Source organism: Megascapheus bottae, chromosome 14, assembly GCF_031878675.1.
Source record: "Megascapheus bottae isolate mThoBot1 chromosome 14, mThoBot2.hap1, whole genome shotgun sequence".
NCBI lineage: Eukaryota > Metazoa > Chordata > Mammalia > Rodentia > Geomyidae > Megascapheus > Megascapheus bottae.
The window spans coordinates 17,138,678-17,422,883 of record NC_143522.1 but is presented as its reverse complement, the minus strand read 5'-3'; the positions used below and the strand labels follow the sequence as shown (position 1 = coordinate 17,422,883).

The following is a 284,206-nucleotide window of genomic DNA, read 5'->3' as shown; positions in this document are numbered from 1 at the left end:
AACTGCCTTTTCTTTCTATCCTTGACAGCTGACCTTTCTAGTCAACCTTTCCCTATTTGGAAGCTGAAGAAGTGTGCGTGTGTGTGTGTGTGTGTGTGTGTGTGTGTGTGTGTGTGTGCGTGTGTGCGTGTGGCCCTGAATAACAAATGCTTTATAGGATGTCTCTCCAAGTAAATTTTTTATTTTGATACAAATTATATAGATGGAAGGAGGGGAAAGCCCTGAAAAACAAATGAGCAAGTTCTTTAAAAGCTTTCAAAATCAAATGTAAAATTCATTAAGAAAAGTAATGAAAATGTTATGGCTGGTGCACAGATAAATTCACTGCTGCCTCTAAATTCATCAAGCATACGTACAGAAGTATATACCAAATTAATTGGAACTAACAGCCTCTCAGAAACTCTAACCAGCTGCAGACTCCGGGTAAACTAGTTGGAACAAAACAAAGAGCTCCTCCTGAAAGGTCTTGAGTGTATTAAAGGCTAAACTTTCAGAGGTTAGAAGTATTGAGCAACTTTGTTCTTCCACGATTGTCAGGCCATCTTCCACTATTCTAGCCCAAGCAGGGATAGAATTAGACATAAGTGAGATTCTCTGGGTGTTAGGAACCCCAATTGTACTTGGCATAGATATAAAGATATAACTGAAGAATTCTTGAGAAGGTGCTATTCTGATCTAGGTACAAGAGGTGGGGGAAGGATTCATTCTACCTCCACATTCAAATTCATGTTCTTAAATATGGTTTCTAAACAAACTATCTGGCAGATCCAACAAGAAACTCTGGGTAAGTGCTTTGAATTATTTATTTGAAAATACAACATGGAAGCGGTTATAGTTTAAATCTTGAATGTCCCAAAGACCTAGGTGTTGACATCTTCGCCCCCCAGTTCATGGCACTATCTCCAAGGTAAAGCCTAATGACAGGAAGTTAGGTCATTGTGCTGTAGGCTGGACCACACGCTAGCCCCTTCCTGTGTCTCTAGTTGTCTCCTAGTCACCACAAAAGGAGCAGGCTTTTTCAACCACACACTCCTACTAGGATGAACTGCTTTGTCCCTTACCCAAAAGCAACAACCCAATCAGCTATGGATGGAAACCTCAAAAACGGTGATCCAGACAAAGCTGTCTTCCTGGTAAGTTGAAGTGATCTCACCTATTTGTTAAAATGACCGAAAGCCCAGAGTTTTTAAAGACAAATCGTTTCCATCTACTTTAGTATAAAATAAAATCTTGCCAGGCAGTTGTTCTACATAGTATTTTGTTAGTAATTGTTAACTCCTCACAACTTAATATGTAATGATATTAATTTTTAATAACTAGTGACACTTATTTCAAGATTTTGTCCATTAAATATAGTGTGCATTTCTAGTGAGCCTATTATCTCAGAAAACCATCACAACAACTGATGACTTCTCAATTGTATTAATTCCTGTTAGGCCACAAATGCTCAAAGAATGTAAATGATTCATCCAAGGTCCGAGAACTATGAATTAAAAAAGTACTACTGATGTCGAGGAGGGAAAAGGGTAAAAGAAGAGTTGGAGGTGGAGATAGGGAGTAAGCATGCTCAAAGTATATACTACACATGTACAAAAAGACAATAATAAAATCAATTGAAAACTGTAAAAAAAAAAAAAAACAAAACAGGGGAGTGAATTCGACCCAAGCATGTTTTATGTATATATTCAAACATCATAATGATATCCTTCTGTACAATATATACTATTCTAAAAACAAACCACAAACTACCTACTAGTTTGGATTACCTATGTCTCTCATTTCTCATCTATAAGAGATCTCAGATCATTTGCTGAAGAAGTCATTGAAATAAGTACAACCTAGGCCCCTACTGTCAACACACTAGCCCAGCCTACATACAAATCCTGAATGATAAGCACTTTTCTTTTTGTTTAGTGTGTGCCAGTATAGGAACTTGAACTCAGGGCCTTGTGTTCTTGCTTAGCTTTTTCCTTCAAGGCTACCACTCTATTTCTTGAGCAACGCCTCCACTTCTGCCTTTATGATGATTGGTTGGATACAGAGTCTCTCACTTTTCTGCCCAGGCTGGCTTCAAACCAAGACCCTCAGATCTTGACTTCCTGAGTAGTGCTTTTCACTTGTACAATGTAGTGAGTTTCTTTTTCTGAGAAACATTTTCTGATACCCTTCTGAACACTGGGCTTAAAGGAGATCTGGGGACTAAAGATGAGTGAGTGATCTCAGGGGACTCCCACCCGAAAACAGTGATGATTCTAAGAAATTACAGCCATTTTAAATAAGAACTTTGGGACAAGACATGAACATAGATGTCTTCATAGTCTCTTTTTTTTCTTTTCCAAAGATATGAGGTATCTAATTAAGTCTCTAGTGAATGGATACCTTCAGATTTGTGTCTTCATTGGTTCTAATTGTGTTTCTAGATGACTGCTTAATTAACCACTTGTAGGAAAACAATTGCAAAAAAAAAGAAAAAACAATTACATACTGAGATTTTTTTTTCCCTCAGTGGTAGTTTTGCCAGGGCTTCTATATCTCACTAAGAAAGTAATTTTTGTAAGTATAATAAAATTAGTTAATAATGGCTTAAACATATAAGACTTTATTTGCAAAAAGGCCCCACATTGCCATTCTGTATACAAAACCTCCTTCTATCTTTTTCTCCACTATTCCCAGCATGCAGGCCTTTCATTCTTAGGCTGGTTGCCTGGTGGTTACCAAATGAGTACCATATTACCAGATACCCTATCTGGCTTCTAGGAATTAAAAAAACAGCACCAGTAATTTTGGCTTACATCTCATTGGCAAACTTTATTATAATATTCCCACTAACTTCAAGGAAGACTAGGAAATCAATGTTTTGATTGGGATTTTTTTTTCTTGGTATGTTTTAATAGCCTTTTCCCTAGAGACAGAAAAAGAGAGAGAGAAAAATATGTTGGGAATGAAATTTGGTTAAGATTATTTACTATTTATATAGAGACATAAGCTACTTTATTTTCTTAATCTTTCTCAGTGTCTTTTAAAGGAAGAAATCCAAAAGAAGAGTAAATTGTCCAAATCATGGCATATTTCACATATGTACAAGGTATGAATACAAAAATTATTTTTGTTCCAGTCCTGGAACTTGAACTTCGGATCTGGGAGCTATCTCTGAGGGTTTTTTTTAGTTCAATACTAGAACTCTACCATGAGAGCCACAACTCTACTTCTGGCTTTTTGGTAATTTATTGGAGATAAGTGTCTCACAGACTTTCCTGCCCAGGCTATCTTCAAACCACACTCCTTAAATCTCAACCTCCTGGGTAGTTAGGATTCCAGGTGGGAGCCTCCAGCTTCCAGAAAAATAAAAAAAATATATACAGTTTCTATAGGTAGAACCTCATTTGACCATGGAAACATTTGAGAAGAAAGGCCAAATGCTACTCTCTCTTCTCATGGCTGTTCTGGCTGTCCATAGAAAGATCTGATTATGGGGCATATAAGCCATAAGGGCAAGAAGTCCTAGAGGCTACCCCATCCAACACTGACAGTCTTTGCTACATAGACCAGAACAAGGGACCTGAAACCAAAAGTGAAGGGAAAGTTCCTGAAGAAGTCCATACCTGATTTAAAAAAAATAATAATAATGTCATTTGAGGGTGTTCACAAAAAGATGAAAGGACAAGTATAAAATATTTGGAAAGATTATGACTCATGTTTAAGAAAATCGTTAAGTATTCATGACTTCTCTAGTTTCTAGATTTGTGTGGCCCAAAGCAATAGAGCCATGGAGCCATGGAAGAATTGTTAAGCCCTGAACAGGAAACTGGCCCATTTTAAATGTTAACATTACTCACATGGCTAGTACTTGTGCCTTCCATTCTGTTTCTATTGGCCTCAAGAAGGACAAGGCCTGACATTAGTCCATTTATCACAGAGGCACTTACACTTTGCCTCATGTCCTCTTGGTCTATTTCTGAAGTCCTCAACAGCTAAAGACAGCCTAGACATACTGGTCCAGGCTTCTCTGTGTCTCAGCCCTATGGGCACCTCAGTCTAAAAACCTTGGAACTTGCTCAGGGCCCCTGGTAGTTCCCAAGGGGTAGTACTCCAGCAGTGAGACAACTCTAAGGTATGCTTCAACAGAAACTCCCAGGGTCTCCAAGAGCAGGAAGGCCCAGCTGCCTAAACCAGCATCTTCCTTGTTGACACACATTGTTGTCTGTTTTACATCCACACTTCCTTCATCTCAATTTCAACATCCCAGGACCACCTCCCAAACTCCCTGAGCCAATGATTCTACTCTGTTCCGAGAGGATCCAAACTAAGCGCAATGGAAAGTGTTTTCCCAACCACCTCCCCTTTCACATAACCCATGCCAACTTCCCTTGGATTCAACAATTCATGTTTAATTCCTCTTCCTGGGCTATTACCAGAGATGTGTTTAATTACAACTTTCTTCTATCAATTCATTTAGGATTCCATTGTTGATGCTTTTTAAGAGGGGGAGAAAAGGATTCTGCTCTAATTAAACCAATTGCAGCACATTTAAAAGGGTTTGAGTGGTTTTTATTTTCTTTTTTGCCTTCCAACTAATCTGCTTCCATTTAAACTGTGTTTGTGTAGTGTTGTTTTAATTATCAAGTCATTAAGGATGTGGTTTTGACTTTGAAATTGTCTGTTCTACTTTGGGGCAGTGGCAGGTTCTTTTATTCAACAGAGCCATACTCCACAACACTATTAAGAAAGGATACAAGAGAAAGGTAGTTGGTGATAGTCACTGTTCCTACTATTCCTTGGTACCTGTACAAGCACATTGGCAGAGAAAACACTAGAGTTGTGAGTTGGCCTGACCTGTAAATTCAGTGCTGACTGCCTAATCCTGTGCCTCCTTCAAAAACAGAAAATAACTTTAAACTGAAAATATGGAATTCTAATAGAGAGATAGTTAAATTCTATCTCCCACATCTACCATCATGACTTCCTTCAAATCGCTATTCCTTCTGAACCTTGATGACAAAAGAGTAAGAAATAATTTGGCCAGGACTTTAACCTTTAAAAGAAGCTCGTGTTTAGATTACTGAATTTGTCTTCAAGTAAAATATGCATGGATGTAATTAAAATATAAAGTTCCTACCAATGCCTCCATCTTCAAATTTTTTTCTGGAATTCCTATCATTCATTGGTTTAAAAAAATGACAAAAAAATGCTGTAAAACTCAAAGACAGTGCTCTTATTGGGTAGAATAATAAATGAGGTAGCAGAGTATTATTGGACAGTTGTTCTTATCCTAGGACATCAATAGTCCAGAAATAAATTTGTTCCTCCCTTCCCTTCTCTTAGAACCTTCTAGAGATTTTTGTAAGGTAAATTTTCTGTGCTTTTCATCTTACTCTTCCCAGTCTCCATAAATGCTTGCTCAATGGAGAACTCAATTCTCCAATCAATTACCAGCAATCTCACAAGCTGATCCCTCTTTAAAACATACATGAGAAAAGAAAACTATTTGGTTTTTTTTTAATGATATTCTTCTCACAACTCCTTTCTGGGCATTTTCCATAATTGAATTGTCTACAAACAAAACAAGAATTGCTGCTTCTAATAGCATGTGGCATTTTGTAGATACCTTTGAATGAATTGTAGCAAAGCACTTTAAACAAATGTTCATGGGCTAGGTAATTTTTTTGAAGCCAGGACACCCAACATTTTTTAAATGAAAGAGTTCAATTAATTTAAGCATGTCTAAGAAAGAAAAATAAATTTGTTTCACTAAGTGTGATGGCAAATGATATCTTTTGGCCAAGTGCTATCTTTTTGTTTCATTTAATTGAAACTTCTATGAAACCTAGCAAAGTATCATATTTTATGTCAGCTACAGAAAATGACTTAAAAATTCTAGGACACCAGTTCCTGTTATCTAGTCTGTCATATCTTGTTGTCTGTATATCTGCCTGGTCCACAGCCCAAAGATGTTCTGCTCTCACAGCTCTGTCTGAAAGAACACAGAAAATACAAAGCAGTAATAAATACAAAGCAAGTTGAAAAGGTGCACAAATCAACCTCTTCCTGTGGTCATGGGCCATACAACCAAGTGTCTTTAATCTTGAAAATCTAGCCAAGATGGAAAAAGAAAACCCACAAAATCAAAGAGTAACAAAAATGATGTCATATAACACATACTCAGACTCTCAATGTATCTGCTATCCCATTATGCCTCTAATGTCACAAGAAATATAGCATGTAAGAAACAGAGCTGAGCCAGGAGTGTGGCCTAGCGGTAGAGTACTTGCCTAGCAATTCCTCCATACCACATACATAGAAAAAAGCCGGAAGTGCTTGCTGTGGTTCAAGTGGTAAAGCTCTAGCCTTGAGAAAGCCCAAGGACAGTACTTAGGCCCTGAGCTTAAGCTCAGGATTAGCAAAAAAAAAAAAACAAGGAAAAGAAAAGAAATAGAGCCGAGCTGGCGCAGTGGCTCACGGCTGTAATCATAGCTACTCAGGAGGCTGAGATATGAGGACAGCGGTTCAAAGCCAGCCTCAGCCCTAAAGTCTATGTTTCTTATCTCCAATTAACCACCAGAAAACCAGAAGTGGTGCTGTGGCTCAAGTGGTAGAGCGCTAGCCTTGAGATGAAGAGCTCAGAGACAACACCCAGGCCCAGAATTAAAGCACCACGACAAAAAGAGGGGGGGTGGGGTCTTTGACCACTGGGAAATTTGAACACTCCAATAACTGAAGCTCTCAGTCTTATGAAATTGGGGAAAATAGCAAAAGCATGTCTACTACTCCATATATTGTGTATTTAAAAATGCTTCAAAGAATTTTGAAATTTGAATATCTAAACCATTACACTGTGCTGTCCTTCATAGCAAATAGGAATAGTATGCAGATGTTTTGCCAGGGATATTACTAAATTATATTATGGTCCAGGGAAGCCAGTTAGGCTGACAATTAACAACTATGGGAATGAAGACCTCCATGCTGGCTCTAATATTTGACTCACTGACTAGGACTTTATACTGGGAGATAACTTCTCCAGTGTACAATTTAAGAAACTATCCATATGATTTTAGGAAAATAAGTGAGCTATTGGTAACAGGGGCTTGGAGAGACTGAACATTTAAACCTAATTTATCCTAAATTATCTTTAGAAAGTAAAATCAGCCCACCAATTTGGCTGCTTCCATGTCTATTGGTCAAGATTCTCAATGACAAAAAAAGAAAGATTCTCAATGACAGAACCAATAGAATGTTACATAGATGTAGCAGAAGATGTTTATTAGGGCAATTGGCTCATGTCATCATACCAGTTGTAAAGTCTCTTGACTCCAGGCCATATGCAAGCTGAAGACCTTGTATGGTAGTAATATGGCTCAATTCAAGCTCTAAGGCCTCATAACCAGGAGAACTGACAGAGTAATTTTCCTTCCAAACTAAAAAACCTGAGAACCCACAGGTATTGGTATAAGTCCTAGATCCCAAGGCCAGAAAGCATGGATATCCAGGGCAGAAGGAAAAGTCTGTCCCAGCTCTTGAGGAAGAGACTGATCACTTTCTTATATTTGTTTTCTTGAGGCCCCAAGCCAAGGGGACTCACGCTGGATGCAAAACTTCCTCACCTAAATCCACTCAGCCTATGCTGATCTCTAGAAATACCTCAAAAACACATCCAAAAATAATGTTACTCGGTTTTGAATTGTCACCTGAAATTAACCAGCACAAAAAAGATGAGTGAAAGCAACACCAGACATGATACTACATGCTGAGTTTCAAAAATAAATGAGCTATTATCTCTCTTTCCTAAAATCCCCAAATATAATGGGAGCAGCTGTACATGAAGGAAGGAAGGGGAGAGAGGAAAAGAGGGAGTGAACCAACAGGAAAGGAAAAAAAAGATTAGACTCGTTCTATTTGAACAGTCTCTAGAAAGAGAGGCACTAAAGCCATCTCAAACCATGTGAACACCTGGCAAGATAGTCACATTTCTGATCTATAAGATGGAAGTCTGACCAGAAGACTGGCACATTATTATAACGTTCCTTGAAAAGAGAAAGTCCATTTTAGCAATGGCCTTTTGTTAACGTAGAGCAGCAGCTCTCAAAGTACAGTCTCCTGACCAATAGCATCAGCGTTACTCAAAGACTTAATGGAAACATACAATTTTCCTCATATTCACTGACTCATAAACTTTGAGCTTAGAGAAAGGCTGTGTGTTATGGTACTCCCCCAGTAGACGTTAATGCTGACATGGAGAACATCCTGAGTCATGCCTTCTGCATCTCACTAGTGGAAACCAAACTTCCTTCTATAGATAACTCATAAAAGTGTATTGTGTGCTTCCTAAACTTCTATCCATGGAAGTGTCTATCTTGACAAAAGTTTTCATTGTTACTCCAGTGAAATGAGACAGATCACCTCAAGAGTTTCTCATGACTCTAAATGTATTTTATTCATAAACTTTCATAAGGTGAAAGCTACCTTTTTACCATTAAGTCTTTCTTTTTAGAGAACTGTGATTGTAAAAAAAAATAGTTATGCTTTCCTCAAATGAAGTTAATTAGCAAAACAGATTATTTCAACACTGTTTTTGATCCTCAAAGGGCATTTTAGAAGAAAACAAAGCATGGTTTGTTCTAATGGATCCAGACATATGCAAGCCACTGAAATTGACAGCAAATGAAGCTTTGCCAAACAAAACCATCTGAATAATTTTTTAACCTGGAAATCAATAATGACAGTTACAAAGATTTTCTGTAATATCTCAAAATGATTCAAATTACCTTTGAAGTTCATAAAACAAAGTTTTAGTAGGATATGTATTTTATAAATGTCCATCATCTAGGATTGGCACTTTTTTATGAACTGTCATTTGGAAGTTTTCGTGTGTGTGTGTGTTGTGTTTGGGTAGCTTTTTAAAGATTCCGAAGCCCCTTGCTAGGAGACCAGAAAGGGTGAGTAGAAACAATATCATAAATAAACTATTATTTATAATGCACAACCTTTATTCTCCTGCCCTAATGCACAGTGTTATTTATTAGTTTAATCACTGTTGTGAGAAGTGTTATTATTATTTCATGAAATAAAACTGAACATGAAAATTGGAAAAGGAAAAGTGGAAATGTGTTCTATCTTGAGGATATGTAAGATTTACTATATCTAATCTGTACATAGACAAACCATATTTATTTCAGCAACAATGCCTCATTTATCAATGTAGTAAATTGCCTCCCACCATAGTAGTCACTAGAACATTAGTGACCACTGAAACACAAACCTCATTTCTTCCCAGCACCCCCTACATTCTCTATTTTGTTGCTAATGTGACTCTAACCATCCTCTTCCCAGGCTCCAGTACCTGAAGCTTCAGGTTACTACAGAGCCACTTCTCAGCAAGCCACTTCTGCAGGCCCAGGAGGATGAGGAGAGTGGGAGTATTTTTAAGTGCATCCATTCGGATATCTTTGTGCTGATTCTGAGTCCCCAACCTTCACCTCAGTCTTCTTTAACTGGAGAACTGCTCCTACTGTGGTAGAGATTTAATCTTTTCTGCAGAGCACCAGTTCTTTTTTCTTAATATTTTCTTTACTTCTATGAATGGATCGATTGATTGTGCCAGTCCTGGGGATTATATTTCAGAACCTGGGTGCTGTCCCTGAGCTGTTTTCCTCAAGGCTACCACTCTACCATCAGTTCATGCATTAAAACACTGATACTGTCCTGTAACTTTTCCATCCCTCTGGCTGCAATAGAGGAAAGGATACTGGTATTTACCAGGAAGGCCCTCTAACATTCACAAAGCCATCTAATGGCCTTAAGCCATCCAATTCATATTTTCATAATTATACATTCTCCACATCTACCCCAAGTGTTTGGACCACAGTGCATTTCTTTCCTTGGTGTTCCCACCCTTTCACCACTGGTAGAAGTGCTGGTTGTCCCACTGCAGCATGTCAACATTAATAGAGCTTCCATTGCCAACAGCTCCAACCATTTTGTTATAGAGTCTGTTTCTTCAAATGCTGTAGTCTCCTCAACCAGTCACTTTCCTTGCAGCAAGTGGACTAAGGAACAGCCACTGGTATGAGGAGAAGAATATGGCAGAGGAAATATTGAACTGGGGTAACCCAATTGAGGGTTTGAGGTTGGGATCTAGCTCAGGCCAAGAGGTCTATGCCTGGCACCCCATATAAACTAGTCATAACTAGTCATTGGACTGAGGGTGAGGTAGCTTCCTTCCCGGGGAGGAACTCAACTGTGAGCCCTCCACATACAAGTCCTCTGGAAACTACAGTAACCTGTGCTTGTCCTAAAGAAGGCATCGGAACTTCAATGTCTGCCTCATCCCTGATGGTCAATAGTGAGGATAATACAACTGATAAACACAGCCAGTGTTTCACAGCCTGGCCTCTGCTGACTTCTGCTGCCATTCAACAAAGGAGTCTATAAACTCACTGCCTCTTGATTCCCCATCCCTCCCAATCCTACTCTTGTTCTCAATTTTATTAATTTGGTAAGCTATGCACTGAATTAAAAGACTTCTGTTGATTTCTTGATCCTCCTCTTCTAGAAAATTTTAATCAAGGACTCCAGCCAATCATGTTCTAATCCAATAATTTTACCCATGAGCACCTAAATTAACCACACAATAGAATATCCTCTGTCTACTAGTTCACAAATTTTATATACTTCTTTTTTCCCATATATTTTTATTGTAATTAATAGAAGAGTTACATTATGTTCACCAGATAGAAGGTGCATTACTTCACATACATTGATACCCTTTCTCATGTCTTGGTCTCCATTTCCCTCCCCCCACCCCCACCCCTCATCTTGTTTTCCCCTTTTCCCTCTCCAATTACAAATAACCAAATATGAATATATCCAATATATCAGATAACAAGGTGAAATACTGTAACAATATGAGATAACCAAGGGATAGCAAAAGAGATGAGAGACAACATAGTACATTAAGGACAACAATCACTTGTTATATGGCTTTCATTTCTATATCCTGGAAGTCCTTTCATTTAGCATCATACTATATGGCCATACGTATTTAGGTTTCGTTCTATTGTAAATCTCTGCTAGGAGAGCCCAAGGTTTCTACTGATTATGAAAAATGAAGGAGACTATTGAGTCTATGTTCCTTTCAGCCTGGCTTACTTAATATGATTTTTTTCTAAGTCTTTCCATTTCCTTACAAATGGGGGTGATGTCGTTCTTTCTGACAGCAGCATAGAATTCCTTTGTGTATAAATACCACATCTCATTGATCCATTCATCAACTGAGGGGTATCTGGGTTGGAAGCTGCTTGAGCTGATTCAAAACTTTGGCGAGGTAGCAGGGTATAAACTTAACCCTCAAAAATAAACCGCCTTCCTATATGCCAACAATGAGAGGAACGAGGCAACAATCAGGAAAGCAACTCCTTTTGCAATAGCCTCAAAGAAAATAAAGTACCTAGGAATTAACTTAACTAAGAATGTAAAGGACCTTTTTGAAGAAAACTTTAAAACCCTGAAAAAGGAATTTAAGCAGAACTGAGGAAATGGAAAAACCTCCCATTCTCCTGGCTTTGAAGAATTAACATTGTGAAAATGGCAATCTTGCCAAGGGCTATCTACAAATTCAACGCAATACCCATCAATATCCCAATGTCATTCTTTAAAGAAATAGAAGAGGCAATCCAAAATTTCATATGGAATAATAAAAGACCCTGTATAGAAAAACAATTCTTAGCAGAAAGAACAGTGCAGGAGGAATTTCAATACCAAACTTTAGACTCTATTACAGAGCTATAGTGACCAAAAGAGCTGGGTACTGGCACAAGAACAGGCCTGAAGACCAATGGAATAAAACTGAGGACCCACATATTAACCCACCTAATCTTTGATAAGGGAGCCAAAAAAAATAGAATGGAAGAAAGACAGCCTCTTCAACAAGTGGTGCTGGCAGAACTGATTAAGCACCTGCAGAAAACTAAAGTTGGATCCTTCTTTGTCACCCTGCAAGGATTAACTCCAAATGGATCGAAGACCTCAAGGTAAAAGCAGATACACTGAAAACTTTACAAGATGGAATAGGAGATACAATAGATCTCCTTGGCACAGGTAGAAACTTTCTTAATAAGGACCAAGAAACACAACAAATCAAAGAAAGTCTGGATAAGTGGGACTGCATTAAACTACAGAGCTTCTATACGGCAAAGGACATAGCTAGCAGATTTTTATAACTTCTTTAACTTCATCTGCACTATGAGTTCTTCTAAGTTGTTAGGATACAACCTTAGGTAGTAAGTAGATATCTAAGCCTCAATGTTCCCATTTGTGTTGAAGCTAAAATGTATTTACTACTTATTACCTTTTTGTATACAGTGGCCCTGGGACTTGAACTCAGGGGCCTAGGCCCTGTCCCTGAGTTTTTGTGTTCAAGGCTGCCTTCTAAGCTACAGCTCCACTTTCAGCTTTTTTTTAAATCAGTCATGGGACTTAAACTCTAGGCAGGCCTAAGTGCTGTCCCTGAGCTCTTCAGCTCAAGGCTAACACTCTACCACTAGAGCCTCAGTACCACTTCCAGCTTTCTGATGGTTAATTGGAGATAAGAGTCTCATAGATTTTTCTCCTGTAATGACCTTGATCTATGATCCTCAGATCTCAGCCTTCTGTGTAGCTAGGATTACAGGCATGAGCCACCAGCACCCAGCTACTTCTAGTTTTTTTGAGTTCCATACACTTTCATGCAGGCTGGTTTTGAACCACAATCCTCAGATCTCAGCTTCCTGAAAAGCTAGGATTACCGGCTTTAGTCAACATAGCCACTTATTCCTTTAATAACTATTTTTGTGCCTATTATGTGTCTGTCCTAATGGTGAGTCATTTCTTTGGGACCTCAGAGGCAGGATGGCTTTGAGGAAATCTTACATTTCCTATAAAAACCAGGGGAGATTAATAGAGAAGTCACTACCTTAGTGAGTCCAAAAGAAAACAAGGAAGCAAAATCTATTCTCCAAATCCATACTTATTTTCCACAGTGACTGTCTTTCTCTGTCATTACTAACACTTAATGTCACATACTAGTTTTAACTCAGTTATCTCAAATCTTCAAGAACATACTCCTCTCTAAATATAGAGAGTAGATCAGGATCAAACAGTAAAACCAGAAAGAGTCCATGTGAAGGTAACTTTAAATATTATTCTTTCCATCTCTGCTAGCTCTTTAGAATTCAAGGCCCTGATGTGCTCAGTTCGCTCCCTCACAGGTGTTTGTCTCATCAGCTCCAAACTTATTCATGCTCTTAACATGAACTTCTCCAGAGCTGGGGTAAATAAACATCCCTCTTACATGAGATCATGTCTCCATTTTCATAAAGCAATTTTTGTTCCATTCTTCTGAAATTCTAAATGTGTGTTTTCTCAACTTTGCAAGTGACAAGGCCCTGGAGAAAGAGGGGGAGAAAAGAGTGAAGAAAGAAGGGGTAGGTGGAGACTGAATATTTTTTTTTAATATGTCAAAGCACAAATCTGAAGCCGGTGCTGTCAGAGCATCTGCCTGGGGCTCCTCTTGAAAGAACCACATGCTTCCAACCCATAGACTTTCAATCCCCACAGAAGAGAAACGTGGCCAACACATCCGCTAGCTTCAGGCTAGACACTTTATGTCTACAATGTTGGAAGAGGCAGTAACAGCACCTTCCTGACTGATGCTCAGTGGACCTATGTGTTTATTCTTTGTACTACTTCATGACCCATTTTTCTTTCTTCACAGAATGTTGAACTCAACTCCTCCTGGTCCACAGTTGTAGGCAAAGAGGATCACAGTTCCTGAACGTACTACCACCAACACCTCAGTTGCCAATCGCATCTTTCTCCCTTAGCCTCTCGCTTGCTGATGCCAACTCTAATTCTGTTCTTCCTGGTGGCTTTCTGGAGCTGGAAATGTATACATTCTCGACTTTTCCATGCCACTCCTCTGGAATCATCACAGGAAAGAGTTATCTCTCAGTAATGCTTCCAGAATTGGGCAATCAGCAGGTGAACCAAGAAGAGTGAGGGTGAGAAGGCTCTCTAGCCACAAGGATAGAGATAGAGAGACAGCCCATGCGTTAGTAAGATTATGGCATCCTTGTGTGAGGCCCCAGGCAATGACAGCAGTTTTTAGAGTCAGCTCTTTCCCCAGTCCAGTTGGGAATTCTTCGCCATCTACCATGCCACCACAGAACTGCCTATTCTAAATCATGGTGCTTAAGTCTTTGGCTGTGGCATTGCCACTAAGTTGTTTTCATTGACCTCCTCCAAGGTCAGTGAAAAAACTAACACCTGGTCAGGCACCAGTGGCTCACATCTGTGATCCTAACTACTCAGGAGGCAGAGATCTGAGGATCATGGTTCAAAGCCAGTCCAGGCACTAAAGACTTATCTCCAATTTACCACCAGAAAACCAGAAGTGGTGCTGTGGCTCAAGCGGTAGGGCAGTAGCCTTGAGCTGAGGAGCTCAGGGACAGTGCCCAGGCTCAGAGTCCAAGCCCCACTACTGACAAAAAGAATAAATGGATGGGACCAGATGTTTGGCCTAGTGGTAAGAGTGCTTGCCTTGCATGCATGAAGACCCAGGTTCGATTCCTCAGTACCACATACATAGAAAAAGCTGGAAGAGGTGCTGTGGCTCAAGTGGCAGAATGCTAACCTTGAGAAAAGTCCAAGGACAGTGTTCAGGCCCTAAGTTCAACTAGCAACTAGCAAAAAAACCAGAACAAATGGAAAAAACCAACACCTATGACTATACTCGGACTTTAACAGGTGTGATGGTTTATAGGGAAAATTGAGTCATGGCATCGTTAAGTTTATATGATGATGAATGAGGTCTCACTGTTCTCTTGAAGTTTCTATGATTCTCCTACAGCCTAGAAAGAGTCTCAGAGTCCCTCAGACAGAATCACTCTTTTTTTCTTTATTAACATTGATTTTTACATCATATTTTAAATGACAGGCTTAACAAATGAGTGTTCAAGAAGGGAATCTCTATTTACAATCACTGGGACTTAGTATTTAGAACTTAATCAAAATTAGGCTAAGGATTTGTATGTCATAGAAACATATTAATTTTAGAAAATAAAACATTATTTTCCTCAACCACCTGAGACTGGCTTATGTCACATGAGCAGGTGCTATCAACTTGTCCTTTTTTTTAATAATTGCATTTTACTGTCAGGGTGATGTATAGGGGCTTATAGTTACATTCATCAAGTAGTGGGTACATTACTTCTTGAACACTGATATCCCTTTCTGTCCTCAAGTTTTTTAGGTCATGCATAAAGGAGATCCTTCTGGCAAAAAAAAATGCAGATAGTTTCAATTTATTCTTCCTTGTGTTTTTCCCCCTGAAAATTAAGGGGAAAAATGCTGAGGAAAAATTCAAATAGCTTTCCAATTACAATCTGAGGAGAATCAATATCCTGCCATATTAATTTCTAGTCATTTCTTTGATTTTCTAATTTAAAAATGATCAATTACTTTGGTAAAAAATGATATATGCCTATTATAAAATTATAACCATGCAGGGCCGGGAGTTTGGCCTAGTGGTAGAGTGCTTGCCTAGCATGCACGAAGACCCAGGTTCGATTCCTCGGTACCACATACATAGAAAAAAAAGCCGGAAGTGGTGCTGAGGCTCAAGTGGTAGAGCTCTAGCCTTGAGAAAATCCAAGGACAGTGCTCAGGCCCTGAGCTCAAGCCCAGGACTAGCAAAAAAAAAAATCACATAGCCAAATGTATTAAGAAAGAATACAACTGGGTACTGGTGGCTCATGCCTATAATCCTACCTATTCAGGAGGCTGAGATCTGAGGACTGCAGTCCAGAGCCAGCCCAAGTAAGAAAGTCTGTAAGACTCTTACCTCCATAAACTACTCAGAAAAAAAAAACTGGAAGTAATGTTGTGGCTCAAGCATTAGAGTGCTAGCCTTGAGTATACAAAGGCTCAGTGACAGTGCCCAGGCCCTGAGTTCAAGCTCCAGGACCAGCAAAAATTAAATATGAAGAAAAAAATACACATAACAGGAGTAGGAATCTATCTTGTTCATCTTACATTTAAATGATCATATCTTACCATTCCTAAATACAGCAAGAAGGACGGGTAAGTACAGAGAAGGAAGAAGGAATACTCATCTATAAAAATTTTTATAGTCCCACTTTCATTACACTGTATTTTAAACTTACTTTGGTTTCTAAAAAATGTAAAAGAAACCAAAGTGACAATAAAGACACTATTGAACTCCAGATAAATGTTCCTTTGCTTTTCTTAAACGATATCTCTAAGATTAAGGAATGAGTTTATAATACATTCAAAGTTTGGAGTTTTTAAAAGATCATTTTGGTAGAGACTACTGCTTATTTCACCTTGCTGTTTACTAAGAAAGATGAAGGCTTCAGCATTTTCATATTTGCTCCTCTTTTCTGTTTTTTCCCTGTTTATAGTTAGATTATCTTGCCTGCATGTTCATGTTTATTACATTCACATATTATTCTGTAACTGCAACTCTCGTCATTGTTTAAGAACTGTTCATTTTGGTTGGTGGATTTAGCATCCACCAAAACTTCTGTGTCCCCTATACCAATTTATACCTTAGGTGGCCTTACTTGCTTGTAATTCCTTTTAAGAAGTTTTTTGCTGTTGCTGTTAACAAGTGTTGGATTCTATGAGGTTTTTTTGTTTGTTTGTTTTCTTACTAAGAAAAGAATACTTAACATGATCTACCTTCTGGAACTTTTAGGTGCACAATGCAATATTGTGCAGTCCAGGTAATATGTGGTAGAGCCAGTCTCTAGAACTTCATCATCTTGCATAACAGAACTTTATACCACTGAACAACAATTCCCACTTCCTTTTTCCTCCAGCCCCTGGCAATTACCATTCTTCTACTATGTAGTTGCTGTGTAGTTGGCCATCCTAAATACATTAAGTAAGTCAGATCACAGAATTCATCATATTCAAATGTATGTCCTTGTAATTAGCAAATCTCCTCCAGGCTCATCCATGTTCTAGCATATGGTGATTTTTTTCTTCTTTTTCTTCAATCAGAAGACTATTCCATTGTTTGTGTGCATCGCAATTTCTTTACCTATTCATCTGTTAATGGACATTTCGGTTTTATTGCCACAACTTGGCTGTTATGAATAGTGTTGCCGTGGATGTGGGAGTGTTCATATCTCTTTATGATCATGATTTCAGGGTTGTTGTTTTGGATAAGTGTCCACAAATGAGATCAATGGTTCATCTTGTAGTTTCATTTTTAATTTTTTGAGGGATTTCCACACTGTTGGCTCTAGTGGTGGCACTATTGTGTACTTCCAGCAAACAGGCAGAGAAACTTTAGTTTTGTCTTCAATTCATGTAAATGTTCTGTTATTTACTTGAATACTTCTTTCAAAGACACCCAATTGTGTATATTTAATGGGGTTTTTCTGTTATTTCTTTTGTTGTTGTTTTGAGTTTTAGACCCATTAACTTCAATTTCATCACTTTAACTTTTTGTGTGTGTGGGGGTTATAGCGCTTGAACTCTTCAGCTAAAGGCTAATGTCCTACTCTTGAGCCCCACTTCCCATATTCTAGAGGTTAACTGGAGATAAGAGTCTCAGGTCCTTTTGTGCCTAAGCTGGCTTTGAACTTTGATCCTCAGATCTCAGCCTCTTTAGGAGATAGGATTATAGGCCTGAGCCACCATGCTCAGCTCATTACTTTAACTTTTGTCTTTTTAATTACATTTGCTTAGACCATATCAAATCTTTATTCTAAGTTAATAATTTAAACTTCAGCAGCATTTAAACTTTGTTTTTCACTATTACTAGTCATTAGTCCTAGAATCATATCATTTCATTTTTTAACTCTATAACTGATATTTATACTGTCTTATTACTTATTGGTTGATTTATTGCAAATCCAAATTGTTAGAAATCATGAAGCAATTGAAAAGAAGTTTCCACGGTTCATTCAGTTTTTTTCCTTCTGAAATGGAGTATACTTCTTCCTTCTTATTTAGTTAGTGGGGAGGGGTTGTCATTTCTCCTAAGATGGTAGATTTGCATTAACATGATGTTCATTTGTTTTTGTTCATGTCTCATATCCCCTACAGACTCTCTTTGGTCCGATAGCATGGACTGACTTCCTGGTTCTATCATCAATGTATCTAAAAGCCATTTCGTTTCCTGTCAAAGACATAGATAGAAGAAAGCATCCCAGGTGGCAAGCAATGCAAATTTGATTGGAAAATTTAATCCTGTTCTCTCTTTTAGCATGTCCATAAGCCTACTGTACAAAATACTCACAACATCCTATACAGGTGACCATGTGTGTCTCATTTTCACTGCTCAATGACCTTGGGCTCCAGTACACACTTCTGGTACATGCCTGGCCATGTAGCTAGTTCATAGGCTCATTTCCTCCAGTATTTTATTATAATTCCTCTGACAGATGAAGAAAAATATAAGGTTAATGTGCTGAAATTTGAAGCTATCAGTAAGAATCTCATCAATCTGGCCTTTGGAAGGTCCAAGCAAGAGTGGAATTCTACTCTGTTCCAGAATCTTTCTTTCCCAGCCACTCTTCCCACCAGTCCTGGAGCTTGAATTCAGGGCCTGGACACTGTCCCAAGATTCTTTTGCTCAAAGTTAATGCTCTACCACTTGAGCCACAGTGCCACTTCCAGCGCATCTGTTTATGTGGTACTGAGGAATTGAGCCCAGGGCTTTGCGCATGCTAGGCAAGCACTCTCCCACTAAGCCACAATCCCAGCCTCTGTTGCAGAATCTTGTGAATCTTCCTATACTGCAAAGTAGTATTTTATTGCTTTTTTTATTTTTTAATTTCATTGTTCCACCTGGTGTCGATGGTTCACATGTTTAACCCATGTTCAGGCTGAGGTCTAAGGACTGTAGTTCAAAGCCAGCCTGGGCAGGAAAGTCCACGAGACTCTCATCTCAAATTACCTACCAGAAAACCAGATGTGGTGTTGGGCCTTAAAGTACTAGAGAACTAGCCTGGAGCAGAAAAGCTCAGAGATAGCACCCAAACCCTGAGTTTAAGCCCCACAACTGACAATAAATCAATTAATTATTTTTAATTAATGTTGTTGTACCAACTTTCATCCCTTTCATTTTGCTGCTGCTTATATTTTTATTTTACTATTTGTATATATCACTATGTTTGGGGGACAAGGACAATTTCAATTTGCCATGTTAACCCACTCAGGTTTTTTTTTTCTTTAACTAGGTCTTATGAAACTGCACAACATACTCTTGTAGACACACCAGGCGTCTATGACATAGGTTGTACCTCCTTCCTTTCCCTCCCTCCTAAACATGCAGATGTGGAAGGAAAGGAACAGCTATCCATTCCATCAGTAAAACACTGATTTCACAGGTACTCTGTGCTATGGACTTTGGTCAGATGCTAAAATAACAGAGATGAGGAGACCCCGTCAGAACCTTTCTGGATTTTCAAATCTACTGAAACTGACAATCATTAATCAGATAATCACATAAGTAACATAAAGTTACATGATGTCAGTTTGGGAAAGTGGAAAGATCTTGGTGGATGGATGCCAGCGATGTTAGGACAGCAATAAGAATGTACTTAGTGTCCATGTGAATGTACTTAATGCCACCAAACTGTGCGTTTAAAAGTGGGTCGGCAAGGAAATGTTGTTATGTGTATACTACCACGACTTTAACAGAATGTGATTGAACATGATGAGAGGAAGATAAATGGTGCTGGGAAAGCGTACAAGAGAGGAGGTCAGGAGATCCTTCCCCCAAGGAAGAAATGATTGAGCTGAAACACAAAGGAATAATACAATAGAAGTTATTATATGGATAACCTTGAAACCACTCCAATTTATAAAAAAGATAAATCATTCACAGATGTCAACACTATGTTATTGGTATGGCAGGCTAATAGATTTGAAATATGAACCCATACATTTTCCTTGTATTTACATTCACCTTTCTACCCCTCTTCTATCATGCTCATGTTCAAGCAGCTAGCTAAGCCTAGACTTGTTTTGTGGGCAGGAAAGAGAGCCAAGAGATCCAGCAAACAGCCTTGAAGATTCATTCTGGATTTTCTTTTCCTAAAAGATGGAGAATTTAGGTGAAATGAAGAGAGTTAAGAGGGAAACAGGATATTTTGGGGTGGGGTTTTTAAATAAAAGTAAAGATTCCTCAATTTCCTAGATTTAAAAGGATTCCTTAAGCAAGAGGTAAAAAGCTTTAAGAAGGCCAGGCGCAGTGGCTCATACCTGTAATCCTACTCAGGAGGCTGAGATCTGAAGATCAAGGTTCAAAGCCAGCCCGGGCACAAAAGGACCTGAGACTCTTATCTCCAATTAACCTCTAGAAAATGGGAAGTGGGGCTTGGCTCAAGGGTAGCGTGGTAGCCTTGGGCTGAAGCGCTCAGGGACAGTGCCCAGGCCACGTCCAAACCCTATGACCCACAAAAAAAAAAAAAGAAAGAAAGAAAGAAAGAAAAAAAGCTAAGAGATCTCAGATGTTGGAATGCTAAGGCAAAGGGTACATTGGGCCAAACTCAAGGAGGAGGTGCTATAATCTCCAGGCATCTGAGAAGCAAACAAAAACAAGATGCTCTTTTCCTTGGGGAAGAGCCTTAGGAACTGGGAAGATAAAGCAGACAGGGGATGGTTACAGGCAGAGGTATACAGATACAAGTAATCAGAACCACGGACAGCCTCAGACATGTTGCTGAATTTCATTCAGTGTGAAAGGCTATTCCTGTCCCTCATACACCCCTACAGGGATGGGCAGAAGCTAATGAATCTCAAACTTCAAAGAACATGAATGTCTCCTTGGCAAACTGAATAAAGGAATAATGAGCATCTCAACTGATGCCTGCAAAGCCAGCCTCAATAAATTAAAAATGGGCTGGGATGTGGCCCAGTGGTAAAGTGTTTGCCTAGCATGTATGAAGCCCTGGGTTTGATTCCTCAGCACCACGTACACAGAAAAAAGCTGGAAGTGGTGCTATGGTTCAAATGGTAGAGTGCTAGCCTTGAGCAAAAGCTCAGGGACAGTGCCCAGACCCTGAGTTCAAGCCCCTTGACTGTGGGGAGGAGTTAAAAAGTTAAAGATCCAACAAACCAGTGGGGGCAAAATAAAGTTCATATGACTCATAGAAGAAAAAACAGGCTATAATTTTGCTGATTTCTAAGCTGAGATTCACAATAAAATCAAAATTGCTTTTGCCTTATTCCTTCCCCACTGGCAAATCACACTGGCACAGTCTGACCCATTAGCCTAATAACCAGGGGGGAAGTTGAAGTGGGGAACCCCTTGCAAAAGGACCTACAAATTGTTGCAGGCCAGAACTTGTTATGCTGTTCAGTTTTTACTTGTTACTATTCCATTTAAGAACTTGGTAAATATGATGACTGTTATCTCCCTTTCTCTTCTTTAACACCAGGGTGAATGCTGATCCCCTAAAACAGGAGTGTGTAGGAGACATTTGATAAATATTTGTTGAATCCAAGAATCTGACTTTGTCTCTCCTCTGCCTACTAGTGTTTCCTACTGAGTTCCACAGAATTTAGGTAAACTTCAACTTGCAATTGGAAGCCTGAGTTTAACAGTCTGGCCAACTCTGCATGAAACTCTGAATATACGTGAAAGCAGCGTAATCATTTTAGATAACATGGCACACTTTTGAAGATCCAAACATTCACATCCAGCTGAGTCCTCATTTGCAAAAATATTTTCAACATCTGGAATACAGAATGCTTAATTACTCTTGCTATGGATAGCCACTTCAGTAGAATCCTGGAGGTTGGGACCTGCCACTTTTAAAATATTAGACTAAGCTGTTTAGGTCTCTAAATGTTGCATTAAACTCATACTACGTGAAGAATGCTGTGCTTAATGCTGTGAGCCATCTGTATGGGGAAAGTAGATTCCACACTGTGGGCATAGCGCCCTCTCGTGGTGAGATGGCCATAGTGTGTGCACTGCTTCTGTGGAAAAACTTCCTAGACTACCACAAGTAGTAATAATTTATGGGTATTAGATGACTAGCTAGTAAACTAATCACAATCCAACTCTTCATAAATTCTATAAAAAATTGTATTTCATTTAGTCCTCGTAAACACTCCTACTGCTATTCTCCTGTTCACAGATGACAAAACAGAGAAGTTAGCCTAGCTGCCGGGAGTTAGGTCATTGGAGATGTACCCATAAAAAAGGATATTAAGCCAAGGACTAAGAATCTGTAATCCTAGCAACACAGGAGGCTGAAATCTAAAGATCAAGGTTTGAAGCCATCCCAGGCAAGAAAGTCCATGAGACTTATATCCAGTTATGCAGAGAAAGAGAGAGAGAGGAGGGAGGAGGAGAGAGAGATTGGAAATGGAGTTATGGTACAAGTAGTAGAATACTAGCCTTGAGTAAAAAAAAATAGGGAGTGCACCCAGGCCTAAGTTCAAGCCCCAAAACCTACACAAAAGTTGCCATGAGGTAAAGAAGTTTTCTGTCCTGTGTTCTAGTCATGATATACTGTGCCACCAGAGACCCAAAGCCATGGATTAAAGTCTCTAAAGTCATGAGACAAAAATAAATGGTTCCAAGGGAGGCTAAGCATAGGAGAAGTGCTATGGACAGATGATCATATAAAATAATATTCTATGAAATGAACTCCACAAAATGGAAACAAGAGACACTTTAGCTGCCATTGCTGTTGTTTTCGTTTTCTTTTTGTATTGTTTGTTACTTTGTATTTGGGAGGGAGGGGAAAGAAGGGCACACAAAAAGTGGAACAAAGATGAACAAATTTAACAGTGAATCTCACCACACACCATGTAGAAAATGAAGGGCACATCTATGGTTGTGGACAAAAGGGAAAAATTGGGAGAGAACAATGGAAGGAGAAAAAGGATTAAAAAAGAATGGTACTGATTGTGCCTAATTCATATAACTGTATCTCTTCTGTATATCAAGTACACAAAAACAATTTTTAAACAATTTTTAAAATATCTGGTATATTGTATATACATTTATTTGCTTATTTGAAATAGGAAAGGGAAGGGGAAAAACAAGATGATTGGGTGGGGATGATTGGGTGGAATAAAATCATGGGAAAAGGGATCAATGTTTGAGAAGTAATATACCCACTACTTGACAAATGTAACTGTAACCCTTCTACACAGCACTCCAACAATAAAACACAATTTAAAAAAATAAAATAAATGCTTCCTTCTTTATGTTGATTGTTTCAGGTTTCCTGGAAACAGTAACAGTTGACTAACATACCCCCTAAGTATTGGTTGATAGTAATTGCAATCATGGCTTTATAATTATAAAATTACAAGTTTAGATGCTGGAAGACACATGCGAGCATATGAATATATACACGTTCCAGCATTTATCACGTGACACATTTCATTTTGCTCAACCAAGAAGTTAATACTTGACTTAATACGTTTTTAGATTAATAATCAAAAGCATTTGGAGTATGCTCCTTTATAGATCCAGACATAGACCATTCAACATGCACTTATTGAGGCACGTGCCTATTACATTCCAAATACTATTGAACTTGAAATGAGACTTGAACAGTTAGAGTGATGAATCTAAAATTTCCACTGCCAGTCTCTGGCTCTGTCTTTCTCTTCTCTATGACCACAATCCTGCATCTCTTCTGTGGGATGTTTAGCAACATGCGCTTTGATTATTACCATCCAGATTGTCTAAATTCCTTAATAATTACTAACATATAATAGCTTTTAGAAACAGGGAAAATAATCAGTATGCTGTGATTTCTAATTGCATTCATCAAAGCAGCCCTGGCAGAATTGTCAGCATCTGGAAATCTGACCTGCCAGCAGGTCAGAAGCCCCACTTCAAGCCCGCCAAGGTGGCTCATGCCTATAATCCTAGCTACTCAAGAGGCTGAGATCTGAGTGAGGATAGCAGTTCAAAACCAGCGCTGGCACTAAAGAATGTGTGAGACTCTTATCTCCAATTAATCACTAGAAAACAGGAAATGGGGCTGTGGCTCAAGGGGTAGGGCAGTAGCCTTGAGCTGAAGAGCTCAGGGACAGCGTCCAGGCCCAGAGTTCAAGCCCCACCACACACACACACACACACACACACACACACACACAAACTTACTTCAGAAAACAGAAGTCTACAGTAAGACTCGGGATTAAAATATAAAGACCCCAAAGCCATCTCGTTTCCCAGCTTAATGAAACACTTCAGAGCCAAATATTCATGAAACTACAAGGACCTGGAAACCTGAGAGAAGAGCAATATCTAAAACAAACTGTACTTAATTCAAAATGAAAAAAGTAGAATCTATGTTATTGAAGCAGGGTTCAGACTGTAAGAAAAGCAAATCATTCGATTGCGATTTATAAAGCAACAAAGAAACTAAACAACCACTGGGATCCTTTTCATCTCCAAAATATTCTTATTGACATGAAAGGAAAATTATCTGCTTTTTTTTCCCCTCTGTCTCTCTCTGAGATCAGAGACCCAATATTAAATAGATCCCTCCAGGCCTGAAAATATCACACTTCCTTTTGTGACCTCAATTTTATTCCATCAACAAAGATCTATGGAATAATGTGTGTGCCCTCTCTTAGAAAGGTTCTGGGGATGAACTTGAAAAGCAAGAAACTCTACCTTAGGCATCTGCACTTGTTGGCTCTCCCCAGTCCTTAGTAAATAAATGTCTGATGCTTCTCCTTCTCTTTTCTGAAGGCAGTCGCAGCCTATAAGCTGCTTGCCAGCTGCTGAAAGACATGTAGAGTAGAGCAGGAATGAGTAGACCGTTTTGATGGTGCAGCAAATCCTGAAGTAGACATTTCTGCCTCATTAGAAAAAAGAAAAGGAATTAATGAACTGGATTCTGGTGGCTCATTCTGTCATCCTTGCTACTCAGGAGACTGAGATCTGAGGATCACAGTTCAAAGCCAGCTCTAGTAGGAAAGTCTGTATGACACTTATCTTGAATTAACTACCAAAAAGCCAGAAGTGCAGCTGTGACTCAAGTAGTAGAGTGCTAACCTTGAGTAAAAGAAGCTAAGGAAGAGTGTCTAAGCAATGAGTTCAGACTACAGCATTAGCACATGTGCACACACACTCACATACGCACACACATCCAAAAGCATTTGTTTGTACTCTAGTGATATTTATTTCCAGGAGAAATTGGGTTTTTTTGTTGTTGTTTTTTTTTTTTTTTTTTGCCAGTCCTGGGCTTGAGCTCAGGGCCTGAGCACTGTCCTTGGACTTTCTCAAGGCTAGAGCTCTACCACTTGAGCATCAGCACCACTTCCGGCCTTTTTCTATGTATGTGGTACCGAGGAATCGAACCCGGGTCTTTGTGCATGCTAGGCAAACACTTTAACCACTAGGCCAAACTCCCGGCGAGAAATTGTTTTATGTTCTATTCTTTATAACAATTCAGAACTGAAAAGCAGTATCTTCTGGAACTACCCCAAATGAACTGTCATGACAAAACACAAATAGATCCTACATCTTATTTGATTCATAATAGCAACAATAGCTTACAGGGTATCAAAACAACAAAGTTTAAACAAGATCAAAGGGTTGGCAAAATAGGATCCCCAAATCAAAAAATGAGATTAATTCTAAGTTCGTGCTACCCGCATTTATTTTGTTTGATCTATGGGGTTTTTTTTCCCCTTAGCTTTCATTTTAAAAGTAACACTAAGCTGGGTACCAGTGGCTCATGCCACGAGGCTGAAATCTGACAATCATGGTTGAAAGGTAGTTCAGGCAGGAAAATCCTTGGATGTATGGCTCAAATGGAAGAGCACGGGTCTTGAGCTAAAAAAAACTTAGGAACAGCCCCAGGCTCTGAGTTCAAGTCCTAGTACCAGCATGCATACACACACATATAACACACACAAAGTATCACTAGTTATTCTGCACACTTAGAGGATTTCAGGTCAAGTCCCATCCTAAAAAAATATTGGACATGGCATTACATACCTGTCATCCTGTGGCAAGAAGAAGCATGAATGGGAGAATCACTGTCCAGGCCAGCAGAAGCAGAATGTGAGATCCTATTTTTAAAATAAAGCAAAAAATAAAATGGCTAGAGTATGACTCCAGTATCTTGCTTACCAAACACATATCTCTGAGCTTAAATGCCAATACTACCATTAAAACATCTAAATTGATATTTATTTTTGAAGCAATAAATGCATATATTTAAATTTTTCTAAATTGAAAGTAACTGGTGTGACTATATAAGAGATGACATGCTAATAAAATGTACAGGATTTAGAAAAAAAGATATGAGAATGTTTTCATGAATACAAAGGAAGATTCCCATACAAATAATTCTGAAACAAATTTCAGAAAGGCTATTTCTTCCCTGACAAATCATAAATCAAGATATATTCTTAACTGAAAAAAGACTTTAACAAATTTAATATGAAATTAAACAACCTTAGCACTCATAGACTTAGATATTGCTTTACAAGACAATTACAATAATCATAGAAGATAGTAATTTAGATGACGAATTAAAATACGTTGTAATACTCTCCAGAATGAAACTAATTAATCACATGCAACTTCATAATTCTGTTCAAACACATTAGTAATATCGTGGCTCATTTTTTAATGTAATGATGTTTAAGAAATTTTTTGCAATTCTATAGCTTCAGCACAGTGGTTCCCCTAAAGTAAAAATTTTAAACTATCTAAGAACTCAAGTAAGAGTAATTTTCCACTGCTATCTTCAGAAGAGACATTTTGTAAAAACAAAATCATGATTAAAGAGAATAATTGGAAATATTGTTAATATTAAGGAAAGAGATATGTAAAAACAAAAGAAGCATGTAACTGAAATAAGCATACAACTTCAAACTTAATGTATGACTCACCCAACCCATCAAGAAAATACCTAGGCTTGTGTGATAACGAATGTTTCTAAGGGGCATTAACATCATTTTCTAATGTGTCTTACCATGACACTAATAAATGGATTATAGAATGACTGCAAAAAAAAATATATCTACAGCTGGAAATGCTGACTCCTGATTGAAATCCAAAAATAATAGATAGGGTTGTGCATAGTGACTTTCCTTCCAAAAGTATATATAGTACAGAAAGTTGGTAGGGAAGAACACCACGACAGTGACAAAAATCTGCCGAATTCTCCATCAGTGAGTGATCCACATCCACTCCCATATTAGTCATGTTGATGAGAGGTCTTGCAAACAACTGCCTGCACTCTTCCTCACAAAATCAGTAACATTAGCCTAATAAGGAAAACAAATCCCAATCAAGCGACATTGTGCAAAGCATCCTACTAGTATCCCTCAAAGCTCTCAATGTCATCGGCAAACAAGACACAGCTAGTCAAGTGATGGGGGGGCTCGAAGCTTTAATGCTAGTTACTGGGGAGTCTGAGATCTGAGGGTCTTGCTTGGAAGCCAGCCTGGGCAGGAAAGACTCTTGTCACCAATTAACCACCAAAAAACCAGAAGTGGAGCTGTGGCTCAAATGGTAGAGCCAATCTGGAGGGTAAAAGCAGCAGTAAACCGGGCCCTGATTTTTAAACTAATAATAATAACCTGAGAAACTGTCATGCTAGGAGGTGCCTAAAGACACAGGATTTTTTTAATTGTGGATAAGATCTTGTAATCAAAAAATGTAAAAATTATGAAATAGAATAGGGAAGGGGGAAAAACAAGATGAGGGGAAGGGTGGGGGAGGGAAATGGGGACAAAAACATGAGAAGGAGCACTAATATTTGTGAAGTAATTCACGTTCAATCTGGCAAATATAATGTAACCCTTCTATTTATTATGATAAAAAATTTAAAAAGAAAAATGTAAGAATTAAAGAAAACTGAATAACCTTCTGACTCTAGTCTAATAATTTATCAGGAGGCAAGCATGATGGTATGCTAGAAGCTGTAGACCCTCTTATACTGTAAATTAGGACAGTCCAGTAACAGGGCTGAGACCAGATCTTGAAGCCCAAAAAAATCAACAAAGGAAGATAACTGGGAATGGGGGAAGGGAAGACAGTGATGAGAAAAATTATCCCTCTGGTTCTCCCACTTGCAGGGCAACACCTGCAAGGCAAAGTAAAATAACCACATACTTCAGGCTCCAGTAGGGGGAAAAAGTTCCACCAACTGCAAATCTCACTCCCATTCCAGGGAGACAAGAGGAGTAAAAACCTCAGTGTAATAGGCTAGACTTGACAATTCATGGTACTCTGGACCTCACTGCACCCTACCCTTGTGGGTCAGAATCTGCCATGGAGGCAGAACTCTGTGGGAGACATACTGCTCGATGATTTAGCAGGACCTTCACCCATACAGCCCGGGCACAGCTCAGGCCTGGGAGGGCCTGCAGTCCTGATCAGGCGTCAGATCAGGGCCCAGGGACCAAGGGTCGATAGTGCTTCCTACCTGCACCACAGGCAAAAGCCCAAAGCACAGCCCCAGGAGGAGCCACCTGAGGGCACAGCGAGTCGCTGGCAGGCAGCCATCCGCAGAGGAGAGGAAAGACTTTCAGCTCTCAAAGCCAAAGAGACTTCTGGACCTCTTCCCTCCCAGCATGCCTTCTACCAGATTTCTGCCCTAGGAAATCTCACCTGAAAGCACCTTTCTAACGACCTGAAACTGCTATTGCAAACATTTGACAACAGAGATAATGAGAAAATCTATCTTAGCTGTGCCATAGCTGCTCTAAACTGTAAGGTTGGAGAGAGTACTATTTCACCATAGCTCCCACAGAGCTCACTACTAAAAGGATGAAGAAATCAGGGGTGGGGATGGGGGTGAGCAAATGAAAATAAAGGATATTTTTAAAAAGTGAAAGGTGAGAGCTGGTGGCTCACTCCTGGAATCCTCGTTACTCAGGAGGCTGAGATCTGAGGCTCTTAAAACCACCATGGGCAGGAAAGTCCATGAGACTCTGATCTCCAAGTAACTGTAGTGTGATAGTTCCCACATATTAGAAAAACTAGAAGCAAACAATAAAAACAGAAAAAAATGAAAGGAATCTATAAGAACAGCAGGACTCCATGAAATGATATAATCTGAGAATCATGGAAATGCTGCACACAAAAGATTAAGGTAAATTGGAGGGGAGAAAAAAGTAGAGGGAAAACAATTCCCAACAAAGGAATAAACAACCAGAGGGAAAATGAGAGAGAATAGGAACTAAAATAAATATTCTATAAGTCTTAAACTATTTTAACTTAAAAAAAAATGTTGCTAGGGTTGGGAAGGCAGCTTTAATGGTAGAGTGCTTGCCTAGCATGCATGAATCCCTGGGTTCCATTCCTCAGTATTAAATAAACAAAAGAAAAGATGAAAGTGCCACTGTAGAGTGCGAGACTGAGCAAAAGAAGCTCAGGGATAGTGCCCAGGCACTGAGTTCAAGTCCCAGCACTGTCAAAAAGAAAGGGGGAAAGCGAGAAAGGGGAGGGAGGGAGAGAGTGAAAAAGGAAGAAAGAGGTTCCTGTTTTAATTGAAAGCAGCATGTATTAAGGACAAAATTTTCCTTGAATGAGAACTTCCTGTAGGATTCCAGGCAGACCCAGCACAGGGATTTGTAAAAAAGGATCAGGTCTCAGACTGTCCTAGTAGGAGCCCCATCTGAACACAGCAAGGAACTAATTCTAGAACCTTCTTTCTTCATCCATCTTAACACTATGGATATGCTGTGTGGAAATGGTGTGTATCAGTCAACCAAAAGCCACACCCTTCAGACAATTCTTCCCTCTTAGTAAGGCTGAGGCTGGGTGAATTGCTTCCTAACCTCCCACTTGAGTCCTGTCAGGGGATAGCCACCAGGGGGCATGAGAGACCATCAAAACCAACAGACAGGGCTGATCAGAGAGCAGGCCCTGGGAATTCTGCACCTCTAACCTTCAGGCCATTGTAAATGGACTCCAGTGTGATTGAGGATGCAGTAGATGCTTGCTTTCTTGGTCAGCCACAGTGGATTGAATGCAGTCCAGTTCACATCCATGTCTGAGCTTGGGGCCAGCAGCCTCACTAGTGGAGAACAACTTAATGTAGTCAGTTTCCAGGTTACAGTTTCCTCTGTCTAAAATGAAACATACTTTTGTTGTTTTGATTTTGTCCCCTCTGCTTTAAAAGTGAACCAAATCTAGTCTCTCTCTCTCTCTCTCTCTCTCTCTCTCTCTCTCTCTCTCTCTCTCTCTCTCTCTCTCTCTCACACACACACACACACACCTTCACCATTTTAGGGGTTCCTCTTGCATTCAGAGAAAGTTAGGGTCGCAATGATGGATCTACAGGTGTGGAAAGGTCCCTAGAGCTCTATTCTGGTGTAATGCGTTGTCTGCTGATCTGGATCGCAAAACCTAGCCATTTGACCTAGAAGATACCATGTGATTTCTGCTATTTATTTCATTCTAAGTGATTTAGGTTATCTATCTCTCTGGTTACCCTGCAACCAGGCCCCTGGTTCCCATGGCCCATTTGCAGTCTCTCTCCAGGAAAGTAAAAAACACGCAGACACAGAAAAAAAAATGACCAACCTCTATGGGGTTGGAGGCATGGCTCAAGTAGTAAAAGCACCAACAACTGGGCAAAAGCATCCAATACCAAGCCAGAGTCTGGGTCTCAGACAAGAAAAAGAAAGGGAGGGAGGGAGGGAGGGAGGGAGGGAGGGAGGGAAGCAAGAAGGAAAGAAGGAAGAAATGGAAGGGAGGGAGGCAGGGAGGGAGGCAGGGAGGGAGGGAAGGAGGCAAGGAGGGAGGGAGGAAGACATTCGGATTCCTTTCACATTCCACGTTATACTTTGAACACTCCTTTGAGCACAGGACCTCATATATTCTATGTCCCCAATTTCACAGCTTCTCCATTCATAGTGAGAACACGTGAGGTTAACGTCTGGAAATGTACAAGAGGAAAGTGAGACGTGCTGTCTATTCTCCAGCCATCCAGTTCCTCTTGTCCAGGACATTCCTCGCGACCGTGAGCAGCACACACCCATACACATACACGGAGGTTTGTAACAGATTAATGGGGGGACAGAAAGTGGGAGGTATAAAGAATTCCATGTCCCTTTTCTTTGTTGAATTTCACTAACTCTGTAGCAGCTGGCTAGGCTCCATGTCCCTTTTACCCATCTTCTCCAGATGGTTTTCCAATGCTGTGGTAATTGAGGACATAAATGACAGGACCAATGGCTTTATTTTAAAAAAAAAAGGGGGGGGCAGGAGTTTGGCCTAGTGGTTAAAGTGCTTGCCTAGCATGCATGAAGACCCGGGTTCGATTCCTCGGTACCACATACATAGAAAAAAGCCGGAAATGGTGCTGAGGCTCAAGTGGTAGAGCTCTAGCCTTGAGAAAGTCCAAGGACAGTGCTCAGGCCCTGAGCTCAAGCCCAGGACTGGCAAAAAAAAAAAAAAAAAAGAAAAGAGGAAGAAAGGGAAAAGATTTCTTCTACTGCTTCTATTACCCAGCAAAGGACATGTGTGAGCACACAGCAAAAAAAAAAAAAAGCATCCATCCACAAGTCACAAAGAATCTTCATAGTCTGAACCTTCAGCATTTTGTTTCTTTACTGCAAGACATTTGAGAAGTTGTTACTTTTTATTATAATGGTTCTATGAATTCTTTTCTTTTTTGTTGTTGTTGTGGGGTTTGAACTCTGGGCCTGGAGATAAAAAGTCTCATGAACTTTTATGCCCAGGCTGGCTTTGAACTGCGAGCCTCAGATCTCAGCCTCGTAAGTAACTAATGTTACAGGCATAAGCCTGGCTCTCATGGATTCTTGAAAATGAGTATCAGTAGCCCAGTGAGCTGGATTTCAACATCTATTCATAATTGATTTTCTTCAAGATAATAGTTGTTCTGCAGTTTATAACATTTGCTTCAGTACAATCCAGTAGAGTAACTGTTTAGAGAGTTTTTTTATATGAAATTATAACTAAAGTATCTTTCATGAATCCTGTTTTGCCTTTCTGATAGATAGGTAGCTAGATAGATACATATATACATACATATACACACACATATATACATATCTACTTTAAATCTTTCATATGAACACTTACACATACACTAATATATGCAAAATTTTTTAAATGTCTAAATTATTCTATTTGCACTTTTGTGCCTACTCTCTGAAGTCAGATTGTGTTGAGGGCTACCTTTTTAACTTTGAAAGGTTGCTTAACATTTGACATTGCCTTTGACCATGATTTGTCCAACTGGAAGTAACTATAAATGGGAGAGTGAGGGAAGGGGTGACATTGTCCAAAAACAAATAAATTCTTTGCCTGATTCATGTAACTATAGCCCCAATGTACAACACCTGTATAATAACAATTTCAAACCTTCAAAAAAAGCTATAGATCCTCCATGTTATAAATGTAAGTCTTAGAATATATAATGTGTATAAGGTGCTTACCACAGTGCAATGTACATAATAAACTCATTTATTATGGCCTAGAACCTAAAGAACTTTCCAGAATGCTCTAAGGAATGGTTAAGAGATAAGTATCAAAGAAACATCAGTTGCATAGTTTCCCTCATTTGTAATGATTACCATAGGCCTATAAATCTATAAGTAAACCCAATCAATAGTAAAAGGCAAACAATGACACTGGGACATGATAAATTAACAGAACTCTAAGCACTCACACAGTGAGACCATAGAAGGATATTCTTAGGAGAGAATCAAAAGGGCTCAATAGTTATGTGCTGTGTGATCATTAAAATGATGCTTATCAAAATCAACTCGAAGAAGCACAAACAAGAGATTTTTTTTTTACTTTTTATGGGTTTTGTTTTTCTATTGGTCCCCCTGTTGTCACAGTATTATATTTTTGTGCCTATTGTAAGTTTATCTGATTTGGGGGAGAAAAGGGAGAAGCACAGAAATGGTGAGGCAAAGGGTAAACTAATTTAACAGTGATACTCACTAGACACTATGTTGAAAATGAACTGTACAACTTGTGGAGGGGGGAAGGCACTATGCCTCTAATCCTAACTACTCAGAAGGCTGAGATCTGAGGATCAAGGTTCAAAGCCAGCCCAGGCACAAAAGGACCTGAGACTCTTATCTCTAATTAACATCTAGAAAATGGGAAGTTGGACTCTGGCTCAAGGGTAGGGTGGCAGCCTTGAGCTTAAGAGAACAGGGACACTCAGTTGATGAGTGGATCAACAAGATGTGGTATTTGTACACAATGGAATTCTATGCTGCTGTCAGAAAGAATGACATCGCCCCATTTGTTAGGAAATGGAAAGACTTAGAAAAAACATATTAAGTGAAGTAAGCCAGACTCAAAGGAACTTAGGTTCAATGGTTTCCCTCATTTGTCATAATCAGTAGAAACCTTGGGCTCTACTAGCAGAGCCTTGCAATAGAGCAAAACCTTGATACATAAGGCCATATAGTATGAAGCTAATTGAAAGGACCTTCAGGATATTGAAACAAAAGCCATATAATGAATGATTGTTGTCCTTAATGTACTATGTTATCTCTCATCTCTTTTGCTGTCCCTTGGTTATATCATATTGTTACAGTATCTCACTTTGTTATCTGGTATATTGGATATATTTGTATTTGGTTATTTGAAATTGGATAGGGAAGGGGGGAAAACCAAGATGGGGAGTGGGGGGAGGGTAATGGGGACCAAGACATGTGAAAGGGTATCAATGTATGTGAATTAAGGCACTTTCTATCTGGCAAATGTCATGTAACCCTTTTATTAATTACAATAAAAATATTTTTTTTAAAAAAGGAGTGAAATATATATGTATCACTAAGTATATTTTAATCAAGGAGAAATAAAAGATCATGGCACCCCCCCCAAAAAAAAGATTACTCTAATTTGGATTGAAACAAGCCTGCAAAAAAATCAAATAATATCACAAGGAGCTTATCTAATAGAATGAAAAAGAATGCTGAAAATCTAAAGGAAAGCAACAAAAAAAAATCCAATCAACAATGTAAAATTGACAACGCACAGCTTCCATTCAAAAAAGTCCGTGGAAACAGACTCAAAAATAATGATAATGAAATTAGCAGATGAGGATGTTAAAAAAGAGCTATTAGAAATAGAAACAAAAGCCATATAATGTGTGATTTTTGTACTATGTTATTTCTCATCTCTTTTGCTGTCCCTTGGTTATCTCATATTGTTACAGTATTTTACCTTGTTATCTGATATATTATATATATATATGTTTATTTGTTCATTTGAAATAGGAAAGGGAAGGGGGAAACAAGATGAGGGGAGAGGGTGGGAGGGAGGGAATGGGGACAAAAACATGAGAAAGGGTATCAATGCACCTTCTATCTGGTGAATATAATGTAACCCTTCTATTAATTACAATAAAAAGTATATGGGAAAAAAAAGAGCTCAAGGACAGCACACACACACACACACACACACACACACACACACACACCCCAAACAAGCAACTTGTGGAGGAGGAGAACCAGAATGGAAAAACCTGGGAGAAAATGAGGGAAAAGGGTGACTCTGTACATCACCTTTACAGCAAAAATAAAACTAAACAAGAAAGGAACATATTTCCACAACTGATAAGTTTTAGCTATTTCAAAATAAAGTTATTCAAAATTAATTTAAACAACATGATAAGAAATTGTCCATCAAGCTGGGTACCTAGCTTCTCAAGAGGCTAAGATCTAAGGATCGGGGTTCAAAACCAGCCCAGGCAGGACTATCTGTGAGACTCTTTATCTCTAGTTAATCACCAGAAAACTAGACCGAAAATAGTGCTGTGGTTCAAAGTGGTAGAGTACTAGCCTTGAGCAAAAGAGCTCAGGGACAACATCCAGACCCACAGCACCATTTCTGGCCTTTTCCATATATATGGTACCAAGGAATCAAACCCAGGGTTTCATGCATGCTAGGTGAGCACTCTACCACTAGGCTACTCTCCTGGCCCCTCATTTCCACTGTTCTTAAAACCACATAGGAATGGACTAATAAAATGTATGATCATTTGTGTCTATTTTATTCACTCAGCATGTTTTATGATGTGTTACCCAAACAAGATTTACCCATAATGTTGTTCATATCATTCTTCCCTTTCTATTGTAATGTTCTCTTCTATGATTATAGCATTCTATTGTGAATACAGCTTCTGTGAACATATTTTTCCAAGATATTTTGTGATATGTGATTCAACCTTGCTTGAGTAAATTCTTACAGCTAGTTTATGCCACATCAATAGATTTCCTTTCTCTGGCTTCCTGCTATTAGTCTCTATTTGACATATTTAGGCAAATGACTTGTGGAACTTTGAAGCTAAGTTTGTGTCCTAGAACTATTATATAGTGGTAAGCCATAGCAAATGGAAGAAAAGTCAAGACATTTTCATACCCTACATAACTCCAGCCATCTTTTGGTACAAACCATTTTGTAGATTTGTTATGTCTTAGTCTGTGGACAGAGACTGGGTTAAACTTAAATTTTATTTTTTTTTGGCCAGTCCTGGGCCATGAACTCAGGGCCTGAGCACTGTCCTTGGACTTTCTCAAGACTAGAGCTCTACCACTTGAGCCTCAGCACCACTTCTGGCATTTTTCTATGTATGTGGAACCAAGGAATTGAACCTGGGTCCTCGTGCGTGCTAGGCAAGCACTCTACCACTAGGCTAAACTCCAGGCCTAAACTTAAATTTTAATAAGGATTTGATTAGGTAAACTTTATAAAGTACAAAAAAAAACCATTTGGGGCTCCCATTTACTTCAGAATATATAACTGTTGAGTAGATGACAATGTATTTCAATTTTCAGTGCTGAATTAGGAATGTTGTATGCAAAACTATCATCCTTTTTTCTTCCTTATTTCCTTCCTTCTGTCTTTCCTTCCTTCTTCCCACAAGTATTTGTTGAGCATTGTCAATGCTTTCAGAAAAAGGCCACTAGGAACACACCACAGTTTAGCTTTCTTGCTCATTGCAATGAAGAAGAACATACACCATGGGCTGTCCCAATAACAGAGTATTCATTCCCTTGTGGGGGGGGGGGGACCATGTTGTGTCATGATGCACAGAAAACAGATTTTTCTTGTAAAAATGATCTAGAATGTTGTTATATACAGACTAAATAGAGTACACACAGCTGGACAAATATTAGACAAGCCTGTGAATTAATAAATAATAATGCTAACATATTGAACGTGTAAAGTGAGTACATAACCTTCACTGGGGATGTTGGCGGGGAACCTTGAGGAGTCCATGTATGATCAGATTAAATAAGGCTATGGAGAATTTGCACTTTTTTTCTGTCCTAGTGAAACATCATGTAGTATAGCAAGCTGACCAAATAAATCTGATCCTGTTTCGGAAACTTGGAATTTCTCCAGAAAGTCAAGGTCCTATGAACACGTCAGTTACTGGTTGCTGGTTAATGGCAAAATCTCTAGCAATGCTAGATCTTCAAATTAATGGGATAAAGCTAATGTTCAACTTTTACAAGCAATCAGTAAGAAAAAACAGTTTTTGCAATAATCCACAACATAGAAAATGATTTTTATCTAACTCAAGTTCAGTACTAAATAGCTATAAATAGAGCCATACCATCATCTCTGGCCTTAGCAAGTTCAAATCTATTTTAAAGGCAAGATTGAAAATGTTCAATAGATACTTGGAAAAATGAAAATTAATAAGGACAAGACAAGATGGGAACATCTCAACCCAGAAGAAATGTAAGAGAAACCAAGAAGTATGGCAACATCGTGGCCAAAAAATAAGAAGAAAGAAAGAAAGAAAGAAAGAAAGAAAGAAAGAAAGAAAGAAAGAAAGAAAGTCAGACATCAATAGCTGTTGGAAATAAGTTTGGGAGCCCATAGAAAAGCAAGAGTATATTAATGTAGAAGTCTGTAAAGCAACTAAAAAGAAATAGAATTCAGTCAATATATTACCCAGCATAGGAATACAACTATAAGAAGCACCCAGTAAACGCAAAATGAAAAAAAAGAGATTGTGCCCTAATTAAGAAGTCTTTCCCAAAAACATTAACCAAAAAAAATAACAATTTCTTACAGGAAAAGAAGTTATTTCCTCAGATCTTTCCCTAAAGAGAAACATGTCACCACATGTTTCTAATTTGTGAGTGGAAGAAGTTTTAATATTTTTAAGTTCTAATATTTTTATGTAATTGGAAGGCATTAAATTTTTTAATAAGTTTATGGACAGATTTATGGAAAATAAGTATAGCTATCTCATATAATCTTAGTATCAAATGTGACATAGGTTAGAGCAAAGGGAGAGGTATGCCATTGACATATGTCTACTATAACACAGGGGCATCATTCAGGTAAGGAAGTTGAGGTCATTAAGGGAGTTTCCAGTGAGAACAAAGAAAAAAGTAAATACTACAATTCCATATTTTTTAATTATATGGTTCAACTTGATGGGACTTGGTGGTTTATAACACTGAAAAGGAAGGAAAATAAACCAGATTTTATTCTATGTAAAATCAGCGGCTGTCTAGTTATATGGCAAGAAAACAGAGAAGCCACATTTTGAAAGATAGAATTGGGAGACTTTATTAGAAGGCCAGTGACAGATGGATTCTTGTCACAAAGATCTGCAGCCTTGAGAATACACTAAACATTGGCAGAAAACTGAGCCATGAAAGCAGGAGAGTTAAGAAAGAGCAGAAAAACAATGTCAACAAACCAGATCAGCTGTAATGGAGAGCTGAAGTGCGATGCCATGTTGAACTGAGGAAAGCCAGGAGACAGGACAGGAGCAGACAGAAGACAGGTGGCATGCCATGGTGTACCTGCACCTGAACTCACTGGGGCCTAAATAGGGTCAGAGGAGCTGGGGTCACAGGGGGCTTAAGAGTTCACCACCCAAGACTGACAGGTCCAAGTCCCTACCCCTGCCTCTAGGAAATCAGATACAATATGGGATGTGGGACTTCCTTGAGTTCACCATGAGGACAAGATGGCACCAGTTAAACGCAATACCCTATCACCCACCATGTGGCCAAGATGGCACCAGTTAGTTCAGAAACCCTTCTTCTGTTGGAAAATAGAAATGGAGAAAAGAATCAAGGAAGCCGCTGAAGAAAAGAGAACTTGTGTATATTTTTCCTTCATATCCTCTGATTTGAATGATTTGAATAAAGAACAGCTGTTCCTTTTTTTTTTTTTTTGCCATTCCCCAGGCACTGTCCTTGGAGCCACAGCACCACTTCCAGCTTTTTTTTAATGTATGTAGTACTGAGGAATCGAACTCAGGTCTTCATGCATGACAGGTAAGCACTCTACCACTAGGCCAAATTCCTAGCCCTTATTTTGGTTTTTGTTGTTGTTTTGTTTTTGTCAGTAGTGGGGCTTTGACTCCTGGCCTAGATGCTGTTCCTAAGCTCTTCAGCTCAAAGCTAGCACTCTCCCACTTGAGCCACAGTACCACTTCCAGTGTGGTACTGAGGAATTGAACCTCATGCCTGCTAGGCAAGCACTACCACTAGGCTGCACTCCTGTTACTTTTATATCCTCTTCCTGAAAAGTAAATAATTTTTTTTTCTCAAACAAAATAGGAGATGTCAAGAAAAGAGTCAGGCTGTACTGTTTGGAAGTGCTAGATGTTCAAGGGTGTCAGGAAGTAGAGCAACATTTACACTCCATGCATATAGCAGGACTAGGTCGTGGGCCTCAGAGCTGATTCTGGGAAGGTGGTGGTAAAAGGAGAGTATCACAATTTTATGGGGGGATGGGGGGAAGAGGAGCTGGAGGGTCAAGCTACAGCCCTGCTGCTTGTAAAGAATATGTCTGAGGCTGGAGTTTGGCCTAATGGTAAGAATATGTCTGAATCAGCACTTAATGACAAAGTCACCCTTCTTGCCTCCATCTGTACACACATCACCTTGACCACTAACTCTGAACAGAAAGGCAACAATACAATAACCCACCACATGAGAGGTGTAAGGACAAATGTTTAAAAGAGTTTTTGCAAAAGCTCTTGGCACATATTCTGGATAATGATTACATTAGGAAGCCTTAGTAAAAATGAACACTGGCATTGAAATAATCTATACGGGCTGGTGTTATTGCCTTTTCTTTTCTCGGGGAAAAGAAAACAGGTGCTTCATTGCTCTCTGGTTTCTGTAATAATCTAAGTTTCAATAAACTTAAAAAGAATCCTAGTGTTCATATCTTCATGTCCAATTAATAATTTCCAAATAAAATGAATAAGAAGAAGTAATCATTCTTCCCACTGATATTTTCAGATCGAAAGAAGCGGGGGGGAAAGCCTTGAGTTAATGTCTAGTCCAGGTATTAGTTACACCCTCCTAACTTTTCACAACCACCTGTGATTGTAAAGCTTGCCCTACCATGGACTACGTTTCCCAAGAGCATAAGCCAAGTGACTCCCCTGAAGGATCTTATGGGAGTTGTAGTTCTGAGTGAGCCTTTTTTTTTTTCTAGCCCTTGACTCTCCGATTCGGGTGCTACCAATTAGCTGTGGCCATGTCAGCGAGGCCGTGATCCAATCAGAAAACAGAGTATCAGAGTTCACTACATTAACTGGCTGAAATATGACCTGAGGGGCGGGACAAAGGAGGTGGGCGGGCAGCCACGACGATTGGACGAAGTGTTCTCGGGGAAAGGCAGAGATTGGCTGGGCGCCGGAAGGTTTGGGAAGGGGCGGAGGCAGGAAACAAGAGCAGGAAGAGCAGTGGCGAGGCGGCGACCGTGGCGGTGTCGGTGGTTGTAGAGGCGAGGCGACAGCTCTCGGGGGTGGCGGCGGCCGCGAGAGCAGGATGCGGGTCCGGGTGGGACTGACGCTGCTGCTCTGTGCGGTTCTCCTAAGCGCGGCCTCGGCGTCCTCCGGTCAGTATCCACTTGTGGGGCCGAAGGCTCTGAGCCGCCGGCCCCCCTCCTCCCCGGCCTCCATCCCCGGGACCAGGCCCTGGGGGGACTCCCGGGCCTGGACTCGGTTCTGTCCGGCCCCAGCCCGCCTGTCACTTGCGCTTCCCTTGGGGCTCAGTCAGCCTGGGGTAGAAGGGTGTTTGGGGACTACAGGTGAGGGAGCGAAGGGGCGGTTGCCCGTGCTCCAGACCTGTCTCCCACGAATGAAACTTGGCCCGAGTCCTCACGAATCGCCTCCGTGGGCTGCTCGAGTCTCCCCGACCCTCTTGAAGGCGGTGTCCTGCCGTGAGTCCGGGGATCCCAGGGTGTGGGATGTGTCATTGACACCCTTCCCTGGAGCTGTCACTTAGGACAGAGCCGGGTCCTGAGACGATCCGGTGATGACAGTGGCTTGGTAATAATAATAACGGGGGGGGGGATACCCCGAAGGTCTCTGATCTGATCGTCTCCTCCCTTCCCCACCCCTCTTAAAAAACCTTCCTGAGAAAGCGTGACCTCTGTCACAGTGTTTCTGCGTTGGCCCCGTGGGGTTGTTGGCAGTTTCTGATTTATTTTATTTTTTTTCCAAAGACTCGAAAGTTTTAAAATGTGAATAGCAAGTAATTTCACCTTTTTTCTTTTTATAGTATCGAAGTTCATGTGCTTTTGAGTTGATTTTTTAATTCTTGAGGGTGTGTGTGTGTGTGTGTGTGTGTGTGTGTGTATTCATGTGTATTCTTCCTGAAAATAATTTTCTTTCATGTTTCCACCTTCCTACATCAGAAAACTTATGGTTTGAGAGTGTTGGTCTTTGTATTTCTAAGAGTTGGTTAAGAAACATTTAGTACAGTAAAGCTTTGGAATTTTCATCAATTTGAGTCAACAAGACAGCTGTTTTGTGTCTTTAAATTTTTTTTAAACAGGCCGAGTATAAATGTCAGCTCTTTTTTTTTCCAACAGAAATTTTCCCAGATGGCTATTTGAATCCCCAAATTATCTGTCCTAGTTGTAAACCAAAGCCATAACGTCATCCTGCCTCTAAATTAAAAGACCTAAACCAAAATTCTGTCCAAGATAGGGTTTGAGACAGCATTTCAGGTATAACAAGCATATGCTAATCCTGCCAACATTATTCTTAATCTTTATTCCTTTCCGTTGCTGTATGGTTTGTGCTCATGACCAAAACTTTGAAGTACATAACTCCTGAAGCATTTGCAACCATTATTTGATTAAATGAAGCAGGAATTGAAGCTGCTGAGTTTAATGGATGAGGTGCCTGATAGTCTATGGACCATCTGCAACAGAATTCCTCTTAAGAGTTTGTTAAAAATTCATTTTTAGGGCTAGAATATGCTCAGGATCTGTACATGGACAAACTATGTGAGTCTTCACACTAAAGTTTGAAATTTATAATAATTAAAAAATATGATAGGTGTTTCTCTGAATTCAATTTGCAGGGTACAGTAAGCATACAAGCTTTCCAGTGTCTTCCTTTGACTATGTTGTGTACATTGAACTATGTGGAAGTGGAGAAGATATTTAGAGATCAACAGTTGGCCATACTAAAAATCTCACTACTGAACTCTTATGTCTTGGGGTTGTATTGATAAAAGCAAGGACTGAGTTTAAGAAACGTGTGCTCTAATTTTCTTCATTTCTGTAGTCGGTGTAAAAACAAATTCCACATCAAATTCAGCCAAATCAACATAAAAGTTTCGTTTTGTACTGAACATATACCGACTTTTTTATTCTCATCATTATTTATTAAGGAATGTAATATGCAAAGTACTTACATACCATTTACATTGTCTTAGCTGTTATAAGTAAGAGTGTAGGTTCTCTGCAAATCCTATGGATTTTGGTATCTTAGAATGGGGAGGGTTGTATTGTAGATCCTAGACTTCCACATATACTTAAGAGACAGCTGTGCTGTGCTCTCGTAAAGTTCACCTGTCATAAAACAGCTATGATGAAAAGTTTTGGTTTTTTTATTCTTTTGGTGCCAGTCCAGGGGTTTGAACTCGGGCCTGGGCACTGTGCTTGGACACTTTTTGCTCAATGCTTTTGCTTTGCCACTTGAGCCACAGTGCCACTTCTGTCTTTTTCTTTGTATGTGGTACTGAGGAATCAAACTCAGGGCTTTGTGCATGCTAGGTGAGCCCTCTAGCCCCAGCCCCCCTGATAAAAAGGTTTGTGGTGGTGGTGGTGGTGGTGGTGGTGGTGGTGGTGGCAGTGGTGGCAGTGGCAGTAGTAGTCAGACCTGGGGCTTGAACTCTGAGCCTGGGAACTGTCCTTGAGCTCTTCAACTCAAGCCTAGCACTCTACCACATTGAGCTACATCACTACTTCCAGTTTTCTGGTGGTTATTTGGAGGTAAAAGTCTCACAGACTCTTGTGCCCAGGCTGGCTGGGTTTGAACAGTGATCCTCAGATCTCAGCCTCCTGAGTCGCTAGAATTACAGGCGTGAGCTACCAGTGCCAGACTTGATGGAAAGTTTGTTGTTGTTTTTGCTAGTCCTGAGCTTGGGCTCAGGGCCTGAGCACTGTCCTTGGTTTTTCTCAAAGCTAGAGCTCTACCACTTGAGTCACAGCACCACTTCAGGTTTTTTTTCTATGTATGTGGTACCTAGGAATTGAACCCAGGTCTTCATGCATGCTAGGCAAGCACTCTACCACTAGGCCAAACTCCTGGCCCTGATGGAAAGTTTTATAACTTAAAAGGATACATTTTTTGCATAGGCCTCTGTACTCATGAGAGTGCTTATTTATACAGAAATTCAGCATCATTTTAAAGTTTAGCTTTGCTCATATAAAAATGAGGTTTTTCCATTTACAATTCTGAGTTTAAGTGTTAGTGGTACCCAGGGTGAGTTGCATTTATAACCAGGTAGTATAAATATATACTACCTGATCCTTTCACTCCTAGCAGCAATCAACTGATACTTTGTTTTAGAGATGTAAAAAAAAAAATGATACTTGTATTAGAAATGTCTTCCCTGTGGACAAATACATTCAAAGAGCATTAAAAGAGTATTTCTTCTTTCTTTCCTCGAGATAATAGGGCAAATAATACTTTTTTGGAGATACATTCTTTTTTGTTTAGTTTTGTGCCAGGTATTTCAAGTAGTAATTATGTTATGACAAAGTTGAAACAGTAATTTTTAGATTGCAGAAGATGTTTTACTGTCATTGTGAATCGCCAGGTTATAGAGTATCACCTGCTTTAGACATTGAGAAAATCTACTCTGAGCAAGCTTTCAGTAATGAACTTTGTGTGTCTACATTAGTAGATGATGAAGCCAGGCCTCAATCTTAGTTTTAATGTCTTTTAAAATTAGGATTTTTTCACAGAGCTAAGTAAACTTGCAGAGCAAAAGACAGACTGTCCGATCTCTTCTCACCAAACTCTTCAGACTTTTTGTATTTGAAGGAGCAGGGATTTAGAGTGAAGGTAACAAAATGAATTTGTGCTACTTTTCCTTGAAAAATATTAACTAATGCAGTTGAAAAAAATAGATCTTTTTCAAAGGAAGGTGTGCGCCAGTAATACAGTAGTTTGGATTATTGAATGTTCAATATGATACTAAGAAACCTTAGCTGTATTGAATTCTTTTGATGCTTGATACCATGTTCTGATGAAAGCAAAACTGTTTTTGTTTCTTTATGTATAACGTCAGTGTCTTTATATCAGAAGTGCTTTGGTCTGGGAGCAACTTTTTAAAGAATCTTATGTGACTATCAACTCAAAAAAGAAAATGGGTTTTTGCTTTGAGACTACCATCTGGAATAGGCTTTCTCAGTTGGCAGCTAAGAAAGAAATCTCTTATTTACCTAAAATCTTAATATATAATCCTGTTGTGAAGAGAGGTAGAGAAAGAAGCATGATGCAATTCTCATGAAATAGCCCTGTTGTTACAAGTCATTTCTCTTGGAGTCCAAAGCTTATGGACATGTATTGTTTATGTTTGTTTCTAGATCTTTTATCTTATTAACCTATTACCTACTATGTGAACCTGATATGAAAAAGTTTCTGCATTTAATAATAAGTGATTTAGAGTTCCAGCTTATCTAGTGTTTGGGGATTTTTATCATATCATTTGCACCTTAGTTATTGCACTTGATATATTAATTGGTTGATATTTTGTGTACATTCACAAGTAAAACTTTATTACATTCACAAGTATAACTTTGGTACATAATGAGAATGAATTTATTTTTCTTTTATGCTGAGGATGTGATTTGAACCATCTGTTAGAACTTAAGCACTGGATGTCTTAGGAAGAAGTTAGCAAGAAGGATTGTTACTAATTGACATCTCTACTAAAAGGTTATAGACACTGGAAAATACATGTCCTACCTGTCCCTGCCCGACAATCTGCCAGAAATTAAGCATTTTGAAGGTAACCAAAAAGTAAAGAAATACAAACAGTAGCTTTTAATTTAAATTTTCTGTGAATTGACAGCATGTTTTTATATAGCAAAAACTTTTCTGGTAGACTTGGTTTTCTTAAATGTTCAAAACAAATACTGTAAACTAGATTTGTATATTTTATGTATGAATTCACTATTCTTAAAGTAGCTCATATTTTGAGATGAAAACTCTGAAATATCTTTGCTATAGTTATGTTACAAATAATATTTAGGATATAACTATCTGAGTAAAGATGATACCAAATTATCCAGTAAAAATCTCTTACATGCTCTTACAACATTTTATGGTTAATTTGTCATGTATCTTATAAAGGAGGCAGTACCAAAACTGCTTCTGTATGAAGTCAGATAATAAGGAAACTTAGACATCATCTTGCAGTTTTATTTCTTTATATTGGCAATGAATACAAAGATCAAACATTTGCACTTGGGTATTGAGTTTGTTGTGTATGTTTATATAAGAACAGGGAAAAGAATAACAACCAGCCAAAATAGTGGGAGTAGCCAGAAAACATGTCAAGAATAAAATGAGGAAAATGAGGTAATCTGACAAAACCATTGTGAATTTGCAGGGATGGTGGAAATAGAGCTAGTTCCTTAATAGAGCTAATGCATGCTGGTTATCTCTTCAGTAAAGTAAAACAGAAATCCTAACTATTCTACCCAAAATATATTCAGTAACTTTATTTTTGTCTAGTCCTGGGGCTTGAACTCAGGACCTGGGCACTGTCCTTAGACACGTTTTGCTCAAGGCTAGTGCTCTGCCTCTTGAGCCATAGCATCACTTCCAGCTTTTTGTGTGTATATGGTACCAAGGAATTTATCCCAGGGCTTCATGCAATCTAGGCAAACACCCTACCACTAGGCTATGCTCCTGGCTCAGTAACTGTTGAAAATATTAGTTCTCATCCAGAGTAATAATAGTAAACAATAAAATGTCCATTAACACTAAAATCTGAGTCCAAATCTTGAGCAAAGGAACAAAATAGGTGGAAGCCTAAAGTGTGTGTGTGTGTGTGTGTGTGTGTGTGTGTGTGTGTGTGTGTGTGTGTATTGGATGGAATCTAAAGAAGAGGCTATTTTTTTTTCAGGGGCAAGGATAAGGGAGTATTGGTTTTCATATCTGGAGAAAGAGAAAATAAAGCGAACTTATTTTTCTCTTCATCCTTTTGTGAAGTTATTGGATACAGACGTTTTCAAATAATGTTTATCCAACAATTGTTATTTGTTTTATTTACTAGATACTTTCTTAAAACTATGATTTGTAATTTCCCAGCCAAAAAGATGACTAAATTGCCTTGAAATTTCTTCACAGATGATGATGGCAGCCAGGATGAATCCTTAGACTCAAAGGTATGTACAAACTTGACAATCTCTAATCTTTGCTGCCCAGTTTAAAAGTAGGCAGTTTCAAGCTGGAGTTTGGTGGCTCGTGCCTGTAATCCAACTACTCAGGAGGCCGAATCTGATTGTCAAGGTTTAAAGCAGATGGGGTAGACATATTCAAGAGACTCTCATCTCTAGCAGGAAAGGTATGGCTTATGCAAAAAAGTTAGAGAGAGTGCAAGGTTCTGAGTTCAAACCTCAGAACCAGCACCAAAAACAAAACAAAAAAGTAGGCAAGGATATGACAGAAAGAATATGACAACTGTATCTTTGGGATAACAGAATTGGATTTTAAAAAGAAAAAAGAGCCAGGCGCTGATAGCTCACACCTATAAACAAACAAAAAGGTAACATTTTATAAATATTAGTTCTGGCTTTTCTGGTTTAAAGAAAATAACTAACCCACAATAAGAAAATAGTAAATATCTCTCTTAATAGTGTTGGCTCATAAGTTTCATTTCAACTTGTAAATACTTCTTCCCTACCCCAACTGTATATAGGTACTGCCTTAAGGCAATGACATTTCTGTTGCCTAAGAAAGGTTGATTTTCTTCCTGTATTTTGACATTTTTGGTTTTATTAGTCAATCGTGGGGCATAAACTCTGGGCCTGGGCACTGTCCCTGAGCTCTACAGCTCAAGGCTAGTGTTCTACCACTTGAGCCACAGTGCCACTTCCGGTTTTCCAGTGGTTAATTGGAGATAAGAGTCTCATGGACTTTCCTGCCCATGCTGCTTTTAAGATCCTCAGATCTCAGCCTCCTGAGTAGTTAGGATTACAGGCAAGAGCCACCAGTGCCTAGCTTTTCTTTTTTTCTTTTTGTGCATTGGTCCTGGGGCTTGAACTCGGGACCTAGGAACTCTCCCCAAGCTTTGTTGTTCAAGGCTAATGCTCGACCACTTTGAGTCATGGCTCCAACTTTCAGTTTTCTGAAGAGTCTCATGGATTTTCCTGCTTGGGCTGGCTTTGAACTATGATCCTCAGATCTCAGCCTTCTGAGTAGCTAGGATTACTGGTATGAACCACTTGCCTTATGGGCTTTTCTGCCCAGGCTGGTTTCAATCTTCAGTCCTCAGATCTCAGCCTCCTAAATTGCTAGGATTACTGATGGATGGCATGAGACACTAGTCATTTCTTTTCTTCACATCTTGAAGACATTATCTCCCACCTCCCACCGTTTATTTCCCTTTACATAAATTTTACCTTAAATCTAAGCTCTGACCTCCAGACTAGAGGGGATATAGATTAAAAAGAGGAAACTATAGTACACTTATCATAGGAGAATTACAAGGTAGGGTGGGAGCAGACTTTGGAGATTAAAGAAGGATTTCCGGCAACAGTGACAACTATACTGAAATTTTTAGAGTAAGAGTTAGGCAGGTGATCAACTGTGATGAAAACAAGCCAAAACCAGAACTGAGCCAGTGTGGCACTCTAAGGGGCTAAAGAAAACAACTGTAAACTAGTCAAGGGAATGCTAGGTGGGTGGAGGAGTCTTTGACCTACTGGTGACTAAAAATGCTTCTGTATCCTCAGGATTCTCTGCCATCAGAAGAGTCAGTAAAGGAGCACCCCACTGCAGGCAGAGTCATCGCTGGTCAGATATTTCTTGATTCAGAAGAGTCAGAATTAGAATCCTCTGTTCATGAAGAGGAAGACAGCCTCAAAAGTCAAGAAGGAGAAAGCGTTGCTGAGGAAATCAGCTTTCCAGAATCTCCAAATCCAGACAACAAGGAGTATGAAGAGCCAAAGAAAGCACAGAAGCCAGGTAGTCTTGACTTTTTGTTCTGTTGTAGTTTTGCCTGATGGAGGAAAGAGACAAGTGAAAATTTAAAACTATCAAGCACAGAAGGGCACTGTAGAGGATTGGTCTTATTAACCACATGCAATGTATAGAGTGCAGCTTTAAATGATTTTTATATTTTAGTATATCAGAATTAGTACACTAGTGGATATGACTACAGTTATGTTTCATGTCAATTTCTAAGAAATAAAAAAATTTTTTGCTTAAGTGGTACATGAAATAGAAATATAGAAAGAATTGACTGTTCCTATTGTTAGAATTTTTACTATACTATCCTATCTCTTATCCTAGGTAATTTGATTTTAGGTGTTTACTTATATAAACATGTTAACTATAATCCTCTTGTAACTTTCACACATTTAAATTTAACATTTTGACCTTCCTCACCAGAGTATTCTACATGTCTTTCCTATTAAAAATTAACATGCCTTCTCTATCCTGCTACCATTCTATCACTTAATTTGTTATTTTAAAGATCACCTCTGTAGCCATTTACTATTTTTGTATTAACAACTGTCAGGAATCAATCCAGATTTAAACTTTTAGAAATTAGATTCTGGGAATGTGGCTTAGTGGAACAGTGCTTGCATAGCATGCATGAAGCCCTGGGTTCCATTCCTCAGTACAATATAGACGGAAAAAGCTGGAAGTGGCACTGTAGCTCAAGTGGTATAATGCTAACCTTGAGCAAAAGAAGCTCAAAGATAGTGTCCAGGCCCTGAGTTCAAGCCCCTGGACTGGCAAAAAAAAAAAAAAAGAAAAGAAAAGAAAAAGAAATCAGATTAATTTTTTTAACCATGAATGTTCCTTCCTCATGAATAGTAAAACCATTTTAATCCTATTAACTAGAAATAATAGCTAATAACAGCACATAAAATGCTCTTAGAGAGCCAGGCGCATGGCCTACTAGTAGAGTGCTTGCCTACCATGCATGAAACCCTGGGTTCGATTCCTTGGTACCACATACACAGAAAAGGCCGGAAGTGTGGCTTGAGTGGTACAGAAAGCCCAAGGATTGAACCCTGGGTTCAAGCCCCAGGATTGGCAAAAATGTTTAAAAAAATAATAATAATAAATAAATAGAAACATTCTTACAAACATATATTGTATTAGCAAACTATGTTAGGTTCATTTGTTTGATTTGTTTTAATTTTAATAATGATTTAGATTCATTTTTATTACATGTAAGGACTTACTACACATATTGCATACTTATAAATACTGAACATATATGGATGGCTTTGTGTCTGCTGATCTGACTTAGATTTAGATTATGTGACAATTGCATCTCATCTTTTTATTCATGGTGGTGTCTTATTAATCTTTTCCAAAGCCACATTTGGTCCTTTACCTTCCTTACTTACAACCATCACCTCTCATTTGCCTTATGAGATGAAGCAAGCACTCCTGAGCATGGCTGACAGTCTTTTGTGTTTTTTGAAGCCAGCAGCTTCAGTTACCTCATCTTCTGCAGCTTTCCCCTAGCATCCTTCTCCAGCGGTCTCCAGCTATACCTACAGTTTATGCCTGGGGCCTTGGTGCAGCCTGCTGGCTGCTTAAAATGCCTTCCTCACTTCCTTAAGCAAATCTATCAAATTTCTACTCATCCTAGAAGGTAAACTTAACATTTTTCTTCTCTGAAGCAATTCCTAAATCACCCAAAGGCAATTAAAGAGCTTCTTGGACTTAGAGCTTCCTACCTGGCATGCTACTTTCTCTCCCTTCCTCTAGAAGTCAGTCCTCTGATAGCAGCCATATTGATCTCCTTCTTTACTCAGAAGCCTCCCATGGCTTCCTGTCCTCTTCAGAATCCCTACTTCTTACCTTTACTAATAACTCCTTACATGATCAGACCTTCTCCTCTCTGCGTGTTCATCTTCTACTACTCCCCGTCACTGTATGGCTCCAATAATATACCTTCCAATGTTTATTGAACATTTCATACATACTTCTAACTATTAGAGGTCTCCAAGACCATATACCCAGGCTCACTGATTCACTAGGAAAGCTCAAGGGTTTCAGCAAACATTTTCGGATATGGTTTGTGGCAGTAGAAGAATACAAGGCAAAAATCAGCAAGGGGAAGGAAAAGTTCATGCTATGAAGTCTAGGGAAATCGGATGCAAGCTTCCAGAGGTCCTTTCCAGAGTAGTCACACTAATGCATTTTACTTTCCTTGCAATAAGTTACAACAACTTATGTCAGAGATTTCAGTAACTGGAATTTTCACTGGGGAGTGGTTAAGTTGGCATCTTCTGCCTGACATATACCAAAATGTCAGACTCAGAAAGGAAGTATGTGTTCAACATACACTACATTGTCAGTGCAGCTTCGATGAGCCACTCTTCTCAATTGGGATGATGAGAATTCACCAGAAATCTCATTTTACAGATTCCTACAAAAGGACCATCATCAAGCAGGCCTTTACAAAAATAAAATTTAGACCTGTTTTGTTAACTCTCCACAGCCCCCTAGGATCATTGGCCAAGGCATCTTAGCAGTAAGACCCAGAGGGAGTGAGACCAAACTGCTGTGTTTTCCTTTAGGAATTAGGGATTTAGCCGGTTCAAACAAATGTTATTAATTGAATCAGTCTTTCTCCATAAGTTTGTATATTATCCTTTTTCACCTGTCCAAAAGCATCAATTAGGCATTACAGGACTGCATCAGTAGGTTGAAATTGACGTGAAAGCCTTCTAGGTCTAAGGTGGGGTCTTGAGCAGTTCCTTCCCAGAAGGTACATATAATAAGCCTAGAAGCAATCATCAGGGCATCTCCAGCAGGACATCTATTAGCAGTACAGTGTTGTGTCCACCATGGGTCCAGCATAAATAAGTTAGTACAGTCCAGAAGGACTGGTTTTGCTGTCCATGACCAGAACCAATACATGAGCCTGAATAGCATCTGTTGGTTTTCCCATTGGTAAAGTTCACGGGCCGGGCAGGGTGGGGGGGGGGGGTAGGGGGGACTGGGTCAACTCCTGCTGTCGGCTAGTCAGCCTGTTGGGTGTGGTTATAACCCAGCAGTGTGCGTTGGGTCACGAGCTACAGTTGAAAAGGCATGTGGAAAGTTTTCCATTAGGAAAAATAGAAGCTTCCAGAAACAGATTTGAAAAACAAAGGTCATTCATTCGTGCCCACTGTGTGCCCTCTTAGGTTTCCAGGTGCAAGAGTATCCATTTGTTTACCTCAGTTAGCAGTGTAAAGGTCTCCATTCTGAAATAACCCTGCAGTTTTTCAACCATGTATACAAGAGGAGCAAAACATCTTCACAGACAGAGGATTTTATACAAGTTTACCACAGAGATATATTCAGAAATTGATCAGAACACAATCCTCAATTTTTTCAAAAATGTTTAAGGTGCTTTCTCACTTATTTTTCCTATTATTATTTGACAGTCTAGGAAAGAGTAGTCTTTTTTTCTGAGGATAGTTGATCCGATTTCACTGAGGTCTATGGAGCAAGAGATGGGTGTAGGAGGCTGAACCAGGTTATCAGGCCATTGAACGCAAACACAAGGGCCAATGGCAGTGGGACTTGTTCCAGCAAGAGCCAGACTGACCTGTCCACAGATTCACAGTCCCTGCATTGTGCTGCTTCCCACCTTGCAGCTTTTGGCAGTCATCAGGGGTTCAGAATGCTGTCAGTTACTGTGAAATAAAACAGCCAGTCAGCCAAATTTCAGATGGTTCTGTCAGAGAACAAGCCGTGTCCTATGATCATTGTAGGTGACTTATACCAGCTAGCTAAGCAGTCATATTATTTTTTTCATAACTGACAGCTCCACAGAGAGCTAGCATAAGGTTACAGAGCTCAAGTTCCACCCATTGAGCATATGGATGCTTTCAGTTCAGCATATTCAGAGACAGAAAGCCTACACCAAGTACTATGATGAACATCTTCCATAACAAAAACCATCAGCTACAGGGTCTTGTCCTGGAACTTCCAGCCCAGCCTATACACTATCAAAAAGCAAGGAAAGGGTGGAAAGTTTGGCCTAGTGGTAAGAGTGCTTGCCTAGGGTATACAAAGACCTGGGTTTGAGTCCTTGGTACCACATACATAGAAAAAGTCAGAAGTAGGGCTATGGCTCAAATGGTAGAGTACTAGCCTTGAGAAAGCCCAAGGATAATACTGAGGCCCTGAGTTCAAGCCCTAGGACTGGCAAAAAATAAAGTAAAATAAAAATAAAAAATCAAGGAAGTTCTGTCCCAATTAACACTTTTGGTTGGTTGGTTGGTCGGTTTTGGTTAGAACAATCCCTTTAGCCTTTTTGAAATTATAAGTATTTAATATTTTGTAAATTGCCATGTTTCCATATGTACTAGCCATAAAATACAAAGCCACTGAGGTTTTTCCTTGTTTTCTTGTTGGTTTTTATTTTGTTTCATTTTTCCCCCTCAAAGCAGCTTGCTCAAACCCCTAGTAACAGCATTTAGGAATTTGCTGTTACTATTAAAGCAGCCAGGGAGGATCCAGGAATGCAAAATGTGGTGGGTAAAGGGAGGCAGAAAGGCTACTGAAGTGATACCAGCAGCCAGACTGAATAAATGCTCCTTATTTTCCCCCTTGTTGATCAAAAATTTTGCTCCTGTGACCTCATGTAACTCCCCAACTCACTTCATCCTCTTAGACACAGATACTTAGAGAATAGAGCACTATGCACTTTTGACATGTTTAGCCTATCCTGGGGAAGTTTTGAACCTTTTCTCCTCCCATTCAAGGACAGAACAAAACCCAAAGACATTATTTGTCACCGGAACTCTTGCTTTTAGCCAATAGGACCAACAGCAGTCAGGAAATCCAGCAAGCCAACTTTGCTGTGGTTGGACCCTTTAAAAGGGAGCTTTTACGCATATGAAAAAATGTTCATCATCTATGGTCATAAAGGAAATGCAAATAAAAACAACCCTAAGATATCCCCTTACCCCAACAAGAATGGCCAAGATTTTGAACTCAGACAATGACAGTTGCTGACAGGGTTGTGGAGAAAAAGGAAACCTACTACACTGCTGGTGGGATTATAAACTAGTTCAACCACTCTGGAAAGCAGTGTGGAGGTTTCTTAAAGAACTGAAAATAGACCTTCCCTACGATCCCGCCATACCACTTCTGGGCATCTACCCTGAACATCATAACCCAAGATATGATGAGGACACCTGCTCAGCTATGTTCATCTCTGCACTATTCACAAGAGCCAGGCGATGGAAACAATCCAGATGCCCTACTTCAGATTAATGGATACAGAAAATGTGGTATATATACACAATGGAATTCTACATACACAACAGACAAGATAAAATAATGGCACTTGCAGGGAAGTGGATGAATCTAGAGCGAATCATGTTGAGTGAGACGAGTCAAGACCTAAGGAACAAAAGATGCAAGGTATTCTTAATATGTGGCTATTAAATCCAAAGAGTACAAGAGCAAGGACTCAATATCTGCATACCCAGTGCTATGGACATGGTAATGGAAATATAAACATAACTATATAGACATAAAAACCTACGACTCTATAGACATAATGTTTTATTTCATAAATTAATATGTTTCTATGACATACAAACCCTTAGCCTAATTTTGATTAAGTTCTAAATACTAAGTCCCAGTGATTGTAAATAGAGATTCCCTTCTTGAACACTTGTTTGTTAAACTTGTCATTTAAAATATGATGTAAAAATCAACGTTAATAAATTCTTTAATAAAAAAAAGGGGGGGGAGCTTTTACCTCTCAGCTGTCACAGATGGCTCCAAAACTACCTGGACACTAAGAATGTATTATGCCTTGGCCCTTATTCTTCCTCTTCATCAACATATTGTGCATTGGCAATATTCTAGCAAATCCCACTTGAGTCCTGACTGTAAGGAGGTACCCAAGACCGTCCCAAGCTTTGATGATGTGCTGTGAAAGAATCACAGGACTTGGCTCTGATTTATTACAGCCGAATACAAAGGTGCATGGGGAAAAGTCTAGAGGAAGAAAGGTACAGCTTCCAAGGATCCTCCCTCCACCCCCACCCACTGTGGGCATCCCACTGTTTTTGTAGCTTCTTCTCCCTACCCGCTCTCCACCAAGCCTTAAGGCTTGGCTCTGGATCCAAGTGATTTTGGCTATAACTGGGGAGAAAGAAATCCTCAGGTCTGTCTCAGTCTTACCTGCAGCCATGTTTTAACTTATAAAAATGAGGAATCAAAAGTCAAGAATCACTTCTTGAAGCTGGGCACTAGTGACTCATACTTGTAATCCTAGCTACTGAGGAGGCTGACATCCGAGGATCACGGTTCAAAGCCAGCCCGGGTACCATAGTCCATGAGATTAACCACCAGAAAACCAGAAGTGATGCTGTGGCTCAAGTGGTTGAGTGCTAGCCTTGAGCTGAAGAAGATTAGGGACAGGGCCCAGGCCCAGAGTTCAAGTCCCACAACCACTTTAAAAAAAAAAAAAAAAAGGCATCACTTCTTGAGTTTTGGCTAAGAGCAAATGAAGTCAGAAAATTTGCATATGTAGATTTGTAGATTTAGCTGTGGGCTGAAGGTCTTATCTGAGTTGAAAGATAAGTCTTTTTCCTGGTTCCAGGGCTATAATAGTAGGCCAGTTTCACTACCCTCAGGATTTTCTCTAGGGAGCTGGAGCCAAAAAAGGAAAATTCATAGGACCTAGTTAAATTACAGGGTGCACTAAATTTCTCCAGCAATGTACTGTGACAATCTATATGAAATGCCACCTACCAGGGAAGCTCCTGAAAGACGTCATGCCTGGTGTTTTGACTGGGGATTAGTCATGTAGTCACCTCGTCTAGGATGTCCCAAAATTGTATGCTCCCACAAGGAAAACCAGTATTGAACATAAACCATATGTTTGTTCCTTTTTGGGGGGGAAGGGAGTCAGTCATGGGGCTTGAACTCAGGGCCTGGATACTGTCCCTGAGCTTTTTCACTCAAAGCTAGTACTCTACCACTTTGAGCCATCACTTCCAGTTTTCTGGTTGTTAATTGAAGATAAGAGTCTCACTGACTTTCCCCTCCAGACTGACTTAGAACTGCAATCCTCAGATCTCAGCTTCCTAAGTAGCTAGGATTACAGGCCTGAGGCACCAGTGCCTAGCTCAAACCACATGTTTGTACAGTTTAGGACCTATAAGGTACTTTTTTTGGTTACAATGTAAAGACCTCTTCTAAAATCTAAATCCTACATAGCAACCTATAAACAAGTCTTTCCAAGGAATAACATCCTGCTGTGTTAACTGTGTTCTACACTTCGTCTCAGTAATCTCAGTAAACAGTTGTTCAAAATGAATGAATAAATGGCTCCAAGAGAGGAATGGTCATGGTAGTATGTATTTGTAGAAATGCAAATGTTAAACTCTTTGGAAGTGGGGAGGCACAGGTTATGTTGTGGAATTCTCTAATACAGCTGTTTTAAAAGAACAAATTTGGTTGCAAATACCAAAAAGAAAACAGTGGCAGAATCCAAGGGGTTTTTTGGTTTTTTTGTTGTTGTTGTTTTCACCAGACCTGGGACTGAACTCAGGGCGTGGGTACTATCCTTGGACACTTTCTGTTCAAGGCATGCTCTTTGCCACTTGAGCCACAGAGCCTCTTCTGGCTTTTTCTGTGTATGTGGTACCAAGGATTCGAATCCAGGGCCTTGTGCATACTAGGCAAGCATTCTACCACTGGGCTATGTTACAAAGTTTTTATAGTTTGAATACTCGAGCTCCCCAGGTCACCCAGATCTTATGCCAGCATGGACTCTAGCTCTTTCCTTCTCTCCTGTTCATCTCCAGAGTAAATTAGTCTCATTTTTAGGTTTGTCCTGGATGTTCAGAGCTGATAGTTGCTGTACCTCCACGCCCTGTATCTTGAGGATGTACCTGTAGCAGAGTAGTGGAAGCCTTTCCAAGAGATACCAATAGAACCTTGCCATTCTGCCCTGTTTCCTAGAAGACCATCATCAATAAAGTGTTAAATGAAAATACCATATTGTGAATTAATTCACTTAGTATGTGTTAGGCAGTCCAGAGAAGCAGAACCAGTCGGTCCCTGATGTGTTTAAACCTTCAACTGACTGTACAAAGTTCATTCACAGTATAGAGTATATCCTGCATCGCTTGAAGCCTACCAGTTTCAATGTTAATATCATCCAAAAATCATCTTCCAGAAGCGGAACAATATTTAACCAACTGTCTAGACAATGTGATTCAGCCAGGTTGACACACAGATCAGATTCCATATGGAGGAAAGGAGGCAGGGAAGCCTTTAAAAACACACACACACACATTTACAAATTAAATGTCTAACTCTTATTTTCTACTTTATTAACATGTTATATAGGCAAGTTTCAGTTTGGACCAAACGGGTGGAGCCATGTGCGTCCTGGGGATTCTTCTTCCCTCGGTTGGTGCTTAGATTTTTATTTTTCCTCTCCCAGTCTTGACTGCCATCGAGGGCACTGCTCACGGCGAGCCCTGTCACTTCCCTTTTCTTTTCCTGGATAAGGAATATGACGAATGCACATCAGATGGAAGGGAAGATGGCAGACTGTGGTGTGCCACAACCTATAACTACAAGACAGATGAAAAGTGGGGCTTCTGTGAAAGTGAGTATTGCTTAGGAGGAGACATGGTCACTTGCTGTGTGTACGTGGCAGTGTTTGAAGGCCTTCCACTAGCTACCCTTTCCCACGCAGGCCCGAAATGGCCAGTGTTGATGACACTGAGAATGAGCTTGATCGGGAAGCTGAAAACAGGAGTACTGTAGTACAAGGCCACCTAGGGCAGAAAAGCTCAAGCCATCCCTTCTCAACCCATAGCTGGGCACAGTGGCCTGTACCTGTCAGAGCACCTGCTTCTTCATTCCAAGCTGTCTGGGAGACTGAGATAGAGGATCACAGTTGGAGACCAGCTTAAGCAGTGTTAGTAAGATCACCCTTTACTTCAATAGATTTGTTGTGCCAGGAGTAGTGGTGTTTTGTACTCCTGTGAGCCCAGCTACTGGGAGGGATAGGTAGGATCGTTGTCCTAGGCCAGCCCAGGTAAACATGAAACATGAAGGGCCTGACCTGTGCAGGCAAACTGTAGTTGTTTTGGAAAACTATTAAAGGACAACAGAAAGTCTTGGCCATAACCACTTTAGCACCAGATGACATGAGCACAATGGCTCTGGTAGGCATTCTGAAAAGCTAGTATCAAATAGGGCAGCCTTTGGGTGTAGGCCACTAAGACTAGGAACTCCATCCAGTTTAATACATAATATTTTTCTACACCACAAGGAGAATTCAATTATATTTCTGTAAATACTGGTCCTACTTTTGGTGAGTTCTTTATTTTTATTTAAAAGAGGCTATTAGAATCGTTTTTTCAAAATAAATTTTGAAAAATAGTTGTACAATTGTCAATGTTATACAGTATCATGAAAAAATTAATGAACTTGAACACTAAATCTGGATAATATTTAATAAAAGGACTTTCCTGATTTTTTAGTATGTAATTAAATACTTTATCCTTATAAGATATACAGTACTACAGAGAAGAATAAAGTGTACTTTGACCAAAACAGTTTTTTTCAGATTATTGTTTTCTAGTAATCCGTTCTTTTTTTAGGTAAGGTTGGCATGGAATCTAAGATTTTGGTTGCATTTTATAAACAGTATTAGCACTAGTAACTCTCCAGCATTATCCTGAGAGTACTATCTCTAAAGAAAGTGATTTCAGTAGATTATATATTTTTTAAGTCACCTAAAAGATAACTTAAATGGGCATACTTAACCTGAGCATACTTAACCTGAGTATTCTTGTGTGTGTGTGTGTGTGTGTGTGTGTGTGTGTGTGTGTGTGTGGCACGGGGAGGAGGGATGGGGAGGTCATAGGGTTTGAACTCAGCCTGGACACTGTCCTGAGCTCTTCAGCTCAAGGCTGCCACCCTACCCTTGAGCCAAGCCCCACTTCTCATTTTCTAGAGGTTAATTGGAGATAAGAGTCTCAGATCCTTTTGTGCGAGGGCTGGCTTTGAACCTTGATCCTCAGATCTCAGCCTCCTGAGTAGCTAGGATTACAGGCATGAGCCACTGTGCCCAGTGAACCTGAGAATTCTTAAGAGTCATATTTGATGGATCCAGGAGTTTGGCCTAGTGGTAGAGTGCTTGTCTAGCATGCACGAAGACCCAGGTTTGATTCCTCGGTACCACATACATAGAAAAAAGCCAGAAGTGGTTCTGTGGCTCAGGTGGTAGAGCTCTAGCCTTGAGAAAGTTCAAGGACAGTGCTCAGGCCCTGAGTCTAAGCCCAGAACAGGCCCCCCAAAAAAGTTTAAAAAATGTTATATTTGGGAATAGTGAAAAAGTGTTCATTTTCTTTGGACACCCAAAAGAAAGAATAAGTTTTGATATCTGATAAGTACTTGCTGTAGTATCCAAATCCACTCAAATGCATGTGATATTTTTTATTTTTAGCTGAAGAAGAGGCTGCTAAGAGACGACAGATGCAAGAAGCTGAAATGATTTATCAAACAGGAATGAAAATCCTCAATGGAAGCAATAAGAAAAGTCAGAAAAGAGAGTAGGTAGCGATGTTAAGTCCATTCATTCCCACGATAAGCCACTAATACAATACATAGTCAAGAACTTCCTTTTATAAAACTGTACTGCCAAATAGCTGAGCACTTTTGGCTTATGCCTATAGTCCTGGCTAAAGAGGTTGAGATCTGAGGAATCATAGTTCAGAGCAAGTCTAGAAAGACATGTCTTACAAACTCTTATCTCCAATTAACCAGCAAAAAATTGGAAGGAGAGGTAGGGCCAAGTGATAGAGCACCAGCCTTGAGCAAAAAATAAGCCAAACAAGAGTAAAAGGCCCTGAAGTTCAAGCTCCAGTACTGGCACTAAAAACAAAAAACAAACCCTGTACTGCCACAGACACAAGAAGATGTGCCATCACTTCCAATAATTTTAAATTGGCAGAATATAGAGATCATAAATACTGATCCCAATATAGGGAAAAGTTAAATCACAGCTAATAGTTGTTTCTGAAAGCCCAAGAATGAACATACTATTTACGACTCAAAATAATATAAAAACAAATTACCAAATGTGTTGTTTGTTGATTTTGCTTTGAAATTTTCACTGAAACTTACAATTTTGTACTTGGGAAGAATGTAAAACAAGTGATTGTATTCTAAAAGTTTTTTCTTCCTAATTGTGGTACAGCCTGTACAGAATGAAAAGGAAAATTGTGATAGTTACTTGTGGAATCATCACCTGCCACCATTATATTGAAATTGTCCTCTACAAACCCAGTTAACTTTTTACATATTTTTAGAATTAATTGGTATAATTAGACTCCCAAAAGGCTAGGATAACAAGGAGAAACCAGCACCTTATGTAAATCCATGTACCCAGGATCCTAACTAGTAGAGGAAATTTCATTTGATAAAAAAAGAAAATTATTTATGTTGCCTTTTAGTAGATTTTTTTTAAAAAAATCTCTGCTGCTAATTTGTTTTGTAATTTCTTACATTTAAAGAGCATATCGGTATCTTCAGAAGGCAGCAGGCATGAACCACACTAAAGCCCTGGAGAGAGTGTCATATGCTTTTCTGTTTGGTGATTACCTGACACAGAATATCCAGGCAGCTAAATCAATGTTTGAGAAACTGACTGAGGAAGGCTCTCCCAAAGGACAAACTGTAAGTGCAATTCAGAGAACCTCTGCATACCACACTGGGTATCTTAACAGCAAAACTGCCCTCTATTCTCTAACTTAAGTGAGACTGGATGGTGACATGTCTTTTAAGTGTGTTGTGTGTGTGTGTTAGTCATGGGGCTTAAACTCTGGGCCTGGGCACTGTCCCTAAGCTCTTGAGCTCAAGGCTCGTGCTCTACCATTTGAGCCACAGTGCCTCTTCTGGTTTTCTGGGGTTAATTGGAGATAAGAGTCTCACTGACTTTAGTGCCTGGGCTGGCTTTGAACTGCAATCCTCAGATCTTAGCCTCCTGAGTAACTAGGATTACAGGTGCCCACCTAGTAATTATTTATTTTAAATAGACCATTTTATCTATCTTCTTGGATGTTCCTTTCCCTTAGTATGAGAACATTTAGTCACTGAAGATACATCCCCCTGCTCCCTGCCATGGTAATAAAACCTGGCAAGGCTTTATTGAGTAAGTGGGCAAGCAAACAAGCAGACAAACAGAAGGGTAGGGGCACACTCTTAACAGAGTGTGGGTGATCTCAAAAGAAGATAGAGAGAGGCACCCACTGAAGTTGTCTTTTGCCAGAATTACATTTGCAGCTTTTGTAAATTAGATCTATAGAGAAATAACTCATTGCATTTTTTTCCAGAGTTCTGATACTCAGGCTCTTAGCCTGGATGCATATATATTCCCTTTAATCCCAGCTGCTTTGGGAAGCAGAGATTGGAAAGATTTCAGTTCAAGGCCATTCTATATAAAGTTAGGAGTGCCATCTCAACCAACAAGAATATGGTGGTATGCATCTGTGATCCTAGCCACTACAAGACATTGTTTAGATGATCAAAGCCCAGGGCTTAATTGTAGACAAAAACAATTCCTATCTGAAAAAGAAAGCAAAGAGGACTAGAAGTTAGGTCAAGAGGTAGAGTGCCAGCCAGGAGTTCAGCCTAGTGGTAAGAGTGCTTGCCTAGCTCTCACGAAGACCCAGGTTCGATTCCTTGGTACCATATACATAGAAAAAGCTGGAAGTAAAGAAAAAAAAAAAAACTAGGGAAAGAAAAAGCTGGAAGTAGTGCTGTAGCCTTGAGAAAGCCAAGGACAGTGCCCAATCCCTGAGTTCAAGCCCTAGAACTGGAAAAAAAAAAAAAAAGAAAGAAAGAGAGAGAGAGAGAGAGGGTGCCTGTCTACCAAGCACAAAGTCCTGAGTTCAAACCTCGGTATCACACACACACACACAACAGAAACCCTACAGCAGTACTTGTGTCCCATAAGAAACTAGAATACAAAGTAACAAAACTAAGAAGGTAGACATGGCTGATGCACCTCCCACATCTGGCATTAATAATGTTAGGACATTCATAGTCTTCCAGAACTTTATCTTGATACACCACACACACACACACACACACGCACGCACGCACGCACGCACACACACACACACACACACACACACACACACACCTGGGAGTGTTGATTGACGTGTTGATTGCCTGCTCTTCCATAACTTGCTCTTCTCAGTCAACATCCTTCACTTTTCCATTCTAGCCATTTTTTGTTATATGATACTCACAGCATACTGATGCAGCATTAAGCCAAAATTTTTTCTTTATACCCAGTCCACAACTACCATATTTACTCATTTCTAACAGCCCCATGTCTGTAAGGTCTTTTGTTTCTGTTTTGTTTTGTTTTCCCCATGTTAGAGATAGATCGAGTATAATTGGTAGAATGTCCTTCCTTCCTCCCATTTATATCCTCAAGGCATCCTTTAGTTTGTTTCCTGTCAACTGTATTTTCTACAAATAGGATGTCCCAGCTGACACCTTGTAGAGGATGTTCAATATTCCACATTGTATTTTCTGATAACATAGTATCTGACTATGTTAGTCGTAGCAATTTTAGTAACACGGAGATTGACATCTGAGTTTAAGAGACACCACATTTGTTTAAATTTCCTTGCATAATTCAAGTTTATTCAAGCTATGAAATATTCTATAAAAATTCCTAGTCATAGAGTCTGTTTTCATACTAAGCAGTTGATAGCTTCTAGAAAGCTGACTATCTAATGAGATTTCATCTCTTGTATTTTTGGTGTTAGATATAACATAAACAGACAATATTTACATATGTTAATTATATACATACATATAATCTATACATATTTGCTTAAATCACTTTATATTAGTATATATTACATATATCTTCTTCAGAGACATTTTGCTCTGAAGAACGGTTTCACTTTTTATAGCATCCGTTTCCTGTAGTAACAGGACTCTGAAGTGTTACAGCACATTATATCCTGCAAAGCGTTCTCTCCATAGTAATCAGTTCTCGATGACTCAAAAATGACAGTAGCTTGGCACTCTAAAGCTAGTTTTTGTTCATCCCAGGTTGAGTTGAGCTCTCCTGCCAACGCCATTCTCTTGCACATTGTCTCTTCTGGCCATGGCTACTAACACTAGGTTTTTAGGCCGCTAGGAAGGGAAAAGACAGACCCAAAAGTGTCATGAGGATGTTCTTCACAGCCAAGCCTACAAAATGGCTTACATACCTTGCAGCCACATCAAAGCTCGTGGGCCTACGTAATTATAGGGAGGCTGAATTGTAGAGGAGTTCCCGAATTGCACCAGATTTCCCTCCTGTACCTTCTTCATAACCTGAGTGTCCACAAGGTCCTGGGTAGAACTTCATCGGTGCAGTGTTTCGGTGGTGGTGCTTAGGAAAATGCCATGCGCTCCAGCAGTGCACAGTGGCCTTTCTTCCTAGTCACCCTGCTGCCTTTTCATTTCTAGCATTATTTTAGCACTCTCTTGTTCATTTTCATTGTACATCCCACTGTGTATAGACAAACAAACATACTGATCTAATGGTGTGAGAGTGGTTTTGTCTTCATAATGCTGCTCATAAAGATGAAGTGAAAGTCAAATATTTAACTTTGTTTTTATAGTTGATGTTTATTAGATTGTTACTAGTCTGCTAACTAAACTTTGCGACTTTTTAAAGATTGCATTTAATTGCATAATTTGTCAAATCCAAATGCACCTCTAGGCTATTCCACAGTTTGCATATTTGCCCTCACATTATTTTATTATTTTATTATGAAAAAAATTTTGCATCTTTTTTTTTCCAGTCCCAGGGCTTGAACTCAGAGCCTGTGCACTGTCCTCGACCTTTTTCCTCAAGGCTAGCATTTCCACTTAAGCCACAGCACTACTTCTGGCTTTTTCTATATATGTGGTACCAAGGAATGGAACCCAGGTCTTTATGCGTGCTAGGCAAACACTCTACAACTAGGCCAAACTCCCAGCTCCGTTGCATCTTCTTATAGTATACAAAATTTTGTATGTGTTGAATAAACTTTTACCAAAGGAAGAACTTTTACTTTTATTATTGTATTTCAGGCTCTTGGCTTTCTCTATGCCTCTGGACTTGGTGTTAATTCAAGTCAGGCAAAGGTAACACTATTAAAGCTTCATTGTATATCTCCTAATTAGAATCAACTGAATATTGACTATATTCGATTAAGCATCTTTTATCCTTTCACAGGCTCTTGTGTATTATACTTTTGGCGCTCTTGGAGGCAATCTAATAGCCCACATGGTTTTGGTAAGTATGACTTCAGTAGAAGGCCTATAAGATTAAGTAACAGGAAAAATTGTGTTTACAGTGGCCACTTTTTCAGTCTTCACAATTAAAAGTTACTGTCAACCAAATACTCAATTGAATCTTCTCCAAATTCTTTTTTTTTTTTTTTTTTTGTGGGTCATGGAGCTTGAATTAGGCCTGGTTGCCTCTTCAGCTCAAGGCTACCACCCTACCCTTGAGCCAAGCCCCACTTCCCATTTTTCTAGTGGTTAACTGGAGTCTCAGGTCCTTTTGTTCCTGGGCTGGCTTTGAACCTTGATCCTCAAATCTCAGCCTCCTGAGTAACTAGGGTTACAGGCGTGAGCCACCATTCCCAGCATGTTCTCCAGATTCTTAATAGGCATTAAAAAATTGAATATACATGGGAATAAAAACTTTCTTTACCCTGGAATTATTTACCAATATGCTTTTTTGGATTGAGTTATGACAGATTTTTTTTATCTAAATTGATGAAGGACTTACAGAACCATGGACTGTGTGCTATAAAGGACACTTAAGAATGTTTCTGTGTTCCCTGATAGCATTGATCACTTCAGTAACTTAGTAAGTAAGTATAGAATCTTTCCTCCAGATGATTTTTCTGCCAGGGTGCTTAATCTGCCACTCATTTAGTGTAAGTCACATATCCTCTGATGCATGGCACTGTTTCAAGTGATTGCAAATTTGTTGTTGCAAGACTGTAAAAGAGAGTAGAAATGAGAGTAAAAGCAGTCCAAAAGTCAGAACAGGATAGGCAGGACAGATAGGATATAAGATAAAGAGTGCTGAGTCATGGGAAGGAGCTTGGACTTGGAAATGTTACAGGGTCAACCTAGTGAAGCAGTTGAATGAAAAACTTAAGTTTTGGAGTATCTCTTACTAATGTTGATTTTTTTGTTATTTGTTGGTTTACTCTGGTAACATTCCTCAAATTACTAATTGCAAAATTCCTTTCAGGTAAATGTTTATAAAACATGAAACTTTGGTTTTTGTATGGGAAATATATATTAAACATTTCATAATTCTTTTCAAAATTAGTTACCAAACTTCTTAAATAATAACTATAGATTTGGATTATTAAGTATGCATGTCATTAAGTAGTTATGCCTTGAGGATTGGCAGAGTTTATAAAGTTAAGTACAGACTAATTTTTTTTTTCCTTTTAGGGGGTGGGGAGGTCATGTGGCTTGAACTCAGCCTGGGTGCTATCCCTGAGCTCTTCAGCTCAAGGCTACCGCCCTACCCTTGGACCAAACCCCACTTCTCATTTTCTAGAAGTTAATTGGAGATAAGAGTCTAAAGTCCTTTTGTTCCTGGGCTAGCTTTGAACCTTGATCCTCAGATCTCAGCCTCCTGAGTAGCTAGGGTTACAGGCATGAACCACCACGCCCGGCTACAGACTGATTGTTTTTTTTTTATTAAAGAATGTATTAACATTGATTTTTGTATCATTTCAAATGACGTGTTTAACAAACAAGTATTCAAGAAAGGGATCTCTATTTATAATCACTGGCACTTAGATTTTAGAACATAATTAAAATTAGGCTGAGGGTTTGTTTGTCATAAATATATATTAATTATGTAGTAAAACATTACGTCTATAGAGTCATAACAGACTGAGTCTTAAAAGTTCTACTTTCTTTTATGGTCTCCATGATTAGCGATGTTACCAATTTTTCTGAAGTCATTTATTGCTGTTTTTCCTAGACCTACTTCCAGTAGTGTCCTTTAGCCCCTTTTACTCACTGTTCCTTTGCTGGCTTGAAAGATCACCTCATTTTTGTGAAGATTATATCTAATGTAAGACTAAAATTGGTCTGTGTGAGAGCCTAATCAATTTGCTTTTATGAGTACAATGCATAACATCATGAATAAAGCTCTAGGAACTATTCTGGTTCCTAGATATTGTCTGGCTTGTTAAATTTGCCACAGAATGACCTCAGAACTTAAAGGTAGAGATAAAAGAGATGCTAGTTAATTTGGATCAGAGGACAACAGAGTATGTTTTAGCTTTATTTGTTCTAAGAAGAATGCCATGAAAGCCGGTGGACCTGCCATCTCTCACCTGAAAGTGTCTTACAGGGTTACCGGTACTGGGCTGGAATAGGAGTCCTCCAGAGTTGTGAGTCGGCACTGACCCATTATCGTCTTGTTGCCAATCATGGTAGCTATTTCTTTTTTCTACTTCATGTAAAATGTAATTAATTTTAAATACATCTGTTTTTATTATGTCATTTGAGTATCATAAGTTTCACATGTATTCAACCTTTAAGTTAGTTGATTAATTCTTAAATATTTTATTGAAAATTCTAATTTGTTGCATAATAATTTATTATGTAATAGTTCTGTGATCTAGAGACTACTGTAGAAAAAGTAGTATTAACATGTCTGGAATTATACTTTCTATAAGACAGTCTTCTGACTCCTCTCTGCATTGTTGTTTTGCCCTCATATTTTAGTTGCTAGTGATATATCACTAACAGGAGGCTCAGTAGTACAGAGAATAAGGCTGCCTGATGAAGTGGAAAACCCAGGAATGAATAGTGGGATGCTAGAAGAAGATTTGATTCAGTATTACCAGTTCCTAGCTGAGAAAGGTGATGTACAAGCACAGGTATGCACTTAAAAATCCCAGGTAATATCTTCCTTCTTTGTATGTTCTAATCTGGGGAAGGAATAGACATATCTCTTAAGTAATGTATGCATTGCTCTAAGCAATTAGTAGCTTACTTTAGGTAAAGAAAAAAAAATACCAAGAGTCCCTGGGTTTATCTGGGTTAGAGCCCTGGTATTGATAGTTCCTGAAAGCTAGAGCCCAGGTATTGATAGTTCCTGAAAGCTGGGCAGATGGCTTACCCACAAAGCCCAATTGGAAATTAATACTTGAATGGGATAGCACTGGCACATGCAATGAAAGCTTTTTGGAACTCCTAGAATATCAGGTGCTCTCTGGAGCAACTACTTATTGCTCATGGTTCTTTTGTTCATCTTAGTTTATAATTTCTTCCAAAAGAAGAAAGGTTTGTTTAATGTTAAATAGGTAATACTGATCAAAATTCCATACACCTATGCATCTGTGGGCTTCCTGGCTTGTTTTTATGGTAGTAAGATGTAAAGCACTATAATATCTATCTTTCTCTTCTACTAGGTTTGCAGTTGTTTCTGATCTAGGACACAGAAATGAATAATAGAAGCCAGGTACTGGTGGCCCACACCTGTAATCTTAGCTACTCAGAAGGCTGGATCTGAAGATCAGGATTCAGAGCTAGCCTGAGTAGACTAACTTGAAAAAAAATGCTGACCCGAGGTGTAGAGGACCAGCTGTGAGCCAGAAAGCCAAGGGGGAACCTGAAAAAGAACAGAAGTGACTACCACTTGAGCCACTCCTCCCTCTACACCCCAAGTTCTTCAGATTCTTTCCTCTGTTGCCTGAGAAGTATCTTCAGTATTTCCCTTAAAGCAGAACATTCTTTTATTTCAGCCTCATTTCAGAAGATATTTGTAGTTTATCCTTTTTTTTTTTTTTTTTTTGGTCAGTGGTGGGTGTAAAGTCTGGGTCTGTACACTGCCCCTGAGCTCCTTAGCTCAAGGCTAGCACTCATCCACTTCGAGACACAACACCACTTCAATTTTTTAGTGGCTAATTGGATATAAGAGTCTCACTGATGGGGCCGGGAGTTTGGCCTAGTGGTAGAGTGCTTGCCTAGCATGCATGAAGACCCGGGTTCAATTCCTCGGTACCACATGCATAACAAAAAAGCCGGAAGTGGTGCTGAGGCTGAAGTGGTAGAGTGCTAGCCTTGAGAAAGTCCAAGGACAGTGTTCAAGCCCTGAGCCCAAGCCCAGGACTGGCCAAAAAAAAAAAAAAAGTCTCACTGACTTGGCCTGGAGTTTGGCCTAGTGGTAGAGTGCTTGCCTAGCATGCATGAAGACCCAAGTTCGATTCCTTGGTACCACATACACAGAAAAAGCCAGAAATGGGGCTGTGGCCTTGAGAAAGCCCAAGGACAGTGCCCAGGCCCTGAGTTCAAGCCCTAAGACTGGCAAAAAAAAAAAGTCTTACTGACTTTCCTGCCCAGGCTGGCTTCTAACCACAATCCTCAGACCTCAGCCTCCTGAATATAGCTAGGAGTACAGGCCTGAGCCACCAGCATCCAGCCCACCATATCTTTTTATTACATAGAAATTTTACACAAATTAAAATAGAGTAATACCTTTAGGTTTTGGACTAAATTTCTAGACTTTATATTATAAGCAGAAGCCTTTTATAACTAACTGGTTACCTACTGGTCTAGATTTAGTATGCCAGATGCTACCATTTGCCTTTACTTCATTGTTGTTCATTTTCAGGTTGGTCTGGGACAGCTGCATCTGCATGGAGGTCGTGGAGTTGAACAAAACCATCAGGTAATGATCGTAGGCGTTCCTGAAAGGTAAAATAAACTTAAGGAGCCATGCGCAGTGGCTCATGCCTGTAATCCTAGTTACTCAGGAGGCTGAGATCTGAGGATCAAGGTTCAAAGCCAGCCCAGGCACAAAAAGACCTGAGATTCTTAGCTGCAATTAACTTCTAGAAAATGGGAAGTGGGACTTAGTGCAAGGGTAGGGTGGTAGCCTTGAGCAGAAGAGCTCAGGGACAGCGCCCAGGCCAACTTCAAGCCCCATGACCTACAAAAAAAAATAAAGAAAAAAATAAAAATAAACTTAAGGATATTTGGACTTTGAAATATAGATAGGGGTTTTTGTTTTTAAAACCATTTCAGGGTTGATGAAATAAACATTTTAACTGAAAGGCATTCTGTTAAAAACTAATTATTTTGTGGCTATTAGATCCAAACAGTACAAGAGCGAGAACTCAATATTTGCATACCCAATGCTATGGACATGGTATTGGAAATATAAACACAACTACATAGACATAAAAACCTATGACTCTATAGATATAATGGGGTTTTTTTGTTTGTTTTTTGTGTTTTTTTACTAGTCGTGGGGCTTAAACTCAGGGCCTGAGCACTGTCCTTGGGCTTTTCTCAAGGCTAGCATTCTGCCACTTGGGCCACAGCACCACTTCCAGCTTTTTCTATGTATGTGGTACCAAGGAATTGAACCTGGGTCTTCATGCAGGCTAGGCAAGCACTCTTACCACTAGGCCAAACTCCTGGCCCAGATATAATGTTTTATTTCATAAATTAATATGTATCTGTGATATACAAATCCTTAGCCTAATTTTGATTATGTTCTAAGAATTAAGTGCCAGTGATTATATAGAGAGATTCCCTTCTTGAACACTTGTTTGTTAAACATGTCATTTGAAATATGATGTAAAAATCAATGTTAATAAATTCTTTAATAAAAAATTATTTTTCATATATTCATTTCACAGAGAGCCTTTGACTACTTCAATTTAGCAGCTAATGCTGGCAATTCACATGCTATGGCCTTCTTGGGAAAGGTACTGTACTTCTATTACTGTATTATACAGTAGCAAGAGATGTTTGCATAGTACGCACATGTCGTATTCACAAGCTACAATTTGAAAACATAAATTGGGAGTAAAATTTCTACTGTAGGGTATTACAAACTTGTCTTAAGAGAAATGCTATTCCAGAGCATTTTCTTGTTTATTGGTATCTTAATTCTTTGTTGAAATTGGCTATTGGTGTCTGAGCAACCTACTTTGTGGTATTACATATAGTAATTATACTTTGTGATGTAGTGTTCTGCTAAAACAATGCTGTTTCATATTGTCTGAAGAAAAGAAGTTGGTTGAAATATATCTACAGATTTCTTGATGTTCTTAAATATGACAGCTCTCATCCATCTGTCCATGCAGTTCTTTTCTCAAGGAAGAAAATATTTACATCTAAAGATTTAATAGATCCCATTGTGAAAGAATCAAAAAACTTTCACTTTCAGTACTTTAAAAAAGTAACACAAGCTGGGAATGGTGGTTCATGCCTGTAATCCTAGCTACTCAGGAGACTGAGATGTTGGTTTGCTCAAGTGGTAGAGCAGTAGCCTTGAGCACCAAGAGGCTCAGGGACAGCTCCCAGGACCAGCCCCCCCCAAAAAGGAAGTGGCACTGTGGCTCAATGTAGTGAAGTGTTAGCCTTGAGTTGAAGAGCTCAGGGACAGGCCCCCAGGCCCAGAGTTCAAGCCCCACAACCCACAAAAAAAAAAAAAAAAGTTTTCTCTTACTTCTAAAATATTTGTGGACTATTATAACTTTGTAGATGGATTTCCTAAAAATCTCTAAATGAGATGAAACTGACTGAAAAGCAGTATAATTGAAGAGAGGGTTAGAGTTCTAAATGAAGTGGGATATCTCTTTTCAGATGTATTCAGAAGGAAGTGATATTGTCCCTCAGAGTAATGAGACAGCTCTTCACTACTTCAAAAAAGCTGCTGACATGGTAAGACTTTATGACTCAATTATTGACATGTGGGCCATAATGCTGATACTTAAAAAATAAATTTACCATATAGAGATTCCCTTCTTGAACACTTGTTTGTTAAACATGTCACTTGAAATATGATGTAAAAATCAATGTTAATAAATTCTTCAATAAAAATAATAAATTTACCATGTAGGTTAAAGGATTGATTATAACTAACTCATGCCATAAATTATCAACAGAGTATCTGTAACCATGATTCCTGCAAATGTATTGATTACACAAAGGTTTCCCAATATAAAACAGTTCCTTTTTGAGGAAATAGATTGTTGAATATTAACTCGATTTAAATGTATTCGAAAAGTTTCCTCACCGGGGAATCAATTGTTTTTTTAGCTATGAAATCTAGTTCTTTTGGTAATCCTGATGCACAATTTAAGGTTTCTTAGGTGCAGAAAATCTGCCTATGGACACGTAGGCCCCATCGTGTACACTTACCTCTTTGGCAACTACTGTGTTACTGTACTTTCAAATGCACTTGCGTGCTTCCCGGGGAAATTCTGTGACACTTTTTTTTTTTTTTTTTTTTTTTTTTTTGCCAGTCCTGGGCTTGAGCTCAGGGCCTGAGCACTGTCCTTGGACTTTCTCAAGGCTAGAGCTCTACCACTTGAGCCTCAGCACCACTTCCCGGCTTTTTTCTATGTATGTGGTACCGAGGAATCGAACCCGGGTCTTCATGCATGCTAGGCAAGCACTTTAACCACTAGGCCAAACTCCCGGCCCTCTGTGACACTTTTTTTAAAGAGGTGTTCCATCTGTCTAGGTTTAGGTGAATTCTAGTAGATTTTTTTCTTTTGAGTTTCAAACCATTGATTGCCCTTGCTCCATGACACTCTGCTAAGTCTTAAGTATGTCTTCCCACCGATAACAGCCTGCTGCTAGCACACGACTCTACCCCATAATATACGCATTGTTTATTGGGACAGCAGTTGCCAAGAAAACACTACCAAAAAAAAAATGTAACTTACTTTTAATTTTGATCTAATACATTAACCATGTTTTGTATCACAAATTCATGATACAGATAAAGTAAGTCACCCAAACTAGGCCTCACTGTACTTTCTCTTTACTCTTGAAAACAAAATAGGAACAGTCCCCAAAAGTCTGAAAGTCAGATTGTTTAGTCTAAAGAGGAGGAAGTTTTGTTTTGAATGAAAGCTATTAAGACATGTGTTTGAATGTACTTGCAAGTGATTTCTCTCAGTCGTTTATTCTTGCCTTTTTGTCATGGACTCCTTTTTACTCTTGTCTGATTTCTCTGGTTTACAGGGCAACCCAGTTGGACAGAGTGGGCTGGGAATGGCCTACCTCTACGGGAGAGGAGTTCAAGTTGTAAGTGTGCAGTCTAGCATTCTGATTTTTGTGAGCAGTCAGTTGATGAAGGGTGAAATTGCTCCTTAACCAGTTTCCAGTCAGCCCAGGTGAGGCTGTTCCATATCAACCAAAGTTGAGCTTTCTCCTGTGGCCTCTAACAGACTTCATATGTCACAGTCCCATCTCAGCTGCCATCTTGAGACAGCTCTAGCACCATCTCCTTCTGAAGGAGTGAAGCTTTTTCATTCTTCCATGTGTAACCTCTACCCTTTATTGTTCCCATTTTTCAGGGTTTAAAAATCTCCCTTGCCTTATTATGTATTTATATTTTTTAGCACTACTAAGGTGTGAACTCAAGCCTTGCTCTTAGGACACACATCTAGCCCAATTAGCTTTAGGTTATAGGACCTCATTTTTTGCCCAAGCAAAAACCCATACCTCCCATATATGGGATCATAGGAATGAAGCGTCATGCTCAGCTTATTTGTTGAGATGAAATCTCACTTTTTCACTGAACTAGTGTCAAATCATGATCCTCTTGATCTCTACCTTACAACTATCTAGGATTATAGGCATGAGCCACTGGGCCAGGACTACTATTGCCTACACTTCTTTACTCAAGCCTAAGAAAATGTTCAAGTCTCTCCCACTTACCACCTGTCTTATCTATAGCCCTTCAGTAACGCCAAGTTTGAACAGACTGCACCAAGCCACTGCTATTCATTCTTTTTTTCTTGGTGGTCATACAACTGCTGTCTCTGACCCGATCACCACTCGGCTCCAATATGTCAGTCTAGTTGATGTTTCCTGGTTCTACTTTATTTGACTTTGGTTCTGTGACTGAAAGCTATCTTGGTTTTCTTTGGCCACTGGATCTTATTCTGTGCTACCTCCTGTGGTAGATGTCCCTGATTCTATAGGATCATCTCAAGCAAAATGTTCTTTTTATTGGGCATGAAATTAAGACCTAGACTTAAAAGTCTAATCTATAGTTAGTCTATAACACTGAAGGCAGTAATTTGGCGTCCTTTTGATTCCTTCTAGTCATTGTAAGATATTAAAGTTCAGAGTCATGTTTGTGTTAATTTTAACCTTTCTCTGGGGATAACACATGACCTTTGAAATCTAGTAATCATATATTGTGTGATAAAGTACACAAAGAAGAAACAAAGAAAGAAAGTTTATTTTCCTTTTTTAGTCAGTTGTAAGGCTTGAACTCGGAGCCTGGGTGCTATCCCTAGGGTCTTTTGCTCAAGCACTCTACCACATGGAGGCACAGCTCTACTTTTTTCTGGTGGTTAGAGATAAGAGTGTTTTGGGCCTGGGCTGGTTTTGAACTTTGATCCTCAGATCTGACTCCTGAATAGGTAGGATTACAGATATGAGCCACTTTTCTTAATATTTTAGAAAAAAAAAAGTTTATAAAGGTTAGTAGAAGAATGATTATTTCTGAATTCCTGATCTGGAATTCTAGTTGTATTTATGCTTTCTAAGAAGCTACATACAAATTTTTACATAAAAACTATTATTTGTTTTTCTTCACAATCTTTTTTTTCATTTTCTTTCTTTATTTAATTTTTTATTGTAATTAATAGAAGGGTTACATTATATTTGCCAGGTAGAAGGTACATTACTTCATAAACATTGATACCCCTTCTCATGTTTTTGTCCCCATTTCCCTCCCCCCACCCTTTTGCATAATCTTAAATACTAATCCTGACCTGACATTAACAGCTATGTATTACATAAACAAAAAGTCCAAGTAGTCCTTTCAGTGACCCCTCAGGGGTATTTTATGTGTTCTGTTCATCCTTCCAATGAAGAACCTCCTAACTTCTGCATATTTCTGCCTTCTGAGCTTTTACATCATTTTTGTCATATTTTTTACAGAACTATGATCTGGCATTGAAGTATTTTCAGAAAGCTGCTGAACAAGGCTGGGTGGATGGGCAGCTACAGCTTGGTTCCATGTACTATAGTAAGTAACCGTGTAATTAGTGATAGATACACGAAGATCTGTATCTATGATGTGAAAATGGAAGGTAGCCAGTTCTGGCTGATGACTGTCCCACTTTCAGTTATTTGTGCATTTTGTTTTTTATTATAAATTATATAGTTCTATATTTATCAAATTCACATGGTTCACTAAAACTTTCATTGGAACTTTATTCCTTATAAGTATGGCTTCTCATTTATTAAGGATACCATGTGCCTTTTGTTCCTTTGGTCTTGACCTGTCTCACTCAGCATGATTCGTCCGAGATTCATCTACTTCCCTGTGAATGCCATTATTTTATTGTGTCTGTTGGCTATGTAGAATTCCATATTTTAACCAAGACATGAGAAAGGGTATCAATCAATGTTTGTGAAGTAATGCACCTTCTATCTGGTGAATATAATATAACCCTTCTATTAATTACAATAAAAATATATGAAAAAAAGAATTCTACATTGTAATTAATAGAAGGGTTACATTATATTTGCCAGATAAAAGATGCAATACTTCACAAACTTGCTACCCCTTCTCATGATTTTGTCCCCATTTTCCTCTTCCCACTCCCACCCCTCATCTTCTTTTCCCCCTTCCCTCTCCTATTTCAAATAAACAAATAAACTTATATACAATACAAGGTAAGATATTGTAACAATAGTGAGATAACCAAGGGACAACAAAAGAGATGAGAAATAACATAGTACATTAACAACAACAATCACATTATATGGCTCTTGTTTCCAGATCCTGGAGGTCCTTTCATTTAGCCTCATACTATATGGCCTTATAACATAGATATTCTATTTATTTTTATTGACTCATAAAAGTAACTAAAGGGTAATGAGCAAAATTTTAGAACATGTATATATTGCCACATGTCCAAAGTAGAATAAAATATTTATCACCTCAAAAAAAAATAAGTATGGCTTCTCTAAGACACCTATAAAACATACTTCAATATATATTCTACAAAATTTTTAAAAATGAGAGAAGAGGTGTCACTGATGAAGACACAATGTATTCGTAGTGTGTTTTGTTGAGTAGCAGCTCCTTCGTACAGCTCTTGGAAGGCAATAAAAATACTTTTTGAAAAGACAAAAAAAAATCTTGTGATTTTTTTTTCCCCCCTTTATAGATGGCATTGGAGTCAAGAGAGATTATAAACAAGCCCTGAAGTATTTTAATTTAGCTTCTCAAGGAGGGCACATCTTGGCTTTCTATAATCTAGCACAGATGCATGCCAGTGGCACAGGGGTGATGAGATCCTGTCACACTGCCGTGGAGGTAAGGCCTTTCCTACCTACGCAGTCAGGAAATGGGTTTGCCTGCTCTTTTCATTTTGGTTTTCTTTACATGCTGTCCTCTCCTCTACAGCAGAAAAAGACTGAGCTTACTAGCATTAGTATAGTGAAGAAGATTCTTGGAGTCGGTGTGTTTATTTTGTCTCTCCCTAATAAAATCAATATAGGAGGACATGTTGATGTCTGCTGGAACAGGATCTGATTCAAACAAAAAAGAAAGAAATTTTCCTCTTTGGCTGTCCTCGTAAATTTACAGTGACTTTGACAAATGTTTGGGAAAGTTCCTAAATCTGTGCTCTAGTGTCCTCACTTGAAAATGGGGTGATCTGTTAGTTTCTTTTTCATCACTATGGCCAAACATCCAAGAAAAACAACTTATTAAAGTTGAAAAGATTTATTGTAGCACCCACTCTCAAGGGTTGAATTCCATTGTGGAAGCTATGGTATGTCAAAGCAGTTCATATCATGGTGGACAGGAAACAGTACAGGAGAAAAAGAAGAACGCATGACAAGATAAGACCCCCCCCCCAAATGCACCCATAGTGACCTACTTCCTCTCACTAGGCCTCACTTCCTAAAATGTGCATAGCCCCTTAAAACAGTGCCCCTAGCTGGTGACCACATATAAAACACATGATCTGTGGGACTTGCCTGTTCAAACCCTAGTAGGCTTTTGGTAAGACTTAAGAGCATAGGATCACCCCTTATGAACCTCTCAGAAGACTTAAGTATATTGATCATTCCATAGTAAATATAAATCACTAGATTAACACCTGGCAAGAATCAGTGTATGTACTTGTTTACTATTATCTGTTTACTTTTTTCTTCATTTTATGGGGCTTGAACTCAGGGCCTTCTGTTCACTTGGCTTCCTTATAACTGATGTTCTACCACTTGAGCCACACCTTCAGCCAACTTTTTCAGCGTAAACAAAAGGCAAGCTGCTAGAGATTCATAGGGCAAACCTAATAACCACCAAGATTGTAGCCAAGATGCAACAATTTTTGTTTTGTTTTTCTCTTTGCAGTTGTTTAAGAATGTATGTGAACGAGGTCGTTGGTCTGAGCGGCTTATGACTGCCTATAACAGCTACAAAGATGGTGACTATAATTCTGCAGTGACACAGTACCTCCTGCTAGCTGAACAAGGCTATGAAGTGGCCCAGAGCAATGCAGCCTTTATTCTTGACCAGAGTAAGGTTCATTTTAGTCCTGCCGTAGTTCATTTACTTCTGCATTCAATCAGTACATTTCTCTAGATTAAATACATAACAATCATTTTCTAATACCAGATCTGAAGAAGAGATCGAAGAGATCAGTGACTCATTTCATTTTGGGCTCTATGGATAAAGCATGTTTCAGGAAATAGTGCCATCCTAACTGAATGATTCCTTTGAATCAGTATGTTTTTTCCCAGTATTTTGGGGGGACTTTTACAATCGTCTTACTGCCAGTAATCAACCCAGAATATTGTATTTGCCAGACATGTACCTTGCCTCTGAGCTACATCTCCAGCCCTTCAGTGTGTGCTTAATATTTGTGTTAGGCTCCACCCTGTCTTGCAAATGAACCCTGAAAGTCTTATGCCTCTCCTAAATGTCCAGTTTGTATTTGTTTCTTTTCCTATAGGAGAAGCAACCATTGTCGGTGAAAATGAAACTTACCCCAGAGCTTTGCTACACTGGAATAGGGCTGCATCTCAAGGTGAGTAGTTAATTCAGGATAAGAGACTCTCCCAGGAAACTTTATATTCATTTTTATCTCTGACAAACATTAAGTTGTCATTATTTATCTTAAAACTGATCAGAAATACGGGCCAGGAGTTTGGCCTAGTGGTAGAGTGCTTTGCATAGCATGCACAAAGACCCGGGTTCGATTCCTTGGTACCACATACATAGAAAAAAGCCAGAAGTGGTGCTGAGGCTCAAGTGGTAGAGCTCTAGCCCTGAGAAAGTCCAAGGAGAGCACTCAGACCCTGAGCTCAAGCCCAGGACTGGCAAAAAAAAAAAAAAACTGATCAGAAATAGGGTAGGGCAATAGCCTTGAGCTGAAGATCTCAGGGACAGTGCCCAAACCAAGAGTTCAAGCCCCATGACCGCCCCACACACAAAAAAAATTTTGATCAGAAATATTAACTATTGTTTAACTTACTTGTATCATGATCAGTACTGATTCTCAAATGCTCCATTGAATTCCAAAGTCTTTGTAAGAACACATGGTTATACTGTGGTTCACTATTTTATTTCTAGTTAAGAAGCCAGTTTATTTTCTAAAATGAAACTAAATAGAACATATAATAGTCTTGAAGCCAAAAAAGACTTAGCTTTCCAAACTCCTTTTGTTGCAATTATTTCATTCACATACATACTCCTCTCAACATTGTCTGCCTCACTCTTCTTCAGGTCTAAGGAACTGATATTTAAGTTATTATAAAATAGAATAAGAGGGGCCGGGAGTTTGGCCTAGTGGTTAAAGTGCTTGCCTAGCATGCATGAAGACCCAGGTTCGATTCCTCGGTACCACATATAGAAAAAAGCTGGAAGTGGTGCTGAGGCTCAAGTGGTAGAGCTCTAGCCTTGAGAAAGTCCAAGGACAGTGCTCAGGCCCTGAGCTTAAGCCCAGGACTGGCAAAATAAACAAAGAAACAAACAAAGATAAAATAGAATAAGGTGGTTTTTACTTGTATAATGCTATTATAAAACATTCTGAAAATGAGTTATGTGTCTCATTTAAACTTTTAACAACTTTATAAAGTTGTATGATAAAAAAATGTATTATAAGAGCATATTAATGGAGAAAAACAGGAATTTCATCTCTTTTAAGCACACTTTATTTATTGACAATTTTGCATTTAACTTTCATTGAAGGCTACACTGTGGCTCGAATTAAGCTTGGAGACTACCATTTCTATGGATTTGGCACTGATGTAGATTATGAGACTGCATTTATTCATTATCGTCTTGCTTCTGAGCAACAACACAGCGCACAAGCTATGTTTAATTTGGGATATATGCATGAGAAAGGTCTAGGCATTAAGCAGGTGAGTTTGACCTTAAAGCAGATATTTCAACAATTTGATTATTATTGGGGAAATGCCTATATTTATAATTTCATCAGTTTGAACCCAATAAAGTATAACACTCATTTCTAATTTCAAAAAACTGTCCTATCTCTTATCTTCCATCACACATATGCATATTGAGATCCACACTATTCCATTTAGGATATTAAGCTAAAGACAGATTGATAATACAAGTTCAGTACTGTCTCTGTTATAACTCACTAAGAAAGTATCGGTCCATCTTTAGCCAAATTCTGATGTTTCTAAATCATTTTAAAATGAAAGATATTTTCTACTGTTAAAGTTATTTCTGACTCCACTTTTCTTTTTTGGGGGGGAGGGAGTGCATGAACTCAGGGCCTGAGTGCTGTCATTGGGCTTTCTCAAAGATAGAGCTTTCCACAGCCCATTTCCAGCTTTTCTATGTTTGTGGTACCAAGGAATCGAACCCAGGTCTTGTGCATGCTAGGCAAGCACTCTACCACTAAGCCAAACTCCTGGCCCCTGACTCCACCTTATTAGTGAAGTTTAACAGTCTGTAGACCTATGGTTTTAAGCTTTTGCCTATTTTTTTTTTTTTTGCCTGTCCTGAGGCTTGAACTCAGGGTCTGAGCACTATCCTTGGGCTTTCTCAAGGGTAGAGTTCTACGACTTCAGCCACAGCACCACTTCCAGCTTTTCTCTGTATGTGGTACCAAGGAAGTGAGCCCGGGTTTTTGTGCATGCTAGGCAAGCACTCTACTACTAGGCCAAACTCCTGGCCCCATTTATTAAGATTTTTTAAATAAAATTATGAAATTTATTTTAAGATTTCCAGTAGCAACTGGGCATGTGGCTTAACTGGTAGAATGCTTGTTCCAAATACAAGACTCTAGATGGCTCACACCTATAACCCTAGCTACTCAGGAGGCTAAGATCTGAAGATTGTGATTCAAAGCCAGCCTAGACACTAAAGTTCATGAGACACTTATCTCTAATTAACCACAAGAAAACCAGAAGTGACACTGTGGCTCAGGGGGTAGGGCCATAGCCTTGAATGAGCTGAAGAGCTCAGGGACAATGCCCAGACCCAGAGTTCAAGCCCCCCCCCCAAAAAAAAAGCTGAATACAAGACTGGGAACTGAGTTCAAACTCCAGTACATCAAAAACAATAATAATAGAAACTAAATACCAAAATAATTTAATATCCATCATTACAGATTATTTACATATAAAAAATTTTTATACTTTTAAAATTTTTATTGTAAAGGTGATATACAGAGTATTGTAGTTAAAAAAAAGTCAGGTAATGAGTACATTTCCTCAAGAACAGTGTCACTCCCTCCCTCAATCTTTTTCCCTGTGTTTTGCCTCCTAACTTCTCTTCCTGACAAGTTGTACAGTTCATTTCCAACATGGTGTCTAGTAGGTTTCACTGTGAATAAGTTCACTCCTTATCCCACCATTTCTATGCTTCCACTTCCACTCCCCAAATCAGATAGACTTAAATACATGACAAAGGGTACAGAAAACAAAAACAACAAAAGTGAATAAACCAAAAGAAAAGAATAGGGAAAGAAAAAGAATTTTAAACAGTACCAAAAAAATACCCTCTTTTTTTCATTTCTTAGAATTAATTTTGATATGCATCATTTTATATGCACATACCTATTATAATCATTTCCAGGTGTAATTATTTTACTATCCATTAGGTTTACCTGTAGATTAGTAAGCATATTCTAATTATTATAAATGAGGGAAACTATGCAGCCTATGTTTTTTTGGGTCTAGCTCACTTCCACTTAGTATAATTTTTTCCAAGTCTTTCCATTTCCTTACAAATGGGGCGATGTCATTCTTTCTTAGAGAAGCATAGAATTCCATTGTGTATATATACCACATTTTCTTGATCCAGTCATCCACTGAGTGGCATCTGGGTTGATTCCATCTTTTGGCTAAGGTAAACAATGCTACAATGAACATGGCTGTGCTAGTGGCTTTAGTGTAGCCTAGTTTGTGGTCAGTTGGTTAGATGCCCAGGAGTGGAATAACTCAGCCATAGGGAAGTTCTATATTTAGTCTTTGGAAGAACCTCCTTTCCAGAGTGAACAAGTTTTCATTTCCAGCAACAGTGTAGTAGCATTCCTTTTTGGGCACATCCCCATTATCATCCCTTATTGTTAGTTTTCTTGATAACACCATTCTAACTGGGGTCAGGTGGAATCTCAGTGTTTTGATTTGCATTTCCTTTCTGACCAGAGATGTTGCCATTTTCACAATGTCAATCCTAATCTTGGAGTGTTGTATTTTCCACTTCCTTAAATCTGCTTTAATTTCCTTTTTCAGGTTTTTAAAGTTTTTTAGCACAGGTTCTTCACATCTTTTTTAGTTGATTCTGAGGTTTGTTGTTGTTGTTTGCCAATCCTGGGGCTAGAACTTAGAGCCTGGGCACTGTCTTTGTGCTTTCTCAAGGCTAGCACTGTACCACTTGAGCCATAGCAAGACTTCCAGCTTTTTCCTGTGTGTGTAGTACCAAGGAATCAAACCCAGGGCTTCGTGCGTGCTAGGTGAACATTGCCACTAGGCCACACTCTGCCCTCCTAGTGGGTTTTTTTTTGGGGGGGGGGGGTTGAGGCTTTTAAAAAAGGAGTTGCTTTCCTGATTTCAGCCTCACTCTTTTCATTGTTGGCATACAAAAAACCTACTGATTTTTGTAGGTTAATTTTATACCTTGCTACTTTGCTGAAGTTTCAGATAGCTCAAGTAACTTGGGAATCTGTGGAGTTCTTTAAATACAGGATCATGTCATCTGCAAAGAGGGAGAGTCTTACTTCTTTCCCTGTTTGGATCCCTTGATGTTTGTCTCTTCCCTTATTGCTCTAGCTAGAATTATAGTACTATATTGAAGAGGATTGGAGATATAAAAAGTATTTAATTGAAAATTTTATCGTTTCTTTTTCTCCCTAAATTGGTATTTTAGCCACTGCTTCCTTATATATATAATTATATACATTAGTACATAGTTTTTTAATATATAAATACACATATGCACATATATTTGCAGTATTGAGGTTTGAACTCAGGGCCCTGTACTTACTCAGCAAGTATTCCTCTTCCACTTGACCCATGCCTCTAGCCTTTAATGGTTTATATTATTTTTCATATATTTTGTATATATATATTTGGGACATACATACATACATACATGGGATTGTAGGCATGTGTCAGTAATCCTTCCAACTAATGTCCCAGATATCTAGATTACAGGTGTGAGTTATCATTCCTGGTGCATACTCACTGCTCACTTGCTCACTCGCTCACTCTCTATATATTTTTTTTTCTTTAAACTACTTGTACGATAGTGTGCCAAAAATCAGATATTGCATTCAGGAGATTGAAGCAGAAGTATCATAAATTTGAGTTCAGGCAGGGTATGTAGCAGGAACCATGTCTTAAAAAAAACAGCTGGGGGCTGGGAGTTTGGCCTAGTGGTTAAAGTGCTTGCCTAGCATGCACGAAGACCTGGGTTCGATTCCTTGGTACCACATATATAGAAAAAGCCGGAAGTGGTGCTGAGGCTCAAGTGGCAGAGTGCTAGCCTTGAGAAAGTCCAAGGACAGTGCTCAGGCCCTGAGCTCAAGCCCAGGACTGGCAAAAAAAAAAAAAAAAAAAAAACAGCTGGGCACCAGTGGCTCACACTTATGTTCCTAGCTACCCAGGAGACTGAGATCTGGGGATCATGGTTCAAAGCCAGCTCAGGCAGAAAAGGTCTATGAGATTCTCATCTCTACCACTAGAAAAAAGAAGTGTAGCTGTGGCCCAAAATGGTAGATCACTGTGAGAAAGCTCAGGGACAGTGATCAGGCCCTATGTTCAATCCCTATGACCAACCAAAAAAACAAACAAAAACTGAATTTAGCCAGGCGCAGTGGCTTACGCCTGTATCCTAGCTACTCAGGAGACTGAGATCTGAGGATCAAGGTTCAAAGCCAGCTCAGGCACCAAAGGACCTGAGACTCTTATCTCTAATTAACTTCTAAAAAATGGGAAGTGGGGCTTGGCTCAAGGGTAGGGTGGTAGCCTTGGGCTGAAGAGCTTAGGGACAGTGCCCAAGCCAAGTTCAAGCCCCAATGACCCACAAAAAGAAAAAAAAAAAAAAAAACCTACCTGCATTCACTGATAGCTTAATTAGATTGTTTAATTAGGACATTTTTCATTGTGTTGAAAGGAAAAAATAAACTAGAAACCAAGATGGGCAAGATCACTGGAGCCACTCACTTTGCTATTTTCTAGAAATGTACTGAAAAATTCTATTCATGACTTGCTTTGTCACACGGACTCTTTCTTGACCTAATATGCTCTCAGGAATTGAGAGAACATTGTTTCATTTTGTTACTATACTTTTTTGTCAAAATTGCTTCTTTAATCTCATTTAGATACCTTCCTTTCATTTAACAAATAAATTTTTATTTTTAAGATTATGGTACTATCAAGAACATTACTCCAGTTAGATACTTTTCTGTAGGTTTTTCAAAACTCTAGAGCAGCCAACTCAGTACATTCAGCTCTGAGAAGATCTCTTATCACGTGACATACTTCCCATTATCAGACCAGTCAGTCCAAGACTTGGTTCCTGTCCTGTGTGCACAGCAGTTTCTCTATTCTCCAAAAAGAGGCATCCCTCTTCCACCCTGCTCCTTCTTCAAGTGCACTGCTCAGAGGTGCAAAATCCTGAGGAGTCACCACAGAAAGAGACACCCAGAATCACTAATTCTAAGGTGGGAAATTATGGTAGATGTGTGGCTGTATCCAGGACATCTGCACAGCAAGTAGAATACTGCCTTGGTGAAAATAACCTCCAAGTTTTCTAGTTTTCTTTCGTAATTAATCAGAATTATTCATCTCGATGTTTTAAGAAATCGTATCAAAGTAAAACAAGGAAAATTGATTTTAAAATGAAAGCTTGAAAACTGAAGCAGGCTTTTCCTCATATAGAAACTAAGCAAGTATCTGTATCTGCATTGGCAAGAAATCAATTTTGCTCTGTTTATTTCTATTATAGGATATTCACCTTGCAAAACGCTTTTATGATATGGCAGCGGAAGCCAGCCCAGATGCACAAGTTCCTGTCTTCCTAGCTCTCTGCAAATTGGGCATTGTCTATTTCTTACAGTATATACGGGAGACAAATGTAAGTGGTTTGTACCTCTTTTATAATGAAAATATAATTCATATTCCTTCCTAGGCCTAGACATATGTATTTTAAAGCTTGAGGGACACAGGAAGAAATATCTGATGAGATCTCTTCCCTTCCACTTGGGGAGAATCATAGCCATTTGAAACAGTTAGCTACATGCAGCAAACATTTAACCAGATGAATGCCTGAGTGGAACTAGCACCTTAAAAAGCAAAAAGAAAGAAAGTAAAATCTGAGACTCTCCCCAGGCCTGCCCTAGGTTCTTCTGATAGTGCAAAGCTTAAAAATGCCACCAAAATTTTCTTCCTTAAAAATAGTATGAGTTGGGGCTAGTAATAGAGTGCTTGCCTCGCATGCACAAAGACCCAGGTTTGATTCTTCCGTACCACATACACAGAAAAGCCAGACGTGCTGTGGCTCAGGTGGTAGAGCTCTAGCCTTGAGGAAGTCCAAGGACAGTGCTCAGGCCCTGAGCTCTAGCCCAGGACTGGCAAAAAAATAAATTTCAAAATGTTTCTCAAAGTAGTCTCTTGAAGTCTCTTTGACTTGTGATGTGACTTATACAGTTTCTTGCCTAACATTGGAGTGATAATTGTTTGTGTGTTTGTTTTTCACTATTTCCACGAAGATCCGAGATATGTTCACCCAGCTGGATATGGACCAGCTTCTGGGACCTGAGTGGGACCTTTACCTCATGACCATCATTGCACTGCTGTTGGGAACAGTCATAGCTTACAGACAAAGGCAGCACCAAGACATGCCTATGCCCAGGCCCCCCGGGCCACGGCCAGCTCCACCCCAACAGGAAGGGCCACCAGAGCAGCAGCCACCACAGTAACAGCCACCCATCCAGCCTTGATCCACGGTGACAACGACGACTGAGAAACTTGTTTGCCGAGAACACTTGCATTTAATTTAGGACTTTGGTGGATAGCAGCCACCTCCTGGGAGACGGCCAAGGAAGCATTGAACTCCTAAAGCTGCTTAGAATCTGATGCCTTTATTTTCAGGGATAAGTTAACTCTTACCTAACCTAAGCTGAATGTTTGTGTCAGTGCCATAAGGAATAACAGCTCTCAATGGCTTTCTTCTTTCTTCCCTCTACCCCTCTCCCCCTAGGAAACATGGGAGAGACATTCAAAGGGATGTCTTCCACATCCAGCTATCTTTCTCGAGTCCTTTGATCATCTTCTCAGTGTCCATGTGTTCTTTCATGAGCCATCTTGAAGGTCTTGTGCATCGACACTAAAAAGTGATCAACTTGGGAGAAGCTCAGTTGCAAGTTTCATCTTAAACATGTCTAAAAGTCTGAAAGTCCATCTCACCTGTTAAATAACAATAACAACAAAGATCTCCAAAGTGTTCTGGAACTGCAGTAACAACAATTTACCAGTCCAAATGCAAGTACACATGTTCAGCATTGTTGTGGTTCTTAATTGTAAAAGGGAAGGTTGAGTGCTATTATTGGAAATTGTCACACTTCCTACCATATTTATCTCCTTCAGAAACTGAAAAGTTTTGTTAAAAACTTCTGAGAACTTTATTTCTTTATAATAGAATATAGGTAAAACTTGGTGGACTAATACCTATGCTAACAAGTCAATTTGCCCCACATACGGTGTAATTTGCTTATTTATTTTGATTACACAGAGCTTTGATCCAGAAGCCAGAGGATGGACTAAAAAGGGAAAAACTGAAAAGCAATATTGAAAGAGTTTGGATGGGGTACTAAGATAAGAGACTCACATTCCCAAAAGTCAGAGCATTTGTTCCCAGGTTTTATTTTACTTTGCATTTCTTACTGCATAAAGACCAACTCACCCTCCTGAATTCTTCAAACATACAAAACTCTTGCCAGCTCATGGCACACCGTGACGACCATGATAATAATGAAACACTGAAGAACGAAGATGGATTCAATTCAGTGAGTGACAAGAGCAAAGTCCTTATAGCACTATTCTGCATGCTCAGCTTTTAATTTCCCACTGTATTATATTAACAGGAAAGTCAACCACAGGCTTAATGTTAGCATTAGGAAACTCGTGGCTATCAGAGCTGAAAACTGCCTCTTTAAGTAGAAGAGGTGGGAATCTCTCAACAAGAGGATTGAGAACTTCAAATGAAAGAATTAAAGCCTACACCAAATTTACATTTCTTTTAATTGTCAAATGGGTGGTGTTCACCAGCCTTTATCTAGCCTGAGATGCATTAGTAAGCAAGCTGACATCAGCTTGTTTATGAGTCTTTTGACACTTTTTCCATAATCCCCAAACCTGCCAGAAAACTTGAAGAATTCATTATTTGCAGAGTCATAGTGCTTTGGTTTTTGAAGTTGGGATTGCATTTAGAACTGGATCTAACTAATCTACAGTGTGAACATGAAGGCTTTAAATGTGAAGCTACATGCTTTTTTTGTTTCTTTAGAGTATTATGGGAAACCTGGTAGGCAAATTTCCTCCCAGATGTGTGCCTCCAGATGTGAAGAGGGAATGGCGGAGAGGGCCATACCTGTGAGAGGCAGGAAATGTTACCTTCAGAAGCGTAACACTGCTTCAAGCAGCTCTTGTAGCTATGAAGGCCTGCTTGGTCTCCGATCTTAGGTTTTTGAGTGTAGGAGCCTTCCTTACTGCCTGTGCTCCCCATCAGAATAAACTGAATCCAGGGCAGCAGCCACACTCATTTAAAAGGCACTGTATTCATCTATTTATTTAAAAGTCCAAGGAGTGGTGTGTACCTGTATAATACCAGCTGTTTGGGACGCTGAATTGCATCACTTCAAGACCAGCTAGCTGGGCAAGCAACATGATGAAACCCATTTCAATAAATAAGCAAATAAATAGTTGAAACATCCTCTAAGATGACTACCAACTTCTTTTTGTTTGTTTTTTTCCTCTTCCGACTGCCTAACACCTCCTTGGGCAGCATTTTTATATCAAGAAAACATTTCCTAAACTCTTGTGCTACTATGGCTGATTGCTCTTCATGAATCAGACTCCTGTTATTTTCTCCTTCACTGCGTAAGTTTTTATCAACACTGCAAATATCCTTTCTTTGGCTTATCTCTACCTCCTATTTTACTCTGGGCCAGTTGCTATTAGAAACTTGAATGGTCTGTTTAAAATAACTCCATTTTTAAAGTTTCTTTCAAATGCTGGCCCAATATACTTCACTTTCTTTTTTTGTTCAAGGGGTCATGGTATCTAAGCAAATAGGAATTAGCTTTTGCATTTCTCCTAAAAAAAATAATGCACAGTACTTACCTAATCAAATGGCATCCATTTGAATAAAGTGGCAATAATTAAAGCTAGTTAATGTCAGTGACATTAAACTAACTCCAAGATTTGGGAGTTTTAATGTTAGAATTTAGGCTCACTAGATAGAGTGTGGCTTCGTTTCTTCCTGGTAGCCTGTCTCTCCTGAGAGTTATCACAATCTGTCTTTCAGCCTGTGAAGGCAGTGACAGTCATACTTAATTCAGCTTTGGTATACTTGTGGGTTAAAACTGTTTTGGAATCTTGAGACCCATTTTGCTTGTGCAGCGGTGGCATTGGAAGTTTTTGCTTTTGTGTTTGAAGATTTTGTCTGTTTTCCAGGTGAGGCTTATTTTAGTAAATAGCCGACTTAATAGTTGGCACAGATGTAAGCAAATCAAAAGCTGCTACTTCCCCAAATTCATAACTAAACACTTAATTTGGATTCACTTTGAATCGCTCATGTTGATGAATTTTTATCCTGCTACACAGATTACATCCAGGTTTTACTACTAAACTGTTTGTCTCTGCAACATCGGGAAGCTTTAGAAACTTCCACAGTAATCTGCTAATGATCTTCCAGCCTTAGCATGAGATAGTTCATATATAGGATTTTGTTGTTTCCTCTGTTTTTCTCTCTCTTCTCTGGTTCCTCCTATTTGTTCTTCAGGCCAAGGTTTTGGAAGTACACATGAAGGCCTCTGAACAAAAACCTCCATTGTTCATGTGCATAGCTGCATCTGCAGACCTTCCTTTAGCGAGGTTTGGACTAACACTTCACTGGACTAACACTTCTCATGGCCATCACAACATGCTTCAACCATCAGCCCTTTCCCAGCCAGGAAGAGCAGGGCTACCTGGGCTCCAGTGATTTGGAAGTGGATCTGTCATAGGTGACACAATGTTATGGCTAGAAGTATGCAAGAAATATTAGCAAAAGAAAACTTACAACTTAATGCAAATGCCAGTCATTCCTAGTCATGAGAGAAATATAGTTCTGAATGCTGTATTGTCTGAGGCACTACCTGGCTTTTAATTGTTTACATGTGTAGTATTCATTGAAAAGAAGCCAAATTTCTCCATTCACTGTATTCTAAGAATATTTTAAACGACCCTCAAGTAATTTGTATCTTAATGTGACACTTATTTACACACGTGAAGGTCTGACTTTTGCTTATATGAGAAGTGAGGATCCTGTGGCCTTGTGCAGGGAGCCATCTTATATGTGTATCTTTACTGTTGGATTGACACACAAGCTGATGCTGTTTCCCTTGGATTAAAAAAAAAAAATGTTGATATGGTCCGTTTGTAACCATAGGAGAGGACGTTTGAAAAGACCATCTTAGCATTATGGAGGAACACCATGGTAGACCTTTTTTGTAAATTTACTTTGTATTTAATGAAATGCACTATAAAGGCTGGTGAAGTGTAATATAACTGTGTAAACAAATCTTGTTAATAGAAAGATGTACAGATTTGTTTTGTACTATATCTTGAAACTTGTGAAATAAAGATTCCTCCTCTGGTTATGCTGCATCTTGTGGTATGCCATGGCCAGGCACATTCCCTGTCAGTCTTCTGCCATGATGGTGAATGTTTCCACTTTGCATTGAAATATTCAGGTTAAAGGCAGAAGCCTCTGGAAAACATTTGGAGCAATTTGAGTTATTTACTTTTAACTCCTAAAATTCAGAATTCCCATAGGCCAGATTTTGTCCTAAAAATAACATGATTTTACCAAGAAACGTTACCATTTGTGAAAATTCTGATATATTTTGGATCAGTCTGTGATGTCTAGTAAACATGATTCACCTTAATTTAGCCTGACAGTAGTGTAATTTGCATATTATTCATACATTCTTTTGTAAGTTTTTAATAAGATTTGCAGGGATGTATACATAGAATATAATAAAATCTATTTAGAATAAGAAAAGCTATCCAGGCACTGGTGGCTCGCCTATAATCCTAGCTACTCAGGAGTCGGAGATGTGAGGATCTCATTTTGAAGCCTCCATCCCAGGCAGAAAAGTCCCATTACGACTTCCACTTAATCACTCAAAAACTGGAAGTGGAGCTGTGGAAGAGTTCTAGCCTTGAGCAAAATTGCTCAGGGACAATGCCAAGGCCCCAGTTCAAGCCTTGTAATGAAAAAAAAGAAAGAAAGAAAAGCTGAGTAAGAGGGAATAAGAAAATACTTACCAGGTGCTGGTGGCTCATGCCTGTAATCCTAGCTACTCAGGAGGCTGAGACCTGAGGATTGTGATTCAAAGCCAGCCCAGGCACAAAAGTCTGAGACACTTATCTCCAATTAACCACCAGAAAACAGGAAGTAGTGCTGTCGCTCAAGTGGTAAAGCACTAGCCTTAAGCTGAAGAGCCCAGGGACATTGCCCAGGTCCAGAGTTAAAGCCCCACAACTGATGAGAAAAAGAAAGAAAATTGTCATACTTAAGCTTTACACACAAAATGCAAATTTGAGGTTGTGAGTATACTTTGCCTAGCATGTGCTCAGAACAACAACAAAAACGTTAAAAATTAATTACAAGTGGCGGCTCATGTCTGTAATCCTAGCTACTCGGGAGGCTGAGATCTGAGAATCACTGTTCAAAGCCAGCCTGGGTACGTCCATGAGACTCTTATCTCCAATTAACCACCTAAAAATAGGAAGTGGCACTGTGGCTCAAGTGGTAGAGCACTAGCTTTGAGCTGAGGAGCTCAGGGACCACACCAAGGCACAGAGTTCAAGTCCTCCAAGCAACAACAATGAAAAAAAAGCTACAAGGGGCCAGAAGTATAGTCTAAATGGTAGAGTGCTTGCCTAGCATGCACAAAGCCCTGGGCTCGATTCCTAGATACCACATACACAGAAAAAGCTAGAAGTGGTGCTCTAGCTCAAGTGGCAAAATCCTAGCCTTGAGCAAAAGGTGTCCAAGGACAGTGCCCAGCCCTGAGCTCAAGCCCCCAGACTGGCAAAAAAAAAAAAAAAATACCCTAGCACCTAATTCATTGCTAATAAAGTTGGTATATTCTAGCTTAGAAACATTACATTCATTCTCAGATTAAAAGTCTGGCTGGTGCCATTTGTAGCAAGTGAGACCTGAATTTCAGTATTTACTTGAGGTATCACAAGCTACCTTAGATGACCTTAGCAGAAATAAAAAGTGGAGCTATTGTATATGAGAGCAGATACCAGCAGTTTGACCATTCTCCCAGGAGTCAAGTGTGATACCTATTTGTCCTGTTAACCCATTTAGCCTCATTATGACAAGTCCTTAAAAACACTTTATTCCTGGGCCTTCATTTGGTGAGAAATTCCAATTAACTTCCTTTGTAACACTAGTTTAGATTGATTATGCAGCTTTGAAATTTGCTTACATGGTTATATACAAGAAACTAGAAGTAATTTATGTACAAAAAATAAAAACAACAAAAACAGAAGAAGGAAATAAGCAAATAAAAAATGATCCCAAGAAACTACCTGTCCAGAAGGAAATGTTGTCATTGGCCTTGTATACTTGTGTCTTCTGCATAAACAATCTTATCATTTTGAGGGGTCCAATTGAGAGTCTTTATTGGAAAGCCAGTGACTGCAGGTGAACTTCTGTCACAAAGACCTGCAGCCCCTTGAATGCACTTAACACTGTTAGAAAACTGCGCCATGATAGCTGGAGAGGAAAGAAAGAGCAGAAAAACAATTCCAACAAACCAGATCAGCTCCAATGGAGAGCTGAAGTGGGGTGCCATAGTGATGGGAGGAGAGCCAGGAGACTGGAAACACCAGAACACAAGGCATGGTGAGTAACCCCAAGTAAGGTAACACTTAGGCTTTTCTGGGTCTGAATAGGGTCAGGGCAAGGTCACTGGGAGCTTGAGAGTACATGACCCAAGACTGGCAGATCCAGTAACCTATTGAACAAGTCCCTGCCCCTGCCTCTAGGAATTCAGGCATGCCTGTCACCTGGGGGGGGGGAGGACTTCATCATCCTCTACCGTGAAGACAAGATGGCACCAGTTAAACGCAATTCCTTATCATCCACAACTTGGCCGACATGGCACTGATTAGGCCAGTCTCCTTATTTCAACTGGATCCTGAAAGTTCTACCAGACTGATAGTTTATTGTAATTGCTTCCTGTGGGCAAAATTCTGATTTTCCTAAAGACTAAATTACTTTTCTCTATACTATTTTCTCTTAAACATGACCTAGTGTGTGTGTGTGTGTGTGTGTGTGTGTGTGTGTGTGTGTGTGTGTGTGCTAGTGCTTGAACTCAGGGCCTGGACATTGACCATTTTGCTCAAAGCTAGAACTCTACCACTTGAACCCAGCTCCATTCCCAGCTTTTTGGTAGTTAATTGGAGCAAGAGCCTCACAGACTTTCCTGCAGGGACCGGATTTGGGGGCTGGGTTTATATGGGTCTTAACAAGGAAACAGAAAATAAAGATGGGCCATGGTCTCCTGGGGGCCAAGGGTGGTGTCCTGGGCCAGGCCCAGGGTGGAATGCTCTGCCTAGAGTGAGAGGGCTTTTAGCTAAGCCAAGGTCCTGCCTGAGGATAAGCACAGGAGCATGCACCTGCTTCTTTGCTTGACCTAGGGGAGTAATTTTATTGTGGGAGGCAATCCTTCATATTCTACCTTTAGATACAGAAAAGTATTGGCCCAGAGGAGAGTAATACAGAGTTATGAGAACAAAGCAGATACTCATCAAATACTGGTTGAAATTAGACCGCATGTCTTAAAGTGCCACGTCCATCAAATACTGACTGAATATTAGATCATATGTCTAAAAGTGCCACGTAATTGTTTTTTTCTCATGCAAGTTGGAAAGCATGTGGTAGCTTGTGGTTGGCTGACTCAGGAACGTTCATGTAAATATTTCTTGTTACTTGACCTGCTTTTCTTTTGCCTTCTCACTACCTCATGCAGAATTTTGTTGGTTAGTTTGCCTGCCAAGCAAGATTGAAAAGAATTGCTCCTGAATCTTTTAAATATTAGGAGATATTAGTTAAGAATTCTTAGGTTTTGCAAATGAGGTTATCATGGAGTTTTACATGATTTGAGATTTTTTTCTTATTATATATTTTTATTGTAATTAATAGAAGGGTTACATTATATTCACCAGATGATTTGAGATTTTTTAATGTGAACAGAAACCTCCATTTCTTGCAAACAGGTTTATTTTGAGCCATGAAAGCACAGCTGTGGGTTTCAGAGTTTACCCACCTGGACTTTCTTACTCTCCCTCACCCCCAGCCTTGCCCATAGCATCTATCTTCTCCTAGGAAAAGGTAATTAATTGAATCTTTTGCTTCTAAATAGCATCTCTGAAGTGCCATGACTGGTCCTGATGTGTGTGTGTGTGTGTGTGTGTGTGTGTGTGTGTGTCTGCTGTGTGAGTGCACAGCACACAAGCCTGCCAATGGAAACTGGAAGGAACCTTCTATCTGGTTTTATTTCCCTTGTTGGGAAGTACAAGATTCATGATTCCAATCTGCACATTTGTTCCTTCAGGAACATCTTACATAATATGTATAGATTTACTTCTTATTGAGGGTTGAGAATAGTTCCTGTTTTCGAAGCTCCTGATTTGACTGTTGTGAGGGAAAGATTAAGCAAGTGAAAGGAGAGAAAGAGGGCAGAGACCTCCACAGAACAAAACAGGCTTTCATCAGTGCTGCAGAGTGATTTGTGTGGCACAGAGTAGGGTCTGAGAAACAAGGAACAGGGAGTGTGATGGGTGAAGGCTTTTATACATTCACATGCAAGGTCTTCTTTGGAATGTCTTTGTCCTGTCCTGTGGGGGGGGTATAAACTGTCCTGTTTGCAGTTTAATGGAAGGGTGCCCCTCTGAGGCTGGTAGTCCTGCACTTTCAGACAATCAGGAGGACTTGGGGAGGGGGGTGTTCAGTGGGCCTTGGGAGAAACATGGAGTTATGAGAACAAAGCAGATTTCTTGTCAATTATCAACCCAGTTTGTCTACAGATTTAGAGCTAGACTTACCAAATTCATTTGCCTGAAATACCTAGTAAAAAAGATTGATGGAGCTAACGATGTGTATGTGCACGTGAGGCATTAGCCATACCGGCTGCAGTTCTCACTGCTCTCACCCTAAGTCAACATCAAACCTCTCTGGCATACTATCCACCCCCTGGCCAAGTGGGCCTGGCCCTTCTCCAGTGTCTGCTCAGACTCACTTGTGCCAATCAGGTCCCCTCCTCCCCCCCCCCCCCCGACACTCTATTCCCCTCAGAAACTTTCCTTTGTAACTATCCTTTAAATTATTGATAACAGTATTAGATGAATCTTGCTCATGCAGTTGGTAAATTGCAAGAGTGTACCTGGAGTTTGGCACAATTCCCAATGTGAGAATTCATTTGATTAGTACTTACACTCAAAGATGGGCTTTCTGTAGAAAAAAAAAACATTGTTGGGCTGGGAGTTGGTGATGTGACTCAAGAGGTAGAGCTCTAGTCTCAAGAAAGCCCAAGGACAGTGCTCAGGCTCCAGACTGGCAGAAAGCAAGCAAGAAACAAAGAGAGAAAAAGAAAAGGAGATGGGGGGGAGTAAGAAGTAAGAACATTGTCAAAGATAGTTAAGATGTCCAAGCAGCTCTGAAGAACCCTCCCACATGTACACATACTTGAAGGGTGTATGTGATTTTGTATGACTTGGCCACTTATCAGCCTTCTCAGACCCTCTGGCTTGATTCTTCCAGTTCCTAAGTGAGCAGGAGAAATCCCTTCTGGGAACTGAGAAGGAGGAAGCAGAGTTCTTTTGTGGCCTCTGTTCAGCCCAGAAATAACACCCCACCATCACCCACATGCCTGGCTGGACTCCAGAAATGGGAACACAAGGACTCTCACTGAATTTGGCCCATTGAAGTAACAAAGCTCTTTGCAAATTGAAGACCAGGAAGCACTGATTGCATAAAACCACCACTGAAAAGAAACCAAGACAACCTCTGCCCACCTCACTGTGATGTGGCAATCACGCTCAATACTGCTTTATGTTTTAGCCTTGTGTCAGGAAGGATGAAAATGCCAGTGGACTAAGAACGTTACCCAGACACACTGTTCTGTCCCTGTTATGTGCATGAAAACTTCCATGGGCCACAAACTTTTTCACGAAGACCTTCCTTCACTGAGTAAGATGATACTGTTAAATCTCATAGGATCAAATCCTGGCATCCAAAAAGCAGGGGGAGGGCATAGAAAGGGCCAAGCTAAGAGCCTCCATAACAAACATCCAGCCATCTGTTTCCTCCAACTTTACCCCACATCCCTACTTTTCATCCCTTCCTCCCCAAAATGCCACTAACATATTAGGAATCCATCAAGGGATTCATCCATTAGTTAGGTCCAAGCCTTTTAAATCTACCTGACTCTGGAAACACCATCACAGATCTTCCCAGAGGAATGCTTGGCTAATTTCCTGGGCATTTCTTTATCTAATCAAATAGATAGTCAAGTTTCACTCCATACGTGTTTTACCTTCAACTTTATTTCTCACTTAGCATATGGATTTAAGGTTGCAGAGCCTGGTTGTAGTTACCAAAGTGTCCACTAGAGGACACCAAAAGGCTGCAGCTGAAAGAAAGTTGAAGAAAAAGAGTTTTTCCAAACTTCTATGGGAAGATAAAATCTGAGCTGTCCAGCTTCCCACAACAAGGTCAAGAATCGTCATCTAGCCATCTAGTCAGCATCCATGCTGCCTTTCCTCATGCTTTTAGTTTTGTTTTCTTCAAAGCAGCAAGTAGCAGAAGACAGATTCTGACATCCGCCTAGAGTCATCTTACCTAGCCAATTGCTGCGTGTAATGACAAGAGACAGGGATATTACAGGCTTTGTCCTCCTCATGGACAGCTGTCCCAGATCTTCAGCTTTCTCATTTGCCAGTGCTGTTCCTTCCATGCTCAGGAGTGGGAGAGAAACAGAAGGCACTCCATGTAGGAAACTGTCACAAGAAGTATCTCCAGTTGAGAGCCCCTGGGAAGAGAGGGCGTGCTCTACTAGAAGTCAACTCCATTGTCCAAGGGTCTAACTCCATTTTGTCCTTTTTCTTTAGCCTACTCTTTCTTCTGGGTCTCCCCATCTGCTCCCTCTCCCCACCAAGTTACCTGGGAATCCCAGGAAGTACAGCATTTATAGATAAATACCTTGTGACAAAGATAAAATTACCCATGAATGCCCCTTTCTTATTGTGACTAGACGCCACCAAACTTCTGGGTTAATGACCTGGGTTATACCCTTTGCAGAGGACCATGTAATTACATATACCTTCTTTCTGTGCCCACAATGCTTCTACTTAACCCTGAGATTATGTCAGTACCTCAGAGATGATCTTAGGGGGCCTTCTATCTTCTTGACATGGCCATAGTCTATTAACCCTTTTCTTCACCTTGAGGGGTCTCTTTAACTCATATGTTGAGACAGATTTTGGTCCTAAAGTTCTGGCTTCACTAGTGAGAATCTCCATATATCCTTTAGTGCTGTTTATAATTTATCTTTCTCTTACTAGTGAAGCTGACTTTCTTTTTCTGCCATTTAAATTTCCTCATATTCTTGGTTCCTTCCTTCCCTCCCTCCCTCCTTCCTTCCTTCTTTCCTTCCTTCCTTCCTTCCTTTCTGTCCTGGGACTTTGAACTGAAGGCCTAGACACTGTCCCTGAGCTTCTTTGCTCAAGGCTAGCACTCTACCACTTGAGCCACAGTGCCACTTCTAGCATTTTCTGTTCATGTGGTACAGAGGAATCAAACCCAGGGCTTTGTGCATGCCAGGCAAATACTCTACCACTAGGCCTCATTCCCAGCCCTCAGTTGTTGTTGTTTTTTTTTTTTTGTTTTTTTTTTTTGTTTTTTTTTGGCCCCCTTCTCTTTCTGGCCCCGCTCGCTCCGGCCCCGCTCGCTCCGGCCCTGCTCCTGGCCCCGCACGCTCCTGGCCCTGCTCGCTCCGGCCCGGCCCTGCTCCTGGCTTGCTCTGGCCCCGCTCGCTCCGGCCCGGCCAGCTCTCGCTCGCTCCTGGCTCTGCTCGCTCTGGCCCCTTCTTGCTCTGGCCCCACTCGCTCCGGCCCGGCTCGCTCCCACACGCTCCGGCCCTGCCCGCTCCGGCCCCCCTCGCTCCGGCCACCACTCGGTTGGGCTCCGCTTGCTTGCTTTCGCTCTCTGTCGCTTGTTGCAGTCTCCTCTCTGCCACTTCCGGCTTGGTTGTGTCTCGTCTCTGCCACTTCCGGCTTGGTTGTGTATGTGGGATACCGAGGAATCGAACCCGGGTCTTTGTGCATGCTAGGCAAGCACTTTAACCGCTAGGCCAAACTCCCGGGCCCCTCAGTTGTTGTTTTATAGTGAAGTGTTTCCATCTTTTTTTTTTATGGGTTCCAGTATTTTTTTTAAATGTATGATGAAAGAAAGAAAATAAAAGCAAGGAAGAGCTTTAGTAAGTACATAAACCAGTACAGTGTTTATTGTTTTTAGCAAGTACTATGGAATGCACACAATTATAGCTGCCATATGCTTTAGTATGGCAGGCACTACAATGGATTTATTTATACCAGCATCACAACAGACAAGTAAAACCTCAGACTGTGATACAACAGCTATAATATCACTAGATGATGGGCATTTTGGTTCCATGATAATCTTACAGGCCCACCATTATATATGAGAGCTGCCTCTGACTGGAGCATTACTATGTGGCACATGACTATGGTTGTTGGTTATCATTTGACACTGTGCTAAGAAAGAGTTATCCTACACTTAGTAATTTGAAGTCTTCCATTCCTGTGATGCTTAAGAAAAATACATTGACATTTCAAAACCGAAACAGAATTAAGTGAAATGCTGTTGTTTAGATGGGATATAATGAGAAAGGCATTGTTCTTAGGGTGGGAAGTAGGTATCAGAAACACACAATTGATTGCTGAACAACCGGACATCTAAACAGCTCATTATCTAGCCCACACCTTAGCAAGGACAGCTTCACTAAAAACTGTATTGAGTGCGGACAGGAGAATCCCCTAGCTTCAGCCCCAAAGAACAAAAAAGACATTTTGAGAGGGGGAAGGAAATGGGGACAAAAACATAAGAAAGGGTAGCAATGTTTGTGAAGTAAAGCACCTTCTAGCTGTCGAATATAATGTAACCCTTCTATTAATTACAATAAAAATACATTAAAAAAGAAATTTTGAGCAGGAAAAAAAATCCATAGATGCCATTACCAACATCAGATTTATTTTGTGTTCTTACATTATTTTAACTGGACAGTTATATTAAGAACCCAGAAACCTACTGCCTTAAATCAGAAGCTTCAAGACTCCTTTGAAGAAATGAGTCTGGTTGAAGACAAGATAAAATGATATATAAACCTGCATATGTAGAACCAACTCCAACTTAACACACTTAGCACAAGTATTACATAGCCAAACTTAAAAGGAAAATACCTTCCTCACTATTCTGGATTTTTTTTAACTTCAAGAACTTCCACATAATAGTTGTGTGTGTGTGTGTGTGTAGTCAGTAATTGATTAGGAAAGCCCACAAATGCCCCATACAATAATCATAATTTCCACCAGGGGCATCCGTGCACCTGTATTTTTTTAAACAATAAGTTACACACACACACACACACACACACACACACACCATAGTACTTTAATGTGGTTATTTATAATTCACTTAACTTGATGACAGCTCTCTCTGCATCAGTAATATCGGGACATTGATGGGGTCAAAGAGACATACAGTCTCCAGTATAGAAAACCTTGGTTTCAGCTCAGCTTCTGAGTGATGGCTGGGTGCCATTGGCGGTCAGCCTCTACCTCAAGTAGCTCTAGCATGTGTTTCATGCTCTCTCTCGTGCCTCCCTGATAGTTTAGAGTGAAACCACTTCACCCTCCCTGAAAGGCTGCCCTGAGTCTGTGCAGATTTCTCCTCCCTACCACTTCCCAACACATTCCCTCTCTCTCCATCAGGCTAGAGGACGAAAAGCCCCAACTATGGAGCAACAGACAGGGAATCTTGACCTAAGCTTAGAGAAGATGAGGCCATTTACTTACTTTGAGTAGTTAACAATGATGAGTGTTAGGTGCTTTTTTGGAGACAGGTTGATTAAAGGTGTCCCACAATGATTTCTTCTCTACAAACATCCAATACAAGTTTGTTTGTTTGTTTGTTTGTTTTAATGAAAAGACTTCCCAAGTGCCTCCAGGTGAAACTCTCATCAGTTGGCTGATGACCTGCCAATCCTTGTTTAAAAAGCACCCCAAGCAAATCTCCAGAGGCTCATACCTGTAACCATAGCTACTCAGGAAAGATCTGAAGATTGAGGTTTAAATTTAGGCCAGACTTACCTTCCCACACTTCTTTTGTTATTGTTCCAGTCCTGGGGCTTGAACTTTGGGCCTGAGCTAGGTTCCTGAGCTTTTTTTTTTTTTTTTTTTTTTTTTGCTTACGGCCAGCACTTGACTACTTCAGCTACAGCTCCACTTCTGGCTTTTTTTGGTGTTGGCTAAACCAAGATCAGAGTCTGAAAGACGTCATGGTCTAAGCTGGCTTTAAACCATGATCCTCAGATCTCAGCCTCCACTGTAGCTAGAGGCGTGAGCTTGTAAGCTTGTGAGTCAGGCTTGCTAGACTCTTCTCTCCAATTAACTAGCAGAAAGCAGGAGCTGATGGTACGGCTCAAGTGATAGACTCTTAGCCAATGAGAATGTGATGAACTGGGTTCATCCTCATGAACCAGCACAAAACAAAGAAAGAGAGAGACAGACAGACAGACAGACAGACAGACAGACAGATTCTGATTTCCCTAGAACAACTGATGTGTTTATAAATATATGGAAAAGGATATTGAAGAATCCTTAGAGAAGAGGGCAGAGAGTGAGAAAAAGAGACAGAGGGAGAATGTATAGACACACACACACAAAGTTTGGAAAGATATGAGCTGAACTAAGAGAGATGCTCTTGTCCTGGGATGTCCTGGGATGTTTGTTTGTACATCCTTGTGGTTTCCCAAACATGGGGAGAGGATGGGCGGAGGAGGAAGCCTGGGCTAATGCTGGCAGCTTCCCTTCATCCCTGGATGGTTCTTCAGTGAGGGCTTTCCAGATGGGCGGGGAGGTCATCCCGCACAGCTGCAGACTATTTCAAGGAAACAGGTGGTGACCGCTGCTTCTTCCAGGGTTGGAGTAGGCTGGCAGAGGCCTCCTTCAAGGGCGTCCTAGGGCTCTAAGCTCAGTCATTGCACCCTCCATGGCTGGGAAAAGGAAGCACGGGGTCACCAGGCGTCCTCAGGCACATTCCTCCACCACCACCCCCTCGCCCCAGGTGACTCTGTGCCAGGCCGTGACTCCAGGCCCACCAAATCACAGCTCTCCAAGACAAGCTCAGACATCTGCATGCTGAATGCTCAATGCTTCCAGATGATTCCCACAGGCAGCCCAAATTGAGAGTTACCCCCGCACTCATACCCACATTCCTTCCCTAACCATGGCAATGGCAGAGGCTGGCCAGCAACATTCTCTGGAAACTTGTTGGAAATGGTAGAGTCTCAGATCCTACCACCACCCTGGAGAATGAGAGCTTGCACCCCAAGATCCCCGGGCATGCTGGTCTGCTTTGGATGAAGGCTGGGGGATAAATATACAGGCTCTTGGCATTCACAGGAAAGGTCAAATGCTGGCTAAGCTCCTGTTTTCTTTGAGGTGTATTTGTGTTGCTGATGGGGCAAAGACATGATACCTTTCCCCTTGGATTTTTGTGATGACTAGGATTGGTGAGGCCAGAAAAACACCTGGTCCTTAGCATTCAGTCAATTCCAGCTCCAATTAGGTTAGGATTGTTAGCGTTTGTAATTCTGAAACACAACCTGCTCAGTTGGCCAGTCTCATTGTATGAGATGTGTTGGTTATGGTTCTTATACAGAACAGTTATCTCTCTCTGCACCATCCTGCCAGTGTTTAATCTCTCTGTCTCTATCTCTGTCTCTCTGTCTCTCTGTCTCTCTCTCTGTCTCTCTCTCTGTCTCTCTCTCTGTCTCTCTCTCTGTCTCTCTGTCTCTCTGTCTCTCTCTCTCTCTCTCTCTCTCTCTCTCTCTCTCTCTCTCCCCCCCCCTTCCCTCCCTCCCTCCCTGGGCCTTAGACCTGGGGTCTATCTCTATTTCAGAGTTATTTTTCTTGTTAAAATCATGTGATTGTTCCATCATTAGGAAAAGAAAACAATAAAAGGGTGTGGGTTCTCTTATTGCTGTGGAAGCTGTAAAGGCGAAATGGTTCTGTGCCAGCTGGAAATGAGAAGGGCTTCGAGAAGGGGTTTGCCAAATCCCTGCCTCCCAGGATTTTTGGTAGCAGTTCAATTCTAGATTAAGAGTCTGAGGAGCTATGTGGAGCTAGTCCTGTTTGCTCTGGGAAAGGATGCATTGACAATGCTGCATACTAGACAATAATTAAGTGATGTTATGTCTTCGAGGGCAGCACAGCTGCTTCTAACCATGATACTTAAAAAAAAAAGTCCTTTTTATGGTTGGGAATGTGGCTTATGGTGGAGTGCTTGCTGAGCATGCATGAAGCCCTAGGTTTGATTCCTTAGTACTACATAAACACAAAAAGCCATTGACGCTGTGGCTTAAGTGGTAGAGTGCTAGCCTTGAGCAAAACAAACAAACAAAAGGTCAGGGATAATGCCTAGGCCCCGAGTTCAAGCCACAGGACTGGAAAAAAAAATTATTCTTCTTCCTTTTTTTTTTTTTTTTTTTTGCCAGTCCTGGGCTTGAGCTCAGGGCCTGAGCACTGAGCCTCAGCACCATTTCCAGCTTTTTTTTTTTTTTTCCTATGTATGTGGTACCAAGGAATCAAACCCGGGTCTTTGTGCATGTTAAGCAAGCACTCTACCACTAGGCCCTCCTCCTCCTCCTCTTCCTCCTCTTCCTCCTCCTCCTTCTTCTTCTTTCTTCTTCTTTTGTTTACCAAACATGTTCTAAGTGTCAGACATCACACCAAATTTCATCATTGAGATCACACTTTCAGTCCAGTGTGAAGTTCTCTTTTATTGGTGAGAAACAAGCTCAGAAATGTTTGGGTCTGTGGTAAATAGCTTCAGAGTGACAGAATTATGATTCATGCAGAGGTTTGTCCTGATGTTACACCCCACTCCAGCTCTTCTGTCATCAGCCTTTCCCTAGCCCAGGAGCAGAGCATGGCAGTCACAGCTAGAGCCCCTTCTAAAGACAGGATTGCACTACTCTTTTTTTTTTTCCTCTTAGAACGAAGAGCGATACCATGTCTCAAAGCTATTCTGTCCATCCCTTTATCTTCAGGACAAGTGCACAGTCTGTGTTCACAAGTTCTCCCTTACTTTACTCTCTTTCACCTTTCCTTCAAAAATATATCTATTGAAGATGTCAGAAAATACACAAGTGAGGAGAGAGAGAGAGAGACAGAGACAGAGACAGAGACAGAGACAGAGAGAGAGAAGTAGGGAAAAATAGATCCTGGATGTTGAGAAGCAGAACAATAGAAGTTTTAATGATCAACAACATGACATTTTACATGGATGCTGATGGCTCATACATGTAATCCTAGCAACTCAGCAAGTCAAGATCAGAGGCTAGTGGCTCAAACCTGGCCCAGAGACTTTTATTTTCAATTAGTTACCTAAAAACAGAAAGGTGGAGCTATGGCTCAAGTGGTACAGCCACTGCCTAGAGGAAAAAAAGCTTAGGAACAATGCCTAGACCCTGAGTTCAAGCCCCTCAACCAGCACAAAAGCAAGACAAAAGAAAACCAACCTAAAAACATGACAGTTAAAGCCAAGAAAACAATACAAGGAAAGAAACAAATAAAACATACCTCTATTCACCTTTTAGACTAAAATGTATTATTTCTAAATTATAACTAAAAGAACTGTAAATAAATAGCCATCTGTGCCAGGTATCTCTCATATTTAACAGCTTAGATAAAGCTTAGAAAATGCCACCAAAAGATACATAAACAGAAACCTTGGGCTCTACTAGCAGAGATCTACAATAGAGCAAAATCTTAATACATAAGGCCATATAGTATGAAGCTAATTGAAAGGACCTCCAGGATATTGAAACAAAAGCCGTATAATGAATGATTGTTGTCTTTAATGTACTATGTTATCTCTCATCTCCTTTGCTGTCCCTTGGGTATCTCATATTGTTACAGTATCTCATTTTGTTATCTGATATATTGAATTTATTTGTATTTGGTTATTTAAAATTTGATAGGGAAGGGGGGAAAACCAAGATGGGGTGGAGGGGAGGGTAATGGGGACCAAGACATGTGAAAGGGTATCAATGTATGTGAATTAAGGCACTTTCTATCTGGCAAATATCATGTAACCCTTTTATTAATTACAATAAAAAATATTAAAAAAAAAAAAAAAAGAAGAAGAACCTGTCTGGGGCCGGGAGTTTGGCCTAGTGGTAGAGTGCTTTCCTAGCATGCAAGAAAACCCAGGTTCAATTCCTTGGTACCACACACATAGAAAAAAGCCAGAGGTGGCGCTGTGGCTCAAGTGGTAGAACTGTATCCCTGAGCTCAAGCTCAGGACTGGCAACAAAAAAAAAAAGAACATATCTACCAATATGGAATATTCCACTTTAGACCATACAGACCTGAGGAGTTAATCTCCACTGGGCTGGTGAAGAGAAGAGTTAAGAGTGTTAAATGAGCCACGTTTATGCCATAGCTTAGAAAGTTTCTCCACATTTTGATACTTTTACCTACCACAGGTTGGCATTCTCAGATGTATATGGTATACATTTTGTTTTTAAAATGTCATGTGTGTTTTTTTAAATTTCACTGTCAAATAACCAGAGCCACTATTTAATTACAGAATATTTCCATCATGCCCAAAACGAACTTCATTTCTCTTCATCAGTCACCCCTGTACCTCCTCCTGCCACCCTTGGAAAACCACTAGTTGGGTTTCTGTCTCTACAGAGTTGCCTATTCTAGATATTAAAAAAGATTGGAACTCTATGGTACCTAACTTGTGTTTCTGGTTTCTTGTACTCAGTGTAACATTTTCAAGATTCTTCCATATTGATTGAATCACATCTCATTGCTGTATAATATTCTATTAGATGGCTTTCCTCCATTTTTTTTGTCATCAATTGGTAGATTTTTTTTCAGCAGTAATCAAATGTTTATACATTACTGTGAAAATCTTTGTTGTTGTTGGTGGTGGTGGTGATCGTGGGGCTTGGATTCTGGGCCTGGGCACTGTCCCTGAGTTCTTTAGCTAAGGCTACCACCCTACTCCTTGAGCCACAGCACCACTTCCAGTTTTCTAGTGGTTAATTGAAGATAAGAGTCTCATGGTCTTTAGTGCCTGGGCTGGCTTTGAACCATGATCCTCAAATCTCAGCTTCCTGAGTAGCTAGGATTACAGGAGTGAGCCACGGTGCCCAGCTTACTATGAAAATCTTTGTGTGAACATAGGCATGCAGTTTTCTTGCTTCCATATCGATGTGTAGAATTGTTGGGTTAGATGGTAAGGCTGAGTTCAAACTTTTACTTATTTATTTCGTCGGTCATGTGGCTTGAACTCCGGGCCTGGGTGCTGTCCCTGAGTTATCGTGTAGCTAGTAGTAGGCTAGTGTTCTACTACTTAGAGCCACAGCACTACCTCCAGTTTTTCTGGTGGTTAATAATTGGAAATAAAAGGCTCATGGACTCTGTTGCCTGAACTGGCTTTGAGCCCCAATTCTCAGGTCTCAGCCTCGTGAGTACCTAAGATTATAGATGTGAGCCACCAGCACCTAAGTTTGAAATTATTCAACCATATACTTTTTATTATTGTTTTTTTTGTTTTTGTTTTTGCCAGTCCTGGGCTTGAGTTCAGGGCCTGAGCACTGTCCTTGGACTTTCTCAAGGCTAGAGCTCTACCACTTGAGCCTCAGCACCACTTGCGGCTTCTTTCTATGTATGTGGTACCGAGGAATCGAACCCGGGTCTTCATGCATGCTAGGCAAGCACTTTAACCACTAGGCCAAACTCCCAGCCCACTTTTTATTATTGTTAAGTAGTTGTGCAGAGGAGATCCCCATTTAAATTTTACTCTTGAGAAACTGACAAATAGTTTTCCGTATCAGCTGTATTATCTCATCTTAAATGAAATACACATACAAAAAAATCTCAGTTTTCTATTTACCTGAAAATGTTTGACACATAGGAGCTATCTATTCACAGTTGGATTAAATGGATATACATGCCAAATATCCAAATCTCAAGATGGGAGTATAATTCTGATTTACTTAATGTTACAATCGTAGCATGTCAGAAAGTTTAGTCTGCCAGTTTCGGTTTACTAAGTAGCTACTAGGCCAGGCATTAGGAATTCTGGGGATTTTATTTATTTATTCATTTGGGTACTGGGATTGAATTTAAGGCCTCTCAACACCATGTGCTCTACCCCTTGATCCACACTTCCAGTCCTTTTTTGCTTTCAGTTCCTCTTCACATAAAATCTCCACTTTTATCTGGGCTGGCACACTGATACTTCTGCTCCTTCCCTCCTCTTTCTAAAGAGCCAAGATTACAGAGATGTTCCACAATGTCCCACAACAGGTTACATTATCAAGTAATGCACAGTCCTGCATTGAAAAAAAAAATCGTGCAACTAGATCACTAGAATGCTATTACTTTGTGCTTGGGAGAATTAGTGGAGGTCCTACAGAGGACAAGAGCGTTTTAGTTTGGTCTTGAGTGCTAAAAAAGAATCACCAAAGAAGGAACATGGTGTAGGAGGCAGATTTCTACATACAAGAGCTAGAACTATGTGGAAGTGGTTCCCGCTTACAAGAAGACTTCACGGTGCTTGTTGTGGAGTCCGGATTCATCTTTCTTTTACGATCTTTCCCTCATTTCCTGGGCTGCTTAATGGGTGCAACTAGGATGGAGCAGTTTGACACGTCATCTTGAGTCACTCTCATTCTCTGGGTGAAACAAGTTCTTCTTCCTTGGAGTGGATGCTTGAGCAAATCACACTCATAACTCTAGTTGCTCACATTTTTTCTTTTCTATAGCTGTTGCATTTTCTTTTTTTTTTTTTATAGCTGTTGCATTTTCTAAAATGAGTAACTAGAGTTAAGAGTCTTCTGATGGAACTGAAAGAACTCACATGCTCTCTACCTGGTTTATACCTTATGGCCACCCCACCTTTGGAATACAACAGCAATGCATTATTACTATAGACCAGGAAAAAATGAATCCAATTCCCTTCTAGGGACTCAAGCCCCTCAAATTACACCACTGACTCATAATAGGAGAGGAGCCAAGACTATTCAGTGTAGGTGAAACTGGTTCAATGTGGGGGTGGTTAAGTACTTGTTTCATATGAAATTTCTCACTCAAAGGTGAATAGGAAAGTGGAAGGAGGAAAAATGCCTGCAGAAATTATATATATATATATAATATGCTGCACTATTTACTTGTCTTATTGTCTATCAGGGAGCTTTTAAGGGTGACAGAAGAGAAGCTTCGTGGCAGCAGATTTGAAGCAGGTGGAAATGTAGAGAAGGCTAAAGCATTATGGGAGAAGAGATGGCAAATGGAAACTATTATAATTGCTGATACTTCCCCTCTGTTCTAGTTTGTGTCCCTCTGTATGTTGTGGACACTGTGGCACCCTCCAGGTGAAGATCTTCTCATACTCAGAACTGCTGTCACTTGTCCTTATGTATCCCAGTACACATGACCATCTCTCTCTGTCTCCCTGTCTGTTTATCTTTCTGCCTCTCTGTCTCTGTCTGTCTGTCTGTCTGTCTCCTGATACTGGGGATTTAACTCAGGACATCATTTGACTTTCTCACTCAGCCCAAGGCTAGTACTGTACCACCTGAGCCCGAGTCTCCACTTTGAGCATCTTGTTGGTGAACTAGAGGTAAGTGTCTCACAGATTTCTTTCCCAGGTTGGCTTTGCAGCTCAGTCCTCACATCTCAGGCCTCCTGAGTAGCTAGGATTACAGGCATGAGTCACCAGCGCCCGGCTTGTCTAGCTAGATTATTAAATTCTTATAAACGGAAGGTTGAGACCTCTTTTTCTCCCCACAACAACTAGCACAACAGCTGTTTGCTTATTTGTGTTTTCCATCGTGGGGCTTAAACTCAGGGCCTGGGCGCTGTCCCTGAGCCCCTTTTCTTGGGATAGCCCTCTACTAACTTTGGGCCACAGCCCTACTTGGTTAATTGGAGATGAGTCCCAAGGACTTTCCTGCCCGGGGTTGGCTTTGAACCGCGTTGCTCAGATCTCAGCCTCTTGAATAGCTAGGAGTATAGAAATGAGCCACCAGCGCCGGGCAGTAAGTAACACAACATTCTTAAATTACTCTGTTGAGGTGCTTAGGACCTTGGACACACGGTACAAGCAGGGTGGCAGAATCACAGAGCGTGTGCAGTGTTCAGTGTACATGATTTGGCGCCTAAGGTTTACCAGCTTCTGTCCTGAGCCCTATGCAGTTCTTAAGAGTTAAAAAGTAACAAATCCTACGTCAAAGGCCAGGAAAGCCACAACACCCACACCTTGGAAGTCCTTAACTAGCTCTCATGGGTTACTGGGGGGACACCAAGGTGACCCCTCATTCTCTGCCATTCCTGTTTAGCTGCGGCAACATTCTCCGGTCAGGGCCAGTGCAGACAGGGCGACCCCATCCGTGTCTGCCTGCGTAAAGCTGACCAGAGGCGGCATTGGGCTTTGGAGGTAGGGCGCGCAGAAGCTAGAAAACCAAACCCAGGAGGCGCCCCGCCCACCGCCCCGCCCAGCCACGCCCACCCTCCCCGCCCTGCCTCGTCGCTGTCCAATCAGGGTGCGTCTCGGGCGCGCGCCGCTGCCAATGAGGAGCGGAGGGAGCAGCTCCGGGAGCCGGCGGGCGCTGAGCGAGCCACGGAGTCGGGAGCGGACCGCAGCGCGTTGCGGCCCTTGAAGGAGCGAGGCGAGGGCAGCGCCAGCGCGGCGAGCTGGGATTACCGAGCCGGACCAACCGGTGGTTCCCCTGAGGACCTGCCGCCCGGTGTTCCGCGACGGTACAGAGTGCGCCGCAGGTATCGAAGCCCGCCCCTCGCGGCGTGGGGCCGAGCCCGCCGTGGGCGAGGGGCCCCTCAGGTGGAGTGCGGGGACCGGGGGAGGGGGGCCGGACCGCGGGGTCCTAGCGCCGTGGCGCGGCTGCGCGCATCCCCGGAGCGTTCGGCCGCGGCCTCCCTCTGGAGGCGCGAGCTTTCCCCTCCCAGCGCGCGCGCCCTGGAGTGGGAGGGGTGAGGCGCGGCTGCCCCAGGTGAGCTGAGGAGGCGGGGTGGGGGGAGAAGCACACCCATGACCCCTCACCTCTGCACCGCATTTAAAGATCAACCGGCGTCTTCCCCCCCCGGGGCCCAGCTCGTCCCCGACGCCGGCCTGAGTGGGAAGGCGACAACAGGTGTCCCTGGGGTCAGGGCCTCTCCTCCCCCCCCCCACCCAACCTCGTCCCTGCACGCTGAACCCCGGCCTTGGCCTTCTGCCTCATCTTCGGGGTGTCCTGAGACAGGGACCCTAAGCCTAGACGCTCAGGCGCGCTGCCCGCTGGACAGCGCCCAGAGGCCGCCGGGACCCAGGGCTTTTGGATGGAGTTTCCTGCGCCTGTTGCCAAGCAATTTGCTGGACACCGCCTCTCGCTGGGATGAAGAGTTGAAGATGGTGTGTGTGTGTGTGTGTGTGTGTGTGTGTGTGTGTGTGTGTGTGTGTGTGTGTGTGTGTGTGTGTGTGTGTGTGTGTGTGTGTGTGTGTGTGTGTGTGTGTGTGTGTGTGTGTGTGTGTGTGTGTGTGTGTGTGTTCCGCTCATTCTGAAAAGAGCTGCCTGAGGGCCGTGAGTGAATGATTAACTATGGTCTGTGAAGCTACTGGCTCCTGCCCCTCCTCCTTCCTCCCCCTCCCCCCTTCATCTTCTTCATCTCCTTCCTACACCCTGGGTCTTTAATCTGTAAAGTGGTGCTAACTTGACGCGTGTTGTTCTGAGGGTTATGTGAATCACTGTCCCCCAGACATCCAGCCTTGCCGTGAAGTAGTCTGTCAACGTTGGCTCCTATTATTTATTGTATGGAGCGGATGTTCATTTAGAGAGTAAATCAGACATGTCCAAACTGGCCCAACAGCCATTTGGAGCTCTGTGCTTGAAGGGGGAAAATGCTATTAATGTTGCTGATGGCATCCTTTAAAGGTAATAATATCCTTTAACGAAGGGAGAGGGAACCTCTCCATTGGAAGAATGATAAATACGTGGATTCCAACTCCTAACCAAAGCTTTGTAACCCTCACATGAAAAGCATATTGTGGTACTTTACTGAATATGAATTTTTCTTTTACTATGATTGAGCCAGGGTATATTTTTAGGTTTGCATACTTTCTGCTCTTCATCTAAACAAGTAAAGTTAAAAAGGAAGAAATGAAGAAGAGAGTGAGATGGGGAAAAAATCCCAAATCTCAACCACAGAACAAAATACTAGCAGCTCATAGAAACCTAAAACTGTGTTTGCTACTCTCAGGCAGTTAACACCATGTCTGATTTGGGTAGTCCAGTTAAGTCTTTTGCTGCAGTATCATTTGTCTTTCCTTGTTTAATCTGAAGAATCAAATAAGCATTTGACTTCACTTAATTTTTGTTGTTGTTGTTGTTGTTGTTGTTGTTGGTTGTGGGGATTGAACTCAGGGCCTAAGAGCTGCCCCTGAGCTCTTTCATTCAAGGCTAGCACTCTTATTACTTTGAGCCACAGCACCATTTCTAGTTTCATGGTGGTTAATTTGGAGGTAAGAGTCTCACAGACATTCCTGCCCTGGCTGGCTTCAAACTACAATCCTTAGGTCTCAGCCTGCTGAGTAGCTAGGATTTCAGATGTGAGCCACTGGTGCAACACCTAAAATTTCAACATGTGGCAGACTTGGTTCTATTTCTGAATCTTCTGCTCCTTATTTATTTACTCTGTAAACAAAAAGGGTTTTTTAGAGCACTATCAGTGGGAATGTTCTTCCCTTATGCTACCTTACTTCTACAGCCAGATCTGGGGACAGGACAGGCAGACTCCTCTAGTTTTCCTAGAGTTTTTAGGCATTTTAGAGTAAATATACCTATTTAGAAAAAGTGACAATCTTTCCAGAGGCTCAGAAGCACACTCCCAGTTGCCAAATTTGTGTGGTGGTCCTTTCAGTTGGTGAAGAAGAGGAGAATCTGAAGGAAGGACAGAGATGTGTGGCACAGGACAGATGGCTGAATTCAGAGCCAAACATAGTTCTAGATTATGTAGAGGAGGCCCTAAAGATGAGAATGATCATCAGTCAGTCCTGGGAAGGAAAGAGCCTTGATTGAGAGGTAACACTGGAGTTGAATGTAGGATGAGCAAGTCTATTGTGCAGCCAGAATGAGGTAGGATTGGAAAGAAGGGCAGGCAGAGGGAGAAGGCTTTCCACACAGAGAAGAATCATGACAAGTAGTATCATTGTTAGTCTAGGCTATCTACCTCTCATCTCAGTGTTTGACAGCAACATGGATTTTTTTTTTCTTCCCCACTGATGTTGCATGTCCTGGTAGTAATTTTTTTTGTAACTTAGCATCTCATCCATCTTTCCACCAGGCTTAAAACATATATAGTTTTTCTCTGGGACAGTGTCATTTATAGGAAAGAAATAAATTATGACAAAATCGGCTCGGAAGTAACAACTCCCCTCTCCCCCCCACCCCCATCCATTTTGTTTTTAAAAGAGTTTAATGAAGGTAACTCTTGACTAGGGCTGAGCTTGATGTCAGAGGTCTGAGGAAGTAAGTCTAAGCTTCCTGCAGATAGTGAATAGGTAGAAAAATACAGAGGAAACCAGGTCAGGGAAAGGACCAGAGGCAGATAACAGGTCCTGTTCCAAGGCTTGGAACTTTATCCTATGAGTTTAAAGTGAGTTTGACAGGGTCAGAGTTTCAGGCTGAGACACATCTATAGTAACAATGTGGAGAGAAAACTGAATGAAGTAGGTAAGGGGAAAGTCAGGAGATGATGAAGGTCTGAGCAAATGCATCGGCCTGTCTTTTTTTACATGAGTTGAAGTTCCATGAATAGAAAATTATTTGACAGTTGAGGGCCTTGTCTTTTTGAGATGTTCTCTTCTAAAACACTTTAATCTTGAAGTTATCTTGTAATACCATCTAAAGCAGTGCTTTATATTACATTAAAAATTACCTTGATAGCATGAGAAAACCATTCCAGTCCCACTCTAGATTTTCTGAATAAGTTATTCTGGGTTGGGGCCTCAGAATGAGCCTTTGTTTCTTTCATTTTTTCTTCCTTTTTTTTTTTTTTTTTGATATGGGCCTTGAACTCTGGGCCTGGTTTCAGCTCAAGGCTAGCACTCTACCACTTGAGCCACAGCACCATTTCTGGTTTTCTGGTGATTAACTGGAGATAAAAGTCTCACAGACTTCAGTTCCCCAACTGGCTTTGCCTGATCCTCAGATCTCAGCCTCCTGAGTATCTAGGATTACAGGCTTGAGCCACCAGGTCCCGCCTGAGAACGAGCATTTCTACCCAGCTTGCAGATGATGTGGATGCTGCTGGGCCAGAGTGGTCAACCACTAACTAAAGGGAGAAATAAAAATAAAGAGAAAGGAAGATATAAATGAAAGTATCCCATAAAAGGTAGAAATAGGCTGGAAAGTTCTAGCATTTTCCATGGAGCAGTTTTGTGAAAGGCTAGTCATAAGCTGAGATCTGTAAGGCTTTATATTTAACTGCAGAAGCAATTCTCATAGTGAGAAAATGAGAAAAAGTTCAGATTCTGAAGAGCAACAAATATGTACATGTGCTCCTTCGTCTTCAGTAATTCTGCCCAGCCTGTCCATCCTGCCAATGAGTACACACTACTTAATCTGGTTCTAACTCTTTCATTCAGCCCTGTCCGTGTATTCAGCCCTGGTTCCTCATACATCTTGTCATTCCAGTCTTAATTTCTTCTGGAACTGAACTAGCCCACTGGGCAGACACTTGGCTGAGTTATAGCATAGTTAGACCAAGAAATTGCTTGCCTCACTTGAGGTCACCTTCATGAATAAAGATCTGTAATAAGTGGCCATACAAATTGAAGTCCACCCTCCCCTAGGATAAATAAGCTCCTGACAAGCTAGGATCAACCCTCAAATTGTTTGGCTTGTTCTAATAGGTGGAGCAAGTCACAACAATTCCCCCAGCTCTGACTCATCACTCCTGCAGTGACAGAGCTTCAAAAAAATGAACATTAAGGAGAAACATGATATAGGAAATAAAACACAGAAGAATTTCTTTTCTTTTTACTATATTTTTTTCTGAATCATAAACATGGGCAAAAGTACAAGGCAAACTATATAGGATCCAGATAATCAGTGGTACACCTGACCAACAAACAGCATCCAAATGTGTGAAATAATTTAAAAATTAACATTAAGCATTTATGTGTCTTTGGGAGGCTAAGAGGTAGAGGCACAGTAATGGAGGGACAAGCCGGACACTGGTGGCTCACACCTTGTAACCCTAGCTACCCTGGGCAGGAAAGTCCATGAGACTCCTATCTCCAACTAACCACCAGAATACCAGAAGTGGCGCTGTGGCTCAAAGTGGTAGAGCACTAGCTTTGAGATAAGGGACAGCATAGGCCCCATGTTCAAACCCTTCAACAGACAAAGAAAAAAAGGAAGAGGGTTGGGAGTTTAGCCTAGTGATAGAGTGCTTGCCTAGTGTGCATGAAGAACTGGCTTGATTCCTCGGTACCACATACACAGAAAAAGCCAGAAGTGGTGCTGTGGCTCAAGTGGTAGATCGCTAGCTAGGAAAGCTCAAGGACAGTGTTCAGGCCTCAAGTTCAAGCCCCAGGACTGGCAAAAGAAAAGAAAGGAAGAAAGATATTTGTCTAAACTCTCTGTTAGCTTGGTTGTTGTTGTGATGATGATGATGATGATGATGATGATGATGATGATGATGATGATGATTTTTGGTGCCAGTCCTGGTATTTGAACTCAAGGCCTGGGTGCTCTCCCTGAGCTGCTTTTTTTTAAATTAAAGAATTTATTAACATTGATTTTTTACATCATATTTCAAGTGCTGGCCTTCTTTTGCTCAAGGCCAGCACTTTACCACTTGAGTTTAGTGGACTTTTTTTTCTTTTTTAGTAGTTTAGTTGGCTTTTTTTTTTTTTTTTTTTTTTTTTGGAAATAGAAGTCTTACAGAGTTTCCTGCTCAGGCTGGCCTTGAACCATTGAGACTACTCAGTCTCTTGAGTAGCTAGGATTACAGACATGAGCCATCAATGCTGAGTTTGTAAATTAGTTTTATATAAAATAAGAACTATTTATCATGGTCAGCTCAAACCACAAAGTAAAGTGAAAAAAATTTGAATAGGCTTTGTTCTAAATGAGTCTTGACAGTGTAGGGCCTAGATGCTGTCCTTGAGCATTTTCTGCTCAAAGCTAGTGCTCTACCATTTTAAGGCAAAGTGCCATATCTGGTTTTCTGGTGGTTAATTGGAGATGAGTCTCATGAAATTTTCTTCCCAGACTAGCTTCAAACCACATACCTCAGATCTCAGCCTCCTGCGTAGCTAGGGTTATAGGCATGAGCCATCATTGCCCAGCCCAAGTGTGTTTTTAAATTGAAGAAATCTGTAAGATTTGGATACTTCAAAGAGCAGTTGAAAACGTTTGGAACTTAACCTTTGTCCAGGAGCTAGGATTCTGAAAAGCAAGCTATTTCCTGTCCTCCTGTAATCTTGGCTCTAGTAGTATTTACTGTCTCTTGGTCAGTTCTAAAAGGAACTTAGGCAGTTCACTCATTTCAGGTTTCTCAGAAAGGTAGGATTGAAAATTCTTAGTCCTTTAAAGTTCTCATTCATTGTGCATACCAGCTGGCCTCCTGCTGACCTTGACTTACCTGTGCTGGCCAGTGGCCTAACTGGCTAGCAAATAGTGGTATCGGTGTTGCTGGGATATTTAGTCCCAGTGTGAGATAGGAAACTGATTTGCTCAGAGAGACTTGGAACGTGGTTCATGTAAATGGCATACACTCCCTTCTGAATTCAAGACTGCCTGGGAGAAATTCAGAGCTTAGTGCACTGACACAACCTATGTTTTTAGTGAGTTCAAAACATTTACACAAAACTAATACTAGTGAAACAACAGTGAGACTAACAGAGTCAACCAGTCAAAGATGATACTGAGCACTGTGAATTCAGAGAACCATTCAGAGGTTGTACCAGGTTGGTGCCTAGCAATTGAACTGGACTGGGTATGGAAGTAGAATTTCACAGGTAGAAACACTGTTGAGAATGGGTCCTGAGTGAACTGTGGCTCTGTATGGTTGTAGTCTCATTTCAGGTTTACTGACTAGACTGTTGTGTCTGGAGTAGAAGAGTGAAGTTGGAAAGGACAAGGGAAATCTGAGCTAGATGACATTTTTTTTTCAGTCTTGGGGCTTGAACTCAGGGCCTGAGCACTGTCTTTGGGCTTTCTCAAGGCTAGAGCTCTCCACTTGAGCCACATAGCACCACTTATGGCTTTTTCTATATATGTGATACCAAGGAATCCAACCCATGTCTTCGTGCATTCTAGGCAAACACTCTACCACTAGGCCAAACTCTCAGCCCCTAGATGACTTAATTATTTATTTATTTATTTATTTTTTGCCAGTCCTGGGCTGTGAACTCTGCCTGAGCACTATCCTTGGGCTTTCTCAAGGCTTGAACTCCACCACTTGAGCCACAGCACCTCTTCCAACTTTTCCTATATATGTGGTACTGAGGAATTGAACCTGGCTGGGTCTTTGTGCATGCTAGGCAAGCACTCTACCACTAGTTCAAACTCCTGGCCTCCACTAGATGATTTCTCCTTCTCCTTCTCTTCCTCTTCTCCTTCTCCTGTCATGGGGCTTGAAGTCAGCCTGGCCATGAGCTCTTCAGTTCAAGTCTACAGCCCTACCTTTGAGCCAAACCGCACTTCCTGTTTTCTAGAGGTTAATTGGAGATAAGAGTCTCAGGGAGACTTTGTGCTCGGGCTGGCTTTGAACCTTGATCCTCAGATCTCAGCCTCCTGAGTAGCTAGGATTATAGGTGTGAGCCCTGCACCTGGCTTAGATGACTTCTTCAATTCTTCCTTTCTTGGTTGCCATCACACCCTCTAACCTGAATGTTCTTCCATGGGACAGCTTGTGTAATTTGTTCACAAATGCAGATTGTACTTTAGTACATGGTCGGGGGATTGACTTGACCTTCTTAACATGCTCATTTTATTAATAGGAAAGCACTTTGAGGCTAAGGATGTCAAACCTCTTTATAAATACAATCTAATCCTACCACAGACTCTGTCTTCTGGCAGGTGACCAGTCTTTCTGCACTTCTAAAATGACCTGAAAGGTCAAGTGACTTGTTTAAAGTCACATGAGACTCTTCTGGCACTCTTGCTTTCCCTATTTGGTGGTGTCTAGCTTCGGTTGCTTCACACAGGTTCCTTAGGATGGTGACATGAGGAACTTAGAACTCTGTCATCTAGTTAGGATGGGAGAAGGGACCATTTAAGATGGTGAGTCTGTGCATACCATCTGAGTGAAATGGCATTAAGTATTTTTTGTACAAAATGCCATGTAGCAAATCTGTCAATTGCTTTCAATCTGCCTGAACTTTGAAAATACCACATTCCTGCTACTTGACACAATCTCTCTATTGACAGCTTTTGGAAGGTAGCTACTTGCTTTTGTTATTTAATTTTATTCTTTTAGTGAGGTAATTTAAATGAAAACATATTTTATGTCACTATTTGCTCTAGGAACTGTGTATATTTGTCTATCTTTCTAGACTTTAGCTATAATTAAGTGAATAAAGTTAGGGTGACCCATAAAAAGTGGATTAGTTTATCCATGGTTTAAATGTTAACTACAGATTCCTTGTATATTTCTCTACTCTCTCTCTCTCTTTTTTTTTTTTTAATGGATCATGGGGCTTGAATTCTGGGCCTGGCTGCTGACCCTGAGCTCTTCAGTTCAAGTCTACCGTCCTACCCTGTAAGCCACAGCTCCATTTCCCCTTTTTCTAGTGATTAATTGGAGATAAAGAGTCTCATGGTCTTTAGTGCCCAGGCTGGCTTTGAACCCACGATCCTTAGATCTCAGCCTCCTGAGTAGCTAGGATAAAATGCATGAGCCGCTACATCCAGCTATTTCTCTACTCTTAACCAAACATAATTTTTCTCTTTTTTTTTTGTCAGTCATGGCACTTGAACTCTGAGCCTGGTGTTACCCCTGAGCTCTTTAGCTCAAGGTTACCACCTTACCCCTTGAGCCACAGCACCACTAAATTTTTATCTTTTACTCCTTGTCTCTCCATTTCTCTTTTAGTCAGACTTTCAACAGTTGAAGGGCATCAAAAGTTTGATTATTGAAATGACAAAATAGCTATCAGTAATGATCATTTATGAAGTTTTCTTCTGCACCACATTTTTCTGGCCTTACTTGCCTCTCTAGTCAGTAAGATCAAGAGTATCTCTTTTGCACATGAACCACAGTCTCAGCTTAAATAATTTTAATCTGTAAATTCTGGAAGCTCTTTGTCCCTATAGTGTCTGCAAACAAAGCAAAAGTGCTTTAAATAGTTAACCGGAGTTAGTTCATATCTGTTTTCCTAGCTACTGAGAAGGCTGAAATCTGAGTATGACTGTTAAAAGTCAGCCCAGGCTGATAAATCCAAGACACGCCTATTTCTAATTAACCAGCAAAAGGTACAAGTAGTTTGTTTAGAGTAGGTAGAATACCAGCCTTGAGTGTAAAAGCCAAGCAAGAATGAAGCCCTGAGTTCAAGCCAGAGTACTCAGAGAACAGTGTGCATACACATACACACCGGGTCAACAGTTGTTGACTCTCTAGCTCTTTGCACACCCTTGGAGACCCCACTGGGAAGAAATCTGCCCTTGGGTTTGCAGTTCATTCACACTGTCAACAAGGGAGTTGAAGCACACTTCCTTCTTCTTTTCCCTAGGTCCTCTTTCTCAGTATTTTTATTATGAAGAAACCTGTGAAAGCAGACTAGTTGACAGGGGAATCTGAGTGAACACAACATGTCTTTTCAGTCACTCACTCATCAACCTAATTGGCACAGGCATGTGGTGTTGCTAACTCCTCCAGCTGTGCCATCCATCATACTCCGGGCTCAGGAGCTCACACGCTCCACTGTTCGTTGGTTTTAAGTTCCCAATTCCTGAGCTGGCTTTGGGGATGTAGTTCCAAAGAGTCAGTTGTTTGCTGTTACATGTTAGCCTCTGGTTGGGTGACTTGTCTGTGTATCACTAGATAGAACTTGTTGAAATGGTTAAGTCTGGAACTAGACTATCCAAGTTTGAATTGTGAGACTTCTGTTAAGTTATTTAACCTCTCCTTGGCTGCTCTTATCTTCATAAAGGGGATAATCATAGAACCCGTTTCCTAAATTTGTTATGAGGATTACATGAGTGACTTAATTTGGTGAGTTATAAAGCACCTTTAGATCCATGTCTGAGATAAGAAGGATTACATAGGGTACATCGAATAGCACATAAAAGTAGAGTGATGGGTGAATATTTCCCTGTGTCGATTCAGCAGTGCCCATGGTAGATGAAGTCAGGAAAGGTATTCATGATGAGTTACATGCAAATGGAATTTTACAAGTACACTGAAGGCAGTACCCACTTTAAAGAATCATATATGGTATTTATAGGCTCCTTATTTGTGCAATGAAAAAGAAAAGGGAAAGATGTAGTTGACTTGATGCTTTGGGCTAGGAGCACAGAGCTGTAAGATCATGAGTGGGAAAGCCTCTAGAGTGTCATTACTTTTGGGGAGAGATGGCATTCTGTGCTGTGGGAAATGGAAGTGGATTCTTAGATGCTGATATGACAATGGTCATCACAAACATCAAGTAAGGATTCAGGCTGGAAATGTCTTCAGTGGGTCCCTAGGCATACTTAACACTCTTAGGAATTAGAGTAATCAAGGAAGTAAGCAATGTTTCAGCTCCGGTGAAAAAAGTCAAGATGGGCTGGGAGTTTGGCCTATGGTTAAAGTGCTTGCCTAGCATGCACGAAGACCTGGGTTCGATTCCTTAGTACTACATATATAGAAAAAAGCTGGAAGTGGTGCTGAGGCTCAAGTGGTAGAGTTCTAGCCTTGAGAAAGTCCAAGGACAGTGCTCAGGCCCTGAGCTCAAGCCCAGGACTGTCAAAAAAAAAATAGAAAAAAGTCAAGATGGATTTTCTTCTTCCTTCTTCTTTCTTCTTTTGTCTCCTCCTTCTCCTCCTTCTTTTCCTCCTCCTCCTCTTCCTCCTCTTCCTCTTCCATTTCCTCTTCTTCTTCCTTTTCTTTTTTGTCCTGGGGCTTGAACTCTGGGCCTAGACATGGTCCCTGAGCTCTTCAACTCAAGGCTACTGCCCTACCCCTTGAGCCACAGCACTACATCTTGTTTTTTGGTGATTAATTGGAGATAAGAGTCTCATGGACTTTTTAGTACCCGGGGTGGTTTTGAACTGTGATCCTCAGAGCTCAGCCTCCTGAGTACTCATGAGTTTCTAGGATTACAGGTGTGAGCCACCATGACCTGCTGGATCTACTCTTCTAGTTTGTTCTTTACTTCACTTTGCCAGTGTAGAATATGGATCTCTTGGATGTTGGTAGTTTGTATCTAGGCCCAGGAGTAGGGCAATAGACTTGAACTGAGGAGCTCTGGGAACAGCGCCCAGGCCAAGTTAAGCCCCATGACCCACAAAAAAAGAGAGAGAGGTCTGGCAGATAACTGCAGTACATTCTACATATAGACCAGTTACCTAGGGTTTCCACTGTAATTGCAATACCACCTGATCTGTGTGCATGGGAACTACTGCTATATGAGAATTGCACGTAAAGCTGAAACACAGTGAAAAAGGATCTGCCTGACAATGCCAGTGTTTCCACAGTGTGCACTTGTTCTAGCACAAGTATGAAGGATCTTCTTGACGCATGACGTGTGTGTGTGTGTGTGTGTGTGTGTGTGTGTGTGTATGTGCGTGAGATGGGGCTTGAATTCAGCCTGGACACTGTCCCTGAGCTCTTCAGCTCAAGGCTACCACCCTACCCTTGAGCCAACCCCACTTCCCATTTTCTAGAGGTTAATTGGAGATAAGAGTCTCAGGTCCTTTTGTGCCTGGGCTGGCTTTGAACTTTGATCCTCAGATCTTAGCCTCCTGATTACCTAGGATTACAGACGTGAGCCACTGTGCCCATGGATCTTCTTGTCTTTCAAGGGTCTAGTACATCTTTGCCACTGCTCTTCGTTAAAGTTTTATGCTTGGTTGTAACCTCTTAATTTCATTCAGTAAATAATATTATTCTGACTTTTTTTTTTGAGAGGTCTCATAAAGATAAATAAGAATGCAGAATGCCAATATTGTGGCCTAGTGGTACAGTGCTTACCTAGTATCCACCAAGCCCTGGGTTAATTCCTCAGTACCGCAGACACAGAAGAAGCTAGAAGTGGTGCTGGGAGTATTGTGGTAGAGTTCTAGCCTTGAGAAAGCCCAAGGAGAGTGCCCAGGCCCTGAGTACAAGCCATAGAACTGGCAGAGAGAGAGAGAGAGAGAGAGAGAGAGAGAGAGAGAGAGAGAGAGAGAGAGAGAGAGAGAGAGAGAGAGAGAGAGAGAGAAGAGAATGCAGAGATATGGAGAGCTGTGCTTTGAAGTCTTGTTATTCTATCTGCATGTATGGCTTATATGCTTTGAATTTGTGGCTTTTCTGTTTTGCAAATTCCTGTCAGTGAGATATCCACTAAATAAATACTACTGTTAGTTGTGGCAGGACTGACAGCATGAAATGGTGTGGTTTGTTTTTAAATCACTACTAGAGTTTCAGAACCTTTTCCAGATGGACGTGGGTGATGAGGACTAAAAAAAGAAACCACTAGTAACATTGGAGTGAAAAATTAAAAGGAAAAGAACTTCCAATGATTATATTTTTTTTTCTTTCTGGTTTTACAGATTGAGGAAGTAAAGAGAATAAGGCATAAATGGTAGGAAATTTCCATCAAGGTGAAAATAAAGGCGATAGAATAAATATTTTTTCATCACTAATGGGCAGGCTTAGGAAAGTCATCACAAGGTCAGAGGATGGAGTCCCATTTGTCTGTGATGACATTCTTTCCTGTCTCCTGAAGGAAGGCCTTACTCTAAACAATGCTTCGTCCCTGGAAAGTTGAAATGCTTGAAAATGGAGTGTTCTAATAAGTCATATCACTAAATTTTTTCAATTTAATTTTTTTCAAGTATGTACTAGTGCTGGGGCTTGAACTCAGGGCCTGGTTTCTGTCCCATATATTTTGTTTTCTTTGCTCAAGGCTAGGGCTGTACCATTTGAGTCACAGCTCCAATTACAGCTTTTTTGCCTGGCAGGCTGCACTGGCTTGGAATGGGATTCTCAGATCTCAGCTTCTTTTTATTTTTTTTGCCAGGCCTAGGCCTTGAGTTTAGGGCCTAAGTACTGTCTTTGGGCTTTCTCAAGGCTAAAACTCTGCCACTTGAGCCACAGCTCAAGTGACTTTTTTCTTGTATGTAGTACTGAAAAATCAAACCCAGGCCTTCATGCATGCTAGGCAAGCACTCCACCACTAGGCCAATTCTCAGCTTCTTGAATAGCTAGGATTACAGGTGTGAACTGCTGGTATCAGGCAATCAAATCACTTCAGAGGTATGTTGGTGGTTATATTTTCTCTCTTTATGTTTCAGATGTACTTTAGTAATATAGAGAGAAATTTAAATGTAAAAGAAGGAAATGAACTAGGAATGGGAATGAGTGACTTGTTGCCATTTAAAGATGGTCAGTTCTCATTCTCTAATGTGAGAATTTCTCTCTCTCTCTCTCTCTCTCTCTCTCTCTCTCTCTCTCTCTCTCTCTTTGAAGAATGAGATGTTGACAGTATATTTCATACGTTGAACTCTAGGCCCTATTCTACTGAAACAGGCAGCCGTTAGTCAGCACTTATTTATTGGATTCTCAGGCTGTAACAAGCCCACCAGTGTGTCCTTGGTGCATTGCATCTGTCCCTGACTGTTGAATACACCCATGTTCCTACTCTTCAGTCAGCAAGTACAAGCTTAGTGTATCTTATTTGTGATGATCAGCTTGGCTACTGGTAGCCTGGGGTTCCAGAGGCTGCAGTCTCAGCCAGAGTTTTGGTGTCTGACCTAACCGAGTTGTTTGGGTTTTATACTGATAAGTCTGGGCTGTTAGGGGAGACAAGTAATAGGATAGATTCTCAGAAGAGGGAAGGAGATAGCCTCTGTTTCAGTGGAAAAAAACAAACAAACCGGAAACAAGGAATTATCAGCTGTGGGTCAGTAGCTACCACAGTGCCTGGCTTCCTTCTGAACTCCTCCCAAATAGTTTAGTTTAGTTTTGAAAGGACTGAGAAGCAAATTGAGCTAGAATGGTGGGAGCTGGGGTGGGAGCTTTCCTGATATGAGAGACTGGCTTAAAAGATAACTCAAAGAGATTCTAAGAGCAGTAACTAGAAACAAAAATAGACCTTAAAACTAGTCCCAGAGAGAGAGACCTTTAAGGTTGAGTTGTGGCCTTGGGCCTGTCTAGAGAACTCCTGGTGGAATCTTGTGAGAGAAACACTCAGCCAGACACCAAAACTTTGGCTGAGGCTCTGGGACCCCAGGCTATGTGTGAAGTTTGTTATCTTTGTAACCAAGCTGATCACAAATAAGATAGATCCTAAACTTGTGCTTACTGACTGAAGAATGGGAACAGGAGTGTCTCCAAAAGCCAAGAGACAGATACAGTGAACCAGTATACACTGGTGGGCTTGGCACAGCCAGAAAATCCGATGAATGTGTGCTGACTGATGGCCAGCTATGATTCAGGGTGGCCCTGAGCATGCTACATTGTAATTTCTGTTTCTTTGACTGCTTTTCCAAGACAGTGGCTGAATTTTAGTCCTTTCTCTGTCCCTAAAATGTCACCATGCCTAGCCTATTGCTAGAGGCACAATAAGTGATTACTCAATAAATGAAGGCAGGAAGAAATGAATGGGTGGTGTTTTGTGACAGTCAGAAATCTATAACCTGCAAAACTTCCTTGAGCACAGATCACTGAGAGTCCAGCAAGACCTTTTAGATCATCCTTCCGATCTTTATGTGTGACTTTGCTTTATCAGCATGGCTTCCTGTGCACACTTAAGCTTCCTTTGGTTACCTCTTAACCCTCCCAGTCCCTGTGTCTCTAGGCTGATATGGCAACTGATTATGCTGGACTGAACCACGCTGCCACCTTTTAAGCACTGCTGAAAGCCCTCCCTGCAGAGCCTCTTCCAAGGTTCAGAGGCTGAAGGAGTCTGGCTTCTTTATCTGCTGCTGCCAGAGCCAGAAGGTTCAAGACAACATGTGTGGAAGTTAGGTTAGTTCACCCTGGAGTGAACTTGGAGAAAAGGGAACCAAAACTTCCACGGGTTTTGAGTTGTCCGGAACAGCTGAGATGGCCAGCAATAAGCTGTGGTTCTTGTGAAGCCACAGACAGCTCTGTGTTTGCTTACCCTGCCTTAACTTAGTGCTTCTCTCATTCTGGCTTCTCTGGGATGGTCATAAAGCACTGGCATGGAAGCTTGACTTCAGGCTCTGTTTTCTAGGGGGAATCCAGCCTGTGACATTTTCACATCTGTTCCCTTTTCCCTGGAAAAACATAGACAAAGCAGAAAGGAGAAAGCACCACTGATCAAGCAGTCTTCTAAACACATACTACAAGGATTAGCTGGGAATTGAAGGCTTTAATCAAGTATCGCCTGTCTATCCTTGTCTGTTCACCAGATGGCATTGACCACCGTCATTTAGGGGAACTGGGAACGTGACTCCTCCATTCTAGGTAGAGACATACTGGAAACTATGTTCTGGTCTCTGTGCAGGCTAGCCATTTGTTCCATGATTTCTATTTTAATTAATGATATCAAATGCATACATAATGTCAGTAATGAGAGGGATTATTATATAACCGTGGAAATGGACCCGTGTGAGATCTGTGATGTATATAGGGTTTAAATTTTTGATCTTCTTGCTTTACTAGTGTTACTTTGAGAAATTTAGCCTGTTACAGCCTCAGTTTCCTTAGCTGAGAAACAGACATTAGTAAGAGCATCTTATCTCACAGAGTTTATGGAAATATTAAATGAGATAATGCATGTAAAGCCCTCAGTACTCAAAAGATACTAGTATTAATTGTTATTACTCTTTTTGAGAGAACAAGAGGGTGGTAAATGTTAATTCCTATGTAGATTTTAAAAAATAAACAAGCCAGGTAGGTGGCTCACATCTGTAATCCTAGCTACGCAGGAGGCTGAGATCTGAGGATCAAGGTTCAAAGCTATCCCAGGCACAAAAGGACCTGACACTCTTATCTCCAATTAACCTCTAGAAAATGAGAAGTGGGGCTTGGCTCAAGGGTAGGGTGGTAGCCTTGAGCTGAAGAGCTCAGGGACAGGGCCCAGGCTGAGTTCAAGTTCCATGACCCACAAAAAATAAATAAAAATAAACAATTAACTGACTACGAGACTTTATAGCCCTCAGAGGTTTTTAAGAGATATTTTCTTGGTCTAGAATTTCTTTTCTGGGAAATTAAAATCACAAGCCAGTTTTCATCTTGCCAGAACAGATGTGGGTCAGGAGAAGCACTTCCATGGAAGCTCTTGACTTACTAGTTATTTTAAGTATAGATTTATTTTCAGGGTCTTTGCTAATAAGTGGTTTTGTTTTTCTTTTTTTTTGCCAGTCCTGGCTTGAGCTCAAGGCCTGACCAATGTCCTTGGACTTTATCAAGGCTAGAGCTCTACCACTTGAGCTGCAGCACTACTCTCAGCTTTTTTTTTTTCCTATGTATGTGATACTGAGGAATTGAACCCGGGTCTTCGTGCATGTTAGGCAAGCACTCTACTACTAGGCCAAACTCCTGGCTCTGCCAATAAGTTTATACTGAATTAATAAATTTATGGAGACAGAAGTAGAGAGTTTTCACAACCTTACAATGGCCATTCAGAGAATTTGTAGCCAGGGGGATCTCTGGAAATAACTTCTGTCAGGTTTTGGTTTAGATTGGGCAAATGGAAAGTTATTTCTCATGTAAAAGCTTGTTCTTCCAAGGAATTGAGAGTATGTATGCTGGTAATTTTACAAAACTGTGTTAAAATATAGTTATGATTTTATTAATCCTTGCAGGAAGCTTCCCGTTTAGTTGTGCTACTTTGTTTCACAATGCTTGTTGTTTTCCTTCTGCACAACCAAAACAGAGCCTTGGCAAGACTGCCAAGAAGGGCCTGGTCCTCCCCCGCAGGACAAGTAACCCCCCTGTGAACATTCCTGCATTCCTAGTGACCATCCAGTCTCCTCCTTGTCTCTGCAGGAATTGCCACAGAAGTATATTTCCTTCTAGAAAATTCTGCATCGCCTCTAGGTCCTCTTAGATGACTGTTTTCTTTCCCCCTTTGTCTCACCACCTAGCTGTCACTTTCCAAGTCCCCCTCCCCTGCTCTAAAAGTTATGCAGCTTCTAAAAAAATGTTTTTATTGCCATTATAAAGATGATGTACAGAGGGGTTACAGTTAAATAGATTAGGTAAAGAATACATTTCTTAAAATAGAAATAAGAGGTACATTCCTCAAAATACTTAAAGCCATATATGAAAAACCTACACCCAGTATTATACTAAATGGTGAAAGACTGGAACCATTCACCTTAAAATCAGGAACTAGACAGGGATGCCCAGCCTCTCCACTTCTCTTCAATATAGTGCTGGAACCATTAGCCAGAGCAATAAGGCAAGAAAAGGACATCAAAGGGATCCACCTAGGGGGGAAAAAAAAAAAGAATACATTTCTTGGGCTGGGAGTTTAACTTAGTGGTAGAGTGCTTGCCTAGCATGCATGAAGACCCAGGCTCTATTCCTCAACACCACATACATAGAAAAAAGCCAGAAGTGGTACTGTGGCTCAGTGGTAGAGCCCTAGCCTTGAGAAAGCCATAGACAGTGCCCAGGCCCTGAGTTCAAGCCCTAAGACTGGCAAAAAAAAAGAAATACATTTCTTTCTGGACAATGTCACTATCTGTAAGGTTTTTCCCCCCTCCCATCCCCACCCATAACTTGTATAGTTAATTTTCAACATAGTATCTAGTGGGTACCATTGCTGTGTGGCAGTGGCTGCGGTGGCTGCTGCTGTGGGGGCGGCTGCTGCTTCCGCTTCCTCCTCCTCCTCTTCCTTTTCTTCTTCTTTTGTTGGTTTCTAGGCTTGAACTCAGGGCCTGGGTGCTATCCCTGAGCTTTTTTGCTCAAGGCTAGCACTCTATCATTTTAAGCTACAGTGCCACTCCCAGTTTTTCGATGGTTAATTGGAAATAAGAGTCTCATGGACTTTCCTGCCTGGGCTGGCTTTGAACCTCGAACCTCAGATCTCAGCCTCCTGAGTAGCTAGGATTGCAGGTGTGAGCCAGGAGCGCCTGGCTTTGCATTTTTCATAATGGTTCTGTATTGGGCTGTTTACTCACAAGCCAGCTACGAAGCCCGAGATTTGTGATAGAGAACTGTTTCTTTCTCACTTTTGTTATGTTTGCCGTAGAGCTTGTTGGCAGGAGTGCTCCATTTCTTTGGCTATGACTTCCATATGGTAGAGAGGTGGGTGACCCCACTGATCCCGCTGCTGCCTCTGTTGACTAAAGTGGGTGTGTTAGACACAGTAGCAGTGGGGCACCTTTGCATTGCCCACACCAACTGTGTCCCTTGGAACATCCTTGTAGATGTGTTGCCCTTTAACTGAACAGGCTCCATACGAACCTATGGATACTGCATACAAAGGTGATGAAATTGGGGCCATGAGGCTATCCAATGTGATGGCTCTGCCTCCTGCACCTTCTCTATTGTTCATTTCCAAGCCAGCTGGTGCCCCTTATCAGAATAGCCAGTGTTTCCTGTCTCAGGCTGCAAGCCTCACGGTTACTTCCTTCTCTCCTAAAATTTGGAAGGTCTCCCCCTTCCTTCCACTTTCACTTCTGCAATATCATGACAAGAGTGAAACCGTCAAATTCTCATTCTCTGTCTTTCCCAAGCTAACTCCTACTCATCCTTTATTAGAAGAGCAGTGGTGATGAGAACATTACTTGAACACTTGATATTCACAGGACTAGAGGTCTCACAGACCTTATCTTTTCCCATCTTATTCTTATCTCTGAGGTAGATACTATCTGATAAAAGTCAAATTTAACTGTGAAAGGACTTGGCTTGTGGTCCGAATCAGTGTATCTGCAAAGATTTGAGCTCCATGTAGAGCTTTCTGCACAACCTTTCTAGGACCCTCCTATACCCGACACCACTAGCCACTCTCCCTCATAGTAGCCTTTCAGAGGTAGTAGGGGAAGATCTATCTTCTTTGTTCCCAGTATATTAAAAACTGAACGTCTTCTAGGCGAGGTAATACATACCCTGCAACTTGGAGGTAGAGGCAGGAGTATTGGAGTTCAAGGTGAGTCTAAGCTACCTCAGATATCCTAGACTAGGCTGGGTTACTTAGAAACAATCTGTCCCCAAACTAAAAACAAACAAAAGAAAACAAAAGCCTAACCAAAAATGCAAAATAAATACATTGAAGCTCTACCACAGGATTTCAAAAGTTATCTTTTTTATGAATTTCCATTTTAGCAAATTTAAACTTTTATATTATATTTCAGTTTTTTTTTCTTATTTATTTATTTATGCATGCATGCCTGTTCTTGGACTTGAACTCAAGTTCTAAGCACTGTCCTTGGGCTTTCTCAAGGCTAGAGTTCTACCACATGAGCCACAGCACCACTTCCAGCTTTTCTATGTATGTGGTACTGAGGAATCAAGCCCCGGATCTTTGCGCATGCTAGGCAAGCACTCTACCACTAAGCCAAATTCCTGGCCCCTCTTGATTCATTTATTATTAAGTAGTTATGCAAACAGGTTATAATTCCATAAATCAGGCTGAGTATAATTCTTTTACTTACTGTATTTTATTTTATAAATTTATTGTTATATAGGTGGCCTACTGAAGGATTACAATTGTGTATATCAGGAAACGATACCTTTCCTTTCCCTACAGTGTCATCCCTGCCCTTGTTCTCTCCCTGTCCCTCCCTCCAACTCCACCCAAGTTGTGTAGTTCACTTTCAACACGGTGTCCAGTGAGCTCCAGGGCTGTACTTTTTCACCCTTTTCCTCTGGAGTTGTATTACAATTTTGTTAGATACAAGGTAACTAGCTGTAGGAGTTTCAAAAGATATTCATTGTACCCTGTATGCAGAGGAGTCTAGTATTTAAGGTTGTAGGAGGCCCTTTTCCCTCAGTCCATCACTGTGATAGTCAATATCTCATAGAGTGAAGCCCTTGGAACAGTTTGCCTTTGTGGAGTCTACTTTTATTTCTTTATTTTCAGCATCTAGCCTAGCAGCAGAACTTGGCACATTAGAAGCTCTTAATGCACAGTGGTTGAATGAGTTAGTCCACGAATCATTCCTAAAAAGTCTCAGGAATCTGAAGGATTTTGATTGGAATCCAAATCCTACCATCTCCTGCACTGTATATCTGAGTGAGTTACTTGGGCTCTGTGGTCTCAGCTTTCGCCTTCTCTAAAATGGTGATATTATTAATAGTACAGGCCTATTACTGGGACAGCTGATGAGAGAAACAAAAGAGATAGCTAGTGTACCTCAGGTGTGGGATGAACAGGGCTTGGGCCCAGGGTCATGTGGTAGGCAACACTGGCCAATAGCATTCTTAACACAGCTTCCTTTCACTCTGCCTCTCCAACAGCCTAGAGGATTATGGCTCTGGGTGAGTCCCTTGAAGCCCCTGAATTGTTGCCCCTACAGCGGTATGCAGACCTTACTCTTTAAATAATGCACCACAGGCTGCTGAGCCTGCTCACTACACTGTCTCATTTACTAATCATTCAGAAGGAAAAAATTACCTGTAATTTTAGGAAATTCTTTTTCTTGCTGCAGCATGCCTGGTACCTGCCCCTCTCCTAATGGGGTAGAGTCATCACCAAGGGAATTTCCTCCTGTTTTTCAGAGCTTTATGGTAAAATTTTCTCTTTATTTATTTATTTATTTTTATTTCTGAGAATTAGAGAATCTCATGGAGAAAAGCGCTAAATTGTTTTGTTTTCCAGGGGCAGGTACAGAGAGGTCTGGGGCCTTGGACTCCTGTGTGATCTTGTACTGAAGAGCAAGGAAGAATAACCCCCTCCCCCCACGCCCATAGGCATTCTCATCTTTTCTACTCATTTGGAGCCATGGGTCCTAGGCATTAGATGGAGTTTAGAGGACTGCTTCTATGCTTTCCCCAGGCCTGTGAAAGCATCCATCACTTCTACTTATTATTATTACTTTTCTTATTTTGCCAGTCCTGGGACTTGGACTCAGGGCCTGAGCACTGTCCTTAGACACTTATTGCTCAAGGCTAGCACCCTGCCACTTGAGCCACAGCACCACTTTCAGCTTTTTCTGTGTATGTGGTACCGAGGAATCGAACCCAGGGCTTCATGCATGCTAGTTGAGCACTCTACCACTAGGCCACACTCCTGGCCCCAGATTGTCTTCCTTTAAAGGCTGCACGCTTCCTTTAAAGGCAGCACGCTTGTACCATGTTTTGTGTGTCCATTCATTCTTTTTGGGATACTCTGGTTTTTTAACTTCTTCCAAGTTAAACTATTGCAACTGCCTTCTAATTCCAATTCACACTCCACCACTTTCCAGTCTCTTTATTATTCAGCTTCTGAAAAATGCAAGTCAAATTTTGTTATTTCTCTTCAAAATACTACAGTGACTTCTCATTGAGCCTAAAATAAAATTTAAACATCTTTTCTGGTTCAGAGTCATGTACATCTGGAAACGTAATGGCTCTTGCCACCTGATGTCATGCCCCTCTCCTGTTGCTGCGTTATTGGTGAGCTGAGTGTTCTCGTGTGTGTGTGTGTGTGTGTGTGTGTGTGTGTGTGTGTGTGTGTGTGTGTGTTTTCCCCATATTAGGGCCTTGGTCTGTCCTTGCCTCTCTCTGAAATATTAGTCCCTTTTGTTCCTTCATGTTGAGTATCTTCTCATCTTTGAGGTACTAGCTAAGTACAGCTTTTTCATGTGTAAGATACTTTTATTATTTCTTTTTTTTTTTTTTTTTTTGCCAGTCCTGGGCTTGAGCTCAGGGCTTGAGCACTGTCCTTGGACTTTCTCAAGGCTAGAGCTCTACCACTTGAGCCTCAGCACCATTTCGGGCTTTTTTCTACGTATGTGGTACCAAGGAATCGAACCCGGGTCTTCGTGCATGCTAAGCAAGCACTTTAACCACTAGGCCAAACTCCCGGCCCGATACTTTTATTATTTCTTACCTTAACACTTTAAAGTATTTGCAAGTACTCTCTTGTTCATGATTCTCTTAGCCTTTCCTTCATATGATTATTGTAGATACAGCTGACATGGCCATATTCTATAAAGGGAAAAATAAAGAGAAAGTGAGAAGGATTAGGACTACATGAACTATATCTGTCGTCTTTACTGTGAAAAAAACATAAAAATAAAAAAATACTTCTCATACTAGACCTACTGTCTCATGTCTGTTATCTCAGCAACTTAGGAGACAGAGATCAGAAAAATTGAGGTTTGAAGTCAGCCCTGGCAGATTCTAATCTCAGCAAGCATAGCTGAGCATGGTAGTACATGCCTGTAATCTCAGCTACTGAAGAGAAATAGGATCATTGTCTATGGACAGCCCAGGGCAAGAAGTGTTAGGCCCTGTCTTAAAAATAGTCTAAAGCCAAAAGAAATGATTGGAGGCATGGCTCAAACTGTAGTGTTTGCCTAGCAAGTGCAAGGCCCTAAATTCAAACCCCAGTATCCTATCCTCTTTTTCCTAAAAATACTTATGGTCTTGTTCCCAACTCTGTATGGTTAGCTATGGTCTTTCCTTTTCTTTTGCCAGTCCTAGGACTTGAACTCAGGACCTGGGCACTGTCCCGAGCTTCTTTTGCTCAAGGCTAGTTAGTACGTTACCACTTGAGCCACAGTGCTATCCATTTTTTTTGTTGTTCTTTATACAGTACTGAGGATTTGAACTGAGGGTTTCAGGCCATTATGCATGCTAGTCAAGCACTCTACCACTAAGCCACATTCCCAGCCCTGTGTTACTTCTTTATATGTCAACTGGGAGAAGCATCTTTGTTCATCATTTTAGGATTATTATAAAAGTAAGCTGAAGGCTAGGAGTGTAGTGCAGTGTGACCACCATTGGGGACAAGGGGTTGGGCCCAGAATATACCCGTAAACTTCTAGAAAACCAACAGCCTTATGTTGGAACATCTAGAGTAATAATAGATTTTAGAATATAGACAAAAGGAAATGTTCTATACCAAAACATGCCATGGGTAAAATGTTGTATACTCATTCCTAGGCTGGCACAGTGGTTCACGCTTGTAAACCTAGCTACTCAGGAGGCTGAAATTTGAGAATCAGGCAAAACCTGACATCTGAGGCTGAGATCTGAGGATCAAAGTTCAAAGCTAGCCTGGGCACTAAAATCTGTGAGACTCCTTATCTCCAATTAATCACCAGAAACCTGGAAGTGGTGCTGTGGCTCAAGGGATAGGGTGGTAGCCTTGAGCTGAAGAGCTTAGGGGACAATGCCCAGGCCCAGAGTTCAAGCCCCACGACCAAAAAAAAAAAAAAAAAAAAAAAAGTGTCAGTATACTCATTCCAAACATATGAAACTGAGGTAAGCCTACATGCATTGCCAATATGGAATAAGCCAGTACCTTCTGAAAGTTCAAGACCTGGAAAGCATTCTGCATACTTTATCACATGACCTTCTATAAGGGCCATTTACTGATACGACCCACTGTCCAGGTAGCTAGGGGTGTAGCAGTAAAGTACCAAAGACCAGAGGTAATACCTAACCTATTTTTCCAGCTAAGTATGACTTTGATCTTTGACTCTGAACATGGGTCCGTGAACTTATTTGATACCACACTCATAATAGTAAGTTTGTAATTGTGATCTTGAGATATACATGTATATATACATGCATGTGCTATATACATCTACGTGTATATATACACACCTGCATATGTAAATAATGTGAATTCAGAAACTGGAAAAAAAACACACCTAGGGCTAGAAGAATTCACATGTGTGATTCAGGAGAGGGGAGATGCCAAGAAGAGGAGTTAGTTTATGGAGAATCATGACTGGACATTTATTAACTCTAGTTGAAAAGTGACATTTGTTCCTTTTTGGAATTCTTTCTTAGATATATTTGATTTGAGAGTAAGGTGTTTAATCTTCAGTTCCCTAATTTCCATTGAAAATGGAAGGAAGAGTGGTCAGTCTCCCATTTTTTTTTAAACCACAAAGCATATAAATGAAAGAAAAAGAACAAAACCAGACTCACTCAACTCCACTAAATGTTCTGCCTGTTAATTAAAACAAGTGTATGGGTATGACTTTTATAGTGAACTACTTTATTCAGATAACAATCTGAATCTTTTTCCTTTCTTTCCTTTTCTTTTTCTTACTTTCCTCCTCCCCCTTCTCCCCCTTCCCCTCCTCCCTCTCCCCCTCCCCCTCCTCCTCTTCTTCTTCTTCTTCTTCCTCCTCCTCCTCCTCCTCCTCCTCCTCCTCCTCCTCCTCCTCCTCTTCCTCCTCCTCCTTCTTCTTCTTTTTTTGTGGGTTATGGGGCTTGAACTTGGCCTGAGCACTGTCCCTGAGCTCTTCAGCTCAAGGCTACCACCCTACCCTTGAGCCAAGCCCCACTTCACATTTTCTAGAGCTTAATTGGAGATTAGGTACTCTGGTGCTTTTGTGCCCAGGCTGGCTTTGAACCTCGATCCTCAGATCCCAACCTCCTGAGTAGCTAGAATTACAGGTGTCAAGCCACCATGCTTGATATCACATACTTTCATAAAGGAGAAGACTATACAAGAAGTAGACTTTAATCTGATTTAGATTTAAGATGTTTCTGCATAAACTCTAAACTGATGAGTAGGATAAGGATAGTGTTTGCCCGTAACCTCAATTTCAACAATAGATTTGAAGAATTTTAAAGAAAATACCTACTTGAATACACAAATATGAATATATGTACATATATTATATACATACATATATGTATACATGCACACCTGTACATACGTGTACACACATATATATTTGTGTGTATATGTATATATATATATAGTGTGTGTGTGTGTGTGATATAAGGAGAAGATGGCCAAAGGTTAAAGACTTTTTTTGGATCACTAAACAGGCAAGAATAATGTTTTTTATTATATAGTGTAGCTAATATAATACATTATCCCAATTCCAGAATGACAAAATTCATAATGCTGCATAAAATTCTTTTATACTTACGATTTATTAAAACTCAATAAAACTTCCAGTGAACTTCCAGGATACCAGCATAAAGTTAACTTATGTAGACACTCTGTACCCCTCTCTCTCTCTCTCTCTCTCTCTCTCTCTCTCTCTCTCTCTCTCTCTCTCTCTCTCTCTCTCTCTCTCTCTCTTTCTCTCTCTCTAAGTACACACAAACTGGGAAGAATATTTAATGGGAGGCCTTCTAATTCTGGCTCTTGCTGGTAACAAAGTGGTCCTTCTGCAGTAAATAACCACAAGATGACAGCTTGTATGAGGCAGCTATTTTGAGGCATCTTTCAATAGGCAGCACAAGCTTTGCACCCTGAGGGAAGGACCACAGGCCGTGAGCCTCACCAACCATCTCCTTGGTTGTCTTCCAGGGGAGCATTTCTTGACTACAGTGTGGTCAAATGGAGTCAAATCTGACAACAGCAGTTCTGTTGAGCTTAGGAAATAGAGAGCAGGATTTGGAGCAACTGAAGCAGAATCTGCAGGACAGAGCGTATCTTTTTCTGTTTGGTGTTGGTTTCACAAAATGTCCAATTCTAGCTACTGTATAAAGAAGAGGTTTGTTTGATTGATGGGTGGACAATTCAAATAGCATCCTGGCAGGGGTCCCTACCCAAGGCAATCAAATCCTGAATGCACAACATGCCAGAGAAGCAGCTGGATATGGGCAGGAACCAAGGAAAGTGATAACCTTGTTTTGTAACAACCTCCTTTTGTGAAGTGATACTGATCTGTTCACCAGGTTGAAGCTCCTATGATCTAATTATCTTTCACTGGGTCCCGCCTCTTACAGATTCCACTACCTCACCACCACCACCACTCCAAGGGACCAAGCTTCCAACACATATTTTTTTCGGGGACAAACTATAGTAGGACATCGTAGAAAAGCCTTTCTATGGGCAGATGGGAAAAGAGGAGCAGAAATGTGTCAGAGTGTACTCAGAGAATGGTGGAGCTAAGGTATATACCTGCAGACTGAAACTATATACAGTTTGCTAAAGGTAGCTGTTGCAGGACTGAGAAGAGACAGAGATACTGGAAGTCAGGCAGTACTGATAGACCTTGGTAGTCCCTCCCAGTCACAGTAGAAAGATATTGTTAACATTTTGCTAACATCCCACTCAGCCAGCCAAGGTAGAGGTTGTATCTTTGGGTAAAGACCATGTTTTCAGCAAGGTTTATAAAGTATGTTCAATGAACAACTGGTAAATTAGGAGTAATAGTAGAGTTCCTGGGAAGTTATTGTAGGTCCAGTGAGCCATACAGTTACTCATCTATTTAGAGCAAACAGAGCCATAAGCAAAGTAAGCTAATAGGTACAGTTGCATGTCTGTATAACTTTATTTACAAAAAAAGGCAAGATCCCTGACTTAGCTATGGTTAATATTTGCCTAACATGCTCTAGCGTTGGGTTTATTTTACATACCCACAAAACAAAACCTAGAACCAAGTTTTGTTGAGATCTATAGAAGGAAGAGAGAGAGTTTGAAAGTTGAGTCTTGTGATAGTTAGGGAAGAAATAAATTTACCCATGGAAGAGAAAAGCTATGTCTGTAGAGCTCAAGAAGAGCAATCAGCAGTACTCAGGTCCAGAGTTCAAGCCCCATGACTGACTAAAAAAAAAAAAAAAAAGGCAATGGAGATCTCATTAGATTGGCAGGTGACTTGTCAAACTTGGCTTGGGAAATGGGTAGGAAGCACAGGACCTAACAGTCAATAGAGCCAGAGTCACACCACAGGGCCTGTTTAGGATGATATGTTTAGTATCAATACCATTTAATTAGAAGGTAACTGCCTGTAGATTGAGACCAAATTTCTGTTGCTTGGCTGCTGTACTTGTAGTATTCAAGACTCTTACCAATGTGTAGTGCTTTCTTTTTTTTTTATTATTGTAATTAGTAAAAGGGTTACATGATATTTGCCAGATAGAAGGTGCATTAATTCACATACATTGATACCCTTTCACATGTCTTGGTACCCGTTTCCCTCCCCCAATGTGTAGTGCTTTCTCAAGATTCTAACATCTATCAACAAAGTTTGGATCCATTTCCTGGAGAGATGAGAATGGGAAGAAAGTACTTTTTTTTTCTCAAAAAGGAGAAATTTTTGGATGTTGAATTGCAAAAAAGAAAGGAAAGAAAGAAAGAGAAAAGAAGGAAGGAAGGAAGAGACTCCCTGTTTTAAAGGCTTTGCAGCAAATCTGTCTTCTCTCTGGATTTAGTGATTGTCAGAGGATGTAAATGTTGAACTAAACCAGAGACAATGATGAGTTAGGACTTGAAGATGAGTAAGAGCTCATGAAATAAGAATGTATGGGAATTGGGGCCTGGAGCATAGCCTAGTGGTAGAGTGCTTGCCTAGCATGCACGAAGCCCTGGGTCTGATTCCTTGGTACCACATACACGAAAAAAGCCAGAAGTGGCTCTGTGTCTCAAGTGGCAGAGCGCTAGCCTTGAGCAGAAAGTGTCCAAGAACAGTGCCCAGGTCCTGAGTTCAAGCCCCAGGACTGGCCAAAAAAATGTATGGGAATTGTATCCCAAAGGGACCACTATATAAAATATTAAATTGACAAGTATATGAACAAGTGGTTAAGTAGCACAGGAATATGCAAAGTAGTCTTTTAGTTAGCTTACCATTACTTCCCACTCATTACACTGGAATACTGGCTCACATGGTGAGATAAAGGCAAATGAGATTAGAGGAGTTGAAGGCATAGAATCACATGGTATCTACTTTGGTGTAGCAACATTTATTGAGCTCCTGACATATTCCAGGTACTGTGCCTGCTGCTAAACCTGGGAAAGCAGATGTAGATCTGTTCTCAGGGAACCTTGGTTCATTGCTCATTCTCATTTTATGTGGGGGGGGCATGAAGCAGTTTTTATGCAGAATCATAGCAGGCTGTCTTCAGCTTGTGAAAACCACTGTAACATAATAGATTGAGTAGCAAGCTGGAGGGGTGATACTAAAGGCAGGGGACTGGTAAATGACAGGTCACTGGATAAGACAATAGAATTGTAGCCAAAGCAGTGGAGTGGTAATGAAGAATGGTTTTAAGAGGTCTGAGATTTAGCACGTTCTCATTCTGAGGGGAAAAAAAAGCTATCAGTCTTTCTTCATCATCTCCTCCACCATTTCCTCTGCTTGAGCTGAACAGTGTATTTCACTTTGGGCTAGGACTGCTACCCCTTCCTACATGCCTCTCCCCTCTGCTATTCTTTCACAATCCTATCCAGCTGCAAGTAGGTGGAAAATTGTCATTGTCATACCTCCCTGGACTGCCATGGGCTGTAAGCTAGTTGAAGGCAGTTGGTGCCATTTTGTTCTTCTTACACCCAGAGACTCTGGAACCCTCTGTGGGCATAGTATATAATCTCCTCTAAGCATGCTGCAACTTCTCACTTCCCATTGAAATTGTCTCATTTGCGTTTAAGTTCCATCATTAGTTTCCTCCAATATATCCTCTGGAGATACCTCTGTTAGCATCCATCTGACAGAGGAAAATAAGCCTTTCTGGAGTCTGGTTGTTAATGTTCATTCAAGCTATTCCTCTGTCCAAGAACATCCTTACACTCTCTCCTTCAAGCAGAGCAGCTCTCCAAATCCACAAACTGGCTCATTCCCTTAGGGCTGCAGCCGTCAAAGATTGCCCTATGGCTAAACGGTCACTGCATCCTCAGTGTGCCCTTCACAGGCAGTTACTCTGGGACTTGTCTTTGTTATTTCTGTGCTGTGTGTCTCCGCTGGACGGAGAGCTGCCCAAGGGTCCATCTATGTCAAATGGTACCTGGAACTTTTCCATATAGGTAAGGGTGCATGAATGAGTATAAAAGGATAAATGTATATGAAATGCCTGTCTTTATCTCTCACTAGAAATAAAGTTTTCTGCAGTCTACTTAAAAAAAAAAGGATAAATGTAATACAAGATGTATACAGAGTCATGTGTCTATGACTCTTGTTAGCCAGTTGTAGTGTCCACTCCCAGAGTTTAAGTGTGAGAGGGATGCTGAGAAGACTCCATCTTCAGTGGCAACCTGAAGACTGCAGTAAAACATTTAATGTCCCTGGTCAGTGTTGCTGCTGATTCTGAGTCAGCACTCATTTGTGGTGACTCTAAGCTTCACTTTATGATTCACATTCTAAAAATGGGGTGAGGTTTTTTTAACTGAGGAACTTATCCCAGTCTGAACTTAGCCCCACAATGATTGGATCCCTTTGTGGGTTGTGAGTTGCCAGCATAGCACTTTCAAGGTCTAGTGTCTCTGGCTTCTTGGAGGTGGCTGTTCCATGGCAAAATCCTAGAATCCATTCCATAGTGTTACGATAGGGTTTGCCTAGTAGAAAAGAATCCTCTGGCTGTTCTTGAGGATATTCATTATTTATACCTTGTTCATGTCTGATCTGGGATAGACAAACTAAGGAAGAGTAGCTAAGTCGGGGGCTTTTCTCACAAACATAGTTTTTGGGTGGTAGTTTTGGATTCTAAGATAGAATTGGCTTGTTCTGTGTAACAAGGGCATTTCAGAACTGGCCTTCTGTGCCCTGCTACTCTGACTTCTAGAACTGCTGTAACAATGACTGAAAAGGAAAATCACTAAGCCCAGAATACAAAAATGACAAAGATGATGGATTTCATGAAGTCCCTCATCTTGTTAAGAGTTTGGAATGAGGGCCGGGAGTTTGTCCTAGTGGTAGAGTGTTTGCCTAACATACACGATAACCCAGGTTCGATTCCTCGGTACCACATATGTAGAAAAAAAGGTGAAAGTGGTGCTGAGGCTCAAGTGGTAGAGCTCTAGCCTTGAGAAAGTACAAGGACAGTGCTCAGTGCCCAGGATTGGTAACAAAAAAAAAAAAAAAAAAAAAAGAGTTTGGAATGAGACCTGGTACAGAGTCATCCCTTTAAGGCCATCTGCCATTATTATCAGTCTTGCTATCCAGAAGTAAACTGAGGCTCAAAAGAGGCTGAGTAGAGATTGGACAAGACTCAGTCTGTAGCCTGACTTCTATCTCTATTGTTAATATGGATTCCTTGTGCCTCAGTTTTCTCATCACAAAAACTGGAATGCTACACTGTTGATCTTTAAAACTCCCTAATTCTAAAGTTCATATTTTTTTTTTCTTTTTCCCTACTACCTTTACCTCTCCCTCTTTTTCTCCTGGTCCCTCCCCCACTCATCCATGGATTTTGCTGGGTTCATCATCACGAGATCAGCAGGATGTTTTTCTCATTGAGTGACGACACTGCACGTGGACGTGCATTGTGGCTTTCTTTAGGAGAGGTCCCGACAGAGGATGGGGGTTTACTTGCTGCTGCTGTGTGCTCTCTTATCTTGGCCTGCAGCCATTACCGCTTTGAGTGACATTGATGTTTGGTAGGGCCCGAGGAAGGTTTCCTGGGCAGAAGCTTGTGGGAATCGGCTCTTTATGTGGGCTCTGTGCTGCTCTCTGGTAAGATCTGGCAGACTGTTTGAACAGTCTGTGGCTGGGAAGGATGTCAGAAGAGTGACTTGGAGCATTTGGGGTGTTCCATCTTTTGTGACACTCTCAGATATTTTGCCAGATCTGGCAGATTTTCATGTGGTGAGTTTCAAAGAGATATTATTATTGTTCTATTGCAATTGATGTTTATAAAGTACTTTTAGTTGGTTGACAGTCCATATATAGGCCATATATATATATATATCTGTAGTATGTTTCCCCCTCTTCTCAAGAATTTATTTCACACTTATTATACCACATATCAATGTTTTAAATACTGACTCAATCCGTAATAAGATAAAGCATAGACAGAAAAAGTTTTAGCTTAGTAGAAATAAGATACACCATCACTTTAGATTTCAAACATTATTGTATTTCCATGATTTGACAAAGCAGTCATGAAATAATCTGTAGACTAGTTCTAACAGACAAATAACACCTTTAAGCAGACATGACTGTCCTAAATTGTTTACTAGGTATGAATTATACAGACATTTTTATTATTAGTGGTAACGTTGGGGCTGGAGAGTATTGCGCCTTCTCCATGCTGCTCTGTGAGAACCACTGATAGTGTGCTGCCCTTTTCTGAGGCCATGGCTCTAGCAGCCTGCAGAGGTTAGTCCACACATCTCTCCATGTTTGTGGACTGGTCTGCTGATCACTGGGTACCAGGATTTCTTCTGATGAGATGGTGAGATCCGATGCTCCTTGGCATCGGACTGAAGGCTACAAGCAAACCTGAGCTGGTTAACACCATAATGGACAGGTTTGCCATAAGTTGCACCCTTAGGAAGCAGGCATTTGCAGTCACTATAGCACACACGAATCCTGTATATGATGTAACATTGCTTGGCCTTGTATCCCAGGCCAGCAGCAGACTCTCAGAAGAAAGTGCCTCATATCTAACTGCTTCTTCCTCCATAGCTCCTGGATGTACTTGTAGGCACTCATCCTGGCTTACCTGATGGCTGCCACCAGGCAGAAAGGAAGAGCTCTGCAGTACTTTTTTATTGCTGTGGTGTAAAGGTTAGAGTGTTTTGGCACTGGAAGAACAGAGTTCAAGAATTGGATCTCCCAATTCCTAGTATGGTGAATTAAATCCATCTGTTTGTTTTGACTGCTATCCTGTTATTCTTTTGGGAGGCTCTTATTATAGAATAAATAAAAAGTCATTTTCAGTATGCTGTAAGGTTTGTGAGTTCTTACTAAAAGTGTGGAGGAAGCAACAAATGATTTTAGGGAACCAGTTAGAATTTATAACACTTAAATATTGAATAAGTCACTTTATTTCTGGACACTAAGGTTCCTCATCTATAAAAGAATTATTGTCAGTCAGGCACTGTAGCTAATGCCTGTAATCCTAGTTACTCAGGAGGTTGAGATCTGAGGATCATGGTTCAAAGCCAGACCAAGCACTAAAGTCTGTGAGACTCTTACCTCCAATTAGCCACCAGAAAACCAGAGGTGGCACTGTGGCTCAAGTGGTAGGGCAGTAGCCTTGAGTTGAAGAGCTCAGGGACAGCGCCCAGGCCCAGAGTACAAGTCCCATCACCAACAGAAAAAAAAAAAAAAGAAAAATTATCTACTCATCTAAAATGGGTAGTGAGAAATGAAGGATAATATAGAAATATGTCTCTAAAATTTGCTAATTTTCTATATTTGTTGTATTGGGGAAGTGTAAAGCAAAGTTAAATCTTTTAATTACCTCACATCTTAACATTTCTTTTTTTCCATATATTTTTTATTGTAATTAATAGAAGTGTTACATTATATTCACTAGATAGAAGGTATATTACTTCACAAACATTGATAACCTTTCTCATGTCTTGGTCCCCATTTCCCTCCTCCCCCTCCCCCCGCCCCTCATCTTGTTTTCTCCCCTTCCCTATCCAATTTCAAATAATCAAATACAAATATATCCAATATATCAGATAACCAGGTAAATACTGTAACAATATGAGATAACCAAGGGACAGCAAAAGAGATGAGAGATAATATAGTACATTAAGGACAACAATCACTCATTATATGGCTTTTGTTTCTATATCCTGGAGGTCCTTTCATTTAGTGTCGTACTATATGGCCTTAGGTATCTAGGTTTTGTTCTATTGTAAATCTCTGCTAGGAGAGCCCAAGGTTTCTACTGATTATGACAAATGAGGGAAACCATTGAGCCTATGTTCTTTGAGTCTGGCTTACTTCACTTAATACGATTTTCTCTAAGTCTTTCCATTTCCTTACAAATGGGGCGATGTTGTCGTTCTTTCTGACAGCAGCATAGAATTCCATTGTGTATAAATACCACATCTTGTTGATCCACTCATCAACCGAGGGGCATCTGGGTTGGTTCCATATCTTTGCTATGGTAAATTGTGCTGCAGTGAACATCGTGCTAGTGGATTTAGTATGTTCTTGTTTCTGGGTGATTTGGTAAATGCCAAGTAGGGGAATTGCTGGGTCATAGGAGAGCTCTGTGTTTAGTCTTTTGAGGAACTGCCATACTGCTTTCCATAATGGCTGAACAAGTTTGCACTCCCACCAACAGTGATCCCTCCTGGCTGCATCCCCTCCAGCATCTGTTGTTATTAAATTTTTTGATCATGGCCATTCTAACTGGAGTGAGGTACAATCTTAGAACAACTTAACATTTCTATATTAATTTTCTCTAATATAGCTTATTTACTGAATATAATAACTTGTAATAAAATTTCTTCAGACTTCCTTGATATTGTATACCAATTGGAAAGTAACAAGTTCAGTTGTTCTAGAAACTATCTGAATATTGAGAATATTCAGTTAATAAGAATTGATATTACTCAAAATAGTAATAGCTTCTTTGTGGCAGCATATTAATTTTGCATTAGTTCCAATTTTATCACTTCATCAAAGATCAACAGCTACATTCTAGTTATAAAATACATTAATAGCATTTTAATTATAAATGTAAATTACAGGTCAGTTGAGTATCCTGTGTAGATGGAACAGAATTGCCATGCATGTAACGGCTTGATATTTATATACTAATTCAAATTGGCTTAGATTGAAAACGTGTTTCATCAACTCACATATTCATTAAAGCAAATATTCTTTTATCCTATTACTCTGAATGATCAAGACAATCCCGTATCTGTTTCTCTAGATTAGTAAACCATGCCTGAAGATACCATCTGGAGATTTTTGGATTTCTGCCAAAAATGTAAATTCGTTACCTGCCTAAGGCAAGCAACTACACTGATTTAGTAGTAAATATCACCATCTGGTAAAAGAAATTGGAAACACTTTGAAAAGCTTGAATATTTGCTTTACTGAAATAGCACTATATTATAATAACAGTATTTCCAGTTATTGAAGCAATTAGGGAATCTACTTACTAAAATTTGAGCTATTAATTACAAGTCTGAGATAGAGGCTTATTTCCAGACCTTAGTGGTAATGGCTTATATAAAAAGTGAAAGCAAGGAAGAAACAGAAGGAAGTAAACCAAGTAAGAAAAGGCTCAGAATCATGAATAGTACTAAAAGTGAATTTGGGTATAATGTGATGATTATTCTTTTTGTTGTTTTTCAGAAACAACACACAAACAACCAGATTTCTGCTTGGCAGATTATTCAAAGGAAGGAATCTGCTATTTTCTGAGTACTGCCTCTCTAAGACCCTTGCAACAGATTCTAGGCCAAGTCCTCCGGGCTGCGTATGCCCTTCCACCCCAAACACTCCTCTGGGGTCCACATGAAGTCAACAGTGTGAAGATGACCAGTGCCTTCTTAACTTCTTAGCATGACGACCTTGGACCATGTGATCGCTGCCAATCAGTCAGAGTGGGTCTCCTTCAATGAAGAGCCACTCTTTCTTGTCCCTTCTGAGGGTAAGGAATATTTTATTTTTTCATAGTGATAAGACTGGTAAAGATCTGTCCCTGTTTGTTGTGGCTTACATTGATCATTGCATAAGTGGGATTGTAAGAAAGGAAAGTAGAAAGGAGCTGATTCAGTTACTATTCTCAGATGAGTGACTTCTGCTTGAAAGTCCAGAGGAAGGGGCTGAAAGTGTAACCTAGTGCGAGAGTGTTCACCTGGCTTGCACAAAGCCCTGGGTTAGATTCCTCGGTACCACATACTCAGAAAAAGCCAGAAGTGGTGCATGAAGACTTGGGTTCAATTCCTCAATACCATATAAACAGAAAAAGCCAGAAGCACCACCGTGGCTCAAGTGGCAGAATGCTAGTCTTGAATAAAAGAAACTCAGGAACAGTACCTAGGCCCTGAGTTCAAGCACTAGGAGTCCAGAGGAAGCTGGGCATGGTGGCTTCCAACTGGAACCCTGGCTACTTAGGGGGCAGATATTAGGCAGACCGTGGGTCAAAACTAGCCTGGCAATAAGTTAGGGAGACCTCATCTAGTCAATAAAAAGCTGGGTGTGATGCCACACACGTGTCTATTCAAGAAATAGCCAAAAGCAAGAAGGATGGGAGGCAGGGCTCAACTGGTATTCCCTGCCTAACAAATTGTCAGGCAGAGTTTAAAGCCCCAGAATGGCCAAAATACCAATGACAATTTAAAAAAAAAAAAAGGCCCAGAGGAAAGACACCTTTGTAACCTCCTGGAAATACCAAAATGATTGAGTTCTTTTCTTCCAACAAATATAATTTCCTATTTGCAAAGCTCTTTACTGTCAATCTCTTGTGGTAGTACTCCCACTAGTGATTTTGATTTTCCCAAATTTTAACTGTAATTCTTAAAAATGACAAAGGCTCTGAGGCAGATTACTGGAGCTCAAACCTGATTTCGTCATAGATGAATGGTATACCTTTTTTTTTTTTTTGGCTTTTTTGTTTTGGCTTTTTGTCATGGGCTTGAAAGCAGGTTCTGGGAGCTGTCCCCAAGCTCTTTTGCTAAGGACTAGTGCTCTACCACTTTGAGCTATAGCTCCACTTTTAGTTTTCTAGTGGTTAGTTGGAGATAAGAGCCTCATGGACTTTGTGCAAGCTGGCTTTGAATCATGATCCTCAGATCTCAGCCTCCTGAATAGCTGGGATTACAGGCATGAGCTACTAGTGCCCCAGCTGGCAAAATTATTTATTTACTATCCGTGCATCGCTTCCTTTTCTGTACCAACCTAATCCTTCCCTCAGTTAAGGAGATTTATGAGGAATAAGTGAATGAGCATCTGAGCATCAGTAAAGTGCTTAGCACAGAACCTTAGGTATAGAAAGAACTGTCACCTTTGTTCTCTGTGAAGGCAATAATTGGCCCTTTAGGAAACCTTGTACTCAAGAATGATGGTCAGACCTGGAGCTGTTTGCAAAACCATGCCAATTGGTTTTGTTACTACATCCATCAGTGCCAACTTAAATCATCTCACGTTTACCACCTTTGAAAAACGTGAGTGTGCAGGTGTGCCGTTCAGTAAGGTATCTGTGTGGCCACTGAGCCTTTGAAATGTACTTAGTCCCAGTCGCAAACACCCATTTGTCAGTTTTTATACTGATTATGTGTTGAAATTCTAAACTTTGAATATACTGGGTCAATAATCATTTTAAAAATAGTTTCTCACCAGGCATTGATGGCTCATATCTGTAATCCTAGATGCTAAGGAGGCTAAAACCTGGAAGACCACAGTTCAAAACCAGCTGGGGTAGAAAAACCTCTGAGACTCCAACTCTAGTTAACTAGCAAATTCCCTGACTAGAGACATGGCTCAAGTAGCAGAGGGCCAGCTATGAACAATTAAGCTGAGCAAGAACCTGAGGCCCTGGGTTCAAGTTCTGATATTGGCATACACACAGAAAAAATTCTCAGGTTGAAGATGTGGGTATTGGTAGAAAGTTCAGTCTCTGCATTCTCAGGGGTCCAATATTCAGTATCCCCAAATCAAAAACTAATTTTGTCCTGTTTCTTTTTTAAAATTTTGTTAAGAATACATATGTGATTCACCTTTTATTTCTGTTAGTGCTAAAAGTTTTGATTGCATGTAAGTTAACTAATTTGTTTAATTAGTAATGAGAGAAAGGTCTGTCATAATTTTATGAAATTTTGAGCCTTTAAAGTTTGTTTTACAGGGCCAGGAGTTTGGCCTAATGGTGGAGTGCTTGCCTAGCATGCTTGAAGACCCAGGTTTGATTCCTCGGCACCACATACATAGAAGAAAGCTGGAAATGTTACTGTGACTCAAGGGTAGAGCTCTAGCCTTGAGAAAAGTCCAAGGACAATGCTCAGGCCCTGAGTTCAAGCCTCACAACTGGAAAAAAAAAAGTTTGTTTTACAGTAAAATTGACATTCTTTAGTATGAAGTTAACACATTTTAGCACATTCAGATTTATGTATTTATCACCATAATTAGTCTATATTATTTTATATATAATATATGTAATATGTTATATATATTATATCTATTATTTTCAGAAAAAAAGTTCTGAAATTAAGTATTCTAGGGCCAGTGAAATGACAGAAGCTACAGGAAGACCTCTGTGTCACTTTCAGAGTTTCTACCTGGTTGTTGGACCACACAAAAAAATTGAAATTTGAAAGCTGGGCACAGTGGCTCACGCCTGGTAGCTACTCAATAGGCTTAAGATATGAAGATCAGTTCAAAGCCAGCCTAGGCACTAAAAAGTCCGTGAGCCTCTTTTTTTTTTTTTTTTTTTGCTAGTCCTGGGCTTGAGCTCAGGGCCTGAGCGCCCTGTCCTTGGACTTTCTCAAGGCTAGAGCTCTACCACTTGAGCCTCAGCACCACTTCCAGCTTTTTTCTACATATGTGGTACTGAGGAATTGAATCCAAGTCTTAGTGCAGGGTAGGCAAGCACTCTACCACTAGGCCAAACTCCCAGCCCCCGTGAGACTCTTATCTCTAATAACTACCAGAAAGCCAGAAGTGGCACTGTGACTCAAGTGGTAGAGTACTAGTCTTAAGCTGAAGAGCTCAGGGAGGTAGCACCAAGGCCAAGGGATAGGGTGGTAGCCTTGAGCTAAAGAGCTTAGGGACAACACCAAGACCCAGAGTTCAAGTCCCACGACCAACCAAAAACAAAAAAAATGAAATTTGAATGTTTAGTAGAGAGAAGCTCTACTGTTCATCTAGGTTTTGCATTCCATTTATGCCACTCTACTCAGTTTTGTTTGACCTCTGTGAAAATGCCACAGTGTCCCTCCCTCAAGTAATAGAGTGAATGCTTATATAGAAAGATAACACGACTCTTCTACCTAACTAGTGTAGATGTCAACTAAGCTTTGTTAGGGAGACAGTCCTTTGGCAAAGGAACAGAATGGCATGGCTGTTTTGTCTCTTGCTCATCTTTTGTGTTTGCCAATATGGGATAGTTTCATGACTCTCCTTCCACATGCAGTGATATTATCTAATAACGGTTGCAGGGGGCACTGAAGAGCACTTCCCAGAACTGTCATCTTCTTCAGACCCATCTGAAAGCTCCTCTGGGGAGAACCATGTGGTAGATGGAGTCTCACAGGACCTTTCCCACTCAGAGCAGGATGACTCTTCTGAAAAGATGGGCCTCATCTCTGAAGCAGCCTCCCCGCCTGGGAGCCCTGAACAGCCTCCACCAGAGCTAGCCTCAGCCATCAGCAACTGGGTTCAGTTTGAAGATGACACACCTTGGGCTAGCACCTCATCATCTCATAAGGAAACAGGTAAGACAGGTGTGGGGCTGGGATGGCTTTTGGTTTGGTACATACCCTGCAGGTATTTTTCCATGCCAGGATTCATTTTACCTATGCCACAGTCCTGAAGTACTAGCCCTATAGGAGAGAGTTGGGGCTTGAACTCAGGGCTTGGGTCCTGTGCCTGAGCTTTTTTGCTCAAGGCTTGTACTCTACTACTTGAGCCACTGCTCCATTTCCAACTTCTTGGTGATTAATTGGAGATAAGGGTCTCAAAGATTTTCCTGTCCAGCTGGCTTTGAGCTGCTATCCTCATATCTTGGCCTCCTGAGTATCTAACATTAGCGAGCCATTGGCATCTGGAATGGAAAATACCTTTACTTAGGCTCTAAATTGTAAGCTTTGTACACTAGAAATGTATGTCTCTTTTTTTTCATATATTTTTAAATGCATGTCTCTTAAAACATGGATCACTAACCATCATCTCTGCTAGAGAACTCAGAATAAACATGGACATTCTTGTCTCCAAGTCCTTGGAGGTAGAGATGGTTTTACATGATAGTGCTCTGGCCTTGAACTGTGATCCTCCAAATCTCAGCCTCCTGAGTAACTAGAAGTGTGAGACACTGGCTTGATTCAATATTTTCTGCAGCCTAGTATTGATAAACGCAGCTGTTGATTCCTCCTTAAGCTATGTTCCCAAGGCAAGTAAATCACTTCCTTTTTTCTAATCAAAGGTCAAAAGCGTTCTAAAGGTACACAATTTATTGACATTATTAAGAAAGTGAATTAAGAAGGGACAACTTTGAATTACATGAAAGTATAATTCTGGCTTGAAAATTGCTTGGACATCAGTAATCCCAGCTGTCTCTTTCCTTGTTTAAGTCCTGTGGAGATGGAGCTCTTTGCTTAGGAGAAACTTAAGGGATGATTTGCCTGCATACCTGATGCCTGATGGGAAAGCAAGAAGCTAGAATTGATATGGAGGATCATCTCTCATTCAACAGTTTCTAACCTAGGAACAAAAAGAACCTTGGATATCTGCAGAGTATAAGGGCAATTAAAAATGAGAGGTAGTAAAATGCAAGGGCCAGATCCCAAAGCTGCCAGTACCCATTTATGACCCATCAATGAGCCTAGTAAATAAAGATTTCAACATAAATTCTTACTACCCAAACTAACTCCTCCGTGGATTTCCTCTCGGACTGTATTTAACAGTAAGAAAGCTTGGTTGGTAGGGCCAAAGCCAACTGATAAACAAGTAATTGTGCCTTAGTCGTCTTTGCATGGATTATATAGGAATTCTTCAAGTGAGACAATTATTCTGTTCTGGAGGTGATTGAGCAACTTGTATTTTAATTTAAATCCGAAATATTTGGGTTCATGTGCTATGTAAATAATAGTCCATATGTAACTTTAGGCATTATACAGAAATAACCCAGATGTGTACACCTGTTGTTTCGCAGGCATGGTGAGGTTTCTTGCATTCACTTTGTGGTTTTTGTTTTGTTTATTTTTAATATTTTTTGCTAGTCCAGCGGCTTGTACTCAGCACCTGAGCACTCTCCTTGAGCCACAGCACCACTTCCAGCCTTTTCTATATATATGGTACGGAGGAATTGAACCCGCGTCTTCATGAATGCTAGGCAAACACTCTACCACTAGGCCGAACTCCTGGTCCTGTTTTTGTTTTTCTTTGCTGGTCACTGGGCTTGAACTCCAGGTCTGGGCACTGTTCCTGAGCTCTTTTTGCTCAAGGTTTACAATCCACCACTTTGAGCCACCTCACCACTTCTGGTTTTCTAGTTGTTAATTAGGTCTCACAGAGTTTCCTGTCTAGGCTGGCTTTGAACTACAGGTGCCAGGTTTGCTCTGGTTTTTTGTTGTTGTTGTTGTTGTTTTTTAATAAAACTTAAGTGTTATGACTACATTTCGGTGATTGAATATTGTCCCCATAACACCAAGTACTAGTATCTAAGCTTGTAAGTGTTATCTTATTTGGACAGGGCTATTGCAGAGATATTTTGGCTAATGGAAGGCACTCTAGTTGTTATCTGTGTGAGCCTTAAATCCAATAACATGCATCCTCATGAAAGGTACAGAGGAAGATTTTGCTCACACAGAGAAAACAATGGGAAAATGGAACATAAAGATTTGAAAATGCTGGCCTTAAAGGTTAGAGTGAGGAAGCCACAGACAAAGAATACCTACATCCATTTGTCAGAAGGGGGCAAGGAACAGATAGATTCTCTCTTTCAGTCAGTCTCCAGAGGGAATGGGGCCTGCTGACGTCCTCATCCTTACTTCAGTACTGCAATTCTGATTTCAGACTCCTGATCTCCAGAATCCTGAGAGAATAAATTAGCGTTATTTTAAGCTACCACATTTGTGATAATTTGTTACAGTAGCCACAGGAAACTAATAAGTCTCTAAATGCTGAAAATGGAATCATTTGGATAAGTCTGAGAATGAGTCTGAGCTGGGAACATCTGTAATACCACAGGCTGTTAAGCAGATGTGTGCTACCCACTGCTTTATCGTCAAATCTTACAGCCTTTTAATAATTTATTTATTGAGCTGCCATGTTTTCTGCTTTGCATTGCCTTTCCTTGCCTTGCCTTGTCTTGCCTTTCCCCTTTCCCTTTCCCTTTCCCTTTCCCTTTCCCTTTCCCCTTCCCTTTCCCTTTCCCTTTCCCTTTCCCTTCCTTCCCTCGCTTCCTTTCCTTTCCCCCTCCTCCCTCCAAACTTTCTTCCTCCCTCCCCCCCAACTCTCTGTTTTCTTTCTTTCCTTTTTTGTGATGCTTGTAGGGGTTGAACTCGGGGCCTTCTCCACCAGTTGAACCAGAGCCCCCAGTCTTTTTGTTTCTTCAATTTGTTTTTCATAGAGTGTCTCATGCTTTAGCTCCTGCCAGCCTTGGAACACAGTCCTCTTACCAATTCCTACTGAGTGGCTGGGATTACAGATATGTGCCACCATGACCAATGTGAACCACTGTTTCCTTTCCTTTTTTTTTTTTTAATTCAACACTTTATCTCTGCAGTTCTCTAGTAGGAAGAACATAACTTGTGTCCTTGTGATTTTCCATCTGCTTCTAGTTGATTGTCAGCTACATGTCTTTCCATGTGAGTCTTTCAACTACTGCATGTCTTTTTTCTCGTTGATATTAATGTTTTCCATCAGATGGCAGCTGAATTTGGAACTGACTGAGGAAGCAAAGGAAGAGGTGGTGTTGAGAGAATTGTTTGCCTGAGAGCTTCATTTTATAGCCAGGTCTATCAGTTGTCTCTTCCTGTGAAGAATTAAATCAGAATTCAAAACACTCTTCCTTGTTACCTCTGTAGGCATTGCTTTCCCAGGGCTCTTACTCAGTTCTACTATGGACCAGTGGTGCCTATTTGAAAAAATTTACAGCTAACTAATAACCCAACTAAATATATAAAAACAAGTGGCCATCTGGTGCTTTTTAGTCTAATCTGTCAACATAAACATGATTTGTTCATCAATTTATCACTTATTCTAAAAAGCACTTTTTTTTGTTTATTAATTTCCATCTGTCAGATCTGGGACCTATACCTAACTTTGTATGTCAAACAAATGATTCTAGGATGGGTAACGCACAATGAAATTTGACAAGACAGAAATATATATCTATATTTATATGTGAAAATTTGGACTCTGGTATTTGTGTGTGTCCACCATACAGGTGGTAAAGTCTAGCCATAGGAAAAAAAATCTAGTAAGTACTTTTTTGCTTCAGCCTTCTTCCTAGACATATCAGTATTATCAGAGCAGACATATCAGTAGTATCAGAGCAAACTGAGTTATAATTTTCAGTTTCTCCCCTTCTTAATCCCATGTCGTTCTTGCTTTTAGCAAATGCTCAGACTTTAGAATTCTGTGTCTTCCAGTCAAGAGAAAGGTATTTGTGATAGTTGGTAACCTTCCCTGTTAATATCCTTTTCTGAAGTCTTGGGCCTAAGAGGAGCTGGTGGGAAGATGAGGAGGATGAATGGGACTCACACTGTGGCTCCTGCTTTGATTTCTGCACTTACCAGCTGACAGTTTTATATCTGACATACTGGTTTGCAAAGAGATACTGGGAAATAAAGGGCTGCTTGTGCACACAAGAAGTAGTTGCATAGAGAGATGCTATCTGGGGTGCTCCTTTCCCCTCCTTTACTTTTTTTTTTTTTTTTGTCTGAGCATGGGCATTGTCCCTGAGCTCTTCAGCTAAAGCTCCCACCTCACCCCTTGAGCCACAGTGCCACTTCTAGTTTTCTAGTGGTTAATTGGAGATAAGAGTCTCATGGACTTTAATGACAGAGCTGGCTTTGAACCTGGATCCTCAGATCTCAGCCTCCTGAGTAGCTAGGATTACAGGTGTGAGCCACTATGCCTGGCCTTTTTCTTTACTTTTTTGAGTCTTTGTAGCAGAAAAAGAGGAGGACAAAACAAAATGTGTCTTTTAAGCTACTGCATTTAAGAATAAAGCCAAGGGAGCCTGCATGTCAGCCTAGAATAGGAATGTACTATTTACCCTAATTAAAATGCAAGGAGGCCCTAGGCACTGTGGAATTGGGAACAAAGCAACTGTGCTAGATTTCTTCTGTGGCATTTATATGGCCAGAAGTTGTACTAGGGAGTGCAAAGAAGCCTGGGAGTTGTTAGTCCCCACCCTGGTGACCTGGCTACTTATTTTCTTGCCCAGGATGACTGAATAACCATCAGCAACAGGAAAAGAACATCAATGAGGAAAACAACTCTAAAGAAGTTTAAATCCATCAAAGGAGCAACTTTCTTTTGAACTTTAAATAGTACAGGATTTGAAGTGAATAGGTGCCTTATGGTTCATCTGGGAAAAAGGAGATTCATGATCTTTTAAAAAATATGATCAAAATAAAGTGAACACCATAAAAGTCCCCCCCCCTTTTTTAAACAACATGTATGAGAAAAATTGTTAATCCACATAAGGTAGAGACCAGATGTAGGATTTACCTCTTTGATTTAATAAGACCCCTTTGAGTAGTCCAAATTAACAAATATTCTTACATGTATAGGGGAGTGGTATTAGGGAGTGAACTCAGGGCCTTATACTCTTACCATACTTCCAGGCCCAGCTTTTTGCTGGTCAATTGGAGAGAAGAGATTCACAGTCTTTAATACCTGGCCTGGCTTTGAACTGCAGTCCTAAGATCTCAGCTTTCTGAGTGTTAGAATTACAGGCATGAGCTACCAGTGCCTGGCTATAAATATATATTTTTTCTTTTTGCCAGTCCTGAGGCTTGAATTCAGGTACTGCCTTGGACTTTTTCAAGGCTAATGCCCTACTACTTGAGCCACAGCACCATTTCCTGCTTTTTCTGTATATATGGTACCAAGGAATCGAACCTAGGGCTTTGTTCATGTAGGCAAGGACTCTACTACCAGGCCACACTTCCCCTTTTTTTGGTCAGTTGTGAGACTTGAACTCAGAGCCTGGGTACTCTCCTTTAGCCTCTTTGTGTTCAAAGCTAGTGCTCTACCACTTGAGCTACAGCACCACTTGTGGTTTTTGAATGTTCAATTGGAGATAAGATCTCATGGGGACTTTTCTGCCCAGGCTGACTTTGAACCACAATCCTCAGATCTCAGCTTCCTGGGGTGTGAGCCACCAGCACCTGATAAGGCATATATTTTTGTTGTTGGTGGTGGTCTTAGGACATGAACTCTGGGCTCTGAGCTCTTCAGCTCAAGGCTACTGCCCTACTCCTTGAGCCCCAGTGCCACTTTCTGTTTTCTGGTGGTTAATTGGAGATAAGAATCTCACAGATTCTTTTTAGTGCCCAGGCTGGCTTTGAACCACAATCCTCAGATCTCATCTTCCTTAGGAGGTGTGAGCCCCTGCGCCCAGTGAAAATAACTCTTAAAAACCTCTGAGGGCTAGTGGGACATGGTGGCTCACGCCTATAATCCTAGCTACTCAGGAGGCTGAGATCTGACAATCAAGGTTCAAAGCCAGTAGCCTGGAGCTGAAGAGCTCAGGAACAAACCCAGGGGTAGGGCAGTAGCCTTGAGCTGAAGAGCTCAAGCACAGTGCCCAGGGCGAGTTCAAGCCCCATAACCGCCCCCCCCACCCTGCCAAAAAAAAAAAAAGAACTCTGAGGGCTACAAAGTCTCATGGTTAGTTAATAGTTTATTTATTTTTTTAATCTGCACAGGGATTAACATTTACCATCCTCTTGTTCTCTCAAAAAAGAATAATAGCAACCCAAACTATTATCTTTTGAGTGCATGTGCACGCCAAAAACATATTTGTAGCCAAGAGCGGGTGTAAATGCCAGCATACATACAAAAAGACCAAAGTTTATCTTCAAACTTAAAAAAAAAAAAGAATTAAAAAAAAGGGACATTCTGATACTTACAGGCTTCCTGTGCACTAATATTATATCCTAGTTTTCTTCCTCAGATACGACATTTTTTTCACTGAAGCCAGGGCTGAATTGAACCCATTATACAGACATTTCAGGATGTGCATAATTGCAAACATAAATAAACTTTCATTTCCGGAACATTTGTCTCATCCCTAAAGCAAAACACCAGCATTCCCTTGTGTTTCAAATGTCCTTCCTAAAAGCTTGGGCTAAGGCCTTCCCATTGTGTCTGGGGGGAGCTAATTATCGGGGACTAGAGAAAGAACCATTTGTTTGGGTGAGGATCTAAACTGACGTCAGTCAAGGGCAACAGCTGAGAGATTTCATCCCAGAGATTAGCCCAGTGGTTGAATTCTATTATGTTGTTCATTCTGGCTGCTGAGGGTGGGTGGTAGGATGAAATAAGATCCCAGTGGTTGGGTGAATGCATAGACAAGACCTAGTGTATTTTGCATGCATATGCATTTCTTTCCTCAACAGAGGCAGTCTTATTTTCTTTTAATACCTTGAATTGTTTTTTTTTTTTTAATTTCCTTCTAAGAGTAATTGATGACCTTTCTAGAGGACATGCCCAGGAATAAATTTCAACAGAGCCCGGTCTTTGCCCTAGACTGAGCTCAGCTCTCAACACTCTCCATCATTTGCTGTTGCAGACAAGTTCCTTGCCACTGTTGCTGTATTTTCTGCCTGGAGGGATCTTATTCCAGACTTTTACTTAAAAAATGTTACATAATCATGACCACTATATCCAATCTTTAGCACATCCCTGCTCTCAGTTTCTTCACAGCCTATGTCTTTATTTTAGTGAGACTACCATTTCATTACTTTGCTTTAAAAAAAAACATCTCTTTACCACAGAGATGCAGGAACCTCATAACTCTAATTTATTCTCTATCCAAGAATTTATATATGTAACTTAGTAGATGGAAGCTTAGTATCTGCTGGATTAGTGATAGAAAGATGGAAGGTGCATGTAAAACTTATTGCATTTAAGTAGGGGTAGTGAGCTGTCAGGCAGACCAGGGGTGTTGCTTCTTCTGTAAAACTAGTTTTTTGTTTTAAACTAGAAGAAGGCAAGGAGGAAGTCGTGCTGGCTCCAGGGGTAGGGTGATAGCCTTGACTGAAGACCTCAGGGACAGTGCCCAGGACCAGAGTTCAAGCCCTATGACCAACCAAAGAAGAAGAAGAAAGAGGAGGAGGAGGAGGAGGCAAGAAACTAGACCAGCCTTCTAGTCATCATACCATTTTATTATTTACTAACTCTGAGGCTGAGATCTAAGGATTAGGATTTAAAGCTAATAGGAACAGAAAAGTGAAAGCTTTTATGTCTAATTACAAATTAGACATGAGCAAAAATCTGGAAGTAGAGCGGTGTGGCTCACATGATAGAATGCCGTCTTTAGGCAAAAAAGGTAAGGGACAGCATCCAGTCCCTGAGCTCAAGTTCCAATACTGATCTAAAAATTATTTTTTACTGACCATGATCATCACTTCATTTCTCTATTTATTTGCACTCTCTTTCTCTCTCATGCAAAAACTTATCTCTAGCTATACATTGGTACAAGTACACATATATACATCTATCCATACTCAACATACGTAACATAGCATCTATATGTGAACATACACTTACATATGCATAGATCTATGCACTCACAAATGTACATGAACACATATGTATTCCTGTGGTGGGCCATCTTTACTAAAAGCATACTTAAACATTTGTTGTGTTTTTATTTTATATAAAGGTCCATCATGCCATGGAAGAGGGAAAAAACTTTCAAAAGTGAATTTTTCCAGTTCTCCAAGAGGAACCTTGAAATATTAAAAGTATACTTTTTCAGAGAATATGCTGGCTCCCCCAGAGAGGATTTGTGGCCTATCTTACCATTAATATAAAACACAAAACACAATGAAGTACCCAAACGTGCATCAATTAACTAGTGCATTCATGCAACAAATATTTGAGTAGTAGGAATACAATGATGAGAAAGCTGGTCACAGTCCCTGCTCTCCCCAAATTGAGGTTACATACCAGTGAGGCAATCTATACTAATGGAGTCTTCTGGGAGTAAGAGCTTCTCTGAGTCAATTCTAGGGACAGCTGCTTCATATAGTTAACTATAAACTGGCAGAAGAGCCACAAATGAAGAATGGATGGGATCTCTTCTGTTTTCATGGATAGGCACCTTCATCGCATTGCCCCCCCAAAAATCATATAACTGTAGTGATTAGACATGAAAGTTTAAATAAAGGGCATGTCAAAATATAAGTAAATATTTAACATTTCAATCTACCAGGGTCCCGAAGGAGAAACAGAACAACATTGTATTAGCTGACAACATACACATGTATTTCTTAGCTATCCATTGTTGCTTTAAGCATACTGCTGGAGCAAAATCAGAAATGGAGAGAGAAAGCAGGTCAGGTAATACGGCAAGTAAGAAGGAGAGAAAATGAAGCAAAGGAAGAAAATGTGGAAAAGAGACTATGTAATATTTATGAGGGCAGGGAATTTCCCTTTGAGGGATACAGAATGAGTGAAGACCTGAGAAGCAAAGGAGCAAGTCTTGCAAAAAGTGGAGAACCAGGCCGAGAGTTTGGCCTAGTGGTAGAGTGCTAGCACACATGAAGACCTGGGTTCCATTCCTTGGTACAACATACGTAGAAAAAGCCAGAAGTGGTGCTGTGGCTCAAATGGAAAACTCTAAGCTTTGAGAAAGCCCAAGAACAGTGGTCAGGCCGAGTTCAAGCCCCAGGACTGGCAAAAGCAACAACAACAAAAAACCATCCATGCAGAAGGAGCAGCAACTGAAAAATCCCACAGGCAGCTTTGTTCATGGTGTATCACTGGCCCAGAGTAAATGTGGGGAGAAAAGACAGAGGTGAGGCGGGAAAGCCATGGAGATTTAGACGCAAAGGTCTTTGGAGGGTAATGAGAATTTTGGCTTTTATTATGAGTAAGGTGGAAGCCATTGGAAGCACCCTATGATCCAAATAAGTAGCTTATCCAAACATAGGTTAGCAAATGAGAGGCCAGTAGTTGAGAAGAGGAAGACAGATGGAGTAGTAGGAAGGGGGCTCCTGTGTTTATATAGGCAGAAGATGGTGGCTTGATCCAGTGTGGTAGTATAGAGCTAGATAGACATGAATGGATTCCATATCTCTGAAAGTTGGACTAACAGAACGTATATTAGACCCAGTAGAAGACTTGAGGATGCCAGGGCAGTTCCATTTTGAATAGCTAAAAAGAATAAGGAGCTGGTTTTGAGGGGAATCGATAGCAGTCACCTAGTTTTGAACACAAAAATTTAAACAATTGAGATGGGGACTTGAAGCAAGGCAAAGGGACATATATCTGGACATAATAACTGTCACCATCTAACGCATCTTGCGTAGTGCACTTTCCAAAAGTGCTTTGTCAGCATTAGTCTAGATCTGTAGTAAGATTTACACTGTTTTTAGCCTAGTGTTTCAGGTGGGAAAATGCATGAAGATGGCTTGAGGTATTTGCCCCAGGCTGTGGGTTGAGTCCAGCTTGTGCACAGGCAATCTGGATTCAGGGCCCTTCTTTACAACCATACAGGGAAGCTGCAGAGGCGGATTTCCCTTTCTTTACAGTTTGTTCATTGCTGAGTGGATGTGACATGGTGGTGGCAGCAGTCCACTCTGTCTGGCTCAGGCTTCAAAGATCTGGCCCTGGGAGAAGAGCCAGATCAAGGCTCATTACCGTACATTCTCATTTCAGTGAAGCCTGTGGCCCCAAAGACACCCAATCATGAAGCTAAACAATAATTAAAAAAAAAAAACTCTCTCCTGACATCTTGAAGCTGATAAATAGGGGTAGTATAGCGAAGTAGAACAGTTTCTGAGCTCTAGGGTCTTTTCTTCTCCATGAGAACATGTAGCTCCCAGGGCATGGTGGCCTGAAGCTGGTGGATCTTAAAAAACTGAAAAGGAAAGCAAACCAAAAGAACCAACATGAAAATTACAGATAATTAAAGTAACTTCCTTTCTGAGTAACCAGAGTCTATAATTTGATATGTAGATTGAGCACACTTTATTAATTACTGGACAATAAAAGTTAAAAAATGCTAAATTATAAATAAGCGACCACCCAGTTTAATAAATAGAACATTATCATCACCTGAAAACCCCCAGTGCCTCCCTGCTTATCACATCTTCCTTTTCATCATATCCCTTTCCATGCTCACATCACCACCTTCCTGAGCTTTGTGATGATTGTACCATGCTTGATACTTGACAGCCTTACCAACTACACTAGAGGGACATCCTGTTAGCTATTATTTGTGACTTGTTCGTGTTGTGTGTGTGTGTGTGTGTGTCCATCTTGGGGCCTAAACTGTCTGGGCAGTAGGCACTGTTCCTAAGCTTTTTTATTCAAGGCTAATGCTTACTAATTGAGCCACAGCTACACTTCTGGTCTTTTAGTGGTTAATTGGAGATAAGAGTCTCATAGAATTTCTTGCCTGGGCTAACAGCCTCTTGAGTAGCTATAATTATAAGCGTGAGTTATTGGCACTTGCTTCTTTAATATTTTTTTTTTCCTTTGCCAGTCCCAGGGCTTGACCTCAGGGCCTGAGCACTGTCCTTGGGCTTTCTCAAGGCCTAGTGCTCTACCACTTGAGCCACAGCACCACTTCTGGCTTTTTCTATGTATTGTGGTACTGAGGAATCAAACCCGGGTCTCCGTGCATGCTAGGCAAGCACTGTTACCACTAGGCCCAACTCCTGGCCCTAAATGTGCTTCTTTAATATCATATGTTGGTGAAATTTATTTATGTCATTGCCTGTAATTAAGTTTTGACTGCCCTGTATTCTATTGTAGTTACAGTAATGCACCATAATTCATCTGTCCATCTGGATGTTTGGACATGTCTACTTTTTGCTTTCTGAGTCTTCTTATATCCTGGCATACAAGGGTTAGTTGTTTCTTGTTTTAAAAAGTATTAGGGAGGGGCCGGGAGTTTGGCCTAGTGGTTAAAGTGCTTGCCTAGCATGCACGAAGACCTGGGTTCGATTCCTTGGTACCACATACATAGACAAAAGCCAGAAATGGTGCTGAGGCTCAAGTGGTAGAGAGCTAGCCTTGAGAAAGTCCAAGGACAGGGCTCAGGCCCTGAGCTCAAGCCCAGGACTGGCAAAAAAAAAATGGGAAATTGCTGCATTAGATGCATTCATGATCAGACTGATGGGAATAACACTGGCCTGCTTTCTAAGTCATTCCTGTTACTCTCGAACTCTTTTATGAGAGAGTGGCTCCACTTCCCAGCGTACTTGTGAGTTTATCAGAAGGAAGAAGGGTAGTATCATTAATTTTGTTTTGAGACAAGATTTTGCTGTACACTAGGCTTGCCTGGGGCTTGTTGTGTCAGACTTTTGATCTTTGGCCTTAGAATCCCAAGTGCAGGGATTACATGTGCGTACCACTGTACCTGGCCGATTAATCGTATTTGATGACATTGCTCAAGATGCATTGTATTTATAAACTGCTTTGCTGAATGGCAACTTCTTTGTACAACTACTTAAAGATAATATATTTAAAAATATTTAGAGGCTGCAAAACAAGTTTCTGATGTTTTTTTCTTTTTTCTTTTCCCCCCTCATTTTTCTTTCTTTCTCTACCTCTCTTCCACTCATTATTATTATTTTTTCTTTTTTGTGGGTCATGGGGCTTAAACTTGGCCTGGGCACCGTCCCTGAGCTCTTCAGCTCAAGGCTACTGCCCTACCCCTGGGCCTGGACGGTGTCCCTGAGCTCTTCAGCTCCAGGCTAACTTACTGCTCATGCTAGCCTCGTATCATGATGGTTCACTTCCAGAGCAGCTGGAATTATAGGCGTTCACCACTAAGCTTCTGTTTTGATTTTATTAACATTTCATAAATTACCAATAATATTGAACATATTTTAGGAGTACTATTTGGATTTTTTCCCTGAAATGGCTATCATATACACTTCTGTTGAGTTCTCTGCCCTTTGCTTGCAGATTTCTAGGAATTGCTAGTAGTTATGATGTGTTAGATATTAGTGCCAACCCTATAAATGATATTTGAGTTTTTAAAATTCTTTTATTTTGAGTGCTTTCTGTGTCTTAATGAAAAAAATCTAGTCTTCCCTTATTCTAAAATCATAAGTGTATTTGGCTTTGTTGTCATTTATAATAAACATTTATTTACCTGTATTTGATACTTCTTATACAGTATGAAGTAAAAGTTTAATTTTATTTTTCCTCAGTTTTCCCAATACTACCTTAATTGTTTTATATATGTACATATTATTAAAAATAATTATTAGCTCAGCTCTGGGGGCTTGGATCTATAATCATAGCTACTCAGGAAGCTGAGATCTGAGGATTGTGATTTAGAGCCAACCTAGGCAGGAAAGTCCATGAGCCTTTTCTCTCAATTAACAACCAAAAACACAGAAGTGTAGCTGTGGCAAGAAAGCCCAGGGACAGCTGTCAAACTGAGTTCAAGCCCCCTGGACCAGTAAATACAGCAAAAAAACAATTCTACTTTCTAATATAAATAGGATAATCTCCCTCTCTCTCTCCCTCTCTCTCTCTCTCTCTCTCTCTCTCTCTCTCTCTCTCTCTCTCTCTCTCTCTCTCTCTCTCTCTCTCTCTCTCTCTCTCTCTCTCGGTAGGTCATGGAGCCTGCTTAAGCTCTGTTCCTGAGCTTATCAGCTCAAGGCTAGCACTTTACCACTTGAGTTACAGTGCAACTTTCAGTTTTCTAGTGGCAATTGGAGATGAGTTTCATGAACTTTTGTGCCCAGGCTGGTTTTGAACCGTGATCCTCAGATCACAGCCTTCTGAATAGCTCAGATTACAAGCATGAACCATTGATGCCCAGCTAGAACTAATATCTTTCTAACATAAAATCTTTCAGTAAATATATATATGTGTATATCTGCACATGTTTATATCTTGGTCTATTAACTAAATTTAGAAATACCTCTTTCTGATTTTCAGAAATGCAAGTTCTTTTATGTTTTGCTTTTTCTAGATCACAAGTTTCTTACTAAAATTACTAATTTGATGATTGATTAGTAAGGCCTTTTATTTTACATATACAAATGTATCATCTACTAATAATAAAAGTTTTATTTCTTTCCCTTCCACTTTGGTAGAGAAGAAGCTTCAGAGATCTCATCTCAATAGAAAACAAACAAACAAACAAACAAACTTGGGCCTGTTGGGCCACACCAGTATTCCAGCTTGGGTTAGAATTGAAAACAGGAGGATCATGATCTCAAAAATCCCCATAGCTCAAATGGTAGTGCACCTGCCTGGGAAGCTCAAAGCCCTAAGTTCACACTCCAGTCCTGCCATGAAACAAACAAACAAAAAAGGAAGTCCATGTTTATTGCCATGTTTTGATATTAAGAAAATGCTGACCTCACAAAACAAATTTTGGATGTTGGCAGGGAGGAGATGGGGTGTCTTTACTCTGCAGTAATTTCAGAAGGATAAAGTTCTTATTTGGTTTTGTTTCCGACTGAAGTTTGATAGAACTTTTTAGGAAAACCACCTGACCTCACAGTTGTCTTATGGAAAAGTTACAAGTTCGGATTCACTTTATTTCATAGTTATTGTATAAGTTGTAGTTTTCTAGGACATCTACAATTTTATTTATATCTTCAATGTATTGGTATACATATATTTAAAGGTGTTGTTCTTTCTTATTGTCATATATATATGTATGTGTATGTACATATATATGCACATATATTATAACACACATATAATTAGTAGCTATTGGGGTTACACTCAAGGCCCGGTGCTTAACTGACACCTACCACTTGAGCCACAACCCTAGCCAACTTTTGCTAATTTCTTTGCCAGGCTGGCCTTACATTGGGTCTTTACCTCTCAAGTTGCGCGTGCGCGCTCTCTCTCTCTCTCTCTCTCTCTCTCTCTCTCTCTCTCTCTCTCTCTCTCTCCCTCTCCCTCTCTCCCTCTCTCCCTCTCTCCCTCTCTCCCTCTCTCTCTCTCCCTCTCTCCCTCTCTCCCTCTCTCCCTCTCTCCCTTTCTCCCTCCCTCTCCCTCCCTCCCCCCCCTCTCTCTCCCTCTCCCCACCCCTCTCTCTTTCTTTATGGGGGGTGGAGATCATAGGGCTTGAACTCCCAGGGAGCTGTCCCTGAGTTCTTTCATCTCAAGGCTCCTGCCCTACCCTTGAGCCAAGCCCCACTTCCTGTTTTCTAGAGGTTAGCGATAAGAGTCTCTAATTTTGTGCCCGGGCTGGCTTTGAACCTTGATCCTCTGATCTCAGCCTCCTGAGCAGCTAGGATTACAGGTGTGAGCCATCGCGCCTGGCTTTTCCTTCTCTCTTAAATCGCAGTTTTCTCTGTTTCTCAACCAATTAAGTTTTATCTCTAGCCAGGAAAATTGGCTGTGTCATCCTGGCACTTTTCTTTCTTTCTTTTCTTTTTTTTTTTCTTTTCTTTTTGTTGGTCGTGTGGGCCTGAACTCTGGGTCTGGGCATTGTCCCTGAGCTCTTCAGTTCAAGGCTAGTACTTTACCACTTGAGTAACAGAGCCATTTCCTGTTTTCTGGTGGTTAATTAGAGATAAGAGTCTCATGGTCTTTAGTGCCTGGGCTGGCTTTGAACCACGATCCTCAGATCTCAGCCTCCTGAGTAGCAAGGCTTACAGGCTTGAGCCATGGCTGCCCAGCTGGCACTTTTCTTAACCTCTGAGTTTGTGTCCCTCTGTGTAAAATAAGATTTCTACTGACCTTTTGGTATTGATGGGTGGAATGAGGCAACATTTGTAAAAGTGCCTGACCTTTGAGCAGATACTTGGTAAACAGTACCTTCTTCTGTTTTTATTCTATTCCTTGCAGCACTCTTCTGAGTACTTGTTACATCTGCAGGGATATGATTTTTTGTGGCACTGTTGAGAAAGCAGATCGTGGGCAAGTTAATTGTGGACAAATTAGGAGAATTAGGGAGTTCAGTTTAAAAAAGAAAAAAAGAAAGGTATTTTCTCAAGTGGTTTTGAAGGACTAAGGCAATGCATTTCCCTCTTAGATGATTTTCATCATATTCCATGCAGGTCACCAGCCTCAATGAATCTCCATTGGCATGTCTGACAGTCTGCAAAATTTCCAGTGATTGTCAAAATCGTACTGAATAGAGACTTAGCTATTCTATATATGTGCATTCATGTGCTATGTCTCTGCTTAGATTTGAGGTTTCTAAGGCCTAGGGTTTTTTTAAAAAATTGTTATCTTCCTATATTTGTACAAAAGAGATTACAGTTCAGTATGTCAGTTTATGAATACAGTGCATCTTGATCAGTTGTCACTCCTTCCATCATTCTTCCCACATCTGTCCCAACTCTACCTATCCCCTCAAGTTATCTAATTCTGTTTTACATACATTCATTGTCATGACAGTGTTACCTACCATTCCTCCCCCCATTTAAGACCTGAATTTTAATACAGATTTTAATAGTGACTCATCCTAGTGCCTTTGTCAATCAATTTCCCGTCTGTAGCCCTGTGACTCTTTCTGGATATCCTTGCCTTTTATGAGTGTTGACATGGATTGCATAGGATCTGAATGACATCGAAGCAAGACAAGCACTGAAGAAAACCAAAGAGCTACTAATTATACTTACTTGGTTTTGGTCTTGTCCCCAGCGCTTCCATTTACCATGCCCTGCTGGACCTGCCCTTCCTTTGAGTCCCTGAGGAGATGTCCTTTGACCTCAGAGAGCAGCTGGACCACCCATTCTGAAGACACCAGCAGTCCTAGTGTTGGCCCTTCATATACAGACCTGCAGTTTGCCAATGCCGAGGAGCAGGCGAGCCACGGGACTTCTGGGGCTGACTCCACTGGTAAGCTAGGCCTCCAAACTGGAGTTCTTTGCAAAACACTTTTAGCTTTTTTTTTTTTTTTTTAGCATTTCCAGTTCCTCTTTGAGGTCTTCTTAAATCCTGACAGCCAGTTTTGTTTTCAGAGTTCAGGTGTAGTCATCTAAACCAAAAAACTACCATCCAGAGTGGTTTGAAATTGCACAGAGAAAAATGAATAAACAGGCTGATTGATTGACTGATTGTTCACACGGGGAAACAGTTTTGATAGCATATATATATATATATATATATATATATATATATATATATATGTACTTTTGGGCTCAGGACCTGGCACTCTCCCCTGCCCCTGAGCTTTTTTTTGGTTGGTCTTGGGGCTTGAACTCTGGGCCTGGGTGCTGTCCTTAAGCTCTTCAGCTCAAAGCTATCACTCTACCAATTTGAGCCACAGCACCACTTCTAGTTTTCTGGTGGTTAATTGGAGATAAGAGTCTCACAAACTTTATTGCTTGGGCTGGCTTTGAGCTGTGATCCTCAGATCTCAGCCCTCCTGAGTAACTAGGATTACATGCACGAGTCACTGGCATCCGGCCCTGAGCTTCTTTCACTCAAGGCTAGAGCTTTACTCTTCAGCCACAGTGCCACTTCCAGCTTTTTCTGTAGTACTGAGGAATTGAACCCAGGGCTTCATGCATGCTAGGCAAGCACTCTACCACTAAGCCACATTCCTAGCCCTACAGTATATTTTAATGTATTATTTTCTGGATGATTGGTATAACAACCATTCTCTGTCAATTTATTTTTTCCTTGGATTTCTGAACTGTAGTAGTTACAAGGCTTAGCCTTACAGTCTACCACCCACATACTTTGCCTCTTCAGCAGAAGAGAGCTGGATTTAAGCAGCAAGAAGCAGATTGAGTCAGGATTTAGCCATTGTACCCAGACTACAAATCACTTTACAGTTAAATGCTTGGCATTCAGGTATATTTTAATTGCACTATCTGTTGGTTCTCACTTATTAACTTTTCACTCAGCAAAGGATGGAATACTGGTTTACTTTGCAAGTAGAATATGAACCTGCCAACAAGTACTGTGTTATAGACTGGGTTTAGAAGGACGTTGGAAAGATTATGTTCTTGGTATGCTGGCTATTTGGCTGAAAGGATTGTTTTCTTCTGAAAGTGATGGAATTACTGTCAGTTTCATTGTGGATGAAGTTATTCAATGTGTCAACAATGTTTGTTCTCCCTTCCCAGAAATATTGCTTAGGATTTTGTCATATTCAGATAGCATTTACCCACAGGCTGGTTGCTGTTGGGGAGAGGTATGAAAAGTGATCCTGCTTGTAGGCTAACAGGGTTCAAACAGGATTTAGTTTGGTATTTGATAATATTGCAGGGTATCCTAATATATCATAGATTCTGTCATCCTCAACCACAATTTTTATAGCATTTTGTTTTCACAGACACTTCAATTCTTATTAATCTCTGTGGCTTATGACCCACTGTGGTTAGTGGCTAATTAATGTGTGACCTGCTACCCCATTTCCACTCTGGGATGCTTTCATTGGTAGAAAGGAGCCTGTAGCAGCTGATGCCATTAGGGAGAGAGGTGGAGCCTTCTTTTTTGCCTCTTTTGCCTCCAGCCTCCTTTCCACACCTTCCTAAGAAGGAGAAAATTGTGTGTATATTGACTAAGAATGTGCAGATTTTGTATCTGACTGAAATTCAATTGCTAGTTCTGTCATATACTAGCTATGTGAACTTTGGCAATCTCCGTGTGTGTGTGTGTGTGTGTGTGTGTGTGTGTGTGTCTTTTCCTGATGTAGGATTCTCATGGTTTGGTGTAAATTGGGCCCCTCACAGGGAAAAAAAAAAAAAAAGAAGAAGGGAGGATCTCTAAGCTCATAGTGATTTTTCAGTGGTCTCTGTACTTTCTGGGTATTTTTTGTTTATCAGTCCTGAGGCTTGAACTCTGGACCTGGGCATTGTTTCTCAGCTCTTCAGCTCAAGGCTAGCCCTCTACTACTTAAGCCACAGTGCCACTTTCTGTACTTTCCAATTGGGTAGAAGTTGCTTTAATTCTTTGTAATTCAAGTGATGAAAACCAGAGTCCTACCCTGCAGAGGATATCAACAATAGCTATTTTTCCTCCTCCTTTCTCCTTGTTCCTTCCTCCTTCTCTGTTGTCTGTTGTCATCGTTGTCATCAGGAATCCAGGGCCTTGCCCATTCTAGGCTAAGCAGTTTCTGCCTTGAGCTTCTGCTCCTCCAACTCCCCAACAAGACATAATTAATGTGTTTCAAAGTTTCTAATTATCTTTAGCATCTCTCTTTCCTAAAGACATTATAACCCCCAGTTGCTTTTTTATGTTTTGTTTTGATTTTGGGTTTTGGGTTTTTTGGGGTCAGGGTCTTGGTGGGAGCAAATGGCACTCCAGAAAGAGTTTGTTTGGAGAATATTTAATGAAGGGTCTGCTTACAGAGGAAGTAAGAGCTAGACTCATAGAACAGCTGACCATGGCTATCCTTGGCCAGACAGTATATAAGAACAGTGGCTGTGGCAGATGCTCTATGCTGTACCTTTGCATGGAGCTGGGCTGTGGTGTAGAAAACCCAGCCTGTTTCCTTTGGCCCCTGTTGGTTGGTAGTGGGCTGCTGTGAGCAGATCCGCCTCCTCCTCTCTGTCATCTGTGTAGGAGTTCTGCAGGGATTTGGCAACCCCACGGGACAATCTGAATTACAGTTTAACTGTGGAGGGAAAGGCTTCTGTGAGCAGCCTACACTTTCTCCTCATTTTCTCATCAAGGGGATAATTAGAGGAGGAAGGCAAACAAATCCCCTCACCTTGGTTAAGATTACAGGGTGTGCTGGAAAGTAGCATTGATGCTTGTTCTGGGGTTCAATTCTCCAGTGTAAGTGGCAGGGGAATTAGTAACAGGCCAGATCCCCCTCAAAAGAAAAAAAAAGCAACCCACTGGCCTTTCTATCACCTTCTGTCTCCCCAGGGGTCTCCTTTGTCTAGACAAGATAAACAGTCATCCTCATCAGGCTAGTAACTGTGTGATGCCACTGGGTTTACATGTGTGTATAAACAGCAAGAGGATCAAGGGCAAAAACAAGCCTCTGCCTTTGAAGGCTGCTCCAAGAGACATGCTGTCTCCTGTGTGAAATCACATAAATATTCTCAGTGACACAAGCCGACTGATTGATAGGCTTCCCCTCCCCCTCCTTTTTAATGTGCAAGCAAAGTATAGATTTAAGCATGGGGTTGGAATGCATACATACAGGCAAACTGAGGAGTGTCCAGACTGGCTGCACATAGCTGATGCTTAATAATGATCTGTTGACTGGATCCTCAAATGAATGGTGTGAGATCTGCAGGTAGTCAGAGTCAGGTGTGTTCCAAACATTGGGTTTAAGAGCCCAGCATTTTCCAGTGTGTCTCATGCAGCAGCCAGAGGAAAACCAGCATACTACGTGTATCAATGTGTTAGGTCATGCTATGCTACCTCTATTAGAAATCTACAGCATGTATTAGCTTATTAAAGGCTTTGAAGAGTTCTGAAATTATATGTATATATTCTGTATATAATTTGTAATTACATAGATCTGTATACATATTGAAAATATGTATATAAATATAATTTAGCAATACATACTAATTATAATTATATTTTTCTAAATGATCTGTTCAGCTGTCAAGGACTCCAAAACCACATAAATTGTCAGATTTTACTTGGAATTACATGCCTTTGCTGAAGTGTTAGAAAAATGGAACCCCCCCCCCAAAAATATGTTGATGAACCTGCCTCTAGTTCAGTACAGTTATCCCTACTTGTCTAATAATGCTTTGCTAAGCTCTCGGCTTTTTTTTCTTCATTTAAGTAGAATTTGCAGTGGTGTTCCGCCAAAAAAGTGGGCTAGCCCTAGATATTTGGGACTCATTTTTTCCCCCTCAAAAACAAGTGCTTATGGCAGATAGAGAGTGAGACTATAAAGTTTTAAGTTCCATGAGGAAGGTTCTCTTATCATGATTTGTGAAGGTTAGAATGAGAACATCCTTTGCCCTAGGTACTAGGACAGGTTTCAAGATGTAACTGCCTCTCTGTTACCTGTTTTGTCTTAATCCTGCTGCAGCTTGTAGCATTTAAATCAGAGTCAGGATCCCAGATTCCCAGGTAAACAGTGATTGTTGTGTCCCTGATGGCTTTCCAGGGAATTTTTGTTGTTCCTAAGGCACATCAAAAATAAGTTATTTTCTTTGAAATTCTTTCCTCTAACTACAAGTTTAGAAGATATTTGTAGAAGATATTTCAAAAAGAAAGAATACCAGAATATTTTTTAAACACGTTTTATTTCTTGGTGAACAAATACAAATTTGACCCCATTTTTGTTTCTACAGGTCTTTGTGTGCATTAAATTGTGCACTTCAGCTTTTCAAATTACATCTTTTGATAGATGTCTTGATTTAATTGCTTGGGCACTGGCCTATTTGCCTGAACAGTGAAGGTGGTCTCTGCTTTGGGAAGCCAGTCTTTCAAATATTTCTGTCTTTTTTTTAATGTGTGTGCACAAATAGAATCAGGTGCTTGTTTAATTTTTCTCTGGCTTAATACTACCTGCTTATTCTTTATAGGAGTAAACCTAATATATGAAAAAAAACAATGTTTAAAGTTCAACAAACCAATATATGCTATAAGCATTACTACTTCCCTGCAAATTATTTAACTTCAGTAACCTTCGGTTTCCTGAATGGTAGAATAAATAATATAGCGCTTCTGAGCCTGTACGTTTGTTTTGAGGGTTAAGTTACACCAGGCAATTAAAATTCCTGGGACATTTGTGAAGTAACTTTTATGATGGTAGCAATATAATGGACTTTTCACAATCCCTCATATTTTAAATCCAGAGCTTAGCAAGTTAGGAAGAAATTAAAAGTTACCAAAAAATTGACTCCCCCACCCCCACCCTGCTGCCCCAAACTCCATCTAAATCTAGGAAGAGTTTCATTTTATGTCTTTGGCTTATTTTTTATAAACTGCTTTTTACAAAAGAGTGGTTTCCTAACCGAAGGGAGGACTCACCCAGCATGCCTTGTAAAACAGCTGGTGTCTGTGTCATTCTCCTGTAGAATTGAGCTCCTAAAGCTTTCCTGAGAAACACTGGGTAGGAAGTGGGATAGAATGAGAAGGAGGAGGATTCGGGAATGAAGGTGGGGAAGCCAGGTTCTGTTGCATGAGTAACTGTCCCTCCCCTCTCTGGGATTGGTTTGTTTGTACAAATTGGTTGCCTCAAGCAACACAGTAGTTTGAGATGGAATGTATCCTTGGCAACTCACTGCCTCACTGCTTTTCTTTTTGCTAGGTTATTGTGCTTTTCCAGCAGAGGATGCTAGATTGGAAGGGCATTTTCTACTTCGGTATATTGAGGTCCAGTTCTCCCCACCTTTCTCTCAGTGCTTTGTGCAAAGCCCCAGGTTATTTCACTGCATTGGGAAAAGCACCAAGTTGTGAGCTGTTTATCTTTACTTTCAGCTCTTGTTCTTTGTCCTCCCTCTTTCAACCTTCAGTCCTGGTGACTAAGGGAAGATTATATTACTGGTGAAAAATTCCTAGCACCTCCCCATGACATGACATGGGTCGCTCTTACAACAGGACGATATTCCTGTCCTGATGATATCAAGCTCTGTCTTGTGACTTGTTTGGGGCTACTGAAATGTCACTTGTGGCACAGATTTCTCCATGGTCTTCCTTTTCTCTGTCAGAGCCACTTCTGACTGTTCTCCATGCCTGCCACAATTACACTATGGTTCATATCCTCCAGACTCCAGAATCCTCTGTCTAGATAGCTTTAGGCTTTTTTAAGGACCTTTTCTATCACCTATATCTTCAAGATTGGACCACTCTGCTGGTGTGTCCATTAAACTTTGGGAGCTAGGAATAGACCTTAGACATGAGGGGCTCCACACCAGCATCCAGAGTCTTCCAGTGTAGGATAGAGCCACATGGGACAGGAGAAAATAGGAGGCAGGCTTCAGGCAACAGACTATCATCTATCAGAGCACTGTGATGCTTCTCTGTGAACTCTAAAGAGTACAAGAAATCAGGTTTGTACTTTGGGCTTCCACATATATGGATCAAGCAAGGTAGGATATATATTAGCAGCCTGGGGCATGGTTTATGCCTTTACATCCTTTTAAACACATATTCTCTGGGCCTATATCTGAACTTTAGACCAGTGACTAATGCTAGGAATGAGTATGACATTCTAGAGAGGTAGGACAGCTGCATCTCATTCTCCAGAGGTGTCATGGGCAGGAATAAATTTTTGCAATGGAGAGTATAGATATGACTTTTTCAGGATTATCTTAAATTTCTATATGGTGTTGGGGAAATAGGCCCCTCACTTCCAGAGTCCAAGGCGAAGGACCAGCCTAACTGGATACTGTCTGCAGCAGCAGCATTTTGAGAGTCATGACCCCCACAAGCCTCTCATCCTTCCCTGATGTTTATGCCAGGATTTCTTCAGTTTTGATTTTGGCAGACTCAAGGCCTGGGGGAAATCCAGCTGCCTACTCTAAGGGGGTTATAACCCCATAAATATGTTTATGACCCATTTTATTGCTGGCTTCTGGCCTTAACGGAGAATCCACTGTTCCTTTAAAGAATGAAAATCAATCTCTCTCAGACAGCCAGGGAGTATGTTCTTTGGGAAGATGACAGGTCAAATCTTCATTAAGCTGTTGAGGAATGAAGGAGGAGGGGAGGGAAGGCTGTCTGCCCTGCTAGCAGTGGCTGACAGCAGTCAGACCAGAATGTGTAGGCTCCTCTGAGCCTTTTGTTTTGTGTCTGTGGCTATAACCTCAGCTGCTGTGCACTGAGAAAGGGCGATGGCAGTTTTTAATCCTAGGAGAGCAGTTTCAATGTGGTTGTCTTGGCTCCAGGGTTAGATTTATGTATAAAGACTATGTTTTTGAAATGACATTAAGGTCTCCTGTCAAAATGCATTGATTATATTGTGGGTACTTGGATGATGGTATAGGAAAAAAATTGCTAAGAACTGACAATTTTGCTTAATACTGGTTCTATGGCTCTCACCACTTCTTTACAGCAGTATTATACGATGGTTGTGCCGAGAAATGATGCTGGAATCCTGGCTCTGCCTTTTCTAAGCCGGGTCTCAGCCAGTGAGACTCTGTAGAGCCTGAGTAGAATAAATAAAAAAAGGAAAAACATAACCCAAGCAGGGCAAAGTGCTATGTATCTATAAAGCTCTGGAGAGGCTGAGACAGAGGCTTATGGGTTTGAGACCAACCTCCTCTTCATAGGGAACCCTGTCTCAGTCAGATAAGCAATAAAAAGAAGTCAGCACAACGGAGCACATAATACCTCTGTGCACATCTCCAGAGACATCTAGACTGATGTGCCTGTTGCTACCAGAAAATACCATAAACATCTGTAATAATCATAAAGCAACAATTCTAGAAGTCACTGAGAAAGGCTGACTTTCAATGTCTTTGTAGAGATTAGTTGCTTTAGCTTTGAAGTGTCAGGTCAATGTATGCACACTCATGCAAGCATGCACACACACACACACACACACACACACACACACACACACACACACAGAGTAATCCACCTGTCTTAGACTCCCAGTTGGGTTTCTTATTCCCACCTGCATGTTTTGCCCATGGTGTTATTGGTGCCATTTTGAAGTGAACCAGAAGAAAATGATGAAACAGACCCCGAATGTGAACACAACTCTTACTCATAGCTTCTTTTCCTCTTCCTTCCCCCCTTGTATTAACAGCATCAGTAAATAACTTGTTATGACTTACTTTCTAGAAAAGTAGAGAGGAATTACTTTCACATTCTGTGGGTAAGCCCAGCTAATCCTGGGTTAAACTAGTCTAGTAAAACTATTAGCCGTCTGCAGTTTGGCCTAGTGGTAGAGTGCTTGCCTAGCATGCACGAAGACCAGGGTTCGATTCCTCCGTACCACATAAATAAAAAAAGCCAGAAATGGTAGAGCTCTAGCCTTGAGAAAAAGAACCCAATGACAGTGCTAAGGCCTTGAGTCCAAGCCCAGGAATAGTAACAAAACAAAACAAAACAAAAAAACCCACACAAGTATTAGCCATCAGTTAAGAACAGATTAAATCATGCACAACTGACCATTGCATACAAGGGTAAATTATAGTGTGGATACTGTCTTCCTTTGGAAACATAGCATACCTAATGCTGTATCTTGTTGAATGGTTGAGCGATGTTGTAAAAAATATTTTTAATAAATGCAAATGACATTTTCCCCCCACTTGAAAAATAATTAGATCATAGCCAGTGATGATGGCTCATGCCTGTAATAAACCACCAGAAAAATCAGAAGTGTACTGTGGCCGAAGGGGTAGGGCAGTAGCCTTGAGCTGCAGAGCTCAAGGACAGCACACAGGCCCAGAGTTCAAGCCTCACTCACGACTGACAAAAAAAAAAAAAAAAAGAAAAATACTTAGATAATTTTCATTCAAAAACATTTTCACTATATAACCTATTAAAACCTGAAAAAATACCATTCTCTCTCTAAGCATGTAATTCATTTTATTATCTAAATTTTTAAAAACATTTAATATGCATGAAAAGAAATTTCATGTTTTTAAAATCACTCTTCACCAGATCTAACAATATTAAGATAATTTTGGGGGGGGTGGGAATCAGTGGTGGGGCTTGAACTCCAGGCCTGGGCGCTGTCCCTGAGCTCTTCAGCTCAAGGCTAGTGCTTTACCACCTGAGCCACAGCACCACTCTCCATTTTCTGGTGGTTAACTGGAGAGAAGAGTCTCAGGGACTTCCACACCTAGGCTGGCTTTGAACCATGATCCTCAGATCTCAGTTTCCTGAGTAGCTGATGTGAGCTACCAGCTCCCAACTTAAGGAAAAGAAAGCAAGCATCTCTAATCTCAGGACCCAAACACATTTCATGGATATAAGACTGAAGCTCATTCTTAGTCTTTCCAGTGTCTCACTCAGTGCCTGACACTTAAAGAGTGTTTGGGGACTACCCTTACCTTCTGTTACAAATACCCAGAGTGACACACGAAGCTGATGCAGCTTCTGGGTCTTGAGCTTGACTAGATAACCTGGGGAGTGAGGAGGTGCATCTCCACCCAAAATTATGAGGTTCCCATTCAGCTGCAGGGGCTCCTGGGATACAATGAGGACAGAGCAGAGGAACCCCAGGATAGAGTGCTATTCCTGTGTTAGTGTTTCCTTTTCCCCTACGTGGAGGAAGATGAAAGCTGCCTAACTCCACAGAGGCCATTCTCATGCACAGGGGTATCAGTGCCAACAGGTTTTGTGGATTCTTTCCACTTGCTTTTCAGGCAAAGCAGGCTGACTTGTTGGTACTGGTACAGCTTTGAAGAGTGGGCTGTTGGCCCAGTTGATGTAAGACAAATTAAAGCTGATTCAGGATCTTCTATCTAGGATCCCCACCCCCACCCCCTGTCTTTCTTTTCCTGTTGAACAACTTAGGCCACAGGGAGATTGACTGACCCCTGTTTTTGGCCCGAGTTCACTGGATACTTTTGTCTTTTAGAGTTGCTTTAACAAGTCACCACAAAATAGAAGGCTTAAAAAAGTAGAAATTTATTATCTCATAGTCCTGGAACTCCAAAATCCACAATCATGCAGTTGCTTGCAGGTCCTTGGTGTTCCTTAACTTGTGGGAACTTAACCTCAGTCTTTGCCTCCATCTTCACATGGCCCACTTCCCTCATATCATTGGGTTTCTTCTTATAAAGAAACCAATAATTAGATTGATGGATCATGCTAAGCTAGTATAACCTCCTCTTAATTACCCCCGTGAAATCTACTTCCAAATAGAATAGCATCACTGGAGATATATGAAGACATCAATATTTCTATGAAAGAAAGATTCATTGGTTAATACTATGATCTTTGACTTGGGCTAACGTACATTAAATCCTCATATATTGTTGTGGTTTGCTAAGTGTCCACTAGGGGTTTTATGTGTTGAAGGCTTAGTTTCCTTTTAAAGGACACAGTCCGACCCACTATATTAGGTTTATTGGTCAGCTTTCAGTCATTATAAGGAAGTATTAGACATACCAACTTAAAAAGAGGAAAGGTTTATTTTGGTTCATAGTTTTAGTTCATGATCATTTGGCTGTTGCTTTGAAGCTGGTGGCAAAGGCTGTATATCATGATGCAGTTGTACAGCAGAGCAAAACAACTCACCTTATATCCAGAAAGTCAAAAAGAGAAAGAAGAGGCCTACAGTCCCCTTCCAGGGCATTCCTCCAATGATGTCATAATCTACCACTCAGCCCTACTCTTCAGAGGTTCCTCTACGTCCTAATGTGCCATCCTGAGTGGGAACCAAGTCTTCATTCAAAACATTAACCCCCTTGTTGATACTTGGCAAACCATAGCATTAAGTTAGCCTTTACTTCACCTAAGCTATGAAGGAATATGATGAATCATTCAAAGAATATTGATGTCTTTCTTCTCATACCTGTAGCAATATGAGGAGAGTTGTTTCTGCTCTTCTCTAACCTCAATCTGTAGGTTACCAATAGTATTTATTGTCAACTGACTACAAAAACTGGGAGCAAGTGATGCCCCTTTAAGCTCCACATCCAATTAAATGTAAGTTCCTGATTAATGATTTTTGGTTACTTCTATATGCCCACCCTCTTGAAATATTAAAGGCATCTTCAGCTTGGGACGACCTAACCTAGCTATTTATTGATTCACTCAATGTTTATTGAGCTAATATTGTTTGCTAAACACTATGCTTGCATCAGGGAAGAGACTGATGAAATTAGTGTAATTTATCGATCATTTGTCAGACTGAAACTTTTTTTTTTTTTTTTTGCCAGTCCTAGGCTCAGGCTCAGGGCCTGAGCACTGTCCTTGGGTTTTCTCAAAGCTAGAGCTCTACCTTGAGCCTCAGCACCACTTCTGGCTTTTTCAATGTATGTGGTACCAAGGAATCAAACCCAGGTCTTCATGCATGCGAGGCTAGCACTCTACCACTAGGCTAAACTCCCGGCTCCTGAAACATATTCTTTACATACGTTGTTATGAATTCTCACCAAAACTATAAGGTAGACATTACTGACCCCAATTTACAAATGAGAAAACTGAGGTCGAGATTAAATGTCTTAACCTGAGTTCTAGAGCTCACAAGAGGTAGTATGTGAACTTGATGAAATGATGCACCAGTTTTTCTCTGCCTTTTGATCAAAGGTTTCTAAACGATTTTTCCCAGTTGCTTTCTTCAGAAATTTGACTGGTTTTTAAAACATTAATTCTAATAATCTTTATAGTATAATAGACTAATGATGTATGTAGACAGAACAGAACTGATTGATATATCATCTAATAATACACATGGCCAAAAATAGATATGCCCTTTTTATTTGGCCGTTCTTGGGGCCTGAACTTTGGGCCTGGGTGTTATTCCTAAGCTCCTTTTGCTTTGTCTTACCATTTCCCAGGTGTTATGTTGAAAGTTGTCAAATGGGAGAAGAAATTTGTTTTTCTGTATTTTTTCCCTAATCCTTAGAGCAGACTACGTAGTATGAACACAATCATAAACATCTTAAATGAGGATGAGTTGTTCTTCCTCCTGCCTCTCAGTCTACCCCTCTGTAATTTCACCTACAAAGACTTCCTTGCTTGGGTAAATATATCTGGAAAAGGAGAAGATGGAGGAGAAGAACCAGATCAATGGCTCAAACTATGGAGGTTCTTATGGACCTTTGTTAAAAGGAATAAAACTTAGTGGACTGTTTTTGAAACTCTGATTCTTTTTTTTGGAAGTGGGGGTCAGTTGTGTGTGGGGCTTGAACTCTGGGCAAGCTCTTCAGCCCAAGGCTAGCGCTTTACCACTTGAGCCACAACACTACTTCTGGTTTTCTGGTGGCTAATTGGAGGTAAGTGTCCCATGAACTTTTTGGGCCTGGGCTGGCTTTGAACCACAAAATCCTCAAATCTCAGTCTCCTGAGTAGCTAGGATTATAGGCAAGAGCCACTGGTGCCTGATAAAGCTCTGTTTCTTAAAATAGAATCTATTGATAAAATAAGATGTTGATTCATTAGCTCTGCATAGTTTTTCTAAGAAATAAGCCTGTCAAATTATTCCTCAGATGACATTTTCTATTCAAGGCAGAAATGCAGGTTGTTTCTAATTAAATATTTTATTGCTTGTTCTAACTACATATTAATGTATCAGATTTATGATACAATATGTTCTACATGTACACTAAAGGATAAGTTATAGGTCTTTTGTGTAAATGGGCTCAAACATATTTTATGTTTATAATTTAGTGACTGTCTCATTACTAAGCAACTTAGTAAAGTATGCATGTTTAGAAAAGACCCACAGTCTTCTTGCACATTACTCACCTCATTAGTTAAAAGAAGGTGTTTTATGGGCTATTCTGAAAAGGCTCTGCTGTGGAACATTATTTTACTGTATAAACTGATTATTATAAGATATGAATGATAATGTCTGGGACTTATAGATTGCCAAGGGAGGTCTTGGAACAGAACCCCAATTATAACATCGTTCCCATCGGAAATTGATATCCATTTAACTATGCTTTGAAGAATACATCGTTGTAAAGATCATGGTTGTTGATAGCAATTACTTCAATTCTGCAATGTTGTACAAGCATTTTTTTTTCGGGGCGGAGGGAGTCAGTGGTGGGGCTTGAACTCAGGAGTTGGGTGCTGTCCCTGAGACCTTCAGCTCATCACTAGCACTCTACCACTTGAGCCACAGTGCCACTTTCTGTTTTCTGGTGGATAATTAGAAGTAAGAATCTCATGGACTTTTTGTGCCTGGGCTGACTTTGAACTACAAACCTCAGATCTCAGCCTCCTGAGTAGCTAGTATTATAGGTGTGAGCCACTGGTGCTAGGATCAAGCATTCTTTTTGCCCATAAACTCTGAGGTAGTCCTCAGTCTGTAAAACTGACATTGTAACAGCACCTGTTTCATGGGCTGTGGAAGATAAGGGTGGTATCAATACATGCAAAATCTTAAGAATAAATGCTTGGGAAGGGTTAGGGTCAGCTTAGGTTGTCACATTACTGTTGCCATCATTATTATTGCTGACTTGTGAGACAGGTGCTAAGATCTTCCTGTTGTATATGAGAGCATCAAATATGGAGGTTACACAGCCATACTTGGAGTGGGAAACCAGTCATTCCCACAGAGAGTCAGGAAGCTTACTGTGACCCAAATACAAGACTCTTTCATAAAGCTGTAACCCTAGATTTTAGATCCATTTTATGTTCTTATAGTGCTGGAGTTTAAATCCAGGGCCTCGAGCATTCTAAGCAAACATTTTAGCACTGAGGTATATCCCCATCCCTGGGCCTAACTATCTTTTACTTTTGTTGATGGACTCTGTATGCTGATACAGAAAATCTCATATGTATCATTAAGTTTAATTAAAGAAAAGGTGCCAGGGTATACTTTAATCTTAGGTATGTTATTTTAAAAGGACTATTCAGCTATGCTTTATATGCCTAAAAATTTATGAACTACACATAAGAAATTGCTAACAGTGATTTCCTTTGGGCAGTGGACCTGTATATTGTAGATAATAGAGTGATTTTAACTTTTATTCATACTGACAAATACTACTTGGAATTTTTCAAAATGACCTTTCAACAAGTTTGTATTTTTTTTTAAAGTGGAAGAGAAAAACACAGCAAACCATTTTGATAAGTGTTTTCTCAAACCAAACATCTCCCTCCCCACTTCCCTTGCTTGTACCCCTTGAAGCAAAAATAAACAAATAATCAAAAATCTGAGACGGGGAGCTGGGAGTTTGATCTAGTGCTTGCCTAGCATTGCACAAAGACCTAAGTTTAATTCCTTGGTACCACATACATAGAAAAGGCCAGAAGTTGTGCTGTGCCTAATGTGGTAGAGCTCTAGCCTTGAGAAAGCCCAAGAACAGTGCTTAGGCCCTGAGCTCAAGCCCTAGGACTGGCAAATAAAAAAAGGGGAGGGGGCATAGCATACTTAAATCTTGAGCTTGGAAATTTCCAATAGATTTAGAGTATTAAAGACTATGGGAAGCCAGAGTTAAGAAATCTATACTTTTCACTTTTATTGTGCCTAATAACATCCCACAGAATTCTCTCCCATGGCATATCCATTTGGAAAAGCTATCTTGTCTCCATTTTGTTTTTAATTTGTGAGTACTCACACTCACCCAAACAGACAAGTTACTAAAAGTAACCTTCCATTTGGAACAGACTTCATTTCAGTATCTATTCATGGCCAGAATATCCTGTAGCAAGTGCTTGCATTTACAGTTTGAATCCATTTCCATTTACAAATTCCTGTTTCAAGTATGCACCTTGAGTACAAAGCAAAGTTCTGAGTCTGGGGGACTATTAGGAGAAAGTTAGACTCTAGAAGTACACGTTTGAAATCATATCCAGGATTGCTTGTTCCAGGCTCTTCCAGGTCTTGGCCCACGAGTAACCATTCACACTCCTGTGAATATCTGTATTAATGCATCAACACAACAGAAGCATATTTAAGGGTTAAGTTTAAAGGTGTGTGCATTTAAGCAGTTCTTTTTTGAAGTAACCCTTGCTTGCACTCTTGGAATCTAATCACCCAAGTGTTATTTACCTCCCTTCAGTACACTGTGCAGACAGAGCTCAAAGTTCAGGAAGTAATAACAAAGGGAATCAGAAGCCAGATCTAAGGCAATGCCTCTGAAGAATCTCCCAGTCTGCCTTGCCTCTCCCTCCTCCTGGGTGTGTCTCCCTGGGAAGGCCAGTGAGTAACCTGCACATTTTTTTTTTCCTCTTGGCCCTTCCCACCCAGACTAGAGAACTGAGTGGCAGGCAGACGGGCAGGCAGGCAGTACTGCTGAGTCCTGTTCATGCATGCGAGGAGCATACCTCTACCCACACCCACTGCCTGGACCCCTCACCACTACCACCCCTCACCAGGAAGAACCAGAGCTCAGACCAGGGACTCCAGAGGGCCCCTACAACCAATGGTAAGGGCTGCCAGTTGCAGGACCACCTCATTCACTTTCCTTGCTTTAGTATTGGCTTTTCCTTCTTGTGTGTTTTTGAATGATTTGCAGACATTTTGTTTGATTGTTTAATTCTCTCTCAGTGGTCTCAAGAGAAAGAAGTATCTTTCTCCAGCAAGATTTCTTAGAGCTTGTAATCTGATAGCACAACTTTAATCCTAACCTCTGATTGGTATAATCTCCTTTATGACTGCTACAGTGTATGGGTGATGGGTGATGGGAGGTCACCCATCTTACCAAATAGGATGTGAGGAAGAAAAAGCATTGAGGATTGCCATTTTAGTTCATGAACAACACTTACTAAATGAAGTGTATCTAATTGTTACCATAGGTTTAAAATAAACCCAAAGCACATTTTATTTTTTATCTCAAAACAAAAGCAACCAGAAAATTCTGTTTAACAGGTTTCAATGAGGAATGAGCAATGCCAGTGTTTGAGGGCAAGCACTAAAAGATAAGTTGGTTTAATTAAGTAGATGTGAGCATGGAAGTGCTGAATTAAATTTTCAGTCCTCTGGGGAAGAAGTAGGCCTAATGTTCAATGTGGGATTCATGTGGTATTTAAGAGAGAAAACTGAGATCTTTGTATGTGTGTGGAGAGTTCTTTGAGGAGAGGGTGGAAAGGCAAATGGAGGAGGCTGGGAAGCAGGTTTTTGGCATGGGGTTGGTGCCAAGAACTTCTCCCTCGATTGCTGTGGGTGAGAGTAATTCAGAGTAATCAAGTGCTGCATTGTTAACAGGCCTTCTATGCTTCAGATATTTATTCTAAACTCAAGCTATTGACTACACTGGTATGGGAAGGAATAAAACTTCTGCCTCTGGTCTCTGGTTTAACCCAAATTTTAACACTTGGCAAGAAAAGAAATTAGATTACCCATAGAGTAGCATCCCATGTAGTCCAGTTAGTCAAGTGGCTCTTGAGGCCAGGAGTCCACCATATTACCATATTAAAAGGTTGTGTGTAAAGTTACTTAGATGCTATGTTTGAAACTGCACTATTTTTTTTTCTTAAATCAACCATGAGGAATTAACCTCGTCATTACATTGGAGTAGGAAAATGCTGCGTTTAGAGGTTTGCAGAAGAGCAACAGAGGAAACTGCAGTAGAAACTGCCTGAAGAATGGAAATGTTTGACTTGTGCCCCTAGTGTCTGAAAATGCAGTATAGGTTTGCTTGGGGCATCTCTGTGCAGGCTACTACGTAAGAGTTCTCTGTGAGGAACAAGCTGTACTTAACATAGCTGGGATTCTGGAGCCGCCATAGACAACAGCCCCAAACCAAACTAAACCAAACAAAAAAAATCTGTACCTGAACTTTCTTGTAGGTGAGAAGATTACAGAGTTGGTGATATTCATATGATGGAGTGGGGAGGGACCCCCGTAGGGTGGAAATCCCTTTATAGAGTGAGTGCAAATCCCTCTGTAAGGTTGATGAAACGCGGTGTGTCTTTGCTGAAGATAATCTAGGGTTCTTCATCACTGTCATTATCAGTGCCCTCTGGCAATAATGCCTCCCATTTGCTTCTTTACTGCTCTAGTTTCCCCTTGGTTAATTAAAAGCAGAAACTGGCCTCTGTCTGCCAGCTGGCACACATCTGATCCAAGAATGCCACTTACATTGAGACAAAGTGAACAGGAAATGGAGGTGAGGCCGTTTAGGATGATTTTACCTGAAGGGTGCAACTTAAAGTGGGGACTCTCCAGTTACAAGAGAGGAGACATAGATTCCACATCAAACTACGTAGGAGTCAACTGTACTGACAGTCATCCTGGCTCTTAGGGCCTTTTCACAGGAATACGAATATTACCACATAAAAACATCACTAAACTGGGTGCAGTGGCTCACACTTGTAATCCTCAGGAAGCTGAGATCTGAGGATCAAGGTTCAGAGACAGCTGGCATACAAGAGGACCTGAGACTCTTATCTCCAATTAACCTCAGAAAATGAGAAATGGGGCTTGGCTCAAGGGTAAGTGTGGTAGCTTTGAGCTGAAGAGCTCAGGGACAGTGCCCAGGTTCAAGCCCCATGACCCACAAAAAAAAAAAAAAATCACTACCCCTGCCAACCTGTGTGAGCAATGAAGTTTGACAACATTGTGGCTAATGATTCCTCCAATGAAGTCCTATTACATGTTTTCCTAACTTCCTGGGCTTTCTTCATAAGTAAATTAAGTTCAATGTCTGCTTGAATACAGCTTTTCTGAAGCATCTTCATTATGATTGTAGCATTTCTGTTTTAATTTTATACTTTCTCAGTTTTTTTGTGTGTGGGGGGGTGGGTAATGGGACTTGAACTCAGGGCCTGGGTGCTGTCCCTGAGCTTTTCAGCTCAAGACTACCGTCCTACCCCTTATACTTGTTGCATAATTTTTCATCCATTCTACCAAGCACATTGAAAACTGGATTTAAAGGTAGGAACCAAACTAAGACAGCTTTGTCTTGGAGCAGGGTGTAAATTCTTCCTTTTTTTCCGAAATTCCTTCCAAAAGAGCTTTTGGGCACTACCTAGCTTTGGCCACTCCTCTATCATCTTGTGTTTCTGGAATTCATTCTTCTTCCATTCCTGCTGTCACAGAATTCACAAGTAGGTGCTTAAAGAATGTGTGTTGTTTGAGCCAAAAGGTCATGGTTGTTTTTCTAAAAGACAAAACACAACACCTTGACTGCACACTTTGGAACCTAGACCATGGACAAGCAGTTGTGGATTCATTCCAGATAGTTTTAGTGCATTTCTGAAGTGGCTGCAGTCTCAGCAAAGGTAAATAAAGCAGAGGGCGGAACAGGTAAAGAATGGTTAGCTCAAAGCCTGGGGCTAAATTATAATTTGCATCAGCCTGTAGCCTCTCTTAAGTACCTGTTTCCTTCTCCTCTGGGCCATTTGCTGCTCTTACTGGTTACCTTTTTCCTGTAATCTTCCCCCTCCTCCTTACTCCCCCCTCCTTGTACCAAGGAATCAAGGACTTCATGCATGCTAGGCTAGCACTCTACCACTAGGCTATACTCCCAGCCCCCTGTAATATTTCTTCTTTGGCTCTTAGTGTTAATGCTTCTCATTTCCCTAGAGCATATACCCTTCAAGAGCAATGTGACTTTTAATGTGTAGGCCCATTTTAAACCGGACTGTGGTATCAAAGGAAGACTTGCCTTGTTGAACAAATCCTCATAAAGTTGGCTTGTCATCCACATCTTCAGAGACTCCTTCCTGTCCCACTCCCCTGGATGTAAAATAGTGCTGGGTATGTAAAGGCTGTGTCTGCTGTAGCTAAAGGTTAAGATTTTGAGGATAAAGGAAATTGTTATGTGCTCATGCACATGAAACCATAGGCAGGAACTAGAACTGGAAAAATATCAGATGAGGCTATAATGTGTAGGCTTTATATCATTTTGAGATGAAAATAAAAACACTTGCTCTCACTTTGAAATTACATTTTGCTAGAGAGTACTTTTTTCTGGGTAATACTGTATAATAGGTTGATAGATCAAAATGTTCCTCATTATTCTCCTTGAACCAGTTTCCTTCCAGAATGACTTTGGGGTTCCTCTGATCAGTTGGTAGAGTCTGTTACTCCAGCCGTTGAATCTCAGTTTGGACTTAACTACTTACTTTGTTTGACACACACTATGCTTGCTTTCTTGGAAGCTAGTCCAGCCAGCATGTCGATACTCCCCTTTTGTTGTGGCCTAGAGCTTCTGCCAAACTAGGTGATAGTAGTCTTATATCAGACTTGTGAACCAGGCAGTTCTAGACCAGTCATCTGTCCTCAGACACTTTAGTGGCCCCAGCAAAGATTAGACAAACCCATTCAGATCCATAGACCAATAAGCAATAATAAATGCTTATTGTTTTAAGCTACTGGATTTAGAATGGTTTCTTATGTTAATGGTATCTAACTGATACACTTGGTTATCTGGGTCTGATCCTTGTATATGCTTTTGAAACTATTCATATCATCAAATGCTTTGTTCAACACAATAGAAGAAAGTCTACCACCAGATAGGGTTAGTTCTGATAGATAAGATGGAAAGTGAACCCTTAATTCTTGTGATTACCGGTGTGACTTTGAGATGTTTTTAACAAAAGGCCAAGATCTGTGCCAGTTTATTTAATCAGATATCTGTAAGTGAAGACTAGGAATCTGTATTTTACCAAGTTCTATTGATTGGCCAGCATTAGAAACTTAATACTTCCATGTTTTTGTCAGCTCCTTGATAACAGTGCATGATTCTGCTCTACCCAACACTTAGCAAAGTAACACTCCAATGGCTTGAACCCCTTACTGTTAACACTTCCAAAGACAACAACAGCAACAAAAAGAAAACATTAATATCACCTTCAAGGAAAAAGCAAATTCATGCTGATGGTAGATGGAAAATAAAATCACAGTTGCAGACTGGTGTCTAGAATTGTATGTTGTTGACCATGGTATTGTCATTGGATGCAGGTGAGGATGTGTGAAGTTTCCCTTTAAAAGTAGGGACTCTTTACTTATGGTCCTTAACTTCGATCACAGAATAAAAATTTCTGGACAAATCATAATGTTAAGAAAATATGGCAGAGCCTGGCACAGTGGCTCACACTTGTAATCCTAGCTACTTAGGAGACTGAGATCTGAGGATCATGGTTCAAAGCCAGCATGGGCACTAAAGTCCATGAGACTCTTAATCTCCAATTAACCACCAGAAAACTGGAAGTTGCACAATGGCTCCAGGGTAGGGCAGTATCCTTGAGCTAAAAAGCCCAGGAATAATACCCAGGGGCAGAGTGGTAGCCTTGAGCTGAATCGCTCAGGAACAGCACCTAGGCCTAGAGTTCAGGCGCCATCCCCCCCCCCAAAAAAAAAACAACAAGAAAACATGGCAGAGCTTTATTAAGTAAGCAAGCTCCTTTAGAGCACACACATTCTAACGTTAGATGTCTCTGCCTTGCTGTTTGTCTGCTTTTCTGCTGGCTAATTTACTCAGTAAATCTCTGCCCAGTTTTCTTAGCATTGTGACTTGTCCAAAAATACTTACTCTGCAGTCCAAGTCAGGGACCTTAAGTGAAGAGTCCCTGCTCTTCAGGATAATGCATAGAGGGGTTACAATTACATTTGTCAGGTAGTAGGTGCACCAAATCTCACACATTGATGTCCCTTCTTATGTTTTTTGTCCTCCTTTCTCTCCTCCCACCTCCCCCTCCCAAGCGTTTCCTACTCTTAGGGGAAGACTTCACAAGCCTTCACCTATCCAGTGACAGTGTCACTTGGGGTTTAGAACATGGTGTGTACTATTGAGTCGTGGGCATTGGGAATACAGTAGGACCAACATAACCAAAATCTGTTCCTTCGAACAAGAATATAAATGGCTGACTCATAGCTGTCTATTGGATGGTATTTCAAAGGCAAAAGAATGCCCAAATCTATCTCATAATTGCAGAGACCCCATTAGAATCCTAATAAACAGCAGGTCTCCATTTCCATCCCACCTAGCCCTATAAAATGTGAATGATGTTAGTCACTGGGCATGATGAAGTAAGGTGGCTGAAATAAGGTAACTTTTGCAGTCGTACCAGCCTCTAGCCAGGTGCTGGAGGCTGGTGGCTTCTCAGACATATTGGCCCTTCTGGCTGTGGGGCAGGGGGGGGGGCAGGGATTCTCCACTGTGCTGGAAAGCCTTGAGGTTAGAGGCTATTCCATAAATGCAAATGCCTAGCCTCAAGTTGAGCAGGGAGGGGTTTGATTGTGTGAAAACAAGCCTTGGGGAAAGCTTTACATATGGAAATTTAAGATCTGGTATCTTTTCCTCCTGGTGCTAGGGGGCCAAATCTCCTCCCTCAGGTAATGGATGGTGCCTGCATCTCTGGAGACTGGGGTGAGCACTTGAATGATAGGTTACTAGGCCTTGTCAGTCCAGTACTTGAGACTGGGAGCTTCCTGTGACCCTGCCTCCTACCCTGAGTCTAAGTCTGAACCAGCATAGCGCCATTGCACCAGTTAGGAACCTCCACTTTCTCCACTTTTGGGTCCTGTGTCCTGGCTCTTTGCTGTTCTCCGGTCACCATAGTGTCCCAGTTCAGCTCTCCATTGAAGTTGAATTGGCCTGTTGGTAATGTATCTATTGTTTCTGTCATCTCTGGCCTGTTTTCTGACTATATTGAGTGCGTTTTCTGGCTTCTGGACTTTAAGGCTCGAGTCCACTATACTGGCTTTTAATGAAGACTCCAAGATTGGAAGCAGCAAAGAGAAGCTTCTATATATTCTCCTCTTTTAACAATGGCTGTCTACTGCCCAGTTCAAGGAAGGGTGTTAATCAGGATTGGGTTATTACTTATATGACATCCCTTTGTTGGGTTTCTCAGGTGAAAAAGAAACTAGCCAATTTCTAGCTAGTCTGAACCACTGGCCCAACATTGCAAAGGGTAAAAGAGGTTTAGACAAATGTCTTTTTGTGGATGTGTGTATATAACAATGAAACCCACTAAAAACTGTCAAAAGATAAGGAAGGTGACAGGTTAAGAGAATAATATAAAAGGGGGCGAATTTGTACATAAGATGCCTCTATGCAAACGTCACCGTAAAACCCCTCTATTTGGTTAATTATGCTTATTTTAAGGAATATTTTACTTCAGGCCACTGATTTACAAGCTCTGCTACTGAATATTCTATAGATCTATATGGAATATCACATTTACCTCTGAGAAAACCAGACTACAAAGGATTAGGTAACCATGCTGAGATCATGTTTTGCGACTAGCCTTCTCATTTTCTCACCTTTTGGTTAACAATCTGATTGCTGCTGCCTTTTTCATCAAAGCTTATTGGAATCTCATTACCTAGTAAGTTTATCCTTTGACGGGAATGGGGTGGTGAATCTGATTTCCTTACACCAATGCTATATGGGAAACAAGGACGTGCTTTTTCAAGATGGGAACTTCCAAAACTATATAGCAGAGCGGAAAGAAAGCTGAATCTTGATAATTTCTAAACTGTAGTCCATGATGTTTCTTCATTACTTCCTTGACCATAACAATAAATTGGAGTGGAGGCCAGAGTGTCTTAGAGGTTTCCTCAGGTCCCTGTGACTGTGCCGTTTTTTTCTGTACTTTCTGAGTCCTACTTGCTATTTCTATTGCCTGATAACATTAAATTAAGAATTACAGCCTCACATTTGTCCAGTCTTGTGCAGTCATTTCCTGAAACATTATGCTATTTCTACTTACTGTAGACAACTTGGTTTGATGAAAGAACTCATTTGAACTAATAATACTTGGTAGGAAATGTGATAGTACCAGAGCAGGTATTTCTCCTGGTATTGTCAAATTAATATATGCCAGCAATCAAATAATTGTGTGATTCAGAATATAGTCTGCTATAATTAAAGGATAAGCTTGTTATCTTGGATAGGTTGTTATCTTTACAGTGACTTTTTTTTTTACAAACTTCCTGTTTCCCATATATGCTGCTGCTCCATAATGTATAGTTACTTAAGCAATAATTTAATATCCTCCTTCTTTGCTCAGTACCAAGAATGTCTGCCTTATTTGTCAATAAAGACTAGGAACCAACCAAATAAAATCTAAGTAAATTAGCAATGAATGAATGAAAGAATGAGTGAAGTTGTGGCAGTGACATCCAGCTCTAAGAAAAACTGGAATTTGTTCCAGGTATTTCTGTTCCCAAGAAAGGACAGTGAAGGGTTAATGTTCTCTTCAAGAGCTGGAGGGATTTGGATATGGATCTCTGCAGAGTTGCTTAAATCACATTCTTTCTGCTACTATAGCAACAGGTAGAAAATTCTGCCAGCTTTGTCCCCTGCCTCCTAGAAATGCCTTAGTATAAGTGACTGACTTCATTGTCTAGGATACAACTCTTATTTTTTTTTTCCTGTGATGTTTACATGAAGCAGTTTCTTTGCAGAGACAAGGGGATTAATATAGGCAGGGGCTAAGAATCATGCAAAGATAAAGAGGTTTTTTTTTTTTTTTTCACTGAAGTGATATTTCTAGTCTTTTGTCCTTTGAAAAGAGATATAAGGTAGGGAAGGTTTAATTTGAAATTAATGAAGTCATTTCCTTCCTTCTTCATGAGGCATCTCATGCCAGGGTACATTTGGAAAACTTTATACTATTATTGTTTGGTTGGTTTTTTTAATCTCAGTAATAGTAAAGACTCTTGGATTGTCACCATTATTGGCTTCTAAGTTTGCAGGTATCACAATGGACCAGATGAGGATTTTTCCTCTGCTTTTACCAAGCCTTCCACCAACCCTGTTCTTACTTTGTTTTATGAGAAGAAAAGCTAAGCAATAGTGGAAGATGGGAGGGCTTTCTTTCTTTCTTTCTTTCTTTCTTTCTTTTTTTTTTTTGCCAGTCGTGGGCTTGAGCTCAGGGCCTGAGCACTGTCTTTGGACTTTCTCAAGGCTAGAGCTCTACCACTTGAGCCTCAGGACCACTTCCTGCTTTTTTCTATGTATGTGGTACCAAAGAATTAAACCCAGGTCTTCGTGCATGCTAGGCAAGCACTCTACCACTAGGCCAAACTCCCAACCCTCAGAAGTGCTTTTTTTTACTTGGTATAGTGTTGTTGTTAAAATAAAATAGGGGGCTGGGAGTTTGGCCTAGTGGTAGAGTGCTTGCCTAGCATGCACAAAGACCCGGGCTCGATTCCTTGGTACCATATACTTAGAAAAAGCCAGAAGTGGTGCTGAGACTCAAGTGGTAGAGTTCTAGCCTTGAGAAAGTCCAAGGACAGTCCTCAGGCACTGAGCTTAAGCCCAGGACTGGCAAAAGTAAATAAATAAAAAATAAAACAAAATAGGTTGCTGGAAGCAGTGGCTCACACCTGTAATCCTAGCTACTTAGGAGGCTGAGATCTGAGGATCAAGGTTCAAAACCAAACATAACACAAAAGGACCTGAGACTCTAATCTCCAATTAACCCCTAAAAAATGGGAAGTGGGGCTTGGCTCAAGGGTAGGGTGGTAGCCTTGAGCTGAAGAGCACAGGGAGACAATGCTAAGGCTTAGGGGTAGGACCATAGCCATGAGCTAAAGAGCTCAGCGCCCAGGCCAAGTTCAACCTCCCTGCCCCCCCCAAAAAAAGAAAGAAAATAGGAAAGTTACTAAGCAGTAGTAAGTTCCCAGGAGGCTTCATAATCACTTTAAAGTACCAGGCCATTTCCTCAAAGGTTCCTGCTTACCTCTCTGAAGGACCAGGAAAGCTCAGGTGTGGTAATAATCAGTCTGGAGTTAATTGAAGTTCTTCTGGGATAAATGGATAAAAGTTATATATAGTCACTTTGGATTAAAATTGCTTTTAGCTGAAAAGCATAGAAGCCTTACTCAGTCCTGAAGTTAAAGTAGGATAAGAACTCAGCAATCTCTGCCTCCATTTTGCATCTGTCACCTTTGCTATAAGCCATTTTCTTTTATAGTCATCACTGATTTCATTTGTAGGGGGGGAGGAGAACAGGACTAATGGAAAAACATCTTATGAATAGTGTTGAATGCATCCTTCCAGACAGACTTGACTTTCTTTTCTTGAGAGGGCCCTGTCCGACCAATCCTGAGATAATGTCTGCCAGACACCACACCTTTGGCCAACACTACTTAAGTATGCATAACTCTCTGTCCCATGCCTCATTTCCTCCACAATTGTGTATGTGCACGTGAGTACCAGTGGGGTTTAAGCTCAGGGCTGTGGGCACTAGCTTGACATTTTACTCAGGAGTGGTGCCCTGCCACTTAACACACCTCCACCACATTTTGCTGGCTAATCAGAAATAATAGTCTTGAAGATTTTTCTGCATAAAATGGCTTAAAGCCATCATCCTTACATGTCAGCATTCTGAGTAGCTAGGATTACAGACCTGAGCTACCAGCTGCTGTCCTTCTACCTCTGTTTAATCATAAGGCTCACCTCCATACAGGGAAGATGGATCAAATTTCTAACTTTCCTTTCTTTTCTCTCTTTTGGGACTGATAGCAATGCCCAGTCTTTTGGGAGACAGGGCTCTTGCCCTAAAACTCTGGTGATAGATATACTAACCATAGTACTGTAACAACTTATTTCAACTTATTTCACTTTGCACATAGACATCAGACAGAAAGGTCTGCCTGGTTTACTCTTTATTTCTGGTTTATAAATATGTGTTGGTCAAAATGACATTTTGAGCCATTCTTTTGGGGGGGGGGGACCAGCCCTGGCACTTGAATTCAGGCCTGGGCACTGTTCTTGGACACTTTTTGCTCTTCCACTTGAGTCACAGCACCACTTTTGGCTTTTCGTGTATGTGGTACAAGGGCTTTGTGAATGCGAGGCGAGCATTCTACCACTAGGCTATGCTCCCAGCCCTGAGCCATTCTTTGGAAGCAGCAATGTATTTTTGTTTAAAAAGTTGAGTTTTGAAAGTGTGTTATGCCCAACCTAAACTCATCATTACAAAATTGAAATCTCTAGTATTCTCTGAAACTTTCCTTTGCTATATAGTGAAAGGCACTGAGCTGGAAGCCAAAAGCCCAGACTAGTCCCTGCTAAGAGTGGCTTTGGCAGCTCATCTGGGGATATTAATTCCATTATATGTAAAATGAAAGACCTGAAGATTTCCAGAATTTTTCTCACGTCTCTCCATACTTCGTTTTTAAAATATTGAATTTACTGAAATTTGATTTACAAAGCGCTAGACAACCCTGTTTGTGTGTCTATCCAACCCTTATTTATACTTAAATCTCTGTTGCTTCCCCTGGGAAGGCTTCTCTGATCTTCAGGCTGGGTAAGGACTGCAGGTCTGGGTTCCTTAAGATTTCCATTTAGTTTAGTTTACTTCACCATCCTTGTTTCAGTTTGTTATTATCTATTTTATGATGTGTATTTTAAATTCTGTCTTGTCTCATACACCATCTGCTTTTTCACTGTTGTCTCTATGGAAAAGCTACTTAGCACCATGTTCAGGTAAATGACCAAAGCTTGGCTAATTCAGGCTTTATGGAGGGTCCAAGAATCATATAAAGTTTGTTTTCTCTGCAATTCTTTTCTTCCTTTAGCTCCCATATCCCATATCTAAAATACTGTGTGCTACAGGAAATTAAAGCAAAATCCCCAAATTCTTACAGTTGACCTGGTCAATAGGTAGACTTTTCTTTTCTTTGATTGGACTGATCACCTTTTATGGAAGAATCTGTGAAGTGAGGTAAGGCCTTGAAAAAGTTTATTGAAAAGTACATAGAATGGAAGTCTAGACAAAAAGGAAGAGGAAAATTAGTTTTGCCCATAAGGGCTATTCTATTTTGTCTGCTGGGTTTTACAAGTAAGGACATGTTTCTTTTTCTTTTTTTGCCAGTCCTGGCCTTGGGCTCAGGGCATGAACACTGTCCTTGGGTTTTCTCAAGGCTAGAGCTCTACCACTTGAGCCACAGCACCACTTCTGGCTTTTTTCTATGTATATGGTACTGAGGAAGAGAGGGCAGAGGGAGAATCCCTTAGGCTGGAGGTATGATGGCTATTCATCAGCCAGAACAGGAAGCCTTCGGGGAGATTAGACCGTATTACAAGATAGGACTCCTTTTGGTCTTATTGAGATTGCAATTTATAGAAATAACTTAGGGGACTGACAGAGAGATTTGTTTCAACAGAAATTGTGTGTGGTGGCTCACGCCTGTAATCCTAACTACTCAGGAGACTAAGATCTCAGGATCAAAGTTCAAAGCTGGCCGGGCACGAAAGGACCTGAGATGAGACTCTTATCTCCAGTTAATCTCTAGAAAATGGGAAGTGGGGCTTGGCTCAAGTGGGCCTTGAGCTGAAGAGCTCAGGGACAGTGCCCAGGCCGAGTTCAAGCCCCATGACCCACAAAAAAAAAAAAAAAGAAGAAGAAAGGAAGGAAAGAAAGAAAGAAAGAAAGAAAGAAAGAAAGAAAGAAAGAAAGAAATTGTGAAATCTCAAGCTTTAGAAAGCCAAAATAGCCAGTAGTGGGTCCTAAGCCTGTAATCCTAGATACTTGTGAGATAGGGATCATGGTTCAAGGTCTGTATATGTTATATATGTGTTGAGAGGCTAATTATCAAGACACCATTTCAGGTAATGATTGGTTGTGTTGACATGTGTCTGTCATCACCAGCTCCTACAAAGGGAAGCACAAGTAGGAGGGTAGAAACCCAGGCTGGCCCAAACATAAAGAGAGACCTTACCTCCCAAACTAACCAGCATACAAAGGAATTGAATAGAGTATCTGCCTAGTAAATAGAAGACCCTGAGTTCAATCTTCAGGTACTACAAGTACTTACAAATTCCTGTTTGAGTGCACATGCACACGCGCCCCTCTCTCTCTCTCTCTCTCTCTCTCTCTCTCTCTCTCTCTCTCTCTCTCTCTCTCTCTCTCTCTCTCTCTCTCTCTCCTCTCTCCTCTCTCTCTCTCTCTCTCTCTCTCTCTCTCTCTCTCTCTCTCTCTCTCTCTCTCTCTCTCTCTCTCTCTCTCTCTCTCTCTCTCCTCTCTCTCTCTCTCTCTCCTCCTCTCTCTCTCTCTCTCTCTCATTTATCCGCTTAGGAAGCCAATGTGGTTTGCCATTTTACCCACAGACCTGGAACTAATTGTGTTAAGTTGACAAGTAGCAAAGCCATGGGTCCATATACTTTACCTCAATGAACAGGCTGGCTGCTCCTTATTTGTTTACAAAAATACACAGAACAAAGGTACTTTTCTATTCCATGTCCCCTGACAGCTCCTGAGAAACTTGGTATAAGCAAACACTAGGGATCTGCCTCTTTGGGGATTAGTGTTAGGGAAACATTTGGGCAAAATTCTTTACAAAGCAAACTTCTTTCTTGTTTACTTTTTAAATTAATTGTACAAAGGGATTTCATTGAGATACTCCCATTGATCCCACAGCAATTTTGTAGACGCTGAGGTTACATCATTAAGAAAGTACTTTCAAATCCTTGTCCACAGGGGATTGTATTCCACTTAGAGAGACAAAATTCAGATGAGCTGGATACAAGAGTGCTAGCCAGCTAGACCAACCTGGTCTTCTAATAAGAGCACTTTATTTGGTTTGTCCACTAAAATAACCTTTCCTTATTCTTTGCCCTAAATACTTGTTTTTCCTGGTTCTGTAGAAATAGAAATTGGGTGTCAAATGTTCCCCCAAAGAAGTTGTCAAGTCTCATTGTCATTATCAATAAAATGGGAGAAATCATATTTGCTTCACAGTACTATGTAACATAGTGAAATCTCATGGAAAGCATACTGCCCTTGATAAGTTTATAATCGTTATTGTGAGTTTTAAACAAAAGCGATGTCAAATGTTGGATCTAATCTATAAAAAAGGTTACCTATTAATTGAAACATTTAGTCAAGTCTAGATAGTTGTAGAATTTGCTGAATCATAGTTTGATCAAATGCTATTGCATTTCAATATTTTTTTCTCCAGTACTTCTGTATCTTCTCATTTATATGTATAATTTTTTAAATTTACTTTTGAGGATTACACAGACTCAACTAGTGGTTAAATTAGTTATCTTGTACCCTAACACTTTCTTGTTGCTGTAGCAGGCGAGGGTCCTCTGAAATTCTTTCTTTTTTTTTGTTTTTTCTTTGTCAGTCATGGGGTTTGAACTCTGGGCAGAAATATTGTCTCTGATGGGCCGGGAGTTTGGCCTAATGGTTAAAGTGCTTGCCTAGCATGCATGAAGACCCAGGTTCGATTCCTCGGTACCACATACATAGAAAAAAGCCGGAAGTGGTGCTGAGGTTCAAGTGGTAGAGCTCTAGCACTGTCCAAGGACAGTGCTCAGGCCCTGAGCTCAAGCCCAGGACTGGCAAAAAAAAAAGAAATATCGTCTCTGCACTGTTCAGCTCAAGGTTAGTGTTCTACCACTCTGTGAAATGTGTATATGAAGCCAGTCTCCTATATCCTATGGAATTCAAGAGCCTTACTCTGTTTTATCAGGATTGCATATAGAAGAATACAAAATCTGTTGGAAAGTTACCCTTCAGGGGGGTGGGGGGGGCAGGGGAACAACCAGGAGCTATTCATTTTTGTCCTCACTGCTTCCTTTGAATAATACAAGTGTATTTCCCATGGAGTCAGAGGTAAAGACAGGAAGAGGCTTGGCCAAAGGTAGTGGTATTTCATTTGGGAATCCTCCATTCAGATGACATTCAGAACAGTAGTTCTGAAATTGTTTTATGTCCTGGCAACTTTGGAAAAGCAACAGGCAAGGAGAACATATGTGACCCTGAATTATAGTTGGAAGACCTGTCCTGCCACCAGAGAATTCAGTTCATTCCTGGAGCTTCATTTGACAGTGAGGGGGCTGTCAAATGACAGGGAAATTACTCTGTTTAAAGACAACAAATCCATCATGCTCTAATAATGTTTTATAGTCTTCTACTTTTTTTTTTTTGGTCAGTCATGGGGCTGGGTGCTGTCCTTGAGCTCTTTAGCTCAAGGCTATTGCCCTACCACTTGAACCACAGCCCCACTTCCCATTTTCTAGTGGCTAATTGGAGATAAGTTTTTAGTGCCTGGGCTGGCTTTGAACCATGATCCTCAGATCTCAGCCTCCTGAGTAGGTAGGACTACAGGTGTGGGTCGCCACGCCCAGCTATTCTAGTTTTTATGGTGAAAGTCAATCATGTAAGCCACCCTCCTTGAACCAGAAAGAATGAAGAATATCACATTGCTCTGCATGATACATAAGTGAAAGGCACAACATATGAATTAAGGTTAAAATGGAAGTGTATACAGGTAGAACTATCAGATAAGTCATTACCAGGACAGCTGCCATTTTCACATGTGCCTACTTGTTATACTCTTTTTCTCTTGCACTCTCTGTGGTAATAACAAGACAGTATTTGTGAACTGTTCATCATGAATCACTTAGTTCCAGCCTATGAACAGTCAAGGTTATGCAGAACTTCAGACAGACAGGCCTCCGTGGCAAACCAGTCCTCCCCACACGCTGGTGAACTGTATCAGCAGTGGGAAATTTACGAACCAGTGGTAAACATTAGCTTCTATAGAATTGAGACATCTAATTGGCTTCTTGATAACTATTCAAGTTGTTAACAAGCTAATTATGACTAATGTTTCTGAGTACTTACTACATGCCAGGCTCTAAAGTCCTTTATGTGCTTTGTACATATATTATCTTCTTTGATATTCAACTTTTACCCCAATTTTGTAGTTAGGAAACAAGGGCTAGAGAAACTCAGAACCCTGGCTGTTTGCATGGCCCTGACAGCCCTTTCACAGGAAAGATGGACAGGAAAGCTCTGTTCCTCTTCCTGTGTCCTCTTTCCGGGTCCAGTGATTCACATCCTTTCCTTACAATCCCAAAACTCCTGTGAGGTTGGCTAGCTCGGAAAGTTTGACACTCAATCTGCTGTTTGACTTTTTAAAAGTATTTTCCTATAAGTGCCAAATGGTTCTATGACTACCTCTCTGCTTTCCACAATGAAGCCAAATGGTATCACTGATATCCTTTGAGTGTTTTGTATAGAGCAAGTATTAGTTCTTGTGGCAGGTTTGGGCTAGAATTTGAGCTAAACAGCAAGGATACATAAAGGACTTGGAGAAAAAAGGAAAGTGAGCCTAAAACTTAAATTCATTTCCTAGAAGATAGTTAAATATCTATTCCTTTTTGAATCATGCCTGATATTAATCAGGTAAAGAAGATACTGGGGGAGGGGTGGGCGGGGTGGAGAATGGAACAGAAGATGTTGGAAAGAACAATGAAATAGGAGGAAGGAAAAGCTATGATCACATTGTGTATAAATATATATATACATATACTATACACATAATTGTATATATGGATAAGCAGAATATGGCTTTGAAGGACTAGAAGGGGAAGGAGAAAAAGATAGTTACTAGATGCCAGTGCTCACATCTAGAATCCTAGCTACTCAGGAGGCTGAGTCTATAGATTGCAGTTGGAAGTCAGCCTAGACAGGAAATCCCATGAAACGTATTTCCAATTAAGTACAAATGAAAAAAAAATGCTATAAGTGGAACTGTGGGTCAAGTGGTAGAGTGCTAGCCTTGAACAAAACAGCTCAGAATCAGAGTCCAGGTCCTGAGTTCAAGCCTCAAGACTGCACACGCACACACACACACACACACACACTCACACACACAGAGAAAGATGACTGTTTCTTTGTTTGCTCTTTCTTTCTTTCTTTCTTTCTTTCTTTCTTTCTTTCTTTCTTTCTTTCTTTCTTTCTTTCTTTCTTTCTTTCTTTCTTTCTGTGTGTTTGTGTTAGTCATGGATCGTGAACTGGGCCTGGGCATTGTTCCTGAGCTCTTCAGCCTCTTAAGCTCAAGGCTACCACCTTACCCTTGAGCCAAGCCCCATTTCCCATTTTCTAGAGGTTAACTGGAGATAAGAGTCTCAGGTCCTTTTGTGCCTGGGCTGGCTTTGACCTTGATCCTCAGATCTCAATCTCTTGACTAGCTAGGATTTCAGGCATTAGCACCACTGGCTGCTTTTTCTTTCTTGAAGGCAGGACATATATATTTCTCTCCCCGCCCCTTGCCATCCTGGGGCTTGAACTCAGGGCACTGTCCTTAAGCTTTCCCAGGCTAGCCCTCTACCACTTGAGCCACACAGCACCATGTCCGGCTTTTTCTGTGCATGTGGTACTGATGAATTGAACCCCAGGGCTTGGTCCATGCTAGGTGAGCACTCTACCGCTAGGCCATGTTCCCTGCCCTTAAAACAGCTTCTTTATTGCCTTGGCTTACATTATAGGAGTCAGTGAAATTTAATGTACATAATTATTTGGCATTTAAATGACAATTCCTACTAAGCACAGCCATTTAACTGAATTAAATTCAGCAATTAGTTGAAGTTTATCCTGGCAAATCAGCTCATTTTTATTTTATTATATTGTTAAGATGATTTGCAGATGGGTTACACCTACATAAGTCAGGTAACAAGTACATTTCTTTTTGAATAGTATCACCTGTTCTCTCATTTTCTCCCAGTTTTTTTGCCTTCTGAACTTCTTTACAAGTTGCATTTTCAACAAATTCATTTTCAACATAGTGTCTAGTCTTGCTGTGGCATATATTTTTTAATTAGCTATAGAAAGAGATCATATTGTGAAATACATGTATATAATATGTATACAACATATTCCAGTCAGTCCCCTCCACCTTCATGTAAATAAGTAAATGCCCTAAAAAAAACTTTAGCTCATGAGTTCTATAATTGTGTTTTCATCTACTCAAAATTCTTATAAAACTAATTTTCTGAGTCTGAGCTAGATTGATGAATCTAGAAAGAGTATAAATCTTGACAGGGACTACTGACAGTAACAATACTAAATTTCCATTTGGGAAGTCCTTTTGGACCAATTTGAAAGACATTAATAATTGATAGAAGCCATTTTCTTTATCATAATAGTAGTAGCTAAAGATATAATACTTTCAATACATTGTATCATTTATCAACCATGTACAGGAGATAGACTATTAGTCACTTCCTGATGGGTTAGAAAATTAAAGCTAAATTGTACAGCCTTGTATCCAAAGATTGCATTCAGCAAGAGTTAGTCAAATTCAGATTTCTAGCTCTAAAGACCATGTTCCTTATATATGGTATCTACCTTAAAAAAATTATCAGCCTTGACTCAAGTTTTGAAGAAGTTCACCCAGTTAACTTCAAGGAATGATTTGTCACCATCAGATCACAGTGAAGAACCCATCTGTAAATGTTTCCAAGATGCAATCCAGATATGTCGATTATAACTACACCAACGCAATATACACAGCTCACCAGTGTAGACTTGTGGCAAATACACACACATGTGCACACACACACACACACACACACACACACACACACACACACATTCTTGGATGTTAATTGGAGATAAGAGTCTCGGGTCCTTTTGTGCCCGGGCTGACTTTGAGCCTTCTCAGATCTCACCCTCCTGAGTAGCCTATATTATAGGTGTGAGCCACCTCACCCAACTTGCTTTATACTTTTATTTATTTTATTTTACTTTTACCAGTCCTGGGCCTTGAACTCAGGGCCCTGACCACTGTCCTTGGACTTTCTCGGGGTTAGAGCTCTAGCACTTGAGCTACAACACCACTTCAAGGAATTGAACCTGAGTCTTCATGCATGATAGGCAAGCACTCTACCACTAGGCCAAAATCCTAGCCTCCGATTTATATTTTCAATAGCAACAACAACAACAAAAAGTTTATAAAAAGAAAAGGAAAGCCTGCAGTCCTAGCAAATTGGGAGGCTAAAAATGTAAGGATCAAAGTTTGAGACCCACCAGGGAAGAAGAGTTCATGAGACTAATCCTCAACCCATAGCTGGAAGTGTGTGTCATATACTTGTCCCCAAGATATTTAGGAGGCTGAGATTGGGGATTGTCGTACCAGAAGAGCCAGGCAGAGAAGTCCTTAGGACGGTCTCTATAGAGGGTGTTGTGCCCAAAGTTTACAATCCCCCTGAAAGACCACCAGAGTCCACGACCAATGCAAGCCACAAAGAGCCATTTATTAACAAGCTCGAGCTTGGTCCTCCAACAAACCAGTGATGCTTAGAGGCCCCAAGTACAGAATTAGCACAGCTTTTAAAGTACAGAATAAACAAGTTTTAGTTTTCATTTTCACAGCCTCATGTTTTAGTTAACCTTTACATAGGGACATTCCACAATTCCTTACCGGTTTTGATGTTATAGTTTACCCGCAGAAGTTTAGTTTTAGGTGTCCTTGCTAGCTGTGGAACACAGTTGCTGTCCTAGAGATTAATTTTGAATGTCCTTGTTAAATCTCTGAGTAAATAGCTGATGGAGCATCTTGCAGTTTTCCTGAGAAGAGGCAGTTAGGGGATTTCTCAGAACTTTACAAAATGGAGACTGCTTAACAATAACTTTTTACTGAAGTTCATCAAACTTCAAAATTAATTTAGGCCTTACAAGGGAAGCTAAACAGGGTGGGATGAATGTGAAGCCTGTAGTAGGAGGATTGCAGTTCAGATTGTCAAGTGGAAAGCAAAAGTGTAATCTAAAAACACTGCTGGAGGTATAGCTCAGCAGTCTCACTCCTGTCTAGCACACAGGCATAAGGCCCTGGGTTCAAACTGCAAAAGGGCGAGAGGCTGAGTTACAAGTAAGTAAAGTAACAAGGTCTAGGATTGAGCCTTAATTTCATCCCTCCCTAGCTGTGTGTTGTCATCCTTTGAAGGTGATAATGGTAGTACCTATTTCATTGTGCTATTAGAAGTATTAAGTGAGATAAAATACAAAAAGTGCTTAAAACAGCATAGCAGAAAGTCATTCTTGGGTACAGTACATATATTGCTCAGTAATAACGTCCATGTAAAATGTGCAAGGGGGGGCCGGGAGTTTGGCCTAGTGGTAGAGTGCTTGCCTAGCATGCACAAAGACCCGGGTTCCATTCCTCGGCACCCACACACATAGCAAAAAAAAAAAAAAAAAGCCAGAAGTGGTGCTGAGGCTCAAGTGGTAGAGTGCTAGCCTTGAGAAAGTCCAAGGACAAAAAAAAAAACCCAAAACTGTGCAAGGGGACTGTAAGAAAACCCAGGTCAGCCATCCCTAAACTAAATGTATGAAATCTGAAATACTTTCAAGTCCTGAGCATTGGATCCTGTCTTGACTCTACAGGGAAGGAATTTCATACCTGACTTCATGTCCCAAGTATTTGAAATATTATATCAAATTACCTTCAGGCTTCATATATAAAATGTATGTGAAATGAAAGTTTTTTGCTTAGACTTGAAACCCATATCTAAGATACCTCTTTTTTGTGTGTGTGTGAGTCATGGGTCTTGAACTTGACCTGGTCCCAGTCCCTAAACTCTTCAGCTCAAGGCTACCACCCTATCCCTGTGCCTAGGCATTGTCCCTGAGCTCCTCAGCTCAAGGATACCACCCTACCCTTGAGCCAAGACCCACTTCCGTTTTCTAGTACTTAATTGGAGATTAGAGTCTCTGGTCTCTTTGTGCCAAGGCTGGCTTTGAACCTTCATTCTCAGATCTCAGCCTCCTGAGTAGCTAGGATTACAGGCATGAGCCACCACACCTGGCAGATATCTCATTTTTATATTTATAAATATTCCAAAGTTGGAAGGAGGGGCCCCAAACTCAAAATATTCCTGATCCCAAGCATTTTAAATAAGAGACACTCAACCTGAATACCAGCCTAGCTTTGTGGAGTTTATAATCATAATTAGAAAAGATATATAAAACACTAGTTGACTTTACAAAGAGTATTGGGACATTCTAAATGGATGACACAAACAAGAAAAGTAGGACTTCAACAGAATAATCAATTCAGATAGGTTAGAATGTTCTGGGCAAAGCTCATACAATTGCCTAGAAGTCAGGATTATTGTTACCCTGGGGTTGGGGGGAGAGTTACTGGAAAGAAGCACAAGGGATCTTGTTGATTACCAGTCATGGTTGTGTGCTGTGCTCACCTGTGAACATTTATGAGGCATGCGCTAGGACATGCGAACTTCACTGAATTTGAATTTGTATGTTCTACTTGAAGTCGATTTTTGACTATAACAGAAACTCAGGCTCTGTGAAGTTCGTTTTCTTCATACAGACCATAAATCCTCTCGTAGGGTTGTCCGGGGGATTTATCCATCAAATTTATGTAGAATACCTAGTTCAGAATGAGACAGTGCAATTATTTCATGACTCTGATGGATTCATAGGGGGATAGGATAACAAACTGAGGCAGATCTTTCCTGTCAAGATTTGTTAGAGATTGTTGCTTGGTTTAGGCAATGATCCTTGTGAATGGATTTGAGACAATGTCAGTGTGGTAGTGTAGTGACTCATTTGCCTGGGCAAAGGGCACTTCTGTGCATGAGAGCTCTGGCTTGACACTGTCCTCACAGCCCTATGGCTGATTTCTTTTTCCTGTGTTTACTATCAACTCCACCTGCAAGTTAAGTACAGTGCTTTGATTCGGGTGTACATCTCGTAAATATGAATTGGATGCCTGCTAGGTGGAGCCATTTGATTAGACTGACAGAGTACAAAATGATGATTACAAACAGGGTAAAAGAAAATAAATGAAACAGTGAAGCCTTAGCCTCCTTCAGGCACATTCAGTCTAGTAACAATGTTTCTTGGGTGTGAGAGAACACCTTTCCTTCTTTTTCCTTGTCCTCAACTCAGTACATATTATTTTATATTCTAATTCAAGTCTCTTTTCCTTTCCCCTCCCCTCTCCCCTTTTTCTCTCTCTTCTCCTCCCCCTCCTTCCTCATTCTGTCTTTCCTTCTCTGTTTCTCTCATTGGACTTCATTCCATATAACAGGCTAAAATCCATTTGATATGGCATCTATCCAACAAAAACAATTCATAGCATGCACTTTCTCTTTGTTCCCCATCCCCCTACAAAACCATTAATGGCAGTACATTATGTTAATTATTGTTGCAAATGCAACCATTTATCAGGTGTCTACTCTATGCAGTACACTGTGCCTGCTGCTTTACCCACATTGTCTGTGACTATCACAGCCTCCCACAGGGCATCATTCACTTCATAGATGAAGGACCTGAGGCTTCCAGACTTAAATAACTTTCCTAACACCATCACATCCTATTTGTGGTATATCGCAAGCCCACACTCTCTCCCCATGTCATTCTTCTTATAGAGCTGTTTTGCTGAACTTATTAGATAATACAAACATCCATCTGTGTCAAGTCAATTCATGTACCTACAAAACAATGTGGTCAGCAGAAATAGGCACCTTGTCTCTGGGATTGTAGCCATACACCTCTTTTAATAATTCTAGTTCCTCTGGAATGTCATAAAGAGCCAGTCACCCTTGCAAACAAATTCTCATCTCTTATTTTAGAACTCCTTAATATTCAACAACTCTAATCTGCTTTAACACAAGAAGGGGGGGGAAGCCTATGCCATTATCTATATTAAAATCTCAGACACAACTGAGCCTTCTCATCCCTACAGAAAGAGCCTCTGGGCTGAGAGTTTGGCCTAGTGGTAGAGTGCTTGCCTAGCATGCACAAAGACCTGGGTTCGATTCCTTGGGTACCACAAACATAGAAAAAAAAATTGGAAGTGGTGCTGTGGCTCAAGTGGTAGAGCTCTAGCCTTGAGAAAGCCCAAGGACAGTGCTCAGGCACTGATTTTAAGCCCCAGGAGTGGCAAAAGAAAGAGAAGGGGGGAGGGAGAGAGGGAAAGATCTACCATTTTGGTCTTTGCTTACTGGACTCTCTCAAACTGATTTCATACTGCTTTCCTCAAAATCTGTTGCTGAATAAGGTGAGTACTGCCGTGAGCTATGCAGAAACTAAGAAGGCAAACACTCATGCTTTTGAATGGTTGTTGAGGCCAGCACAGTCCAGATTTTACCCATCCTGGTCTTTGACTTTCTCATACTGCTTCAATTTATCTGCATAGCCATGGTGTTTATTTGGGCTCAAATCAAAAAGGCAGGTCAAAAGCCAGCAAGTTATCATAAGTTTAAAATCTCATCTCATACAGTTAAGCCTCAGAAATTTAGAGCTGGTGTTTGGGAGGCAGACCTTTCTGGAGAATGACAAAAGTTTATAGTAGACAACATTTGTTGTCAGTATGACTAATGCCAATTATTTATGCTGCTAGGGAGCTACTGTAGAGTACTGTATAGTTACTGTAAATTGTGTTTCTTACATGTGAGTTTAGACTTTACAGGTACTTTTTTTTCTCCCATTCTCTCAGTCACCTTTCATGTTCTTGGATAATTACTTGCATATCCTCATCTCATGTCACACTGCTTGGTAACAAGTAGAATATGTTCAGTTAATATTGAATAAATGTAATCTTGCACTCCATTTTTCTTCTATGAATGTTTTAAGTTGTAACTGGGTACAATTTTCTGCTTTTCTTTTTCTTTTTTTTATATTTTTATTGTAATTAATAAAAGGGTTACATGATATTTGCCATATAGAAGGTGCATTAATGCACATACATTGATACCCTTTCACATGTCTTGCTGCTTTTCTTTTTCTTAAGAAACTGGTTTTGGCTTTCATATCGATTTGTATATTGATATGTATATTTCAGAATATCATTCTACATATAGAGAGAAGAAGGCCTACTACCCTTTTCAATGTGAATATCCAGTTGTTGCAAAACATCATATTGAAGACTTCTCCATTTCCATTGAATTTACAATACCTATGTCAGAATAAGACTGTTACATAATTACTTACTTCTGAGTCTGCTGTTCCACTGACCTAATTGTTCTCCTTGATATACTATGTAATTACCACAGCCCTCCAACACTTCTTTTTCTTTTCTTTTTTCTGTTTTTGTTGATTGTGGGGCTTGAACTCTGGGCTTGGGTGCTGTCCTTCCTTGAGCTCTTCAGCTCAAGGCTAATGCTCTACCATGTTGAGCCGCTGCACCACTTCTGGTTTTCTGGTGATTAATTGGAGATAAGAGTCTCACAGACTTTTTGTGCCTGGGCTGGCTTTGAACCACAATCCTCAGATCTCAGCCTCCTGAGTAGCTAGGATTACACGTATGAGCCACCAATGCCCTGCACATTTTTTTTTTCTTTAAGAATGTTTTGCCGGTCCGGGAGTTTGGCCTAGTGGTTCAAGTGCTTGCCTAGCATGCATGAAGACCCGGGTTCGATTCCTCGGTACCACATACATAGAAAAAAGCCAGAAGTGGTGCTGAGGCTCAAGTGGTAGAGCTCTAGCCTTGAGAAAGTCTAAGGACAGTGCTCAGGCCCTAAGCTCAAGCCCAGGACTGGCAAAAAAAAAAAAAAAAAGAATGTTTTGCCTGGGCACAGTGGCTTACACCTGTAATCCTAGCTACTCAGGAGGCTGAAATCTGAGGATCACAGTTCAAAGACAGATCAGGCACTAAAGTCTTTAGACTCTTATCTCCAATTGACTACCAGAAAACCAGAAGTGGTGCTGTGGCTCAACGGGTAGGGCTGTAACTTTGAGCTAAAGAGCTCGGGGACAGCGTCCAGGCCCAGAGTTTAAGTCCTATGACCTACCAAAAAGAAAAAGAAAATGTTTGGTTATTGATACACAGATGGAAACTGACAAGCGTTTTAGACGTTCCGGATAAGATCAGTTAGACTTTAGAAGGTACCAGAGTGGTCTGGATACATTCTAGAAGTTAACATGGTCTCTGAAGGGTTAATGACGTTAATCATAAATTAAATACATAGAAGAAGAAAAACACACACAGGAAAGATCACTTTTCCTTTGATACTGAACATAGTATACATCTGCATGTCCTCTTATATATCCCTTGACACTTAAGTGTCTCTTTTAAGTTTCTTAAGGAGTCTTGAGATTTTAAACATGATACTTACATTCTTCCTCTAAATATTTTTGGATTCTATTTATTCTTTGATAACAGCCCTTATCAAATTCATACTGATTTATGTCTGCTCATAAAGCATAGAAATTTTTACACTACAACTGGAGATATAACTCCAGTGTAGAACATGTACTTATCATGCACAAGGCCCTGGCTTCAATCTCTAGCAGAGAGAGAGAGACAGACAGACAGATAATACATGCTCTTCAAAAGTGAGCCTCTGTAATTTGTATTGTACAATATAACTAAGTTTCTTATTTAGTGATAGGTCAACAGTACCACCTTTATGTCCTTTCTTGACTTGTCTCACATATGCAGAGAAGTGGGCCAATCTGTGTGTTTGCTTGCGAAGGTTATGAAAGTTGATCCCTAGAAAGTCCCCTCAATATTGGACACAAAAGCTACAATTACATGGTGTGTTGCAGCTGGACAAGAAGCTTTGGATTTGAAAACAATCCTGGTCCCAATACCTCATCTCTGTGTATTGAAGTCTCTGACTTTAAATGTCAACAAGAATCAAATTTACTCTATGAAAACAAATCATGAAGATCAGTCATCCTTTATCTAATATCACACTTTATTGCTGTGTGCTCCCAACTCTTGCATACACGTTTTACAGTTAACATATTTTAATGGTCAGCCTTCAAATCTTTGGAGTATACCTAATGTACATGTTCATAACTTGATTAGATATTGCCAATAACACCTTATTCTTACTGTCTTTTCATTGTCCTGTTTCGAACACTATCCTATGGAAATTCTTATTCCAAAGTGTCAAGCAAAATATAGGCTTTAAAATGCTATCTGCAGAGTAATTCCTATAGGTTATGTGTTTATGAATGTGTGTGAGCAGAGTAGATAGCTTGAAGGAAATATCCTGAGGTAGAAACAGTGGCTATGTAAGTAACGTATTTTTTTTTTTTTTTGCCAGTCCTGGGCTTGAGCTCAGGGCCTGAGCACTGTCCTTGGACTTTCTCAAGGCTAGAGCTCTACCACTTGAGCCTCAGCACCACTTCCAGCTTTTTTCTATGTATGTGGTACCGAGGAATCGAACCCGGGTCTTCGTGCATGCCAGGCAAGCACTCTACCACTAGGCCAAACTCCCGGCCCCACTAACGTATGTTTGTATATGTTTCTGTACCTTTCAGATATTTTACCGATTCAAAGTCAAGGAGTTTTATCTTTCTGATGCTTGTAGGAATGAATTATTATGTATTTTAGAACTTGGTGACTGGAAAAAATCTATAAAATCAATACAGTTTGAAATGGACATACACAGCCATTAAAGCATTAGCTCCTCTGAAACAAGAATACTCAAGCTCCACTTAAGACAAGAATACTCGTGCTTGTAGTCCTAGGGAGATTCTCCTAGTCCGAAGTACTTTAGCCTGGTAATTTATAAGCAATAGAAATGTATTTCTCACAGTTCCAGAAGCTGAAACATCCAAAATCAAGGTTCAGTGTATGAGGTACCACCATCTCCACTTCCAGCGTGGTGGCTTCAGCTCTTTGGCAGAAATGACAGAAGGACAAAAAAGCTTCACCACTTCCCTAAATTCTTTTTATAAAGGTTCTGTGTCATATGTAAGTGTTAAATCTTCCAGAGTTAATCACTTTCTCAAATTTACCTGTTCCTCAAGCTCTCTAACATGGATGTTAGGCTTCAGTATATAAATTTTAGAGGGACACATGCATATAACTCATTACAGATGTGGAACAGTAATTTAAGTAGGGCCTGTCAGTTCTGAGCTAAAAAGACATATGAAGGTATTCTTGTTATTCCCACTTTCCTCTGTTGTTCTCCATTACATCATTTTTTTTCCTTTCCCAGAAATACTTATGGTCTCGGAGAGACTATTGAAAAGGCCATATCTCATTGAGACAATGTAATCTATATTCTCATTGCAGATCTATATTAGTATAGACAAGTTTAGGTTAAGTATATCTGCAAATAAATAGTCCAATAATGTTTTCTAATTATGTGGTTATATATCTGTAAGATGTAGTAACTACCCCCTTGGGACAGCCTCAGATAGCACAAGAAAGGTAGTAATTATTTGGAACCTAAAACTAGTTCACTATTTCAATAGTAATTATAGGCCTACTTATTGTATAACGATTGTACACTACTGAATGTTGAGAAGCTTGTTCACATTTTGATTCATATTTGCTTCTAAATGACCCTATGGACTAGAACTGAAATTATGATTATTCAGTTATAGTGAGGTAATATAGCTTTTGGTAGAGCCAAGAGATGACACAAACCAACTGTTCCATGCTTTATCAAAAGGTCCACAATGTCAGATATCTTTCTAAGATCTTCCCCCAAGAGAACACTGACTCTGGAAAAAAATAATAATATCAAATATAGAATGTTTTCTCTATCTATGTACTTCATGTACATGAATTCAGTCCTGGAACAAACTTAAAGGGTAGATATTTTTTATAATTTCTGGTTTTCATTTGAAGGAGCTGAGGCCTTGTTGGTTTAAGTAACTTACTCAAGCTACAGAGCTAGTAAATGTTACAGGCAAGATAGAAATGTAAAGCCCATCATCTTAACCATTTGACAATACAGTGGGCCTGTCTCCTTCCCACTTGGTTATTTCTAGGCTCACTGGGCCACCAGTGGCAATTTTCCAATAAGAATCTTTGAGGAGGAGCCAAGTGCAGTGGCTCACGCCTATAATCCTACCTACTCAAGAGGCTGAGATCTCCAGATCCCAGTTCAAAGCCAGCATGGGCATTAAAGACTCTTATCTCCAGTTAACAGCTAGAAAGCGGGAAGTGACACTGTAGCTGTAAGGGGTAGGGCAGTAGCCTTGAGCTGAAGATGAAGAGCTCAGGGACCACGCCCAAGCCCTGGGGTAGGGCGGTAGGCTTGAGCTGTAGGGACAGTGCCCAGGCCCAGAGTCCAAGTCCCACGACCAGCCAAAAAAAAAAACCTATTCTCCCTCAAATTTACAGAGTTTATAGTATGATTTTTATGTTCCGTAAGCAATAATAAAGCTGTTCATCTTGTAGGAAGAGGAAAGTAGAGAGGAGCAAAAGAGCTAAAATACTTTAACTTATTAACCAGACAAATTTGGAGAGTTCTAGGAATTTGTATCTGCCGGAGGTTGCCACAAGAATTTTTTCATTTGTCTTGCCTAGCTGCTAAGGAGCTGGCATTACAAATGGAATTTGTTCTAAAGATCTAGTAGCTTATAAAATCGAAAGAAAAGCAGAAGCCAGGCATAGTGGCTCATGCCTGTAATCCTAGCTACTCTGGAGGCTGAGATCTGAGGATCACTGTTCAAAACCAGCCCAGGCACTAAAGTTTGTGAGACTCTTATCTCCAATTAACTACTAGAAAACCAGAAGTGGCGCTGTGGATCAGGGGTAGGGTGGGAGATTTGAGCTGAAGAGCTCAAGGGCAGCACCCAGGCCAAGAGTTCAAGCCCCCAGGACTGACCAAAATAAAAAAGTGGAACACTAAGGTTTTGGGAATTTGCTACATCAGCTTTTACTGTGTGTTAGAAATCCTCCCCAAATTTAGTAGCTCCAAGTGTTGTGCCAAGATTGTTCCATGATCTGGGAATGACCCCCTACCCCCCTTGTTTAGGGCCCATGTACTTGAACCCCAGGTGGTAACAGCTTGGTGCTCAGTGGTTAGACACCTGAGCTCTGATTCGACCAGTGGTTTGAGTTAAATAGCCAATCAGGTAATTGTACTTTCCCTATAAAAACAGTGTAAAGGGTCTGGGAGTTTGGCCTAGTGGTTAAAGTGCTTGCCTAGCATGCATAAATACCCGGGCTCGATTCCTTGGTACCACATACATAGAAAAAAGCTGGAAGTGGTGCTGAGGCTCAAGTGGTAGAGCTCTAGCCTTGAGAAAAATCCAAGGACAGTGCTCAGGCCCTGAGCAAAAGCCCAGGACTGGCAAAAAAAAAAAAAGTAGTGTAAAGTTCTTGCTCAGGGCCTTTTCAGCATTGCCGGCTGTTGGAACGCTGAGGCCCGAGTCTAGACTTGTAAATAAAATGACCCCTGCTTTTTAGCTTTGACTGTGGCCTCTGGTGGTCTTTTTGGGGTTCTAGGAATTCGGGTACAACACAAGAAACAATTATTTGTTCTTGAGTGATTCTGCAAATCAGACTGAACCCAAAGCCCTGTGTGACTTAGATGATCTCAGGGACTCAGTCATGTCTGCCATCAGTTGCCTGTTAGTTACCATGTCATTTCTCACATGGCTATTTACCTCTGGAATGCCACACATAAAATGGCCTCAGGGGTCCAAGCACAGCAAAAAATAAAAAAGGACAACCTCCTATGGACAAGCACTTTTCAACTTTCTGCTTATAGCATACGAATTCAATTTTGATTAAACAAGGTCATGTAACCAAGCAAAGAGTCAGTTCAGGGAGAGGATTACCAATAGCATAGAGTGAAAAGCATATAAAGCCTTTGTTAGGGTCTTCTATACATGGTCAGGAATATCAGAAGGGGGGTGTTTGTGTGTTAAGGATAGAATTTACTCTCTTTTCAAGAAAAGAGAGAAAAAAAAGAGACAACAGGAGAGGGTGTTAAAGAGAAAGGGAAGAAGTGAAGGAGATAGGAGATAAAGAGTGGAAAAGAAATGGACATAACATTTGCTGTAATGTTAGTGATGGCTCTGAAATAGGTCAAGATCCCTTCCTCGTGTTCATTACTGTGTATTCTTGGGTACGGCGTGTGTATCTAAGAAAGGTACATAAAAAGAATGGTGTTCTGAGATAAGGTTACATTATCCTTGGCAATAGCAGTAACTACAACTATTATTTGTTCAGGAATTAGAAAGCTAGTTTTAAAAACATTCTAGAAAGCAAAAAATAGTAGTAGTGATATTCAAGAGGAAAAGTCCAGATTGTAGATATTGTAACATTCAGAACTCAAGAGTATTCATGTAGGGATGGGAGTTTAGTCTAGTGGTAGAGTGCCTAGCACGCATGAAGATCCAGGTTCAATTCCTCAGTATCACATACATAGAAAAAGCCAGAAGTGTTGCTGAGGCTCAAGTTGGTAGAGTGCTAGCTTTGAGGAAAAAGCCCAAGGCTAGGGCTCAGGCCCTAAGCTCAAGCCCAGGACTGGGGGAAATAAAAGAGAATTCATGTAAGCAGAGCCAGGTCATTCTGATTCTAGAGGTTACGTTTATCCTCCTCTATATTGTCATGGCTCTAAATAGGCAGTGGAGATTAGTATGGGCCAGGAAATCAACCCAGCATTAATACAAACAATTCTCTTTTTTTTTTGCTAGTCCTGAGACTTGAACTCAGGGCCTGGGCACTGTCCTTGGGCTTTCTCAAGGCTAGTGCTCTACCACTTGAGCCACAACACCACTTCTGCTTTTTCTGTGTATGTGGTACTGAGTACTCAAACCCAGGGCTTCGTGCATACTAAGCAAGCACTCTACCATTAGGCCATGCTCCTGGCCTTACAAACTATTCTTAAACTAGCATTTCTTTTATGAGCCTGTGTCCACCTAGGAACATTTGCGCATTCATGTATATATGGTGAAAGGACATGTGGTAGGAAGTCAGGAGAATGCTGAGTGAATAAGTCATCTGGGAATAACTTTTTATTACCTGAAAACTTTGTGAAAGATTTCAGAGTATAGCAAGATCTCTACAGGCTATTAAGATGCTAAACAAATGTTTTCTTATTTTTCTAAGATTTTCTTAACTCAATATGCTGATATTTTTATGAACTGCATCCATCATCAGTCTGTAAGAATGTCTCTTTTGATCTTGATAATTAAGAGTGAGTTAGACAGCTACTAAAATAAAATCAACTTATCAAATCCAAACTTGATTGGAAACAAGTAGCTTGTTGCATACACACGTTGTAGTTTTGTTGTTATTGTTGCTGACTTAAAGAGAAATGAGTGTTGGGTAGTGTAGGTAAAAAAAAAAATCTGCAGGTCCTTGCAGTTTTTAGGAAGTATCCTCACCTTCCTGTGGGTGAGATTGGCATGTCAAAAAAGCTTCTTCAAGCCCTGCAACTAACAATATTATACCTTAGCAAAGTGGGGAAAATGGAAGTGAGTCAGACTTGATTGAGACTCAGAATGCCTGTTCTTTTCAGCCCCAGTATACAAATCCACAAGCGTGTTCAATAATGTATGAGCGACTCCACTCTAGGCATTTCCCCTCCCACTTGAATCTTGACTATATTTACAGAACCCTCCCCCTCCTCCATCTCTGGGGTTCAACAAGAATGAGACTTTGAGGGCTAGAAGTTTGGCCTAGTGCCTGCTTAGCATTCATGAAGACCTGGGTTTGATTCCTCAGTACCACATACATAGAAAAAAACAGAAGTGGTGCTGTGGCTCAAGTGGTAGAGCTCTAGACTTGAGAAAGCCCAGTCTTCAGGCCCTGAGCTCAAGCCCAGGACTGGCAAAAAAAAAAAAAAAAGACTTTGAATGTGATCTATAATACAGTAGCACTACTATCTGTTTTAGGACAGTGAAATAGAAAAGAGAAGGACATTGCTGAGTGTGCTTAAAGTAGTTATGCTCCCTTATCACCAGTTTTTTTTTTTTAATTTTTGTTTTGTTTTTTTGTGGATTATGGGCTTGAACTAGGCCTGGATGCTGTTCTTGAGCTCTTCAGCTCAAGACTACTGCCCTACCCTTGAGCTAGGCCCCACTTCCCATTTTCTAGGGGTTAATTGGAGATAAGAGTCTCAGGTTCTTTTGTGCCCAGGTTGGCTTTGAACCTTGATTCTCAGATCTCAGCCTTCTGAGTAGCTAGGATTACAGGTGTGAGCCACCATGCCCGGCAGTATATCACTTTTTAAAAAATTATTTGTCAGTAGTGGGGTTTGAACTCAGAACCTGGTAGCTGTTCCTGAGCTCCTTTGCTCAAGGTTAGTGCTCTACCACTTGAACTACAGCACGACTTCTGGTTTTCTGATGGTTAACAGACTTCCCTGCCCAGGCTAGATTCAAGCTGTAATCATCAGATCTCAGTCGAATAAGTAGCTAGAATTGCAGGTATGAGCCACGGCCCCCCGGAGGAGAACCTAATCTTTATAGATGACTTTTTTTTTATTTTGCCAGTCCTAGGCTTAAGCTCAGGGCCTGAGCACTGTCCTTGAATTTTTCTCAAGGCTAGAGCTCTACCACTTGAGCCTCAGCACCACTTCCGGCTTTTTCTAAGTATGTGGTACCGAGGAATCGAACCCGGGTCTTCGTGCATGCTAGGCAAGCACTCTACCACTAGGCCAAACTCCCAGCCCTATAGATGACTTTTTGTTGTTGTTGCCAGTCCTGGGCTTGGGCTGAGGGCCTGAGCACTGTCCTTGGGTTTTCTCAAGGTTAACACTCTACCACTTCAGCCATAGCACCACTTCTGGCTTTTTTATATGTATGTGGTTCCGAAGAATTGAACCTGGGTCTTTGTGCATGCTAGGCAAGCACTTTACCACTAGGCCAAACTCCCAGCCTATAAATGACTTTTTTTAGGCATGAATGCAGCTCATAGTGCCATACCAATTTAGATGTAGGAAGTGGAAGGATGGTAATTAAACTAGTGTTTAATTTTTTGTTTCATTTTAATGAGTTAGTAAAATGGAATTGTGGGTAATAGTTAACTTTGTAGTCAAGATAATTAACTTTTGCTTATTTCTTATTGAAAAAAAAATTTGCCAGGCTTTTATTTCCCCTCATTGCTTCTAACACTGGCCTCACCAGTAATAGAATAGCCCTGTTGGGTAAGATATAATTGCTGCTTCTCAACAGATTGCTATTAAGCTGCTTGTGTTTTTCGGTTAATTTGTAATTGTAATAAGGGTGTGTTTTGCCCTGTGACCAAGATAAAATTGTTTTTAAAAGAAAGAAAACATGTAAAAAATTTTATATGCCTCATACTCCACTAAGACATCTGTTTTCAACACCAAAGCATTATAAAATACTGCATTTTTATTCTTTCTAACACATGTATACTTTGTATAATAAATATGCCTTCCTATTATTGATAGTAAGAGCAACTTACCACTGAACTTATATTATTTGTCTGCCAAATAGTATTTAATATTGTCCTATAACCATTGGTAGAAAAACTGAAGCATAGTGAAATTAAAATTGCCCCAAAATCACATGACTAACTAGTAAACTGCCAGTACACAATGGAAATGCAGGCAATCTGAATTCAGATTGTAGACTCTTATTTTTATCCACTCAATGCAGTATGCCTTGATCAATTTCCATGGAGTAAACATACATCAAGAGCATTGTCTTAATGGCAACAAGGGATTCCATTTTAAGGATGTAGCAATTTATATAAAAAGCTTTCCATTGTTGAGCATTAGATTGTTTACAATTTTTCAGGGATCCAAACATTGCCATGATAAACATCTACAATGTACATCATTGCATGTTTGAATTATTATAATAAACTAATATCAGAATTCTTGAGTCCTCAGCCAAACACCAGTGGCTCACACTTGTAATTCTAGCAGCTCAGGAGGCTGAAATCTGAGGATTGTAGGTTATATTTCAGAAATTTTTACTATACTCTAGTGCTGTTCAAAGAACAGGATTTTGCTTCGTGATTGTCCTCCATTGCTGCTTTTTGATGGTTATTTTGGAGATTGTGTGTAGCAAATTTTTCTTCCTTGGCTGGCTTTGAACTGTAGTCCTGTAGGTCTCAGCCTCCTGCATAGTTAGGATTATAGGCCTAAGGGGCTGGGAGTTTAGCCTAGTTGGTAGAGTGCTTGCCTAGCATGCACAAAGACCCAGGTTCGATTCCTCAGCACCACATACATAGAAAAAAAAAAGCTGAAAGTGGTGCTGAGGCTCAAGTGGTAGAGCTTTAGCCTCAAGAAAGTCCAAGGACAGTGCTCAGGCCCTGAGCTCGAACCAGGCAAAGGATAGGGTTTTTTTTTGTTGTTGTTATTGTTGTTTTGTTTTGTTTTCTGTTACCATCAAAGGACATAACACTACCAAAAGAAAGAGACTGTTGATAGTCTTGATGTTTGTTTGTTTGCTTGTTTGTTTTACCAGTCCTGTGGCATGAACTCAGAGCTTGAGTACTGTCCTTGGGCTTTTTTCCTCAAGGCTAGCACTCTGCCACTTGAGCCATAATCATCATTTCTGGCTTTTTTCTATGAATGTGCTACCAAGGAGTCAAACCCGGGTCTTGGTGCACACTAGGCAAGCACTCTACCACTAGGCCAAACTCCCGGCCTAAATGTTTTTTGGTTTTTTTGTTTTGCTTTGTCTTGTTTTGTTTTTTTGCTGATTATGGAGCTTGAACTCAGGGCCTACACTCTTTCTCTGAACTTCTTTTGTTCAAAACTAGTGCTCTACCACTTGAGCCACAGTTTCACTTAGTCTTGATGTATTTTAATGGTCATCAAAGAGAAATAGAATCTCTAGGAATTAATTTAATTGAAATGTTTTCCTCCAAAATTTAAAGGCACTTCATTTAAATTAGATTGTGAGTCTAATATTTCAAACCTATATTGAACTTTAATTTTAAATAACATTGTTTGAAAAGGGATGTATTATAAGAAGACCATCTTTTTGGCTCAGGAAAAGATAAGAACTACTGCTTTGAGAACGAGATTCCTAACACAGGGAATCTTCTAGTGGGCTGATAAACAGGAAAAGGATTTCACTTATTTTAAACCTGGGATTAGTGGGGAGCTAAAGGCACATAGCTCTCTGCTAGCACAGGAGGGCCAGCAAGGAACCATTGAGTGAAAACACTAATTTATAGAGAAACCCATGTACTGACACATTGGGTTGGTTTTTATTTTTGTTTTTTCCAGGATTTTTGTTGTTGTTTTTCTTTGCTTTTGTGGTATTGGAGGTTGAACTCAGGGTCTCACTCTTGCTTAAGCAGGCACTCTACCACAATAGCCACTCCACCAGCCACTTTTTGCATTGGTTATTTTTAAGACAGGATCTCCTGTTATTCCTGGGCAGTCCACTGCAGTCCTCTTACTTGTGTTTCCTTTTTTTTTTTTTTTTTTCCCCAGTCCTGGGCTTAAGCTCAGGGCCTGAGCACTGTCCTTGGACTTTCTCAAGGCTAGAGCTCTACCACTTGAGCCTCAGCACCACTTCTGGCTTTTTTCTATGTATGTGGTACCGAGGAATCGAACCTGGGTCTTCATGCATGCTAGGCAAGCACTTTAACCACTAGGCCAAGCTCCTGGCCCGATAGAGCTAGTATATAAAATGTAAACTCTATGAACCTAAATTGTTTCCTGATCACTTTCCTTTCATTTTCCACACAACTAATCATGTATGCATAAAGAAAAGAGAATTTTCATTTGTGTGTGTGTGTGCGCGCGCACGTGTGTGTGTGTGTGTGTGCACGCGCGTGCACCAGTCCTAAGACTTAGCATGAGGGCATGGGTGCTCTTCCTGAGCTTTTGTGTGTAAGGTTAACACTGCCACTTGCGCCAGGGCTCCACCTCCAGCTTTTTGGTGGTTAATTGGAGTTAAGAATCTCATGGACTTTTCTGCCTGGGCTGGCTTTGAACCATTTAGATCTCAAGTCTTCTGAGTAGAGAGAATTACAGGCCTAAGCCACTACCATCTGGCTCATTATTACTTTGAAGGTGCTTTGAAAGGCTTTTGCAGTGCTGCCCATCTAGAAAGTATTGTGTAGTCACTGTTTCTGGATATACACATGCGCATGCTCATGTGTTCACCTTGCCTTTTCAGAAAGACAGATTTTTCCCAAGGAAACTGTCTGTTTGAATACACTTCTTGAAAGGATAGATGACACACCAGCCATTCCATATTACATGTGCAATTATGTGTGGCATTGCATTTTTGATATGGCTGAGTATAGTGTGCCTGAGAGATGACCCCGACAATCAGAAAACTCAACCCTCCGATGTCCTTTGCCCTTTGATTTTGAATGGCAGCAGTGGAAATGGTGAATGAAAGGGTGGAACAGATTTCTATGTGCATCCTTCCAAAGACAAGGGAAATCAAAGCCAAATTTCTCATTCAATCAACAAACTGACTATCCACAGTACGCCAGGTAGTTGTTTCCTGTGCCTTGCGTTCATCAGAATTCTTTCTCCCTGCTTTATAAAGGCTTCGTGTCCTCCCACAACTTGCACAGAGACATAGATCTTTGTGCTACAAAGAACTATTTGGATTGTGCCTTCATTAAGGCTCAAGACTGTGTTGCCTTTTTTTTTTTTCTTTTTCTTTTCTTTTCTTTTTTTTTTTTTTTTGCCAGTCCTGGGATTTAATCTCAGCATTTATGCTAGCACTCTACCTCTTGAACCATAGCACCACTTCCAGCTTTTTCTGTGCATGTGGTACTGAGGAATCCAACCCAGGGATTGCATGCTAGGCAAGCACTCTACCACAAAGACACATTCCCAGCCCCAGTGTGTTGCCTTCTTTGAAGGATATGCTGTTTTATTTGTGATAGCTTCTTTATCATAAAACAAGTAAAAGTCAAGATAGAAATTTTAGGAAAAAAAGATATTATGAGATTGCTATCATATCATCATTGTAACATCATTCTCCTGTTGCTTTAAACTTCTAAACATTTTAGTGTCTGGGACTTATTCTGTTATGTGCCTCAGTGTGTGTGTGTGTGTGTGTGTGTGTGTGTGTGTGTGTGTGTGTGTGTGTGTGTGTGTGTGTGTGTGTGTGTGTGTGTGTGTGTGCATATGCGCATGTCCATTGGGGCTTGAATTCCCGGCCTGGGCACTGTCCCTAAGGTTTTGTGTGTGTGTTTTTTTTAGTACATTACTATTTCTTTTTCTTTTATTGTAAAGGTGATGTACAGGGGGGTTACAGTTACATAAGTAAGGTAATGAGTACATTTCTTTTTGAACCATGTCACCGCTCTCCCCCCCCTTGCCTGCATCCCAAATTGTTAAAGTTCATTTCCAGTATAGCATCTAGTGAGTATTGCTAGATACTGACTTGGCTCCCCCTTTGTCCCACAGTTATTGTGATTCCCCTTCCCTTCCCAAGATCAATAAACTTATATACAAGACAAAGGATACTGAAATCAGACACAGTGACTACAGGGAATAAATCAAAAGGGGGGAGGGGGAGAGGAAGGAAAGGAAAGGAAAGGAAAGGAAAGGAAAGGAAAGGAAAGGAAAGGAAAGGAAAGGAAAGGAAAGGAAAGGAAAGGGAAATAACAATAAACAGTATAGTAGAAAAACCTCGTTTTCGGACTGGGAGTTTGGCCTAGTGGTAGAGTGCTTGCTTGGTATGCACGAAGAGCTGGGTTCGATTCCTTGGTACCACATACACAGAAAAAGCCTGAAGCGGTGCTGTGTGGCTCAAGTGGTAGAGCTCTAGCCTTGAGAAAGCCCAAGGACACAGTACTCAGGCCCTGAGTTCAAGCCTCAGGACTGGCCAAAAAAAGAAAAACCTTGTTACCATTTCTTAGAATTTATTCACCCAGTTATTGAATGTTTAAAATCATTCCTTTTATTTTTTTCTATGACAGATGATGTTAACTTCTTCAAACTTGAATTTGAATTATCTCCTTGGGGTAGAATTATGAAGCCATTGTTTCTGAGCATTTGTGAGCACTTGCCAGCAGCTCTCTGAGTGTTTACCACATCCTAGTCTCACAAAAGGTGGGGATGTATCTAGTGTTCTGTCATGGAGCCTTTCCTTTTCACTAAACGCTGAAAACTTTTTTTTTAATTTTAGGCGGGGCGCGGGGGAGTCATGGGGCTTGAACTCTGGATCTAGGCACTATCCTTGAGCTCTTTAGCTCAAGGCTACAGCCCTACCTCTTGGGTCACAGCCCAACTTACCGTTTTCTAGGGATTAATTGGAGATAAGAGTCTCATGTTCCTTAGCGCCCAGGCTGGCTTTGAACCGTGTTCCTCAGATCTCAGCCTCCTAAGTAGCTAAGATTTCAGGCGTGAGCCACCATGCCAGGCTGAATGCTGAAAACTTTTAAAATCACTGATTTTTTGTAATATAATTTTAATTTTTCTTACTTGATGAGACTGGACATTTTCCATGTGTTTATTTGACATTTGAAGTTTCTTTCATGAGTCATCTCTTTATATCCTTCTCCATACTTCCCTTGGAGTTCGGTGTTTTTCTTATTCACTTTTAGTTATTACAGGCATATTAAGGATGTTAAGATTATCTTTAATGTGTATTGGTCACAATTAGGCTAGAATTATTATTTCTTCTGTCTCTTCTATGTTTGGTACTGGGGATTGAACTCAGAACATTACCACTGAGCTACATCCCAGCCCAGACTAGCACTATTTTAACTCGATTTGCAGTTTTATCTGGACTTAACTGATAGAAGAAAGACATAGGAAGTCATTTTCAGTGTTTAAAAATTAATGATACATACTTCAGAGCTGAGTACAGAAAAGATCTATTTGAGACCTCTATCGTTCCAGTTAGTGCTTCTGTTTTGATAGCCTTGTATGTGTGCATACTGCACTGTATGTCATGGCCCCTCTTGTGTGTTCATTATGAAATTATGAGATCTGTATCCATGCCATGCACTTGAGATAGGTAAGCAGTTGCTTAGGCATTTACTGAATTCTAAATAAACTTCTAGCAGCCCTTTATTCCCTTGCTATACTTTGTCACAACTCTGGATGTCCTGACTGGGCCTCTTTTCCCTTTTAGACAATTCCTCCTCCCTCCAGGAAGATGAAGAGGTAGAGATGGAAACCGTCAGCTGGCAGGGCAGCAGTCCAGCCATGAACGGACACCCTGCCCCTCCAGTGACTTCTGCTCGATTCCCCAGCTGGGTCACTTTTGATGACAATGAAATCCACTGCAATTTGCCACATGTCGCCTCCCCTTTGAAAGCAAGTACAGCACCACCTGCTGTACCTGTGATCTCAGAGGTACCTCATAATGCAACCGGGTCATTTAAGAGGGACCGTCCCAAGAGCACTTTGATGAACTTCTCCAAAATTCAAAAGCTGGACATTTCCTCCTTGAACCGCCCACCTTCCATAACTGAAGCACCACCATGGAGGGCTACCAATCCCTTCCTGAATGAGACTCTGCAGGATGTCCAGCCCTCTCCCATCAACCCATTCAGCGCTTTCTTTGAGGAACAGGAGCGGCGCTCCCAAAACAGTTCCATTTCCAGTACTGCTGGCAAAAGCCAAAGAGATTCTCTCATTGTCATCTACCAGGATGCCATCAGTTTTGATGATTCTAGCAAAACTGAGTCCCACTCTGATGCTGTGGAAAAACTCAAACAACTCCAGATTGGTGACCCTGATCACTTGGGCAGCACGACATTACCTGATGATGACCCAGTAGCCTGGGTTCAACTGGATGCTCACCTATCTGGGTCAGCTGAGTCCCAGCCCAGGGATGGGTGGCCAATGATGCTGAGGATCCCTGAGAAGAAAAACATCATGTCCTCCAGGCACTGGGGACCAATCTACATCAAACTGACTGCCAGTGGTTACCTGCAGCTGTATTATGAACAGGGCCTAGAAAAACCATTCCGTGAGTTCAAGCTGGAGATCTGCCATGACATTTCAGAACCCCGGCTTCAGAACTATGATGAGAACGGGAGGATCCACAGCTTGCGGATCGATCGTGTCACCTACAAGGAGAAGAAGAAATACCAACCTAAACCTGCCGTGACCCACACAGCAGAGCGGGAACAAGTGATTAAACTGGGCACCACCAATTACGATGACTTCCTGAGCTTCATCCGCGCCGTTCAGGACCGTCTCATGGACCTGCCTGTTTTGTCAATGGACTTGAGCACAGTTGGCTTGAACTACCTTGAAGAAGAGATTACAGTGGATGTCAAAGATGAATTCACCGGTATTGTGGGCAAAGGAGAAAACCAGATCCTCCAGCATCGTGTCTTGACTCGGATCCATATTCTGAGTTTCCTCTCTGGGTTGGCAGAGTGTCGCCTGGGCCTCAACGATATCCTCATCAAAGGCAATGAGATCGTGTCTCGTCATGACATCATGCCCACCACCACCACCAAGTGGATAAAGCTCCACGAGTGCCGCTTCCATGGCTGTGTGGATGAGGACGTCTTCAGCAGCTCTCGCGTCATCCTATTCAACCCTTTGGATGCATGCCGTTTCGAGCTGATGCGGTTCCGGACAGTGTTTGCTGAAAAGACTTTGCCCTTCACCCTCAGGACAGCAGCAAGCATCAATGGGGCAGAGGTGGAGGTGCAGAGCTGGCTGAGGATGTCAGCTGGCTTCTCCTCCAACCGCGACCCTCTCACTCAGGTTCCCTGTGAGAATGTCATGGTTCGTTACCCAGTGCCTAGCGAGTGGGTGAAAAACTTCCGAAGGGAAAGTGTCCTGGGAGAAAAGTCCTTGAAAGCCAAAGTGAACCGGGGAGCGAGTTTTGGCTCAACTAGTGTTTCTGGCTCTGAGCCTGTCATGAGAGTAACTCTGGGAACTGCCAAATATGAGCATGCCTTCAACTCCATTGTGTGGAGGATCAACCGACTGCCCGACAAAAACTCAGGTGGGTAGTTTCTCTTCTGGAGAAGGGTCATGCGGTTGCTGAAGGGCTGGGATTCACTTTCCACATCCTATCTCTATGAAGTGTTCATTCTTGTAGTGTGGCAGGGAAGGTGACAGAGTTAGAAGGTTGTGGGAAAGTACAAGTGTTTATCTGCATGAAATAATAAGTGTAGTGACCCAATTCACTTCATCTTTTCTCTCCCTTATTATCATACATAAAGAGATGTATTGTTTTGCTCGGCTGAGCTACAAGGGACTTCTCATTTTGCGTTCCTTTGGGAACTCATTGAAGCATTAGCTACAGGGCAGGAAGCAGTCCATTCTCCAATCCTGGAAAATGTGAGATTTACAAAGAGACATCTTTCTCACAAGGCCCTGAGTGAAGGAGATTTTGCTTTGGTGCAATCTTACATACATGTGAGAGTTCTGAGTCTAGTTACTCAAACTCAGAGGTTGGCTCAGGGACTCAGAGAGGGAAATGAGACTAACCATCTGGCAGAATATGGAAGTCCAAAAGGGCCATCGTTCTACCAGACAAAAAGCAAAGGAAGGGATGTTTGATGGAAACAACTGCCAATCTCCTAGCTGGTAGCCACGGTGGTGCCGCTGTGCTTGAGTGAGCCCATGACAATTACTTTCCTCCTGGGTCCAATCAAAGTCAAGGAAATTGCAAACCAAGGTAGCAGGCAAAGCAGCTCTAATCACTTCATGTCTAGAGTATGTCTAACTGATCCAGTGGCAGCCATCAAGCTCATGGTCCTTGGAATCGTAAACCACTTGTCTTATTGTTTATAATAAATTATGCCCATGTCTTAACAAAAGCAGATTTGCTAATTAGCGGGAACGGATAAGGTTTGGGAAAAAAGAAAATCCTGATTGAGATATGGAGCCATGCCTTTTTCCATTGTCATTATTAAATCCTTACCATGTGTTCAGTGTTCCTCTGCTGCTCCAATTGTGGAGTGGCTGTGTTACCGTATCCCAGTATCCGGGATGGATTTGCTGTGACAGCAGCAGGCAGTACAGTGTGTTCAATGCCCCAGGCTGTCCCAGGAGTGGGCATACATCAGGCACTCTGTGTCAGACACTGGGTGTAGCAGGGCAAACTGAAGAGACAATTGGACCTTTGTGTTTGCTACTATTTCTAAACTGACAGGATTTTAAAAACAAAGTCTTCCTCTCTGTGCTTGCTTACTCACTGATCCTAAAATCAACTCTGTATTCTCTTGCTGACCACACCATGATTTCTGTCTCAGCCATGGACCCTGCCCAGCTTGACAGAGGAAAAGAGAACCCCTGATTTCCATACAAGCCTTTGTGAGGACAGGGCCATGAAATTGGTGTATTTTCAAGTGGGAGAGGGCCTTTGAGGAATCACTGAGTCAAAACTCTTCATGCTACAAGTGAAAATTAAGGCCCCCAAAGCAGCATTACTCTTATAAAGTCACATAGCCACACCTAGTACTACTCCTCTTTATAGGAAAGACTGATAGACATAATTTCTTGAAATAATTTCAAATGACCAGGCATGGCAATATGCATCTGTAATCCCAGATACTCAAGAGGAAAATCAGGAGGATTATGACTTTAAGATCAGGCCCCTGTGGCTCATGCCCTCAATCCTAGCTACTCAGGAATTAGATCAGCCTAGACAGCAAAGTCTGAAAGACTTTTATCTCCAGTTAACCCGTAAAAAGTCAGAAGTGGAGCTGTGGCTCAAGTAGTAGACATAAGACAGTACTCAAGCCCTGAGTTCAAGCTTCAGAATCACCACAAAAATAAAATGTATGAGAACCACAGCTTGTCATTTTCCCAGTACATACAAACACATTCCAAGGTGGCTTTAAACATTTAAAAGTACTGTTTCAGTGGTTTTGGATATAAGCAATGAGGAATGGTCTTAGGAAAAGTGAATGACACTACCACAGGCAGTATGGGCCCGCAAGTCAACATCCCTGGTTTTGCTGATATCCTGAGTCTATATCCACTTTGGGGCTGTTCCCCCATCCCCTCCAGCCACCACCTACAGACTAAGTAGCTTCTGTAGAATTCTAACATGCTCCACTAGTACAGAGCTCAGCCCAATTGAGCTTAAGCATGGCAGTTCTTCAAGGATCTTTGCCACCCAAATATCACAAGGGTTTCTTAATCATGTAAGGTTCTAGACAAGTCTTACTATTTCCACATGGAAAAATAAGACATTCTCTCCTGGATAGGTAGCTATTTCTAACAAGGAAAGCTGTTAGACCATATGAAGATGAAAACCAGCCAAATATGAGATTAACCTTTCCTTGGGAAAAAAAATGATGGCTTTTGTTGTTTTCTTTTTTGTGTTACTGTGCATTTAACTTGGCTTCACACTTGCTAGGCAGACACTCTACTGTTTGGGCTTCATCCATAGCAAGTAGGGTCTTGTTTTTTTTTTTTTTTTTTGGTCAGTCGTGGGACTTGCACTCTGTCTCTGAGCTCTTCAGCTCAAGTCTACCACCCTCCCCTTGAGCCACAGCACCACTTCTAGTTTTCTAGTGGTTAATTACAGATAAGACTCATGGACTTTAGTGCCCAGGCTGGCTTTGAACCATGACCCTCAGATCTCAGCCTCCTGAGTAGCTAGGATTAGAGGCATGAGCCACTGCGCCAGGCTAGGTCTTACTTTTTTTCCCCTGGGCCAACCTTCAACCATGATCCTCCTCTTAGAATAGCTGGCATTACAGTAGGTGCCATTTGCCTGGCCCCATCATCTGAATATTAATGTTAGATTCAATCTAGAAAGATTACATGATATGTGGGCTTTTTTTTATTATCATAAAATAACTGGTACCAGCTTTCAGAATTGACTTCTGTAACTATTCATCCAGCCTTGCACAACTAATTAGTTGCTAGTATTAATATAGGAAGCAATGCTGCTTTCCAACTTTGCTGTACATGTACTTTGGTGGAAAGAAAAGAGTCAGTTTTGTAAAAGGAATAATTTCTGAATACTCCCACAAAGTGCAAAGAAAGATAATTAAAAGAAAGCATGAAAACATTTGTTACTATTAAGATATATTATGTATCCCATACATATAATATTGATCTAATCCAAAGCAATACGTTAAAAAATTTTAGAACTTAGCTTGGAATCAGATCTGAAATGTATTGCCACCTCTAGTGTTTATTGGCGATGTGACCGCAGGCAATTGACTTAATCCTCTTAGAGGAACCTAATTTTTCTCATCTCTAAAATAGGGTAATACCTAGCTCATTCATAATGAACTTAGATAATGCTGCTAAGTATTTAGCACAGTATCTGGCCTGTAATAAATGTCCAATAACAATGTAATTTTATCAGTAGTACTAAAAAAAAAGATATATCAAGGGGATTCATTTCTCCTTGTTTGTATCTTATTTAAATTTCTTAAAAATCAGTACAAACATTTCAATTTTATAAACTCTTTAAGTCTTTTGAAATAACCATTGAATTATGTTAGATTTATGAATCGGAGCAAAACAAATACTTCACTCTAATGTTTTCCTTAGAGAGCGGGTGTGTGTCTTCTTACTCTCTGATTAAAATGTCCTGCCCAAACCAGTACAGAAAATTGGAATCGTCTGCTTGCAGGAAATGCATAGTTAAGGGGCTGTGTCAGTTATACAGTGAAGCTAAATACATTTCGTGTGGTTATCCATAGGTAATTTCTGCAGCCTACTCCATCTCTAGCCCATTCAAGCCTAGGCTTAGGGTTTGGGGACCTAAGGTCAGGACTCAAACAAGGTGACTAAGTTAATGTGGTTAAGATCAGACTACTGCATTCAGTTCTTAGTCTGCAACTTCCTAGCTGTCACCTTGGGCAGCTCACTTTACCCCCAAAAGCCTCATCTGTAAAGTAAGGATCACACTGAAGACCTCAAGAGACGGAAAATCCAGTGAGAGAATCTGTTAGAAGCACTTAACCCGGCAGCAGGCACAAGGTGCTCAATGAATGCTTCTTGCTATGTCTGAGGAATAACCACGATGCTTCCATGGTTCTAATCATAGCACTGAGCTCTTTCCTCAAAAATTTGATAGTATTCTCAAATAAAAATAAAACGTTGGGGCCGGGAGTTTGGTCTAGTGGTTAGAGTGCTTGCCTAGCATGCATGAAGACCCGGGTTTGATTCCTGGGTACCATATACATAGAAAAAGCTGGACATGGTGCTGTGGCTCAAGTGGCAGAGTGCTAGCCTTGAGAAAAGCCCAAGGACAGTGCTCATGCCCTGAGATCAAGCCCCACAACTAGCAAAAAAAAAAAAAAAAAAAAAATAGAACACTAAATTTCCTATCCAGTAGAATTATTCATAGACTTATAGACTAAGAGATCATCAAGGGACTTTGTCAGGCAATGAGTTGCTGCTGCCACTGTGAGCCACATGTGCCAGATTGAGCCCATTTTTCATACCTTTCGCATTTTATGTGTGAAGAATTGAGGCTACTTAGTAGGAGAGCTGGAAATCAACCCTGGAAGTTCTGAATACTGACAGGTATCCTGTTAAGTGTACCATGTATTTCTATGTATGTGCTATCTCAGAAGGACTGACACTGTCAGATATCATTCATGCACAAAAACATACCAAAAGCTTTTTTGAATATAAATGCTATTAAGAAAGTTCAATTTGTCTTTCAAAGGAAAGATGTGATTTTGCCGTAAATGGCTGTCAGTGAGATTTTATTAAATGCTGAGTGCTGATTCTGTTTCTTCCATACTGTAGCCCCTTAGTGTTTGTGCTATGTCCTCATATCACTGTGACCTGAGCAGGCAGAACAGCCCCTGTTTCTTAGGCTGTGGATTTTATTGCTAGGATACCAGGCTGCAATAATGAAATGTTATATCAAAGAGCCTGAGGCACACAGAGTATGTGAGGCACACAGAGTATGATTTTTATTGAAGCAAATCTTCCCTCAGACTTGGACCTTCTGAAACACTGCCAGGTGCCAGGACTGCAGGCTTCCTTTGTTATTGAGCTGGATCTTTTGGCCCTTAAAAAAAAAGAAGAAGAAGAACCCTCCATCATCAAAGAATTAGATCTCTGAATTTTTTCATTCACAGCATCTGGACATCCACACTGTTTCTTTTGCCACCTGGAACTTGGCTCTGACCGGGAAGTGCCTTCCAAGTTTGCCAGGCATGTGAATGTGGAGTTCAGCATGCCCACAACTTCTGCCTCCAAAGCTGCTGTTCGATCCATCTCTGTAGAAGACAAGACTGATGTCCGGAAGTGGGTCAATTATTCTGCACACTACAGCTACAAGGTAGCCTTGAGAGGGCACTCTCTGGTTTCCAAGTCCATTTGTTGAACCACCCCCCCCCTTTCCACCCTTATTCCTTTTCAAAAGCAGCGCTTACCCTAGGTAAGCACATTCATTCTTACCCAGGATAATAAACATTCGTTGAGCACTCTAGAGAAAGTTCACATAACATGTACGTGTCTGATTTTAATGTATAATCTGTCTTGTGACAAAGGCTGAAAAAAAAAGGAGCTAATTACAGAGGAGAGAATGACAACAACAACAACAAAAAGAACAGTGAGGTAAAGCAATTATTACTCATTTGTAATAGATTTTTTTTTTTTTTGGTCAGTCATAGGGCTTGAACGCTGGGCTTAGGCCTTGTCCCTGAACCTTTCAGCTCAAGGCTACTGCCCTACCCCTTGAGCCACAGCACCACTTCTTCAATTTAATACAATTTACATTTCAAAATGGAGAGTATTGGGAAAGTACTGACTCAAAGCGTATATTTCATCCACAGGAGTTGAGGATGATAGATCTGAACATGGTTAGGACACAAACTCTGTCCTGGGACGTAACAGTACAAAAATTCAAAAGGCGAGCAAACTTCTACAGTAATTAATAATAATAATAGGATCAGAATGTATGAGAAAGTGTCAAAGCTGGAGTTTGGGGACATTGGGGGAGGACATTTGTTTTTCTTGTTTTGGTCTGAGATGATGTCTCCCTATGGAGTTGGAGTTTTCCCTTGCTATATGTAGAAAGTTATATCTTTACTAGAGGTTTGATAGCTTAAATGTCATATATTTTAGTGAGGCTTATTTAAGTATTTTTCAAAGTCATTCAGTAATTTTCTATTCAAGATGATACCTTTAGATTTATGCCACAATTTATTGTTTCTCTAAATGGTTCCTTAGTTGTGTGGTCTGAAACATTTAACTACCAAAAAAGAACAAATTCTCCCCCTTGTGGCCAGAAAGAAAATAGCACTTCCCTCAAACATGGCCCTGTTGGGTCAGCACAAATATTCCAACAAGTGCTGAAAAACAACCTTAATTATGAGATTCTTGAGCACAAAGAATTCCCTTATTAAAAAGGACCTCCAGGATATTGAAACAAAAGCCATATAACGAATGATTGTTGTCCTTAATGTACTATGTTGTCTCTCATCTCCTTTGCTGACCCTTGGTTATCTCTTATTGTTATAGTATCTCACTTTGTTATCTGATATATTGAATTTATTTGTATTTGGTTATTTGAAATTTGATAGGGAAGGGGGGAAAACCAAGATGGGTGGGGGGTGTGGGGGGAGGGTAATGGGTACCAAGACATGTGAAAGGGTATCAATGTATGTGAATTAATGCACCTTCTATCTGGCAAATATCATGTAACCCTTTTACTAATTACCATTAAAAAAAGAATTCCCTTATTAAAGGCTTCAGTCTGAGGTATGGTACTTTCATGATGAGATTAGTTTGTCTTTTTGTAATAACAGCAAAAATATTGGAGTTTACTTCCAATATTTGTCAATTTGGAGGCTGTTAAAAGAAGTATTTGGAGAGGTTTAAATCAGATACACAGGAATTTTTTCATTGGATGAAACTTTTTCAATTGCTTACTCCGATTTTGCACTGCATATAGTAGTGAATGAGGTCTCATATGTCTGATGGAGTAGAGCCACATACATTTCCAAATGTACTAGATACAGTTCACCAGAAAGCACACAGTCTATTTAGTGAATCAAGAGCAAGGTGACCTTTGAGCAACTGTGCAAGGCAAAGAGTAAGAATCTTCTTTTTTTTTTTTTGCCAGTCCTTGGCCTTGAACTCAGGGCCTAAGCACTGTCCTTGGGCTTTCCTCAAGGCTAGAACTCTACCACATCAGCCACAGCACTACCTCTGCCTTTTTTCTATGTATGTGGTACCAAGGAATCGAACCCAGGCCTTCATGCATGCTAGGCAAGCACTCTACCACTAGGCCAAACTACCAGCCAAGAATCTTCTTGATGAAATAGTAGAAAGAGGTAAAAGCTGGTGCTGGTAGCTTACACTTATAATCTTAGCTACTCAAAAGGCTGTGGTCTGAGAATTGAGTGCTAACCCACTCTAGGCAGGAGAGTGTGTGAGATTGTTATATCCATAAATCCAAAGGAAGAGCTGTGTCTCAAGTGGCAGAGTGCCATCCTTGAGTGAAAAAACCTAAGGGACAGTGCCCAGGCCCTGAGTTTAAGCCCTAGTATGGCAGAGAAAGTAAAGGAAGGAGGAAAGAGAGGAAAAAAGAATTCAGGGCTAGTAATTTCAATGTGTTAAAGCCCCAAACATTAGCAAAATTATAAGGAATCTCAGCCTTTCAAGATTCTCTTTTGGCTTGTTTGAATGCCTTTTTCCATCTGTTTGCATGACCTTTTTCCCCTACTTTTCTTTGGGCAGGTGGAAATTGAACAAAAGAAGAGTTTGAAGCCAGACTGTAATGAAGATGAAGTGGCCAATCCCAATGAGTGTGGGGTCCAGTGACAAGGTCTTACGTCTAGGAATCCTAACCAACAAGTCATGACAGGATGCCTTCCTCAATAGCTGAAGTTGAAGTCAACACTTGCTGTGGCCACTCCACGTGGGAACCAGTCTACGAGGTCTTCCTGTTCACAGTTACCTGTATTTCAACAGGAACCCCTGAGGTGGTTGCTTTGGAGAGGCTGTTGACTCTGATCATGCCCAAAGCACGTGATGCACCTGACTTTTGAAGCTTATTATGTAATTGAGCTTCTTTGTCTGTTTCTGCTTATATCACAGCACTGGTATGGTATGTGGTTTGCAAAGACAGAGTTTGGAAAAGAAGCTCCAGTGTCAATATCAGCACTGTTTCTTTCTGATAATCATTTATCCCTCACGAGTGTCTGGAGAAAAGCAGTTCTGACATATTAACCCCCCAAACATGTCTGTCACTCTATATAAAAGGTACTGAAAAGGTTCAAAGACAATTTCGTTTTTGGGTCTAGTAGACCAGGTATATATGTCTTCTATCATTAAATGTTAACACTATGCAAAAAGAATTTTCCAGCATTCTCTCCTTGTTTAAACTAAAGGGGTTTTGTTGTTGTTGTTGTTGTGTTTTGTTGTATGTTATTTTCCTATTTCTCAAAGGTTTCAGTCACAGGGTTTACTATCCTGTCACATTAGACAATGGGGAAAAATGGATTTTTTTAAAAAATTCAGTTACTGGACTGGACCTACATTCTACAAATAGATTAGATTGGATTCATTTGTCTTTTGAGAAGAAAACAAAATTGAATTTGCCTTTCCTCTGTGGAAAAGGGTCGTTAAATGTAAGATTATTTTCAGTGCAGTAGATAGCCTCAGTGTCAGTGAATTCTCAAGTTCATACTGGAAAATGCATACCATTTCTGCTTCCTGAGACATATGAGGACTTATTTATTTGGATACATAGCCTCTGGCATTTATCAGGGGTGTCTGAAGTCCTTTTAATACCTCATAGCCACTGAACTGTTACATATCTAATTCAAACTTTATAAGAAGTTCAAGCCAAACTGGGCACTGGTGGCTAAGGACTGCAGTTCAAAGACTACCCGGGCACAAAAGTCCATGAGACTCTTATCTCCAGTTAACCACCAGAAAGCCAGAAGTGGTACTGTGGCTCAAGTGGTAGAGCACTAGCCTTGAGCTAAAGAGCACAGGGACAGTACTCAGGCCTAGAGTTCAAGCCCCACAACCAAAAAAAAAAAAAAAAGATGAAAGAAAAAATTCAAGCCAAAAGGGTAATTTTTTAAAACAAACTTTGAATTAATCCTCTTCCCCCTCCGCACCCCCAGTTTTAGTTTGCTCATTACAGTATTGTCATCAGATGTGTAGATAATACAGGGATTGACATTGTTTCTGGTTTGGGTTGACAGATTGAAGATTAATTTATTCAATGAAAGGTCATTGAATTCTTTGTTCTGACAATAGGTTACAAAAATCATAGTGTTTTAAAGTTTCTAAGTATAGTACTGAACCTCCAAGGATGTGGTTGAACAGATTGTTAGTGAGAAACCTTATTCAGTTTTTATATTTAAAATGCAATCCTCAAAGTACAATGTTGACTAAATGAGTGTGCTTATGTGTGTGTATACGTGTGTGTGTGTGTGTGTGTGTGTGTGTCTGGGAAGGTATTGGGAGACCTGATTTTCTAGCCCTTGTGGAAATGTTTTGTTAGAGAAATGGAGGTTGGGTTTTGAATTGTGAGTTCATTATTGCCATTCATAAAACTAGTGCATTCATTCTTAATCTGTGTTATGAGATGTTTAGCAGATTCTGCATGATGTATTGCCCAGTAAATATCTAAATAGAGGGATGGGTTCAACTATAGCTATACTTTATTGTAAGAGAGATATTAGTAAGTTGCTTATGTCCACAGGTAGATAACCGGGGCTGTCAAGAGTCTGATTATATAAAGATATGGGAAACAGGTCTTATAAAAAAAGAAGGTATAGGTGGGAGTGGGGAGAATGTGGAAGTGATAAAATGCTTTCCTGTTGCTGTTGAGCTACAAAAAAGAGAGAAGGAATAAGATTTTGTATTGCTTCCAAGAATAAAACTAAAGACAGCATGACTTTATAGATAATAAATGTTCACTCCATTATAAGAATTTTTTAATAAGCGGTGTCTTAAGTAAAATCTCGTGCTTGGGAATGCCCAAGGGTTAAGGAAGCATAGTCTAGTGGTAGAGTGCTCGCCTAGCATGCATGAAGTCCAGGGTTCGATTCCTAGGTACCACATACACAAAAAAAGCCTCAAGTGGCACTGTGGCTCAAGTGGCAGAGCAAAACGTGCCCAATAACAGTGCCCAGGCTCTGAGTTCAAGCCCCAGGACTGACAAAAAATAAAATAATAATAATCTCCTATTCCACATGCTATAAAAGGGACTTTCACACTGGATCTGGGATATATGATGATTCAAATTCCCTTTGAAGCAGTCTCAGTAGAAATGAGGCTAATTCCAGTTGTCTTTCCTGCGTGTTTTCATGCTGAAATACAGTGGAGTCCCCAAAAGAGCTTTGTCAGGAGATGGTGAGCATGCCTGTGGTATTCTTGAATACCACTTAAGATTCCTCATAGACTGTCCAGTGGAGTGGAGAGCTGTCAGTATGAGTGAGGGTCATCCCATCCCCCTCCCCAAGCTCAGCACCGTGTCAGGATCTGCACCCAAATGTGAAGCATCACATGCATTTCATTTCCCACCTTATTCTTGCTCCTTCTTGTTGCCTTTATGCTTTTACCTGAACTGGTTTTTTCTTTTAACCAAAGTTGTGAAAATCCTTTTTTGTGATCTTTATTCCTCAATTAAATTATTTCTAATTTTTTAAAACCCTATTGCCTTGATTCCAGCTCATTCATGTTGGGCAATAAATTACAGATGACATTGAAAAGACTATAATGCCATGTAATTTTAGCATTTTACTAATAATTTTAAATTTTTTAAGGTTGGGCAAATTAACTTTTTGGTGTGCAGATCCCTGAACCTGAGTTGTTTTCTTTGTGTGTGGCGGGGGAAGGGGGAAGATTCTGTTCTTAGTTGTGAATAACATGAAAATATTAAGAGCAAATTCATTTTACCATTACATAGTATTACTATTAAAGCATAAAGTAGATGTCACGTGATTTCAAGAGCTTTGATTTCTTTTGAGTCCAGGCTTGCTTTTCAATCTTCGAAAAAAAAGGACAAGAAATGTACTCATATTGATTTTCCAAACTAAAAGATATGAGGCATTTGGGGGAAGAGTGTTATTCCCCTCTGATCTTCTTTTGTACTGTGTCTGGTTATTTCTTACCAAAAGTTTGCACTTAGTTCATGTCAAATATCTAGATGGTTTTATTTTGCATTCCCCCTAGTTAGTTCTTCTCTACTCTCTACCTTCCTATGCTATCATCAGAGCATATGCTCTTTGAGACCTGTTTTTTTTTTAATTTAAAGTATTATTTGAAATGAATCTATTTCTATTCAAATCTAATAGTTGGAAGCAGGAGTTTATTTCCCTTGAAACTCATGTTCCTCAGAAGTACAATACATAAAAACAAGGAATATAACCTATTCTTTGTGCTTTTAGTACCTCAAACAAAGCCTGGAATATAATAGAGTTTAGCCACCTTAAACTGTTCTTTGTGGAGTAAACAAAGGGATATTACTAGGTATTTAATAATTGTTCATTGCATGAACACTGACCTGAGACTCTGAATCTGCTTAACCTCTACTTTATATCAAATACTCATATTTAAGCAAGCAAGCTGCTTTTATTTTCTGGAGAACTTAAATACTTTGTGTTAGGTCTGCCTGGGAGAAATGATTCCTTCCCTAGCGTTCTGTGCACCCTGGAAATCCCTGCCCAGACTGTAACCCTGGCAACTGTCATGTCTCCCAGTGGGAGGTCCCCCAGTCTGAAGTATTTCCTCATCCTCTGAGGTCACATCCGCTTCCGCTGTCCCCCCCCTATATAAATGTCTCACTTCCGGCCATAAGTCTCTCTCTCTCTCTCTCTCTTCCGTCAGACTCCATCTTGTGCGGCTGTAGGTCTGTTTTCTCTCTCTTTCTCTCTCTCTCTTTCTCTCTCTCTCTCTCTCTCTCTCTCTCTCTCTCTCTCTCTCTCTCTCTCTCTCTCTCTCTCTCTCTCCCTCCCTCCCTCCCTCCCTCCCTCCCTCCCTCCCTCTCTCTCTCTCTCTCTTCTCCCTCTCTCTCTCTCAATAAACCCTCTTCTCCTGAACTGCGTGGAGTTTCCTTTCGGCTGACCTTACACTTTGTCTTCTCTTTTGTTTTTGCCTCCCGAATCAACTAATAATAACTGTCAGCACTTAAGCGCTTAGTGTGCTGCTGAGTTTGAACTATGGTGTACCCTATTCATAATGAAAAACATTTCTGTGCCAGGAGTTAGGCCTAGTGATAGAGTGCCTGCCTAGCAAACACGAAGACCTAGGTTTGATTCCTCACTACCACATACATAGAAAAAGCCAGAAATTGTGCTGTGGCTCAAGTGGTAGAGCTCTAACCTTGAGAAAGCCCAAGGACAGTGCTCAGGCCCTGCGTCCTGAGTTCAAGCCCCAGGACTGGGGCGGGGGGTGGGGAGCATTTCTGCACAAAACTACAATGGCAGATGCTGTCAATAAGCAAATTACCGATTCACTCTTTTTTTTTTTTTTTGGCCAGTTCTGGGGCTTGAACTCAGAGCCTGAGCACTATCCTTGGGCCTTCCTCAAGGCTAGCATTCTACCACTTGAGCCACAGCACCACTTCCGGCTTTTCTATGTATGAGGAATCGAACCCAAGTCTTTGTGCATGCTAGGCAAGCACTCTACCAGTAGGCTAAAGTCCCAGCTCCCTGATTCACTTTTATTGCTGCCAGTCCTACAGATGTATGAGTCTCAGCCTTGTCCATTAGAAAGGCTAGTGGGAAGCCCACCACTTTGGAGGTGGAAGCCAGTATAGCTACACCATGAGTTCAAAACCATTCTGGGCTACATAAAGAGATTGTCTAAAAAAAAAAAAAAGCAAAACAAGCTAGGTACCCGTGGTTCATACCTGTAATCCTAGTTGTAGGTCCCAGAGTAAAGCCATCCCAGGAAGACAAATCTTCAGAGACTCTTACTTCCAAATAACCAGCAAAAAGCAAGGAGTGGAGATGTTGGAAATGTGACTCAAGTGGTAGAATACCAGCTTGAGTGAAAAAGCTGGGTGAGAATGGGAGGCCAAGAGCTCATATCAGCACAAAAGAAAGTGAAAAAGAGAATAGCCAGGGAGAGAATCCTTCTTATACAGTGCATAGTCAGTTTTAGTTCTCCCCAACATTGAACTCTGACCAATTTTACATGGCATTTATTATGTCATCGTAGTAAAAGCTCTAAGAAAGAAGGCTGAGACTTGCCAGATGAAACTAAGATAATTTCAATGATGACATTATTTGATGAGTTTGGAGGTGGATATGTGGAAAAGGAGCTAGATTTTTTTTTTCTTACTTCTGAATTGTTAAATTTGTGTGAGGAGGAAGCACTGCCATCCAGCTGACTTTTACAAATTCTCTCATTTAGACTACCAGTTTTACCTATTCTAAGGATTTTTTTTTTTTTGGCCAGTCCTGGGCTTAAGCTCAGGGCCTGAGCACTGTCCTTGGACTTTTTCAAGGCTAGAGCTCTACCACTTGAGCCTCAGCATCATTCTGGCTTTTTTCTATGTATGTGGTACCAAGGAATCGAACTTGAGTCTTCATGCATGCTAGGTAAGCACTCTACCACTAGGCCAAACTCCCAGCCCTATTCTATTTTTATATGTTAATCCCAGGATATCTAGTTTATGTCAAGAATGGAATTTGAAAGGGGGGAAAACAAGATGGTTGGGAGGGGGTGAGGAAGGGAAACGGGGACAAAAACTTAACTTAAAAAAATACATTATGTGGTAAATCAATCATCTCTAACACTTCATCACCAAATCCTATCTAAACCATGGCAATTTTATAATTTATACAAAATTAGTCATCATTCTCACCAAGTTTCCAAACATTACAAATATCTTAAGTGCCAATTTCCTAAAAGTCATCATTTTTAAAAATATGTCCATTGTAAATGAGACTAGCTGACTTTGGATATTGTGACATAATTATGTAATTTAAGGAATTAAAAGTGAAGATCTTAAAGGTAAATGTAGAAAATAAAATGTATATATTATTCATATTTCCCATAAATTAACTAAAGCAAGAAAGTGGAGATTTATATTTCTTCTAGGGGTTCCTTAGTAAATCTACTTAGTGTTTGGTATTGCCTAGAAAGAGGCATCTGCCCAGATGACAGAAACACAAAAAAGCTTACTTCTTTCTTTGTTAGTTCAAGTCAAGATACCACTTAAAGATCAGCTGGCATGCTGCTGAGGAAGTCCCCCCAGCATCTCCTGGTGAGTAAAGCAGTGAATTAAGTAAAAAGAAGTATAAAGTCTCCCAGGTGGACCTTAGGATTTGGGAACAACACAAAGAGATATGGATCTGACTCTTCAAGCTACTAAGAATATCTGGTTGTGAAGCTATTATGGTGGTCTGTGGTTTATAGATCATGTCCTATTATATATATATATTATATTATATATATTCAAGAATTTCAGAGTGTGCCAGGAGTTTGGCCTAGTGGTAGAGTGCTTGCCTAGCATGCACGAAGACCCGGGTTCAATTCCTCTGTACCACATACATAGAAAAAAAAGCCGGAAATAGTGCTGAGGCTCAAGTGGTAGAGCTCTAGCCTTGAGAAAGTCCAAGGATAGTGCTCAGGCCCTGAGCTCAAGCCCAGGACTGGCAAAAAAAAAAATGTCAGAGTGGAAAACACTCATATTTTCTGACTATTTGTAAGTTAGGCCAAAACCAGATGAAAGAAAGGGATCATCCTTGCCTTCCATCTCACTCTCCCTTAGTAACATAAAACAAACAAAAATCTTTGAAAGAAAAGCTTTTTTTATGTTTGAGGGAGGTTTTGATTTCTTCTCTGGTTGTACTTCATGTAATGGATCAATTCCATTTGGATAGAGCAAGGATTTTCAGCATCTCTTGTCCTTGTTCTCTCCACTGTCTAACCACACTGTTATTTAAAGCCTTAAGCTCCCATGTTCTCATCTCCTATATGTTTTAGAAAGGCAAATTCCAGTGGTATCCAGGAACAGTGCTGAGAAACGCTAGCTCTCATTAGCCCTCTGAAAGATAGCAATGAGAAAGTGGAATTATAAACTCTGATTCTCAGCTAGCATTTCACTTAACCTTTGTCTCTACTTGCCACTGTAATCTGGAGAAAACAATTGCCATTTTCAAGAGATTCATCTGAATCAATGTTTTAGACAGTGGGTGACAAAAACACCCTTTTTTACCCTCCATTTTTATTATACCCATAGTGAGTTTGAATGTGTCATGATGGATGAACCCAAGTTCCATTGAATGACTTAGCTGATCCAAGATTTATATTTTCCTTCATTAATATACATCCTCATCCAATGTAACTTCTTGCAGTATTTTGTTCAATTTGATGTGAAAACCAGTTTACTTAAAAATATGTGCCTATGTAATAAAGTCTGTACACTGGCTATCTTTGTAGAGGTGAAGTTTTTGTTCCAGTTGTTCTGGTGATTACTATCTGTAATACCTTTGAGCTATGAAAAGGAACCATTAATAAAAGTTTTTAAACAAAGTGTCCCTATGAAATTTTTCATGAGAAAAGGTATAAAGAAGAGTAAATATTCATTCAATATGGTTCATGATCATAGCTGACAGTGACCCACTTGAACTATTCTAGTTAAAATTTATCATATATGATTTTTTTCAAGTCAAGTTATATTTATTGCCAAGCACCAGTGGCTCAGGCCTATAATCCTAGCTACTCAGGATTACAGTTTGAAGCTAGCTTAGGCAGGAAGTCTGTAAAATTCATCTCCAATTAACTACCAGAAAGCCAGAAGTGACACTGTGGGTCAAAGTAGTAGAGTGAAAAAAGCTCAGAATAGCTCCTAGGCCAAGTTCAAGCCCTGTAACCAGCATCAGTTGTGCCCAATACCATGCAAAACAAATGAATATGATTACAACCCTTTAATGAAGTATTAGTGCACATAATTAAATTTGCATTACAGTCCTGCCATACTGTCAGGTTTTTGTTTTTTTAGTGGGTCATTGGCACTGTCCCTGAGTTTTTCAGCTCAAGGCTACCACCCTACCCTTGAGCCAAGCCCCACTTCCTGTTTTCTAGGGGTTAATTGGAGATAAGAGTGTCAGGTCCTTTTGTGGTGGGGCAGGCTGGCTTTGAACCTTGCTCCTCAGATCTCAGCCTCCTGAGTAGCTAGGATTACAGGCGTGAGCCACAGTGCCCAGTTGCATACTGACAGTTCTTAACAAATAATTATTGGATCAGTTGATGAATCCTAATTGCTAATGTCAGCACACCAAAAAATCAAATCAGAAGTTTTCAAAGGAAAGGATAGGTAGCTTTTTGATGAGAGGTTGAGATAGGGTTAAAATTTGGCTATGTGGGGATACGGCAGTTTAGGACTGGCAAGCAGTAGTAAAAATGGTAAGCTCACTAGGTTCCAGTGGCTCATGACTGTAATCCTAGGTACTCAGGAGGACCCAAGGATTGCAACTTGTTACCAGCTCAGGCAGAAAAATCCCCGTTAACCCCTCAAAAATGAGAAGTGGTACTGTGGCTCAAAGTGGTAGTATGCTAGGCTTCAGTACAAAGAACTCAGGGATAGCACCCAGGCCCAAAGTTCAAGCCTCGGGACTGACAGAAAATAAACAAAAAAACTGTGTTAGCTAAAGATTAGCCTGACCTGGATAAAGGCTTCATGCATACCAAAAAGTGGTTGATGATACAGCTAGGCTGTTGTAAAGCTTGCACCCAGTATAACCCTAGACTTAATGTAGTAAAATGCTCTGAAGTCATTTGGGAAATCCTGACGCTAAAGGTACAGGGTATTTGGGTAGTTACAACATCATTCACAGGCCACACAAAATTCAATATTGGTTACAGGCAAATAACGAGAATCATACAAGTCTGTCTTGTCCTGTACCAAATAATTTTGTGAGCCTTATTTGGCCTTACTACTAGGGAACAACTGGAGAAGACTGTCGACAACACACTAGATTATTTTAGACTGTGAGAGAGATTAGAGGTTCTATTTTTGGAATAAGTGAAAAAAAATAGAGCTTACATTTTGTTTAATTCACATTGACAATGAATATTTTATTGCAAAATACAACTTTTTTTGGTTTTGTTTTGTTTATTGCTTTTTGTTTTTGTAGGTCATGGGGCTTGAACTCTGCCTGGGCACTGTCCTTGAGTGCTTCAGCTCAAGGCTACCACTCTACCTTTGAGCCATGCCCCACTTCCCGTTTTCTAGAGGTTAATTGGAGATGAGTCTCAGGTCTTTTTTTGTTCCCCGGGCTGGCTTTGAACTTTGATCCTCAGCCTCCTGAGTAGCTAGGATTCAGGCGTGAGCCACCATGCCCGGCTACAATCTTTTTATAGTGGAGAAATTCAACAAGTTCAGTGTCTCTCATTACCACAATTAAGATATATCACTCTTGAGCAGAACACACAGAATTGCATAGCCAAGGTCCTTAAAAACCTGGAGCTAGCAAATGGTATGGTAGACAAAATTGAAAGCATACCACTTAAGCTGGGGATTCTGTAAACATTTTTTTTTTTTTTTTTGCCGGTCCTGGGCTTGAGCTCAGGGCCTGAGCACTATCCTTGGACTTTCTCAAGGCTTGAGCCACAGCACCACTTCCAGCTTTTTTCTATGTATATGGTGCCGAGGAATCAAACCCAGATCTTCATGCATGCTAGAAAAGCACTCTACCACGAGGCCAAACCCCCGGCCCAAAGCTGGAGATTCTGGAGAATAGTCTACCGATCCCCACGATTCTTATATCCTCTGAAAAGTTTGGAGAACTGACTCTAGGTTCCACATTGTGACAGGATTTAGCCTTTGTGCCTCTCCCATTTTTTTTTTAGTATCCAGTAGTTAAGTAAGGCCAAACATTCTCACCAATGTTGAGAATAGGAGAAAGTTACGAGATAAAAATGTCTTTGGTGTCATTTATTCATTCTTTTTGTTGTTGTTGGTCTTGGGGCTTGAACTCAAGACTTGGATGCAGTCCCTGAGCTTTTTCTCTCAAGGCTGGTTTTCAGGTGCTTAATTGGATACAAGAGTTTCACAGACTTTCCTTCCTGGGCTGGCTTTGAATCATGATCCTGAGATCTCAGCCTCCTGAGTAGCTAGGATTACAAGTGGAAGTCACTGGCACCCAGCAATGTATATATACACTCTTGTTCATAATTCCTAGCCAATTATTCATTCTTGTTCCCATGACCAGCCTTTGATTCCTTAAAGCTGAGTAAGCTTCCTCGGTTTCCAAGACATAATATTACATTGCCCTCTTGTAATATATATATTATATATATTTGGGAGGGGGGTCATGGGGCCTGAACTTGGTCTGGGCACTGTCCCTGAGCTCTTCACCCCACCCTTGAGCCAGGCCCCACTTCCTGCTTTCTAGAGGTTAAGAGTCTCGGGTTCTTTTGTGCCTGGGCTGGCTTTGAACCTTGATCCTCAGATCTCAGCCTCCTAAGTAGCTAGGATTAAAGGCGTGAGCCACCCCACCTGGCCCACCTTTTGTAATATTTATATGCTGACACAGCCACTGGTACAAGAATTTAGATGTATTGTGTCATTTAATGAAAGCCCTCTCCATTCTGTAAGGTACTAATAAACTAAGGTTGAAGGTTATAACGTATTTGCTAAAAGCCAACAAAAATGTTTAATAGCTGCAGCACAAAAGCAGGAAAGAACTTACAAATATCAAAAATTTCTAATGTTTATTGACAATGTTAATTTCTTTTTTTTCGCTCTAATCTGAGCACATATGCTAACTCTGTGTCCCTAAACCACTGTCTCTGACTGCCCAGGGAAAAATGAAAACTTCTTAATCCCATGGTTAGTGGAGAATCGGCTCGAAAGTGAATGCTTTTAAAAGTCACATGAGTAGCTCATAAGGTGGACTGAAGGATAAGTCATTTTTATGGTTAATGCTCTATAACCCTCAATTAGTTTTTCAATTTCTTCCTTGAAGATACTGACAGACTCATCACCAGCCACGATCTTAAGCCACCTGAACAATGTATTCTGGTTTGAGGCTAACAAAAGGAAGTCATTGAAATGAGTCACACATTTATTCACTGAGTTTTACCCAATAAATTGACTGTTTCTGACTTGACAGCATCTTTTATCTGCTTCACTGGCCTGCTAAGTGGAATGACACATCTCATGAATGGAAGTAAGGTGAATCTCCACTTGACTTCGCCTTTATTACGCAAAGCAGTTTTAGTCCCATTCCATCACCATAGTCAGACTCAATGAAAAATCTTTCCACATAACAACAAAACAAGTCAACCTTAAACCTCCAAAAAAGAATAGTGGGGCCGGGAGTTTGGCCTAGTGGTACAGTGCTTTCTTAGCATGCACGAAGACCTGGGTTCTATTCCTCAGTACCACATACATACAAAAGCCAGAAGTGGTGCTGCGGTTCAAGTGGTAGAGTTCTAGCCTTGAGAAAAGCCCAAGGACAGTGCTCAGTCCCTGAGTTCAGTCTCCAGGACTGACAAAAAAAAAAAAGACTTTATTCATACACACACACACACACACACACACACACACACACACACACACACACACACACACAAGCACTCTATTTTTAAGAGGTCTCAAAAGTGACTTTCTACAAAGAGTTCAAGTCAAAATATAAATTCCTCTCTGGCCTCACAACCTAGGTCAGCAGAAAGATGACAGAATGAACAAACTCCAGTAGTCAGAGAAGTCAATCATCTTTTTCTCCTCCCTTCCTTTTTCTACTTGGTTCTGTCCACCCCTCTCATCTCTCCTGTTTTCTATTCCTCACTAACCACGCACAAACTGACTAATCCAGAGGCTGAAATAGTCCTCAATTATTTCTATGCACAACCATGTCTTTCTCTCTAAACTTCTATTTTGTATCTCATTTGTGCCCTTTACCACTAACATGGTGATGCTTTTGATGTTTTGTATTTAAGATGGCCATTCTCATTTAATAAACAAAAAAACTAGCTAACAAATAAGGTTGACTCTCTCAGAGTATGTAAAAAATGTGTCCCAAACAAAATGAATAAGTAAAGATAAACTCACTCCCAACACTTCCTGGAGAAAGTGTACCAGATCCCAGATGTTTAAAAAGGCTATTTCTTTGGGGATGGGGGAAGTTATAAAAAGTTATAGAAGAAATAAGGATCCTGGGTTCAACTGGAGCTATCTTGGCTTCTTGGTAGATGGAGGTGAAATCCCACCCCCAGGTGATGTATGTGCCTGAATTCCTAGAGGCAGGGGCAGAGAACTGGACAATAGGTTACTGGTCCTGCCAGAACTAAAGCTCCCTGTATCGCTGGCCCATGACTGTACTTACCACCATCCCCACCCTCAGCTCGCCACCATTTGTGACATGCCATATGGTTCCTGGCTCTCTGCAGATCCCATGACATCCCTCTTCAGCTATCTGTTAAGAGTTGATCTAGCTTGCTGAGATTGCTTTTCTCCTCTTTCTTTGCTTTGCTACCCTCATGGCTCAGTTTTCTAACAGTACTGAGTTTATTTGAGGCTGCAAGTGTTCATGACAGGAGTCCACTTGCAGTTGCTGGCTTTCAAATAAAAGACTTCCAATTCTACCTCTTAAAGTATGGCTTCTCTGTATCTTACTGATCAAATCCTCATACAACCATAACTGTATATAATTATAAGTATATTCTTTCCTGAGATTTAAACAGGTACCCAACAACACAGTTAGTGCAACTTGAAAATATGTATCATTTACAAAAAAAAAAAAAAACCTTAAAAAGAGATATAATTAAGAGAAAACCCGCCGGGTGCAGTGGCTCATGCTTGTAATCCTACCTGATCAAGAGGCTGAGATCTGAGGTTCAAAGTTCAAAGCCAGCTTGGGCACTAAAGACCATGAGACTCTTATCTCCAATTAGCTACTAGAAAACAGGAAGTGGGACTGTGGCTCAAAGAGTAGGGTGGTAGCCCTGAACTGAAGAGCTCAAGGACAGTGCCCAGGCCTAGAGTTCAAACCCCATGACCCATAAAATGAAGGAAGAGAGGAAGGGAGGGAGGAAGGAAGGAAAAAAGAAAATCCCTTGCACATCAACCTTTGAACCCATTCCCTTTTCGATGACTGTGATGATCTGTTACTAGTCAAGGTCTTTGACCCCTTTTCTAAGAATTTTAGGAAAGTGGTTCCTACTCACAGGTACAGGACATGGACAACATTCTCCATGACAAAACATGGTTAAATGGTGGGTAAAACATGGAAGGCTGTATTTTTTTTTTCATCTCTAAAACCCATAAGTAAGCTTTTTCATGCCCTGAACCTTTCAGCACTTGCTGTTTTCAATAATGGCAAGGTTAATTGACTTTCCTACACATTCTTGCCCCCACATTTCCATCTCAAAAAAAAAAGAGAAAACTAGCGTTAGCAGTATGCAAAATAGCAGCAGGCAAAATGCTCCAGAGCTTGTGTAAATTGCTTCTGATTACAGGTAATTTTCATGTGCCCTGGCAGATGTGGAGCTATTGTCTCCAAACTTGACCCTGTCAACAATCATCATCATCATCATCATCCATCATCATTTGTTGACCTCCTTCTAGCCACTCACATTTCCCACTACAAAGTTCATTATGAATTCCGTGTATATAACCTTTTAATTTCTTTGCTAGTCCAGTGTGCTTCCCTGTTTATCACTCAAAAAATGGCTAGCACTCTATGTCCTTTACCTACTACTACTTTTTTTTTTTTTTTTTTTTTTTTTTGCCAGTCCTGGGCTTGAGCTCAGGGCCTGAGCACTGTCCTTGGACTTTCTCAAGGCTAGAGCTCTACCACTTGAGCCTCAGCACCACTTCCGGCTTTTTTCTATGTATGTGGTACCGGGGAATTGAACCTGGGTCTTCATGCATGCTAGGCAAGCACTTTAACCACTAGGCCAAACTCCCGGTCCCCCGACTACTTTCTTTCTTTCTTTCTTTCTTTCTTTCTTTCTTTCTTTCTTCCTTCCTTCCTTCCTTCCTTCCTTCCTTCCTTCCTTCCTTCCTTTCTTTCTTTCTTTCTTTCTTTCTTTCTTTCTTTCTTTCTTTCTTTCTTTTCTTTCTTCAGTTGTAGGTCTTGGGAGTTGTCTCTGAGCTCTTTATGCTCAAGGTTAGTGCTCTCCCACTTCGAGTCACAGTGCTACTTCTTGTTTTCTGGTGGTTAACTGGACACAAGAGTCTTAAGAACTATCCTGCCTGAGCTGACGTTGAACCTTGATTCTCACATCTCAGCTTCCTGAGTAGCTGGGATTACAGGCATGAGCCACCAGTGCCCTGCTCAAATACTCTTCAGTTAACTCTAACAACTATGAAAATAGTACTGAGGTACAGAGAGGTCAATTAATTTCCCCAAGGGTAATAAAGCTAATAGAATTTGTTTGTCTCTATAGTCTAAGTTCTTATCAGTGCTAGTCTGCCACCTACAGGCTAGGTATGAGTGGATCAACTCCATGTTTTTTTTTTTTTTTTTTTGGTCATTTGTGGATTGGCACTGTAGCTCAAGGAATAGATATGATATATATATATGTATTATATATGTGCACAAGTAGAGCCTGGCACGTGGTGGCTCACACCTTTAATCCTCATCATTCTCAATGTACAATTAAACCAGTATTGAGGACAGTTAACTCCTTGGCTTCAACTCTGGTGGTATTTTCTTCCGTCTCATTTCAGCTGTCAGTGCTATGATTATATAACTTTATTCCCTCCCTCCCTCCCTCCCTCCCTTCCTTCTTTTTAATTTTTCCTTTTTCTTTCTTCCTTTCTATTCCTTCATTCTTTCATATCCCCCACCTCTCTTTCTGTTTTGGTCTTCCATCGGGCCCAGGCCAGGTAAGGGATCATTGAATAAACTTGTATCACCACACTTGCCACCATTACTGTCTTCGATCTAAGCACCCTACTTTTTGAGTACTTTTCTTTTTTTTCTTTTTTTCTTTTTTTTTTTGCCAGCCCTGGGCTTGAGCTCAGGACCTGAGGACTGTCCTTGGATTTTTTCTCAAGGTTAGAACTGTACCACTTGAGCCTCAGCACCACTTCTGGCTTTTTCTAAGTATGTGGTACTAAGGAACTGAACCCGGGTCTTCGTGCATGCTAGGCAAGCACTCTACCACTAGGCCAAACTCCCGGCCCCTTGAGTACTTTTCTTACCTTTCAAGTTATTTCCTTTGTCTAAAACCTCCATTTTCTTTTTCTTTTTTACCTTAATTGCAACTTCCAATTCAATGAGTCTATATTTCCTTTCTCATTCTCCAGAAAATAAATACTTTTCATTTCTTCTCTATGGTTCAATAGTACTTCATTATCATTCACTGAGGTTGGAGCAAATGTTTCTTTTGATGGAAGGAGGGGGTTATTGGTGATGTGGCTTGAACTTAGGGCCTGGGCACTGTCCCTGAGCTTTTAGGCCCCAGACTAGCCACTTTGAGCCACCCTTCCACTTCTGGTTTTCTGATGATTAATTTGATATAAAGAGTCTCACAGACTTTCAACCAAGCTCACTGGATCTCCTTCTCCTGAGTAGTTAGGTTGACAGACACAAGCCACCAGTGCCTGACCAAATAGTTTCCTTTTCAGGAAAGTGACCCATGAGTTGTTCACACACATTGGACCAGACTGAATTACAGGTGTAAGAGAGATTAATATGCAGACTTTTAACCTGAGGTGGCAGCATACACCTCAAATTTCTGCACTCAGGGGTGTAAGCAGAAGGATTATGAGTCTGAAGACAGCCTGGGTAACAGTGAGTTTGATGCCAGCCTAGGCTACCCTGGTTCAAAAAACAAATAAACAAAACCATTATCTTAGTAAGCAAGACCAGTATTGTGGTCTGAATATGTTCCCTGAAGTTTATACATTACAATCACTTAATCCTCAGTGGACCAGTACTGGAAAGTGAGAGCACTGAGGAATGTTTAAGTTATGAGGACTCTGTCCTTACAGAATATTCCGTTAATGGACTAGGTTAACAGAAGTTCAGTCTCCCTTGTTCCTCTGCCCATGTGAGAGCACATTTTCCCTGTTACCACATGCAGGGGAGGGTTTGTGAAGATGTCATGATGGTTAAGAAAATTTGGCGGAGCATTATTGAGGAAGGAAGTGAGCAGGAAAGGAGACAAGCAGACAAAAAGCAGACAGGCAAGGTAGAGAGGCAGGGGCACACTGTAACAGCTCTAAAAGGAAGAGAGACACAGGTCTTTGCTATCAGGGGTATTTGCATGATAAAGCAGGGTCTGACTTAGAGTCCTGCAGTCTTTGCCCTTAATCACTCGTGGAATTACACTTCTACTACTTGGACTGAGACTGACATAAACTTTAAATATATGGTTAATAATTTGTGGGTATCCTCTTCAGGAAAAAATGCACTTTGCCTTAAAGCACAGCTTATTTGTGAGATAGAGAATATGTCCTGCCAGATATTTTAATACTGGTGTTCATTCTTGAGATGAAGAATATATCCTGACACAAATACTTATCCTTTGAGATGAGCACTTTTTGTCAGGAGGAGCCATTCTTCCAAGTATTTGCTTCTCCAGGACATGTCTTTTTTTTTTCCCCCTAATGATGTCCCTTTCCAGTTTTTAGAGCAGACTAATGGTTTGGGGTCAGCAGGCAAGGTCAGATGGACGACACTGTTCTTGCTCTTTTCTTTTCCTTTGTGCTAATACTGAAGCTTATGGAGTGCAAGGGTTACAACAAAGAAAAAGAGATAGTGCTTCTATGTTTTGAAATACACTATTTCTAAATTTCTGGCTGCCACTCACCTTATTTTCCCCAGGCTATCCTGCTCATCTCCACTGGAGGATGCAGTAACAATGTACTGTCTTGGAACTAAAGACCAGGCTTTCTGTAGATACTCAGCCTGCTTGTTAATTTGGTCTTAGACTTCTAGCCTCTAGAATTACTAGAAATAAATTCCTTCTTTCAAAATTCCTTCCTTCCTTCCTCCCTTCCATGCCCCCTTCTCTTCTTTCCTCCTCCTCTTCCTCTTTTTCTTCTTCCTCCTCTTCCTCTTTCTCCTCCTTCTCCTCTTCTTCCTCCTCCTTCAGTAACACAGGGTTTGAACACAGGGCCTTATATTCTTGGTTGGCTTCTTTTTTTCTGTTCAAGGGTGGTGCTCTAGCACTTGAGCCATATGTCCACTTCCAGCTTTTTGCTGGTTAATTGGAGATAAGAATCTCAGACTTTTCTGCCTGGTCTAGCTTTGAGCCCCGATCTTCAGATCTGAGCCTCTTGAGTAGCCAGCATTATAGGCATGATGTATCAGCTCCTGGCTTAGAAAGAAATTTGTTCTTTCAAATTACCCAAACTCAAAAAACTTATGATAGCTGCATAAATGGACTAAAATTAACCATGTAGATATTGAGGGTATTCTATTGTTAAGAGACAAGTGAAATATGGACACTTAGTTACCTTTGTCACATTAGCAAAACACAAATCCCCACCTGTTCCAAATAGCCAACCGAGGCCAGAGAGCGACGCATGGGGCTATGAGGATTTTCATCTTAAATTCAAATGAGCAATTCTGCATAACAATCTTATAGAAGGCCTTTTTTTCTCCAGTCTTGGAGCTTGAACTCACGGCCAGAGCACTGTCCTTGGACTTTCTCAAGCTAGAGCTCTACCACTTGAGCCACAGCACCACTTCTGGCTTTTTTCTAAGTCTCTAGGACCGAGGAATCAAAGCAGGTCTTTGTCCATGCTAGGCAAGCACTCTACCACTAGGCCAAACTCCAGGCCCCCTTCTAGAAGTTTTGAAGCAAGATAGGTCAGGAGAAAGGAAACATGAAAAGCAGCAGGTAGAAATTCAGAGACACCATATTAAGGAGTAGCCTGAGTAAAGAAAACCACATAGACACTATTTTATTTTTGTTAAACCTCACTCCCTCACAAACTATAATGGTTAGTAAAAAGGGGAAAGAAAAAGAAGCACAACTCTTTTCCTCTGACCTTGTCTGCTTGTCCAAATAATTAGTGTGCTCTGGGAACCAAGCAAGGATATCTTAAAGAAAGAAACTTATCCTGGGAAAATGACTCCTTTCCGCACAAAGTATGTTTTAAAATACTTATCTCAAAGACAGATACCTGTGTTGAAGGGTGCATATGGCAAAATCCATCCTTTGTTTGAAGCAATGGCTAGACATGAATGACCTCCCAAGTTTCGTGAACAGACCAACCTTGAAGTCTGTGGTCCATTTGATAAAACAGTGTAACCTGAATGACAGAATGTACCAGGTGTCAAATAAAGAGGAATATTTGTCCCAAGGTGAATTTGAGCCAAACCCCCAGCCTACTTTTTCACCATAAATCTCCATGATGTTAAAGCATTCAGTGAACCTCTTCTTAGATGTGCCTGTACTCATGTCTGAGTCCTTTACTTCTCTTTCTTTCCTTTGCTTCACTAATAAGCTTTTCTGGTCTCTAGTTTTGATGTGCCTTCAAATTTGTTTTTAGTTACAACATTAGAAACTGGGTACCCAAGGGCCAGACTAAGGCCTCCTTCTTTTGGAGATCTCTTACCTGGACCAGATCACCAGCCATGGATCTGCTAACAGTTCTCTGGTGACTCTGTCAAGACATGTTGTCAATTCCAGTAACAAGTTGATCTTCTGACCTTGAAAAAAAAATCTATTTTTTGCCTTCTCAAATGTCCAACAATCTTTTACTATTTCTTAAGGGAGGGGGACAAAAATGAAATAATCACAGGAACTACCTTTTCCTCCTACCACCTAGTCAGCATCAACTCTTTGTTCAGAACACAGGATCTCCCTGTTTCTAGGGAACATGAACATTTCCTCTTGGGCCTATCTACATTTAAGCCACCCTCAAAGACTGATGTGGGGCCAGGAATGTGGTCTGGTGATAGACCACTTGCCTAGCATGTACAAAAACCTGGGTTTGATTCCTTGGTACCACATACATAGAAAAAGCAGGAAGTGGTGGTATGGCTCAAGTGGGTATAACTCTAGCCTTGAGAAAACCCAAGGACAATGCTCAGGCTCTGAGTTCAAGCCCCAGGACTAGCAAAAAGAAAAAAGAAAAAAAGAAGACTGATGTAAAAGTCGGCAATGTATCTCATATTGTTGCATTTTCTTTTCTGTTGGATTATTCTTGTCATCTCGGAAATAATTTTTAATGAATCCCTCTTAAAGTATTTGAAGATTTAGGAAAGGTGGCAGCATGCTAGAGCTCTACCACTTGAGCCACAGCAACACTTCCAGCTTTTGAAGACACAGCTTTCTGAGGGAGGCTTTGATGGTAACCCAAGTTAACATTCATCATTTTTCAACTCAGCTCAGAAGTTTTCCATCTACCACCTAAGACCTTTGATAGGCAGCCTCACACTCATTCCAGAACCTTTCTGCAGTAATCCAGGTGGGTACGACAGGTATGTCCTCCATATGGCAGCTATGCGTGCTTTGCAATCCCTCCTGTTTCTGATGGCAGACCTATGGACACTGTGTGGCAGATGGCATTGTAATGGACTGTCCCCCCAGTGGCTGCAAGCCCCTTTGCCATCAGCAGAGCGGTTACCAGGAGTTTAAAAAATTCTGTGCCTCTTGCCTCTATCTTCTTCTTTGTTCTCTTTTTCCTCCTTTGGAAGCCACATGTTTATGACTAGGGTATTTCGAGCAATTACATATATAGAGGAAACTAGGCTGTTGTTAATATGTGGCCAGGGAAAAGCATGGATTCAGAAAAGACCCAAGATTTTAGGTTTATATCTCCAACTGATGCTTGACACAGAGGCAGCCCAGGAAGGAAGGAAGGAAGGAAGATCTTAGAGTAAGACTAAGAACAAAGTGAGATCTTCAGAATGACCTGAACTTGATCATTTAATATCCAATCATATTAAGAAAAATGAGTCAGAGACCACATAGTAGCTCACACCTGTAATCCTAGCTACTCAGGAGGCTGAGATCTGAGGATCAAGTTCAAAGCCAGCCGGGTACTACAAAGCCGTGAGATTCTTATCTCCAATTAATCATTAGAAAATGGGAAATGGGACTGTGATTCAAAGGTAGGGCAATAGCCTTGAGCTGAAGAGCTCAGGGATAGCACCCAGGCTGAGTTCAAGCCCCACAACCCATAAAAAAAAAAAAAAGAAAAAAAGAAAAATGAGTCAGAACAGCAGGTGTCTGTTGCTCACATCTGTAATCATAGCTACTCAGGAGTATCTTGGCTTAAAGCAGAAAAGTTTATGAGACTCCATGCCCAAAAGCCCAACCTAGAGTCAAGAATACCTTCAAGAAAACAAGCTGGGCAAGCACTAAGCCCTGAGTTCAAACACTGGTACCAGCAGTTTCTTAAAGAACTGAAAATAGACCTTCCCTACAATCCCCCCATACCACTCCTGGGCATCTATCCTGAACATCATAACCCAGGATATGATAAGGACACCTGCTCAGCTATGTTCATCTCTGCACTGTTCACAATAGCCAAGCAATTGAAACAACTCAGATGCCCTACTACAGATGAATGGATACAAAAAATGTGACACATACACACACACACACACACACACACACACACACACACACAATGGAATTCTACATAGCCAACAGACAAGATAAAATAACGGCATTCATGGGGAAGTGGGTGGATGAATCTAGAGAAAATCATGTTGCGTGAGATAAGTCAAGACCAAAGGAACAAAAGGCACATGGTATCCTTAATATGTGGCTATTAGATCCAAACAGTACAAGAGCAAGGACTCAATATTTGTGTAACCAATGCTATGTACATGGTATTGGAAATATAAACACAACTACATAGACATAAACATTTATGACTCTACAGACATAATGTTTCGTTACATAGATTAATATGTATCTACAAACCCTCAGCCTAATTTTACTTTTTTTCTTTTTGCCAGTCCTGGGCTTGAGCTCAGGGCCTGAGCACTGTCGTTGGACTTTCTCAAGGCTAGAGCTCTACCACTTGAGCCTCAGCACCAATTCCAGCTTTTTCCTATGTATGTGGTATCGGAATTGAACCTGGATCTTCATGCATGCTAGGCAAGCACTCTTCCACTAGGCCAAACTCCCAGCCCCTAATTTTAATTATGTTCTAAAATCTAAGTGCCAGTGATTCCCTTCTTGAATGCTTGTTTGTTAAACACATCATTTGAAATATGATGTAAAAATCAATGTTAATCAATTCTTTAATAATTTTTTTAAAAAAATCAGACAGAAGAACACTTGCCTAATAAGCAAACAAAAATCCAGATGTAACTTTTGATTTCATTTTAAGTCAATATTAGAAGGATGAAAATACATGGATGATTATTAAAAAGTAACTATATTTGGCATTCTCTAACTAGTGCATTAGGAAAAAAATTAATCAAAGCAATGAAGACAAAAAACGGAAATAAGTAAAAAGGACAGGACAGCATCTGAAAGAAGAGATTCAGACTTGACTGACATTGTGAGTGATAAATTTCACTAATGAGACTAAGAAATATATTAAGGGAAACACTTCCAGGCACTAACTATGTGTTTTTCATTTCCTCAGGCCCTTCTGTGATCAAACAACACTATTGCCTTTTTTGTCATCATTATACTGCAATATATACTGGCAGGCTAAAAGTCTATTGTTTTAATTTAAAACTCATTGAGGAATAGTAATATATTTTTCAGTTTAAAAATCACCAACTATGAGGGAGGGAAATGGGGACCAAGACATGAGAAAGGGTATCAATGTATGTGAAGTAATGCACCTTCTGTCTGGTGATTATAATGTAACCCTTCTATTAATTACAATAAAAATATATGAAAAAAATGACCAACAATATATCTTGCCTGAAGCATCCTATGAAGAACCTAGGTTTTTTTGTTGTTTGTTGTTGCTTTGTGTGTGTGTTTGTGTGTGTTTTCTAGTCCTAGGGATTGAACTCAGAGCCTGAGCACTGTTTTGGGGCTTTCTCAAGGCTAGAACTCTACCACTGGAGTCACAGCACTATTTCCAGCTTTTTCTGTATGTAGTACTGAGGAATCAAACTCAGGCCTTCATGTATGCTAGGCAAGCACTCTACCACTAGGCCACACTCCTGGCCCAAGAATCTAGTTTTAAATGAGTCAAGAAGAAAGAAACTGAAGTTTATTCTTTGTTAGTTGTGGGGCTTGAAGTCAGGGCCTAGGCACAGTCCCTCAGCTCTTCATCTCAAGGCTAGCGCTGTACCACTTGGAGCCACAGTGCTACTTCTGGTTTTCTGGTGGTTAATTGGAGATAAGAGTCTTAGACTTTCCTGTACATCTGGCTTTGAACCATGATCCTCAGATCTTAGCCTCTTGAGTAGTTGGGATTACAGATGTGAGACACCAGTGCCCAGCTTTGTTTTTATTGTTAGTTGTGGGGCTTGAACTCCAGGTCTGATGCTTTTCCTAGGCTTTTTTTTTTTTTTGCTCATGGCTAGTCAAGCCACGATTTTTAAATGACAGAGTAAAAGTTAAATTGGTTATTAAAATAATTTACATTCATAAAAGCTGGTAATAAAACATATTATAGATTATATTAATCTCAGATGTGGGATCACTTTTCTTTTTTGTTTCTAATTTTACAGATGAACTAAAACGCAATACATTCACAAGATAAACATGTTTGCTTAAGTGGTAGATTGGTTCATATCTACATTGTCATTTGCTTGCCCTACTTGGCCACTCAACAAGATCTGGACAAATATAACTCTATATTAATTTTCTGTTGTTATCTCTAACATTTACTGAGGACCTACTTTGTGCCAAATAGAATGCTAAGGGGCTTTTTTTTTTTTTTATTCTGGCTTGATTTTCTAAAGTAATGATGCCAGATAAGATGGAGCAATTCAGCCAGAGTTAAAGACAGCACCTAAATCTATTTGATTAGATACCACGTATTCAGGAACCTGCAATACCACTATCTTGTCCAAAACATACTCTCTCCTAATTACTGTGAAACAGCACTGGCACAAGCACCATTTACTTTTTTTTTTTTTAATCTACCTTTTGGGAAGTATACCACTGGACCACTGGCCCATTAAGTAAAATACAGGAATTCTCTCTCCCCATTTTCTATTATGGAAGGTGGCCTTCCTTTATTTTTTGGTTTTATGGAAATATTCAAAATATTTAACAAATCTAAATAGGAAATCTCACTAAAATATGACTCCTTTTGCCAAATTTAATAATTGAGTGCCGGGTGCACTGGCCCACGCCTGTAATCCTAGCTACTCAGGAGGCTGAGATCTGAGGATTGTGGTTCAAAACCAGCCCTGGCACTAAAGACCATAAAACTCTTATCTCCAGTTAACCACTAGAAAATGGGAAGTGGGGGCTGAGGTTCAAGGAGTAGGGCAGTAGTTTTGAACTGAAGGCTCAGAGACAGCACCCAGGCCCAGAGTTCCAGCCCCATGATTGACAATAAATAAATAAATTAAAATAATAATTAGTAACTGACTTAAAACAGAAATCTGATGCTTTTCAGTTGATGCAGAAACAAAGAACTTAGTTATTCAAGTGAATTAAATGCTTGTTAGTGATGACAGCAATTATATTTCATTGTGGTGAAGTCTGTTTCAAGTCCTGGAATGTATAGTTTCTCTTTCCCCCAGCGTTTAACAATTTATAAACTGATACATATTTTCATAATTTTAGGGAAACCATAATCTGTTTCAAAACTTCCATATTCTTTCAGACTGACAGTTTCTTATTTCTAAGACTTAATGAAAGAGTCTTGAACTTGTACCTCTAAAATTTCATAAGCAAATAGTAACAGGACCTTAGGGAATTTATTGCTTAATCTGAGTCTCAGTTTCCTATTAATAAGGCAGGGATAACATTACTTATCTCCTTGGACTGTGTTAGATAGCCTTCTCCTTCACTGTGACTAAGTACCTGAGAAAAACAACATAAAGATTTAGTTTGGCTCATAGGTTCAGAACTTTCACTCTAGAGTCATCTGAGTATCACTTTGGGCCCAATTCTGGTGGGAGAGTGAGAGAGATGCTTGTTTAGTTTAAGGCAGCAGAAAAAGGATATTCTGGGACAAGATAAACTCTTCAAAGGTAAAACCAGCTAATTCTTTGTGTGTGGGGGTGGAGTGGCGGGGTGGGTCAAGGGATTTGAACTCTGCCTGGGAGCTGTCCCTGAGCCCTATCCTTGAGTCAAGCCCCACTTCCCATTTTCTAACGGTTAATTGGAGGTAAGAGTCTCAGGTCCTTTTGTGCCTGGGCTAGCTTTGAACCTTGATCCTCAGATATCAGCCTCCTGAGTAGCTAGGATGACAGACTTGAGCCACCATGCCCAGCCTAATTCTATTTTTTGATAGCTCATTCAGCTATAAACTGATCAATGGATTAGTCCATTGATGAAAATGGCACCCCCTATGAACCAATCACTTTCCATAGCATTAACCAGCTGGTGACCAAGATTTCAACACATAAGCCTTTTGAGTGGCCACTTTATAGTCAAATCATAATGCTGCCATTCACTTTTATGGAGGTATCATGTAACAAATGCTTTAAAAAAAAAACCCAAATGCTAACATCTAAATCATTGCATTATTGCTTGCCAATTTAAAAGAGAATACAAAGTTATAAGCTCTTCATGTATTTTTCCACTCCTGTTTTTGTTTCAACTTTTTCTTATTGTTCACTTTTGTTTCTTAAACAGGTTCTTTCTATATAGCCCACCCAAGCTGATCTTAAACTCATGATCCCCTCAGCCTCCCTATTGCTGGGATTGAGGCATACTGCATGAACCACTGATCCTGGCTTCATAATTTTTGCAAGACACACTTGGGCACATGTATAACTAAGCAATTTGATATATTTCAGCCAAAAAGAAAAGATAATATCCAGCTTAAAGGCTAATGTGCACAACAGTATACAATTACTGAATTTATGTACAAAAATTATAGTGTATACTCACTACTTGACATAGAACTTAGCCAAGCTTTATGTGTAGAAATTCATCATTGACTACTGACATATCTTTAATGGTACTGTTTTATAAAATGAGGTGTTTTTTTTTTTTTTTTTTTTTTTTTGGTGTGGGTCCTGGGGCTTGAACTGTGCCTGAGCTCTTCAGCTCAAGGCTACCACCCTACCCCTGGTCCTGGGCGCTATCCCTGAGCCCTTCAGCTCATGACTACTGCCCTACCTTTGAGCCAAGCTACACTTTCCACTTTCTAGAGGTTAACTGGAGATGAGTCTCAGGTCCGTTTGTGCCCGGGCTGGCTTTGAACCTTGATCCTCAGATCCCAGACTCCTGAGTAGCTAGATTACAGGCGTGAGCGACCGTGCCCGGCTATAAAATGAGTTTTTGAAAGATCTTTGCTCTGTTTTGATGCTATTTGTGATGTTACAGCTCCAGTGATTCATTCCTGTAATCCTAGCTACTCAGGGAAGCTGAGACCTGAAGAATAAAGCCAGCCCAGAGAAAAGTCCTAGAGACTCCATCTCCAATTAACCAGAAAAATTCTGGTGTATGTGGTAAAGTACCAGCCTATGAGCAAGAAAGTCAAATGAGAGGGGGCCGCTCTGAGTTTATTATACCAAGGCGGGGAGGGATTGCACTAAATCTATCTTTCTTTCTTTCTTTTCTTTTCCTTCTTTCACCAGTCCTGGGGCTTGTACTCGAGGCCTGAACACTGGCGTTGGACTTTCTCAAGGCTAGAGTTCTACCACTTGAGCCACAGCACCACTTCTGGCTTTTTTCTATATACGTGGTACCAAGGAATTGAACCCAGCTCTTTGTGCATGCTAGGCAAGCACTCTACTAGTAGGCCAAACTCCCAGCTCCTGCACTAAATATTTCTTAAAGCATTTCCTAGTTATCTTTGGTCTCTCCCAACAATCATAGATCAGTACGCTTTGTAAGGCAAGCACTCTAATACCTACACCTTGTTCCCATAGTATTTCACAGGGAAGATTTAGTTGCAGCAGAAATTAGTGACACCATAAAGATTGATTTTACCAAACCTCCACATTAATTTATTTTCACTAAGCCACTAAAAATTGGCTTATAGTTTTACACACAGAAAATAAGTGCAAAACAGGTGCTGCTTTTATACATAGAGACATAGAGTAGTAGTTTTAAAGCATAAATTAGACACAATACAAAACCATTAAAAGAGAGAGAAAAAGAGAGAGAGAGAGAGAAAGAGAGAGAGAGAGAGAAAGAGAGAGAGAGAGAGAGAGAGAGAGAGAGAGAGAGAGAGAGAGAGAGAGACATTAGAAATGGCCAGAGATTTGGTTCAAGTGATAGAGTTTTCAAGTGTTAGGCCCCGAGTTCAAATGCCAGTATTAAAAAAAAAAGGTTAAAAATCATAATTTTTCACACTATATTAATTCATTAATTCATTTTCTGTTGCTCTAACAAAATGCCTGAAGCTGAGTATGTAAACAGAAGAGAAACTTATGGCTTGGTTTTTGTTCTGCATCTGATAGGGGCCTCATGGCAGATGGCATTTTTATTGGGATGAATTTCAGAGGGGAGAACAAATGGTAATTTAAGAACCAGAGATAAGGAACTCATCCTCCCTGAAACTAACCCACTTTTCCAAACCTCATTACCTCACATTGAGTCTTACCCCTTTAAGATTCTACCATTTCCCAACCTGATCCCACCGGGGAATAAGCCTAGATATGAAACTTTGGGACACAAAACTACACATGGAAGAGAAAGCACATGTAGTAAAGTAGTTGTATACTATTTGTGGCCCCAAATTTCTTCTTGTAACCATCACACCACCGAAAATTATTACATTAAAAATACTGCAGTATGAGCAGGGCATGGTGGTTCACGCCTGTAATCCTAGCTACTCAGGAGGCTGAGATCTGAGGATCAAGGTTCAAAGCCAGCCCAGGGAACAAAAGGACCTGAGACTCTTATCACCAATTAACCTCTAGAAAAGGGAAATTTGGCTCAAGGGCAGGGTGGTAGCCTTGAACTAAAGCGCTCAGGGACAGCACCCAGGCAGAGTTCAAGCCCCATGACCCTCCTTCCCCCCAAAAATCTGCATTATGTTTTCTTTGTAAAGGTTAAACCATTCTGAAAAGACCCAAAAGACATTATTGTATTTCTTTAAAGAGAGGGTCTCTTTTTTTTGGCCAGTCCTGGGGCTTGAACTCAGGGCCTGAGCACTGACCTTGGGGCTTTTTTCTCAAGGCTAGTGGTCTGCCACTTGAGCCACAGACCCGCTTCTGGCTTTTTCAATGTATATGGTACTGAGGAATCGAACCCAGGTCTTCGTGCATGCTCAGCAAGCACTCTGCCATTAGGCCACACTCTCACCCCCTAAAGCCAGGATCTCTATAAACCGTGTTGGTGTTGAACTAGCAGGGATCCTTCTGTCACAGCTTACCCAATATGGGGATTGCACCCAGACCCACCAGTGCTTTTTTTTAAAAAATAAATGAATGCCACAATTATGCACTGTATTCTACAACAGGAACTTTCATTAGTATTGGTAAGCCAAGAAAAAAGTTAAGATCTTTTTCATTTTTATGTTCCCTTAAAATGCCAAGTTTTGCTGTGCACATAAAGGATATATGATTTCTAAAAACTGGCTTTCTTCTCATTTATAAAAGTAGGGTTGTGGGCCCGGAGCATAACCTAGTAGTAAAGAGTGCTTGCCTAGCATGTATGAAGCCCTGGGTTTAAATTCTTGGTACCACATACACAGAAAACACGGAAGTGGTGCTGTGGTTCAAGTGGCAGAGCGCTAGCCTTAAGCAAAAAGTATCCAAGGATAGTGCCCAAGTCCTGAGTTCAAGCCACAAGACTGGCAAAAAAAAAAAAAAAGAGTGGAGTTGTGTGTCAAATGGTACAACATCAGCTTTGAGCAAAAACTCAAGTGAGAGTTCAAAGTCGTGGGTTCAAGCACAAGTTGTGGTGCGTGCATACACAAACTGAATAGAATAGATTCTAAGCAATGTCATGAGATTTTAGCTTAAGTGAATTGACATGTACATAAAAATTATGCATTTTTCTCTTCTTCAATATATACTCAGTATATAATTATACATATTGCTATAATATAGACAGTAATTTTTAATTCTGTATAAACTTTCTTTTGGGGGGGGGGTGTCGTGGGGCTTGAACTCGGCCTGGGTGCTGTCCCTGAGCTCTTCAGCTCAGGGTACCACCCTGTCCTTGAGCCAAGCCCCATTTCCCGTTTTCTAGTGATTAATTGGAGATAAGCATCTCAGGTCCTTTTGTGTCTGGGCTGGCTTTGAACCTTGATCCTCAGATCTGAGCCTCTTGAGTAGCTAAGATTACACGCATGAGCTACATCTCCTGGCACTTTACATTTTTTAAAAAATGTATTTATTACAAATAAAAGAAATATCTTTATGTATATGGGTATAGATCTTATGAGTGCATGTAAGTTTTCATATTCAGGAACAAAGAGATCCCATGAATTTTCTTTTTTCCAAGCAGTTGTGTGGGGAACTGCTAAGCAACTGCTGAGAATGGAATTGGTGTTTGTCACAAAACCACACACAGAAATACTCAAAGTTAGCGGCATTCCTAGTCCTCCCTTTGAGTATCAATGGCCTCTGGTTTCTCTAATCCCTTCCTGGCAGGTTGCATCTTTCTCGCTCTCTGCGGTGGGAGGCTTTTGATTGTCCTCAAATTTGGCCTCATCAGCAAGGAAATCTGCCATTTGTTTGATTCTTGCTTGAGTAGCAAGAAGGCAATGAACGAGTGACTGGGATTCACCTTGCTTCTGAAGCATTAGCTCCGCGGGAAAGGTCGTACATACAAAAAGCAGGAATTGCTTAGGTGGAGCGGGTCAAACTCCTACGGACCCCCCCCCCCAGCCGGGGGCTGGAAACGCTGCCTGCGGGGCTGCTGGGCTGGGGCGGAGGGCCCGGCCAGGATTCGGGCGGGATCCTCCCTGCAGCCCACGTGCCAGCACGCTACTTTGACCACGGTACAAAATGCGGAGGAGGAGGAGGAGGAGCGTGGTCTCGCGCGTCCTTCACCCCGTGCCTGCGTGCGGCTTCGTCGTCGGGCATTCCCACCAGAGGAGTCGAAATGAACAGGGGCCGGAGGAGGCGCCAACTTTCTGGGGCCAGGCCTCGGCGTGTGCCCGCGCCGCTCCAGTCGCCCCCCCCCCACACCCCGTCCCGACCCCGCGAGCACAGGGCTCACCACGCAGGCCCCGAGGCGCAGGGCGCCCCGCTCCGCCCGCCTCCCCGCGGGCCCGGCCCAGGGATGACTCCGCGTTTAAGGCTGGGGTCGGGAGTCCGCGCGCGCGCGGGGGCGGAGCGGCGGGCGCGGCGTCACGTGACCGGCCCGCCCGCCCCGCAGCCATTCTTAACCCGGCAGTCCCCTCCACCCCCGCACACCCCGGTGACTCCAGCGCGCGAGACGGCGCGGCGGGTCCTCCCACGGCGTCGTGAAAGTTCGCGCCCCTGCTCAGCAAGGTCCCCGCCGTCTCCCCCCTCCTCCTCCACACCCCAATGCCCCCCAAAATCCCCGGAGACTTCCGCCTGGGTGCCAACCACGTGATCGCGCGAGACTTTTCGAGAGAGACGGTCGCCCGCCTTCACTAACTCCAGTCTCGGGGGCTCCACCCCCACCCCAGCCCGGCTGTCGCTTCCTCACAGCGTGTGACGACGCGGCCGGAGGCGGGCCTCCGCCCCGGCGCGCCTGCGCACGTGGCTCTCGCGGTGTCTCGCGCCCGGCCCCGCCCTTTCCGCCCCGCCCTCCCCTCCGCCCTGTCTCTCGGCGGCGGTGGCGGCGGCGGCTCGCGCAGCTTGTTGGCTCGCTATATATAGGGGAGAAGCGGGAGGACCGGACGGCTGGAGCTGCAGCCGGTGGCGGCAGCGGCGGCGCGGGGAGTGGCGGCCGGTGGTGGTTCCCCTCCTCGGCGCTCGGTGGGGAGTGGGCGACGCCCCCCCCACCGCCAGACCCTCGAGGGTCGTCGTTTTGTATTTTGTTTTCCGAGGCTCCGGGAGGAGTTGCCCCCCCTCGCGTCCCGCGTCCTCCTCCTTCGGGATCGAGCTCGTTTGAGCATTTTTGTCCCCATCTTGTGGTGACCTGGGTCACCCTCCGGGTTCTTTTTTTCTTTTTTTTCTTTTTCTTTTTTAAATTTGTTTCCTCGCGGTTGTCTTCCCCCCTCCCCTCTTGTTTGTGTTGTGTGTGGAAATGGCGAACTCGGCAAATACAAATACCGTGGTAAGGACGTGGTTCGGTGGCCGGCGGGGGCTTCGTTCAGGCGGCGGCAACGGCCGGACCCGGCGGGGGCGGGGACGGCGGCGGCAGCGGCGGCGGCTCCGGGGGCCTCGGCCGTCCTCCGCCCGCGTCGCGGCCGCCGCTTCCCGCCTCGGGCGGCCGGGGCCGGGGCCCCGCCGGGGGGTGGGGAGGCGGGCTCGCGGCGGCCGCGGCAGCGGCGGCGGGAGGGGGCGCGGCGGGGCCCGGGGCGCGCAGGCGGTTGGGCCCGGGGGGGGGGGTGCCGCGCGCGGCCCCCCGCCTCCAGAACTCCGCCGGGCCCCGGGAGGGAGGGGAGACGGGCGGGAGCCGCCGCCGCCGCCGCCGCCGCCACCCCGGAGGGGGCCTGGCTGCTGTCTTGACGAGGCTCCCGAGCGGCCGGGGGACAAGTGGGGAAAGGAAAGAAAAAGCAAAGCCGGTGCCCGGGGAATTAATTGGCCGCGTCCCGGCGCCCCGCTGGTGTTGCTGTGGCCGGCGCCCGGCTCGTGGGGGGTGGGGGCGGGGGCCGCGGTCCCGCGGCGCTGGTGCTTTGGGAGCCTCTCTCGCGGGGCCATTTTAACGCTCCTTTTTCAGAAAGGACGAAGGTTGAAAAGCACTTATCTCGGTTCCTCCCGGAGTGGGCAAAATGGCGAAGGGGAAGCAACCCCCCCACCCCCAAGTCGTATCTTCCACTAGCAAAAGCACCAAAACAAACAAAACAAGAACAACGAAAAAAAACAGTCCTCTAATCCCCCCCAAAAGAAAGAAAACCCTGCCCCAGTGGTCAAAGTGTCCCGCTTTCGCCCTGAAATTCGCCTCCCTCTGCCACTGGTCCCCTTTGGGGTTCCTGGCGAGTCACGCAGGTTTGCAAAAAGCAGTCACAACCATAACCTTTTCAGTTCACCCAACTCTTTATTTTTTAAAAATTTTTTATTATGACAATAAAACATGATTTTATTTGATTTAAAATTCTTTTGTTTTTGTTTTTTGCCCGGCCCCACATGCCGCAGCCGAGCCCCGCGGCCACCCGACACCGTACCGTTGGCGACTCTGGGTCGATCCATCATGGCTGCGGCCGCTGAGCCTGCTTTTCAGTCCCTGCGCCTTGTGGTCCTCCTCCCCTCGGCTGCCCTGTTTATATAGAGCCATTGCCGCTCTCTAATATAGACTCTGCCAGGATGGGAAGGTGCTTTTCAGGCCTACGTCACCGCCTCTCCATTTAAACACCAGATCCGGCTTTAAATAGTGAGCGCTGCTGCGGAGAGCGGGGCTGGGAGGTGCGTGCTCCCTGGGCGGGCGGACGGGCCAGCAGCGCGTGCGTGCGTGCGGGGCTCGCCCTGCCCCTCGCTCCTTTAACTCTGCCTGTCACTCCGCGCCCGACTCGGGCGGGGGAGGGGGGGTGCTTTCAGAGACGACCCCCCCACCCGTTATGTTTTGCTGATGCCGGGTTTTTTTTTCCTTCCTGCATTGCTAAAAGGAAAACAATGCCCCAAATTGCCATCCTTGCTTTTTCATTTTTTAGACTTTTAAGGTTTGTTTTGTTTTTTTTAAGGTAATTTTAAGATGAGGTGGCCTGATTATTTCCCCTGGTTTGGAAGGTGTCTCCGGTTTCGATGGGATTTTTTTTAAATGCATTGTATATTGAATGTTAGCTACAGAGCGCTTGAGGGCTTAGTAGTTTGTCCATCAATTATTCTATATATAATATATATATATAGGATATTTCGTTGTGTTGTATTTATATGTATTTCATTGTGTTTTCTAATAATCTAGACACAAAGCTTTTCAGAGACGGAGTGAACTGAGGCTTTCATGTAGCAGCTTAAAGTGTCACAGTACAAGGAGTTGATTAATGAGAATGAAGGAGACTTAACAGAAAACTGGATTTTGAAAAACTAAAATTTTAAGTAGATAGATTTTTTTTCTTTTAAAAAATTGCATTGGTTATTCACGTGGTATGCAATGTAAAAATAAATCTTAGGGACAGGGGTGTGGCCTAGTGGTTGTTTGCCTAGCATGCACAAAGCCCTGGGCTTGATTCTGTGGTACCACCTACACAGAAAAAGCCAAAAGTGGTACAGTGGCTCAAGTGGGAGACCACTAGCCTTGAGAAAGACCAAAGGCAGTGCTTAGGGGTCCTGAGTTCAAGCCCTAGGATTGGCAAAAAAAAAAAAAGGTGAAGGGAGGTCAGGACTTTAATAATCTATAACGTGCTATTACAGAATTTTAAGGCCTTTGCACGTTGTGAAATTATGTTAAATTCTTTATATATATGTTATGTATATATGTGTAGATAGACATATATACACATGTCTGTGTCTATGTCTGCATATATGGGCAGGCTATCACGAGGCTTGAACTCATGTCTGAGTGCAATCCCTGAGCCTTCAATTAAAGGCTAGTGCTCTTGTCATTTTGAGCCACAATGCCACTTCTGGTTTTCTTTTCTGATGGTTAGTTTGACATCAGACTTTCTTCCCAGAGCTGGTATCAGATCTCCATCCTCAGATATGAGTCAGCTTCCTGAGTAGCTAGGATTACAAACTTGGGCCACTGGACCTGGCCCATTTATTTTATGAAATCTACCTGTTTTCCTTTTTCCTTCAATCTTATTGCTTCTGAATTGGTTGTCAAGTTCCTGATTCACTAAGAATTACCATAAAATATATTGATCAGCTACTCAGGAGGCTGAGATCTGAGAATTGCAGTTTGAATGAAGCCAGCCAGCAGGAAAGTCTGTGAGTGGGCCACTAAGGGTGAGAACCTAGATACTTGATATGTTCAGTTGTAATAAAAAAGAGTAAATAGTTTTTAGCAGTGGAAGTAACATGTATTGACAAACTGTTTTTAGTTAGGCTGGATCATAGTTCCTTAGAGATTCTATTCTGGTAACAGTATTGTGATGTGTAGTAATGGAGCATTTATTTTTCTTTGAGGTTTGTTAGTGAGAATCCCTTCATTTTATTGGTTAGCCAGTAATTTATATTAAGTCAGACAGGTATAAAATAGGAATAATGGCAAAGCATTTAGAAAACAAGGTTTAACATCAACTCTGTAATAATGCATGAAATTTATAAGGAGGCAGCCCTAGTTTTCATCTGAAATGCAAACTCCCTTTTATCTAACAGATTAAATATAGGATGTGGGTTAGGCTAATTGTTCTAACTTTGTGAGTTTTCAAAAAATCCACTGAAAATACTTTCACATGTGTTACTAAATTGATTCTGATAGCTATCTAAAAGGCAGCTCCTCCAACCCTCTACTCTACTTCCATTCCAAGCATTAGACACAGTAACTATAGTAGCATTGGACATACATGAGCATTTATAATTCTGTTCTAAAGCATCATTCTGTTTTAAAGCCTTATCATTGGAAAGGGATCAGTGTACCACCTTGTTCCTCAGACCATAAAAAACTTGTTTAATGGAACATCTTGAGGGTACAGACAAGATTAAAAAACAAAAATAGACCCCCCCCCCCAGAAAAAAACTAGACATGACATGATTTTCTAAGCTTATACTTGTTGTGTTGCTGGTTGTTACTAGGCTGCTGAATAAAAGACCTAAGGTTTTCCAAAATCAAAGACTTGGGGGCAAGGTGGTCAGATATTATGAGTTAGACCAAGAATAATGGGAAATGTAGGCAACCATAAAACATTATATTAGGGATCTTGACTGCAACATAGGAAATTAGAATAGGACTTTCTGCTTATGGGACTTTATTGCAGAGTCAATATACATAAGATATTAAATGTATTAAATAATGCAGTTATCAAATCAAGGGCAAATGATGTTTATTAGGGTGGACATAAGTTTAAAGTCTTACAAGTATTAGGTGGCAAAATAATTGGTATTTTTAATTTGTTTGGATTTCTGAAAGCTTGTTAAACATTTTAACTTGTTGGAAGCAATATGAAAAGTCTTATTTTTTTCTTTAAAGCCTAAATTATATAGATCTGTGATTGAAGATGTTATTAATGATGTGAGAGACATCTTTCTGGATGATGGAGTAGATGAGCAAGTCCTCATGGAACTGAAAACCGTGAGTTTTCTTTTAATATACATAGTTTCTCCCCCCCCTCAAAGATTCTCTTTAGCCAATATTGACTATAATTTTCCCACAAAATAAGCACTTGACTTTTAGGAGGAAGTGTAACTTAATGAAAGATATGTTTTAAAATCTCAACTCTAGCTGGGAGCATTGACTCACTCCTATAATCTTAGCTACTCTGGAGGCTGAGATCTTAGCACCACTGTTGAAAGCCAATACAAAGCCCAGAGACTCTTATCTACAATTAATCACTAGAAAATGGGAAGTGGGGCTGTCTCTCAAGAGGGTAGGGCTATAGCCTTGAACTGGAGAGCCCTGCCAGTCCTAGGGCTTGAACTCAGGGCCTGGGCTCTGTCCTCCAGCCTCTCTGTGCTTAAAGCTAGCACTGTACCACTTGAGCCACTTCTGGCCTTTTCTGTTTATGTGGTACTGAGGAATCGAACCCAGGGCTTCATGCATGCTAGGCAGTCACTGCCACTGAGTCACATTCCCAGCCCCAGGGTTTCTTCATATACCAAAACAGCAAAGTGAAAAGTAGAGGCAAATATGAGAACCCAGCTATTTTCTTTTTTTTTTTGTGGGTCATGGGGCTTGAATTCAGCCTTGGATGCTATCCCTGAGCTCTTCAGCTCAAGGCTATCACCCTACCCTTGAGCCAAGCCCCACTTCCCAGTTTTCTAGAGGTTAATTAGAGATAAGAGTCTGAGGTTCTTTTGTTCCCAGGCTGGCTTTGGTTTTCCAGAGGTTAATTAGAGATAAGAGTCTGAGGTTCTTTTGTTCCCAGGCTGGCTTTGAACCTTGATCCTCAGATCTCAGCTTCCTGAGTACTAGTGATTTTCTTTAAGTTATATTTCACTCTCAATTTTATTTGGAAAGTACTATTGTCAAATAATGAATACTTTTATTTTTAAATTAGTTAAGTCTTCTAAAAAGATTTTTGTTATTCTATTTCTAGAAGTATAGATCGATATAATTCACAAGCAGAAAAGCTCTGAGTTTTTAGTAATTCTTGGTGAGAGATAAAGGGTCTCAAGATTAAAAAAGGAGCTTCAGAGCTATGTATAAACAAATGGATCATAGTTTATAAATGCCTAAACATTTTTTTTGTCTTATCCATTCAATAGAGATGTAGAAACTTGAAGCTAGCAACTCATTTAAAAAATTATTTTCTGTCTCATATTGAGCCTCAGTTTGAACTGAAGGCCACTGAGCATTCTTTGCTTTAATGCTCTTTGGCTTAATTTTATTCACATGTAGTGTGCTTTTAACCTCCAGTCCAATATTTTGCTGGTTAATTGAAGATGGAATATTGCAGGTTTTTACAATACCTACGCTGGCTTCTAATCTCAATTTTCCAGGTCTCAGCCTCTTGAGTAGCTAAAATTACAGGCATTAGTCACTGGTACAAAGCAGCAACTCATTTTAAAATAAATTTTATCTTTATTGTGGTGATGAAAAATATTTGTCTTAGTGAGTTCAAACCATTTGCAGGATACTATTGTAGAATGTTAAGAATCTGGCTGTGTGAAGATGGGGAAAAAATAAAAGTATACATGAGATAAAGAAAATGAATTATTTTTAGTGTAATGACAACAGATTCAAATATAAGAATGTGTATCAAGACACAGTAGGTTGGATGAACAATATAAACTGCTCAGACAGCATAAATAGGGATATAAATAAGAGAATAAGCTTACTTTAAATCAGTGTTATTGAATGAATGTTTTGCATTCGCTTTATTGATTGTCCTTGTATGTTTGTGTGACTATGTATGGAAGGCAGAGCATTTGAGGTATAGAAAATTAGTCTTAAATATTTGTAAGTCATTTCCCTAAGGTAAGAATAGTGATCAGCCCAGGTTTATTTATTTATTTAATCTGTCCTTTGCACAGTGAAAACCTGGAGAATTGATCCTCCCCAAGTCTGAATAGATATTTTCAGTTGGATTTTTAACTGCATTTATTTTTTTTTTTTTATTAACGTTTTTTTTTTGCTTGTCCTGGGGGTTGAACTCTGGGCCTGGTCATTGTTCTTGAGCTTATTTTGCTCAAGACTAGAACTCTACTAGAGCCACAGCTCCACTTTCTGCTTTTTTGGAGTTAAGAGTTTCCTGCCTGCTGGATATCTACCTAAGATTCTCAAATCTTAACCTCCTGAGTAGATTGGATCGAGTGCTTACATATGAGACCTTGAGTTCAGATGCTCTTGAGTTCAGACTGTCTCTAGAACCTACCCACTCCTTCCAGTAGTAATCGTGCTTAGCTTTTCTTGTTTTTTTTTTTTTTTTTTTTTTTTTTTTTTTTTAAGGTACTGGGATTGGATCTCAGGACTTTGTGTTTGCTACACAAGTAAAAGACTACTTCAGCTATACCTCTGGTCCTTTCAGCTTTTTTTTTTTTTTTTTTTAAGTACAGTTTCCTGTTTATACACTAGTGGACCTGGATTACAACCTGCCTATTTATGTTTTCGGTGTAACTGGGGAGTAGACAGGTATATACCACTTACTCACCTTTTTGGTTGATAGGGAATCTTGCAAACTTTTCACCTCAAACTGTAATTCTCTAAGACTCAGCAGCTGGAGTACCAGCAATTACTGATCTGAGCTACTGTGTCCAGTGAATTATTCCTCTTTTTAGGGGAGGAAAATATCTAAGAAAGGTAACATTATTTGGCCACAGGAATAGTAGCCAAACCAGGATTAACTGGTTTCTGGTTTTGCAACTTGTGGCGTGATTCTCTTGTTTTACAAATAATAGGCATAGCTTTTGTTAATCTTTGTTATTATTTCTAGTGATAGCATTAATTGAACTGACAAGTATATTGCATATTGATCCTCAACAACCATGAATAGATATAGTCACTATATCTAAATAGTTTCTCGATACAGGGCTTGCTAGGGAGATGGCTTTACTGTGAAATTGACTTATTAGTTTACTTTTCTTGGTAAACTATTAAGAAGGTATCAATAAGCGGGGGCATAGTGGCTCAGGCCTGTAATCCTAAACTACTAAGGAGGTTGAGATCTGAGGATCATGGTTCAAAGCCAGCCCAGGCACTAAAGTCCATGAGACTCTTATCTTCAATTAAAAAGAAAAACAACATAAAAAAAAACCCGCACCAAAACACAAAACCAGAAGAAGGTGTCAGTATTGTTACTAATGTTGTAGAAACTAGATGCAGGGTCTACTGATTTTTTTTTTTTTTTTTTTTTTTGCCAGTCCTGGGCTTTTTTGAACTCGGGGCCTGGGCACTGTCCTTAGGCTTTCTCAAGGCTAGAGCTCTACCACTTGAGCCACAGCACCACTTCTGGCTGTTTTTTTTTTTTTTTCCTATGTGGTACCAAGGAATCGAACCTGGGTCTTCCCGCATGCTGGGCCAGCGCTTTACCACTAGACCAAACTCTTGGCCTCAATGGTCAGATTTTTTAAAATAATATTTATTTACTTATTGTCAGCTTTGGAGCTTGAACTCTGGGCCTGGTCTCGCTGTCTCTGAGCTCTTCAGCTCAAGGCTGCCACCCTACTCCTAGAGCCACAGCCCCACTTCCCATTTTCTAGAGGTTAATTCAAGATAAGAGTCTCTGGTCCTTTTGTGCCCTGGCTGTCTTTGAACTGTGATCCCTCCAATCTCAGCCTCCTGAGTAGCTAGGATTACAGGATTGAGCTACTGGTGCCTGGCACCAGAATATGTTTTTAGTCAATCCCTAGCGTAAAGGAGATTTATGGAGGGATGGAAAAACCTTTTAAGACTAGGAGGATTGGACTTTTTTTTTTCTTGTTTGAAAGTGGAAAGATGGTAAATTAGGCTCTAATTGTCTTTGCTCCTCATCTTTTTAATCAAGAAGAGATGACTTTAGGTCTTATATGATGATATTTAGGGGAAAATTCTCAATAAAAATAGTTTTTTTATATTTATAAGAGATAATTTTGGATTTCTAAAAAATGAATTGCTTCTGGGAAACTTTTTGCTAAATAGCATCTATCAGTTAAGGAGTTACTGGAGAAAATTTTTTGGAGATAAAAGCAAGGAAATGATTCAGTAATTTAAAGGGGTAGACATGTGATTTAATTCTTCACAGACTTATTTTCATTATTGTTTTTCCTTAGATCATGAAAATGGTAAGTTGGTTTTTTTTTTTTGTGGGTGTTTTAAAAATGGAAGAAATTTACAGATGGCTAATAGATATATTTTGTCCATATGTGTAGAGTTATATTTGCTTTCACTGAGAAACCTTTAATGTTCTTTATCTTAGTTATGGGAGAATAAACTGATGCAGTCTAGAGCAGTAGATGGATTTCATTCAGAGGAGCAGCAGCTTTTATTGCAAGTTCAACAGCAGCATCCACCCCAGCAGCAGCAGCACCACCACCACCACCAGCAAGCTCAGCCTCAGCAAACTGTGCCTCAGCAAGCACAGACCCAGCAAGTCCTCATTCCTGCATCACAGCAAAGTAAGATTGGGTTTGTTTTCCATCTATAGCTTGAAAAATCTGTGTTTTGAAAAACCAAACTCTGGGTTTCTTCACTCTTTTTTTTTTTTTTTAAGAATATTTTATAAACTTTTTTTTAAAGACCATGTTGGCTAAGTTTGTGTGTGCTTAATAATAGATAATTTCTCACTTGAAAGCCTAAAATCATATTCAAGGAACTTGTATTATTTTCTGTTGAGAAGACTTTATAGTAGTATTTACTAAAATAAGTCCTCTAGCTGGGCACGGTGGCTCACGCTTGTAATCCTAGCTGCTCTGGAGGCTGAGATTTGAGGATCAAGGTTCAGAGCCAGCCTGGGCACAAAAGGACCTGAGACTCTTACCTCCAATTAACCTCTAGAAAATGGGAAGTGGTGCGTGACTCGAGTAGGGTGGTAGCCTTGAGCTGAAGAACTCAGGGATAGTGCCCAGGCCAAGTTCAAGCCCCATGACCCACCAAAAAAAAATTAAATAAAAAAAAAATAAGTCCCCTATAGAGATTTAATGAAGGTTTTACTATTTTGTATGATAAAGTATTGTCTACTTTATGAGACATGTTCTTTCAAAGACTTTGTTTTTATCCATATATCTGAAATACTAGAAGAATTTTATAATTTTAATTAGAACTTAATCCCAGTCATTTATATAAATAAAACTGACAAGATTTCTTTTATGTGAACAGTAGATTAGTAACAGTGCTTTTATTTTTGTCCACTCTTGGACTTAGGCTCAGGGCCTGAGCTTTGTCCTTAGGTTTTCTCAAGGCTAGAGCTCTACCACTTGAGCCACAACAACACTTCTGGCATTTTTTTCTATGTATGTGGTACTGAGGAATCGAGCCCCGGTCTTTGTGCATGCTAGGCAAGCACTGTACCACTAGGCCAAACTCCCCCTCCCTTTTTTTTTGCCCGTCTTGGGGCTTGAACTCAGAGCTTGGGTACTGTCCTGGGGCTTTCTCAAGGCTAGTGCTCTACCATTTGAGCCATAGCACCACTTCCAGCCTTTTCTAAGTATGTGGTACCAAGGAATCCAACCTAGGGTTTTGTGAATTCTAGGCAAACACTCTACCATTAGGCCACACCCCCAGCCCACATACTTGTTTTTAAAACAAGAAAATAGAGGCCGGGAGTTTAGCCTAGTGGTAGAGTGCATGCTAGACCCGGTTCAATTCCTTAGTACCATATACATAGCAAAAAGCCATAAATGGTGCTGTGGCTCAAGTGATAGAACTCTAGCCTTGAGAAAAAAGCCCAAGTTCAGTGTTCAGGCCTGAGTTCAAGACCCAGGACTGGCAAAAAAAAAAAAATGCCTATTTTTTTGGTTATGTCCATAGCACTTTGCAATGTTCAGGTCACTTTCCCCTTATAGGTATTTTATAAAATAGTATTTAGCTCTAATTCACAAGGAAATCTGAGCCATAAAAAGTCTAAATAAGATTCATTATAGGATTTTTTTCCCCCATGACAAGTATTTATTCAGTTACAGAATTTCCTGAGCATTTTAATTCAGTGAGACATCACTATTACTGGAGAGGAAAGATAAATGAAAGTTATCTAAGTAATCATTTTATTGCCCATGTGTTTCACCTGCCTGTGTGTGTGTGTGTGTGTGTGTGTGTATGTATATGTATATGTGTGTGTGTGTATAGTGTAAAATTGATAGTGACCTGTGGCAGGTCTATTTGGTCTCAAGGTCTATTTATATCAATATCCAATACCCAGTTTTAAATCTTGTGTCAAATTGTTTTGTTCTTTGTATTTTCTTTGATGACTGTTCCTCCTATTGTCATTAGTTCTGGCACTAGGATTTTAGGTCATCATAAATTAAAGTTTGATTTTCTTCACTCAGAGAATATTAGGGTAATGGGATTATCTGTGTATTCTCTGAAATTTGCGGAATCAAACACTTAAAATTCTTTTCACACTTTTTTTTTTTTTTTTTTTGACAGTCTTGGGGCTTGAACTCAAAGCCTGGGTTCTGTCCTTGAGCTCTTCAGCTCAAGGCTAAGCCCTCTACCACTTGAGCCACAGCACTACTTCTGGCTTAAGTTTGAATTTACTCTTAATGGATTATTAACTCATTCCAACAGTAATACATTATGTTATAAAGTTAATTCTGGGTTAGGCAAGTAAGACAACACTCCATTTCATTTGAAGATTTCCAAATTATTTAGGAATGATCAAATGTTTGGGCAGGCGAGGTGGCACACGCCTGTAATCTTAGTTACTCAGGAGGCTGAGCTCTGAGGATTGAGGCTCAAAGCCAGCCCAGGACTCTTAACTTCAATTAACCACCAAAAAATGGGAAGTGGTGTTGTGGCTCCAGTGGTAGGGCCGTGTGTGTGTGTGTGTGTGTGTGTGTGTGTGTGTGTGTATTTATATATGTTTATATGTTATGTGTATATAAACATATGTATGTATGTTTAAATATTAGATATCATCATTTTGTATTCCCAGATTCCTTTGTATCCTTAGGTCTTTCCATATTTTAAATAGTAAAAAGTTATATATCTATATAAATATATAGATATCTATTGATATGTATGTTAAGGGGAGCAAAGACTGGCACCATCTTGAATACGCTAAGAACTCCCTGCCCCATTGTGGAAGGACAACAATGGTAAAGCAGCCCAGCCATCTTTTCCCTTCTAGGGAAGGGGCAATCTTATCCCTGCCCCCCATGAGGAGGGATATCCGCTTGGTTTGTATGTGGAAGGGGGCTGCTTTGTGTGGAGACCGGCCAGATTCGCAAGCTAATTCCAACTAAGGTGATAGGTTAATTTGAACATTAGGCTGTAACCCTATTGGCTTCCTGTGTGAATGTAGCTGGTGCCGACTATCTGGTCCCTCTTTGTATGTGACAATCTCATTGGCCACCTGTAATCCCATTGGCCACCTGTGTGCAGTCAGGCTTGACTGCATGGTTTTTGCCCTTAAAAATCCAGCATGAGAACCACTTGTGGTCACAGTGTTAGCTCCCAAGTCTGCACTGTGTCCCTGGCAGGTAGTTCACCATATATTTCCCCAATAAATTTACCTTTTTATATGAGACTGTCTCTGCGTGGTGGACTCTGGTGGGATGTGGAATCCGCTCCCCCTGACCCTATAACATGTGTCTGTGTGTGTATTATATATATATGGGGTGTAAACTCAGCCTGGGCACTGTCCCAGCTCTTTTACTGTACCACTTTAAGCCTCAGCTCCACTTCTGGTTTTCTGATGGTTAGTGAGAGATAAGAGTTTCATGGACCTTCTTGCCCAGCCTGGTTTTGAACCACAATCCTAAGATCTCAGAATCTGGCATAGCTAGGATTATAAGTGTGAGCAACCAACACCTAGCTCCATGTAAATCATTTTATATTGTTTTCCATTGAAATAGCCTCATGATGCTTTACATGTGTACTTGTTTTTTTTCCTTGCAGCCACAGCACCACAAGTTATTGTTCCTGATTCTAAACTGATACAGCATATGAATGCATCAAGCATGGTAATAACTAAAAACGCAACATGAGGTTGACTTTAATTTTCATAAAAATGGTGGCCATGCCAAAATATATAATATTTCACCATCTTTGAAGATTATTGAAGATCTGAGCAAGACAGCTGCTTTTGGGGTTTTTTGCTTGTTTTTTAAGTTTGCTGAGATTGTATTTAGCAGAATGAAATGTCTAAAGTTTGGCTTTTTTTTTTTTTTTTTTTTTTTTGCCAGTCCTGGGGCTTGGGGTCGGGTCTGGGCATTGTCCCTGAGCTTCTTTTGCTCAAGGCTAGCACTCTGCCACTTGAGCCACAAAGCCACTGCTGGCTTTTTTAGTTTATGTGGTACTGAGGAATTGAACCAGAGCTTCTTGCATGCTAGGCAATACTCTACCACTAACTCACATTCCCAGTCCAAGTTTGTTTATTTTTAAGATAGGTTCTCACTTTTGCCAGGGCTGGCCTGGAGTTTGAGTCTGTTATTTATAGTTCCTACCATAGCTGGCATGACATATACAGACCATCATACCTAATGTTTTTCTGTTGACATGAGCTCTCCTTAGGAATCTAACTACATAGTATTACAGGGATGAGCAACTGGCATTCAGCCCCAAATCTGAAACTTTTTGAGATGATGAGTAGAAAGTTGTATAGTGGCACACAAGGCTATAATTCCAATGTTTGAGAAAAGAAGCAGGAGTATTGTGAGTTTGAGACCAGCCTAGTAGTCTATATAGTAACATCCTTTTTTAACCTCTTCTCCTCCCCAAACAAAAATACTTAAATTAGAAGTATAAGTGAATTTTGGGTTTAGATTTGGTTCCATCCCCAAGATAATCTTTTATTGTGTATGCTGTTATTTCCAAATCTAAAAAGTATCTGGAATCTCTTCTTGCTCCCAGTATTTTCTTTTTTTTGCCAGTCCTGGGGCTTGAACTTGGGGCCTGAGCACTGTCATTGGGCTTTCTCAAGGATATAACTTTACCCCTTGAGCCATAGCACCACTTCCAGCTTTTTCTATGTATGTGGTACTGAAAAATCGCACCTGGGTCTTCATGCATGTTAGGCAAGCACTCTACCACTAGGCCAAACTCCTGGTCTCCACTCCCAGCATTTTGACTAAGGGACTATGTTCCCTCTTTGATAGTATGATCTCTTAAGATTTACCAGTTACACACTGAGGGAAAGGTTGTTAGTTGCAAATGTTTTATGTGAACCAGTATTGTTTCTGGTAGAAATTTAAAGTCCAAAAAATGAAGATCCTTTAATTTTGCTTTAGGGTATTTGAATTGAATATAGGCAGTTGGGTGTAAGGAAATAAAGACCAGGAAAGGAAAAAAAGCATGGAATGACTTTGATCTTGTATACATTTTTATGTGTATTTTACTAAAAATATATAGGATAGTATGAAGATATAAAGGATTGATGCTTTAAAAAATGTTGAACTGGTTGGGGAAAAAATACTGGTAAATTCCCCCCCCCCCCCCCAGTTGTGGGCCTTGAATTCAGGGCCTGGGTACTGTTCTTGAGTTTCTTTTGCTCAAGGCTTGTACTCTACCACTTGAGCCACAGTGCTACTTTTGGCATTTTATGTTTATGTGGTACTGAGGACTCAACCCCAGGGCTTTATGCATGCTAAGCAAGCACTCTACCACTAAACCACACTCCCAGCTAGCTCTATCTGTGAAGTTTTTAGGGTATGTTCTTGGTGTGTGTGGTAGGGACAGAAGGGGAATCCAGGCAATTACACTGTTTTATTTAAGTGCTTGCAGTGATTATATAAGTTATTAGGTTAGGTGGTCTTGTACTGATTTATTTTATCATTAGAACTTAATACATTCCCAACAGAAATTTTCTTGTACTATTAGTTAAATATGTTAACTAAGATTCTGTTGTGTACATTTGTGGTTTTGATTTTTTCTGCTTTGTTTTTATTTTTTTAGAGTGCTGCTGCTACAGCTGCTACCTTAGCACTGCCTGCAGGTGTGACTCCCGTTCAACAGATATTAACACATTCTGGTAATTAGGAATAAGAGAGCTTTATTTAAATACTGCTCAGCAAATTATACCATTTAACATTTAGTTATGTTTTTTCTTTATTGTAAGAGGGACAGTTTTGATTGAATTTCTGTTACCATTTTGTTTAGATACTAAACTAATCATTGAGGATGCATCACAAAAGATGAAAATTTTTCTTGGGCTTTTGATCTGTGGATCATTTTATTGAAGACCTTCAATTACATAGAAATACTTAGTGACTTAACGTTTTTTGTTCTTTTATTAAACACGTTTTTCCTGCCAAGTGAGTTACACTTGAGTCAGTTGAACTAATTTGTGATACCAGATCAAATGCAAATTTAGTATACGTTATTATACATGTCTTTGCAATAAACTTTTGTACATGATTTTTGTCATATTATTAGCAGAGATTTTTAAATATTCTCTATAAAAATCTTAATTTCACAGTTACTTGTTTTATTAACTTTTAAATTTATAGGGAACAAATAGAGATTGTGTCACTCCATAATTGACTAGCATGTAAACAAAAAGCTTAAAAGATCCTTTTTTTTTTTTTTTTTTTTTTTTTTTTGCCAGTCCTGGGGCTTGAACTCAGGGCCTGCACACTGTCCTTGGGCTTTTTCCTCAAGGCTAGCACTCTGCCACTTGAGCCACAGCACCATTTCTGGCTTTTTCTATGTATGTGGTACCGAGGAATTGAGCCCCGGTTTTCGTGCATGCTAGGCAAGCACTCTACCACTAGGCAAAACTCCTGGCTTAAAAGATTAATTCTAAGGTCACCTGAGGTAACTTGTTGGGAGGTTATTTCTGAATATGTAAGCCAGACATAGTGTTAGGGGGTAGTCTGTGTCAAATGATTTGGTAAACTTTTAGTGCTTTTTTCAGTTTTGAAGGAGAATACTGTGATGGTTTTGTTTGAAATATGTACAGAACTCTTACACTTGTTTCTTTAAAACTTTTACAAATGAATAGCTCTCAATACTTGGATCATTGTGATATGACTCAAAGTGTTAAGCTTAACTGAGTTCAAATCTAAGTACCACCAAAACCTCCAAAACAAAGCAATTAAAAGAAAAGCTGGGCGTAGGTGGCTCATATCAATAACCCCACCTACTCCGAAGGTTAAGATCTGAGGGTTGTAGTTCAAAGCCAGCTTGGCCAGGAAAGTCTGTGAAACTCCTGTCTCCAATAAAATACTAAGAAAATGCTGGGACACTAGGACTGTAGTGGAAAAGTGCTAGCTTTGAGCAAAAGAAGCTCAGGGACAGCACCCAAGGCCCTGAGTTCAAGCCCTGGGACTAGACCAAACCAAAACATTATTGGAAAAAACAGCTGAAGAATGATAGTAAATGTGGGGAAAAAAAATCTTGACATGCAGGATAATTAGAAGAGATAATGGTTACAGTTAAATTCGTATGAATGATAGCCCTTAATAATGTTGTTAGACTTACAACTTGAGTTCTAGGTTTCTTCACTGGTTTCACATTTAATATTAATTGACTTATTTTGTGATAACAGCTAAAATGGGTAACATAGAATATTTGCTCCATTGCTTTAGGTCAGCTTCTTCAGGTGGTTAGAGCAGCCAATGGTGCCCAGTACATCTTTCAGCCTCAGCAGTCAGTAGTTCTTCAGCAGCAGGTTGTACCACAGATGCAGCCTGGTGGAGTTCAGGCTCCTGTTATACAACAGGTAAAGGAATTTCAGTTACCATTTCCATCTTCTATGCGGATTCCTTTAGGTGGTTGCCATGGTTTTATATTAATTATGGACTTGTCTCCAGTATTCAGGGTTACTTTCTATTGTGTGTCTCAGTGTAATGTACATTCAACATATTTTTAAATTAATCTATTAAAAGTTTTTGCATACATTAGTTGTACAAAGAGAGAAGTTTTGTTATATTCTTGTACTTGCATATAAGTAGTATGGTTCTTTTTTTTTTTTGCCTGTTTGTTTTCTTAGTGATAGCTATTGAGGCTATTGCTTTTTTTATGGCGGCGGGGGGTGGGGTGGTCATGGGGCTTGAACTCTGTCCTGGGCACTTTCCCTGAGCACTTCAGCTCAAGGCTGCTGCCCTACCCTTAGACCACAGCTTTTCCCCATTTTTGTAGTGATTAATTGGAGATAAGAGTCTCTAGGCTTTGTATTGCTGGGCTGGCTTTGAACTGCTATCCTCAGATCTCAGCCTCCTGAGTAGATGGGAGTACAGGCGTGAGCCATTGCACCCAGCTTGAGGCTATTGCTTCCATGGCTATGGATGTGGAAGACCTCTTTGTGTGTTTATTGGCTGTTTATCGTCCTCTTCTTCCTCTTCATCTTCCTCTTCCTCCTCTTCCTCCTCTTCTCTTCTCTCTTTTTTTTTTTTTGTCCTGCGGCTTGAACTGAGAGCACTGTCCTTGGGCTTTCTCAAGGCTACAGCTCTACCACTTGTGACACAGCACCACTTCCGGCTTTTTTGTGTATGTGATACTGAGGACTTGAACCTGGGTCTTTGTGCATGCTAGGCAAGCACTCTACCACTCGACCAAACTCCCAGCCTTGTATTCTTTTTTGTGACCTAGTCTGTTTATTTCATTTGCTCATTTAATGGATTGTTTGTCTTTTGATGTTTTAATTTTTTTGCTTTTTTTCTTTTGGTTGTGGAGCTTGAACTCAGTGCATGTTAGGCAAGCACTCTACCATTAGACCAAACTCCCGGCCCCATAGTATCAATATTCTTTTAAGCTACTAATACATCTACTGTTTAAAACCGTTACCTTAGTTTAACAGTGAAATGAAGCTCAAAAGAGGTGAGTGTCTTTCTTTAGCTGTATATCTGATTCTGGTGTTCAGATTATCAGTGAAGTGTTCCTCATGTGGAGGCAATGTAGCTTTACAGTATAAGCATGAGTTCTGGGCCACTGAGTTTAGGCTCAAAATTTGCTACTTAGAGACTAAGAGCATTGTAATTTATATCTTGAACTAATAACTTGCATCCTTGGCTTATTAATATCTTGAATATGTACCAGAAATAAGTAACTCAGTAAAGAAGTAGTAAGAAGTAAGTAACAAAATCAGCAGTTACCTTTGGAAAAAAATTTTTTTTTCAAAAAGTTGATAACATAGAAATACGTTAGTATACTAGTTAAACATGACTTTTATTCTTTTTTACTTTATTCATAGTTTTAACTATGAATAGGTGCCATTTTTGGTGATTGTTTTAACATTTAGACCAGTTTCTGTCTGCCATATTTAATCTTTCAAATATGCATTTTTTGGTAAAAAAAAAACCCACAATTTTTTTCTTTATTTGTCTTGTTTACATTAGGTCCTTGCTCCTCTACCTGGAGGGATTTCACCACAGACAGGTGTCATCATTCAGCCTCCTCAAATATTATTTACAGGAAATAAGACTCAAGTCATACCCACAACAGTGGCAGCACCCACACAAGCTCAAGCACAGTTAACTGCAACTGGCCAACAGCAACCACAGACCCAGCCTGCTCAGCAACAAGCTCCATTAGTATTACAAGTTGATGGAACTGGGGATACATCATCTGAAGAAGATGAAGATGAAGAAGAAGACTATGATGATGAGGAGGAGGAAGATAAAGAGAAAGATGGAGCTGAAGATGGGCAGGTGGAGGAAGTAAGTTTTTAGTGACAGACTTGGAAAAAGAAACTACTCAGTCATGCCCAGTTTGATGTGCCAAACTGAGGAATTGTATTTCATTTTTTTCAGAGGCTATTTGGTGTCATACAACGTTAGATTTTTGTTCTATCTGTACTACAGTTTTTAAATTGTCCTGGCTATATTTATCTTTAAAAGAAAATTGTTTCACATAGAAAAATGTATGTATACCAAGTTAAATTGTATTAATAAGGATAGAGGAGACACAAGTCATTCTAATTCTTTAGCTTATGTATTCATAGTGATCAAGTCATTCTAATTCTTTAGCTTATGTATTCATAGTGATAGACCAGAACAAGTAGATGTGTTCAATCTTTTGCTTTAATAATTAAAAAGGCAAGACAACATTTGAGGAGAGAGGGAACTCACAAAAATTCAACAAGACAGATTTATTCCAAACCTTTTAGCTTTTTGGTCATATTTTGTATCCGTTTCTTAACCTTTTCTGTTCTTAGCATTTGTCTGCTTCCAGAAGCTTATTGATGTCTCTGTTTTTCCATTTTCCCAGCCTAGTTACTTTTGCCCAGATGAAACTTGTCCCACCACACTCATTGTGTTCTTCAGTTTAAAAAGTGGTCTTTTTTTTTTAACCTTATTACAAAATAAACTACTTAAATGCTTTTTAAAAAGGTTATGATTAAATATTGACTACAAATAAATAAAAGCTTGTTTCAAAATCAAAATATCCTGGTATCCACCATCTAATTAATTTTTTGTTGTTGTTTACTACTTAACATCTTGGGCTATCAGTGTATCCATGCCCATAAACTTAGTGTTTATCATTAACTTGCTTTTTTTTTTTGCTTTTTTTTTCTTTTTTCCATATATTTTTTCATATATTTTTAAAAATTTTTTTTATTGTAATTAGTAAAAGGGTTACATGATATTTGCCAGATAGAAGGTGCATTAATTCACATACATTGATACCCTTTCACATGTCTTGGTACCCATTTCCCTCCCCCCCCCACACTCCCCACCCGTCTTGGTTTTCCCCCTTCCCTATCAAATTTCAAATATCCAAATACAAATAAATTCAATATATCAGATAACAAAGTGAGATACTATACCAATATGAGATAACCAAGGGACAGCAAAGGAGATGAGAGACAACATAGTACATTAAGGACAACAATCATTCATTATATGGCTTTTCATTAACTTGCTTTTTAACAATGTGATTATTTTCCTTAAGTGTATATTTTTTGGCTTTGCTTTGGGATAATTCTTTATGTATTTTTCTGTATGTTGGTCTTTTGCACCCTAAAATGATATTCCTGAGGTTTATTTAAGCTGTTGTATATAGCTATAATTATTTTTACTGATATACCATAATTGATTTATCCTTCTTCTGATCTGATGGACATGACTGTTGATTTAGTTGTTTACTGTTACAGTATAAAATATTCTTATATGTCTTAGAGGGATATATATACAAGAGTTCTTTTAAGTGTTATATGTAAACAATAACTTGCTGGATCCCAAGGCATGCAAATCTTTAGCTTTATTAGAAATGCCACATGATTATATTGATTACATCTTTGCTATCTAGTTCATAATTGCTGAAAATGTCACTATATCTGACATTGTCAGGTGCCTTAAATTTTTACAAGTTTAGTGAGTAGAAAATGGTGCCTCATTTTGGTTTTGATTTCATTTTCTTAAGTATTGATGAGTTTCAACTTCTTTTCATGCATTTACTTGTTAGTATATTTTAGTATGTGAAGGTTTCCTTTCCGTTTATTCCTTAAATCCTTTATTTATTTATTTTTTTGATGTTGTTTTTGTTTTTTGCAATTCTAGGGATTAAACTTAGGCTATTACACATGTTAGGTGGCAAACTGTACTGCTGAGCTATTGTCCTGGCCCTGTGTACTTTTGATGCTTCCTTAAGAGATCTTTTCTTTTCTTTTTTCCCAGTCCTGGGCTTGGGCCCAGGGCCTGAGCACTGTTCCTGGATTTTCTCCTGACTAGGACTCTACCATTTGAGCCACAGCACCACTTCTGGCTTTTTGCTATGTATGTGGTACCGAGGAATTGAACCCCGGTCTTTGTGCATGCTAGGCAAGCACTCTACCACTAGGCCAAACTCCCAGCCCAAGAAATATTTCTTTATTAATTTTTTTTTTTGTGGGTCATGGGGCTTGAACTTGGCCTGGGCACTGTCCCTGAGCTCTTCACCCTTGAGCCAAGCCCCACTTCCTGTTTCTTTAGGTTAATTGGAAATAAGAGTCTCAGGTCCTTTTGTACCCAAGCTGGCTTTGAACCTTGATCCTCAGATCTCAACCTCTCTGAGTAGCTAGGATTACAGGCGTGTCACTGCTTCCAGTTGGTTTTTTTTTTTTTTTTTTTTAATTCATTCATTACTTTTCTACTTTTTTTTTTTTTTTTTTGCCAGTTTTGGGCATGAATTCAGGGCCTGAGCAGTCCTTGGGCTTTCTTGAGGCTAGAACTCTACCACTTGAGCATCAGCACCACTTCCGGCTTTTTCTATGTATGTGGTACCAAGGAATCAAACCAAGGTCTTCGTGCATGCTAGGCAAGCACTCTACCACTAGGCCAAACTCCTGGCCTACTTTTCTACTTTTTTTGCTGGTAGTTTATAGAACTTTTAATATTAATTGTTGACTAAGATGTCTTCCTAATGCCTTATTAATTTTAATAGTGTTCTTGCAGATTTTTACATGTTTTCTATGTAGATAGTTACATCACATCTAAAAATGGCAACTTTTCTTGCCTTACTGGTTTAATTCTTGAAAAATATATTTATTAGAAATAAAGAATCAGACTAGGCAGATGGCTTAATTTCTATAATCCTAGCTACTCAGGAGGCTGAGATCTGAGGGTCACAGCTTGATGCCAGCCTAGTTAGGAAAGTCTGTGAAACTCTTACCTCTAATTAGCTATCAGAAAAACTAGAGTGGAGCTGTGACTCAAGTGGTAGAGCACTAGCCTTGAGGAAAGGTGATCAAATGTGTAGGCTTTGAGTTCCAGCCCTAGTGTACACACACACACACACACACACACACACACACACACACACACACACACACACACAGAAGAAATGAACCATCAGGCATTTGCTATTAGTGTAAAATTTGTTGCTAATATTTTGTGCATGTCCTTTTATCAGAGAAATTTTTTAATTCTTTATAATAAGCTAAGAACTTTCCTTGGTTTAAAACTATAAATAAATGTTTGATTTTTTTATTAAATACTTTCAGCAATTAGGTAGTAATATAGTTTCTTGGCTGTAGTCTGTTACTAATGGTGAATTTCACTAATTGATTTTTGAAGAAGCAAACCAGTTTTGCACTGCTGGAGTAACACAATTTGATCATTGTGTATTATTTTTGTAAATATGTGTCTTCAGAGCTTTATATCTATATTCATGTGAGTCTGTGATTTTTCTTTTCTTATTCTCTTCTTGCCAGGTTTCCAGGTTAATATCCTAACTGGTACTCCTTGTTTGATGCAATATAGTTTCTTTCTTAGGTTGTTTTATTCAGGTTAATACTGTCCTAACTGCCCGCCCTTCTTCCCTCATTTCTTCCTTCCTTCCTTCCTTCCTTCCTTCCTTCCTTCCTTCCTTCCTTCCTTCCTTCCTTCCTTCCTTCCTTCCGTGTGTGTATGTATGTATGTATGCATGCATGCATGCATGCATGCATGCATGCACACCTCTGAATGTGCCAGTCTTGGGATTTAGCCTGGGTACTGTCCCTATGCTTTTTTTCTCAAGGCTAGCTTTCTACTACTTCAGTCAGTGTTCTACTTATAGCTTTTTGGTAACTGATTGGCGATAAGAGTCCCCCTGACTTTCATGTTAACAGGCTGTCTTAAACAGCAATTCTCAGATCTCAGCCTCCTGAGTAGCTAGGATTACAGGTGTGAGCCACTTGGGCTTGCATCAACTATTGTTTTCTTTTGAAGTTGTTCTAGTAAATTCTAGTTTTTTAGGATTCTATCTGGATTTTCATTAGTTATCTTAATATTTTTAATGCACTAAAAGTAAATAAAAAATGATACACAAAATGGGAAAGAACATTAGCTAATTGTACTTGACAAGAATCCAGTGTCTAGAATATATAAAGAACTCTTACAACTCAAAAGCTGAATAGACAACCCCAAAATGGCTAAAGATGAAGTGCAGTTGCTAACACCTGTAATCTTAGCTGCTTGAGATGGGCAGGCAGAGATCAGTAGGCTCTACATTTGTGACCTGCCTAGGCAGACAGTAGGACTCCATCTCAACCAGTAAAGAAAGCTGGGCATGATGGCATAGTTTGTCACTTTCAGCTACATGGGAGGCAATAAAGGAGGTTGTAGTCTAGATCAGCCCTAGCACTAGTATTGAATGAATGAAAAGATTTAAATAGTCATTTTCCCAAAGATTATATGCAAGTAGCCAACAATACATGGAAATGAAAAGGATGTTGAGCATCATTAGTCCTTAGAAGAATGCAATACCACAGTGCAAGGCCACTTCATACCTAGTAAGATGACAATCTAAAAAGAATGTAAGTAAATGTTGGTCATCTTGTGAGCCAGGCATAGAGTTCGTATATAATTCCAGAGTAGACAAATTGTAAAGACATACATTAGCAAATTGGTGCTTGCCAGGAGACAGGATGGAATAAAGAGTGATTGAATAATAGGTAAAGGTAAATTTTCCTGGGATTATTTACTGATGATAGTTACATTGTGAATGTTGCCAGTACAACTGAGTTGTACACTTTAAAAGGATTAAAATGGTTACTTAAATGAATTTTATTAACTCAGTGTTTTCATTTTACATTGATTTTTCATTCCACCTTACATTTTTTCTCATTTGAAAGAATATATGGGTGTACATACTTATGTTGAATAAGTATAAGCCTAGACTTAGTGGCCTCCATTATTTTCTTCTATTTTGTCCAGTCTTTTTCTTCATGTATATTAGGAATCTGAGTTATAGTTTTTATTTTTTTATTATAAATGAGTTATGTTTAATGTACTTGATTATTTGAGTCAGGTTTTATTTTGACTCTTAATTCAAGAGATTTTTTTCATTCATATATTTTATGCTTTTGCCATAATCATCATGTTGATGGAAATGTAATTAATTTGTATTCGAAGATCTCATTCTTGATGTAAAATCTTAAGCCAACTGCGAGTCTATCATGTCGTCTTTGAGTTTCATCAGTTTTTACTTTTATTGTTACTACCACCTCATAAAAATTGTTTTTCAGGTTTATTTCTTAGGCAGTTACTGTAGAAAATTACTTTCTAGTGCTAATCCTAAAGAAGGAAATATTAACTTGAAGTTACCTATTCTAATTGTATTTAATTTCTTGCTGAAATTATATTAACATGGTAAACCTAGAATAGCAGTTGATTAGTAACAGATTTCTGGTGCATATAAATATATATTTGACATTTGGTTCTTGAAGAACATCATAGTCATTGTGTTGTTTTATCATTAAATGCTAGATGGATCACATGGGAGATACGGTTATAAATTCTCTTTATTTGTAGGAGCCCCTCAATAGTGAAGATGATGTGAGTGATGAGGAAGGACAGGAACTCTTTGACACAGAAAATGTTGTTGTGTGCCAATATGATAAGGTAAGGATTTAATCTTCAGATCACCAACATTTTCTACCAACATTTCTTCAAACCTTTCTTTTAGTCTCATTGAAACATTTGGGCAACTGCTTCTTCTATTTCTTTTTCAAAATAAGCGATATATTGCTATAGTTTCATGAACTATTTTAGTAGCATGAATAAAACCATATCTTACTTTATAAAAATTTGAAAAAAGTAATGAAACAGAGAGAGCTGTGAACATTTTTTCCTATTCAAACTATCTCAGCTTGTGAACAAAAGTTTTGTTTGTTTTTGTTTTTTTTTGCCAGTCCTGGGGCTTGAACTCAGGGCCTGAATACTATTGTGGGCTTTCTCAAGGCTAAGGCTCTACCACTTGAGCCACAGCACCACTTCTGTTCTTTTGGGTTTTTTTCTATGTATGTTGTACCGAGGAATTTAACCTGGGTCTTTGTGTGTGCTACGCAAGCACTCTACCACTGCTGCCAGCCCCAACAAAGTTTTTTTTTGTTGTTTTTTTTAAATGGCTCCTGGAGCTTGAGCTCTTCAGCTCAAGGCTATCCTCGCCCTGGGCCTGGGTGCTGTCCCAGGGCCACAGCCCCATTTCCCATTCTTGTGATTAATTGGAGATAAGAGTCTCACAGCTTTGTACTGCATTGCCTTTATATTGCATTGTCTGGGCTGGCTTTGAACCATAATCCTCAGATCTCAGCCTCTTGAGTAGCTAGGAAGAAATTGTCTTTTAACAGGAATAATTAGCTTCACCTACTCAAAGCAAAAAGGGTAAGTGAATATCTAACTTTTTTTTATTAAGAAGAGGGACTAGGACAATTAACAGACTGAAAATCCAATAAATGTTAGGTTTTATGAAAATCACTTAAAATTTATTTAGCCTTGTCATACTTTGATATTATTAAAAAATTTTTAGGGGCTGGGAGTGTGGCTTAATGATAGAGTGCTTGCCTAACATGCACGAAGCCTTGGGTTTGATTCCTCAGTACCACACAGAAAAATCTGGAAGTGGTGCTTTAGCTCAAGTAGTAGAGCTCTAGCCTTGAGAGAGCCCAAAGACAGTGCCCAGGCCCTGAGTTTAAGCCCCAGGACTAGCAATAGAAAGAAAAACAATTTTAAACCCAGTTCTATAGGAGGGAGGGAGGGAGAAAGAGTTATTTTGTGCTGGTGTCAGGGCTTGAAGGCTTTTGAACTCTGAACCTCTTCGTTCTTGCTCTCCTTTCTCATAGCTAGCTTTCTACACTTGAGCTGCATATTCATTCCAGCATTTTTTTTTTTTTTTTTTTTTTGCCAGTACTGGGCTTGGGCTCAGGGCTTGAGTACTGTCCTTGGACTTTCTCAAGGCTAGCACTCTACTCTACCACTTGAGCCTCTACCACTTCGGCTTTTTGCTATGTATGCGGTACGGAGGAATCGAACCTGGGTCTTCATGCATGCTAGGCAAGCACTCTACCACTAGGCCAAACTCCTGGCCCCTCATTCCAGCATTTTTGCTGGCTAATTGGAGATAAAATTCTACAGACTGTCTGAGCTAGCTTCAAAGCTTAATCCTCAAGCTGGCAGTTTTCTGTGTAGCTAGAGTTATAACTGTGAAGCCACTGGTACCTGGGCACTGTACATGAGCTTTTCTGCTCAATGTTAGTGCTCTACCATTTTAGCAATAGCTCCACTTTCAGCATTTTTGGTGGCTAAATTGGAGGTAAGACTCATAGATTTTTCCTGCCTTGGCTGGCTTCGAACCATGATCTTTAGATCTCAGCTTTCTGACTAAAATTGCAGGCCTGACTTATTTTTTCCTGTCTGTTTTTGTTTTGTTTTTTTTGCCAACCCTACAGCTTGAACTCAAGACCTAAGTGCTGTTCTTGGCCTTTTCTAAAGGTTAGCGCTCTACCAACTGGGCCATAGCACCATTTTCAGCCTTTTCTACGTATATGATACCAAGAGATCAAGCCCATATGTTTACAGAATTAAGTCAATTAAGTTATTAAGAGTTTTATAGCATCTGCTTTTGTGCATTATGCCTTAGTGATTTATTTATACAAGTAGAGTAAAAGATTTATTTATACACATAGAGGTTAAGACAGCAGATATCAGCAGATCTGTCATGAAGTTAGATAGGTATTCGGTGCAACCAAATTATCTAAGACACAATTTTGTGATGAAAACGTAAAATTCACATTAAAGATTTAAGGTTTTCAGAGGTGTACTTTAAGAGTTAGATTGAGGACAAGTACAGTGGCTCATACCTGTAATCCTAGCTACTCAGGAGACTGAGATCTGAGGATCATGGTTCAGAGCCAGCCTGGGCACTAAAGTCTTATGAGGTCTTATCACCAATTAATCACCAGAAACCAGAAGTGGTGCTGTGACTCAACATGGTGGAACACTGGCTTTGAGCTGAAGAGCTCAGGGACATCAGCTAGGCCCCAGAGTTCAAGCCCCCCCCCCCAAAAAAAGAGATTGAATCCTTCAATCTTAAGTTGATTTTTTAGCCAACAACAATAGTGTGTTTTATAATATATTAAATGAGGTGGAATGTGCTTTTAGTCTCTCTGAATTTGAGTTTAATTTTGAAGTCTAATCTTCAGGATCTTAGACAATTTTAGGGAAATTGCAGAAAAGGTTTCTTCTGATTGCCTAGTCATGATCTTAGTTATATACTAATGATGTGGTACATAAGTAGGTAAGGACTGTTAGAGCACTGAGTAAGAATAATACAAAACATAGAGTCTTTACCTTTGTTTATAGGTAATTCTGTTTTGACAAATTTTTCATCAGGAATTTTAAGATGCCTTCCTCTTTATATTTGGAACACTCCTTCATAAAGGGAAGTAAATGAATTGCTTTTCAAATTGTACTTTTTACTTTTGTTCAAATATAAATAGAGCTTTAACATTCACGTGGTTGGTTTAGATCAGAACTATAAAAGACCACTTAAATTCAAGAGTCCTTGCTTGAACTTTGTTATGCTCTGTTTCATTTAATAAACAAGGGAAGTTTGAGTCTACAACGAAAGTATACATGATTTCCAACTACATGAAGAATTGTTTGGTTTAGTTAAGTCTCAAAAATAAGTGAAAGTTACAGAAAACAGGTTTTAGTAAGAGGTAAAATACAAAGAATATTCAAGGGAACTGTCATAGAAAATAATAATTTAATTTACAGTCTCTACTCCCTACCTCAGATCAGTTGAGCAGACACTGAACAACCATTTGCCAAGAATATACCATGTAGAGTGTTTGCAATGCTGTTACAGTTAGATCTCAGAAAATTTCTTTAGTGAACACATCTACATATTCAAATGAAACTTCCATGTTGTATCTTGTGAATATTAAAAGTTTATTTTGGTAAAATAAACCATAATTGGATTACTTATTAAAAAATAACTAGTGAATACATATAATGCACTGTGTAAGAATACTAATTATGTAAAAATTACTTTAAAAAGCCCATTTAGTGAGTGCTTATGTCAGTCACTAGTCCAATAAGACCACAAAACTTGTGAGATTTTTGTGATTTTTTTTTATTGTTATCTTACATTCTCAATTTTGTTTTTGTGTAGATACACAGGAGTAAAAATAAATGGAAATTTCATCTCAAGGATGGCATCATGAATCTTAATGGAAGAGATTATATATTTTCCAAAGCCATTGGAGATGCAGAATGGTGAAGAGTTTTTTTCTTTTCTTTTATAAAAACAGAAGAAACTTCAAAAAAAATTAAAGTGAACGGTTTAAAACTTGGACATATATCAACCAAAACTACACTTCTGCATGTCAGCAAAGTGCAGTAGAAACAAAGCTACTGGAACAAAGAATAGACCTTGACAACATAGACACTACTTCTAACTGGCAAGCCATGGAACTGTAGCACCTGGGATACTTGGGGTGGGAGGGAAGGGTTTTGTGTAGGAGAACCATAATTGTCAATTTTAAATACAGGAACCTGCCACTGGTAATTAGCATGTAAAGCTTTTGTCTATATACCATCCTCCAACTTGGGCTCAACCAAAAGTTACTTGTTGGAATGAATTGAAGAAACTTCCCTTTTGATAGATTGAACTGAAACTGCTTATTGTATGTGGTTATATTTGGTAAAAATTGCGTGTGAGCTTTTTACAAAAGGGCAAAATTATGGTGTTGAATTTTAATTCACTTGTATAAGAAAACAATTTAAAACTCATAATAGGTCTTAAATATTTTTACTTGTTATTCTCCCTCAATAATATACCTCTTCTTTGCTTTATAAAACATCTATTTAAGATGTACAGGAAATAATAAGTGATCATAGTTTGGAGACAGTTTGGCCCAGAAATGAATATTTTTAATTAGGTTTTCATACTTGTTAAATGTAATTTGAAGATTTAGGTCTTATCTGAGTTGAATGGAATTAAAATAACAACTTTAATTTCCTTACTTAAAAACTTGTTCTTTCCCCCATACTTCAAAATGAAATGACTCATCAAGAATACATTTTTATTTCACAAAGGTAGCATCTAGCTAAAAATTAAATAGACATGAATATATGGAGAATTTTCTTGGATGGAAGTGTATGCTTACATATATCTATATATGATCTTTAAGCTAAACAGATGATATTCTGTACATTAAAGCATAAGGGCAGGTAATGAGGATCTGAATTTTTATTAAACAATTTAGTAATTATAGACGTTTCTTGTGTTTACTAGTAAAGAATTTAAGAAAACTATTATTTTAATTTAACAATGTTTTTAAAAGCAACTTTGTAATTGAGGGGGAAGTTGTGGGTGGGTAGAGGGAGGTGGGCCACTAAATACATATTTACCTCTTTTTAATTGAGTGGTCCTTTTTGGCCACTGATAATACAGACACTCTGGCCATTGATAATCCAGTTTGCACATTGAAAAAAAACGTAGAATTTGACTTGTATATTAAAAATAATAGAACTTTAATATGTATATTAAGAATGGGTAGCTCTATTTCTGCAATAGACTCTAAAGAACAATGTGGCATTGCTGTGTTCAGTGTGAATCAGCTGCCCGGGAGACCTGCAGCAATGCTCCACCTCCACCTTTTTCTTTTTCTAGTAACAATTCTGCTTTCCACATGTTGTGACAAATTCCCATTTGTCTTCCATTTTTGGTTTTAGTTTGCCTTTATGTGTTTCCAGAAGAGTGAGAGATAAACAGTTACATGAGCTATAATATATGTTTCTTTCTTTAACAAAAGTCATCAAATATTTTCAACAAAAAGCTACTCCATCCCCCCAGCGCCCCCCGCCCTCCCCCTTTTGGCCTACTTTCCACCTCACCAGTTTGTTCTCTTTAGCTTATGTTCTGAGATTTGGTATAAACGGCATTATCTAGCATGCTAGTAGTTATGTTTTACATAGATAACCATAACTGCTAATAGTTTCAATTTTGATGATCATTTTTGCTTTCTGGGGTGATGTTTGTTACCACTCAAAGCACATGTAGTTTTGTTGTTTATTAGGAGAGAGTGAAAATCCTTACTGGTAGGTTAATATTTACTCAATGAAGTCAATGACCTAAACTACCTATGAAAGTTCAGCAGTGTTGCTTAAATTTAGTAGTTCTTAGCTACTGAAACTTGGGTTACTGTATGATAGTCAGCTCATGGCTTGGGCCCTGTTTGTAGATAAACATCCATATTCATAGTAGCATATATATACTGGCCTGTTTTTAAAAGCTCTTATTTTTAAACATGAACAACCACTGCTTTCAGAATGACTCACAAGGCTTATTTTGAAGCAGGAAATAACCATTTCTATTTGCACCTGTGTATTGCATATTAATTATAGCATACGTGGCAAATGCTTTTTTTATCTGTGAAAACTTAAAAGCTGGTTCAAACAACATTGCATACCAAATTGTGCTCTTATATACTATTGCATTGTATTCCTATTTTTTGTTAAATTTTTTAAAAGTAGTTTATTCCTGTTTAATCAAGTGTTTTATTTTTATGATATTTGCTTTTGCTCTATGACTGTCACTTGCTTTACATTTAAAGTAATGCTCTTAATATTATATTTACATCATTTCATTAGGTTCCATTAAGATATCACTCCTTTGAATAGGCAAGGGATTCCCACTTTGAAAAATTTAGATGATAGCACATTTAGCCAAGAGAGAGAAATAATTCAGACTTGGTATTATGGAAATAAACAATGGTTTCAGATGATGATCTGTTGAGATTTGCACAAATGATAATGATACCCTTTACATAAAAATTAACATAAATAAAGTGCTAAGGAAAACGTACACCAAATTACTAAAATGGAACTGTGTGCCTTTCAATATACGAACTTCCTTGGTGGTCTTCTGTAAATCAGACCACTTGAATGCCCAAGAGCACATGTAATTTCTGTAGTTGCCACATGTGCTAACACCACTCTAATGTGCAATTAGTTTCTAGAGTAAAACGTCACAATGAGGGATCTTTTTGTTGGGCTTTATGTTTTTTAAATGTTCACATTTCTTTCTGTTAATTAAATGTCATCATAAGTCACATTTACACTGCTGCTGCCTTTTTAAAAGTAAAAGCCACCAATGTTCTGCTATTGCATCAAGATTTGAGCAATGTGTACAGTGGTTAAAATGTGTTTTTTGAAAAGCATAATACATTCTCGTATTAGAAAATAACAAAAATATAATGGCTTTTTATATAAAGACTTTCTTTTCTATATTGAAAATCAAGGATTTTTTTTCTTCTGGCTTTTATGGAGGAATGAAAGGAGTTGTCTCCCTGTAAGTAATTTTTTAAATTATTATTATAGCAATAATGTCACCATTATTATCAGAGGGTAAATGTTTTGTGTAGGAAAACGTAATTTTTTTCTTTGAATTATAACAACATTTTCTTCTAGTTGAGAAAATTCCTATATTTTCAGATAATTTCATCTGGAGCTTTTGTGCAATGTAATATTTTACTGATCTTTGTACATTTTCATTTCATTTCATATAGCTAGCTGTCTTTTACCTTCTTGTCTGATCAACGCTAGCACATTTACTTTGTTGGTTAAAAAGTTATTTTGTAAATATGTTTCCTTGTGTGTTTATGTTAGTTTTACATTTAATCTATTATGGCTATGGAAATTATTCTAAAGTTTATATTCTTACCTTTGAAGCCTGCCTTAGACTTTTTGTCATTTTGTGTTGTTAAAGGAAGAACACATCAAATTGAGTATATTTGTTTATTTTGAGGAACAAATATGTTTTCTTTTAAAGGAAAAACTACACTGAGTTACTACTCTTTCAGGCAAATTTTCTTAAATCAGTCCAGTACCGCATCAGGGCTACATCTTGTGAGGAGGAAGCTAATCCTTTTTGCTGTTCTGAGCTACTATTGTCAACTGCTGTTGTACATACATCCTGTTATGTGTAAGGGCGTAAATATATTTATTATGTTTGTAAAATTCATCTACAATTGCAGCTCAAGGTTGCTCTTCTGTGATATATGGGACATTATGTTTTAAAGACCATCTTGGAATACAATTAGAGAACTTAGTATTTTGATGTACTAAGACCTATTTTAAGTTTAATATTTTACCTTTGCAAAAACTAATTAAAGATGTTATTTAAAAAAAAGTAATGCTGCTTGCTTTGCTTATGAGTCTATGACATTGTTATATAGATATCTGAATAAAATTATATAATTCAGAAAGGAAAATGGTTTACTTTGTAATCAGAATAACAAAAGTATAGGTATCATTAAACTCTACCTCTAATAGGTAGGTTGCGATATCAGTCTAAATTACTAGGTTGTTGCAAATTTTTAGTACCTTTTGCAACATTTTCTAGCCCAATAAGAATTAAGGTTGGGCCAAATTGACAGCAACTAAAATAAATTAAAATGGAAATAATTAGCATATTGGGATGAGAGTGTGGCCTAGTGGTAGAGTGCTCACCTACCATGCATAAAGCTCAGGGTTTGACTCCTCCATACCACATACACAGAAAAAGCTGGAAGTGGTACTGTGGCTCAAGTCATAGAGTGCTATCCTTGAGAAAGCTCAAGGACAGCACCCAGGCCCTAAGTTCAAGCCTCAGGACTGGCCAAAACAACAACAAAAAAGAATTATTTTAAATGATTATTTTAATTCCAAAGCACAGGTTTCTAAGGATAACTCAAGAATGTTAATTTATAATTTCCTTGTTTAGCTAGGTCTTATCCACTTAGTTCAGACTTTTTTCTAGAGGTTAATTGGAGACAAGTATCTCAGGTCTTTTTGTGTCCTTGCTGGCTTTGATCCTCAGATCTCAGCCTCCTGAGTAGCTAAGATTACAGGCATGAGCCACTGTACCTGGCTAGTTCAGACTTTTTAAATGATTGGTTATTAGGAGAATTGAATTATTGAGATTTGTATTATATATTAATATATTTTGTTATTTTAAAAGGTATTAAATAGGTATTTTAATTTTATAGTTAATTCAAATCATTGAGAGCTTTTGTAATTTTTAATCTTGTTAGAGTATATTATCTAGAAAACATGCAAGTTTTATCTATTAAAACAATAAAAATTTTACTGTCAGCAAATCTTGTATTTTTTCAGTTTAATTCAAGCTACATTATGATCTTAATCTTTTTTACCATAGTTTCTCTGAAATAAGATTTGAAGATTAAATGAAAGATACCTATTTCCATAATTTAACTAGTGGGTCTGACTGCTGTTTTTTTGTTTTTTAAAGCCAAAGCGATTGTGGCCCGAGTTAAAAAGGGCAGTGGAGAATTCAGTTGAGCAGATTGGGTGAAAAGTGGATCTTGCTGCAACTGGCTGTGGCAGGGAAAAGTGATTGGGACTAGTAAAGGGAGACAAAAGGTTTT

At 40.4% G+C, this 284,206-nt stretch overlaps 3 protein-coding genes, 2 long non-coding RNA genes, 1 other non-coding gene and 1 pseudogene across 10 annotated transcripts; 4 read left to right on the top strand and 3 right to left on the bottom strand.

Moving 5' to 3' along the window:
• Positions 1 to 39,636: 39,636 nt before the first annotated feature.
• Sel1l (SEL1L adaptor subunit of SYVN1 ubiquitin ligase) lies at positions 39,637 to 86,219 on the top strand. Its single transcript, XM_090344658.1, has 21 exons — positions 39,637 to 39,841; positions 45,606 to 45,643; positions 47,213 to 47,444; positions 55,915 to 56,082; positions 57,934 to 58,039; positions 59,003 to 59,165; positions 62,574 to 62,627; positions 62,719 to 62,778; positions 64,879 to 64,960; positions 65,256 to 65,410; positions 67,147 to 67,203; positions 68,180 to 68,248; positions 69,132 to 69,209; positions 70,521 to 70,583; positions 72,456 to 72,543; positions 73,694 to 73,842; positions 74,887 to 75,052; positions 75,488 to 75,562; positions 76,726 to 76,898; positions 81,961 to 82,089; positions 82,724 to 86,219. Exons 1-21 carry the CDS (start codon positions 39,772 to 39,774, stop codon positions 82,931 to 82,933), a joined length of 2,385 nt encoding a protein of 794 aa, XP_090200784.1. The 5' UTR covers positions 39,637 to 39,771; the 3' UTR covers positions 82,934 to 86,219.
• Positions 86,220 to 105,282: 19,063 nt separating this feature from the next.
• On the top strand, positions 105,283 to 223,468 carry Ston2 (stonin 2). 3 transcript variants are annotated; one of them, XR_016537582.1, is made up of 7 exons: positions 105,283 to 105,401; positions 138,836 to 139,133; positions 142,636 to 142,911; positions 158,960 to 159,157; positions 212,180 to 214,018; positions 219,084 to 219,564; positions 221,692 to 221,755. XR_016537582.1 is itself a non-coding variant. In XM_090344655.1 (7 exons), exons 2-7 carry the CDS (start codon positions 139,046 to 139,048, stop codon positions 221,773 to 221,775), a joined length of 2,688 nt encoding a protein of 895 aa, XP_090200781.1. In that variant the 5' UTR covers positions 105,283 to 105,401; positions 138,836 to 139,045; the 3' UTR covers positions 221,776 to 223,468. The 3 variants fall into 3 exon arrangements, 2 of the variants coding, with proteins under 2 accessions (XP_090200781.1, XP_090200780.1); XM_090344655.1 differs by having other exon boundaries at positions 219,084 to 219,286; positions 221,692 to 223,468; XM_090344654.1 differs by lacking the exon at positions 219,084 to 219,564 and having other exon boundaries at positions 221,692 to 221,780.
• On the bottom strand, positions 135,772 to 136,239 carry LOC150054769 (large ribosomal subunit protein eL15 pseudogene; annotated as a pseudogene).
• Positions 153,101 to 162,552, bottom strand: LOC150054768 (uncharacterized). Its single transcript, XR_016537585.1, has 3 exons — positions 162,423 to 162,552; positions 158,051 to 158,208; positions 153,101 to 153,242 (listed from the first exon to the last, which is right to left on the bottom strand). It is a non-coding gene; the product is annotated as an uncharacterized LOC150054768 (long non-coding RNA).
• On the bottom strand, positions 176,729 to 252,274 carry LOC150054766 (uncharacterized). Of its 2 annotated transcripts, XR_016537584.1 has the most exons (5): positions 252,096 to 252,274; positions 194,671 to 194,861; positions 192,894 to 193,039; positions 183,410 to 183,473; positions 176,729 to 176,871 (listed from the first exon to the last, which is right to left on the bottom strand). It is a non-coding gene; the product is annotated as an uncharacterized LOC150054766 (long non-coding RNA). The 2 variants fall into 2 exon arrangements; XR_016537583.1 differs by lacking the exons at positions 176,729 to 176,871; positions 183,410 to 183,473 and having other exon boundaries at positions 192,717 to 193,039.
• Gtf2a1 (general transcription factor IIA subunit 1) lies at positions 251,693 to 283,863 on the top strand. Of its 2 annotated transcripts, none has more exons than XM_090344657.1 (9): positions 251,693 to 252,099; positions 256,051 to 256,152; positions 260,414 to 260,612; positions 264,052 to 264,116; positions 266,047 to 266,086; positions 267,681 to 267,814; positions 269,430 to 269,750; positions 275,304 to 275,393; positions 278,947 to 283,863. In XM_090344657.1, the coding sequence occupies exons 1-9, from the start codon at positions 252,070 to 252,072 to the stop codon at positions 279,052 to 279,054; spliced, it is 1,089 nt and encodes a 362-aa protein (XP_090200783.1). In that variant the 5' UTR covers positions 251,693 to 252,069; the 3' UTR covers positions 279,055 to 283,863. The 2 variants fall into 2 exon arrangements, with proteins under 2 accessions (XP_090200783.1, XP_090200782.1); XM_090344656.1 differs by having other exon boundaries at positions 266,047 to 266,122.
• Positions 262,395 to 262,538, top strand: LOC150054765 (small nucleolar RNA SNORA79). The gene has a single exon (XR_016537722.1). It is a non-coding gene; the product is annotated as a small nucleolar RNA SNORA79 (small nucleolar RNA).
• Positions 283,864 to 284,206: the final 343 nt, after the last annotated feature.

Bases quoted from the DNA above. Each gene is read 5' to 3' on its own strand.
- Sel1l (XM_090344658.1), top strand. From the start codon at position 39,772: ATGCGGGTCCGGGTGGGACTGACGCTGCTGCTCTGTGCGGTTCTCCTA. The intron at 58,040-59,002 runs GTAGGTAGCGAT...TTACATTTAAAG, and splicing joins AAGAAAAGTCAGAAAAGAGA to AGCATATCGGTATCTTCAGA. The intron at 73,843-74,886 runs GTAAGGCCTTTC...TTCTCTTTGCAG, and splicing joins CCTGTCACACTGCCGTGGAG to TTGTTTAAGAATGTATGTGA.
- Ston2 (XM_090344655.1), top strand. From the start codon at position 139,046: ATGACGACCTTGGACCATGTGATCGCTGCCAATCAGTCAGAGTGGGTC. The intron at 142,912-158,959 runs GTAAGACAGGTG...TCTTGTCCCCAG, and splicing joins ATCATCTCATAAGGAAACAG to CGCTTCCATTTACCATGCCC. The intron at 214,019-219,083 runs GTGGGTAGTTTC...TTTCATTCACAG, and splicing joins ACTGCCCGACAAAAACTCAG to CATCTGGACATCCACACTGT.
- Gtf2a1 (XM_090344656.1), top strand. From the start codon at position 252,070: ATGGCGAACTCGGCAAATACAAATACCGTG. The intron at 256,153-260,413 runs GTGAGTTTTCTT...TCTTTATCTTAG, and splicing joins TCCTCATGGAACTGAAAACC to TTATGGGAGAATAAACTGAT. The intron at 269,751-275,303 runs GTAAGTTTTTAG...CTTTATTTGTAG, and splicing joins AAGATGGGCAGGTGGAGGAA to GAGCCCCTCAATAGTGAAGA.